The sequence below is a fragment of the Hippichthys cyanospilos genome, chromosome 9 (assembly GCF_059441005.1).
Source record: "Hippichthys cyanospilos isolate Australia breed blue-spotted pipefish chromosome 9, RoL_Hcya_1.0, whole genome shotgun sequence".
NCBI classification, from domain to species: Eukaryota; Metazoa; Chordata; class Actinopteri; order Syngnathiformes; family Syngnathidae; genus Hippichthys; species Hippichthys cyanospilos.
Genome location: NC_142377.1, coordinates 17767335 through 17995199, shown reverse-complemented (window position 1 = coordinate 17995199; position 227865 = coordinate 17767335). Strand labels below are relative to the sequence as shown.

Here is a 227865-nt window from a genome sequence, read left to right as displayed (position 1 = left end):
CTGCTGGGTCCAAATTCTGCTCCTCATGTGGATGAGTACAGCATAATAAATACATAAGAAGCTACAGTAGCTCAAAGAAATGAGGGGACAGAAGGATTATGATTATGGGTACTCAATGAAAGATAAAACCAGTCATCTTTGGACGATTGGACGAGCAAGAAGAGACAAAAAAGCAAAAATGAAGGGTATAAAGGGTACAGTTACAGTGTACAATTGGGGGTGCAAATCTATGCTTTGGACTTCCTGTCACGACTTCTCCTACTGCTGTTGTTTGTTTTGTTCTCTGTGTTCTCTTACTTCAAATTGCCAGTAGTGTCAATGAGTGCAAACGGTTAGTCTGTAAGGACAAGCACCATAGAAAATGTATGGAGTTGATGTTTTCATGTGACAAGTTCCACTTTTTATCCATCTATTTTTTATAGTGCTTGTCCTCATGAGAGGTGCATGTGAACTTCAGTCTATACCAGGCTTGACTCAACACCATTCTGCCAACGGTCACAAGACAAACAAGAATGCACACTTACAGTAACCTTTATAAAAAACTAATGACAGTTTAGACAATTGGCTGGAAAATATGGGACAAAAACTTTGTCTGAATTATCAGTAATCAACATTAATATATGCACATTTTCATTGATTTAAGAAACTTACAATGTATTCAACCCCCCAAATTCAATTTTAAACCCTAAAACGAAATAATAACCGAAAACAGATTAGCAACGGAGAAAAATAAGACGTTAAAATTGCCTCTTAGGGACAGTGTGCCGCTGTGCATAGAATACAGTGTACTCAATACACGCTTCCATGAAAATAATGAGTAGGAGAAGGCAGTTGCAATTGTACAGTATTATTAATATAACAGACTTTTCACATATTCGGAAGAATAGATGCCTTTGAGAGTTATTACTATATATCGCTTGTGTGTATGTGTTCCTTAAGGTTTTGTGTGTGAATATTATCAGTTGAAGGAATATGACTCAGGGAAGTCAGTGTCAATTTTCTATTAGCTTGTCAATGCAATTTTACATTACACACAAGCTGCTTCCTTACCAAGTGAATTTCTTGTGTTTAAACATACGGAACACTATTTGAGCAAAGTGCAGATCTGACAGAGAGCCCAGTCTAAATGGCTGCATGAGCAGAATTGTTTCCCTTGGTATTTTTGTAGGCTTTGCATGCACATGGTGGAATTGGACCGTTGTGGGACAGATCCAGCCGGGTCCCGCCCAATCCCGGCATTATCCCTCTCCTTTGCATTAAAAATCTGTGCGTGTGAATCGCAAAACCAGTTTGACGCGGAAGTAGAAATGGAATTGCCGGGCCATGCATGACATTGCCACACATTCACACAGCCTCATCCCCTTGAAGATGATGGCTGTGCATGCGACGTGTGCAACCACGGTCATGCGCCCTAGAACCATCCCCAAACCCTCCAAATTATGCAGTGGGATTCTCACCTAGTGTAATGAATGTAATACGATGGCATCCACGTATCCACATTGTGGAACGCATAATCTGTCTGCCTGCAACTCTGTCTAATACAGCCCAACGATATTTACGCCGACTGTGCCACAAAATAGACCACCTTTAAGATCTAGTCTACTTTTTGTAACCAAACTAGCAGTTGTGCTGCGGGGTTAGTCACAGCGCCTCCTCCGGAAACACCCAGTGGGACGTTGCCGGGCTAGCAAATTCACTTTGCAAAACTAGACCGTCACTGACACAAAATTTATGATGTGTATGTTTCGACACCAAGCGCACTCTACTTTGTGTGACCGTATTGTAAATGTCTCAGGTTGTGCGGCAACCATTTGTACGTCGGTATCTCCAGAATGACGTGACAACGACCCAACCATGGTAGACTACACCTGTGCTGACACCAAAATGAAAATGCACCTGGCGCTTGGGTGTCAGTCTTCCAAAATGTTTGCATTTGTGTAATTTTTTTGGTTCTGTATTGTAGTGATATTGAACTTATTTAGCCATTTCTCGCAGTAAATAGTTGTTTTCTATAATTAAGTTGATTACTACATTATTTTTAATGTAGATTATCTTTGAAAACACATTATTCCACTTGCTGTTTGACTGTAACTGATATTACCTGATAGCGACGACTATACATCATTTTTTTAGTGGGTTAGATCATGTGCCGTTTATAAGCTGAATTGTGATTGGTTGTTACCTCCGCCTTGTGCACGTGACTTCATTTTTAGTTGCCAGCAAGTAGGAACATGTATTACAGCCGACAAAAAAATAACTTTTTACAGTTGCTAATGAACACATTTATATCCCAAAGTTTTACATTCCAACTGGGGTGTCATTTAACAGCTTAAAGAATGCTCTGCAAAATAACAATCCACATGTTTGTAAACACACACTATGCCATTCGGCACATTGATAATAATTTTTTTCAGTGATGTTTTCAATGATAACAACAAGCCAAAGTCTAAATCAGTGTTAAATTTTGAATAATTGCCCCAAGTATTCAATGAACCCAACATGCATGTTTTGGGAATTTGGAGGGTAAGCTGCATTATCCTCGCACCACGCCACCGCGCTGCCCATAATAAATTCATGTTATTAATAATTACCGACATAGTTTTGCTTTTCATAAGAAGATAATAGTCATAACCCTCCCATGAAGGCGGGAGGGGAGCATTTTCACAGCCTGGCCCTCGGGGGGTATGGATAAAACATTTGGTGTCATCAAAGTTGCCCATCCCAACTCGCTTTTGAAAGCGAAGCAACGGAATATAATCAAGTGGCATAGTCGGAGGCCTGATTCCAATTCAGTAGAGCAAGCTTCCACTTACGAAAGACATTAGCCAAGGCGCCGAGAGCCACAAACAAGCGTCGCGGTCGACGCGGTGCTGAAGCGTCTCACAATGAAGAGGAGGAACAGCAAAGGACAAAGCAACAGAAGATAAAAACTATTTGGGGAGAGTAATAATGGCAAAAAATAGCTTCTGAATGAATAATGTATGAGATTGAGAATCAAATAAATTATATATAGTCATAGCCTGAATTGCATTACATAATTGATGCACGCGGTCATACATTATGCACCAACTGTCAACATGTGAAATGTGTTTGAAAAAATAATACAAGTGTGATTCTCAAACCACTTAAGGGCAAAGAGGAAGGAGATGCCTGTGGGACAATGTCAGTGTCATGGCTGGACTCAGATGAATCATACATATTTCGCCTTTTTCTTCCCCCAACTAACTCTTTTTCTTTTTTCAACTCGGCAACACAATTTAACTGTCAGAGAAAGTGTTAGGATGCCTTAAGGGCTTCAACTCCCAAAGGGTGAAAAAGATTAGAATGTCAAATGGCACAGCACACGTTACAATGGCTTCATGAACCTGCCGGCAGTCAGCGAGTGTAAACCAGTTGCCTCCTGATCTCCATCATCTTGTTGAGTGGCAAGGCAGACCAAGTTATTAGTTTTCTTTTTTTTTTTTTTTTTTTTTATTGGAGTAATGTTTAATTCATGGTCTCGTTCTTGACCCCACGCGAGCTACACACCTCCACTGGCCTTTTGCGTCTACTGGCATCATCCTGCAAACAGACTTACACCGATGCCAAGGAAAAAAAAAAACTTTGGCAGTAGAGGGAATGGAAGTAAAATATTAGATTTGCAATGCTTTTTACTTGTTTCATTTTGGCGTGTCTAAAACGGCCTGTGTATTTTTTCCCTTCTACAATAATTACAATAAGTGTACATGTGTTAAATGAGGAGCATCATTTGGACCCAGAAGACGGGACGTGTAAGTGGAAAAGTAGTGTCTTTATACACAAAAAAACCTAAATACAGCAAATGTTGGAAACTAGAACTAAAATACTACTTTTGGAATACTCCATTCAAAACTACATCACAACATACATACTGTATTGCCATATTCTGAATAGTCATTGCCACTTTAAAGTCCATACAGACAATAAATTGTGACATATAGGCTTTTTTTATATACCATCTCATTACTTAGTGCACTGCAAAGAAAGTATTTAATAATTGTTTATGTACTATAAAACTGCAGACAACAAGCCACACTGGTGGTGCTGCAGAACTTGAGCAAAAAAAAGATGCTTTTGTTATAGATTAGCCATGTGACATCTGCACTGGACTATAAGCTTGATTCCCAAGATGTCTGGCTGTAAAACAAGCCATGTCCTCCACAGAGCTGTCCTGTCATAAACAACATCTATTTTTTTCAAAGTATTTTTCAAAAAAAAAAAGGAAAACGGTAGTTGTCAATTCAGGGTAATGTAACTGATGCGCACAAGTAATTGGGCCAAGCACCACTTTATTTTACTGCAGGGAATGTGGCATTTTGGTGTCTTTTTAAAATCATTTACATCCATAAAGTTGTTTTATTTTATTCTCTTTTTTTCCCCTTCAGTTGCTTTTCGCTCTTTTTAGTTACTCAGCCATCTAGGCAATTCAAACAAATCATCGCAACTGTCAGACAGAGGTTGTAAAAATGAAACTATCACCTTTGGAAGTCATTTATAAAACCTGCCAATTTTCAGTGTTAGCTCGTGAAGGTTTACAATCAATGGTGACATTGAAGAACAGGAAATTCAGATGAAACTTTTCCAGAAAGCGTCATTCGAATTAGATTCTTTGGGCTGATGAAACCAATGTCACCTTGTATTAGAAAGACGGCAAGAGAAAAGTACAGAAAAAGGAAGGCACAGCTTATGATCCAAAGCATACCACATCTATTGTCTGCCCTGCTTATTCTTTCCAGGGTCATGGGAGACATCGTCGCAAGAAAAAAAAAAAAAAAGGTCACGAAGCAAAAATTTAACACTAGGATTTTCATGGCATATACAGGTCAGCGGTTTTACATTACAGTATTTTGTGATGCGGGAAGACTTAATATGCCTGAGGTCAGTGCTTCGCAGCTACTTCCATCCACTTAACGCGGTGCTGAATTTGGCTCGGTGAAGAAAAAAGACCGTTTAGAAGTTAGGAATCGGTCATCCGTCCCGTCGGGCTCAAAGCGCTGAGAAAGAGCGGTTGGGGTTAATTGCACTTGATCAGTCAGATACAGGTTTGTAGTATTGTCAAGCACGCCGTAGTGCTTGGTGCTCAGAGGCGCCGCGAGGCTGGAGGATCCTGAGAGGATGCCCAGGAGGCGACGGGCACTTTGGAAAAGGTAGCCCATTCTGGAGAGGAAGCAGATGGCCTGCATTAAAAAGCAAAGGGCCCTTGTGACAGTCCTCAATAGCCCTGCAGAGAACTGGATAATTAAATGAGAAATTTAATCAAATTCCTCAAATTAAATGTCCAGCTGGATAGCTTTGCAAAGAACACCGCCGCCGACTACACACTTACCTGAGGGACGGACTCTGGTGCGCGCACAATCCTCCAATCAGTCCGCCCTCACACGTGATGAGTGTAGGTGATGATTACTGCTAACGTATTCCATTCACAGTTCTGCCAGCAGGAGGCAAAGGGGCATTAGTGTGCGGCCACAGGAGACTCATTTGCATAATAGGACCTGAGAGGAAGTGACTAAATAGTGGAGGCTTGATTTCTGGACTTTGCATTGGGGCCAATGGGGTGCGTGCCCCGCTGGAGCCAACGGGGGACTACGTCTCTGTCTGGACTGGTTGGCACTGCCGAGGCACGTTGCATGCCTATAGAAAGAAACCAAATATTGAACGATACATTTTTTGGATGAAGTCGACAGACGTTTTAACTTGAGCAAATCAACTAAATATTTTAACTTTTGATAGCGTGAAAATCAGCCGAAAGATAGAACTCGGCCACTAACTTGCTTTGTTGTGCAAACAAACATGTCGCCGTAAAAATACTTAGTTTGTATGTTAACGCTTTAATGCCCCGACTAAGAAATTATCATTGAAAAAAAAACAAACAAATCCTTGGACCTTCCGGCTATTGGGGAAAAGTAAATGTAAACAAATAAAATACCAACATTTTTAGTTTTTAATAAACCAAACAATAACGTATTTGTGTCCCTTTTATTTTTTTTTCTTCAAGTTGCTTGATTATTTTGAGTAGTTCACAATAAACCACATTTTGCTGCACCCCCCCCCCCCCCCACACACACACACACACACACAAATGCACACCAAGGTTGATGAAATGAGGATTGATGAGGTGAACTTCACTTCCGAGCACATGACTCAAATCTAAAAAATTCAAACGTTAGTGTGCCAAATGGATACGATGAACATTAAAGTGTTTACATTTTTCTATCCTATCATTTTTGTTTTCCACCAAATAGGACACTTTTTTTTTAACAGCATAGGCAATTTTAGTGTTCAATAAACCCTCACAAACCCTCACACGATGGCGATGATTTCAAAACCTGAACTGCATAAAAGCGGGTATAATTTTGATCTATAAAAAAAAAAAAAAACCCAAAACATGCAGATTTGGTCAACCAAAGAGGTTGTAGTTCCCGAATAAAACAATACATTCATTCAATGCGTAATCATGCATACTGCTTTTTTTTCCTAGTGGGGAAAAGGGGAGCATCTATTTGAGGGAGACCTTTATGGCGCACCTGGCAACAAATTGGGGCATGCTGACAATTAGATGGACGACCACCATTTGTGATATATCATTGAGACTTATTTAGTGTGTTCTTATTTGAAATTCAAACAGCTGTGTGGGTGTGACTTGCATATGTTATTAAAAAAAAAAAAAAAAGGCCTTATAGGGTTTGGATTGAACCCCATGAAATCTGTCTAGCAAGAAAATGTCAAAAAAGGCCTACTAGAACATCTTTGGTTTTTGGAGATATAGTGTCACTAGAGAATACTAGTCAAGACAGATGTTTTCATCTATGTGTGCTAGGGCAACCTAACATGTCTCAGTGCTGCTGTTTTGGTTAGCAAAAGTTAAGTTATTGTCTATTAACTGGTATATTTACAGGTGGTACATATTTTGGCAAAGGAGGCATCATTTGTCGTTAGTGGATTTGCACACAGGAGCAATTTAGCAGTCTAATTGATGGTTATTTGAGAAAATGTAATACTGGTTCGTGCCACTCCTTGTTCTACAATTTGTTAGTAATTTGAATAGCCTGGTGGGCACAATTTGCATATGTCAATAAAAATGGCCTCAAGTCAAGCCTCAACTTGGGCTGCAACCAACCGTGACTTTAATTAGCAAATGAGATATTTGATTTTTTTTAGTTCATTAATCAATGAATTTGATGAAAAACATGTTTTATTTAAATGTAGACACTCGGGGGGAACCATTTTGCCACCTGCTGTGGACCTATGCTACATTCAAGGAAGGTGGGAAATCAGTTTCAAGATTGTGCTCGTTCCAAACCCAAAGTGTTTGAGGCAAACATAAACAAAGATGGCTGACTCCAATAAATTGTCTGTTCTGATTCAACACATTTTGATGTCAAGCTGACATTCATTCATTTTTTTTAACACATAGCCATATGACATATCTTCACGCACCTACCCTGTACTGTCCGTGAAATAGTTAAAACATGCCAACCTTATCCATGTTTCCGGAGTTGAGGAGAATATTTGCACAATCAGCCAAGGAAACAGTAACATTCTATTATTATTACATTTGAGTGTAGAAAATGCCAAAGAGGTGAAAATGTGTACTTGGGAGCACACAGTCGGACATTCAGTGTCAGCCATGAGTGGGTGGAACTTTTATGAAAACTGGGTTCCCACTGGGACCGATTTGGTAGAAAGTACGCTTGTCAGTGAGTGCAATCTATAAAGATTGTTTTTCATTTTTATTTCAGTAAAATGACTGATTTTGGCTCCATTCACTCAGCGACCCCCCGTGAGAATAAGCGGCCAAGATGATGGCTGGACGGATGTTTCGTGGCCGCTGGTATTCAGTGACACCATAAAGGAGGCGTGGCAGCCACTCGGTAAGAAGCACAGCTGCCTTCAAGATGTTTCACTGGTTACAAATGTCATCTCCATGAAACTAATATTTAATAAGAAATTAAATCACCAATGTGCCAAATGTCATGTACATGCACACATTTAACTGGAAATTGGGTTAGGGTTGAAAAAAAAACGTGGTATAGGTCCTTTAAAGGGGGTGGCGTCAACTACTGTACACAATTTCTGACAGTTTTTCAAACCTTTTCACTTTTTTTTTTTTTTTTTGCATTGCATTGGTGGGCATTTCAAAATATAATTTCAGGACATATCGCGGGCCGCTAAAAGGCTCTCAGGCCCTAGTTTATGGACACCGCTGCAGTAAATGATTAACATTTCTCGAATGAGCCAAAAGTCATCACATGTTTAGCTAATGCAGATTTCGTTGCCGTTTCTTCACATTTATTCCAATTCAATGTCTGATGAAAATGAAGGTCAACTCCTGTTTTTTTTTTTTTTTTTTCCCATCAGTTTTGTTTATGGGATGGAGAGCGCAAAAGGAATGACCCCACGGGCTGCCTTTCAAGCTCGGACCGCCACTGCTTGCAGAAACAAACCAGCGTCTTAGCTCTCCCCCGCCTCTTTCCTCTCTCCTCTCTCCGGTTGCATTCAACAAATCCGAGCACCGCCTCCCCGCGGTTCCTCCGCCCCGCGCACAGGCAGCCTGTCGGCCAGGATGGGACCAGCAGCCGCCTGATACCCAATGCATGCATGCATGCGTGACCGTTAGTCCACTTCCTGGATGGAAGAATGGGACAAATCCAGCTGCAGTTTTTCTTCGCATTGTGCGTCGTTTCCCAGTCACGGATAAACGACGAGTGATCGCCACTTCGAATCGATATTATCGGACCACTTTGCTCCCCCTCTCCTCTCCTTCTTGTGTGTAGTTAAAGACAGCCATTGATCGCCGCCTGACCCCCTTCTACTCTCCGGGAATGTGGCTCCGCGGAAGCCCGCGGTGGAGTCACAAGAAACCCTGCTTGGAAGTGTTTGCACACAGCCGTGGCGTGTCATTCCTCGAAGCTCAAGGAGCCCCGGCTTGGACCAACCCGGACTATTTTCTAAAGGGGGAATACAAGACATTTTCTTTTTGATGCTTGCGTGGCCAACTTCATTTTGAGGGGAAAGGCTTCGCTCGCACGCGTGGGATTTTCTCCCCCTCTTTTCCTATAACAAGCTAAAAGACTTAAAAAAAACACACACATACACAGAAACTTTTGTTACCCATCGCCTCTTCATTGCTCTCCATGAGTAGTCTAACATGCAGAGGAGACGGGAACCGAATCGCTGGTGGATTTTATCCGTTCTGCTTCTTCTAACCTTGCCCGAACACGGCGACTGTCATCCTGGTAAGTAGCGGCGCTTACTTTGCGGCACACAGGCTAGCTCTCATTTTTTGCAAACCCCGACTAGAGATCGATGTGTCTCGAATTGATGTTTGCTTCTCTAATCATATCGCTGCACGCGAGTATTGTCATGTCGACATTAAACGTCTTCAAAAAGGCGATGATGATGATGATGATGAACAAAACGTCCTGAAGCTCGTTTGCTATTTAGTCTGCACGTTCATCATTCAGCTGCACCATGGCGCAAAATATACGTCACACTAACGTTTTAAATGCAACACTTTTTTTTATTGTATTTTTTTTTTTAACTTTTTGCAACGTCCTTCGAGCACCCTTTGACGTTTCACAAATTGCCAAAGTGCTGGTATGGATGCAAGACGTACCTTTGTGTTGTAGGCGCCACTTTTGCGACAGCTACCCCATCGTCGTTTCGTTTCTTTGAACTGAACTTTGATTAAAACTGTTTTTTGTGCGTTCGTATGTATGTCATGCTACTTGTCATGATGAGGGCGAGGACCCCCCCCCCCCCCCCCCCCCCCCCCATGCTCCTCAACGAGGAGGCAGTATAAGACTCATATGAACACCCACAGGGCAGTTTATTAGGTACACTTTGGAGCTGTGTTAGGATGCCAATTTTGTGTAGCAATCAGTATGACATGAATTGAGCATTGCAGGAAAAATAGTTCTATGACAGCATCAATCAGAAATATATGGAAATATAGTTTTTTCCTTGATCAGTAGCTTGAGGCAAGTGTGCAAATGCACATTGCTTTGTGATATTCTCTTGTATTCATTGATCATCAATTGAATTGTGTAAAAAAACTAATTCAATACACTAGCTGCGGTTCCAGTATGCAATAATATAAGAAACATTTTTCTGACAGTGTCCCTCAAAACAGCGGTATTGTCTTTTGCTGTTTTTTCATTTTGACAGATCTGATTTGGATGTTAGATTATGTCTAACATCAGGGTCACTGACGATGCAGCGGTTCACTCAGATGAAGGCTGCAAAGGTTTAGGTCCCACTCTTTGATGTTCCAGTTCTGCACTATCGTTATTAAATATTTCTCAAGACAGTGTCCATTAATCTTGGCTTTTTTTTTTTTTTTTTGACAGATTTTGTCAGGATCTCTTTTTGACGGTTTAGCTGTTGACTCAGTTGATGTCTGTGCAGGCAGCACGGGTTCAATTTCCACTCAGGGATGGTGTGGAAAGATCTGTGCCCTGTGATTCAGTCGAGATCGAATCGGGGTAGAGTTGTGTGATATAATGAAATAAACCATAGTATTATACTAAAATGTTAACTGTATGGTTTTACCCTCCATCGTTTCTTTATTTATTTTGTATTTCTTCCTCTGCTATTGAAAATATTCTGTAGTTTTTCCTCTGCTTAATTAAAATGCATACTTCTTGTGGGAGGGGGCAGCCACCACCAGCTGTAGAAGTGCGTTGGAGGTATCGATTATCAAGGCCACGAGCCGGTCGGTGCGGTATTCTCAACAATCAGCCTTGTATTTATTTCGAATTCATTCGATTTCTGGTGTTCCACACAGAACTAACACGTGGTATCTGGATGCAAGTATCTACTAAGGCCTGCAACTATGGATTTCTTTCATCAGTTAATCTGTCGATTTTTTTTTTTTTTTTTGAGTAATGGATTGACTTGATTATTAAAAGTAGTTTTCCATCCTTTTGTCGCAGTTTTTTTTGTTTTTGACTTGACATTTAAAAAAAAAACACTAACTTTTTTATGCCTTCCTTGGGCCATCATTAAAAACAAATAAAATATTAGTAATTGTTTTCCAAAGGAAAAGTAAATGTTTGTTCTAATTCAACACAATGCTAATCAGTCGGTTTTCATAGAAGACTAAATAAATCTGGGAATTTTTCCCGAGAAGAACCTGAAATTCTTAGTATTTGGTCATTTTTTTAGGTCTCTAAATGATCACTTGATTGTAATTTTTTTTTTTTGATTAACATTGTGATTGATTAGTATTCAGTTAATTGTTGCACAACTATGTGTCCTTTATTCTTTATTTCATTATTGCACATCATTTACACAGTGCCTCTAGTGTCCAGACTAAGACACTACAGTCGATTAAAACAGGCTCTACAAAAAAAAAAAAAAAGACAAACTTGTTTTTAAAACTCACACCCTAAAACTGGTACCTTATTGGCAGGCATACTTGAATGTCACTTGAAGGACTTTTATTTATACTACATACTGATACTGATGTTATAAAATGTTGTATTTGGCTATTGAATTCATATATATTTCAAAAAATCTCTGATGCAACAATTGAACAAATGATTGTCATTGATTGTTTTGTTTTGTTTTGTTTTTTGTGCACCATTGTTTCTGCAATTGAATGGTGGGAGGGATTAAATCCTCAACCCATCGGCTGCAGTTTCCCCACCCATGTGCAGCAATGTGACATTGTGATTTGTTTAAATTTTACCCCATATGGGTGTCTAATTTGTATGCCTGAAGATTCTCAATAACAGAGAAAATTTGTAATGTTGGCACAGTTTGTAAAAAAAAAAAAAAAAAAAACAGCATTTGATCAACGCTGCAACAACATTTGTACACGTATTATCATAATGGGCAGCCGAGTCCAGTTTTGATCAGAGGTCATAAATCTGGCAGATTTAGAAAGTGTTCGTTTTTGCTCTGATGTTCCTTAGCAGTTAAACAACATTTTGTGTATTTGGATAACAACAACCATCAAATCAGGAAAAATAATAGAAAAGAAAACCAACTGGCAGTGGTTGTCGGTCATTACCAGCAAATTTGTTCTCCCATAGTCTAATCCCCAATATTTATTTGCAAGTTAAAAGCAGCAGTGATGCATTCCAACAGCCAAACATTTTCCAGTTGGAACATAATTCAGAGAGTGTAATTATTTGTTGGTGTTGTCACTGTGTGGCCTAAACTGCGCTCATTTATTTTTCCCAACTTTACAAGCCTCTGATCACTGTTGCTGGTCCATTTTCCCCCAAAACACTTGCATACTCTTTTTTGATTTCTATCTGCTACTGTTCACATTCAAACCATTCTTGTACTACATTTTAAACAGGCTTTATTTATAAATACAAAGGGTAGTTCTCTAATTAATTTAGTTTGCTTACAGTCAGGGCACGTTTACCATGAGGGAAATATCGTTAATTTAACTAATGTACTTATGAGCTACTATTTCAGAAAAAAAAAAAAAAAAACTGTTTGGACAATTTGAAAAAATTATAATGGTCGCTTACAAAGTGACCTTAGGTCTAATACTAGTATTGGACAGGGTCAAACTGTCACCATCACATATATATATATATATATATATATATATATATATATATATATATATATATATATATATATATATATATATATATATATATGTACTTTTTTTTTTTTAATCACCTTTTCCTTTAGCTGTAGTAGTCATAAGAGAAGTTAAAAGTTCATGAGTGATAGACTTCTAAATGCTGCGACCGAGTACTGCGTATGATTTCTGAGTGCAGCTCACAACGTGACATACATTTTTTTCTTTGTTGGTGAAGTTTATTTGTTGTCGCTTAAGCTATTTTGCTGTTGCTGAGAAATAAGGAAAGAGTCAATCTTGCCACTCGGCTATTCACTGATGTCTCAGGATGTCAGCGCCATTGTAACGGGCTACCGTAGAGTCTCGGTGTTACTTCCCATCGTGTTTACAATTTTACACAAAATGTTGTTATGGAAAATGTTATGCTTATCCTTTTATAACAATATTTCTGTGGAGAAGTCGGATTTAGCGGTTAGCAGACCTTGGAGATGTACACGTTTAAAGGTTTATTTTAGAGAATCAAATGGATTACAGATTTGACCGTACCCGGATTTGATGACAACTTTATGTATGTTCTGAGGTAAAATGGGTTTACGTATCATCATTGATAATGAGCCCTGCATTCACATCTACAATTTTTACTAGCTGTGTGGGCATATTTTCTCAGCATGTTGACAACAACATTGTTGACTTATCATGTATTTACATATAATTGAACGACTGTTTAAATCAACATTGTCTGAGTGTTTTCAAAATGCAAGTAGGGCTTGCAAGTGCAGTCACTATTTTGAGTTTGTATCAGCTACAAACTAAACGATTCAGGTTGTAGCAATATGCATCCAGTTGGACCAATATATGACCAATATGAGGGAATTTATTTGTTACAGTATATTTACAATGTACAATTGTCATTGCAACATTATTAGTTAAATATATAAGTAGGACTGAATCCCCCTGCAACTCAAAAAAGTTTTTCAACTTGTTGAGATGTTCACTGAACAGAGTTCCCACATGACGACACACATTCGTCATTTTTTCATAGTTTATATCAGTGGAATTCTGATGCGCACACCAGCTTAGCAAATTAAAATTAAGCGTCAATTTCTTAAAAGACTCCATTAAGGCTACCTTTTGTCCACTCTCATTCCAAACAAATAACACGATTGCTTAAAAATAGGCCACTAAGCTCTGTGAGTGTGACAATTGGGTGAGAATTGTTTTTTATGTAACTTTTTCGGAGCGCCCCCCCAAACACAATCCATCAGCTTGCCCGCATTGCCACTTAATCAAAAGCCGAGAGCCAAACATGCGTATTCTGTTTCATCTCGCAACACAGTGAGGACATAAGTGAATGATTGTACTTCTAGTGAGCTGGAATAGCCTGAAATTAGTGCTACCCCCTCAATTTATTATTCAGCCATATAATTAAAATCCCCAAATGTCATCCTTCACTGTTGATAGCATTGCTAGAACGTTAAATGCAGTTCTATCCCAGATTGATGTTGTTGCTACTGGTGTGTGGCACCAATTATCCTCCATATCAGTAGCGGTGATGCAACAGAAGAATGCCTCTGTCTTAATCGCAACCCTCTCAGCCCCCAATGCTCCCGAGTTCCCTGCTTCCCTGCCCTCAGCCTGCCGTTTTATTGACTTGTCCCCTTACAAGCTGTGAACACAGCAGACTTATTTCATATTGCATACCTCAGTGGACCTCTGACACGCGGCAGAAAGGCCGACTGCCGGACGAAGGAAAGGTCGCCGGTCGAAAAATCCAGTTCTCTGTTCACGAAATGGTACTCGGCTAGCGTCGTGCACGAGGCTTTTGTATTCATCGCCAGCGTTTTTTAAGGGTTTGAAGTGAGAATATCCTAAATGGAGAATATATTTAGCTAGCCGTCTCTCAGTCTTTTCACTGTTTTATCGCTCTGGAATACTCTGAAAGCTTGTCACCGAGGTAATGGTATGCACTCAGTTTTATCTGTCAATCAAAGGCTATTCTTCACTTTAGTTGCTAGCCACTTAAGTTGCGCTATTTAACATCGAGATTTAATCAATGTTAATGGCTCCATTAATCCCATATCTTCTTACCTTGCCTGCAGGTAGCAGCTGTTACGTCAGATTCCATTGCTCGTTTCTTTGCCGTGTTCCATGCTCCGATCCTTTTTAATTTTTGTGTGAATACATCTTTCAACTTTACATCAGAAAAATAAACTGGCGGATAAGAACCCACAGTCGGATTTGTCTCATTTGAACATTTTTGACCATTTGTGCCTCTTTTGGGGGATTTTTCATGCCCTGCATCTTGGCTGAGGAAGGATGTGGTAAACATTTTTATGAAGTGTGACAATATATTTCCAGATATCACATTTAAAACATTAACTGTCACTTTTTAACAAATTTGAAGATATCAATTGGGGTTGAAGAGAGATTTAAAAAAAAAAAGATAAACAAATTAAGGTCATAATAAATTGCTTTAGAGAATTTTTTTGTCATTTCTTTTCATGTGGACACCTTTGGATCGCGAGCAATAAAAAAATAAAAACTTTTAATTCCTCACACTTCAATTTTGTGAGTCTGCAGTATTTTTGTTCATAGTTATACCTCAAAAATCTGATACTGGCCTATGCCTATTTTTGATGTGAAGAAGATTAAAATGATTATTAGACAAGAGAGGACATCTCAACTTGGTCGTGTTGGCCCACTAAATGTGACACAGGTGCATTACGAATTCATAATATTCAAGATTAATTAAAATGTATTATTACTCTATAGTCGATCAAAAAGTCTCAATTATGACGGTGTTTTTTCTTATTCATAGTCTCTTGCAGTCAGCGTATTGTGACAGGCTGTCTCCTTTCAGATTTTCTTTAGTAGCAAGAAAAAAAAAAGTGTTTAATACATGAGTGTACATTTAGCTAGACATTTATGAAATGATAAGTCTGAAATAGTTTACTATAGACTACTCACCTTCAGTAAGCCACAATGACTTAAAGAGCATAACATCGATTATCTACTAATAACGTGTTTTGGCTTGAGGAGTGCTTGCAGCAACAGATGACTGTGAGGAATAAAATTGATAAAAAAAAGAAGAAACTCCAACCTCAAACAAAATGTATTTTTATTTTTCACAATATCAAAGTGGAAGCAGAGGAGTGAATCATTCAAGCACACATGAAGAGATCCATGATTTTTTGCAAGCACTCCACAGTTCTGCTGCGGTGGGCCCAGAGTGATTACAGTACATTCCCTCCTTTTGGCCAAGTTGGCAAATCTTACATGGATGACCATTGGTAATTTGTTCTTGTCATTACTATCTCAAGTAAGGCATACTTCTCTTCACAACAAAGCGAGTGGGCGAGGTGTGGTGTGGAGAACGAGTACGCTTTGAAAGACAGTTCTGGCAACAAATGAAGACACATTCTGACACATTTTCACAGATTAAACACAGAACGTGAGAGAACAAAGAAAATCGCAGTAAAATCATCACGATTGTGCTGGTTAGCGTTAATGACACAATTTATCTGCACTTATTTTGGCACATTGTCTCAGTTCATTTAAAGGGCCCCTATCGTAGAAATGCAACTTTTTTTTGAGGATTTCACTGTGTTATGTTGTTAATTACTCACCCTGAACAGCTCCAAAGTGTTATTTTATTTATTTGATCCATTACTGAAGATTCTTGCTAATTCCGGCCCCGACATGGGTTTTGATTCTGGAGATTTTGCACTGAGTTGGCCAAGTAAACATCAACGTTTTATTAATTAGTTGCAATGTTTTACTGTAGAAATGTCTGTGTGTGTTTGGGAGCACATGGACGAACAACCACCAGACCTTTCTGATCGTCACAATTTCATAGAGATCCTAATGGCGAACCTTTGCCAATACAAGATTTGGATTTGAACAAAAGTTGGCACCTTTCGCACAATTGCACTCGGCTGTGCTTCTAGGTAACCATTGGTTTTGTCGTATAGAAAAGAACCAAGTATGAACCATGTATGTTGGAAGACTGCTCCAAAATGGAGTATTTTTTTTTCTTCTACTAACTTCTTGTTTCTCTATGTGAAGTACTGTTTAAATCTACTTTTGAGTTTTTGGATGGTGTAAAATCACAGTCACACACATATGTTTACATACCCCAAGGTTATGTTAGCTTTTTTCTTCATTTTTTTTCTTGGCCGGTACGCTTTACAACAACTTCATGAAGGGGGCGCCACAGCCACACGTTGAGAGGCGTGGTTTCAGTCTACAAGGGGACACTTCCTGGTTAGAAATGTCATTACCAAAAAAAATCATATTTTATAAGAAACTAAATCTCCAATGTCTCAAAGGTAAGATTTCATCACTTATATACACACATTTATAGCGGCCATACTATGGGCGTTCAGCTTTTCGATTATTTTGACCACGTTACAATGTTGATTTCTCACCATAAACTCCCTGAAAGTGTTAATTCCCTGAACTGATGCATTTCCAAGCATTCCTTGATTATTCTGTGATCTCAGCACCGGGCCCGCCTGAGCAAATAAACATGTCTCGCGAGAGGCCGGGCTGATGATGATAGCAGGCTCTTGTACCACCTGTGCAAGAGTAAACGCGTGCCGACCTCTTCCGCCTTTTAGTTTCGTTTTAGTTCCGAAGTTGAGGAAGAGAGATTTAGCATAAGTCGGCCAAGTGATCAGCAACACTTTATTTATTAGTTACAATGTTTTACTGAAGAAAATATAATGTAGGTTCGGGAGCAGACGGTCGGAAAATCAACGTCGGTACTAAATAATCCATCTGAGTGCGGGACTGTTGTTATGAATACTGGTCTTAGCACTTATGCATTTTAATGTCCATAAAACACCTGTTTTGGCACCTTCTGTGACCCTTGTAAAGATAAGCGGTAGAGATGATGTATTGATTGACATTTCATTGCTGGCCAGCATTGAATGACGTCATGAAGGTGGTGAGAGTTGCGGCTTCGGTAAACAGGACATTTCACATCCTATTTTGAAATATTGGGACTATAAAACCAAAACGGCCAATGTGTCAAATGTCATTTATACGACTATATTTCACTGTAGAAATTTAAAATATCATGATATCAGGTCTTTATCGTTTTTAAGTTTAAAATACCAAAAAAACAGGTCCTTTAATTATACTCGTGGCAATTTTATCCTGGTCACTGAGGGTTGTAGCGATCATCTTAGTACTCAGTACCAATCTGAGGGTGTAAAAAAATATAATGTCATTCATGAGGGTTTAATTTTGATGCATTTGTGATGTTTGCAGCTGCGTGGTTAAAAACTCCTTCTGGAATTTCTCTGGATAATTGGTCCAATATGTATAATGTAGGACAGCACATCTTGCTGCCTCATGATGATAAAAGTGGCATTAGGACCATATGCTATAAGTCTCCATCTAGACTCAGCACTTTGTGTGGTGTCTCTTGACCAGCTGCTTGTACAACTCGCTAAATGGTCAATTGGGAGAAACATTGCAACTTTGAGCACTTTTTACTGGCGCATATAATTTAGTTTGCTTATTTCCTTGCAGTGACCGTATAGCTGGTCCATTAGATGGAAGGAAAAAAAAAAACTTATGGTGGGTGTCTCTCATGGTAGAAACTATAATAATGCTGGCTTGCAACGTTCATGTTTATTGGCTGCGCTATTATTTCAGGTTTTGAGCACAGTCTTGTGCAACAGCTAGATGCCTGCTTTGTGTTTGCTCTAAAAAAGAAAAACTGCATACCAGATTTCCTGGAGCAATGACCTCTGTCTGCAGCTTAATTAATGTGATGTTTTAGCCACTTGAAACAAATTAGCGCCACCCTCCAATCAAACGCTTTCAAATGTTCTTGCTAATCAAATAAGCAGCACCTACCGACGCACGTAAACGTTCCCTTCCCACGGGATGTTGGTGTCTTTTTCATTTAACATTCGAGTCTCCTCCATGCTTTGGCTAGTGTTGTGGACATGCATTGTTTATGTTGTTCGAAGCTACATGCCTGGTGATTAGTTCTGCCTCGTCTGCCTCTGCCCAGCCTGCCTTGGTTAGCCTAGATGTTATGTATTAGTGGGTGTGGGCAAAAAAAACGTTACCACTCAAAATGTGTACACACTTTTGCTTTCTGTCACAAACGCTATGCCAGGTCCTTTGACTGGTATTTTACAGTACAGTGCTTAAAGCATGTTTAACACCATTCAAATAAGAGAAGAGACCATTCAATTTTTTTTATAACTCTTCTATTTTCAATGAGCATTTATTTATTTATTATTTTATCAAGAGTGGGGAGATCTAAACTTAATCCATATTTTTTTAACCCAAATTATACAAACATGCCATGTCATGATTGCGTTAATCTAATTTTTAATCTCTAACTTTTCTGCATGCCGATATTTTATTTATCAGGCTTCTTGGGCCACGCTGTTGGGTTTGGAACACAAAGGTCAATCACACCCTGAAGTGGACACAGTGTGTTTGGCATAACCTGATAAGCTCCCGTTGTGGGTGGGAGGGCAGGTTCAGGGGCAAAAGCAAGATGTGAAAATGCAGGAGAATGTGAGAATTGTCTGTCTGTTGAGTGGTAAATTTAACAACAAAAAACAGCCCGATGGCACCTTCAGTGAAGGTAGAGTAACATGCATTCTTTATGGAGAAGGCGCTTGCTTACCATCGAAGCGTTTCAAGATTAGCCCGCCACATAACCACACCGCCAACAATAGCCCCAGATGCTAATGTAGCGAGCAAGGTCAACGCTTTTTGCCAAACTAAACCCGAGAACACAACTTGTTTTAGCTAGTCCGTGATGGACAAGATGGACGTTGTTTTATTTTAATGTCAATATTTTCTCATTATTTGCCAATTTGACAAAATGACACAATTCCATTTGATGGTCAAAACTAAAGGTTGCAACCGACAACAGGGACTGGCCTCAAATACAGCAGAAATCAAATGGTTACTACTGTATCAGTTGAAGAAAATGAATGACTGAAGCCAGTTTTTATATTGTTGTATATCAATCTTGTGATCTTTCAAAATAACACAAAGTCATTAATTAAAACACTTTTTTTAAGTGTGTAGTTTTCTCAGAATAATTTAGGTAAGATTTAAATGAGGCTAATTGGTTAAATTAATTACTGATCTTAAATAATTTCTCAGTTCTTTAATCTCCTGACAGCACTACAATAACTATAACCTTACAACATTTTAACTCATTCTTTGCCAGCCCTGTTAAAATGGATTTTTGATATCAATAACCATCAATGGCAATGAGCAATTTAAAAAATAATCTTGCGCTTTCCCCTTTGTTCAGCTTAATTGTAAAACAACATTTATTCTTTACAATAAAAATATATTTTTCAGCATAGAAATATCACATTGTTTCTGGATCCTTCTACTTGTCTATATACAGTCACACAAAGGATGTGATTTTGGTAATTACCAAGGCTGTTAACTTTGGGCAGCTGTGACATAAACCTTTCACTGAGTGGCGGTCTAATAAATGTGTGAAGTACCATGTATATCATATTAAATATTATAGGAATGTCCTTGTCGTCTCTGCCATTGGGCAAATGCAAAAAACATTATGCTGGGAAACATGCTATTGTATATTGAGTTGCTTCTGTGTTTCATCTTCGTACCGTGCAAACACAAATTTAGCAGTTTGTGAATTTCACTGCGCGACTGTCAGAAAAATCTGGCTGCTGTTGATAATAGGAATCGATAAGCTCGGAGGCACACAAGTCCGGTTAGATCGGACAAATTGGAAGCGTTGCTCGATTCCCATCCGTACAGCACATCGGCTTAATGGATAAAAAAAAAAAAAAAAAAAAAGAAAAGAAAAAGGCATTAGAGAAATGTGCCAGAGGCCACTCGATTTGATCAAAATCAAATTGTCTTGCATGGCAGTGCACCATTTCTGGCTTAATGTGACAAATGGCCGAAATGGCCAGTGGACACAAGTGGGGAGTTTGCCATCTGCGGTAAAGTAGCACATCAGACCTTAGCGTTTAATTAAAAAAATAAATGCAATCTTTGCGCGAATTGACTAGCTGTTCGTGATTCCTGACATTGTTTAGCTCGCTGAAAACCCCAGGCAATCCGTGTGGTGGATCTCACTCGGTGTTTTAGCCAAGAGACTGCTGGTCACTGTAGCTTTTTAATCAATTAGAAATGAGTCACTGCCACTTCACTCCAAATCATTTCATCTGTCCTAGCCACAAAAGACACTGCGCCACGCGCGTGCGCACGCTTGATCTGGATTGGACGAGGCTTGCTCTAAAACAAAGGGAAAACACTGCTGGGATATCCAATGCACTTATTTCCTGCGCTTCTTGACAAATGTGATGAATGTCCAGGCTGTGAGGCAGTGTCACTAAAGGACATATAGTGCTGCACTCAAGGACTTGGCCATATCAATAAATGTCCTGTGTCCTTCAGTCCCCACATCCTCTTTCCCCTTAAACAATCTTGCCGTGATGCGATACCGTGTCAGCTTTGCTTACAGCTGAGCTGTCAGTCAGCGTTGCCCCATGGAGAGTGGAAACAATGGAACCTTCAGGCTCCTTCTTCCTGCATTGTCTTGTTGTGCATCAACAGAGCATGTGTTTGCTTTGTGCTCATTGTTGTTTTCGTTCTTTCGGGCTACATTCACCGCGGCCTGACAGTAGACGTTCCCCGTTCATGAGTCTAATTTCCCCTGTCGTGGACGATGAAATTAGAACTCGATCCCTCGATGTATATATGACCGGGTCGAAGTCGTTTTTTGGCGCCGTCCGCTTTGTGGTTTTGCTTTCTCGCAGTGGGCTGTTATTGCTTTGAAATTGTACGATTGTGTAAATACTCCAGCATATTAGACACCATTGGGAAAAAAAATATTTATATTTCTATAGAAAAAGTCATAAAAGTGTTGTCAACCAAATGCCGCACTGTAATTCCATTTGTGTTGAGCGGAATTGTTTTTTTAGGGTCTGCTAATTTTTCTTTAATCTAAATTTATGCCGTTCACAAGTAGGGATCTTCAATACCTATTTTTTCAGACCTGTCCAAGTATTTAATTTTGCTGGTGCAACAGTTAATCGACAACTTATCAATACTCAAAATGATTAATAACAATTTTGATAATCCATCCAAGACTTAAATGTTCATTTTGTACTTTCTATAACAGACTGACTCACTCTGCTGAATCAAGATGAAACATTTGCAAAAATCTGCTTTTAGTTTAGTCAACAACGATCAACATTCTTGCCTATTCTCTGACGTTACAGGCCAAACCAGTAACCAAATTAAAAAAAAAATAAATAAATAAACGAATAAACCTTTGCTACCGATTTGGATCCATTAAATCTGAAGCTAAAAGTCAATAAGAATAATCTAAAAAAAATATTATAACTATTTTTCCAGTTTGTATTGAGCAGATTTGTTAATAGAAAGAAAAAAAAAACCTGATACAGATTTCCCGGCAAAATAAAGGAACGGATCAATGTAGCAAGAGCCTTGCAGTAGACATAATGTTGTCGATGAGATTTAGCTCCTTGAGTTTCACACCTTTGCACCACACGTATGATTTGCATAAGTGGTGTGCCTCAAACTCAGTCATGAAATGATGCGCTGGGGCTTACGGTTGCATTTGATGAGCTGGATATTAACCTTTGCATAGATTAGATCATTTTGGGCAGCTGTAGAAAAACGATGAAAGTGCACCTTTACTCTCATTAGGTTGAGTCATTATGAATTGAACTTCCCGCAAGTTTCACTTTTTCTTACAGTTGTTTTGTTTAAGCAAAACAAAACAAAACCGGCACTTCGGCGTCACGGCAGACAGCTGCTGTATTTACAGAATACAAAATGAACTTGGAAATGATGCTTCGCAGTTGTTAATCCTCAGATCTTTTGGCTTTCACTGTCATCCTGCCAAGAAGCAACAAAACAAATACATAAAACATCCTAAAGCGGTTTCTGGGTTTGAGGCGAAAGGCATTTTTAACTTGCTTATGCATTTTCCTCAAAATGTATACTGTACCTGCAAAAACACCCAAGCGAAGTCCTACGAACACCTGGCTGTTGTCTTTGGGGAAATGTCACCCTGCAGCAGACACAGCTGGCTGTTTTATCATCTTCAGCTCTGATTGACGGATGGAATCGCAAAGCGCTCCTGCACCGCGGTCGCAATTAAAGCAGATCCGATATGTTCTTTTTGTATTTTATTTGATTTTTGAGGAACACCCCATGGATACAGTTCATGTAGAAGCAGAAGCCTGTGCATATGGTTAAAAAAAGGTATTGTAGCCGGCTGGTGGGTGTGGCGCAGTTCCCCCTGAGATTTACGACCACCGGGAGCTTAGTTTAAAAATAAAATAGCGAACTGTATGTATAGGGAATGTTATGACTACGTTGCGTGATTTTAGGAAAGTTTTTTTTTTTTTTTTTTTTTTAAATCAAGTTTAGTGAGATCTCACATCAGTATTCTGTATACAGAGCGGTGTAACCCCAGCATAGGGTACATTTAAAGAAAATCATGTTGACAAAAGAGGAGCCTACTTTTGTTTTGGAAAAATTCACCTTAATCTTCTAAACAGTTCACAAGCATAGACCTAAAAAAGCCTCTGGCACATTACGATTTATAGCACTAACAGATTAGATTTCATTCAGATATGATCAACTGGATGGATCAGATCAACAGATACAATAGTTTGTATTTTATGCAATATTGGTTTGCCAAGTTTTTTATTCTTTTTTTTTATAAGCAGATTTTTCTGATCATTTTTGGGAGAACTTTTAGGCTTTAATAATTATATAATCAGCTTGAGCTATATATATATATATATATATATATATATATATATATATATATATATATATATATATATATATATATATATATATATATATATATATAATATATATATAATATATAATATATATATAATATATATATAGCTCAAGTTGATTATATAATTTCTGAAACTGACTTTCATCGGACTGACTTTTTTAATGACTTTAAAATGTAAGTTTATTCACTGTCTTTAATAAAAACCTATTTCTACTATGGAGTTGATAAATGATGTTTGAGCTTCAAAAGATGGTTCTTTTTTTTGACATCACATAGTTTGCTAATACCAGTTTTAGCCTAAAAAGCTATTTGAGTGGAAACTATACAAACATATGTGATCAGTAAGAGAGTCAAGTTAATTATTTGGCTCAAAGCAGCTGGACAATTTATTGCGTTTTTCAGTCGTCGGTCAGCACAAAATGTTATAATTTACTGCCAAAGTACATTATAGTGTTTTTTCCTGTTTCCACAAGCAAACATGCAGATGTTCTTTCTACGCTTTCACAAAGAGACTGACATTTCGTTTGTTTCTCCCACATGCTTTTCCCTCTGACAGCCATGAGAAAGCGGTAAAGCCTCAATAGGAAGGGGTCATTGTGTGTGTGTGTGTGGTTTTTTTTTTTTTTATCCGTGCTTTGACAAAGCAATCAAAGAACTTTAAGTGACGTTGTGCGCTTTACAGCGGGAGGGCAGCGTGATTGCTTGATGTAAAATGGTGCGGCTGCAGAGGAAATCTGGTGCGAGTTAATTTCAGAGGATTTCAAGAGTGGAGGGAAATGTGCTGAGTTGGATGGTTTTAGGAGGGAGTTTAAAGACTGCCCTATCGATCCTGTTGGCATGTTCCCCCTGGGGGAATGCAAATGTTTCACTTCCTTTACACACATCCAAACCCTCCTGGTTGGAGAACCTTAATTATCGAGGGATTTGAATATCACGGCCTTTTCCTCTGGCAATTTAATTTTCCAGAAACAAATAGTTTCACACTTGCTGAGCAATGACCACCCTTCTATTTGTAAGCCGCTGTGACAAGAGATAGTGTGACACCAGCCCCAACTGTTGAATTTGCTAATTGTGAGGAAAAAAATCATAATCCCTGTTTTTTTTTTTCCCTCTCTCTTTTTTTTTTTCAAAATGTCATCGCAATACCTGCGAGTTTGCTCATCTGTCAAACACTATTGCACATCGAAGCCGTGACAGCTGCTGCATGTTATTGTCACAGCCAATTTAAACCCCAACCCAAGTGTTTACCAGAGCGAAGAGACCTATCCCCAGGTAACGGCTAATCACTCAGGGATTCAACACATCATCTGTCCCACGCTTAATAGTCGGCATGGAACAGGCGGTGGAAGGCAGCGGCTCTGCCCGAACAGCCGCAAAGCTCTCAGGACAACTCAATGTTATGGATGATTGGTCCAATTAAAAGGTTTTGGTTGAGTTGATGACACGGGTGACACCGTAATGCCATCCTGACAAAATGAGACAATCATTTAGCATAGCCGCTACTTTGCGATAAGGTATATTTTTGGTTGATTGTGCTTTGAATTGCAAACCTATGTGAGCTTGGAGCTGCCAATGTGGAAGAATCATTTTAAGACTGGCAAATACGTTTGATCTTACTTGGTCTGAATACAGCTTTCATCCGACCAGTTAATTGCTTTGAAAATGGAAGTTTAGAGGTTGACAATCAAACCATCCATTGTTTTGTTTGGCAGTTTGTGAAGGTTCTCAGCTACGGGCATGCAATCAAAACTCCTGTAGATATTTTGCTTACTTGCTAACCCTGCCTCACCTCAAACGTTGAGAGATGGAGTCATTCCATCAGTACCTGTCCACTTTTCATCGCTGGCAGTTTGTCTGCTCGCCTGCCACTTTTTCGTCCAACCTTCATTGAAATTCCCTTTGTCTTTCTCCCTATAACATCTCATTTTTGGGTACGTAAGCGTTTTCTTTGTATGCTTTATGAATGCTGTCTACAGTGTATGTTGACCAAAGTCGAATTGTAGATCAACAGATTACAGCAAATGGAAATGACAGTAAATTCCTTGCTGATGCTACTAATACTAAAATAAATACTGTACATGCATTCCTAGAAAATGGAAAAAGACAGAAAGCAATAAACAGGATAAAACGAGTTTGGGGATAAATCTCTTTGACTCGTATTTGATAGGATAGATGAGGGATTATCTCTGGTTATATGAAATGTTTTTTTGTTTTTTTTCATTCCATATCCAAGGTGAACATTTCCTAATACAAAAAAAAAACAAAAACTAAAGCCTGCATGTGGAGGCTTAAGAAGAAAAGACACGAAAATAAAAAGTGAATAATTACCAAGCATTTGTGCAGAAAATGACTCTACTCTCAGGATCTTTTTGAATGTTGGAGGGCGGGTTGCTGTGAGCTTCCACATTTGCACACACAAAAAAGAGCTTGAGTAGAGTTGAGTGGGAGGGCTGGTGCACAAACAAATAACCGTGGCTAACTTTTGTTTAGGCTGCGAAACCTTTTTGAAAAACATTCCACGGCATCTCTGAAAGGTCACAAACTGCCTTTGCCTTTCAAGCTTTTGTAATAGAAGCAGGATCAGATATTAAGATTGCTTGCATTGATCATATGACTGTTAGACATTTTGCCTTTTTAAGTTAAGTCCAAATACAGTTTAAGGGGCTTTTGTTAACACCCCCTAATATCGACTTGCACTCTGACGCTCTGCTATGTTGTGGACTTGTGTTGCATGACTTGAATAATTTGCAGCAATATTCAATTGAATTCTGCTCATCAGCGTACGCAGGCACAAGTTTCAGGGTGTCAAACTCATTCACAGCATGAGCCAGAATACTTTTTAACAGACTACTTAAACTTTAATAAAAAAAAACTCAAATTTAAACAGTTCGAATTATGATTTTTACGTATGAAAGCTGACTATATCAATAAGAGGTGCTCTTCAATAAAGCTTATAAATAAAAATTGTTAGAATTTAAATTTTCCCTCATCTTTTATAATTTTGTCAGCTCTGGGGGTACTTGGCATCTTAGATTCTCAAGATGTAATGCTTTGTGAATTTTTAGAGAACATCAGAGAATGTCCATGCGCATACAGAGAGATAAATATTATTCAAGGCTGCATGTATATGTAGATGTAGCTACAGCTTGCCTGTGAGTAGCTTATTAAATAAGGCAGTTGTGGTGTAAATGAAATAGCGGCGGTTTAGGAAATCGGTGGAGGAGGCATTCCCAGCATGCTTTGCTGTATTTACTATTATTATTATGTTTAGGTGTTATCATGCCTCTAAGATGTGTTATTATGTACATGCATGGTGTAATTCCAGGAATGCCTTGAGACAGGCAGAATAATCACATATTTCATCGGACGGAACAAGGTACAATCTTTTTTTGTATCCAACTATAACCATTCGTCCGACAGAATAAGTCATGAGTCATCCTTGCAGATATATTAGCTTTATGTAAATTTAAGATCAGATTTCATACTCAAACAAAATCAGCGCAATCATTTTAGTTTTCATCATTTTTTTTAATAACATTTTTGTTTCAGGTGGTTGGTTCCCCAAACTATTTTTTTTTTCACATAGGCTCAATAAAATTTGGAAAACACAAATTTAATATTTACTCTCCTGAATAAAAACTAATTAAATAACACTCTAGACCGACGTAGTGTATTTGTATGACAGTATAGCAATTTCAACCTAGCTGTACAGTCTCCATTGTAAAATCTCTATACACTGGACATATTGCGTGAGTGCTATTTGCCAGTCTCTTTAAATTACTTTTGGGCATAGCGGATATTCACAGAATCGATGCAAAAAAAAAATAAGCAATTAAATACCGGCAGTACCTGTACAAAAAGAGCTACACAGAATATAGATTTTAGCCAAAGTGAACATTAGTGTTACTTGGCTACCATTTGCACTGCTTTACATACACAGTCACATGCGTTTATGAACAGACGGAACACATACTGTGCTGACCGAAGTGACAAAATAAAATGTAATACTTTAAACCGTTTTCAAAATCAGTTCTACGCTTCGTGTGGAATGTGTGCGTTTCAGTGCCAACTCACACAGTGGCAAGCAAGATTACTGACAGGGCAGGGAACAAATCGGCGCAATGGACTGCTGATGACGCGTTTAAACAAACATAATGACTATTTATCTAGTCTGGTGGGGATATATTACTATCATGGTCTTATGATTTATCAACCAATATTTCAATATTGCAATTTTTATGATAGGTTTAGTTGGCATGGATTGATAGATGAAAAATATATATTTGTAATTAGTGAATTATAATCTTCAAAGCAATGAAATGAAACTGGATATTTCCTCTAGCACCTCTGATTATCTGTAACGACAACTAGTGTGCCAAGACACACTGATTGTATTGCTATGTTTGGTGGTGGTAGTGTTGATTCTGACATCCTACAACGTGAATGCAATTAACAACATTCTGGTCTCTAACAGCTTAAGCGAAACACATATATGGCTCAGTGACAGATAAAAAAATAGGTGTCACTGAGAACGGGAGAGTTGGTCTTTATTCACTCAAGCTTGCTGCACGGGTCGTTTCCACACTATTTAACAAATGGTTCCGCGGGCCTGATCTAATTGCTTAACGGGCCGTCTGTGGCCCGTGGGCTGGGAGTTTGAATGTTGAATCCATAAAAAAAAATTAATCAACTGTCAAGAGGTCAGCAGCCATCTGAGTGCGTTTTCTACTTTGTTTTCTTTGTCCAGCAATCATGAAAACCAAATTCAATTCATGGTATACGGTAAGTGAAGATGAAAACATTTCCTATTCTATTAAAAAACTCACTTTGAAAACAGAAAATGACAGTGGCCTCCACAGAAGAGCTATTGCCACAACACTAAGATGTTTTTTTTTTCTTCCCCTTAGATGAAAATGTCATTACAGTAAACCTGCAAACTAAATTCCGATTAAATTAGAATGATGAGTGAATCACAAATAAAAACAGAAGAAAACATTTGGCACATTGTTTTTCAACCTATATTCAATTGAATAGACCACAAAGACAAAATATGTAACGTTCAAACCGGTAAACTTTGTTTTTTCTTTACAAACATTAGGGCACAGGCAACAACAAACAGTTTTAGAACAGTCTTTCTTCATGCACAAATGCAAGAAAATTAGGCATTTTATTATCTTTGGTCATTAATATTATCAAAAGGTTCAACGCATCTGTAGAAACCACTGCACGTGAGTAGCAAGGCCAAAACACAACACTGAATGATCCATGACCTTCGATCACTCAGACGGCATTGCATCAATATCTAACAACAATGTGGATAAAATAGCACCGCATTGGCTTCGGAAAACCGCTGCCAGTAAATACACTTTAACGCTACATCTGTAAATGCGACTTAAAACTATGTAAGCGAAAGCCATTTATTAAAAACACGATCGGCGTACCTGAGCCTGTGCTCATTTAGGAGCTATATGTCGTATTGTTTTGATTTAATACATGATATGTTTCATTATGTAGAATGGTAATACCCTTTTTATTGCAATACATAAAACACGTTAGGATTAGAAAAAAAAATACTTTTACATTCTGTCTTCTGTAAGAAAACATTGGAACAAAATGATAAATAAATGTCTATTAAGAGGAAACCATGATGGTACTGTTGCACGTTTCCAAAGAAAATAGAACATGTTTTATGGTGTATGAATCAGTTATTTAGGAAGTATTGCCAGTTGGAGAAAAGAATGTATTCCATTCTTAACATTTACAGGCTATGGCAGTATAAGAGGGAGAATGAATGCATGCAAGCTCTGGGTGACCTTCAAAAAAATAAAAAATCACAAACACGCAGAAGGAATCATAATGTGCGGTATGACATCTCAGCTTTGCATTGTACTATCGATGGTCAGCGCTTTAAGCTCAGATAACAATACTAATAGCTCCATTGCATTGACATTTTTAGAAATGTATCTTTAGAATGTTGCTTTCAAGTTGGTTAATTTGAAACAAATACAGCATGCCCGATCCAGTCCTGATTCTGAACAGCATACAATCATGACAATTATGTGGCTAGAGTATCATGTTGCTTGCCTTGGTTTTATTTATCATTTCTAAATGCAGCATTCAAGTATTGATCTGAGAGCAAGCATCAAAGAGCACTTAAAGAGGAAGCAAAGAGTTCTGACTGCTTGTATGGCCCTAGGCATGCGTGAAGATCCTGTTTGGAAGTGATGCATGCAAAGAAGTCCTCCAGCACCCATTATTATTTATGGCTAAAACTGAGTCATTTGGCTTGTGAGCTTCAGGTTAGATATATTTATACTTGTTTATTGTATTTTTTTGCCTCGTCTTTTGGGGTATTAAAACCTAAAGTGTTCACAGTTGACTCTCACCTGATGTTACAAAGCTTTTTAGATGCTTCCTTATGAATAAATGCAACATTTGTATGCGTGTCTGTCATGCACCAGCTGCTATGGCTCATTTATGCTCACCTTGCGTACCAAAATAAACATCTTCGTTTTAATCGGTATAAGCGTCACTGCACTGTTACGTTGGAACACTACGTATAGAAAGGACAAAGACATTGTTGAGAGGTTTTTTTTTTTCCAATGACATAAATTGTCCATGAACCTAAAGTTTAATGTTTTTCATTTTCCAAACATTGCTTCATGGGTTCTTGTGGTGCAATGCTGTGTAGCCCAGCTCTGCTGGCACAGAAATACAAATGTACAGAAGGAAGGCTCCTTGCTGAAAAACCCTGTTAAGTGCGTAATAGGGAAGAGACGAGACCTCATGCAACGAGATCTTGTGAGATTAGGATGCCACCTGAATTCTTGTCCCTGCATAGCAAGAGTTCCTTTTTTCATTTGGCTGTTTTTTGGCCATGAAGCACACAGGAGAATGCACTCCTTGCTACTGCACTGACAAGAAAATATCACCAATTGTGATTTTATTGCACGGGACCTGTTACCAGCGTTCAATGCAGTCTCTGGCGTAAATTAGCTGCTCGTTAGCTGCGCTCAAATGCTCTATATCGTCTGGCGAGAGCAGTCGGGGTATCTTTCAGAGGTAGTTTGAGAAACGAAAAATGAGAGCATGCTTTTTGAGGCAGACTGCCTGACAATTGTCATTCGAATTCTTGAGCAAAGATTTGCACAAACCAGGCTGCCTCAAATGTGTGTTCTGTGGTTCTGACGTCACTTCGTCTCAGACGAAATACATGGGAAATGAATCACTAAGCAGAATAAAATGTTATTGATCATTTGATTAATACCCAGTCTCAATACTTGAAGCTCGACAAGAGAAAGACAGGGTGCTCTGATTACTTTCAAATGACTTGTGGCGATATATTGATATTCCAGTTGAAGAAAAACTGGTAAAATATTGGCAGATATGACAAAGATGTCTTTGAATCTGTATGATTTTGTTAAACTATTCAGTTTTGGGAAAGGTCTCAACTGGAGCTGAGAAATGAGCCAGGCTCATCTTTTATATTTTCATTTGCACACTAAAACTGGAAAATGTATGTTGGGCATTATTTCATATAACTAATGTTGTAATATATAAGTCTTTTATTGTTCTTTTATGTATTTATTTTTTTGTATATCATCTCATTCTGGTAGGCTCAATCTTGTGAGGTATCCGTTCCTGTGGGATTTGTGTCTGGAGAAAGCCCTGCGGCAACTCCGCAGGATTTATTGCAGTCTGTACGTTTTCACGGCCCAAAAATTTAAATAAATGTATTCAGAAGAACGACGTGTGATATTCGGTTGACAGACGAGCGGGTGCGGTTTTATTGCAGTTTGAGAGCGAAGAGCATGGCTTGATTTTGCGCCCTCGTTTGATATACTTAAAAAAAAACAAGGCTGTCAATAACGCTCTTCTCCATAATGTATCAAATGCAGTAGACATTTATTTTAATTTAACAGGGACTTTAACTTTATGCATATCTAATGTAGAGCACAAATGAGCGTTAAGTCAGATGGAGTGAGATTTATCTATCAAGTAAAATCTGGAGGTGTAATTGACTACCAGATGGGTGCTTTTGTTTTTTTCCTCCAATAACCATTGTGTTCAGAGGAATGACCTTGAGAGTGTGTGCTACTTCACTCCTAATCCAATGACTATATCTGAAATTGCCAGTATGCCGCAGTGAAGTTCTAACCCCTTGTAAAGTACACTCGTAATATATTAACGCGTCTCTGCCTCCGTCAATCAAAATTGAGAAGAATTATCTTTGTTAAGGCAGAATTGTTGATACAGTCCTCGCTATGGATCATCATTTGGTGGTGAAAAGGGTAATAAAATTGCGGCCGGTTAGTTTGATATGCCACTGTGTTGAGATATGTTCAAGATTCTTGATTGTATTCCCTGAAAGGAACAGGTCTACCGACGAGGTCAATACCCTTGAATTTGTTTAATCTTGTTAATGGTTTTCATCAGAGTCCCTGATGCACTTAATCAGCGGGCACTGCGGCTATTTAATGCACTTAATTCACTGTAGGAGTGTTGCCCTTGAAGTGCAGTCGACAGCAGATTGACACAATTCAGATTTACTGAATCATTTCGGCCGTTCTTGAGGCGTGTTCCTGTACTGGAAATGCAGCCACTTTTGCAAATGTTCACCATTTCCTTACAGGAAGTCGGTACATTTTCATTCATAAGACTTGGTTCGAGTCAGACAATGGAACAATGGTTCTTTATCAACATCTTATCAATATAGACTAAATACCAGGATGTGCCCCACCTCCTCCACCTCATTTTTTCCAAATTCAAGCCTGACTTGAATGCACTGAAGACTTTGATGTGTGCTGCTCACATAAATGCAATGTTCAGGTCCCATCACACAGAATTGAATTGCAATGTAAGCTATAGTCACAGTCCGGCAACATTTTAATAAAAAAAAATACACATACTGCTATATACCCTAGCCACATTTGCATTGTGTTTTGTTTAGCCAAGCATAAGCCCCAAGAGGGATTTTTTTTTCCCCCCTTTTGGCAAAAGCCAAAGAAAGGCTAATCAAGGAAAAGGGAACTCATACTGTATGCATGGATTGATGGTGAAATGTAGTCACATTTCTCTTTGGTCAGCTCTATTTTTAACACAACAACAAACCATGAGACAATCTTCATCGATAGACTCAAGTGTACTAAAAACTACAATTTGAGATTCTTAACCTTGGTTAAGAACGTTCAATTATTATAGTTTTAAGCATGATTTAACGCAGTAAACAAACACATTGAAATAGCAGTACCCTATTCTAAAAATACCTTTGCCAATGTGGACGTGACCTTAACGGTTGACCTTTTTTATCAGATCAAAATCAACAAAAAAGGTTTGTACATGTTTTAAGTGTTGAAGTGGCCAAATAAGAGAATGCAACGAATAGATGTAAATGCCTGATGATCCATAAGGGCCTTCAGCTTCCACAATGCTAACCAGCCCGCAAGATGAACATGCACACACATCTAACCCAACATCGTGCGGTGTTTACGGGTCGCTGTAATCTGGAGATCCCGTGGGTCGATGAGCAAGTCGCGCAGGACTGTCTGGGAACGATTGACACTCCGATTAATTGATTTTCAGCTAGAAGCCAGCAGGCAGGTAGAAGAGGTGTGAGTGATCTTGATGAGCGGCAACAATCCATCCGAGCTCTTGTTCTTTCACTGCTCTCACACACTTGAGTTTTCTCTCTATAGAGCTGAAAATTACTTTTTGTTCATTTTTGTGTTGCACGGACTAACATAGATTACTTATGTGAAATGATGTACCTTCCACATATACAAATAATGGCTAAGGACTATTAGAAAACAGTTATTTTCTAGGGGTGGAACTATAAATCAAGAATTAATCAAATATCATATCAGTGATAAAGGTGGGCATTTAAAAAATTTCTGGTGGTCTGTCCATCATTCCTTGACACTGGTCACCTGTCAGTCATTGCCAAGCCACCTTTTTTCAAGCGGAACCAAACTGTAATCGTAAATGTGTTGTTGTTGTTTTTTTTTTTTTCCCACACTTCCATCAGCACTTCATCTCCATACACATTTTTGCCGTTCCCTTCGTTCGTTTGCGTCAACTTTTCGTCAATGCTTAGTTTGTCTTTTTTCTCACCGTTTCTTTTATTTTTGTTCTCATAATTCGTCAGCAAAATCCTTGCCCGTCAAAGATGTTGCTCCACCAATGACCGCATTGATTTATTTGTTTAGAGACATTGCTTATCTTAAGGGGGTTAAAAGTCAAGTCAAAGATTTTCTTAACAATTGTGTCCTATGCGGCCCACTTGTCTAATCGAGCGATTCTTATTATTGTGTTTGTGGATTGTGACATATATATGTGTAAATACAAGCGGGAAGGTTTCCCTATTTGTATCCATCTCAGCTCGTTTTGCCACTAGCTGTCAACTGAAAACGGCATTATAAATGCCAGGTTTCAGGTGACGACTTTTCCACGGCTCTGCTTGCGAATGTCATACGATAAAACTCAGATCTGCAGTGATTGGTTGTTGAGTAACTGTGATTTGTTTTCCTGTCAAAACCAAGTGGCAAAATGGCCTCCCCTGCGGTGGATATAGTTTGACTTTTCCTTTAATATTGTTCAAGCTGTAAATATTCTCCAATTTCCATGAAAGCAAATTATCTTTGAGTAGAATTATGGAAAAAAAAAGAAAATATTCATAAACATCAACTTTTTGCTTCCATCAACTTAACTTATGAAAGCATTTTGTCGAATACACGCTGTGATTGGAGCAACCCTAAAATCTGGCCTTTTGTGTATTCTGCCATCGATTAAGTGCTTTTATAAGGTCAACCCCCCCAGGAAAGATGAGACTTCATTGCATTTAAGTATAGATTCAGTTATAAATCACGCCACATGTACCGGAAATAATAATAGTCTAAAAAGAGACTTCTAGCAAGCTACTACATGTATTCATTGCGCTAGTTTTAAATGCAAAATGTACAGTGAACATTTTTGAAAGAGATTGTCGGTTCATCTTTTTATTAATGTTACACATTGTATACTCGGATTTGAAAAGTAATTGTTACCATAGCTACTGACCTTCATTTGGATCTACTCCACTACTCCCCTTTGCTCTCTAAGCACGTCCAACGTAGAAAGCATGCATGCATGCCACTCCTTCCTTCATTGCAGTTAAATTAAGCCGAGGCGCTCATGGGCCACCTCCAAGTCCTGAGCATTTTGTTTTTCATGTTGCTCCGAAGGTCTCTCCATTCGTGTTTCAGCTTTGTGGCATTACGTGTACACCCCCCCATGGCAGCGACATCTCGGGCAGTTTTGGCCAGTGATCTTTTGGCGAGAGTCAGTCTTCAGCGCTCGTTTCCCGACAAAACAAAACTGCATGGTGCCTTTTGACACACAGCACCAACACTTCTACCTCTCCATTCTGATCATTTGGCTTGCTTTTAGACTTAACGATTTCCATGTCGCTTTGACTAATTTAAGCGCTATTATACTTGGGCCAATAATAAAGCCTTACCAAGTTCTTAATCATTTTAATTAAGTAGCTCACAACCAGTGTGCGTTGGCACAATGAGCTGTGGGAGATCACTACTGCTGCTGTGGGAAGCATTCAATTTCACACAATATATATATATATATATATATATATATATATATATATATATATATATATATATATATATATATAGGTAGGTTAGTGTAAACAATCGTGGTGTATCGACCATTTAGCAGATTATTTTTGGTTGTGTCCCAAAAAAACTGGTAGAATTTGTTGTTTGGGTCATATTTGGCCAGCATAGTATTCATAAAAACCCAATGCTTAGTAGCATTAAGCAGCCCAGAACATCTTTTATGTGAAGAACCTTTTAGACGCGACTTCCCTGTGACTGTAAGTCCAGGTGCTTAAAAATGTAATTCACTAACAAGAGAATCAGTGGGGATGGAGTAATGAGAGTACAAAAACTGATTCTGACTACAGATAAGTATTTTTTGAATGTTATTTGTAATGTGATGCGAGAGCCTCTCTTAATATTTAATATTGCTTGTTTTATTTAGCAGAATAACATTGCCAGGAGGGATTGTGCCAGAGGTAGTTCAGTTTGGTCACGTCAACTGAATCAACAGTACCTCTTAAGTAGTGTACTCCATTTTGTCTTAATTGACACGACAAATCAGCAATCGAGCTCCACGCAGCCGACATCATTCCTAACGTTACGGTAGTCTGTTTTTTCCACAATCTTGTCCATCCCTGCCAACAATTCAGCACGGTCAGGCGGCGTGGCCCAAAAATATTTCGCTTTTGGAACACCTTGCAGGAAATTGTGATTTTGTCAGGTTGTCGGTTGATGACATGCTTAGATGAGATTTTAATTAGAAGACCTTATCTACTTCATACCCGAACAGACTGCAAAGTGCAGCCTAATGAGCAAGATGAGTGTTCCTTCTTTGCCCTTCCTCCCATTTTGCTTGCTTTGTTGTTCAAGTTCCCTGATGAATCTCAAGCTAAATTGTTTTGTGTTTGGACGGCAGTCCAAGGCCGGAATACACACAATGCCCAAGAGGGTGTGTATGTGCGCGCGCGTTCTGGACGTATTTCAAAGTTGGTGCCGCTCAATCTGGCACTATTTCTACTTATTTTCTCAGTGTCTGTCCAGGAAGTTGTGTTTGAGGTTCCCAGCGCCCAGCAAGGAGTTGAAACAAACATCTCGCCAGTGTTTGCAGTAGCACCACCTGTCAATTAACATGATGAATAAAAAGCCAGACTGGCCCCAATAGGGCGTCAGGCTTGGAAAAGACATGACAAGGTGTTAAGGTAAATTTCGAAACGAACTATCGGACGGTTTCACCCCCCAAGGAGCTGTTTTAATGCCAGGCCGCTGGGCTTAATTGTACTGTAATATGGCTTCATTTCTCCGGCCGAGGGCTTCTTGTGTACTCTTTGCTGAACGGGCTTGTTTGCTTTTAGCTGTGTAGGCCAAATTTTCTTCGTTTGGGATTTGAATAGTTGTTTTAGTATTTGTGAGCTTGACGTTCCGGCCCCAAAGGCAGGTCTCTCTGCGCCTGATCTTTGGCTGATCTTGGCATTTCTCATGTTTGGCGGGTTCCCTAGTGTGACTTCAACACTTTCGGGGATATCGAGCCACATCGCCCACTTCCCCAGGAATGAGAAACACATGCGCTTCTCACTCCAAAATCCGCATTTTTTTTTCTACACGCTTCCTTCAGCTAGGCACGTACTGTTACATTTTGAAAATCTTACATTCCAAGTCAAGACCGTATAATTAAAGTGTTCCCTCTGTTATTCGATTTGTTTCTGTTACAGTATGCTTCAGCCTTATAGACATCAAATGCATGAATTTGATTCTTGACAATTCCCTAAACTGATCGAGAATGTCTTATCAATGTTTGCTGACACGCATTGTTGAAGGGATGTGAAACATATCCCACCATATTCGGCAGTAAAAAGATTTTCTGTTTAATTAATTTGGTAACTCCATTATATTTAATGTAAAATTAATTCATAATAATGATAATAATTACATTAATGATTTGGGATTTCACTGTCAAACATCTTATTCCATCAAGTTATCCCCCTGAAATATTAATATGAATTTATTACGTGTTTTTTGTTGTTATTCATAAGCTATTGAGGTTGAATGTGAGTCGGAGTGGATTCAATTGCTCAATTTTTAAAATCATCTACTGTATACATGAATTTTTGGACACCAAAAATATTTGCCTATGATAACCAGTTAGCAATCACAATTAGAATGAGTGTGCTGATTAGTGATTACCATTCAAGGTAAGGAAACACTAACTATGATTTAGTTCGCACATACATATTTTTTGTTATATGTATATTAAACATGCAATGGTGTCCTTAAGGTCATGCAGACAATGCTTCAACAATACTCCGTGAGTAACCCTGAGGGAGCAGCTGCCTATTAGATGCTCTGAGGTCAAATATATCCTCTTGCTGAAGTTCCTGAATACATTTATTTTCCTTTTGATGCTTAAAGTGCCCGATTCTAACTAGTGCTATCACTATTGAACATTTTTAGACTTAATTATTCCATCGAGTAATCTGTTTTTTGTTTTTAAATGGAATTTTTCTCAGTCTCATGTATTTATTTATCTTAAAAATTATTGTTGATCGTCTGATATTGTTTAGTGATTTTAAAACTACACGTAAACAATTAGAGATCGATGCTAAACTGATCTAGCATTTTCTGATTATTTCACAAACAATAATTATTCATTACTGTGGAAATAAATCAGAAGATTTAGACGTTTTTAAGTTATTGTTTCTAAACCACAACGTGATTATTTAAGTACTGGTAGCTGCTGATGAATTTGATCATTGATTAGTTGTTGATTAATCCATAAATTTTGACAACTCCAATCCTACCTACCACAAGGTAATACGCCACTGCAAGTGGTTCCATGAGCACTGGAAAACCCATAGAGCGAAACATGCCAGGCACACAAAGTAAATACATAAAATAACGCGCTTACTAACTTGATTTTTGCTGGCTCCTCATCCAGTTTGCAAGACTTGAAAATTGGGATATCTAACGCCTAACTCTGATTCATCTGTGCGTGATCACAGTCGCAGCCGAGCAAATTTCAGACACGCTAGAAATCCATCCAAATTCCATACGACTGCTCGGCGGCAGCCAATCATTTCTCATTTCCCCGCTACACTCTATGACTTGCGACGGCCGAGCAGACTTGAAATTGGCCCTCATTCAAAAGTAAGTCGGTTGACTTGGAATCTGGCTCCATTCACAGTGTAGGCCCAGTTTCACATGTAAAAATGGAGAACCACAAATGCCTAATTGAAAGTGAATAAAATCGCCGGAAAGCCTGCGTTAGGCATTTGTCAAAAACTTGCGTGTGTTTTAGTGCTTCACTAAAAAAACTGTTCAAGAGAAGCAGATGTCATTTGACAGTTGCCTCAATGCTTTGCTGATGAGATTGTACAGACAGCAGCTGTCTCTCTCAGTGTGCATTTTTTTTTTTTTTTTATGCTTCATATGCAAAGCAATTTAAATCGGGAGCCGTTACACACTTGTGATGGCTGTGAAACCACCCTCAAGCTCACTTCTGTTTGGTGAAAATTCAGACAAAATAATGGGTCTTTTTTCTGTCTTAATTAGTCAATTTAATGGTAAGCCTTTTCTCTGCCTCCAACTGAAAATGTGGAAATAGTTTAAAGCGGAATGAAGTTCGCTTCCCATTTCGTCAACATGTCCGAAGTGTGTGTTAGCCGATGAATGTAAAGCAGGTCGCGGGGCAGAAATACTGATTGACATGTGAGAAAAGATTGCATTTTTTCCAGATGCTCCATCTGACATCACCCTTTTTAGGCAAATGCGGGACAAGTGCAGTATAAAATGCTCGCACATGGTTGCTGCAAGCTGGTGTTTAATTTTCACCCTTTTGGAGTGAAGGTGTTCACCTAACGAGATGAAATGATGTCAGGGCACATGCTATATTGCCACACGTTGACTTTAGTTCTGTAAATGAATCTGAAATGCTCTGAGCACTTTCAAAATAATGGGTGGTGACATCACCCAGTAACGGCAATAAGACATTGTCGCTTTTTTTTGCAGCCATTTCATTCATGCTGCTATCAAGGTGAAAGACGCTATACATCACACTATTACCCTTCCAGAACCTGGTGCAAGCCATTTACTTCCAAAGCCACACCATTTTGACTTGGCGGTAATTGCTTGCAATTTATACACTGTGTTGTATGTATCTGTTGACAAAGATAAAACGTGTCAGCTTTCTCAGTTATTTAGGGGGAAAGTGACCAGTAACAAAATCATGGCGACATGTGTAATACTTAGTGAAATTATCCTGAAGAAGAGATAAGAAATCCAACAATACAAATTTACCATATCTTAAAATTAGTAAGTTGTGTGCCGAGCATTATCCCTATCTGATGTGCAGTGGAAGGATGACTCTTCACATTAAGACGAAAGCTCATCTTGTTGTGTGCGTTCTGTTTTGTTGTATTATTAATTGTGACTTATTGTGCTGAGCAGCCTGAACACAAAGATATTATGTTATGTATGTTCTGTATTTATGGATTACACCAAGCTACTGCTGGATTTAGGGCTGACGCTTATCGAATCTTTATAAAATCGATTGTCCTTTTGATTACGCCGTGGAATAGTTGAGTAATCGTGCCCTCCCCATCTTTTGCATAATCTACAAAGGTTGAACACGACTCTGATTGTGCAGACATAACGTATCAATTTGTGATATACCAGAATTTTCTTCAACGAGATTAGCCTTCGCTATCCAGTTAGCAGTGATGATTAGCATTAGCGCACTAGTAATCGCCTCTTAGTCAACATTACCATTAACATAAAAAAATAACTTCCTCCTTTTTTGTTGTTGTTTGTTATCTTCTTCTTCTTGATAACCAAACTGGGCATGTTTCATGCTTGACTGCCCCCAACTGGTTAAAATTTGAATGACAGATTCTATTCTCGGATCGCACCGACCTACTCCTTTATGGGAAGTGATTTTTGGAAGCTCCATGTGTGAATATTAGCTTTAATGGCTGTTTCTAAGCACCCAAATAGCACCAGGCATTCAGCCACGATGTAGTGGAACAAGACAAGAAATATGTGTCTTTTTTCCCACCCAAAGTACTAATATGAAATACCTTTTCAATTTTGCAATATTGAATATTGCCTTATTTGTGTGACTCATAAAAAAATAGAAATACAATAATCGGAAATTTTTGACAGACACTGTTTTGTGTGTGTGTGTGTGTGTGTGTGTGGGGGGGGGGGGGTTCAAAAACATAGATTAGAAGGGAAACATTGTGTTTATGCATCTTTATGTTTTAGTATTTTAATTATTTATTCTTTTAAGGTTTCTAAATCGCACGACCTTTGTGCCATTTGGATTTTGAAGTTCTCCCTTATATTTACCGCGTATTATTTTTGACATCCTTTTGGTGAAACCAGAAACTACTTGATGCAATTAATATCTATATGGCACAGAAGTTAACACTTGGAATCGGTGGCCATTTCAGATTCTGCATCATTAGGCGACAAGGCTGGCATGATCTGAATATCGCATCTTCATCCTGTTATAATTACTCGCGCAATTTGTGCCTGGAAATGGTCTCAAGTTAACAAATGTGAAAATGATTTTGGGCGAGCGTCGCTCGTTTCCGACAGTCACGTTGGCACAGATTCACCTTGTCTGTGCTACTAATTATTATTGTAATTAGCCGCAATGGCATTCAGGTAGAAGCTTTCAAGGCAGGAGGTCATAACTGCTTCTGCTAATTAACGTGAAACCCAAGTGTGACATGATGACTAGCCAAAAAAAATGAATGTTGGACCGTAATAGTGGAGGTGATCTGTCTTTTCTAGTCAAGGTTGTGTCGCCACTTGGTTCGTGGTTGTCGTTCGCCAGTCCAGATTACATCATTGTCTCAAGGACTAAAAGATTCAATCTTTGGAACACGTGGATTCTGAAAATCAGGCGTTCAGGTTGGAAGAGAGACATCTAGGAAATGACATACTATTTAGTAGAAATGTGATTTAAAGTATCATTCAATAATCATCAATTCAAGGAACATTTTTAATTTGCTACCTTCATCCCACATTGGTTCAAAGAGTCATATTTGCAAATGTGTTTGTTGCCCAATGTGCCATCTTACTTGCTCTACTGAATCAGTCAATACGCAGTGTTTGGAGCTGCTATGACTTATCTGCTCTTGGGACCTGTGGGGAGCCTCGGGGGGTGCGGTGAACTTTCACGCTGTAGCAGCTGCAGCAGAAGAAGCAAAGTGAAAGTTGTGTGCATTTGGCTGCCTGAGAATGTAGCTTTGGTTATTATTCAAAGGTGAAACCACAAGAAAACAAGACAAGTGTTCTTCTTTTTGATAGAAAAGCCATAATCACTGTTAGGCAATTGCTGCCATAAAACCAAAACATTTAAAGTGACATATAGGTGAATTGAATATTTTTCAAAAATGTACGGCATACCTTTGATCAGTCGAGATGGGTGGTTGTCATTTTTACAAAGTATTCACTGATATAAAGTGCAGTATTTAGTGCAGCAGTATTTAGAATAAACTTATGGCATACTGAAACTCATCCGAAATGACCAGTAACACAGTTTGGCACTAACATTCGTAAGTACAGTACATTGCTGAACTAGTGATACCAAGTATTAGTATCCCTGGCCTTATTTCAAGGTATCGAATTTCACAATGGCAGCCGATGCTAGTATGGAACGTTCTCTTGTAGCAGTTTTACGGTCACCAACTAGAAATTACAAAATTGAAAAAACAGAAAAGTATAATGAATTAAACTTTAAGGAAAATGGTATATTGGAGTTCGTCTTTTTTGTTTCCCCCCCATTTAAATGATCTCTGTTTTGTGGGGGAAATTTTGTGTCTCAAAAGTATATGTGGTATCTGTACCTAGACCTGCTCACTACTCAATAGGATCTACTCGTATAGGATAAAAAAATAGTGGTTCTGAATATTCCCTAATATTTAAACAAAATTAATCTATACATTTTACAGTTAATCAAAACTAAATATCCAGATGTCCATTCATTTTGTTTTATTATTATTATTATTTTTTTTATTATTGTGAGGTCAGATTACACTGGAAGCAGGCAAAGGAAGGAAGAGCCTGGACACCCTGTCGAGGAAACACATTTCGGCCGCGTGTATCTGTGATCTTGTTCCGTCAGTCACGACCCAAAGCGTGCGACCACGGTTGAAGGTGGGAACGTAGATTGAAGACATCACCTTTTGACTCGGCTCCCTCTCCACCATTACCAATCTGCCTGTCAATCACCTGCTCCATTCTTTTTTCACATGTGAAAAAGACCCCCCAAATACTTGAACTCCTCCGCTTGATGCAGGATCTCATTCCTGACCCATAGAGGGCACTCGACCCTTTTCCTGGCAGCGCATCATGGCTTCGCATTTGGAGGTGATGCTTTTCATCCCAACTGCTTTACACTCAGCAGTGAAGCGCTCCAGTGAGAGTTAAAAGGTCTCGTCTTGATGAAGCCAATAGGACATCATTGTCTGCTAAAAGCAGAGACGCGGTGCTCAGGCCACTAAAGCAGAACCCGCCTCCGCTGCGCCTAAAAATTCTGTCCATAAAAGTTATCAACAGAATCGATGACAAAGGGCAACCTCGGTGGAGTCTACTCTTCACTGAAAACAAGTGGGACTTTCTCGGACACAAAAGCCCATATCAGGGAGTCTTGTCTTTGTGGCCAACTCCGAAGTGGCGCAGAGTCCAACCACTTTCACGACGGCTTGTTTCAGAGCCCAAGCCGTGTATGAAGGCAATTCCCAATGAGAACTAGTTGGAACCTGAGCCGAGGCGAAATAAAACATCGAATAATATTTAGAGGGGGTCGTGAACCGTGCTTTGTCTGATCCCTCATCTCGGACTTGTTTGCCCCCGGGTTACCCAACGTATGTTTTTCCTCTCAGGTAAAGTGTCTGGTAATCTTTCATAGGCATTACTCTTCACACACGGACATTATTGACAGATAAACGGACTCTCAAACGAGGACGACTTTACTGGCTAGCACTCAACGCGTGGCAAACATATATTATGTAGTGAGTGGCGTTTCCAGTGATTAGCACTCCAGTCACAGCATCAGGGATGCAAGTGTTTTGTTGTTTTGAACCCCAGATTGATTGTCATGCAGTATTTGTACCATACATGATATTTTGTTTGTCACACTGTGTTTTTTTATTTAATCGTGTTCTAAAAAATGTTCATTCAAAGAGAAATCTAAAGATGTTTAAAATTTTAAAATATTTAAGAACAACTAAAAAGACTATTGAGTTTCTGTATTTAATGCAAATCAGACATGCGTGTCTACAAGACATTTTAATAAAAAATATGATGATATGATTACATGGACTGCCAAGATACAGACTGGCGGGATACACTTCCTTGTTTGCTCTTTGAGCTGGTTTGTGTTGATCATGTATTTTTTTTACCCTAACTGCTGTCCTGTATTATTAATATTGTTGTTTTTTTTTTTTGAGGATCTCAAAACCAAAGCTGATAAAATCAATATACTCATTAAAAATTGCTTTATGAGGGAGAAGGTCACAACCATTTAAAAGCTCATGGAGTTAAAGAACAATGAGATTTCGTTCAAAAAATCGCTGGTGAGCTCCCCTTTAAAAATATTTACTTCACATGTGTTATTATTATCATCATCATTATTATTATTATTATTATTATTATTATTATTATTATTATTATCATATTGAGAATTGTTAGTGATCTCAATCAAATCAAAATACAGGAATAAAAATGAATTTTTGTTTTGCCCAACCCTAATAATGACTATTGGTATAGAATTTCAAAGAAATAATTAATGGTGACACATGGGGCATTGGCCCAATTCTCGTGATAGCAAAGCAGGGCTAGTGTTGGTTCTGGCAGGGCCATCACAATTTGGCCAAGGGGCCACCCCCTTAAACTTAACGCAGAACCCTGTCACATTTTATTAAATTACAACTGGTGTACATGCTCAAATCTAGTAGTCTTGTGTCATAGACTCAATAACTTAAATAGTTGTTATTAACATTAAAACATCAAATTAGAGACTGTCAAAGACAGGTAGCCTGGATGTGATAGATCTTAAGGTGTAACATCAACTGACACAGTGTAACATTTCCACAGAGGAATCTCTGTGTTGGTTTCATAAGCATTTAACGAAAGAGTGGAGGTGAAAATTGCATCAGTTAATTGCGTTTTAATCATGTGCAACCAATACACATGTTAAATTTAAATACATTCAAAGGACTTTTTTTTTCTTCTTTTTTTCCCCGGTGGCCCTTCGCTAATCGCCTCGGTCCTCTGTGACTGAGTAATTTAACGCACTTGTCCACTCTATGCACTTGATACAATGATATTTTAACTTGACTCCCGGACGTCTAATACAGGTGAAACGCTCCTATGGTGGTTGTTAGGCTGTTGTTGTTTTTTTCCCCAAGGCTCTCGGGGGTTCTTGGCTTGTTGTTGAGTGTGATATTATGGAACAAATAGCTCAGTAGAGCAGCAGAGGAGATTGCCCTCAGGGCGATGAAAAGGGGGGAAAGGAGTTTGTACGCCGAGACATTACATGCTGTTTTGATCCGTATGGCCATTGAACACTTGCTTTTTCCTAAAATAATAGGAGGTAAAAACTTCCAAAATAATGGCGGGACTATGATTTTAATTTCCCCGAGTTCCTCTCATTTTGCATATAGAAAGGTTTAAGTGCAGCATGGCCCTTCAACGTCTCAGGGCCCGGCACAAAATGCATTTTCTGCTCGGCTCAATCAGCGATGCTGTGGCTTTAATCCTTTGCCCTCGGGGGACAGCTGACATGGATGAGAGTAAACTGTTGACATGGAGCTGTCTCCTATGCTCTCTGATCAAAGCCCGCGCGGCCCTCCTGCTTCACAACCTGCCTTCAAATATGCTCGGAGTCTCTGCCGCAGATGCAGCCTCGCTCTCTGTTTCACACGCATCATTTTAATCCACCGCGAGTTGATAGATGTGATCACAAAGCGGCTATTTATGACGTTTCCACTGTAGCCTGTTTGACCTTCTTCCGAGTACGCCGCGTTCCATTTAGAATACGCTCACGTCGGAGCGAATGTCATTTTTGGAGGCATCAATGTGCTGACTTAAAGTGCAAGGGAGAACTTGGCTTGCTGTGGCGCTGTTTAATTAATCCCCAGTAATGATGCAACTATTAGTAACAGCCAAGATTATTTTAAGTGGCTAGAGGGGTGAGAGATGGTATGGGGTGCTGAAATACGCAAATACAAGTCAGTGACTTTTAACTCATTGGCTTCTTGGTTAAATTGCCGATATGTATTATTGCATCATTCATTTGTTTGTACAATCAAACAAGTTGTTTTATAAATTGTAGCGTGTAATGGTAATTAAAAATGGTCTGGTTCCTGTTTTCAAGGTATGCGGCGGTTTTAAAAAGTCGTTTTTTTTTATGACCGCTAATATTCATTCCCGATATTGACTTTTATTTTATTGTTCTTTGTTTTTTTTTCGTAGTCAACATTATTCAGAGTCGGTGTCCATGTTGTATTCTCTTTCATTTTGCTAACCGCTCCCCTCTCTGCTTGCAAGAGACTTCATTGTAGGTTTAACTTCAAAGAGGCGGCTTGTGTTCGTAACTTTGCAAAAAAAAAAAAAACATTCATATTGTGCCATGCTTTAAAAGTCCACCAAAAGCTCATTACCAGTGATTTAATTTATGACCAGTAGCCTATTATCTGTTACTAAAACTAGACCCATGATTTAATACCTACAAAATAATTAGTAGTCTAAGAGGCTGTTAACCAATATTTGGAGGGGATATTAATTTTCAGTAAAAAGGAAAATATTGCTTCTCCAAATTTCCAAAGTAGCCGATATTAAAATGTCACTTAACTTTGTTTTGAACAAATGTGGTTTCCCCAGGTTCAGCAGAGTCTTTTTGCGAGTTTAGTGAAAGTTTAAACAAATTGTTTCTTGAATTTGATACTTTTTTAAATGTATTTATTATTTGCAGTCAGATTTAAAATGGTGAAACAATAAAAGTTGTCAAAATGTCAAATATCGGACGACATAATCGGCCTGCTGAGTAGTCTGTCCCTAATTGAAATATTGACTTTTTAAAATTGGTCAACACAGGGAAATTTAGTTACGATTGAATAGCTCCTTATAGTTTCCTCCAGTAAATAAGCTTCCTCAAAATTTGAAAATAACAGAAATTGTTGTTGTTTATATATTCAAATGAAAACAATTGGTGCACTTCTCTGACAAAGTTAACTCAACATTTATATAAATAAGTCTCTAAAGTCAGTCGTCAGATTTTTAAAAGCAGCCCATGCTGATATTCATCAAAATGGCAATATCGGCGCCGATGATCGTCCCGGCCCATGCTCGTCTAACCCTAATTGATATTTTGACTTTTCAAAACCACCCTTAAACCGCCAAAGTGGTCATCGGCCCACGGCAAACGGAATGTTCTTCAAATGCTGGCACATAAATAACGTTGGCCATGTTTTACCAAAATATTTGTTTCAAATTTAAAATTCCAAGGTGCGATTCAGTGTCGTAACTTACTAGCCGTGTCACCGTATTTCACATGGGGTGGCGTGTTTATTTTTTGAAGTCTGAGGCACTGCAAAATCCGTTTGACGGTTGTCAAAGTACAACAAGGAAATGTGTGATTTAATCCCGTGCGGTTGACAGTGTCACTGCTTGTGGCAGTCACACTTGTGCGCATCAGTGGTGCAGTTGAGTTCCAGGCCAGCTGCTGCAGAAATGGATGTAATTGTTGGTAACTGTTGGAGTGCACAACACATCACAGGCTCTGCAGGCTGGCAAATCTTGTTGTCTGCAGGTCTTGATGGTGATGATCATTGCCAGTCGTTCAGGCTTTGTGTCAAACGATGCTTACTGGACTGGAAGCGAGAGGTTTTTCTTGGCACACGTTTCTTGTTATTGCTTGGAAGGATAAGACATCGGGGTGGAAGATACCGCCGAAGTGTATTTTGATCATCATCTCCCTCTGGGGTTACCACCACGCTGGGAGTTGCCACAACTTCCATCTGATAAGATACTTAAGCGGTAATAGAAAATTCCAAGCATGGAAATTCGATGAATGTGTCATATTTACAACCCACAGGCCTAGCGCAACATTAACATTTGGCAATCCTATTTTGGCAGCATCCCTAAATGTTCTCTTCTCCTCACAGTTGCATCAGATGGCCAGCCTCACCGTGCTGGAGCAAAGCATCATGGGAGCGCAGGTTTAATAAGGGAAAGGAGGGCAGCTGGGGACTTCTACTGGTCCTACTCAGGTAAATCTCATTCCGGAATCACAGTTGTTTGTCTTTCTCACTTTATTGGTCCCTGTGAGGGAAATTGTGTGATTTGTATAAGTGTGTGTGGGGGGGATTTTTTTTTTTTTAAACACGTTCCATCTCCTCCAAACCCCCCTCTAGTTTAACAGAAAGTCAAAGCCACTGCACTAAGATATAACACTTTAAGATTTATCTCCGTTCCTGGCGAATGTTTTCATCAGATGCAAAAGCAACAGTTGGCCCAGATGAGTAAACAGCTGTATTTCTTGGCCTCCCTCCTGCTTCTCATTATTGTTAACATACATGCTTTTAATGCCAAACAAAGTGCTTTGGGGAAATCAAGACTTGCCTCCTCTATATCTCCCGCACGCTACAAAAAACACTGCGGCCCAAAGTGACCACTCATATTGTCCTTGTACTTTGTTTTTATCGTGTGCATTGAGGATGCAGCTGCTATCAGTTTTACAAGTGGAATTTGGATATTTTTTTTCAACGTTTGAAAACATTTCCCATGCATCTATAGGTTTATCTATTTGGATTGATTTGATAGTAATTGTAATTATTCTAATAAAAAATTTGTTTACTGTGCTGGCAATGTTAACATTGAGAAATGGATAAAACCAAGCAGTAGAAATGTACTAGTAATCAAAGCAGTAACTAAAATGTTGTTTAAAAGGATACTCTTTTGGTCCTTTTCAGCAGTAAAAAGTTCCTATCTTGTTTATAATACATTTAATAACCTCATTGCTTTCAATTTTCAGTTAATACCGTCAAAGGGATAAAAAACCTACTTAGCCATTTTCAGGATTAAACGTTTATTTTACTGTACTGTATATATATATTTTTCAAATTAATTTATTTTTCACTCATAATCAAGACAAACATTTTCCTATTTTCTGTTGATTAAAAATGACTTCACATGTGCTCAAGGCTCAGTTAAAAGACCATTTACAGTTCACCTGTTTTCTGGCTTTGGTCATGTGACGTTCCAAACTGAGACCTGATTGGATGTTTCCAAAGCCCTGAGTACATGTTATTTTATTTTCATTCCACAGCAAGGGGGAAAATATGTTTTACAGTTATTATTTGCATGTAGTAAAATATTTAGGTATCAAATTAATTTTGGACCAAATAACCTCACATGACCACAACCAGAAATCCGGTGAGCTATGATGGGTTGTTACCTGAGCCTCGAACACATGTGGTGTCATTTTCAATTGTACATGGAAAAAAAAAAGGTTTTAAACTTCATTAAAAAAAAAAAAACATGTTTTCTATCAAAAATGTCTAAATAAGTCAAATATAGTCCTTTAAGAAAAGCAACACAGCTTGCCTATTCATCCTCATGGCTTCCGGCATTCCTCTCCAGCTATCATGCTACAGAAGAACTATAATGGACATACTGTAAGTACTCCAATTCTTCAGGAATCTTCCTACATTGTCAGGTGTCTGCGTACGTCACTATTGCATAGAGGAAAAACCAAAAAGAGAAACACACACACACACATAGATGTAACACTTTGACGCTGGCTGAAATGAACGCTCACATTTAGAACAGTTGAATGTGTGTATGACATTTAAGGCATATTTTGACTCAAGCTTCAAGGTGTGGACAGTGGACGCTGAAACGTTCTTCTTCACAGCCTTTAAAGGGCAATAACTGATGTTGAGTTCAAAGAATGATTGGCGGACAAAGATATCAAAATATATTAACACCATGCGTCACAGTGTAAACTGTTGGGGACGTAAACAACAGCAACACCTGTTTTTTGTATGTTGTGTTTTTGTTTTCTTATTTCACACAAAAAAACACACACACACAACCATGACATTTACTATATATAGGTTATCCACCGACCAGTCCGACATTTTGAGGTTCCTGGTGAAACTGAACATCAGCTTGTGAGGCACCCCCCCCCCCCCCCCCCCCATGCTTGCTGGAATACTTGGAATCATTTAATAGCACAGTTCTGCTAAGAACACATTTATCTTTTTTCCCTCATTTTTTTCTGCTTCATGTTCAGCCATACACATTTGCAGCAGACACCTGAGGCCCCCGCGCAAACAAAGCTGTCCAGCGGGAAATAGAGGTTATGTGCTTTGGTAAAGGGCACCTCACTAGATGGGCCCAGGAGGCGAGAAGCACTCTGTTAAATTGTATTTACACCTTCCAAGGTCCAAAAACAGCTTCCGGAAAAATAACTAACTTGCCCTCAAAATGTAATGCATTTTTGTGAATGATTGGCTTGAGGGGGCAGTTTGATTTGTTAAAACAATTGCACAAGAGGTCTGCACTCATATGTAGGAAGTAAGTGAGAGTGCAAGTGTGCTTTTGGTATGTATTAGAGGTGTGCCAAAAATGACAAAAAAAATCAAGATTAGCATTTAGTTTTATTCAGAATTCAGAAAATCAATCCCGTCTGCTTTTGTGCAGGTACCCCACCAATGCCATCTTGCCACATGCCAACGGCGTTCTGCGAAGGCTGACTTCAAAATAAACACACCAAATAATATAGGAGTGCCCATGCAATGGCCATCGCATGCTTTTATTTTGAAGTAGGTTTCCGAAGCGGTGGTCGCTAGCAGTTGCCGTCACTCTTCTCGAGACTGTATTGCCATCGCATCACGTCTCTACCAACATCAACCCGTAACCATTAAAAGACATTCAACAGGCTAAGAAACCATCAATCGATGACCCTGACAAGCAACTAGCGTTAGCTGCTAACTACATGGAGCATTCACATGCAGTTGAATATTTCAAACTCAAACAGATGAAAGGTCCCACTGTGGATTAAATGTTAATTACTACAAACATATAAACAATGAGTGATTTCTATCAGTCCATAAAATTTGATATAAGAAGAACAATTCAAAACTTTTTAAATGTAAAACATTAAATAAACTCATAAATAAAAAATCAAGAACCTTTTTGGATTGAAAATCGATTCTGCATTTAATCATAGATTTTCGACCGAATTTGGAATCAAATAGAACGGTGGCAGTCCAAGATTCACACCTCTAGAATGCATACCTCCAATACAGGTTATATGTCTCCCAGTTAACCAACACAGGAAGTTAATACCTCTCCAACATGACTGCTGCTTCAATTTTGACAATATGTAACACGTTTGATGGGGCTGTAATCACTTGAAACATGACCTTGTTTTTCCTGAGCCATCTCTCTTAAGCATAGGCAAACGATTAAAAGTGCTAGGAGATTTTAAATCAGCTTTTTTGTAATTTTATAAACTAGAGGTGAGTGGCTGCGACAGTGAAAGGCATGATGATATAAAGATTTTTAAATATTCGTCCAATTATGGAAACTAGATTAGAAGCCTTTGTTTTAATATAAATGACGCGGTAACATTAAATTAATTAGTAGATGACCGCCTCTGTAGGAATTACTATGTGAAATCACGCATCTCCTCTATAAAAGTTAATGTTATATGTAATAAAAAGCCATTAATTTTTAATGATGAGAATAATTCCAACCCGCCTCCACTGTGCAGGAAATCCTATATTTGTAGCAGCAGCAACACCATTTGACATATTTCAATTGCGTGTGGATCGTTGATCCTGTGATTTATATTTCAATCCATCTTAACGAAGACCAAACCCATTAATCGGAATTATCTTCTTGACACCTTGCTGATAGCGGAATTATTTTCGACGCAAATGATCCTGTAATAGGAACAAAGATGATGTTTGTGAGGAATTGTACGGCCTTGCTAATCCTTCACCAGTCAGCTGGCTTGACCGCTCAGTGAAAGAAAAGGAAGGCATTGAGGCAACATAGAAATGTCCATTGCCTTGAAAAGGTAATTAGCAGCTAAGGCTGTGAATGGCGGACGGACAAGCGTGCCTCAGCAGCTAAATGGTTATTAAGGGCATTTGCTCTGTGCAAGTGAGTGGAAAAGGAAATGCAGACAGCTGGCTGAGCCCGAAGCTGGAAGGTACCGAGGACAAGACAAGACTTCAGTGCTGAGCTATGGACGCAAACATGCAGCGCGCTACTAGCTAGATAGCTGATGCTTAATTGGGACACCGTGTATTATAAGATCTGAATTTCAAACGTGTTAATATAAAGTGTCTTTTCCGTCCAGTCGCCTTGTGTCGGATTTGTTGCGGTAGAGCACCGTCAGCTCTTGTTTGCAGGTGCTACCAAGACACGGCAATGCAATCATGGATTCAAGCTGAGCATTATATAAATAAATACAAACATTGTTCATGAAGGCAAAAAAAAATACCCAGTTATTAAAAACGATATCGCCCTCCCTCAGAGGATGAGGCAATGATTGCAATGAGAGCTCTTATCTAACATGTCACTTTCCTGTGTGCATTGCTTATGAACCTTCATGTAAGTAGCCTCAAAACCCACACTATGAAATTTGATTAAAAGTTATTTAAGGCATGTGTGTGTGTGTGAGTGTGGGATAGAAGCATTTTTCATAAGAGGGATGATATCATACTCACCAAAAGACTCCCACAGGAACAAAGCTATGCATCATTTTTTCCTTTTATCTCTGCAGCTTTTACGTCTTCCCTGTTAGTTATTTCTCCTGTCTTACTTTATGATTTGTTTAATGTTTCAGCAATGGTTTCATTTTTAACTCTGCACATTTGTTTTATTTTATTTACACAAGGGCAATGGATTGTGTGCTGTGCCCTTATACCTTATCTTATTTTCCATGCTGTGGCATTGAGAGCAAAATGTATAGTACTTTATGCATATATGTAGTTCTTGTTCTTTTGTAAAGCATTGACCTCCTCTAATAGACACCATGCGACAATTGAACAAAAAAAAATGCTAAACCTGAATTAGAAGGCCGTTTTTTTCACCATCTGGTGTTTGCTATTATTGTATCTGCTATGGCTGATGCCACCTTCATAATAGACACTTAGTCGTAAGGCTGATGTTTAGCGATATAGTTTTAAGTCAAAGTCAAACATGTTTGTCGAAATGTTATGTTCTATACGCCCTCATCAGCATCCAGATCAGTTATGCGGTGATTATTTGAATAACTCAACAATTAGATTACTCTAGTTAATCAATAAATAAAGTGATTAGTAATTTGGGGAACCTAAACTTAGAAAAATGTTTAGAAGTCTAAATGTTCACCATTTTTGTCCTTTATGAAGATTTGCATTGCTGAATCAGAATAAGACATTTGAAAACATCGACTTTTACTTTGAGGAATAATTATCCACATTTTTGACAATATTCTGGCATATTATGGCCCAAACTAGCAACATTAAGAAGAAATAGAATATATTATAACACATTTTCTTCATAAATAGAGGGATAGGAGTTAAAATGTGTCTTATCATGGCTTGCCTGTTTTCTTAGCACAGACCTGAGCAACTGTGGAGTCTGTCTTTTTCAGTCGACAGCAAGCGGCAAAATGGCCGCCCCTGTGGTTGATAAAAATGAGTGGACTTTGTTGCCTAACGATTAATATTCCACAATCGCAATAATAATCCAACTGACATTTGTAGACTAGTGGGAGCCCATAGAACGCATCGTAAAGAAAATATTCAATTTGACTTCCCTGTTAACACCTTTGCCTCACAGCTGTGGTTTGGGGTTTGAATGTTGGCTCAATATAATCTGACTGAGCTTCCTGTTTTTCAAAAACAATCATTTGAGGGGTTTTTTTAGGACTTGAAATTTGTCCACAGGCATAAATGTGAGAATTAAAGCTTACTGGCGAGTGCTCCTGAATGTATCTAAACTCATCCAAAGTTAGCTTGTGTTGGATTCAACACACCAACAGCATACAATATAACAGTAGTTCTCAAATGGGGGTACGGGTACCCTTGGGGGTCCTTGAAGGAACGCCAAGGGGTACTCAAGATTTTAAATAAACAAACCTGCAAAAATCATTTAAAAATAATTCTTTAATTCATTAAATATTTCAGGAAAATATATATTCATACAGCACATATTTATTAATACTTATTTCTTTTTGAGACATGTCTGATACTTTATGTTGATTATATTTTGTGGTTGAATATTTATTAATAATTAATTTAAATATGTATTTTTGTGAACAGAATTTTAATCCCAAAAGAAGATGATTTAAGTTTAATATTTTTCTGTGGGCAAGTATTAATTTATAATTAATTCTTTTTGAGTACAGGTCTGACAATTTTTGCTGTTTTTTTATTTTGTGGGCAAATATTTAACACAATTGAAGTTAATGATTTACTTTTTTGAACAGATCCCAAAAGAGGGCACGTTATGTTAATATCTTTCTGTGGACCAAAACATTATGTATAATTTCCTTTTGAGAGCAGGTCTGACATTTTATGTTGATTATTTTTTGTTGACAAATATTATTAGAAATTAAGTTATTTCTTTGAGATAACAGATCTCTTCCATGATCCAAAAGAGGACATTTTAGGTTGATTTATTTACTTATTTATTTTGTGGACCAATACAAAAGAAGTTTAATAGGTTCTAAATGTTATTAAATCAGACACTGATGTCATGTTTTAAGTCTTTTAATTTTAAACCTAAAACATCATTTGCACTGGTAAAGGGGCACTTAGGTGAAAACGTATTCCACAGAGGTAAATCAATAGTAAATATTGATAGTTGAATTATTTTTTTCCAATTACCAGAATGCTGCCTAATAATTGCCTCACCCCATTAGACGCCTAATACTCTCTTCAGTAGAGTAGCACCCTCAGGGACTACATTCTACATTTTTGACTGTCCCCTAAATGAAATTCATGGCAATCGGTGGTAGATAGAAGTCACGCATAGGCATGCTGAGTAAAATTATTTGTGTTCCTTCCGTGTTCACAATGAGATGAATAAAATAACTATTGATTAAAGCACTCGTCTCACTTGTAAATGACTGTGAGCTCCGAGCCGCTTATCCGCCGCTCTCCAAGTGTCAGTATGTTTGCAAAGCATCAGTTATAGATGTTTGGATTGAAGCCACTTTGACAAGCTGTTTGGGCTGCCGAGAGTCTGTAATTGTGGGAGACGTGTGGATTCTATTTCCCTTGGTCTGGCTGTTTTATTCCACTTCAGTCAGGTAGCTCGTGATCATTCGCAATCTTTACACTCATGGCTCACATAATGAAGTGAATGTCATTTTCAATCAATCGCAGCGTTGATCCAACTTAATTAGTACTTTAGAGGATACAAAGCAAGATTAGCTAACCTGCTGCTCTCGACTGCCAGGATTGTTTGTTTTGGCTTTGAATAAACCTGTCGTTTCATGGCTGCATCTCATTTCCTTCGTTGCTTTTTCTGTGCAGTTCTGGTGAATCTGTCTCCTGATTTGGATATTTCAACAGATTCGAGGGCTGAGTGAAATGGCCTTGGGCAAAAAAATCATCATCCCAAAATTATCATCCCTTAATAAAAAGAAGACACAAATACAAAGATACATAAAGCATTGTGGAGTCACATCAACAGGACTAAAATGAAATATTTCGTGACTTGACAAATTAAGAGTTCTATACTTGTCAGGAGACCCCAGGTGAAGTGCACAATTAATTAGGAAAAGCTATAGACCGGATTGCATGTAGTTTATTAAACCTGCTGCAGCTACCATTGAAGTGGATCAATATCAATCAGTATGTGGATAAAAAAGAACTGCTTTTGTAAGGTATAAACTGGCGGCGTCTGACAATGATTAGCGCGATCGACTCAGTGATTGCCTTCTACTGAGCTCTTTTATTGTCATACATAAAACAATGTAAAATGATTCTGCTCACTCTTTTTCAGCGGGTAGTACCAACATTTGCACCTCTGTTTAAAATGCTGAAATAATGTGGTTGTGCTAATTCTACTTCTACTTTTTGCTGCTCATTTTGTGATATACCGTATTTCTCTGAGTACAAGTCAAGTTTTTTCCTCTCATTTTTGACCCCCATATTAGGGGGGTCGACTTATAACCGCATAACTCAAAACAGACCCTTTTTTTTCCCACATATCTGTGTTTGAATAGCATTAATTTGATTGCAAAGTCAGTCATTAACAAGGCCAAAGATTATATACCGTATTACTCCAAGTACAAGTTGAGTTTTTTTTCCACATTTTCAACCGCCATATTAGTTAGTGGTGGCGACTTATAACTGTAAAACTTAAAACATTTTTTTCCAATTGTCTGCGTTTGAATAACATTAATTTAAATGCAAAATAAGCAATGTCATGTCATTTACAAGGCTTAAAATTATTTTATATACCGTATTACTCCAAGTGCAAGTTGAGTTTTTTCTCATTTTCAACCCCCATATTAGAGGGGTCGACTTTTAACAGCATAACTCAAAACAGACCTTTTTTTCCCACATATCTGTGTTTGAATAGCATTCATTTGAATGTGAAATAAGTAATGTCATGAGGTGTAAAATGGTTTTCATATATATGTATGTAATTCTATATAATATTCATCCGTTTTAGAGTACTCGTACAGGACATCCCAGAATGCATTTATGTCAAGTGTCGCCTAACTGCTTCTTTGTTTTTGACAACGAGGCTTTGTGAGGAATTATCTCGACAGACTTTGATGCATTATGAAGAGGAAAACACGGCTTGACTTGTCTCCTTCAGCCCATGAACATGTGTTTGAACAAACCTGTCATCAAGTGGGGGGGCAAAACAGCTAAGGGTTCCACGCTATGATCTCACAACAGTCATCACTTGGGTAAAGAAAGCTTAGGATAATATCTCAAATAAGATGATCAGCAAATTATTTCTGAAGACCTTCATTTCAAACAAATTGCAAAGATGACTACCCATGGAAAAGTAATGAGGGTTTTTGAACAAACGTCCGGAATTTTAAATGGGAGGAGCTATTTGGCTTGTCAGATAGTGATGATGATAATGAAGCTGTGACAAAAAATAAACATTGAACCTGAAATCATTTTATTGTTGCAGCATTAGTTTCAGCATTTGCGTCTACACGCAGGCACACACTGCAGTCTTGTCTCGTTTCCGCCCCACGCCCTGACCACATCGATATATAATGTCGAAATGTCAATTTAATAACACACACCATGTGTTTTCATTGGACAGCCATGATATTTGACAATGTAAAGTCAGGGGTAGACTTTTACTCATGTTTCTGTAAAATTAACCCAAATTGAAGTAAAAAAAAAAAAAGGGGGGGGGGGGGTTGATTTATAAACTAGGTCGACTTGTACTCTGAGAAATACGGTAGTCAACAAAAAATTAAAAAGCTATCAATGAAATCTATTAATCTACAGCCAATATATCTCTACAATCCCAACTGTTTAGGTATTTTTTTTGTGTGTGTCTGCCTCTCACCTGAGTCTAAATCTGAAAATGGCTGGCTGTATGGGAATTCAACGCACTTTGTCTCCTGTTCTTTGACACCCTCAACAAAGGCAAAAGAGCAATATCATGTCGTCATGGTGCCCGACAGAGGTATTGCTGCCTTTTAGAAGTTAATGCTTTGAGAGAAAAATTGCTCCCGGTAGACCCCTGTGTATTTAGTAGCACTTGACTTTAAAGCAAGTCCGACCTACTGTGTGGCATTCTTTATAAGGAACCCAGGAGATGCTCCTCAGGGATAAAGATATCCAGCGTCTAAATATCCTCTGAGTCCATTTTTCTTTTTTTTTTCTTTTTTTTTTTCACAGCATGTCTGACAAGGAAGATAAAGTCAAACGTATATATTACTGTCATCTTTACAAAAGAGGCTTTTTATGTAATCCTCAAGGCAGAAACAAAACAAGAAAAAAAAAACAATCAATGTCAGCTCTTGCTGCCATCCAAGGTACCATGCAGCTCATCAAGGGCAATTACGGCTCACCCATCTTGTCATTTACGCAAATGACAGAGCATCAAGAGAAATTATGAGTTCACTACCTCCCTCAAGGACATTTCAACACTGGCCATCGCCATGCTACACCATCATTTTGGACTTGAAGGATTCTTAAAAAAAAAAGAACCATGCATTTGTGTTCATCATCGCTTGACACGCATCATTACTTGTACCCTATAGAAAAAGCAAAGTGCTTCCTTTCGATCGGAAATGTCAAACTTATTTTTGTCGTGTGCCATTTTGTAGTTAATGGCATCCCACAGAAGGCCGCTATGATGTTGAAACTAAATTAGAGATAGGCCATGTTTACGCCATTGCTTTCTACACATGTTTCTTGATGACACATGCAGTGATATTATACACAGAAAAAAAAATGGGAAAAAAGTGGAACTGTTCTTTGACGATGTTGCAGCGCCTATGAAGTCAAAGACTGTCTCCATTTCCCTGCTCCATTTCTTGTCTTGCTGCACCACCTGGTGGCCAAATGACTAATATCATTTACGTGCTGAGAAAGACTTATTAATTTAGTACTTAGTGGGCTTTCTTCAAAATCGATCTTAGCAGCACACGGCGCTTCCAAAAATGTGAATTTCCTAAAATGCATGAAGGCTTTATCATCCAAGAAAATGACTTAATGCTTCATTTTTAGCTTTCAAATGTTAACCAGTAGGGGGCAGTCAAATACAAAACATGCCCAGTCAAGTTATTAATCTGATAGCAGCTAAAATGCAGCTCTTTGCAGTTTCCTCATGTCTTTCATTTCATGTGTGAAGTACATGTAAACTAGCTACTAGGTAGTGTTTGTTGACTGCAAATGTAATTGCTAGCAGGCTAATGCTAGTGATTGCTAACCCGCTAACATAAGCACAGTTATTAGAAGATAATAAATCCACTTGCAATCGCAATCAAAGTATGATTAGTTGTATCTACTTACTTCAACACAACTCACACGAAATGTTAGTAGATTATTAAAAAAAATAAATTAAATAAAACAAATCACGCTTCTTGGTAATTTGCTGTAGGGTAGTGTCGTTTGGCAACAGCTCAATTATTTTATGGAATAATCGATAGCATAATCAGCTTTAAAAAATATTTGAAAGTGACAGCCCTAAACTAAATACGGTAAATGTGTAATCATCTGATCAGTATTATAACAATATAAGCGTATAATATATGTTTCGTAGTATTATTCACATAATGTTAATAGAATAAAATGATGGCTAATTTTGAAATCAGGAGTGAAGAAATTGTTTAATTATTCGTCAAGTTAATGCAAATTGAGGAACAAAAACATATTATAAATTGTCAACACTATTTATTGCATGTGACAATTTGAAATTTTTGTCCAGCGAGGATCATGGAAGTTGACACGGGATTTGCTTTTAAGGGCCACATAAAATGAAATGAGGGGCCAGCTGTGGCTCCCGTTCCTTATTTTTGACACCAGTGTTTTAGATTATAGGTCTCGCACTCCAGTCCTCGAGGGCCGCAATCCTGCATGTTTTCGACGCTTCTGTCATAAACGCACGGGAATCATTATTACATTACATTATTACCTCATCAGCAAGCTCAGCAGGAACTCGAAAATGATCCTACTCATTTGAATCGGGTGTGTTTTAAAGGGACAGTGTGTAAGATTTAGACGTTTTTTCTTTAAAAATGAATACATTAAATGATTGCACAATCAAAAACTTGCAAAGTAATGTGTTCGAACAACAGTGTGTTTTAAATATAATTGTAGGTCTAGTAATCATTACATTATGTTACATGGGGTGGGTGGCACTTCTCCGGGGGCGGCCATGTTTTTCATAGCTACGGACAACGGTAAATGCAGCACCTGCAGCACCTCCTGCGGTCTGTAATGAAAAACGGTCCGGATCTTACACACTGTCCCTTTAAGAGAGCAGCGTCAAAAACACGCAGGTTTGGAGGACTGGAGCTTGAAACCTATGCTTTAGATGGTCACTAATCTCAGGTTTCTTACATCAGGCACGACTTCTTTGACCACCATCCTGGCGGTACATCTTTTCAATCATATTTTCCAAGAGCATGTTGATTGAACTGAAATTAGCACATTAGATGATGGCGCTTCACTTAAATATTAATAAACATAAAAATATGCCATAAAGAAACAATAAACCACCACAATTATCAAGAATGGAAGAAACAAATGTGAGGCATATTTTTTTATGAGCAAGTAGAGGTTTTAATTGCCAGCAGCAGTTTGTGGAGGCAAAGCCAAAGCCCCTTAATCGAGCACTCGGCGGTTTATTTGAACTTGACCCAGAAACTGCAATATACTGCTTATCTCTGTCCACCAGCTCCCGATATTTCCTTCAAAGTAGCAAATGTAAAACGTATATTATTTTGTAGTTTGCCTAGACCTGTTGATGAAATGCTCCCACACAATAGCTGCTGTATTTCCTCTACATTTGCTGACGTGCATTTTTCTCCAACATCTAATTGTATCTGCCCGTATTCCCAAAGAAAAATGAGAGATGCTGCAGCACTAATTGTTAAAAATGAATTTAGCGGGGGTCCGTGTTGACTCATTATTCATCGAGGTTATTGCTACCCGTTTGGCTCAGCCTACGTGTGCCAGAATGGATCCATTTGTCTCTGTCGGAGATGGGGCCTTGACAGATGTGCCAATATGGCTACCCAAGTTCGGCGTTGGGTGTTAGTGCGGGAGGGGGGGCATCTTAATTCTCCATGATGTATCATGCTGGCAGCAAGCAATGAAGAGAATTGAGTTCCAAATCATCTTACTTCCCACTGCCTCTGGCAATCTGTTTCCTTTCTCTCGATGAGGTAAATATATTAAGGATGGAAATAAATTAGGGGTTACTGAGCCTTGAGCCGAGAGTGTATCAGTGAGTTTTTATTGAAGTTGATTGCTTGTATTGTCACATTGGCATGCCCTCGTGCCTCAAGGATACAGGAAGCCAGCGCCCAAAGCGCACTCTGACGACTTTTGCTTTTCCCATTTAGACGGGATTGATGCGTTGGGCGCGCAGGTTTGCTATGTAAACGTAATTTAATTTCAGGTATCACATGGCGCCGTCGCGCCTTGAGGACGGATATTAGGCCTCGTTGGTGGCTCGGGTTCATCTTAATAGATGTGGACAAGCTTTGCCTGCTGGGATTGCAATATAAAGGAAGTGTTAGATTGCCGCTGCACTAGTTTGCTCTGTAATGCGGTTATGGTGATGAGCTGGAAAGAGCTGGCGAGCGGCTCAGCAAATTTTCAAACTCCTGATCATAATAATTTAGTCCGCAACGAGCACACGTCCGCCGAGAGGTATGGACTCCACTGCGGGAGGCAGGGCTTAGATAGCGGCAAGGTGGACGCCGGGTGGGGCTTTGCTTGACTTCTCAAGCGGCGGTTGATGGATGACGCCAAGTTGACATAAAAAAGAGGAGAACTGGAAAGCCTCAAGAGTTGCAAGTCCAAGCAAATGAATGTATACGGCACTACATCACTTCCAGTTCATACACATTCCCTGCTTGTTAGGCCGTTTATCCTGTGCTACTATCTGGAGTTTAGTGAATTACACGGCTAACTATTGATTCCTGTCTGGAGTCTAAATTATTTGGACACTTGCTACGTAAACATTGGTGTTGGCCATTGTTGTCGCTGCTTAGCTTGCAGAAAAACTACAACACGGAGAAGTAATGGCTTCTGAGGGGGGAGACCGAGCTTAAGGCACTGTAGTTTGGCGTGGGCGATATTGTTGCTGATTAGGAGGATAATACTGATTAACTTTCATGGTTTTAGACTTAAGGTGTTGATTTTCTGTAATCGGTGAGAGACAGAAAAAGTGTCATTGTAATATACATTCTGATAAATGTTGCGATGATCAAAATATCGTCGGTGCCTGCTTTACAAAACAACTTACCCCGCCTTATGCCTGATACCTCCGAAAATGTCATTAATAAAATCCATAGCCATTGTCAGAAAGGTTTCAAGAAGATCATATTGCTGTACCAAACAGCAACTTGAGCATCTCACTCAGTGTTCCTCTGGCAGTTCCTTCGACCAATATATAATATAATCTCCACATCAACTTCTGGGGGACGTCTAGTTCTTGGTAATGTGACTGTTGAGTCATATTTTTTTGTACTTGATAATGATAGTGTGTAATAATAGTGTATTCAATGCCTTGGAAATTATTTTGTTCCTACCTATTGAACAATGCTGTCACTAATGCTGTAGTTCTCTATGTTTTACAGCTTATGGAGCACACTAATGGGGCAAAAAGTATTACAATTTCTCTTGGTCTTAATTTTTGTATACCACAAAAAAATACAATTTTAACAGGGCTGCGTGCTAATAGGGCCTAAATTGTTGGGAATATCAATAGAGACATTCTTTTGGATGTCTTCATAAAGTCTATATGATTCTTTTCTTTCTACACCTCCACCATTTCACTAAGTTTGCTGCCTTGTTAACATCACCAAGCGCATATAATCATTTAATTTGGTTCACTTACGTAGAGGATATGCATGCGTCTGTATGTAGGCGGTGCAGACGTGTGACCGAGGGAGTCAGTGGAGGAGTTTACAATTCTGTTTTTCATGGAAGTTTTATTTGGAATTTTATGCCTGCATCGTTGAGACTGGCCTACAGCAACTTTAATTATAATATGAATTTAACAGACCGACATTAACTTCTCTTTTGAATACATTTTCTCTGTGTGAGCTCCCTCCTCCCTCCCTCGTTACGTTTCCTCCTCATTTATCTTTCTTAATGCTGGCTGCATCTCAATTCTGAGCATTGGATGTGGACGCTATGGGGGTAGTGAAGACAGCACGGCACCAATTGCATTAAGTCTTGATTTAAAATGGCTGCTTGCAGCGCTCTGCTCAATGCACATCTAGAGGTTATAGTGGTGTGTGTTATCCTGTGGCTCTAGCTGAATTGGGGTTATGGGCACCCACTGATAAACATATGTCATATATGCGACTATTAGTGAGAAATAACACTAAAATGTCAGACTATGACATTGACTGGTAGATAGTCAATATAGTGAGACTCGATACACGTACGCCAGATAAACTCAAAGCATGGTGCATTAGAGCACGTAGAAAAGAATTCAGCCTCAATACACACTTCATATGGAGTTTTACGCTCTCATTGAATTCACTACCACGAGGTTTCCATTTAATTCAGGAATAAAAAACCTTCGCCAGTGTACGAGCACCATTCAGACAGTCCTCTTCGCTAGCCAGTGACTTCTGTTTATGAACGAATTTCCTAGGACTAGGAGAACAATACGCTTGACACCTACATACCTTGCTTCTTCACAGTACACGGTAACTCATGTGAGGTTATGTATTCAGCTTTTTTTTTTCTTGCAGTGGCTGCTGCAAATCTATCTTGTCTTCAAACTTTGTTTCTTCCAAAGATGTTTAGGTTAAGTGAAAGCTTTTTTTTTTAAGTAACGACCTACCTATTCTAATTGCGTTTTCCTTAACACTTCATGAAATGTATGCAGTTTTCGATTCTTCTAATTTGTAATGTGTATGTGGTTGTAAAATTGATACTCATGTCGGCTGCCATCGCCAGTGCTGATTTCTTAAAATAAGGCCAGGTATATTTGGTTTTAGTACTCGCCCATCCCTTGCCCAAAAACTGATTTGCCTTGCATAAAAATCAAGACGACAAACGTTTTTTTTTTTTTTCCTGCCATTTTCAACAAATGCTTCAGGAGTGCCCACTATTTTTTTTTATTTTTTTTTTTAAACAAAGTATTGTTGGTTGTATTGTGTGGCACATGTAACTTGCCAAAACCAACAAAAACATTTTTGGAGCAATATGCTAATCGTAACAGCAAGTCCGCTATTTAGATTTTAAATTGGAATTTGCCACCATTTTATCGTTTTTACAGAATTCAGTTGAGCAAATTCCTCCTAGTGAATATTAGTAATTGTTTTCAAACTTTGGTGCTTCATCAGAAGATGTTGTGAATGAAAACTTATTGAATGCTTTTCATTTCATCATATCTATTGCTGCGGCAATACGCTGTTTGCAACAAAAATTATTCTGTTTTTGGGGGTCTAAACCGGAGAAAATATGCATAAAACTTCACGCGTATATCAGACCTGGCAAAGAAATCAAAATGTTGCAAAAGACATAATGAACCAAAAAAAAATAATAACAATACTTTGTCTGGAGCTATATTATAGCTATATTAGAAATATTGGGCTACAATCAAAATGACTTAGTAGGCTACAATAATGAGCCTTCATGATTACTTCATGATGTTTATTTTCAGCATCACACACACCTCATAATTACACTCCTCTACAATGGTGGTTTAAGTTTAACTTACCTTACAATATTAATGTCATGCGACGTTGCATTGATGAAATATTAGAAATGCATTATAGAAAACAGATTCTGTTGTCAATTTTATTTTTTAGGATTCGAAAAAATAGCAGCAAAATTGAATGGCATTCTCAGACCTGAGCAACAAAACGTAATAATACCACCGTGTCATTCTGAATACATACTGACAAACATCTGAAATTATTTTGGATTAACAGCCAATTTCTTACAAAATATGTGCTTATGACAGGACTGTGTTCTTACCCGAGAAATGTCACTTCCGTTTTTGGCCATCACTTGACAACATCTCATTACAAAGCAAAAATTCAGGCAAGCATTCCTCCGCGTTGGCAATGAAAACAAATGATTTGGTCCAAGCACTGTTGAATCTCTGGTTCACACAAATCTCTGTTGACAGATTTTTTTTTTTTTAAACTTAATACTGTATTCACTCTACACATTTTTACAGCATTGGAAAATGCTAAGAATGTTTGTGGCATGATTGTTAAGTGTATTATAAGAGAAAATATACCTCCTTCTTCTCATCTTTTTCCATTTTCATACAAATTAGAAAAAACTCCAAGAATCCACTTGAGTGACGCTAAAGCTGCAGGTTGCCGACCTCTGTTTAAGAGGGTTGTTTTCCTATGTACCCCTTTATCCTAATGTGCCTATAGGCCAATGTCGCCAGAGTTGAAAGCTTATCTGGAATAAATCAACCATTTGTTCGAAACTCCAAGGTATATTCGGTTTTAGGTAGGAGCGTTTTTGCTCTGCTTTTTTTTTAGTTTGCTCGAAAATATCAGTTTTTGCAAACTATCACGTTCAAGCCGATAAAATAAAATTCCACATAATGATAATGGAAGGAGAGTACATTTTTCAGTCGTGCTGACTGTCGCTAATGGTCTGCTTAGTGGTGACCTTCTTCTGTGAGAGCACCATAAGAGATAACCTTGTGACAACCTCTGTCCCCCAGATGACAGCAGAAAGTCTGTTTCTATACCTCTCCTGCTGGTCTCTAGGATACAGTGAATTCCCTCCGTTTTGGAAATGAGGGCCCCCCTGCAGGTATCCATCCACCACTGCTCTCCAGTTCTAGTGATCAGCCGTATGAGAAAAATGATGATGCCATGAAAAGACTAATGCACAGAGAGCCACTTTTTACTGTACATTTCCCGCTATTAAATCCGCAGTACTTCCAGGGATAAACATTACCTCTCCACCCAGTTATGTGTGGATGACGCATCTGCACTTTTATGGATGAGAATATGTTTGAGACTGAGCAAATTGTGAGGGTAAGTCTAAGATGACTCTAATTTTGATCAGATAAGATCATACAAATCAATTACTTGAAATGACTTCCTTGTCGGACGTTTGTGAACAGTCATCGCCAAGAAATATTCTATTAAACTTGGACTTCTAATGCATTGTAGGCATATAGTTTCTGGTATTTGAATCTCTCATCCAATCTCAGACACACAGTGGTTATGAAGCTTTTATTTTTTGAAAATGGTTAGCTAAAAACATAGATGTTACATTCACTCATTGGACAATGGGTCCTCTTTTAGTGAATGCATTTTATTGTTTGATTACACTGTTCTTTGTGCGAGTTAAAGTAATAATGAAATTAGGCTGATATGTGCTTTAAGCCACTGTGAAAATAAAGTCATGAGTTTGAAATTATATTTCCATGAAAGCAGGAAAATAGGTTATAAAAAAAAAAGTAACCTTGCCTGAGGGTCTGAATTACTTATCAGGCAAGTTTCTTCTTTTGAAATGTCTCGGAGTTCTTACATTTTATGAAGGATTTTTCAAACTTAAAAAAAAAAAAAAAAAAAAGAAAAATCTTCAAGACAAATTTTCACATCCAGGCCCAAGGCTGATTTTTCGATAATATTGGAAAATAGGATGGTAAATGGTCTTTGCGCTACATACATCAGGTACTCAAACTATTTACACCGACAACTCATTAACCAAATGCACTCAGACACCAATGGTGGTAAACTACATTATTTAGCCACAGCTGTGTTAGAAACTCTGACATTTGCAGTGAAATAACCATTGACACCTATAGAGTCTTGAATGAATCTAACATGCAGACATAACAGGTCCTCATTCTGATCTTCAAGAAGCAGAAGAAGAAGACATAAAAGCATAGGAAGTTATTAATTTCATAGTAGCTAACAGACGCCACACTTGCAAGTTTAATGATGGAATATTGTTCAAGCGTTGTCTGTAAGTCACTTTAAAGATGCTGTCACATGTTTAATGTGTATAGAATTATATGCACTGTATGTGTGTAGTTAGTGTTTGTCTATCTAATCTAGCGCTAATGTTATTCACGATCGCTAGCTGATAGAAAATAACACATAATGTGTGGTTATGTACGCTCATAACAACAACCTAATAATGAGTTGTTATACCCGGTCATTTGAACTCCCATCCAACTTTTTTTTTTTTTTTTGTAATTGTAATCATTTTTGGGGCGGATAACAGGTGGGGTGCCCGTTAGTCGATTTGAAAATTCGATTTTGAAAAAGATTCGATAAACCGTCTGCTAATGTATGCAAACTCCACATATACTCATCATTGTCATTTTGATAATTCATGTGAATTACATAACCGAAAAGATAAATGCCGTGTTGACTTTTCGGTGTTGTTCTCCCACGAAGCATACAATATTCATGCATCTTAGTTTTGGCCCAGTGCAATTACAGGTCAGTTTTACTCTGCTACACTTGATAATGTGATTATATAATTGAATCTTGATTTAACTGTGTGCTTTTGGAGATGTTTAGCTGGATTTGTGGGGCCCATCTTTAGGCACAGTGGATGCACAAAAATAATGAGCGCATTTGTCTGCGTAACACCGCAATTACCATCACAAACTTGAAATTGCCTGGCATTCTCAACAATGATCGGAATCCATTGTGGACTTATAACGGAAGAAGCTACTTCCAAATCACCTGTGTCAACAAAGGCCATGTTTGTGTTTTATTAATTCTGCTTCAAGTACTGAAAAGAACAATGGGATATTGGAATATTTATGAAAAAAAAATGCTACATATGTGGGCTGAGGAATCTGAAATGCAATAAATTAGTTGTTTTTTTCTGTAAGAATTCAAAGGCGAAAACTTCATTCAATTCCAGCATACAGAGGAATTCTAGTTATTGATCATTCAAGATGATGCCAAGTTTTGTATAACTTCTTGTGAGCCGGAGTACAGTTTATCGCCGTTGCTTCTGACAGAGCGAGCTGTCCGCTTCCTCTCTGATCACCTGCACTACGCGTCAGCGGCATAACAGCAGCTGTGCTGTGGAGCAGAACAAACCAGGACATGTCGCTGGTGATGGCTCACAAAGCATGCGCATCCGAGTTGCTTGTGTAACACCCAAATGGTTAAAGAAAGACAAAGTTCAGAAAAAGTCTAAGGGCTCCCGAGGGTATTGCATTATTCCGCCTGAGTGTTACGATATTTAAATAACAACGAACTGTCCCGTTTCATCTCACTGACGCTCAACTTTGGAGTAGAAACTTTCCTCTTGAAGTTCACTTGACAAGGTTATGCACTCGTGCTAAGCAGTGGAGTTAAGATTTGGTTTTGACACGTTGGCCCGCTGCCATGTTCCAAGGGGAAACTGTTAACATTTTTCAGTTGTGGGGAAGCACTTCCTTGTGGGACGGCGTGTATTTCTGTCCCTCTCCTTTCTTCACCCAAGGTCCTGGAGATTATTTTTACAGACCAAGGGATGTTGTACTTACGCAGCGGGCAACACCCATGAACAGGAAGCCACAGTTTCTATGGAAGTCCACGAGATGGAAGCAGATAGCGCAGAGGGAAAACAATATTTTGGCTAGGGCTCATTCTGCAGGCCAATTAGACTCTGAGGCCTGTATGATTTAGCGCTTCCTCTGCTTGCTTTTATGTGTCGGGCCTGCTGTTTGGAACACAATGACCCCTGATTAAAGATTGAGCTCGCACTCGGAGACAGCCTTGGCGCCATTCTTATCAGATGCCTACTTTTCAGGACGCGGCAATGCAACTTGAAATCAATGGTTGCATCCGGTTTAACCTTCGCTCAGATGGCAAGAATATTTAGATTTTTGTGAGATGAATAGCAGGCTTATTCAAGGCGATTTTGAACATCATTCACATATGAATTCCAAAACGTTTGTAGAAACTCTACATAATTAAATGTCTTGATTTAAAAGCGACTCAATCGAATTATTGAACAATGATTAAACACTTCCCTTGCCAGTCTATTGTGCATTAAAGCATTCAGAAGCTTCAAAAAACAATTGGCCTTTTTTTTTTTTTTTACTTGGAGTGAGGAAGTGAGACCAAAACCAGTGTTTCTCAAATAGAGGAATATCTGCAGTGTTTCTGCAGATAATCTAAATAAAGGTTTTTTTAATGTCATGACAGAAACGGTTCCTTTTTTTTTCAAATTAAAGGCAAATTTAGTGGAGCATAAAGCAACGCATTACTAAATTGCATTCCTTTGTTAAACCTTTGTGGCTGTTTTTTGTTAAATTTTAAATTGTTGTGCATTGACATTTGTGACCGAATTTTCTAGTAGACGGTTCATAAATCAAACAAATGTAGCACATCAAATCTGTTTTCCATTCCATCAGGTTGACTTTGAAGTACATTTTCATGTTAGTTTTTGCTAAGTGATTTGGTGATTTAAAAATGTACTTTAGAGAAAAGAAAAATACATTTCAGTGACCTTATGAAACAAGAAAAATAATTTTAACATTCAAGTTGGTTTGACTAAGTTAATCAATTGACTGTAGACATTAACAGTTTCTTCACCAGTGATACCAAACCCCAATCTATAGTTTACAATTCAAGATGAAAATTAATAAAGATGACAACAAACCAAAAAGAAAATATGCAGGCCCTGTTTGGAACACATGACGTACAGTAGGTGGCGTTCTCATCAATCGAATAACTCTTCCTTTCAATCACTCAATCATCTTAATAATGTCTGTAAATTTATGACAAAACTCACTAAAACCACACCACAATGTTAAGCCTGCATGCACTACTGTACAATGACTTAATGAGTTGTCCTGGCACTAGACTGTGATAAGCAGTCATTTCCACAAGGGAGGGATCCATTTTAACCTCTTGAAAAAACAATTTAATTGACAGTTACTTGAAACAAAATTCAAATTTGACCGCATGCCATCTGCGCATATATTACAAGTAAAAGTCAAAACAGCTACAGTATCTTGCATTTTCTGGCTTAGAGCCAATCAGAGTGAGATTGCAATGTGTGCATTGCTTAGTTGAATGGAAAGGCATCCCAGAATGCTTTGCTCAACTGTGCAAGTGATTTATTCATTCAAATTGTGTTTAAAGAGCAAAATAAACATATGTTTACTCTATAACTAAACGTTATTTTTGACTTAAGGTCTGTAAAAGGAATGTGCTGAGCACGATTGTGTGCATATGCATTTATGTTCGTGAAACACAGCACAGACATTGACACAAAATAGACATAAATTGATCATGATAATAATAATTGTTAATTACAAAAAATAATGACGATGTTGCACAATCTATCTTCTAGAGTTGCTGAAGAAAATGCGCCTGCAGATCGCACTTGAAATGTTGTTTCAAAGTTTAATGAATTCGACACAGACGGACAGCACTGTTAGAAGTATTTTGTTTTGTTTTTACTCCCCAAATATTTTGCACTGCTTCGGTTGTACTTGGCTTGAAACATATTTCACACGGGACACTTCATGAAAAATATGCTGAGAACCCACTGCATTAGACGAATGGATTGTTTATCTTTTGCTCCACCCTCTCCTGGAGACATTAGCTGGAAGTGGCGGCCGGATCTTGAAAGGCCGAGCAAATGCTATTAGGTCATAGTGTTAAATTGTGTAATGGAATAAGTCAGGGTTAAGTAACGCCTCAAAGAGATGCTTATGTAACTGTTATAGTTGAACTGAATTTGATTATAACATTTCAGTTTCTTTCTGGTTCGGTCCTCTGTGTTGGTCATAGTTTTCGTTCTTTTCCTCAGGAAATTAAAGCATGCTTCGCTTTGGATGCCGTCTTCTTGCTGCTTTAATGTTGTCTGGGAATATTTGAAGATCAAATGCATGTGTTGCCAGGCTCAACTCGTATGCAGGAGACCAAAGATAAAGATGTTTTTTAAAACAGGTCTCTTATCTCTTTTGTTTTTTTGAAAGATGTTTTATTTTAGTGTTTTCATGTTCACCTTCAAAGCCCTCTATTTCATCATTTTACTCTCTTTGTAGGACTGTCATTTGGACCACAAGTACAGCGAGTAGCAAAACTTTAATGTAGTTTCATCTTTAGGAAATTGTGCACTGACAAAATCATGTCATATCCAAATAAGAGTTGGACAAAGTGAACATCACTGACTTAATTATTTTCTGTAGTATAAAATGTAGTATAAGGCTAAATTGTGATTGTTCTTATCCATACATTTTCAAGTATACTGCCCCCATCCCTTAAATGTTGATTGAAAATTATACCATGTTATACAGGATATGAGCTGCAGCAGATTATAAAACCAACACCAACAAAAAATAACTGAAAATCTTTTTTTGTCACATATAGGCCACACCGGACTATAAGCCACAGGTTGTAACAGCATATATTCACTGAGAAATATGGCAGATGGAAGTTTTTTCTATTTTTGTTTTTCTAACTTCAAACATCACACCTTCAACACATATTTAACACACCTGCACGTTTCCAAATCAGACCACCACCAACCTTTTTTCAACAACCGACACTTGAATTGTTAGAATACTGCACCAACACAACAATAAGGACCACTTGTATTTACTACTGGAGAGTGCCCCCTGGTGGCAACTAATATAGCAGTTTTAAGCATATTTAATAGTGTCTTCTTTTGTCTGCCTTGGTTTACCAGTAGATTGCCTCCTGGTGGCTTGTTTAAAAAAAAAAACTGCACACAATCCACATTTGACCATAAACAGCAGGACTCAAAGCGGGAGAAAAAAAGTAGTGGCTTATAGTCCAAAATTTTCAGAAGGCATTAACAAGACCAAAACATTTTTTTTTTGCTGATTGTTGTGCTTGATTCATTTTGACTTCTCAAAGAAACTTCTCGGCCGCATCAAATTTGTCTCTAATACAAAATAAACTCCCCATTTTTAAAATAGAATCCACATTGAAGTGCCTTTATTCTAGGATGCTTTTATGTAAACATGTTAAGCAGGGAATAGAGTTAAAACCATTTTCTGATTTGGCTAGTTGACAATTAAGTGGGCTATTTAAAACGTGAGAGTGTTCTTGCTTTGACTTTCTAATTCCATTGGGTCTCCAGTGGTTAGTCAGTACCAACGTTATTGCTGACATGCTATACACTGACGTAGCCGCTTACTTTTTTTAGGCCACACTTGATGTGTTGTACATCCATGTCCATGAATATTCTTTTCGAAATGCATGTGCTACGCTGTTTAAAAATATAAGCGAAAGCACGGAAGTAACCGTTTTGTTGCTCTAAAAGCTTCATAGATTACTGTACCTCAGAATGATATCACTTGCCTTTGAAGCCCACTGACACCCACTGGGAGTGTTATGTCATTCTCGGCAGCCTGGTAAAAATAATTTGCTAAGGAGCTCTTTTGGAAGTTCTATAGGAATATTAAAACACACTCGACTTACATATTGTTGAAATTGATACTTTCACATCTATGTAATGGTTGAGGGCTCACAGGCATGTTAGCCGTTGTAGGTCACTTATGCAGCCCTGCCAGTTATGTCTCAAAAGACGGCGGGCGCAGTGACGTTGTCACGATTTTAACTCTGCTTTGATTTCTATGACGGTGTGTCGTTTTGGCAGCATGACCCTATTTAGACTTGGTTACAGTCACTCATCAAAATTGGCTGCCCCCATTTTGCCAGAGTGATTTTCCTCACTATGATTCTTGTTCAATGCAGTCTAAGACCGCAATAGTGATCTTCAACCACGTTTGCCAGCTGGAATTCAAAGCCAAGGCACATCTTAAGCCTTTTTTTTTCGGGGGGGTCAATGGTCTCATGTCAACTCTGTGGGCAGGTATTTGTTTGTTTTGACTGTTGAAGTGGGTATCATTACCTTCATTGAGAACCAGTTTTATGTGCACCGGTCAAACCTTTGAGTAAAGATCACCCAAACAAATATCACCTTCACAATTTAACAAATAACATCATACATACAGGTGTTGCCCCATGCGAGTTTAACATGCGTCTCGCTGTGCTCGAATTCGAAGCACGTTCTTTTCATTCTTCCCCAACTGTTCACCACACTTCCTGTTTACACGACTTGCAGCAAAATAAAAGCATGGCTTCAAAAGAAGAGTCAGCTAGAACAAATGAACTGAAACTGAGTTTAATCACGTCCGAGAGTTTAAAATTTAAATCCTGCATGTTTTCCAAAACACCGGATTCAAATGATTAGATTATTATCAAGCGCCGCAGAAGCTTGAAAATCATCCTGGTCATTTGAATCGGGTGTGTTGGAGAGAGAAGGTTGAAAAACATGCAGGATAGCGGCCCTCGAGGACTGGAGTTCGACACCTGTGGTTTCAATATTTCTGACATTTAAATTCTCAGCCGTGTGATAAGCACCTAAACTGCTTTTAAGCAGCGCAAGCTTGATCTCAAACGGGCATTTTGTATCGATTTAAATCGTAGTAAATGATGTCGTGATTCTGATGAAAATTGATTTTTTTGGCACACCCCTAATGTGAAGACATTATTTTCCTATTTATTAAGACACATGACAAAATGGCATTGCATGGAAAATAGTCTATTTATAATAGTGATGTGGGACCGCACTCTGCACTTGGTCTTACAGTAAAATAAATTGGATGCTGTGCCGATGTACATTCGTGTCATTTATATTTCAGAGTCTTTGTTATTCATTATTTCTGCTGCTGGTTTGTGTCTCCCATCTTTAGAGCTCAAATGTCTTTATATGGTAGACGCGCCAAGCAAACCAAAATGCATGACAACAAACCATATGACTTAGTGGTTGTTTTTTCTAATTTGTCCGCGGCAGCCAGAAAATGTACACAAGAAATTCAGTTCAACATATTTTATGTAGACCTTGATAAATAAGTATTCTGTAAATAGTTGGAGCTGGTGCTATGCGAAGCAGGTGGTCATGTATTGACCCATGTTTGTTTCTCGCATAACTAGAGATGTTTACCGAGAAAATAGTTCCAAGCATTCTCTCTGGATCACGAAATGATACCAAAGCTTTCAAACTGTATTCAGGTTGTCGTACTTTAAAATATCGTGGTAACAATACAATATTTGTTTTCTTCTAAATATAACAAACATCAATTTCCGTCGCAGTCCGTTGTATTCTAAAATTACAACATCCCATAAGTCATTGAGTGAGTGAAGACAAATGCGGTTGTCATCATTGTTTGTCCAACATGGACATTTGACACCCCTCATTGTTGCAAACTGTGCGTCCACCATCTGTTGTCAGGTCAGCGTTTTGTACCTGACAGCAGGCGTCTTGTTCAACAATGTTGTGTCATGTCAAGGAGAAAAATGTGGCCCTATCTACAGAACTCCATCAACTCAAGCCAATGTTGACAGCAAAAGATTTACTACACTGAACAAGATAATGTAAACACAGATAGAGAGGACAAGTTGAAGTGTTGATTTGTTAGGCATGCATAACAAGCTGCAGGGCATCCAATTTGACGACCAAAAAAACTTGAAAACACAACTTTCGATACGTGCGTTTACTGTAAAAGATAAATGTGCTTATTAGCACTTTTTCTCCCTTTGAGATACTTTAAAGTGCTTAAACACTGCCTTCTCATTCACCTACTGATGACGCAGCATCAGGAGCAACTGGCGGTTCAGCATCTTCCTTAAGTACACTTCAACATGGTCACAGGCTCAGGATCGAAACCTCCAAAGTCCTCCGGGCTGGAGAACAGCTACTCTACCAACTGAGCCATGCCACATTTTTTTTTTCTAATAACTAGAAGATTTTTGTTTTCTCTCTCGTATACACTAGTTGAGCAGATAATTTAATACAGTGATACACTCTTTCTCCCCAAAAAATCGATCATGTTAATGATTTCTCGCAATAATTATGGTACAGCTGCAGTAAATAGGTAAACCAAGCGAAAAATGTTATGTACATGTAATAAATGTATTATTGTTTGTAATATTCAGAGAAAATTACGCTGTTCTATCACTTGTGGACTATTTGCAGGTTACTCATTTGATCCTCGCGGGCTATCTGATGCTACTACGTTTGGGACACCTGATAGACAAAAATAGAGGACTAGTAAACACTAGTCAAGCCTTTCAAGTGACATGCAGAGTATCAACAAATATTCTTGCCATTGGTTTATCATTTGCACATTAATAAGTAGGTATGCAGGATAAGAAAAACTGCCTCTAGCATTTTTTTTTAATCAGAATACTCAAAACAGTCGAGGACTCATTTCAGCTGCATAGTGGAGTTTGAAGAGTCTCCTGGATGTATATATGCAATTATCATATTATATGCAATTATATGCATCCCTAGTAACAGTGCACTTTATTTCACCATTGAAACAAATTACAATTAAAAGTGAGCACATATCATTTCAATTTATATGAGTGCATCCGGTAAGTAAGTATCCCAAAGACCTCCCTGGTAAAGTGTTCCGTACAAGTCCTGGAAAACACCTGGGATCCCCACCTAGAGGAGATTGACGAAGTGGCTGGGTAGAGGGATCTCTGGGCTTCCCTGCTAAAGCTGCTGCCCCGCTACCCGACCCTATATGAGCGATAGTAAATGGATGGATAATACATTATTCATAATACATATAAAATGGATGGATTTTTAAATAGATGGAGTAGTGCATAAAGGCATTATTTGTTTCAAGGTATTATTTTGTGTTTTTCATTCACTGTAGTTATCTGGACGTATTACATGTTCAATGGCTTTGAGTTGGCGCGACGCAGACAATGCAGATTAGTTTGCTCTCTGAAGGCTCACAGATAAACACATCCTACTTTTGGATTTGAACCGTTAATCTGCTTTTTAAATCCGCTTTGAAAAAAATATAATGCCGTAAAGGGTTACCTGTGAGCATCTGGGTAAATAGCATGATGATAGTGGGCGTTAACATATTTAATCAACATTATGTGTTCATACAAGTGTTGAATCAGACCACATGTCATCTGATCTCCATGTTGATGCATTAGGATGCTGGCCAAGATAAGGTGTTAGGGAAAAATCAGTATGTTAAATTAGATTATGTAAAAATTTCTCACCGTAGCTTCAGAGTGTTGTGGCCACAAGGTTTATTGTAGCTGTGCTGATGGATTGCAGAGAGATAAATGAATTGAGTGCAGTGCAGCCCTCTATTATCTGATTGTTTTGCTGCTCCTCCCTTTCGCATTGTGAAAGCAGAATTATCTTACTAGCAGTCATTGGTATCTAATGTGTGTTTGGATAGCAAATTAGCTAAATGACTACCGTTCTCTTTTGTTACAATTTGTGGGACAGAGATGGCTGGAATATATATATATATATATATATATATATATATATATATATATATATATATATATATATATATATATATATATATATACACACACACACACACACACCGTACTTTGCGCACTATAAGGCGCACCGGATTATAAGGCGCATCTTCAATTAATGACACATTTTAAAACTTTTTCAATCACTATAGAGCAATACTCAATACAAGTAATAACAATAATAACTCAAATAATAACTCTAAACTCTCAATATGACCAACCTTCAAATGTTAACACAGAAAAGAAACAGGTAAAGCTTACTGCTTACTTTATCAGTTAATTCCCCATCTACAAATCCCTACGAATCCCAATCTCAATATTGATCCATATATAAGGCGCACCTGATTATAAGGCGCACCTGATTATAAGGCGCACCATCAGCTTTTTTTTTTTTTTTAAAAAAAAGGCTTTTAGGTGCGCCTAATATATATATATATATATATATATATATATATATATATATATATATATATATATATATATATATATATATATCTTTGTATAAGACCATTTGTTTGTCATTTTTTACCTCATGTATATTTCTTTAGCTTCACCTATCTGTTCACAAAAGTCTGAGTCAGTCCTTTATCGCTTGTGCATCTTAATTCTTTTTTTTCTTAGCACTGTTGAATGGAGAAAAACAGACAAGCAATAGAATAGTCCTTTTGTTCTTGCAGCCCACATAGAACACTTTGTTGGTTGAGAAAATGGTGCATGTTCAAAGCGACTGGAGGCATTAGACTTCACACAGCCAAAGAGAATTGTGACTTTTGATTTGCCTTTGTCGTGTGTTCATGAAACACCTATCAGATGGAAGAGTGACACAACTCAAAAGTTCCTAAACGTTAAAGGGGTCGTCCACTTATTTGTACATTTTTAACACTAACATGTTGTTATTTTGTATTTAATGACTAAATAATTGTTAATACACAATTTAAAAAATTAAAAACACATTTCTCCAGTTGGTTCTGAATAAAAATGACATAACTTGTGCTTAATGCTAAGGTAATGACCAATCATAGCTCATCTTGTAAACATCACATGACCAAAACGTGATCCAGGATTGACTGTTATTAGGGATGGGATTGGACACAAATCCTACAGGAGTAGATGTCTCTCGAGATTACGTCCACAAGAACAAGATGAATGTGTTCCATAAAATAATAATATCCAATATTCAAAATGTTCTATTTTTAATTGAGCAGACTATAAAAAAAAAGCTCTAAAGTACAAATACAAATTGAATGTTGTATTTGAATTGTATTTTTTAACTACCGTATTTTCCGCACTATAAGGCGCACCGGATTATAAGGCGCACCCTCAATTAATGACGTATTTTAAAACTTCACTTCATTCCCCGTCTACGAATCTCAATCTCAATATTGATCCAAATATAAGGCGCACCTGATTATAAGGCGCACAATCCGCTTTTTAAAAAAATTAAGGCTTTTAGGTTCACGTTATAATGCGGAAGATACGGTATTTTTTTTTTTTAATTACCTTAACTCTTTCAACACACTATGTTCCTCTCTAGCGCACTAATGTCTTCTCTAGAAACAAGAATGAGATTTTACACAAACATCACCCCATAAATTGTAGTAAATGTGCTTGAAGTGAGGTCAGAACCGGCTGAAACAGTACATTTCAATGAGCCTGTTTTGTGAAATAATGATCAGTAGGAATGGCAATCGTGTCACGCTCTCAGCATCAAAGTGTAAGGTCATTTACATCTATTTAACTGCCTTTGAAAAGTAATCTGGCGCCAGGCTACGTTGTCATCTTAAGTCATTTTTTCACACCCTTAACAAGTAATTGAATGTGACTTCAGAACAACATTCCTCTTTTTTTGATGGCACGACAGTAGAAAGATGAGTTAAATCAGCTAATGTGCCGCAGCGTGATGGCGCGAATAACTTAAAAAAAATGCATCCCATTTAATCAATGCATTTTCTGTCCCTATATTGTTCAGTACGCCATTTTATGTTTTATTGTAAAGTTGACCTCTCATCATATTGGCAGTGTACTTTACTGGCATGCAGAGCATCAGTTAGCAGAGCATTATCACTTTTTACTCTATTGCACTTCTGGCCCAACTAATTAAAAAAAAAAAAAAATCTCATACAGTGCATTGACAAGATATCGTTTGGTGTTTTAATCTCATTTTAATCTCGCTCAATGTCATAGTATAAAATCTCGTCCCTGCTACCTGGACACAGGTGACGTCATTCATTTTCAGTCAACAAGTGAAAAAATGTCTTTTTAAAGATAGATATTGTCCATGAAAAGTCATCAAATTAATTATAGATGAAAAAAAAAAACATCTTTACTGCTTAAAATTGGTGGACTATCCCTTTAGCCGTGTCTGTAAACAATAAATTCTGGGGCCACATAACTGTGATGTCTAGGTTCAATATTCTACATCTAGAGCCAATATGCACCAGTCCTTGGCCTATAAACAAGTCCAAAATATGAAAACTATATTTTTACTTATACCAAACAATCGATATGTTATGTTTATGTCTGCTTGATATTGACATTTTTATTTTTTTAAATAAAAAAAAAAAGCTGTTTTATCTCAACTTGTTAAAAATACACTTTTCTGCTACCACATCTTAGTAGCCAGTAAAGTTTTTTTTTTTTTTTGTTCCCTTAGAAAACCTATATTTAAATAATCACTCTGTTTTCTGAAAATCCTCTGTATAAATATGTTTGATAAGCAGTTTTTTTTTTTTCTTGCTTGGTATGAAATTGAAATGAGCTGTGCAGTTTTATGGGATGTGGGAGCTATGTCTTGTGTATTGGTGCAGTCATATCATTTACCATAAATCTATGAATAACAAATGTAGTCCTTGTCACTAAAGCAGGCATGATTTATTTCTGTGGAGTCCTGACTAGAATCTTCCATGTTTACATGACAGTTTCTTCTCATTTCAATGACAATGTCCAAACCTTTTTGAGTAAAAGGACCAGTTAAGCAAATGTCTAACCTCGGATAAGTGTTCACATGACCTCATGCTAATGTTATACTCTCATATAAATGTATTATATTCAACTCACTCACCAGAAACACTAGCTCTCAGTCGGTGTTTCATGAAGAACATGTTCATAGTTAAGTTCATTGTCCATCGCACGCATGTGATAGCTCCGGATTAGTGTCCAGTTTGCCAAATAGTTTATGTATTCATAAACTAGGCCTTGAATATTTCTTTCCTGGTTGTTTTTGTTGCCAAAGTCAGGCCCAACCAAGAGATTCCCTTGTCCCCTCGGGTGTTGAGTAAAATATGATTGTTGGTGAGGGCTGCAACTAATGATTATTTTAATTATCATTTAATCTGATTAGGGTTTTGTCGGTTGATGAGTCAGATAAAATAAAATGTAAAATTAAACAATCGTAAATTTTCATACCTCTATTCAAAAAAGAGAAGTTGTAATTCCAGAATACAACTTTTTTCTGTTACAAATTCTTTTTTTTCTTTTTTTGTATCATAAATAGAATCGATGAGGAAAACACCAGGGAGCTGAAATTTCCAGCGGATGATTAAAACATGAACAATTTTAAAATGCAACAATTGTGATTTTTCTATGTGATTGCAACTGGACGCGCGAGATTTTGTGTACAAAAATAATCATCGTCCACATTTTGGACCATATAAAACCATTATAAATAATGTTTTTGAGATGCATTTTCATGCCATTTATGACATTCATTTTCCTGCTAATTTTGCAACAATCCGCTGAGAGGTGGTCAAACTATGTCAGCAAACAGGAAATTCTTTGACTTGTGTTTCACCTCAAGACAGTAGGTGGCGGTAGAGACCAGTTAATGGCTTTGACTGCAAAGACAGACCAGACCATGTTTCTTTTTTTTTGTTGGTGTTAATAAATTTAACCTGCATATGTATGGATAGAACTGATGCCACTGAACAATTTGAGCGGTTTAGGAAACACATGATTCATAAATATCTTTAATCATTACGCTTTTAAGAGCATTTACAAAGTTCATAAAAAAATGCGCTGTGTATAGTTTGCAAAGTGTGTACACAAGGGTTAAATTGAAATATGCCTCAAAACATTACTTGATTACCAAAAAAGGTGATCAATTAATTTGATAATTGGTTAGTTTTTGAGAGAATGATTACCGATATTTTTTTCACTTCTACAGTAGATTTCTAATATGCATACATATATGTAAAACAATAGAATAAAGAAAAAAAAACAGTATAACTTTGGTTTGTATAAATGTTTGCCTTGCTCTGCAAAAGGTCTTATAGCCTGGTTCTGGCACGCACACAACCAGTGTCCGAAACCTCTGCTTTAATCCTAGTAATACATATTTGTTGTGCACGTTGTGTGTGTGTGTGTTTTTTTTTGTCATTCTTTTCTTTCCAGAGTAATTGGAAAAGAATGAGATTGTTCATGTTATGCCTGCCAGCAACTGACATCGGGATCGGCGGGATTGTTCCGGTTGGTTAAACAATTGATAATTCCCAAATAATCCTGGATCATGCTGTTGTTTCGGGAGACTCAAGGACAAGGTCTCTGGCTGTAAGGTGTTTAAACTTAGCAAGAAGTAAATCCATTCTGGATCGAGAGGGATTCTCATGTCTTTTTCAGGAGAAAGCTGCAAAGTTGCCCTATATCTGTAGGGAATGGGATCATGAATATTGTGTTAACCCAGAAAAAGTTACACTGCGTGCATGCTTCCTTGTTCCCCTGATCCTTCAGCTTTTTATTGTTGCATCGGCCTATTGTATCCGAGAAGAGATCAAGGGGACCCCTGTCGGTTTTGGATTATTTCTTTGTAAAAGTGCCACTGCAGGGGATAGAGGATTAAAAGAGCAGACAGTGGATAGGGATTCCACAGGAAGTTAGTTTGCTGTACTCACTGAATTGTTTAAGTGGAGTCTTTTCTCTTAGTTTGCTCGGGCTGTAAACGGGCTCAATTGTGTATTCTGGGTTTGCTTCAACTAGGTGTGGTCCTGTAGGAAAATAACAGAAGGGCCGCTTGTACATGTAATATTTTTTTATTGAAGGACGATATAGCTGCATGAATAAAATTGCGTTGCTCTACTTCTGGCAGGTTGTTTTCGGGGCATATTGAAAACCTAGCTGTCTGTTAGCAGGGATATTGCCGCGTCGTTTGAAATGCCGCGTCATCCAACATCCTCAGACAGAGACGGATTGTGGTGACTATATCAGCAGTTTTCAAAAGCTCTTGTAATTTGTGTTTCCATAGGAAGCCATGGACCACGGGGCTGGTCGACGCTCTACCCAGAATGTGCTGCAAAGAACCAATCGCCCGTGGACATTGCTGATGAACAAGCTCTGGTTTCAAATGAATACCAGGAGCTGGAGCTTGACAAATTCAACATTGAGTCGTCCAACCAGACCACCATGAAAAACACCGGGAAAACAGGTGAGCACCTTCGAATAGCTTCCTTGATAGATCCCTGATAAACACATGTATAATTTGGCGCTGCCAATTCATGGATTTCTATTAATGAGCTTGAGTCACCGCTGCTATCAACAGTAGTTGATTGTTTGCATTCAACCTTTAGAAGCAGGAGACAATGTAAGTGATGAGAAGAAAAAAAAATCTTCCTGTATGGCAATGTGAAGGTTACGTATGGCTCTTCTTCTCTCCCTCCTCTGGGAAATCCACAAGTTCGTTCACCTTGAGACCGCCACCCGGATGCTGGCTGAACAGCAGGTGGCCAACATGTGATGTTTTGTTCTGAAGACAGATGAGGCTCTGCAGGAGTGTTGGCACGTCATTTTATGGTTTTAACGATTTTTTTTTTTTGAATTTGTTTGGTTGTTTTTTTTTGATCCGTTTTATTATTGTTATTTTCCCCTTTTTTGTTTGTTCGTTTGATCGTCAATCTTTGTACATATTTTTTCCAGCTGGGGTTGCTTTTGAAAGCAGTCTATGAATTAAGTAGGGTTGACTTGAGGCTAGTTTTAGCTGCGACTGCACTCAATTACTTTACGATTCCTCTCAATAAGCAATTGCACATGATCGACCAATGTCTTCCCTCATTCATTCTTTCACAATAGATGTACCGCAAATGAAAATACAAAAGCGTGATGACATACAATTATATTTCAACATGCGACAAAAAAGCAGGCTAGAGTGTTACATCTAAATGTCCTTCCTATAAACAGACTGCTTTTGTGTGCCAACAACGGCAAAATCTGAATCATTTACTTGTTTCAGTCAAGCGAGAAACAATCACCTCCAATTGTAATCCCTTGTTATTCTTGTAAATCCCTTTATAAACACAAGTCCAGCCTTTCACGTCGTCCTTTTACAGCCTCCATGAATCATGTACAGACACATTTGGAAGCTTACCCCGATACAACTTGAAGCCGCCGCCGCCCCCCACCCCCACCCTCCTTCTTCACTAAATCCGGGGACCAGTGATGTGCAAACCCTGACCTGAATTGATATCTTGTGCTTTTGGCAGTGTCTCTCTGAGAGTGGTGTCATCTTTTGCATTTGATCATAATGAGAGTTGTTAGCCTCCATGACAACCAAGGCCACTGGGACAGCTGAGCTATGCTTTGGGCTGCTTATTTACACAGATGGAAATAACAGCTTTTTAACACTTGCCTTGCTGAGGGATTTTTTTTTTTTTTTAGGTTGCTTTGTACAGTGCAAACTCTGGAAACGGTTGAGTTAGAAAATGCTTTTGTAGAAATTGCTTGGCTTTTGGGGAATTTAATCCAAATCATGTTTTTCCTGATAAATGGTGTGCCATCCAAATTATGCTTTTACCTTTTTGCTGCATGGCTCAGATGATAGAGTAATAGGGCCTGACTGATTAAATTTGCTGATTTATGGCCTTTCAAACATCGGTCAATTGTTGATTTTCGTCTTTACATATGCTAATAATCTACAGTGGTCTTGTTATTGAAAATTGTATACCATAACCTTGTATCCTAACATATGTAAATACTGTTAAAAATGAAATATTGTTTTTTTATAATTTACCAACCGCCCTCTGTGAAATTATGATTGTTATTCAATAATATTTATTTATTGTTCATACTTATTTAGTCGGCATCAGAAGTACTCCCAATGTCATTGTATACCTGCTATACAATGGCAAAAAGGCATTCTATCTTGTTCTATTTTACGCACACACTATATATATATATATATATATATATATATATATATATATATATATATATAAAACTATTCTTATAACATATTTAATTGATGTTCCTACTGTCACTGCTTATTTGTGTTTTTGATTTTATCATGTCTATTCAATTTTTTCTTAACAGATAGACATAAGCTTTCATGCTTTTTTTTTAAGATAGCTGCTATAGTGGGATTAATCGTGGAGCAAAAAGGATTTTCATTTTTTTAACGATACATTTAGTTTGGCACGGTGAATAATGGTTTTCAGAATTTTTCATGGCAAAATTCTGCATCGGCCACAAAAAAATCCATATTTTTCAGGCTCCAATAGAATCTTTTTCCACCGGAGGGGTACAATCCTGAACCAGTGACTGCCGAAGTGCCCTTGAGCTAAATACTGAACCCCTGCAATTGCGCCAGATGCTATGTCATCAGTAAACGAGTAGACAGTGTGAAAGCACTTTTGAATGCCCTGAAGGTTGAAAACCGTTGTACAAGTGAAAGCCCATTTACCATGGCGACCAGCTGGGGAGTTAGAGGGTCTCTCCTACTTCAGCTTAAGCCTCAGATGTTTTAAGCCCCGAATCGGAATTTTACTTAATTAAAAAAAAAAAAAAAGGAAGAGAGAGAGAGAGTAAATCGCACCCAAGGCCTCGCAAAGAGCGAGCGAAAGTAAGGACATCAATTGTGTGTTCAATGGAGGAGGCTGCACTTAATACAAAAAAATACTCCTAATATTACAGTAACATCATTTTACATTTCGCTTCTTTTGCAAGAATTCTGTTCATTAAAAAGTATTCGAAACACAGAGTCCTTAAAACTACGCCATTTCAGAAGTCAATACTGTAATCAAGAAGTCAGTCTCAAAAGTTCCCCGCCATTGATTTCCCGATACTCCCATGTGCCGGCTTTGAGATCAAACCGATTGGCCGCCAGTCAAAGCGCTCGGCAACAAAAACATTTCTGAGTCAAATTTCAAACAACTTTGCACCAAATTCACGGCGGATCGGATGGCCCCAGAGACATTTGCATTGATCAAGGATTTACTTTCACACACGCTCCCCTCCTTTCGCAGGCTGTGATTCAAGGTCTTTTTGGCTTAGCTTCTAATTCCAGCTCTGCTGTTGGAGGGTTCAAATACACCCGGTAGCGCATTTCTAATGAAACTCCCAGGGCCGGCTAGCTCTGCCGCTCCTTGACTTTCCCTGCGTTGAGCGCAGGATTACGGTGCTTCGACAGCAGCAGTTGAAGGGATTTATCATCTCTGTCAATATTTATGCATCTTTGCAAATGAGTTGCACAATTACGCGGGTGTGATTGGCGGCCCATCCGCTCGCAGCCTGACCCCTCATGCTTTGATTCTTGGAAAATCTCCCGCATCTAAAACCCTTTTTTCTGTGAGCCGTGCCATAATCTTAAGCAGCACTGGCATGTTAATGCTGCCGGCAGATTTCTTTGGAGCCTCGCGACAGGGGCTCAGCTCATCCTTCATCACCTGATGCTCTTCTCTGCTCTTCACTCCTATTTTCCCTGAATGTCACCGTTTTTCAAATGCCTTCCTGCTTTCCATCACGGGGTGATCCGTTTCATTTATCATGATTTCACCTAGTCTCTGTGCACAGCGTGTTCTTCCTGTCCTCTGTATTGACTTGGGGTCCGTGTGCGCCTTTGTGATATGATTACAAGTGGGCCGAGAAGCTGTCTAAATCCCCCTGTAACAGGGGATCAGCCGACACAACACAAGGCCTAATCTGGCTAATGATATCAAGTGCAGACAAACTAAAGGGCTTTAGATACAGAAATGCTTTTATTGCCATCATAATAAAACCGCAAAGGATTTTTGCGTTAGTGTATTTTATCCCCGCCGAATCCGACGCCGTTATTATATTGTCATGGTGACTCCGTTCGCCTCAAATATTGAGAATTCAAAACAAATTGAATGCCCCTCTCATTCCTTTTGAATGACCTCACCAAAATAAAATAGTACTTTTTTCAACTCGGTGCTGAAAATTGATATGCAAATTGATGCTAGCGAACACAAAAGCTTAAAATTTTGCAAGCTGTTTGTGCCTAATTACAGTATTATGTTTGCTAAATCAGTGGTTCCGACCTCACGGCCTGCCGTTCCTGCCGGCCGCGGCACGTCCGCAAACCTTGTAAAAGAGGTGAAAAAGGCCCTTCGAAGCAGGAGTTCTCTACAAAATAAAATCTCGTGCAAGAACAAAGTTTATCCGCCGAAACGGGGGCAAAAAGGGGCAGAACAATAGTACAATATTTTACAGTACAGTACGTGTTGAGCTATTTCATTGCTTATTTATTAATCAATTTTTTTGTTATTATTTGTACGGTGTTCCGACTTACTCTGAAATTCGGGTTACACCGCGTTTTAAGAGTCGCATTTTTATTTACCTCTCTAATTCTTTAAGGTAGTACCTTCATATCGATGGATCGTACACGCCCATAAAATGATAAGGAATTGTCCAAATGAATTCTATTGCCATGATTTTGCCAAATAACCTTACCAGGCGAAATGCGTTCTTTGAGTGCTTCATTTTTCATTAATAGTGTTTCAATTTGTTGGTGTCTTTGCTGTCCTTAGTTGCTGTTCTCCTGAAGAATGACTACTTTGTGCGAGGTGGTGGGCTACCAGGCCGCTTTAAGGCCGAGAAGATGGAGTTTCACTGGGGCCAGAGTAATGCATCAGCGGGTTCGGAGCATAGCATCAACGGCAGACGGTTTCCTGTTGAGGTAAAGCATCCTGTCAGTGTACTACCATGACAAATGTACAGCACCATGAGGTAGAGTGTACAAGGAAACTCAGCAAATTACTGTATGACTAGACAGAAAATGAACTAATCCCTAACAACCCCCCAAAAAAAAATACATTTTGTGCTTTTGTTTGTGTTTGTTTTTCATGTGCTCTCTGGTAGTCCCCAAGGGTCTAAAAGATGCTGTTTGTCTAAATAGGAACAAAGTACAATAATTGGTGTTAAATAAGTGTGTTGCAATGACACATCTTAACTGAGAGACAAGCTTTGTGTGTCAAGTTTAGCCCGGTTAGTTAGTGGAAGTTACAATCACTCGTCAATTTGTAAGGGTAGGGCTAGGATGACTTTGAAATAATAAAGTGTTTCGGGACCATAGTTTTTAGTACATTATTTATGATTTAAACAATTATAAAACTAGCAAACAACTATGTTAGGGGGTATTGTTTAGCTAACTGCTTTGTTAATTGAAAATTCTGTCAATTGTTTGCATTTGAATGTGGATTAATCCTGCCTTATTGCATTTAGGCAAATTGCGGTCCACTAATTCACATCTCGCACTGGTGCTGTTGATTCAATCTCGAGAGACTATGCGCAAGAAGACCAACGTGTGTTTGCGGCTTTTTATTTATGTGTTTATTGCATTTAAAATACCTTTCCGATGTTTTAAATATTGAGTATTTTACAGTGCTTACAAAAAATATTGCTTGAGTAATTACTTGTAAATAACAGGGCGTGAAAGCAGTGGTTAGTGCGTGTCCCTTTCGTGTGCAGCTGCATTGCTGGAGTCCTTGTGTGTGTCTTTCTTTGGCGTCTGTGCACACACAGCTTTTGATCCTGAATGCCTCTATAATTAGATGAATTTTTGCATTGCCATTTTGCATTCAGCATGCCGAGATAGTATAGAGCGCAGCTCTTTTGATCATGTGTCTCCAAATAAGTGGATGGGCTGCTGTTAGAAAAAGCTAAAAATGATCATAAATTAGATACTTAATTTCAAATAGAGAGTTTTTGGCACATGGTGTTTTTGCTTAGATGAGCATTTCTGCTTGATGGGGACAGGCTTAAAAGAACGGCACGCGTTTAATGTGAAACTCATATTTTACGTTTTATCAAGTTCATAATGTGCGAGTATATTAAAAACCTCATTAATTTTGTGAACATGTGCTACTTGTCCATAAAACACAGTAGTTTCTTCGACATGCTGTTATGGTGTTTAACATGACCAAATGTCATCCAATTACTAGCATTAACAGCAAAAAAAAAGAATAATAATATACATTTCATTTAATATAATTGAGACATTTCTGAATAAGAACTATCAAACCAAATCAAGTGTATCTGTAATTTATCATGTGTAGGTGTGTATTAGTTTACTGCATTGAATCGGATAACTGCAATATAAACACGTTACTTGGCCTACTCATCAGTGGCTCTCATGCATACAAATGTGTACAGCTGTGCCCAGTAAAAGGGTTAACATTTGTATCTCATACACACTGAGCATCGCGTTCGTTTTGTACTTTTTGGCTCACAACACCTTGAATGTTGAGTTGCAGGGCGCCAACCTCCAGATCTGAGTTGCATATCTCATCCTGTAAAAAGCTTTCAGACGTTTCTCTTACCTGCCACCCCAAGCATATAACCACATGTACATGCATCCACTAGGCTCTGCGGGCAAAGCAAATTACATCGCTGTACTATATGGACCCCACTGGCTTTTGTAACATGGTCATGTAGTAAAATAAACAAAGGGGTTGCATGGCTGGTGGCTCCTGAGCTTGACATTAATATAAGTGCACAGGCTCTTACATGAGAGTCGAGTGGACAAATCGATAGACGGCCCACCTGTTTGCTCCAACAGCACAATGAAAAATGAATCGCTTGATTTGTTTTTCCCCGAGGGTTCCATTGGGAGATCTTTTCATATAATATACTGTATTAACGTGTCACGCTGCTTGGAATAATTTTACATAGATTTCAAATGGTATCTCAGAAATGTACTTGCGTGTACATATATACTGCGCGTATATCATACATGTAATGGAGTACAATAAGAATGGCTGTGAATATATTTCAAGTCATGCATTATATAGTCAAGATGGACTTATAATCAGTCCATGTCTGACAGTGTATCAGCATTCATCAGTGGAGCACAAGACTGATTGCGTCTTGTGTTTTTATGAGTTGGATACTCTGTATTTGTATTATGTTTGTGGTTATATTACGACAACAGCCATTCAGCTACATCAATGCAAGAGCTAATATGTGAAGTTAAATTGTAGTGTTATGGTATACTATAATCATGATATAAAGTCACTGTATTCTTATCTTATTTTGTATGCCGCACAGTATGGACATTTGACAAAATGTCATTGATTGACTGTAGTAGTTTTCTCGGAATATTCCAAACTCCTCTTTCTATGTGAGTGTCAAGACAATTGAGCAGCAAGCAACTGCGTAACATTTTTTTTTTCAATTTAAAAGTTAACTCTGCGAATCTTTAATGTCACTTTTTTTAATAATGTACTGTCTTAGGAAAATTATTTTCCCTTAATAGACAAGAAACAGGACAAACGGTCTGAGAATGAGACATACGCTTTAATAAAAATACAACCTGATAGCTGCTGTAAGAAGCGTTTAGTCTATTTCTCCTTGGGCAAGGTTTGCACACACATGAACAAGCAGCTATCGTGTGGTTCGCCTTCACGCAACTGGCACCCCCCGCCCCCAAACACAGACATCTTGTTTTGTCTCACGGCGACGATAATACACTGTCAAAGTGAAAGTAACAGTGTCTGCTTTCTTTTCATTGAACTAAAGCAAAAGCTTATATGATATTATGAGGAATATGGAATGCATTTTATAATTGCAGAGAGGGATGTTGACTACAATTTCTTTTCAGATGGATGCCAGTATGAGTACGCAACTCTTGCATAGTTTCCGAAATGCATACCAAATACGTATACCGCGCACGAGGACCCGGAGTTCTCAAACCCTAGTCTAAACAATTAAACATATTTTCAATGACCGTACTTTCAACTACTTCTCAAATATGTAAACGTACTCACAAATATAGTGTCACAAATATATTTGGTCCCATAATGCCATGGAGTATTGGTGAGCATACCCTGTAGCATTACGGGAAAATAAAAGGTTTTTGCTTTTAGCATCCGAATACATTAACATGTATTTAAAAATACATTTTGATAGATTTGAACATTTGGAATGTATTCAAAAATACGTTTCAACATTTAAACTGGTACAAACATACTTGTATATGCACCCAAATGAATTTGCCAGTCAAATATGTTTACTTACCTTAGCAGCTCCTCGCTTCCATATATTCGCTTATTCTACATGTACCGTACCTATTGTTTGCTTGTAGTATACTGTCACTACAGCATGTTTTTTTTTTCTTAATGCCGGAGTGCTTTTTAGGTTAATCAAATAAATTAATTTCATGTTGGTGTAGCTGTATGTACAGAAGGTATTATGTGACACGAAATTCTTGGTGAGAATTGAAGCCACTGACTGCGCTGGCCAGTTGGATGCGAAGTAAGATACTTGCGTGGGATTGAAGTGAGAGATTCATACTGTGTTTAAGACAAAAACATTTACCAACAAACAGCTCTGGTAGCAAGAGTTACAAAGAATTGGAGACCTTGCCTCCCACACACTTATTTCTTATTGTCTTCTTCTCGTGCCTCAATACCTCCCTATCATGGGAAATGATGCCAAGCATGAGAAGCTTTTCATCCATTTCCACTTAAATTGGAATGTAGAATGCGGTTGTGCACACACTTTGAGCTGAGGAAAGGAAATGTGTGTGTGTGTGTGTGTGTGTGTGGGGGGGGGGGGGGGGGGTGTAATGGCCAAATATAGACCAAAGAATAACTCATAAAATGTGGACATCATGAACTGTTCCATGGAGTGAAGGTGAGCTGGAGGTAAATAATTGAGCTCAAATATTTTCTGAGGCTTTCAGTTTCCGCCTGTTCTGCCTGGCACATATCACAAGTTACAATATTATGTTAAAAAAAAAAAAAAATCTGTATTCTTCCCACTGCTGCAGTGTGGTGAATGCACAGATGAAACACAGAAGCGCTATGCCGATAACGTTTGAGTTTGGATAGACCACCTGTCTGCGCGGCTTCAAATCAACGCCTTAAGTTGAACGGGAAATTAGCATCAGATCTTGAAGACGTAGGGTGAAACGAAGCATGCCGTCATGCAAGTCAAGCGATGCGCTTTCAGCAACATTTACTTTTAGGGCCTGCTTTGAAAGAGTTTTGTCATTGAATACCCTGTTTTCCAAAGTACTCCGGGAACAAGTGCGGGTCACAAAAGCCCATCTCTCAGACGAAATGAAAACCCAAGGGGGCCCATTTAATTGTGTGATGTAGTTAATACCATGTGACAGCTCAAGAATGGCTAGCACTCCTTCTTGCTGCGTTCCCAGAGAACAAATTAGTTGCACTTAAGGCTGCCGTTAAAGCAACGGATGTAAATCATCAAAATTCGGTTACTCTCTCATTATTCTGTCCCGTTTACTCAACCGTGGATCCAAAGGTGTTTTTATATTTATGTCTCCTCCCCTTTTTTTTGGCGTATTGTCAGTACGGCCACTTTCAGCATTCTCAAAGTTTTCCTTCGAAAGCCATGCTCTTAAATTAAATCAACATCTAGGACCTTTTTCTTATTGGCAATTAACTTGGTTCACTGACATGAAAGGCTTTTTCAAATTAAAGAGTCTCTCGACTGTGATGATGGATAGGTCCAATTACTACCTTTAGAATCATTTGCTGATTTTGATCATCACCACGTGTCATTATGTGTCTGCTCGGAAATGAAAGCAATCAAATTCTTTTTGATAGCAAATGGAGGCTTGACAGGTGTTCCGTACTTTTTCTATGATGGTTTTCACGTTACAGCCACACTTTTTAAGCTTTGTTGTGGAACCAGAAACAGTGTTGCGGGTGATTTAAGGTAATTGGGAGCACTGATGAGAAGCGTTTTTATTCTCTTAGATCTCCCTGCAGGAAAGAGCACATTCCTACAGTCTTGCCTGTCTGTGTAAGCACTGTAGCCCTGAGGAAGGGGACGCGGTATTTCTTAAGCATCCTCCAGCAGTGGCAGAACACAAAAAGGAATGGCACACATTATAGGAGATTTATGGAAGAGATAAATACACCCTCTTTTATACACCTAAAAAAAAAAAAAACGCCTTTCATCAGCTTCCCAGCAGTGTGTAGTATGTGCGAAGAGGGATTTATGAGAGGACAGTTAGATCGTGTCCACTCCTCAAGCGATGTATGCTCTGTCTCCCACCCCAGATGCAGATCTACCTTTACAATTCCGACGACTTTGACAGCCTCAACGCGGCCATCAAGGAGAGACGCATCATCGCCGCCATGTCGGTCTTCTTTGAGGTAAAGTACCCAACAAGACCACAATGCGCACAACACAAAAAGCTTGAAATAAACAGCCCGGGCGCCGAGAGGGAAGCGAGCAAATAGCCGCGTTCCAATTTTGGGGCTGCATCATTCGCAGGCTGCGTTTGCGCGCCGGTGAATGTCACTCTCCAAATTCAAAAGCTGCTTTGAATGCGCCCTGGTTTTCCATAACATAGTGACAATCAGGGTAACTGTGCCAATATATGATACATAGACTACGCGCTCTCATTTAACAAGCATTGGCAAAGCTTTAAGAGGTTCCCCCGTAAATTGCATTGGTTGGATCTGAAGGCTGCAGCCCATCAATTGGGGCCCTGCAAAATGCCGGATGTCCCTACGTATCTGTTTATGCTATCACATTTCCCTGGCCTAAAGTAATTGGCGGTAAAACTTTTCCGATGACGCAGTTCTCGCCATCGCATCTACATGGCCTGTAGCGCAGTTTCACATCCTTTATTGAGGCAATTTAAGAACACCACCAAACAAAAATATCATAAAGAATGAATGTCGACGTAATGATGATCCTGTCTTAAATATATAACAAAAATATATTTGCAAAAAAAAATCCAGGTGTTAACTAGAATTTTAAGGTGTGAATCACCAATACACACTAGATAGAAGACATCTGAATTGTGCTTACACCATGTAAATGTACAATATTCATATTGGTTGCTTCAGCATCGTTGTGCTTTCCTTGATATTTAATGTAAGACAGCCCTTTGCACTGGAAAAAAATACAGTATGTTAGTTTTTTGTTTTTTTTCTAGCACATCTTTCATGAAATGTAAAAATGTAGTGCCTTAAAATCATGTATTATGATACAGCTCATGTTTTGTCATCTTATGCCAGTGAATGAAAGGGCATATTTTTTTTAATTATTTTTTTACATTTTTAAATAACGGATAAATATTTTTTTGTAGAAATAAGGCAGTCCTAATTTTTGTGATTGTAAACAAATACATGAAATCAATTAGCGGCCGAAAGGAAATACACAAACTCAATAAAAATATTGCATTATGTTCCAAAAGAAAAGTGGCCCACCGGTGTGTTGCTTACTTCCAGAGACGCTATAAATTGTTCCCTCCAGGTCTGAGCACACCGGCTCTTGATATATAACAGCGGTCCTAATTTCTACTTACTGTAAGAACACCCCAGAGATTTATGTACCTTGGAAAAGCATTCACAAGGACTGACAGCTTCAGGGTCTACAGCGGTGTTACACACTAATTTCTATTAGCGGTATTTGTGCAATTGATGGTAGGTGATCAATGTGCTATAACGTTCCGCCTAATGGCACACAGACAAGGGTCACTGAACTAGGCGGAGGAGGTTGGGGGGAGAGGGGAGGGTCGGCTGGAATGGGGACACAGGTGTTTTGAATGTGGGTCTGCCATCACACAGTGATGGACCGTGTATGGAGCAGGACCTAAATGCCGCTGTTGGGTCCTGACAGCCCTATTGCTTACTGCAATTAGCACCCGCATACACGATCCGCTGAGTAGCATTTTACACAGCGAGGGGTATTAGTGCAGGTACACACACATACATACGCGAGGGCTCAGATTTACCATTTCTAATCAATGAGAGGAGTCTTCTTGAAGTCCCTAAAGGCCTATTAATGGCCTCTAAGGTGTGTGTATTATCCACATTCAGCATTCACTTCCACGTAATTATTCTCTGTAGACTGACCTGAATTAATGTTAAGCACGGGAAGATCAGTACCTGCTTCCCAACACTTTTTTTGAGTCTATTCTCATCGCCCTATGTAGGACATAGATAATGTTGCACAAAGTGCATTTGAGCACTCGTGGCCAGAAATTGTGACCATAAAGAAAGGGTAAATGCTGTTTGTGCTGGTGAGATTTTGTATTCCTACTTGGTTGTTGAATTACAAAAGTCACATTGAACAAGCAACCAAAGAAGCCTCATAAATCCCATGAAATAATCAGATGTCTCCAAGGGAGCGTAGATAAAATAAAAAAACATTCATACCCTTGAGTTGAAGTGAATTTTTATTGATGACACGAGAAAGTGGAACAAGACTCCGGAAGATGCTATGTACTCATTAGAACAGTTATTCTCAACCGGTGGGTCAGAACTCAAAACTGGGTCATCGACAGGTTGTAATATTTATTTGTTTTCATTTTTGTCAGTACTAAAATGCAGCATACTGTTTTTCATTTGATTGAATTGACTTGTGTCATGATTTGCTGCTGTCTGAGTGTAAGTCATATTATACAATTAATGTCTTCAGATTATACGATTTATACCTGTAGACTAGGGTTGGGACGATATCACTCCAAAGCATATCGTTTTAAAATCTTTTTTTGATAAATTGCCATTTTTCTTTATTGCTAAAAATTGCTTTTCTTATAAAAAGTTCTTTTTTCAAACAAAATATATAATACAGAATTTGTTACAACAACAAACATTCAACATGCTAAATGAAAATAAATGTCACAAAAATCAAAACTAACTAATGAATTACTTCTGATTGTACACATGCAATTCTAACTGAAATATGGGCACTTAGTATGAAATGACAAAATTGGAATAATTGATCAAATCAATGATTCAACCACTATGTGTATCAATTAATAGTACGTGTCTAAGACCACTACTGAAACAGCACTTTGGATGGCAAGTGGTGACCGACAATCACGCTGAAAAACACCAGACGACGTTTGCAACGGCCCTTTTTTCACTTAACGCCGACTGGCGTTTCCTTGCTGATGGTTAATGTTAATGTTCCAAATGCCATCTGGCATTTTTCAAAATAAACATTGGTCGCTCCTCGACATCGAGAGCGGCGTTTATGACGCCGTCTCTGATGCCGGTACGCGTAAAAAGCGATGTAATAAATGGCATTCTAAATGCGGATTAGTGATGGATGGATGAATGGATAGGATGGAAAGATCAAAGGATTGGACACAATTCCGCACAATAATTAAAAGCTAGGAAAGCATTCAAAGAAGACGGTAGGGAGACGAAATTTCACCAAGATAGTGACATAATGTCAAAGTTGAACATGGGATGACCGCTTATCACATTACCGGGAGTATGACATCTCTTGACTAAAATATTGTGAAAATGATACGGAAGAAAATGACGCACAAATTGTCAAAATACAGCTCAAGGGTTAAATGCACTTTCTTTTGTGGATTTTGCTAATTTTATCAGTTGTCTTTGACATGACAAAGTTTTTGAGTACTTGCGCACCGGATTATAAGGCGCACCCTGAATTAATGACATATTTTAAAACTTTTTCAATCAAAATATAGTAATACTCAAAGCAATAACAAAACCTCAAATAATAACTCTAAACTCTCAATAGCACAATATGACCAGCCTTGTTCAACAGTAAACACACAAAAGAAACAGATAAAGCTTACTTTATCCATATTTATCCACTTTATTCATTCCCCATCTACGAACCCCAATCTCAATATTGATCCGTATATAAGGCGCACCTGATTATAAGGCGCACCATCAGCTTTTTCAAAAAATTAAGGCTTTTAGGTGCGCCTTATCGTGCGGAAAATTATAATGACAGTGTGTTCCGAAGCAATATAGCTTATGAATAATCTTTAAAGTTTTTTATTTGTTTAGTTTGTTTTTGTTTTGTTTTTTTAAATTATGAACCCACTTCCATCATTTACTGTCCTAGTGTTGTTATCATTTATTATCTCCTGTGTCTGACCGTTTCTTGCAGCTCGGGCAAAAAGATAACCCAGCTGTGGAGCCCATCATCCAGGGCCTGAAAGGAGTAGTACATCATGGTAAGTAATTAAGACTTAAAAAAATATGCCTTGTATGCAACACTGACTTACCTCCAGAGAAACAAAGGACGCTGCTCTTATTTTCATCTTCTCAGACATTTGCGCACATATTCCGTGTCCCAAATTAGACTGTGAAGATTTGAGTCACGATTAACATCAAAAGGAGGCAAAAAAAAAATACCGCCTCTGCCTTGGCTATTTTGCCTTCCACTAGTTGGGACATAGTCGGCTCCCCATGCAGAGGTGGAACTATTTATTACTTATGGCCTTCAATTAACGGGCACTCATCTCTCATGTACTGTGCACGCTACGTCCTGTAGAGGCTCATATTCACCGTTAAGGATTCATTACTTGTGTGGCCTTGAATGCTACTTAAACATACTCTTAAATTATTGCTCCCCTGTCATCTTGACTTTATGCATGAATTATGAGAACCACCGGCAGATGTGTTAGCGTGACATGTTTGCATCGACGCATACGGCTTGTTTGACACCCGGTGATTGTCTTTGTGTCGGTACAATTATACGCCATCATGGATGCATGTACACCAATGAACACGTGTGAAGTAATTATTGCTAGAGTCATCGAGTCTGTTGGAAATGTAATCTTGCAGGGGGGGACTTCGGGCGCAGTTGTTTACTACTTAATACACCTCAAGTCGAGAATGAACACACTCATACCAAATGCACACACACGGGATAAATAACTTTTATAAAAGCTTCAGCGAGTTGTCTTCAGAATCAGAAATGGGTCCGTTTTGTTCCGATGAAATTTCGGCACTTAAAACTCCATCTAAGTAATCACGGGAGATAGAAGTTGCTCCCAGTTCACTTTGGCTATGACTATGATTTTCCTTTCACAGTTGCATTTTTTTTTCTTTTTCTTTTTTTCTTAGCTATTGTTCTTTTTAAACCTGATTGCAAAGATACATCAATTGTGAAGTTGCTCCATCGTTTATGGCTAAGATGACTGGCGCACTACAAATGCAGAAAAAAAAAAACAATTGATGGTGGGAATGTAACATATCTATGTAAAATATATTTCTTTTTCATGTTTAATCAAAGTACTGTACTAGTAATAGTCAAGGCAGAACGTACTGGTAGTCACATGGTGGGTGTGGTCGGTTCCTATGGCTTAAGCACATGGGATGTCATTTGCAATTGATAGCAAGTTGAAAAAATGTCTTCAAAGGTTTTACATGTACATGAAAAATATATATGATCAAATTAATGACAAAAAAATTTCCAAATAAGTAGAGTATCTTTTCATGCCAAACTCCTGAAAGCCAAGGTAGCAGCACAAATTAGGTACACAAGATAAAGCCATGAAAGGGTGATTTATTGAGATTTTTCTTTTTCTTTTAGCAGATAATGTTACTAATGAGTTACTCCCTGATTCATTTTGATGAATACGACAAGGGGATTTTTTTTCATTGCAACCTTCCCTTTTAAGGTTAATTGCTTGTGAATAAAAGATTTTCCTATCAGTATGTACAGTAGCTCGAGCTTCACAGAGACACTTAGTGTACATAACTGTAGTTATGATCGTACGATATAATTTTTGCCAGATTATGCAGCTCAACAACAGATGTTCCTGTTTCACTCCATACTGTTTGTCCTCTAGCTGTCAAAGTGTGGGTGTGGCGTTTTTAGCCTCACTTCCTGCTGGCTACTAAGCACTCCGTGCCTCCTCCCCTGCTAAGGCAACGTTCCACTCGCTCATTATCCCACAGTCATCCATCTATCAGCATCGGAGAGGCCCATGAACGATAGGGCACGTACGCTGCCTGAACACAGTGGTGGTGGTGGTGGGGGGTGCAGTGAAAATTTGACCACGCTTCCTATCAAATGCAGTCCACCAGACCCCAAACCGCTTTTATGATAAGGTCACGAGCAAATAGATGTGACATAAACACGCTCCTTGTATGATTTCAGAGGGTAGGACAAACCCACTGGCATATCTGCACACATGGTATTTGCACGAGATAAAGGGATCTCCCCGTGTGTCACAAAGCGATTCTTGTTTGTTTGGTTTGCCTAGCCTGGTCCTGATCAGATAGAGTCCATCTAGAAATCGCCGGTATCTCTCCTAATCCCCGTGTCCACAGTTGTTCCGTGGTGCAGAACAGGCTAGCACCCAGCCTCAGATCAGTGCCAGAGCGTACAATTTTACCTGACTGAGCTCCCTCTGCTCATCTCCCTCTGCCATCTGAACGCACGGCTCTCTGGTGATGGAGCTGCTTTCAAATGAGGGCGAGCGAGATGAAATCAGATGAAAATAGGCATACATTTAACTCCAGACGTGCATGCTATTAAAGATAAGCTGTTTGGGCTGGTAAACAACTCTGTGCTCTCCTTGTGTCGCACCCAGAAAAGGAGACCAACCTCAGGTCGTTCATCCTGAGGGACCTGCTGCCATCGTCGGTGGATAGCTATTACCGATACACCGGCTCTCTGACCATGCCGCCCTGCAGCAAGGTGGTGGAGTGGATCATCTTCTCCAGGCCCGTATATCTGTCCCACTCGCAGGTTCGTTTAGCGCACACGCTCACATGCCCAGACAGATTATTCTCCACGCGCGGTCGGATCCCATTTGCACACTGCCAGTGGATGCCGTCGAAGGCGCATGCGGCACTTCCTCTCATCTTTCCGCCTCTTTGTCTGTCTCTCCCGCAAGTCTTTTGCATAGGAAACCAATGCTTTTACTGTCGCAATCCTTGGGGGACGATTTTAGTCACAATTCGGAATTGTGCTCCTGCTGAGAAATAACCGTTAAGTCGAACAGTGCTGCGCCTTATCATTCTGGGGAGTGTCATTATATGGTGAACGTTCAGTTCATGACCTTCTTTTAAGAGACTACCATTTGCCACACTGGGCTTCTGTAACGTGTACACGTTATTAGGGCTGTCGAAATAACTAACTGTGATCAATTACGTATAGCGGTAGTTATTTTTTTATTTTCAAATTGCATTTTCATGTCTAACTATGTTTTCTTTATGGCGTTTGTATGCATCGGACTTCCTGCGCTTGCGTTGTTAAGGGTTGGAAAACAAAGGTCATTAACGTTGATTAATGGCTTTCAATTACTACGATCAGATTTTTAGTAGCAGCTCAAGACCCCCCCCCCCAAAAAAAATAACTGTAAAAATAATCGTCTGAGCAACGGCTTGTATTTCGTGTCAGGTGTAAGTCAAGGTATCAATGTATTATTAAAAGTATATTTAACACGGTATTATTGGATGTCATGCTGTGAATGTCCATAAAGTATTTTTCTTTCTTAACCCACCTCAGGCTGCTTTTGCCTTGTTTTTATTTTGCAAGGTAATGCATTCCAAATCATGTCTTGCACGTTTTACTGATCCCCTGCACGGGCATTTTGCCATAATTCCTGTGTTAGCCAGCCTAATATCCTCTAGAGTCCTCTGTGCTGTAGAAATGTGTGGGGCTCAGTGGAATTTTGCTTTCCAGCAGCAGTATTGACCACAGCTACAATGTTGGTGGCAGTCTTTTATGAACCTTTAATTCACCTCTGCAAGCAGGCATCGGGCACATTGATTCCACGCTATCTATGCCCTGTAGACATTATTGCTTATGCTAACATATCAGTCATGCCAATCAATGGCTGCAAATTTACCCTATTGAGAAATTAGAGCTTCATAGGTGGTCATGGTAATTATGAAGGTGCGTGCCCGCTGATCCTGAGGGTTAGGAAGGTTTCTGGCTAGTAATGTGTCTGCGCCACCCTGAATAGTCAACAGTCAATGATGAGCAACCTCAGTCACATTTGCTCCTCAGGCAAACAGGAGAAAAATACTGGTATTCTTTTCCCCCGTGCAGCTGGATGCCTTCTATTCCATATTTACGACCGAGCAACAGGACCACGTCAAGTCTGTGGAGTATTTGAGGAACAACTTCCGTCCCCTGCAGGACCTTGATAACAGGAAAGTGTTCAAGTCGGCAGTGAGGGATGCTTGGCAAAAAGACTTGACTGACATTCACGGAGGCAGCCACGGCACTGAGGCGTCGAGAGGTGAGCTACGATACACTGTACATCACCATCAGCTGTAAATATAAATGCCATTAGATGTTATTTATTTCACTTTGAACTCAAGCTGCCCGTGTTGTCTGTTTGATCCGTTGTGGGGAAATTCAGTCTCTGTTCATTTACTTTCTCTCTCATTTCTTTTGCTGATCGATCTGCAATAGGTGAAAAGTTGAGTTCATTTTAGTTGACAAAAACGCAATGAAATGAAGATGACGAGATTTATCCCAAGTATTATCTTTCTCACAAGCTTTAAACATCATTAAAACGAAACGTTTTTTTTTTTCTCTTTGACAGACAGGTACAGTGCAAACTGTAGTCTGCATTACAGCAGACGCTGCACCGATGCGCTTGTCGATCTTCCGTTAAATCCTACACAAAACCCCAATATACTTGAGTGCCACCAATTGGGGAAGGACCTTATTCTCGATGGCAATGTGAATCTATATAAAACTTAACATCATTTTGCAAAGCATTCACTGCAACATAATTTAGCAACGTTGATTCACATTCCAAATGATTTGTTCTTAATTTGAAAAGAAAAATCTACTGTTCCTGTCACAACTTTCAAAATCATTAAATTAGATTGTCTGATACATGCAGAAACCCTGTTAAAAATGTCACACTGTCAAGAATAACCGCTGGATACGAGCAGAATAAGGACCCCAACCAGACACTCGACTAGAGTTCAGTAGCAAAAGGTTTATTAAACAAAAGGCGCACGCCAAGCATGGAACAAAAAATCCAAAAATGGAAAGCACGATCAAAACCACAAAGTGAGAACAAACATGTCTAGAGTCTACAGTCCAATAAGCGCAAGGCAACAAGTCAGCAGAAAAACGACTAGAAAACAAAGTACCAACAAAAATGGTCAAACGTGGAGAAAAGATAAAAAGACAAAGTACAAACCAAAATTCACTCGAAAGCAATCAAAGAGTGGGGAAGTACTCACCCGGCATTGTGCTCTTGCTGCGACCGCTCTGAAAAAGCCCTTGATGACAAATTGCCGTCAGGTGTACGACCGGTGACTCCGCCCCCTCGTGGCGGAAGGAGAACCCTGCCTGAAAGGCAAAGCACAGTGAGCAGGGAACGTGACACATACTTTCTGAAGTCTCTTCACATACGCCAGGGATTCTTGCACCCCAGTTTGAGAACCAATTTGATAAACTGCCCATCAATATAACTTAAACATCTTATTTTTTCCATCTATAATTGGTTGATTGTTAGTTTACACTGCACTATAAATACACTATAACTGTATTTGAATGCAACAACGAATACAGAAAATACTGTTTACACATCTGTGCATTGGATTCATGCATATTTTTTTGGGGGGGCGGGGTCTAGTGGTCAGCGGCAGCAGTCGTGCAAACACTTTGCTGTAATATAGCAGGTGTAGTTTAAGCTAGTTGACACAGTGCCTCTACTGCTTGCATCTAAAATAGTTACAGTATTACGTAACTAGCATTCACTTCTACGCAATCAGCCAAATTTTTCCTTGAATCGATTACGATAAAAAAAAAGACTTTTCCGTACACATAAATGCACGCGGGATTGTCGTTTGTCATGTTGCCCAGAAAAAGATAAGCCAATCACCAAGATTCTTAAAGCTCAACGAAACGACAAATCGGATGCTCCGATCACAACACTAATCATCTAAAATTATTGCAAATGTACGCTCAAAGGTTATCCTAATAGGCCATTTTTCAACACACGTTTTTGACATGCAGTATAATAGCAAGGTAAACACAGGCGTAATTGATCAAATTCAGCAGGGCTCTCATCTATTCAATGTGTCACTGCCATTTCAGTCTACCTCCCATGCACAATTACAGCCCTGGCCCACCTAAATGGAACAACAAGGCCATATTTAATGTCATTAATTACACGTGTGTGTACCCTGAATTAATGTGTCACTATGACTGCTGTGTGCTTTCGTGCATGCAAAAGGAACGTGTCAAAATAATATAGCTTGACATTTGGAAGTGTTGCAAAGGGGATTTGATTCTAGTTGTCCTTTATACTGTATATCCTTCGGATTACCCAAGGCAGCCGAGATAGGCGCCAGCAAGCCTGCGACTCCTGCGGGGATAAGCAGCTCTTTTTATTTTAATCCTTAGTTTTGTGAGAGATATGTCCATATATCTAACTTTTTACTTTAGTACTTCATGCGCCGTTAGTGAATTTCTGTTTAACCTTATCATTCATATGAAAAATCTTCAGGAGGTAAAATCGGGAGAGAAATCGATCAATAGCGTATATCACTTCTTTGTTAAAGTAAAAACTATCGACAGTGCAAAATATGATTACATCAAATCAATAACGGCTGTGTGTGATATTGTCTCATAGTGAGAACTCATGCATCCGTACTATATATATCACGGGCGGTAATAATATCAAGGACGGCGCTGTAGGGCTTGATGGCTTTGTTGTCTATCCTCCTCAGAAGTGTGCCTTGTTTTTGCCCATATTTCTTTTGTAAGAATTCACTGCGCAGTACCTTCCTAAAACGATTGTACTCATTTCCAGCCCTGGATTTACATTCAGGGAGTCCAATGTCACTTTAAAATCATTTCAGTTCTACCAGTTGCCCCTCTGTTCACCCTTTTGGCTTGCGTCTCTCTGTAAGGCTTTCATCCCCAAAGCCCACTTTCTTCTGATTGGCCCTCGCCTCGGAGCCTTCGGGGGGGGGGGGGGCTTTCTGTTATTTTGTGAGCATGCACTCCCTGAGGCAGTGTTGTTTATCACACATTATATATTTTCTGTACCGTCGCCTCCCTTTCGTGGACTCCGTATGTACATCCAGCGTTTGGAAACTATTTTTTTTTTACGTAGAACTGAAAATAATAAGCCGCCTTGCGCGCAGGGCCGATGAAGATTAATGAGAAAGACTGTAAAGCGGTGTTGTCGGAGAAAATTGATTGGGAACGGTCGTGATGAAGTTGGAGTTCTCTAACGAGGCCAATCAGCCGCCATCGTTAATACGTGGCACGGCTAAAATCGAGGCATACAAATGAAGTTGTGAAATTGCTTTTGTGGCATTAGGTCAGTGTGCAGAATGATTGTGGCCCAATGTCCTTTCATTCTCTACAAAATGCACTGGCCGCACCTTCCGCCCTCCACATGCTCCGGCTGACTCACTTTCTGGTTAGCACGCTCCCATTTGCTTTTTGTTTTGGCAGCAATAAAAGAAAGCATATTGAGAGCCAACAATGCAGATGGTTTGTCATCAAGCGGTTGTCAAGGCTCTGTCTTCCGTGTGTTCATAGGAACACAATAGCGATTGGTTGACAATGCCGAGTGGCAGCGAACACGGCGGCTAGATACTAGAAGCGCTACTGTATGTTTAATCGATTCCTGCTCGGTTATCAAATGAATCAAAAATCATTAGATTATCCACAAATAATTCAGATGCCTTTTTGATTGAAAACTGTCCAAATGCTCAAATGTCAATTGCTCTACAATCCTCTTTATGAAAGCGGACTTTTTTGTATTGAATTAAAAAATATTTGCTTTTACTTGTCTTTGCCTCGTTTCTGGCATAATACTGTAACTGGATCAATAATTATTTTGATTGTTTTTTTATGTTATGTGTTTATAAAATAATGGGAATTTAAATGTGTTTTATCTGATTTATCAATGAATCAAAAAGAGATCAACAAATGTAAGCGTTCACTCAAATAATTCTTAAATCTTTAAAGCTAAGAAAGCTTTTAAATTTGCCTATTTGAGGTGAAACTTCATTGGGAACTTTGCAAAATGTTAATAACTATATTAAATCAATGACAATTCTAAACTAATGTAAAATTGTTTTTCCGTATTCTCAAACAAATCACAATCAAAATAGAGGTGTCTTACAGCATAAGTAATGAATGTCGCCCCAGAAAGCAAAACATTTTGAGGTATTCGTCTTTCATCATACATTAAGATTCTGACACCCAACATCCGACAGGTTCAAATACAATTCACACACTTGTCACACTTCATCAACACTGCCAGAATTTATCTGTTTTTCCCCAGTCACTCTTTGACTATTAATCATAGACAAAGAAAGAGCTAGCTAGCTATCTAGATTGCTTGAAAGACAGCTATCTAACTAATTAGCAAGATTAGATTAGGTTACATTAGATTAGATTAAATAGATAGATAGATAGATAGATAGATAGATAGATAGATAGATAGATAGATAGATAGATAGATAGATAGATAGATAGATAGATAGATAGATAGATAGATAGATAGATAGATAGATAGATAGATAGATAGATAGATAGTATATGTATACATGTTTATGTCCATGTTTATGTACTCTATGTTTATGTTTGAGTGTGTGTAGGTGTGCATGCATACATACCGGTATATAATTATGCCCCCCTCCCGCGTTACTTTTTTTTTTTTTTTTTTTACACTGTTCCCCGACTGTGTAAATGAATGTAACAATCTCAATTTGTCACAGATCCTGTGTGCACATGATTAGCTAATGTTGTTCTCTGATTGCTGTGGCACCATTGTGCTTGGGGAGAATGTCCAGATTGTCAAAGTGGCAGTCAGCACTCTCCCTCTCTCTCGCCCCCTCTCTCCCTCTCTCTCTTAGCATCTACGGTGCAGCCTATACTGCCACCTTGAGGTGGCTTTGCATCACCCCCCTCCCCCCCACCACCCCTGAATCATGTAGAGATTTTTTTTCATGGTAACAATAGAACTCTTGTATTGTTGGAGCTTTTAGAACTCAGGCACTGTTGTTTCGATACCAAGGGTTAATAATTACGGTCTAGCCTTTTATCTTCTCTCTGCATCGAGATACTGAAAGCCTTCTTTCTCATGCAGTGTGCAGCAGTGCCCCAGTGAGTATGAAAATCCAACCACTGAACCAGACGGCTCTGATGGTGAGCTGGGAACGCCCGCTCACCGTGTACCACCCGCCCATCACCAGCTACATGGTGTCCTACAGCTGGGTGAAGCGCGATGTGGCTGATGAAGAGACCTTCACCAAGACAGGAGATCAAAGCATGGTGAGGGAACCTTAGATAACATACAACTGACATCTCCACAAGAGAATAAACCACCTCAATGGATTTTTGCAACATGGATGTTACTAACAGGATGAGTCAGTGTAAATGTAAGAGGTGACAGGTTATGAAAAAGTCTGCATGGAGCCAGTGGTTGATATCAAAGCCCAGACCACCACCTACCCGCCTCCCTCGCCTCCCACCCTGTCACTCAAATTTGGGAGAGCAGATGCACAGGCCTGTCACATTCACTGACAGATTTATCCATAATGCATGTCTGTGTCCACCCGGGGTCTCTCTCTTTTAGTATGATCTATTACATTTCCATCAGTCGTGCTTAACATTTAGACTAGTTCGGGGACAAGTACCTGGCCAATGAAGCTAAACAAAATGGAAGATAACATAGAATTTTCCCTAAGTCAACCTCTACATTACTCTTCTGGAATGACTTTCTACAAGATGGTAGAAATTGTCTCTGGGATTGCCTTGGTGAGCAGGCCGGCATCACAATGTTCTAGTTCATCTCAAATTTAATGGTCATAAGGTGAAGGGGTGCAGTAATCTATAGAAACTTATTAATTATACACCGGGACACATACAGGGGCTTTTCCGATTTCAAAGACATGTAAAAGCACAAATGTTCTATATATATATATATATATATATTTTATATATATATATATATATATATATATATATATATATATTTTTTTTTTTTTTTTTTGCTCACCCTCAAACTTATATTCTGGTGTACCTTTGTTCTTGGCACATATTGGTGCGATGATATTTCCCAGCTCTTCTCTGCAAAATGCTCCAAATCTGTCAGTTTGTGAGAGCATTTCTTGTGCACAGATCACCCTACCGATGTTCAATGAAATGGGATGGATCATGTTCATAACTTACTCTACCATGTTTCACTGTAGTTACCGTATTTCTCAAATTACAAGTCGACCCCCCCCCATTTTTACTTCATTGTGTTAGAATTTTACAAAAACGCGATTGTAAGTCTTCCCCTTACTTTAGTTATTACATAGATGATGGCTGTCCAATTATAACACATTGTGTGTTAAGAAAATGCAGAAATAAATTCCGATACTTTTAGACGCATTTATTTATCCTATATCGAATAGCATGCTGTTGCGGTTATGGAGGGGCTGTGTGGGGCGGAATGGAGACAAGTGGGAGATAAGGAGTAAGGAGACGCAAATGCTGAAACTAATGTTGCAACGAATAAATGATTTGAAGTTTCAAATGCTTTATTTTTTTGTTTGTCGAAAAACCCTTAAAGTCATCATCATTATCTGGCATGCCAAATAGCTCCTCCCTTTTACAGTCACCCGAACATCCTCTCCTATTTCCTCGTTGTTCAAACATCCTCATTACTCTTCCATGAGTAGTCATCTTTGGACTCATCCATTTGTTTGAAATGAAGGTCTTCTGAGATGATTTGCTGATCGTTTTACTTGGGACATTCTTTACCCAAGTGACAACAGCTGTGAGATAAAAGCATGCTGTTTCTCCCCTCACCTGCCACCATCCATGCCGGCTTGTTCAAGCACTCGTCTAAGGGCTGAAGAAGACAAGTCAAGCCATATTTTCCGCTTCATAATGCGTCAAAAATATTCATACAGCCTTCTTGCTGACACCAAAGAAGCAATTGGGCAACGCTTGATGAAAGCGCTCTTAGCAATGTTCTGTGCAAACTCTCTAAAACCGATGCAAACTATATCAAATTAGAGGTATATATAATCATTTTACGCCTTGTAAATGACATAATATTACTTATTTCACATTCAAATTAATGTTATTCAAACACAGATGTGGAGAAAATTGGTTTCTTTTGAGTTATGCGGTTATATGTCGACCCCCCTCATCTGGGGTTTCCTAAAGAGGAAAAAAATATAGAAAGAAATACAGAGAAATACAGTACTTTTTGTCATCAAAAACATATGACAAAAGGAAAAAAAAAAGGACATTCCTGCCAGAAGAGCTAAACTTTATTTTGTGTTAATTAGAGGCGCTCAATCTCAGGTTGTGTGGTGCCTCCCATTTAAGATGAATTTGAATGTAACTAAGTTACTTTTAAACACAGCCCCACTTATAAACAATTCAGCTGGCTTATACAACCACGTTGTTCAGGTTTTAGGTCACCGTATTGTTGGAAAAAGGTGAAAGAATTCATCACAGCCTCCTTTTTTATATAAAGAGAAAATTGCCATTTCGGAAAAAAGGAACAAGATGACCTAAATAAAAAGAACGAAGATTGATGTAAGTTATCTGTGCCAACTGATGAAAGAAACATTATAGATGGGAGAAAAAATACTTGAATATCATGAAAGAAAAAATACACAGGATGAAAATGTGAAAAGTAAAAAAAAAAAACTTCAAATTTGTCAAATCCAGCCACTCGTTTTCCAGCCGTCTTGTTCAAGCACAATGTCTCTGGTTGAAGTCTAATTTCCAAGCCCCCAGTACAGCTTTTGGCCCCAGTCATGTTCACTCTTAACTTCAGATCATTCTTTGGTCTTTCCAACATTCGACGTCTCCACTGCAATCTATCCTGCAGGGCTTATACCTACAGGCATGTTCTTCCCCACACTAAATATTCCGCTCTGGGCTCGTGCCGTCTTCTGTTTTGCGGGAATCCGACAGCCAGCTGCGTCTCGCTTTAAAGCCGGCTGACCCCCCCAGCTTGTTCGCACTGTGCACTACTGCTTTTTTTTTGTTTTTTTTATTTGCCCGCTTGTCTGCTGTGATTTGCCCCACCCCTGTTCCCCGCTGCAAAGTGCAGATGGAGTGTAAACAAGAAGTGCAAAAACACACAGCTTGTACTTTCACAGGGTGCGGGAAAGATTTCATTTCTATTAGTTTTTAGTCTGTGTTGTGTTTAAAACAATTCATCTTTCTTATCAGAACTTTCCTGAAATGTATATAATTAAACTTATTTTTTCATGTTGAGAAAACACATGGGACAGAAGTTTCCCAGAACTTGGAAGAGAGAGAATACAGAACAGATTGTGATGAATACTTAGATAAACTGTAGCTGTCCTCATTTTGAGGAGCACACTTTCTTGATATGAAGACTTTATTATTTTTTAAAACTTGTATTGAACTTTCTCTGGAGCTTTGCCTTCGAAACAACCTCAATGTTGTCTGTTTTTTTTTTTTAAACGGGATTTCTGTGGATTGTCTCTTAGCCTTTATTCGCTTTAATTAATTTCATGTGATTGTACATTTATAGCGCTGACACTTAATTCGGCTGTCAGCGGCGTCACACGCCACTGATACATTAATGCTGTCACTTTACTGAGAGCGGTCTCTCAAGTTCCCTCTCGGCTGTCAGTCCTTCTTATTACACGCTCTTAATATCCATTTCGAGTCTCAGTTTCTATATCTGTACACCTTTCATCTGAATTGTCTTGGAGAAATACAGGCAGCTGCCTTTTGAAAGTTTCTCCAGCTCCCGAGTTGTATACGCAAGTCAAACTAATTGAGCAAATTCACTATATGAGACAAGAAACGTATTGATGCACAATTGGATTGCCAATATGATCGTTAGCCCTAAATGTGCGTTTCTTGTGTGTCTCCTTGCAGAAAGCGGTTATCACTAATGTGTCCCCAGATGTCCTGTACCTGTTCCGAGTGCAGGCGGTCTGTCAGCGTGACCTGCGCAGCGACTTTAGCCTAACGCTACTCTTCAGAGGTACGGTACTGCCCCTGCGTAGTCATAGTTCACAAATTCACCTGTTTGCATTCTGTTTTTTAAAGCAAATACGTCGATAGCTAAATAATAAGGATGTACTCAACACTTTAGATACAGATACCGTGGACATATACATATACAAGAATTTCTAGCAATAAAAAATCTGAATTTTAGAGAAAACAAACTGCATATTCCAGTATATCATATCTCTCAGGATTTCATTTAATTCAATGGTATTTTTCGATCATTTTATAATTTCTGCTCTTGATGGAAAAACTCCTCCAAGAGTGTGGCCGATCCTAGCATGGGCTGTCATTGCGAAACCGTAACCTTGAAATAAGGCCTGATAATAAATACCTGACATCGGAACTAGCCCATTGCTACTAAATGTTTTTTTAAGAATTATTTAAAATGTTACTGAATACATTTGGAATCCTAGTTTATTGTGCAGTATCCTTTATCGTACAGTATATTTACATTTTAAACTAGGGTTGTTTAATTTTGCAGATTCCAATATCAAACGTCCCTGATTCCACCAGCGATCGCGTGCATTAGCTGCATATCTTCAATGCTAGAGCTACTCACTCACAATTATTTGAATAATTGATTAATCTTTTTTTCATTATGATTAATTGATGGACAGATTTAAGTTTAAACATCCTGCTCTATTACATTTTTCTCAAATATATTTATACAGCCCTTAATCACAAGAGACTCAAAGGGCTTCAAAAGTGAAAGAGTCAGAGTGCTTCACAAATTAGACAACAGCAGCAACTTCTCTATTTGCAGTATTAACTGTGAACTGTGCATTATTTATTGTTATGATAAGATGTATCTTATTAATACCATTTTTATCTCATATTTTTCTGACTAAAAGGCACAGCTGGGGAAAATTCCATCTATATTCCACTGGATGGTTAGATGCATTAGTTTCCTCTAAACCAGTGCAGCAAATGATTGAAACTGTATCCTATATCAATTTATTCATCTTAAATTTGACATCCATACATAAGAAGCACCTGATAATGATTTAAGTGCGCCTTATTGTCGGAAATGTGGTACTGTCGTTGCAATATACGTAAACATGACATTTTTTTCTCATTTTTTGTATTCCAGCCAATACCACAAGGATATTTGAAGGTTCTCGTATCGTGAAGACCGGTATGGTAAGTTGACTAGCTGGTCCTACATGTGACATTTATGTTTAAATCCTTTCAATCAGTGGTTCTCAAATGGGGAGACAAGTACCCTTACATCAGGGTGTATGGGAGATTTTACATGTTTCTGCGGGTATCTGAAAATTTTATCGGGAAGAGTATGTTGTTTTTCAAATTAATAGCAAATTAAATGGACCATGAAGCAACTTAATTGCCTATTTGATGCTGTGACTACTTTGCAAAAATTTCTCTCGCCTTTATTTTGTTAGGATTTATTCAGATGCATATTGTCTTTGGTGACGTAATTATCTGAAAAGTGAGGAATAAAACAGATATATGAAAAAACAGATACTCTATCTATTTTCTGGAGTTGCTGAATAAAATACGCCTAAAGATAGCACTACAAATATAATTCCAAAGTTTAATGGATATGAGTGGCACAGCACTTTTTTTAAGTCTTATTTTTTCATTCATAAATGGGTTGCACTGGTCGACTGATAAATGGCTGAAAAATATATTTCACCGGGAAATGAAAAAAGGTCGAGAAGCACTGCCTTAGGTAACCTTGTATATTTTGTCTCTTTCAGCCTACAGTATCTCCGGTGTCATCAGCTGACATGGCTCCTATAAGCTCTGGTTCCTCCACGTGGACATCCTCTGGCATCCACTTCTCCATTGTCTCCATGGCAACAGGCCTGGGCCCCTCCTCTAGTGGCAGCCAGGCCACAGTAGCGTCGGTGGTTACGAGCACCTTCCTGGCAGGCTTGGGCGTCAGTGGGGGGGTCATCTCTTCTTTGCCCAGTTCCGTTTGGCCAACGCGGGTACCTCAAGCCACGCAGAGTCCCCCTCACTCATCCACTCCCCCCGCAAAGCCGAATACGGAACAGGTGGTGCCGCAGACCGCCGATCCCGATACTCCTGCCGAGGAGAACCCGGCCACCCCCGAGGGAGAGGAAGAGGAAGACGACGAGGGGGACGGAGAGGGGGATCAGGAAGATAAGGGTGCGGAGAAGAAGAAAAAGAACAAGATGCCTCCCACCTATGAGGAAACGCGAGCCAACAGCACAGCAGCCAAAGAATCCGTCCCCCCCACACCCGCGTCCACAGCCAAAGAGAAAGCCACAGTCCAAGGCAGCGCAGCGCCCGCTAGCACAGCGGACAGCCACCCGACCCCCTCACAGGGAAACCTCACCGACGTCGGTGCAGTCACCACTCAGGAGCCACGCAACAACAGCGCCGAGATGCAGATTCCACAGAGCTCCACGCTCTCACCAAAGATCAGCGGTGACGGCAAGAGTCTATGGCCTTTCTCCATCCATACCGGTGAGATTTTCCCTTCAAAAGTGTGAACATGCTCGGTGGCCCCACAAACTTTTTGGGCCTAACAAATCTTGATTCAAGTCAAAAGCACTACTGTAGGCTTTTGTTTCCCAACAACGCGGAAGCCAGAGGGGAGATGCCTGCTCTTGTTGTTCTGCCTCAAGGTTTTCTTTTTAGGGCTGTTTTTAAAGGGTTTGCTTCACGGGAAAGCTCATTAAGATCTTTTCCTTTCATTTTTATCCTACGGCGTTGTAGGTAGCATGCCTAACTTTACCAATATACGCATTGGTGCGATGCTAAAGGAATTTTACCACTGCAAAAATTTGCCATACTCCATAGGGAAATATGTCAAAAATTGGTTCAATCTCAAAGACGGATTTTTTATATATTTAAATTATTTATATAGTTTAATTGTTTTCAAAGATTAGGCAAAAGATTTTTAAGAAGCCGGTACTGAATGCCTTGAAAGCAAAATATTATATAGTAATGGAATTCAACCCTCACAGTATGAGAATAAATTCCTAATATGAAAAGGGAAAAAAACATTTGTAGGTTATTGTGTATTGAAAACGATTTAATGAAAGATACTTTTATCTCATCAGCCTTCAAAATAATTGCTTTCAAATATAATTGAACACATGAAAATATGAATCACATTCTTAATGTTATTTATTCATCTTCTTTTTTTCAGGCAATGATCTGTTGATGATAGATCTGTAAGAGACGGATAGCATCCTTAGATGTTTTAAGTAGGAATGGAAGGTTAACAGATTATTTGTGATGAATTCATTATATTCATAGTTAAAGCATTATTTTTAATCACATTAATAGAATAGAATAGAATACTGTCATTGTGCACAGGCATGTTTGCACCGATTGGCGAATGTTATTAATATGACCAAGAAATGAATTAAAGAATATATAAAGAAAGAATAGAATAGAATGCAAATCATAGGAGTGTAATCATTATTTGTCATTTTCAGTGCCTTCTGTTTTTATCTCTAAATTTATGCTTTCTGTATACTGACTAGATCCTTTTTTTTTTTTATTCATTGGTCTTCTTGTTCTCGAGTTGTTGGGGTTTGGAAAGCAAAGGTCAATCACATCGTGAAGAGCAGACTGATTTTGTGTAATTGTGTAGGCTCTTGTGGGTGGAAGGGCAGAAAGAAGATGTGAAAATGGTAAATAATAAATTCTGGAAAAACTCAAGAACCCCTCCCCTGTGTTTGGCCAAGTCTGCTACAGACGTAGTTGTATGTTAACTTCTAATTATTTGGCCATTGACAAAAGAAAACAGCATCATTCCTCTTGATGGTGGAAACTGAAGGTTGCAGCCTGCACTTAGGACAAGTTTTAAAAGCGTTAGATGGTAAATGGTTACAACTGCATCTGTTGAAAAAAATAAGTGACTAAAGGCACTGTTTTGTTGTTTGGTATCAGTCTATTGTTTTGCCACGATACCATAATGTATCTAAATTAAAAAAATATATATCTTGCGTTGTTATCAGAAAATTTTGATGAGATTAAATACAGATTGTAAGTAATTAATCTCATTTCATAATCTCTTGGCAACACTGGTTTCAAAAAATATAGTCAAAATACAACTTACTCACGCCATTATTTTTCAAAGCTGACAATATTCATTTTGAGATGTTTTTATTGGAAAAAACACACCCTATCTTTGCTCTCTGCACTACTTTGGATATTTTTTTTCCCCAAACGTCTGCCCCAAACTGTAACACTTCAACAAACTTCAGCTCATTAATCCCAATATGTTTTACTCTGCTGTCTGCTACCAGGTTGGCACTGCAAATGAGATTGTGTTCCCGATCGCCTTACTTAAATCTATAAAAGTTCAAGTAAAAAGATATGCTTACAATATGCCTGTGAAAAAAGTCCAAATATAAGCAAATAGTGTGTTGCGAAATCAGCAATTTTAAGATTTAATTTGTAACATTACAGCCATAAAATGGTTATTTCAATGCACGTCAAAGCGAACCCACAAATATAAACATAAGATTCTCGACCTGTTATTTTGCCATTTGAGTTTTGTCATTATTGTCATAATAATATGGTACTGCTATTGCTTTATATAGCATACTTAAGTTGTAGGTACTGAAAGTGTATTTGTGCCTCGTTGTAGAAAGGACCACCTTGTCCAACGTGACCCGAACGCCTCACCCCGGCATGGGCAGGATGGTGTGGATTGTCCCGTTGGTGGTCGTGTCAGCTCTGACCCTGCTCTGCCTCATCATGCTGCTCATCGTAATGGTCTACTGGAGGTGAGACTTGTATACACGCCAATGACAGGTTGGAACAAAGATGGTGCTTGCATCAGGTGCGGGCGTGAACAGCATCACCTGCTGCAGGAATAACAGCCTTTCCTCCCTTTTGGGCTTTTGGGTGTCAGATATTTATTTGCGCTCAGCATTTGGGGGTTATGATCACTCCCTGTCACCCTGAGCACCACACACCTTGTATTTGTCGTTGTAGGGGTTTTTTTCTCTTTTTTTTTTTTTTCCCGGACCAACACATGAACATTCTTTTTTTTTTTTTTTTTCAAACAGGCTTTCTATCACTTCTTTAATTTATTCAATGATTTCTTTGTGCGCCCCCTCGCTGCACAATTGAAGGCCGTCACCGTGCCGGGCTCCAGGCAGGAGCCCCTTAGGCCCCGCCGTACCAACAGCGGCCCCAGCTGTGTTTTCATCTGCTCGGCTAATTTCCAGCCACGCAAGTGAAGATCCAGTAATTACACAGGCCAAGCCACTGGCACATGTGGGATAGTTAATGAGTTACAAATAGCACTACTGGCTATTTCCTCAGCTGCTCTCATGCATATTTATTTATTCCCCTAAAGATTCTGCATTATTATTTTATCTGTAGTTTTTTTAATTAGGTATTCTCATAATTATTCTATTGATTAATCTGGTCATCAAAATGACTTTTGCCCAATTAAAGACTTGTAATGAATATGTAGAGGAGAAAGTTCTCTGCAGATTCGAATACACTTGTCAACTGAGGACTTTTTTTTTTTTAATGCGGTGTCCAGGTCACTGGTTTATTTATTTATATGTGCACTATTTGGGTATGTATAATAGAACTTGGGATCTCAAGTGGATCCGCCTTCTTTAATTAAAAAATACAAAACTTGGAAACACACTATATTTAGATGCAAATATCCTCATGTGGTGGACCAGTGGTTCTTAAATGGAGGTGCATGAAGGCAGTCCGGGGGGTAGGTTTCAAACTCATTTAAAAAGTAACAATGCATGCAAAAGTCTTTAAAAAATAATTACTACATTTTGGGAATATTTCAGGGAAATATTAGTTCATAAGATGAATTTTATATTGGGAAGATTATTAAATTTCATTACCCTAAAAACCCAGGAGCCCCCACAACCGCCAACCAAAGTAGTAGCTGTAATATGCAGCTTAGCATCTCCTGTCAGTCACTTGAAAATTTAAAAGGTTAATGAGCTCTTTTTCAGCACAAATCTGTACTATGATCCCATAGGACACTTCATGCTGTTGATCTTTTTTGACAGCAGTAATATTTATTATTAATGAAGTGGATTATTTATTTTTGTTATATCTCTTTAGTTGAGTAGAGACTATTGTATGGATGGAGTTTCAAAGTATATTAATTACAGCGCTGCTTTCAAGCAACTCTCATGAACTTTTCAACCTTCATAAAATATTTGAATAGCTCTTCACCTTACAATGGGACTTTTGTTATGGTGTGAGGGGGACTGTATTGCTTTCAATGGCACTAAACCATTTCAAGAAGGGTGCCATTAATTAATTCCCCCCCAAAAATGTTACATACATGGTGGCTGCTATACGGCATACATCACGTCCTCCTTTCCCCGTTTTTTACAAAGATGGAAATCGATACAAACGTCTGTGCAATTACTGCTGTCATGGAAGAAGCTGGAACCGCAACCAGAAAAACGAAAAGTTCAATCAGAGGAGGCTCACAAAGAAAAGGGAGGCAGTCCATAGAGTCAAGGATTAACACTGACCAGACTTTCCTTTGCAGAGTGACCTCAAAGACGAAGGCTTTCCAAATGACGCTGGCCCGATTCTCTTCCTGACCGACTAGTAAATAGCCATCGATGCTGAAATAACAACGATAACGCTGTTACCCATCGGAAATTTACAGTAAATACCAATGGGCGTGATATTTTGCAATTCCACGGCCCACAATGACCCGATTGTCCCTGTAGAAGTTTGATATTTTTTTTACATTGATTGCCTGATCGCTATCCCGCATAGCCACTGGAAGCAGAAAAGTAATTCAGTCCGATTGCAGGCGATCTGGACTCTAGTATGTAAGTAAAAAAAGTAATCAACAAAACGACGTCGTTCACGTGACTGACCCGGTGCAAAAACCTCTACCCACCGACCCTGGAATGAAACCGAAAGTAAAAAAAAAGTGAATGTCTCCTTGGTTGAGCCTGATTTAATCTTGCAGGGGCGGTGTAGAGGCTGTGCAAGGACCGGTTATCGTCATATTAACTCTGGCAAGCCATTTTTATCTCCTCGGGCGGGGCGGATGCTGAGAGCGCAAATAAGCAAGGAATTCTTATTTTCAATTAAAGAAAATAATACCTTGAGCTGTTTAGGTTGAGAAATTAACATTGTAACACAGTTAATAGCTCTAACATGTTTATTTTCCATGATACAAACCCTTGGAGTGTTGCTTTAATTCCCCCTCCCAACAAAAAATGTGTTTCCCTCATTAGGAGCTGCTTGGCTGATAAGGAGTGAGTCACTGAAAAAAAGGTTAAGAACCACGGCGGTAGATAGCTGGAAAAAAAAGATAACGCGCAGTACAACTGAAATGCCAAAAATTGTCAAGAGAAAGCCATGTGTGCTTTCCGCTGGAGCTTAGAGTTTCACAATTTAATGGAAGTATCGAACCAGCATTGCAAAATAAGTTATGCGAAGAAGACGGCGGACATAGAAACTTTGCGGGAATCGAATCTTGTGTTTGTGTAAGACATTCTTAATTTAGCAGATTCAAATGGGGATTCATTGTGTTTGTCTTTACCTAATGTCAATTGAAATGAGAGGATAAAGCTAAATTGACTTTCCTATAAATGTCTTGTTAACGATGCGAAAAGCCGTCGGAGAGTTTAGCGGCTGAAGACTTTGATGCGAGAGCAGGGCAGGCTTGCAGACCGCGGTCGGGCTGACCATCCCAGCGGTTGTTATGACAACTCTCACAGTTCAGACAATGTCAGCTCCCTGAAGGGAAGTGGCCATGATGAAAGATGAAATCAAACCATTCGCGCTCTTTCCGTTTGAGCCGCTCGTTAGCATTCCGCGCTCGTTAACGACGTAATAGCGCAATTCCTCTTATATATACATGATGGGTGTTAGTACAAAAAGATGTAATCAGCCCGACGTCTGTGGAAGTTATTTGTCTAATGTGTTTGCTCCTCCTCGCTTGTCAAAGTTAAGGTCACGAGCAGAACTCCGACGGGCTTAATTGCAACACACATCTGGACGCCTCTGAGGCTCGAGCTGTTTGTTGAAAGCTCACAGATGTTGGAGGCCGGAACAAATCCCGTACGGCGCCGGCATCTCGGCGCGTCCGCGTCGACGCCTGGCTCCCGTTTTATTTTTTTCCAACTGTCAGAAAAGCCACATTCATCTCAGTTTCTATTCCCTGTTAGCAAGCCGTTGGGAGGCAAGGTGCGGAGGATGTGCGGACCTCGCTGCTTAGTTAGCCGCAACGCATCTGCGCCCGTTTGGAGATTGATTGGAAATTGGAGGCTGTGACGCAAGCTAGGAAGGCCCCCTCGTCACCCCCGCTGTTTTTTTCCCCCTCCCTCCCCTCATCATTCCTCAGCTCCATCCCTCTCTTTCCATACCTTTGTCCTTCAATCCAGCTTTGTTGTTTTGGTTGTCTGTCCATCTGAAAAAATGACCAGCATCTGCACCCTTCTCTGCAAGTACAGGTAGGATCACACCTGGGGCACCTTTTTAGTTGGCAATGGCTCTTTTGTTTGTGAAGTCATTGGTAAACTTTGTGTCACTATGAGTGACTCGGTGCTGGCTGAAGAGGACTTCTAAGACTCACTCCACTGTGTCTTTTAAGGGCTTCCATAAATTCTAATTGTTATTCTCTCTCGCCATCCATTCATTTCTATCCATTGTGCAGGACATTTTGAATGCACGCACAATTCATTGTCGGAGATTAATTTGGTGGCACTCCAAATATAATTAACACATTTATCATTTTTTACGAGACGCTTTGGAAAATTGGATGTATGTTACCGAAATGGATGAGCTTGCAGACTCTTAATATGAAATAAGTTTTTACGCGGCATGGCTGTTTTCACATGCACTTTTGTTCGCCAATATGCTCCTATTATGTTGCTTTCAAAGCAGGGCGGATCCTTTGAATGGAGCACATTTTGTCCCCGAGGAGTGGCTGTTTGAGATGACACTTCTTAGCTGTTTACATGTTACCTGTAGTCTTTGGCAAAATTGTCCGACGCAGTGTATTTGTGTGTCATTCAAGATAATATTTAGACGTCGGTGTTTTTGGATGCCGTCTCACTCGACATGTCTTCTTTTTGTCACCGCAGGAGGTTTTTCCAGACAGCTCACTTCTATGTTGAGGAGAGCAGCTCTCCTCGGGTGGTGGCCAATGAGAGCATCCCCTTCATCCCGATACCAGGTAAACAGCGTGGCTCCCTGCTAGCAAAATAGACTTAACACTATGGCGTTCTCTTGTTCGAAAGGCCATTCCAAAAAAAAAAAAAAAAAAAAAAAAAAAAAAAATATATATATATATATATATATATATATATATATATATATATATATATATATATATGTATATGTGTGTGTGTGTGTATATATATATATATATATATATATATATATATATATATATATATATTTTTTTTTTTTTTTTTTTTTTTTTTTTTTTCACCAGTGGGGTGTTTTGGGGGGGCAGGCAGTTAGTGGCTTCAATCAATCACAGACTCACAGAGTTTGATTGCAAAGTTAACAGTCGTCGGCAGCCACATGAATTAGATCTGAGTGAACCTTGTCATATATTTTTAGCACTTTAATCTCCAGTTAATACATTACCTTTGACAGCGCTGGTATGTATTTATCCTCGCTTTCTTCAAACTGGGCTTCCATATATTTGTTCGCTTAATGTCTGTTTTTGAATGTGTTGTTATGAGTTGGCATGTTTAAATTGCATTATTTAGGTGGGGAACTAATTCAAAATAACACCGCTAATTCAAGAGGTATTCTCAAATCACCATAAACATTTCTCAAATGGCTTTCTGTTACCTTGATATGCATATTTGCACAATTTAAGTTCATTTACATGTGAAATGACTTTGGGAGTCCCTTTGCAGCCGAGCACTGGGGCTGACTGGCTTTTTTTTCTTCCCTTCGCTTTTAATGTTCCCGGCAGCCGAGCGCTGGCTGGCTGCTAGTTGATATCAGGCTTAAGTTTCTCTGTCACAAAGCTCTGTGACATTTGAAGACGCGATATCGTAGTCACAAAGCGCAGCTGATGTCGCCATCGACTCCGCATTAAAATTCCGCTTTCATTGCTTGTCGCCTCCTTTCTTCCTTTTATTTGCATTGTAATGTTCCCATAGCATATATTGTCAGAATAAATGAACAGGCAATGGAATTGAGTCAAATAAGTTCAATCAAAGGCAAGCTCGAAGAGCTGTGACCTTAGTGGGCCACTAAAATGTAGTAGTAATTGATATATGTTGAAATGTTTACACTAGGCAAGGAGACCATCCTATAAGCTGAAGGACATTTTGATAAATGGATAGCTTAGCAAAGAAGAATCGCCTTTTACTACGTGACCAGGTTACCCCCCCTTGGTCCCAGGTGCACTGCCGCGTTCGTTTATACATTAGCCAACATCAGTAGCCGTGACAGCTGGGGCCCCGGCTCTATTGTCCCTGTGTGGCCGCTCCACCAGCCTTATCAAAGATCCCTCGTGTGTGACCTCAAGATGATAGGACCCCTCTGAGGCAGATGCTCTCACCGTAAATGCTCAAAATAACAGATTTATGATAGCAGTTAGAGCAGTTCTTCCTTTTTTGTTGTTTTCTCTCAACTGTTTTTAATTATCTATGTAGCTAAAGGAAAGCATCGTAAAGCGAATTAAAGATATGATTTCCAAACATATTGTGTCTTTCAAAATCACTCCTGAAAACATATGCAATGGTAAATTCGTGTTCGCCGTTTCAGTTGTCTGTATTTTGGGGGCTGTGGCCAAAACAGAGTTGGCCCTCCCCCACTGCACGGTAATTTCACTGAGTACAATTTACTTGAAATTTGACTAGAAAATTTACTAGAAATACCATGGTTGAGCCCAGTCCAAACAGTAAAATTTACAACAGTGTTTACTGTACTCTATTCAAAGTGCAAAATATACTTTTAGATTTTGGACTGAAATTAAAGTCATATCTTTTTTTTTTTAGGTTTAGTCTCAGGAAGTAAAATGTACTCTGTAAAATTTACTGAGGACTTGAGCATATTTTCACAGCAGTTTTCCTCTACAATTTTGAGTATTTTTTTCTTCTTGTTTTTTTTTTACAAGACCCATTTTTGTCACTGCAACATGTCATTAGCTAGCATTGTAAGCCTCCAATCCCGCCCACAGCATCTGAAATGTGAGGAAATGTCTTAGTTTTTCATTTCTAAAGGCTGATTTTTATACTAGGCTTTTTTCTACTCAGTCAAAGATGATTGATTATTGATTTGGTTGCTTGTTGGGTCTGTCATATATCATAAAATTTGAAAAAAAATTGTAACTATTGTAGTTTGATTCAAGACAATGATAATCAGTGTGTGTACAGGACTAAAGAAATGTGAGAATAATTCCATTCAAGTGTCTGAAATTCTGAGCATTGAGACAATGTTAGGTGTTATGTAATAATAATGCTTATTATTGTTATTGTTGTCATTATTATCATCATTCTTATTAAAATAATTTATTCCACCATAATTTGCCATCCAATTTCAAACCACGTCAAATTGAACATGCTCCAAAACTTCACACTTCCTGGGCTGTTATTTTTCCTCATTCCTGACTTTAACAGCGCAGAGGAATTAAAAAGTTTGTTCCCATTTGCAAATTCTAAATTTTCAGCTTAGTCAATGCCCTGTAATCATTTTTCCGTATTTTTTTCCCAAATCATCCCCCACTGTATTTTACATTGTTCAATATGAATCCATACAATTCAGAATATTTCTAATATATTCCATAACTCCAAAGCAAACCACATCATTGCACTAGTTTCTGTAAGTATTCATTCATCTTTCACTCACAATTGCTCCAGAAATCGCTTCATCTGTTATCAAATAATTTGACAATCGATTAGCTGTCATTTAATCATTGCACCTCTGACAGGGGACTTTAATTAACCACCTATTTTTTTGTTTAATTCTTCATTTTGGGCGAGTTGTTCCAACAGATTTCTTTCTGTCTTTTGCACCTGTATAGATGACATGGAGGCCATTCCTGTCAAGCAATTTGTCAAACACATTATGGAGCTCTACAAGAACAACCTGCAAGGCTTTTCTGAGGAGTTTGAGGTAAACTCATTCTGTATACTTTACTAGCTGCCCTAGCTTTGATGGCACCTCCTGTCAGTCAGTGTCTGTCTGCTGTGTTGACATCTGGGGGATTTGTTATTGAAACATTCATTAAGCCTCAGAACTAAACTGCGCGTCGGCCTCCAACAGAGCACGGTGGGATGTCACGAGAAAACAAATCAAATCTAATCATCAAAATGTGTTAACACGTCTTTACAGAAATCCCACACGATATTTTTGTGTTTTTCACAAATGTACGAAAAACATCTGGCTGCGTCCGCTTTGGCTGCAGCTCCCAACGAACCGACATGAGCTTTAATGCATCAGAGCATTCAGCCTGAGCCGAGTGAAGCAGACTATTCAGCATGGTGCCATGTTCCCCTTCAACTTTGCTCTTTTTGGATAGATGTTTGGTGGAAGACACACAGACCGACTGTGAGTTAATTAGGGTGAAAGCAGGTTAAGGAACAAGACGAAAGCTTGACTCCTGAAGGGTGCTCTTTAATTGGGTCGTTTGGCGTCGGGCTCTTATGCTCATTTGTCATGTAAATACAACACAGGGAAGGAGAAGGAAGGTTGTTTGAGTTCAAGCGCTAATAGCATTGGCTGTTCTGAAACATGAACCAAATCGCTGCTTGATTTTTACTTTGCCCTTTTCCCTGAGCTGTAAACGCAGGATTCAAGAATCTGGGATGATTTTTTTTTTTTTTTTTTTTTTCCCCATACAGTGATGTTGTTATGTGTGCCTTGCACCAGTGGAGGCGTCTTTTTTTTTTTTTTTTTTTTTTGCCTACTTTGCCGCAGCCAGGAGAGAGCACAATTAATGAAGCTGTGACTGGTTTGAAATTGTAACGGAAAGTGTACTGGAAATGAGTGAAGTTCACTGCAGGACCGTTTAGAACCGCAATTTGTTGTAAATAGTGCTCCTTACAGTGCAGGCTAGTGGAAAGTGAAACCGAATGAGGTTCTTAGGATTGCAAAATTAGTGCATCAATACATACCCGCAGATTTGGAGCCTTTTTTTTTTTTTTTTCTCTCTGATGCTTCTACACAATGACATGCCCATATTTGTTTTCTCCAAAATAATTAGCATGGTGTTTCAATCAATAGGAAAAGCAAATGTCCCTTTTAATAACACATTTTAATACCGAGATTCATTATGCATTAAATTAAATTTTACAGTTTAGTAAATTGCAATAGGGAAGGATTCAATCCTATATTTTTCTTTTGTTTTTCTCGCCGTCTCACCCCAGGAGGTCCAACGCTCCACAGCCGACCTGAAAATCACTGCGGAACACTCCAATCATCCTGACAACAAGCACAAAAACAGATACATCAACATTGTAGCATGTGAGTCTGCTATGAAATGAGATTAGAGAAGATGTCTACTGCGGAGGAATCCTCTTATGTTTTCTTAACCTACTTTCCTCCCTTTCACAATCATTTGCTCAAATATATCGATGATTCACCCACAGATGACCATAGCCGGGTGAAATTGCGAGCGCTGGCTGGGAAAGACGCCAAACATTCCGATTACATCAATGCCAACTACGTGGATGTGAGTTGAAATGCTTCATGTTTTGCCCGCCTCTTCTCAGCATCGTCTTAATTTGGAATTATTTGACTTGTGTCAGGGATATAACCAGCCCAGGGCGTACATAGCTGCCCAGGGTCCACTCAAGTCCACATTTGAAGACTTCTGGAGGATGGTGTGGGAGCAGAATACCGGAATCATTGTCATGATTACAAACCTCGTTGAGAAAGGACGGGTGGGTCACCGCACATGAGTCGTTAAAATGCTGCGAAAACTCGACTGACCCAACATAAAAGAAAAAGGAAAAACTCAAGCTTGTTCTTTTTCTTACCAAGATATTTATTTTTGTCTGTGTGTTGATGCACATTAATGCGGGGAAAGTTTCAAGTCTTGTTTGGTATTGGTAGAAAGTAATCAAATCCATGAAGGAGATAAAGGAACAAAAACAAAAATGTCAGCGGTAAACTCATGCAATATAAGTCAAAAGTTTGGAAATAAATAATTTAAATGTTATTGTGGTAATGTAATGTTAAGTAATGTAGGTTAGAAATCTTAACGAATCAATACTTATTGATATTGATATTTTATTACTGGCTATAAGTAGGTTCCTCTGAAAATAAATACCGTAATTCGTTATGTGTATGTTATATAAATACTGTGGTTTTCAAGGGATAGTGTGTAAGATTTAGACCGTTTTTCACTAGGGACAGCAGGAGGTGCTGCTGGTGGTGCATTTACCATTGTTCTTAGCTATAACAAACATGGCCACCTCCGGAGAAGTGCCACCCCCTGTGTAATATCATTTGATGATAACTAGACCCATGATTGCATTTAAAACATACTATAGAACCTTAAGAACACATCCATTTGCGAGTTTTTGAAATTTACCAGCATTTAATGTATTCCTTTTCAATGAAAATCACTCTAAATCTTACACACTGTCCCTTTAAGACATCAGTGGTGTATTGTGAGACTATCTATTCGTATTGACCTTTTTAAAGTAAATGAAATCAATTGTTTTAAGTATTTTTTTTCTGAAAGTAGTAATACATATATTCCTAATTTTTCAAGACAATTTGTCAAAAACAAAAAATTACTTACAAAATAATCTCCGTACCCCCACTAGTTTAACTGGAGCATTCTGATTTTTATTGCACTTGTGGAACGTGATTTAAGCAGTTAAATCCACCCCATTTTATCCAACTCGTGGGGTGGCTATTTTGCCACCTGCTGTCGACTGAAAATAACATCATAGTTGGTAAGAGCTAGCCAATCATGGCTATTCTGCAAACATGCAAAATGACATGACCCCACCCCCCTACCCAAGAAAAAAAAAAAACTAAGCAGATGAACCGTAACTGTGAATAACTGTGATATCATTGTAAGTCGACAGCAAGTAGCAAAATGGCCACCTGCTGAGGTGGGTAAACACGCTTTGATTTTGCAGCTTAAATTATATTCCATAAACTGAATCTTATTCAATATGCCATGTTAGTTTCAAACACTCACTCCCAGTAAGATTTGAAAAAAGGGTTAGGTTTAGGTACTGTAAATAAGTACACAAGACGTATAGTTAAGTCATTTGTATTGAATGTGCCAGCCAGCTATTGTCAGACAGTCTTTTACACAAATATTTGAAAAAAAAAGTACTTGGGTTAGGTTTAGCATGGTGCTCTTGATAGTCAATTTATGATGTCGTAGCTAAGGCCACACCAAGTATCAATCGCTGTTTCTTTTGTTTTTTTACAGAGAAAATGCGACCAATACTGGCCTACAGAGAACAGCGAGCAGTACGGAAACATCATTGTGACGCTGAAAAGCACCAAAGTGCACGCCTGCTACACCCTGCGCCATTTCCTCATCCGGAACACGAAAGTCAAAAAGGTCAATAAATGAAAGCCGTTTAGTTGATTATGACCGATCGGCGCTACGATACTCGACGCTGTGTTCTAAAAGGCGTTGGATTTTCCAGGGTCAGAAGGGGAACCCTAAGGGGAAGCTGAACGAGCGTACCGTAATCCAGTACCACTACACGCAGTGGCCTGACATGGGCGTGCCCGAGTACACCCTCCCCGTCCTCACCTTCATCAGCCGCTCATCAGCGGCCCGCACTGCAGACATGGGCCCGGTCCTGGTGCACTGCAGGTACAATCCATTACTTAAATGAACATTAATTATGAGCGTTAGACGTCGGAAATGTGCTGACGGGCCTAGCGGCGTGCTCATATTGCTTTGTGCTGGCCTCAGTGCAGGGGTTGGGCGCACCGGAACGTACATTGTCATTGACAGCATGCTGCAACAAATCAAGGACAAAAGCACAGTCAGCATCCTGGACTTTCTTAAACATATCCGCACACAGCGCAACTACCTGGTCCAGACAGAGGTAAGCCCCACCTCCCCTACCCGTAAAAAAATAAAACTCCGGATGACAAAGCTAATCCATGCTTTAAAATGCTTATAGAGGAAAAAGCTTAAATACTTAATGTTTACTTAGATCACACTTTGAGCTGAGTCAAGTCTTATTTTGGGCCAGTGGAAGGACGGCTTTCTTATTTCACCTTTGTGGCGCAGTATATCGGATTTTTGAAAGATGTTCACGTTATTTAAAAGTATGCAACTCCGTCGAGTCTGAAAAGTCAGTGCAAAATCATTATTGTAGCGTTTTTGACACGGCGGCCTCTTTCGCTACAAAGTGGCCTGAAGGGTTTTAATAAATTATCCCCCACACGTTTTCAACAACACTAGCATACTTAAATGTTGATGCAAGTCAGGATGAAGACTAAATTGTGACACCACCGTCGAAATGTCAGCCAAAAGCAGACTCATCAGCGTAGGCGTTTATTTCTAATCTTCTAGTGTGCAATTTGGTAAACGCGGGCATACTGTAACCTCAATTTCACCTGGTGTAGCGTCAAGTAGTTATTTGAGGTGAAACTGATGTTTTTCCGCCAGATCCAAACAGTCTGACCTCCGCCACCATCAAACTACATCAAAAATTCAGTTTGATAGATATTTTCTCTTTTGTGGAATATTTTCTCTAAACTCTTGCGCTATCACTAGTTTCATACACTTGTCATTTCTTTACATTCGTCAACATTTTAACTAAGCATCAATTAATTACTGATGCTTTTACAATCAATTATCCAGTCGACTATTCCATCAAGTAATCAAGCCCCAGCTAAAGTCGAACGTGAATTGGAGTAGATGCAACAACTCATATTTATTATCTTCTGCGCTTATGAATTTTTAGACACCCAACATAATTTGCCTTTGCGACAGGTTAACAAAGGTGATTAGTATTAGCGCGCTATTTGTATTTGTTTAAATAAATAAATATAAATTTGTATAAATTTTTATTTACAGTTGGCCAAGAATTTCCTGTAGTCGTCCTTCTTCTTTCACTTGATTTGTTCTTCTTTTTCTACTTCTTCGTCACCATTTTTCCGGCTATTTACAATCAACCTAGTACGATTGTGGACACACCCGACTTGGTCGACTTTTTCCCAGCCTTAGTTTCAACAGCTTGTTTGGGTGTCCCACTCAATTCTTTTATGTGTTCACACTTCTACTTCTTCAGGAGCAGTATGTGTTCATCCACGATGCCCTGATGGAGGCCATTTTCAGCCGAGAGACGGAGGTGCCCGCCTGGCAGCTGCACGGCTACGTCAACGGCATCCTCACGCCCAACTCGGCAGGCCGCACTCGTCTGGAGAAGCAGTTCAGGGTGAGTTTACAACCTTATGCTATTGTCACTCTATCCCTAATGGCATCATGCTTCGGAAAGGAGGAGGTCTCTTGATCGGAAGCTTGTTAAAACCGTGTACGGGAACAGCCGTAATCCCATTTGGTTCGCGAGGGATAGAGAGCATGCCCTGCCGCGTAAGAGCAAATAACTGTGAGTGCAGCGCAGTAGTTGATGGTCCTCTAAAAATGTTTTGTAATTGAATAAAGTAATAGTTTCAACTGTACATATACAAAAGGCATTCATCCCGTAATAGTTGATAACAAGGGTAGTTTAAAATATGTCATGTATTTTAATGGTTTTGGATAATTTTAGGTCTTTGAATTGGATCTAGTTTTTGATATGTTGATATTTCTGATACTTGATTGATAGTTAATGTGCTTTGACAGGTTTCGTAATTTTATTTGTTATGAAATATAGTGTGTTTTTTGCCTTTGACTGCTAAATTTGCTTAATTTCTGGAATTGGTTGATTGTCTTGGACGATGTGGATGTTTTTTTTTTTGTTTTTTTTGTTTTAAATGACCAATTTCAATGTCATATGTCAGAAACTAGAAGCAATTTACCAAAAATACAATATGATTTTTTGCATTCAGTGACACCGCATTAAAACATGACATTCCTGGTACCAAAATCTCTCTAGACCAGTGTAATTTTAAACCCATTTTATAAGTTATACTGAAAAACAGATGGATTACAGATGATTTGATTTGGAAGAAATGCACTCTTGACTTACTTATTTACTAACTTAATGAGTTAAAAAGCTTGTCTTAAAAGAGTTACCAAACTTATTTAGCCATGTTCAGTTGTACAAAGTTAATATTTTGTCTATTCTTAGTTTGATAACAAAGTAGGTTTTCACGTGCAATTAATACCTATAAAAACACATTTTTCCCACTTGCTGTCACCTGAACATGACATCTTATGTACTGGTACTAAGGCAGGCAAGAACCAATCACAGCTCAGCTTGGGAATGGCACATATCCAAACGCAGAAAAGTGGTGAGCCGTGATTGGTCGTTACCTGAGCCTTGAGCAGATGCAGTTTAGTCTTCTGCCGACACCAAGTGAACATTGTGTTTTATAGGTATTAATTCGAACTGAAAAATAATTGTGAAATAAATTCTGGACAAAATATTATTTCATTCCTAAAAATAGCTATTAAAGCTTGGTATTTTATTCATGTATTTGTATCTGCACATTAATCGACATTCTACAATGTAAATGTATAAACACGTCAGCTCTTTTTATTGTGTTATTTCCCTTATAGTTGAACACTCATGTATTAGTTTCCTATTAGAAAGGACTATGGCGCCATCTTTTGGCATTTTAGGCATTAAAAAAAAAACACAAAAATATTTTGTTTCTTTTCATCCAAAACTTGTAAATATATTCCAAAATCTGTCAAATAGCACCAGAAAACAGTCCTAAACTTACACCTTTTTTTTTTTTTTTGCCAATGTTTCAACCATGAGAGTGAATCTTTTTATTTAAAGTTTTGTGATTGGCAACACTTTACAAACAAAAGTAATTACTTCTTTCCAAATAAGATGAAATCCCTATAATGAATTGTTCTTTCCAAGGCTGTACATAGAGCGGTTCTCTATTGTTGTCCATTGGTGCACTTGGTCCCAAAGCAGCGCGTCTATTTTCCTAATTAAAAAAGGGCCAGTGTGAATTTCCCGATGTGCGTGTTTGATTGATTTTTAACACCGTGTGATTGACTTTTCCCTTCCCCGTCACCAGCTGCTGACTCAATGCAACACTCGCTTTGTGGAGTGTTTCAGCGCTCACAAAGACTGCAACAAGGAGAAGAACCGCAACTCTTCCGTGGTTCCATGTGAGTGCCCGGTCAATTCTCGCTCGTTTGTTCATCAAGCCAAAATAACGACCGTCTCGCGCGAACAAACAGCGCCGCAGCGTTTTCCTCATCTCGTCGATCTAGTACCCGGGCTGTACATTATTAAAGACAATTCGTCGTCCAAAATTAGAATCTATTTCCATAATCCCGTAAGTTAATCGCTCGATGCATTGGTGGCGCTCGGCCAGGGGAAATGGAGGTTGTTGTTGCTATAGCAACAGTGAGGAATGGTAATGAACGCGCGCTATCAGCCAGTGTGATTACAGCGGTCCGGGTTCTGACTCAAGTGTGTGTTTCTGCCTCCGCAGCTGAGCGAGCGAGAGTGGGTCTCACCACTCTGCCTGGCATGAAAGGAACCGATTACATTAATGCGTCCTACATAATGGTACGACCTCGCCGCCTCTTCAGCCCCGCCTATGCCATTTGTACGCGGGCTGTCCGAACGCTGGCCGCACTCCGATGAGCTTTCGAAAGCTTGCTCTTTTGTCTCCTCAGGGTTACTACAGGAGTAATGAGTTCATCATTACCCAGCATCCTTTGCCTCACACCACCACTGACTTTTGGCGGATGATTTGGGACCATAACGCGCAAATTATCGTCATGTTGCCTGACAACCAGGGCCTGGTAAGCGGCCTGTAAACATTGAGCCCTTGCTTGCCCGCCGGGACGCCGTAATCAAGTCAAAACTGGAAGCCAGCGTGTGGACAACAATGTTAAACGGACGCCGTGTTGTACAGGGAGTCGCCGATTCTCAAAAAAGAACGACGCCCCGTTCCGAATCGTTGTGCAATATTGTTCTCTGATTTCATAATGTTTTAGAACATACCTCCCTGTGATAACTAATAATAAATAAATGAAAAAAAATGCACTGTTCCAAATATGTATCCACAACAAACGGCCACCACTGGGAGGCCGTTTTGACACCCTGCAGTAAAATTCAAGTTTAATGAGTGCAAGAATTGTAAAACTTCTGTAACATTAGGGGCTTTCTTACCTCTACCTTTTTTTTTTTTAAATGAGCTTTATTCCAATTCTTCTATCAAATTAAAAGTCTGATGCTCGAGCTTCAATTTCAATAAATAAGGAAAGTCAACAAATTCTCAGTAACCTTAATATTTAATGGATTTTCTACTGTTAGAAAATCAAAAGAAACCAAAAAAGGAAAGCTACTTTGTTAAGAAAAAGATGACATCAATTCTAATGAGAATAGAATCATCCGTGATGAGGGTCATAACATGCTTAACAACTACTCAAATTTGATGGCCAATTTAACAAAATATTCTAAAATTTGCTGTTGTGAAAATTGACCTACATTTTACACAAAAAATGACTTTACAGAACTTGTATCGTGCCCAAATTAAGGATAAGTTAAACCAACTCGCAAATTGTAAACAACTTGCTCGCGAAGTTGTGCTAACTGACACTGCTGCCATAAATGTTAATAATATATATTTTAATGCTATTCCAACTTTAAGGAATACTTGAGTCATTTAACTGTTTCCAGTCATAGAATTTTGATATTTTGTCTGTAATTATTGTGACAACAAAATCACAAGGGGCAAAGGGGGTGTGAGCACTTACGGTTTGGCCATCCATCCATTCATTTTGTTTTAGCCACTTATCACTAGGGTCACTGGCTTGATCACAGGAATTTGGTCTTATTTTTTTTTTTAAGCATTTCATTAGTGGTATCGGATCAGAAGTGAAATGCCGTCGAGTCGCCCCTAATGTTTTTTAAAAGGGTATGACCCATTTAAACCCGGAGACAATTTCTTTTTAAGGCTAAGTTTGGCTGTATTGTATTTTTGTGTGTGCGTGTCCAGGCTGAGGATGAGTTTGTGTACTGGCCCAGTCGCGAGGAGGCCATGAACTGCATCGCCTTCACCGTCACGCTCATAAGTAAGGACAGGCTGTGCCTCTCCAATGAGGAGCAGATCATCATCCATGACTTCATCCTGGAAGCCACCCAGGTAGCCGTTCATGTTGTTCTTCAGGGTTCTCTCGTGATATCCCCCCGCCCGCCCGCCTTGTGCGCGTAACACTTTTTTTTTTTTTTTCTTTCTGCTGTGCGTCAGGACGACTACGTTCTGGAAGTGAGACACTTTCAGTGCCCCAAGTGGCCTAACCCCGACGCTCCTCTCAGCAGCGCCTTCGAGCTCATCAGGGTCATCAAGGAGGAGGCCATGGCGCGAGACGGCCCCACCATTGTGCACGACGAGTATGTTTCCCCCCAAACGTTTTCAATGCAGCACAGTGCAAATTCTACATTATAGTACTAAAACAGAATGTTAACATTTTTACTATGTATATAATACTGTTTGTCACCAGTTAGAAGTTGTTTTCCTTTTTTTTGAAAAAACACTTCTAAACAGGGCACAATATGATTGGTTGCTTACAGAGTTATGTCAATAAGCTGGCACTTTAAAGTTAATTAGGCCGCATTCCCTTTTTTTTTCCTTTCTCATTTTTGGCACAAGCAAAGGGGGGACAGGTCTGCTCTAAAAGTAGCTCAGCAATGATAGAACACTGTGACTTGCAAAGGAGAATTAAAACATTAAGAATGTATCTACCTATGTGTATTTATGTTTTTGTTTAAACTCAACATGGTGCACATTTCTTTAGGTTGCAAGTATCCAATATTCTTTTAAAAAACAAAATATGAAAAAAATGTTCATTGGAAAAAAATGCTCTTTTTACTTACTTAATATTTCCACAAAGAACTGTAATCCACACCACACTATTTTTGATCATGGTTGTCGTACTCTCGGAATCTTAATTCATACTTTTATTACGAAGTCTTACTAAAATATATAATTTACTGGACTGCATTTTGTCTTTCCATCATTGCTAAATAAAAATCAATTCTAAATGCTACATTTTTTTTGGAATGTGCTTACTTTCAAGGATTAATTTAATTGTATGTCTGAAAAAATCGTTATAATTAAGGACAAAAAATGTCTGTAAGCATGGAGCTATTTGCATGTGTGTTTGTATACAGTCAAATATGTTTGAACATACTTGCAAAAAGGTGCTAATGTATGCGTTCGATTTCATTAGCAAATTCATATGAATGCATTTGCACTTAAGTTAAGATTTGCAAATGGGTCCAAATGTATTGTGTTTCTGAAGGTATTAGCAAGATTGTATTAATAAGTGAATTTAAAGATATTTCCCAGTATGTTCAATTACATTTAAATATGTTTGGAAACAACATTTTCCCATCAATGTCACGATGGGCATTTGTCACGTCTGTTCTAAAATGATCTCACCATTGATAGAAAGCTGACTTCCTTAGAAGAATTAAAACATTTAGCCTAAAAGTACATTAGCACATATAGTTTGCCAATCGAAAATGTTTATTCTGCAATGGCAGCGCCACTCTTCTCCAAATGTCAGATACTTGAGATAAAATAGTTCAGGGTGACTAACTTGGACCAAGGGTATTTTCTGTTAAGTTACTTGTACTTATACTTGAATTTCACTTCTATGTCGTTTATACAAGACTGATTCTTCCCGCACCGTTTGAAACATCACCTTCCTCCCTGGTGAATACGTCTCCTGCAGCTGCGTGTGATTGATTGTTCCGCCTCCCCGCAGGTACGGCGCGGTGTCAGCGGGGATGCTGTGCGCTCTCACCACGCTGTCGCAGCAGCTGGAGAACGAAGGCGTCGTCGACATCTATCAGGTGGCCAAGATGATCAACCTCATGAGGCCTGGAGTCTTCACCGATATTGTAAGCGGAGCGGGAAACCGCAATAATACTCCCAATGATCTTAATGAGTTCAACCGACTGTTTAGTGAAGCTAATCAGGGTTTAATGTCATTAGCTAAAGTAATCACACTCATATGTGCAGTTGGCTTTTTGTAAATGAACTTAAAAAAAACCCCTCCATTTTCTGCGTTCATGCTATCTTTATAACGCCGAGATGCCACTAGATGGTGCTAAAAATCAGTATAAAATGGTAAATGTACGTTATTTTCATAGTGTATGGGACATTTATTTAGACTGTCGCCGCACTGAAACTGCAAACACACTCGTATGCAAAGACCGGCTCCATATGTTGTCTTGGTCTACCACCTAGTGGCCAAATGGCTGAACAAAGACAATACCGGCGCATACAGGACAAAAACGTAAGGGACAGAAAGCTGCGAACTTCCCGAAAGGCAAGAATGCTGTATTAGAATATCAATACAAACAACCTGCTGTATCGTAGCTCAGTTTTAGGTGTTCAAATTTTCACCCAAAAAAATAAAAAGAAAAAAGAAATCGACAACAAATAGGATATTAAGAGGCAGCTCCACTCTCAAGTTTTCTCATGGAATATTGTTGAAGCAGTGTTTGGAAGTCACTTTAAGAGCACTATTCATAGTTCATATAAAAATATGTATGTGGGAGCTAGCGTAACTATCTGTTAGTGTTTAATACACTACAAACCACAAAGGCTAACCACTTAGCATAAGCCAGTGCTTAATAACAAGAAGCAGTAGCTATCGTCACTCCAACTCGTGCTTAACCTTAGTAGATTATAAAAAAATCATCCATTTTAATGATTATTTGATGGAATAATCAATAGGATAATCGATTTTCAAAAGATTTGATCCTGCACCACATGCGAATGCACATGTGAATGTTGAACGTGAGTTTGAAAGAGCAAAACATTTTATACGTCGGTGCACTTGCGGGTCAGTCAATGATTATAGGCAGTTGTACTACTGCTACTTTCTCGTTTGCTTCCATTTCCTCTGCTGCTTTCTATTGGCAGTCGGCAAATACTTTTGATGCGTTACCCCCACCCTTTGATCACCAACGGTAATGCGGCAAGTATTTGCAAACTTCCAAAAGTAAGTCCACACAATTAGGGAATGGGGATTTTGGCTGCAAGTCTGAGCTCTAATTTTAATGTTTACAAGTCACATCACATATTGCGGAATCTGGGGGAGAAAAAAGGTCCCACGTAGGCTGAGAAAATATGCTTCATGATGCTACTTGCACCCAGAAGTCATGTACTGTATTAACATCATTGATATAGTTTACTTTTAATAGGTGGTCATTAATGGCAAGTACGCGTTTTGTCCACCAGAGGGCAATCACATATTTACTGTGCAGAATTATGTCCTGTTTTTATCCAAACATTACAACTATTACAAACCACTTCACTATTTCCAATGCAGTAAAATTTAAGACCGTTACTGTGCCCGTGCTTCAGGTTCCGTTTAACATGTCGGTTGCGTGTTTATGTGCGCGACGCAGGATCAGTACCAGTACCTTTACAAAGCCATGCTGAGCCTGGCGGCTAGCGGAGAGTGCGGCCCCATGCACACGGACATTAACGGGGTGGCTGTGATGGCGGACCAGTGCGACCCCGCCGAGAGCATGGAGTCACTCGTTTGAGGAGCGGCGTCCAGGCACTTCGTTTCTACAAGAACTTCTTCTTCTTCTCCCCCTGAGAGGCCTTTTTTGCCAGACTATTGATTAAATAATTAAACAAAAAAATACATACTATTACTTTTTTATACTGACAAACATTTTTGTGATATTTATGTTTTCGCCCGCCCCCCCTCTTTTTTTTTTCAAATCATTTTTCGTCTTCAAATCCTGCTGAGCGTTTGCGTGCCGTTAACATGAAGAAACGAGGAAAAAAAAGAAGGAGCAAGCAGCCCTCGGCCACTTTGCACTCAACTATCAGTGTTACTGCCTAACCACAAAAGGACGTCGCGCATTCAGCTCGGACCCGAGCGCGCCGCAGGAATGCGGAACCGACGCATAAAGACAGGGAACGTGGGCTTCAGCTCGACATCAAACTTGTCTGCAAATTCTGAGGCTGCCGGTCACGTGAAAGGTCACGTGAGCATCCACTTCAAGATCTCATGCGAACAAAACAAAATGGCTTCTTTTGCTCCTCACGGCATCCGATGTGAACATTTATTGCTTTTTACAGGGATTTATATTGTTATACTGTTTTGTAATATATATCTCTATATATTATATCCTTAATAGCCAATCACTCTTTGCCTATTTGTGGACTGGCTGTTTTAGTGCTGTGGGTTTGGAACATGTTCGCACAGCTTTGCCAAATGTTATTATTGTGAAACATTTCAACAAAGGGACGCTGATCAGCCAAAAACTAACAAAAAAAGTAAAAAAAAAAAAAAGTTTCAATTGTCAAAGTGCAGATACATTTCCTCGACTATATGCAGATGAATATACAAAATAAAAAAAAGGTTGTTAAGAAATGCATGAGGATTGTGAAGATGTTGTACTTTTTACTGGTTTGAGGTCAGCGCTCAAATTGGCCGTTTAAGAGATTTTTTTTTTTCCTTTCTTTTTTTTTAAACTACTTCCCTGTGAATTGTGTTTTGTCTCCAGTGGAAATAAAATTTGCCACCGGTCAACAGGTAACCTCAACAGTGGCTATATTCTTCTTTCTTAAAGGACTTCCTTTTCTGTCTCACGACTTTTAACCGTTTTAGAACGATGAAGACATTGAGCTCTCCTTTGAACCATCGCTTCTTTAGGTTTTCATTTTTCTTCCTCTCTCATATCGATTGAATGTCTTAACGGATGGTTTGTTCTTAATTTCTGTTGACGGATAATTACTATTCACTTTGGCACTTTTTTGTTTTGTTAATCACTATTGTTGGTTCACCTTGTCTACTGTGACTCAGCCTTCTTAAATATACGAAACATTAAATGGTCCACGCTTTAGCTGCTTTCTGCCTTTTTATTTGTCATAAGGGCACTTTTGAATTTTTATTTTGCCAGGAATGGGCAAATATCGAAACCTGGTATTGACCTTGAGAAGATAAAGGGGTATTTCAAAGTATTGGGTAGTCGCGAAGGATGCCGATAACAGACATTGATACTTACGGCCCCCCAAAAAATCTGACTTGGTAAGTCCTCCTTGCCAGTAGTTGGCGCTACACTAAGGCTGTTTGACAGATCAGAGTATCGTGTCAGAACGTTCAAACTTGGCTTAAATATTACCCATATTTATATCATTTGGAGAAAGGCTTTTTTTTCAAATGATACATTTATGGAGTGATTTTATTGCATGTATAATAAACATATTTCAAAAATGAGAACAAATAAAAACAGCAAAGAAAAGAAATTGTCAGTTTATATCCAGGGTTAGGGGTTCAATAAGATTTTCTGTATATGTTCACAAGGAAGTAGGAAGAGGTATAAAACATATCTAATCCTACTCCTTGTATTGTATTTACTCCAATATTAATATTGTTTCACATTACTTAGAAAAGGAATGCCTTAGTATGCAATAGTATGGTTTATTTTATTTTTTTAATTTAAAAAAGGCATACTAACCACATACAGCTTACCTGAATGTTTTTTTTTTTTTTAATGAAGTCATTTTTTTTAAGTTCCTTACTATAGCCATTGTTTCTTCAAGGCTCACATGACGTCACCCTTTTAACCTTTTGTTTTGTGTTGAGGTCCCCTTATTGCATTGTACTTGATCATTAAAAGAAAAGCAAAAAGAAAAATGCCTTACTGTACAAGCGTCCATGGTCGTGGGCTGTGTGGACCCTGGATGACCTCAAATATAGCGAACAAAAACAAGCAAACCAGCAAAGATGAAGCACCATCGCCACAGGCTATTTCCCCCTTTTTTTTTGCGTGGGGAGCAGGGTCAGCTTCACGCGGGTCCATAATTTGTTTCTCTTGACCTAGTTTTTGGCACCTTCTCTATGCCCGGTGCTGCTGCAGCAGCATAGAAGAAGAATGGAAGACGGTAACAAATTTTGCTCAATAAATTACCCATCACTCATCAATCTATCTTCCTTTCACCCACTGCAGTCATTTGATCCATGTATCGAATAAACAGGCGTATGTGACACATTTACAATAAATTTTATTCGGAGGCCACAGCTCTTGCATATTACAACTGTTAGCGTTCAGAAGGCAAAAAGAAAAGAAAAAGAAAAGCAATTATGAATCCACCAGCTAAATGACACAGAAAACTGGAGAGAGAGAAAATAAAAAGTGTTTGGGAAGGGTTGGAACCCACAGGCATGCAGCGATGGCTCAGAATGCAATGTACAGCATTTTATATTTATATATATTTATATCATATATACAGAACAACAGTGAGACCCAAACAAATGCCAGACATTTCATTCCACACAGTTACACAACAAAGACGGACCAACTTTTTTTTTTTGTCATTCTTTAAAAAAAAAAAAACATTTTTTTCTTTTTTCTCTGTAAAAATGCAACTCAATTAAAATAGAACCTGTTTTCAAGACATCGTTTTTTTTTTTTCCTCTTTGAATGTGGAAATAAAAATAGAATCTCCCGAGTTATCAAAATGGAGCGAGAATGGAGACTATTGCATCCCCTCGTGCTGAGGCCGAAGGTCGAAGGTCAAAGCGCGTCTCGGACGAGCCGTCAACAAAACACGGAGGGTTCTTGGCACTCCCGAAGCAGTTGGTGTTCACTTGAAAACAGACAAAGAAAAAGGCTCCACGCACACACGCACACTCGTTGTCACGACAATGTACCATGAATGAATGGAGTACGACAAAGAAGCGCCATATACGTACGTAGTTTGCATTGGACAGGGGCGGGGGAGGTGGGGGTTGGGGGGGGGCACACTATTTAATCTCACTCAAACAAATGATTCTCCATATTGCTTAGTAACACATAGAAATGAATTTAGAAATGAATGAATCGGTGCTATCTTTATTATGACACAGCTAAACTGCCAATCAGTGGTTATTTTTTTCACACCTTTATTGTGTTTCTTCTGTTATAAGCACTATTTTTCCATTATGAATATTATTAGTTTATAGTTCCTTCATAGGCATTTCGAGCTGACAAAGAGGTCCTAGAGTGGCTATCTGAGTTGGTACATGCATCGGTTAACCAGGCTAAAGTCAAAAGTGTGTTTAAGAGGGCGGGGACGGGGGTGCGCCGCGTGGGCTCTAGTCGTCCTCCTCGTCTTCCTCATCGCTGTCCTTCATGGAGATGCCCTGCATGCCTCCTTCCCTCACCGAGGCCGTGGCCTCCTCCACGGTCAGCCGGTTGCGGACCGTGTCGTACATCTTGCTGTTCAGCGTCGAGTCCAGGACGCCCTGCAGGCGAAAGTCGCGGTATTTTTTCTGCAAGGGGCAAGAGCGGGGGAGGGCAGAGGTCAGCATTCGGCAAAGACACACTCTATTTTTCCGAAGTGGGGAGACGCAAATGTGAAGTGAATATTTTGAACTGGCACAAATACCTTCAAATGCATATTTGTAGGGAGGTATGTATTCGTGTATGAATTCATAAATATGTTTGAACAAACTTTCAAATCGTACTTGTAGTCCAAGGAAAATTTGGAATAAAGTTCATTCTGTCTCATATGACTAAATTCCCTGGTTCTTCTATCTCAGATGATTGTTTTTTTTATTTATGTCATGTAAACTGTTGCGCACATTGCACTTCTCTCATAATGTTGTTGGGTATAGACTTGCAAGTAAAAACAATACACTGTATATATTTCTTATCATTTGGCCTACCTTAATACCTGTATGTTTGAAAATGGAGTAAATGATGTTTTGAAATTATGTTTTGACAAAGATGGCAAATGGAAATTATGTAGCGCTGACAATAATGCAGGCAAAGGCCATAAAACAATTAAAAAAGAAAAAAAAAGGTTAATTGATTGAACCCTTGTGCATACACTTTGCAAACTAGACACATTGCATTTTTTCCTAATTTTGTAAATCTTTTAAAGGCGTAATAATTAGTCATTTATGAATATATTTTATATTTTATTTATGAATATATTTTTTTCCTTCAACCACTCAAATGTGTGTGGCATCAGTTCTAACTTTGCATTTATTAACACCCACTTTAAGACATAGCCATTAACTGGTCTCTACCGCCACCTACTGTCATGAGGTGAAACACAAGTCAACAAATAATTTTCTGTTTGCTAACATAGTTTGACCGCCGCGTAGCAGAATGTTGCAAAGAATGGCAGGAAAACCAATGTCATAAACGTTAACAAGTTCTGTCGAAAGTTGTGATGATAATGGTTTTATATGGTCCAAAATTTGGACAATGATTATTTTGGTACACATAATCTCGCACATCCAGCTGCAGTCACATAGAAGTGTCACAATCATTGCATTTTTTAATTCCGCATTTTGATCATCTGCTGGAAATTTTAGCTCAGTAGTGTTTTTGTTTTCCGATTGATTTTTTTAAGGATCTCATCCAAAAATCAAATGAATTTCCATAATTTGTAACATTCAAACACGTTTGAACATATTTCCAACGACGTCCGAGCGAGTTTGCCAGTCCAAACCTAAGCCTTGTCACCTTGGTGATCCTGATGAGGATCTTGAGCTGGTAGACGTGCAGCTGCTGGTCCATGCGCTCGGTGAGCCAGGTGCCCAGCAGGTTCATGGTGGCAGTGTACCATTGCTGAAAGACAAACAAAACTCTCTCCAGCAAGGACGGACGCACGTGTGGCACCAGATGTCTTGAAAAACAACAATCGCCAACCGCTGAGTGCCCCGCACTGGAAAAAGACATTTAACTCGTATTTCTACGTGAGGTCCTTCTACCACAAGATAAAACTACACCAAAAAAGTAATAACGATAAAACAAAAGAGGACATTCAATGAGAGATACCAGAAAAAAATACTATATATCAAATAAATTATATGTTGCATATTTTGTGACAAAAACATACAAAATATAGTTTGGAAAAAAGTCAAAGAATAACCCTAATGTAATATGTACATGAAGATAGTTGAATTATGAAGATAAACGTAATCATTGTTCAGTACTAAACTCAATTTTACGAAAACGTTTTAAAGCTGCAATTCACAAAAACGTTCAGTTTGGAGGAAAAAAAAATGTAATATTAATGACATATTATCAGGAAAAGCTGAAAAAGGTTCTGTGTTACAACAAACATATAAAATTATGAAACAAATGCAAGGATTTCAAATAGTTTTTCCACAATTAAGATAACAGAATTGTGAATAAATTTATATTACTATTACACCACAACACAAGGGGAAAAAAAAGTTTTTAAAGCGATAGAATGGCTATAACAAGCTAAGGAACCATTACTGGACATCAAAATATTAAAAGTTGTAATTCTACAAGACAAGCAGTGGTGCAAAAAAGTTACAAAAGTGTTTTTGGATTTTCACAAAGCAGCAAATGCGGAGAAGCGCTCCACTCTCAGCAATCATTTTTGGGTAAGATCTTGTTGACAAAATTGTTCAATAAATGGTGATATCAAAACAGAGAAAAAAAAAGAAATCACTTATATTGGACAGTTAAAACGGACTAGACATGAAGCAATTTAGCTTGCACCCCTTTTTATTTTTGTGTTTCCCAGAAGTGGGTTATTACCCTATTCTAATGTACTGAATGATTATTTTAGTGAGGACTACAACAGCTGCAACAAGAAGCACTTTACGTGCCTTTTATTATGCAGCAACGACTTCATCGAGTGTTTTTATGGCCCATAAACAGGGAAATTCACATCATGTTTTAATGTATGAGCGCTTTTCTGTGTGGAGCACATCTCAACGAGTCGTTCCAGAGATGCTGTCAGGCAACTTACCGGTCGACGACTGACGGTCTTAATGCTGTTGATATTGATCTCAGCTCTGACAAACCCACATAAAAGAAATACCCCATTTGAATTTCGGCTGCATGCTCGGCAATGCAACTCAATCGCTCGATTTGGAACTCTTTGAAATTTAAATCTCGAGTGCACCGCCGCCATTGGAAAGGCCGGCCAATCAGAAATGCCATCAAACTTTCACAGCAAAAACGAATGCCAGGCCAACAAATTTGGACCACTGGAAATAGGAAATTTAGGTTTGGCAGTTAATTGCATTTTTTTGTATTTATATTTTTGGAATATGGAAAATTAGCATCTATCTATCTATCTATCTATCTATATATATATATATATATATATATATATATATATATATATATATATATATATATATATATATATATATATATATATATATGTGTGTGTGTGTGTGTGTGTGAAAGCTAAGCTAACACTCCCACGTTAGCTTTCAGCCATACTATCACTCAGTGAGTTTTCCATCCTATCAAACATGATTGATCCACTGAGCGGTGATGCCCGCCGCTGCTTATTTGTTATTGAAATAGAAAGATATGATGTCATAAGATGGCGTTTGCTTACTTTTCCTACATGAATCTCTGACGTAAACGTACATTTGCAGTCTTTGTCAAAAGTCGCAAATGTACGCAGCTCAGTAGACGTGAAAGAACTCTTTTTTTCATTGATACATCTGCATCGTAAATGAGCATCTTAGTTATTTTTAATGTCGACGGAAAATTGGCTTTCAAGTCATGGGATCTAGAAATGCCCTCTGCAAAATCAGCACCTTTTCTCTGCAGAATCAACAATTTTTCTCTACAGATTCCTGCGAGGGATCGAAAATGATCTATAGGAAGAGAAAGGCTTGAATCAGGGAGATTACCAAAAACCCGATGGCCACTTTGTCAGAGCTGCAGCAGTTTCAGAAAACAACCATATTTACTGAACTCCATCAAATAGGTCTGTATGCTAGACTGGCCAGATGGAATTTATACTTTTGAAAAATTAAAAAAAAAAAAGACCATCTATAGAGTGCCAAATGGCATTTTGAGTAATCTCAGACCACAAGAATTCTTGCGTCTGATGAGACAAAGATTTACATACTGTACATGTAATGTAAAAAAAAAAATGTGCAAAAAGTGAACCACTATGAATGCTTTTTGGATGCACCGTAATATTGTTGCGCCAAGCTGGTTTTGCATGAGTCGCAGACTGTACTGTCTTTGTTATTGCCCACATCAGTCACGTTTATCCGCATCGCTCGGTATGCGGCAGGCCTTAGTAGCACGCAGTCATAGTCATAATAAGCCAATTGGGCCTTTAGATGAATTAAAAAAGGGTGCCTACTTGGCATTCCTCACTTTGGAAGATATTTAAGAATTAATCGTGCAAAGTGGTCAATTCATTTGCCAGACGCTGAAAACGGGCACGTGCATACAAAACTGCAAATTAAGCGGAAGGAAGGAGAATATGCTGATTGCACCACATAAATGGGCCATCAATCGTAGTAGAACGGTGGCCACGGAGTTTAGAGGTTTAAAAAAAAAATGAAAAGGTGAGCTTTTATCGGCAAAAAGAAAGTAGGAATGAGCGTGAGTAAATGGTGCGCAGGCGGGGCGGAAGCAGTGCTATTGTCGTGTACCTTCTCCCCGTTTTTTCCCCACACTCGGTTAGCGTTTGAGGCTACAAGAGAACAGCACTTACAGCAAGTTGAAATCAGACCTCCCACAAGTTCGATAGCTTTCCCTGGGTCCAAATCAAATAAGGCTGGTCGCGTCCGCCGGTCGGCTTTCACCTGAATTTGCTAAGGTGAATGGATGGAGGGTTTTTGGATCTCAAAGAGGGGGTGCGTAGGGGAGCGGGTTCCGGGTTTATGCAGACGCCTGTCCACTTGACAGTCGAGTCGAGCGTGCAGTGCATGCAGACCTGGTTGCGGGTGTGTGCGTGCTGAGGAAGAGACTGCTCTAGGGTATGTGTGCAAAATGAGCCACAAGTCTGAGGAAGAGGGTCATGCTAGAAGATGTACACAGGAAGATTATTTGACTCCAAAAAAATACATGCCAACCAACATAATGTGAGAAAACAACGCAACACTAGAGATAAGTGCCACTTTTTTCACTTCTTGGCTCGCCAGTGGCTCTATTGACGTGACCTTGGTACATTTTCTGAGCTCCATTTTTACAGCAATTCCACCCTCCTGTGTCAAGTGTGAACATTTCCTGACAGAAAATTCACACCTGACACCTAACCTGCCAAAACTACACTGTCAAAAAACACTGTGGAATATAGTCAATTTCATTTTGTCAGGTGGTTGATTGCACGCGATCAAATCCTTTGGATCCATATACATTATATGGCTAGATGTAAATGTTGTATCATTATTGTATCAGTATTAAACGATAGTTATATTGTTTTGGTAATTGATGCCCAGCTAACAGCTTTAACAGGAATGTCTTTCAATTTTACAGCTGTGTAAAAGTATTGTTATGTTGTTATTATATTATATTATATTATATTATATTATATTATATTATATTATATTATATTATATTATATTCAATTGATTAGCTTGTTAGCAAGCTCTGCAGGAGCTTGAAAATGATCCTAATCATTTGAATCAGGTGTGTTGGAGAGAAAAGGTTTGAAAACATGCAGGATTAGCCCTCGAAGACTTGAGTTCTTTCGACACTTGTGATTTATCGAGTCCAGTATAGCTGCCAGGCAAGTTTTTTAGCTCATGGGAGGGAGCACCCGAAGCCAGCTGGAACAGAACCCTGGTCCCTTAACTGTGAGGTGGACGTGCTAACCACTGTGCCACTGAGCCACCTATATTATGTTATCTTATATTATATTGTATTTTACTACGATTAAAACCATGTGTGAAAAAAATACAACAAAATACACGATGTAAAATGTAAACTGCACTGAAACACACATGGTATGTTGAATTTACTTATTTTTTTATTGGTCAAGCCAATGTACAAAATAAAGTCTTCTTTATCATGATACATTGAGGTAGATGTATATTCCAAATGAAAGGAAAATGCTTTTTTTCATGCAACCATAGTGTAGTTTATGTATGACTTTGTTATTTACGTGATATTACGGCATAGCCTTTTTCCTAGACTCCTCATTGTTGTAATTCTGACTTTTTCAAGGCCTCTGATTGGCTGAAATAGCCCTCTTGACTTTTGAGTCGCCTCCTTGTTTCGCATACAGCGCCCCCTTTTGCTCTGGCATGCATTCATCAGCCTGTGATGAATGTGTTTTGATTCGTATTTCCAGGTCTTTTGATGCCGCAGCGGATACAAATGACTTGCATAAGCATGGCCATAAAACACTCACATGAAAAAAGAGGAACTGCTGTAAAAATAGCCTGAAGAAAGAATATTTACATAACCCGTAAATAAAGCCACTGCAGTTTTTTTTCCACTAGAGGAGGCAGCAGGAACGGTGTTAATAAGAAGAGACCAAAAGGGTTGAAATAAGAGAGATCGAGTAGAGTCAGCGCAACATCGAAGGATGGCTTTGACGTGCATGCAAAATTTGATGGATGGAAATGCATTCAGATGAGAAGCAAAAAGGAAAGTCATGGAAAAACAAAATGACACCTAAAGTCGCTCTAAAAACGCGGCTTTGACTTGAGAAAAAGTCACCAGAGAAAGTTGAACATGACTTTTTTTTTTTTTTTTGACAGAGGAAGGGGAGGCACACAGAGGACACCAGGAGGAAGTGAGGACACAGACACGGGAGGAGCCCGGCTTGGGCCTCCTCGCACACAAAAGCCGAGCCACTCCAAAAATAAGAAAACCAAACATACATCAAATCAAACACGAACAAAAACAGATTCGTCCGGCACGCGACTCCCGCACAAAACGTCGACGTGTCAACCCAACTCACTTCCTCACAAAGGCCGCGGCGGCGCAGCGGAAACGTGCGCCTCGACAGATAGGTTCGGAATGACGTGAAAGCACACACAACACGGCAATATGTGTCGTCGAAACCACACATGGAGGACACATTGCTGTCAATGTATCCCGTCAGGATTATGTTTGACTAAGCCAGTGCTCTCTTCGCCCTCCAACACATGAAAACCTGCCTTGCGAGCCCACCGCCGTTACAGTTTTGCATCTCCGCCATAAGGCTCCTCATGTGTCTTCCTCGTTCACTAAGCATGCACTATGTTCTTTCCAGAGAGCACTGCTTCATATAATCCTTTGTTTGTTTGTTTTTTCTTTTTGCTTTGATGGACTCTTTGTAAATAAAAGCTTGCTGTCGTTCTTTTGGAGAGACAAAGGCCCAAAAGCACTGTGGCAATGCAGACCGGAATGCAGAGGGCAGCGGCTGAGTTTGACAGAGAAAGAGAGAAGAGGACAGAGAGGACAGGAAGAAACACATTTCCTGCTCGCGAGGAAAACCAAAATGGGACTTATCCCCCTCTGCCCTGTTGTTTTGCCACATTCTGTAGGCCCCCCTCCCTGCTTGAGCGGAGGAGACGGCATCTTACTTACATCAAATAACCTTTCTATATACACCTCCTCATTGACCTTATCACGCAGCATGTCCTGAGAGTGGCGGACGAAGGTCACGTAGCCGTCGGCCACGTCCATGCCGGGTTTCTGCAACACAAGCACGCGGCCGGCTGACTTACTGTGGTAAAGCCCCGGAAGCAGGGAGGCGGCTCAAAAGTCAAGAGTGCGGGCGGTGTGCAAAGGGAGATTGTGACTTACAGGTACGTCCACGTACTTTGAGGCAGCTTTCACCTGCAAACGTAACCAAAGAAGTCAAAGATGCCAACTATTTCAAAGGAACTCGTCAACTTATTCAATCCCGAAGATGTATTTTACGTTTTTTTTTTTTTTAAGAGTTCAGACATTCCACCATAATTAGATCTTTTACATTTCTTTTTCAGGTGTTTGGCAAGAGGAGACTCTAAAAATGGCTGGCATTTAGTAAATTAAGTACATAAAGTAATCAAGTACGAGCAATTGATTACTTTGGGTAATTGAGAAAAAATGGTCTTGTAATCAAGTACTATAGTGCTTATCTTAGGATATAAAGTTTAAATTTGAAGTTTAAATTTGAGTCCAAACAGTCAATCCAAGGTACTTATTTTTTTTTTCAAAGTGTTTGACAAAAGGGGGGCCTTAAAAATGTCTGGTAAACAGTGAAATGAATGAATTAAGTAGCAAGTAATTATCTTCATTAATTAAATACTAAATAAATCAATTACTTTAGGTATTACTTACTTTAAATGTTAAAGTACCTAAAGCACTTCATTTAAAACCGAATTGCCCATTAATGACCATAAAGTAAATTATCATTTTAATGTATATAATAAGTTATTAGAGCACAACATTCAAAAGTCAAATTTATACTTAAAAGAGAATAAAATATTCAGTGACTCGGTTTAGGCGATCTTTTTAGGAAAAAATAATGTAATCCATAAAATGACTTGTTATCAATACAAAGTATTATTTTCAAACAGCTTACCGTGAATGAGAGGAATGAGGAGAACAGCGTGCCTTCATCGTATCTGGAAATCTTTGCCAACACGCCCTCCAGAATGGCGACAAACTAATCGAAAGAAGAAAAAATAAATCATTTAATCAGTGGAAAGTATGTCATGACTGCGGCACGTCACCTCACACCTTTGCAACCAGGAGCTGAATCATGTCTCGCACACTGTCCTCAATCAATTCATCTATTTGTGAGCTGAACTGTTTCTGCAAAGTGAAAAATCATCAACAAAGTTATCAAAGATAGTTTAGTTGTATTGGAGAAAATTCGAAAAAAGTGGGGTACACACATACCAATTAAATTTGGTCATTTGCAAATGTATCCCTCGTGAAATATCAATTGCTTTGCAGTTTTTAATGGGCTTTTAATTTGCTTTATCATGTCATATAGGATTGATCATTTTCCCAGGTGTAGTTTTGCAGGTCCATCTTTTCCAGGTTTCCGAGTCTAGTTTTCGAGTCTTGGTTTTGATGAGGTTCCAATGGAATTTTGTTGAAGACTTGTTACTTTTGCACTTCCATGTCCTGTCTGCTTCTGGGTCCAAAATCAGCTACTCGTGTGACGGGAGGGGGCTCGGGGTGCGGGATTTACAATTTTAATTAAAGGATCTTGTAAATATGTCTTTAGTTTTGCATTTTCCAACAATGTGAATGCCTCATATGACCCATGCTGTCTCTCGCGGGTCAATCTTAGTACTCCGACAGACACCCGGTTTTATTGTTTGGGTGCGATCATCTTGAGTATGTTTCGTAAGGAGCAGCAAAAACACACTTGCTGAATTGTTACTCACAGCATGAGGGTCTTTGACGTTTTAAAAAAAGGTTTAAAATCAGTACATGTGTACTCCGCTGAAGTAAAAATATTGATTTACTTTGTTTTTTTCCTTGCTAACCTCCTGGCCCATCTCCATCGCACACAGTTTGGCGGACTGGTCTTTAGCGTCCACCATCACATTGAACATGGTGCACAATGTCGGAGAAATGCGGAAATCTGTCGACTTACTGCTTTTTGCCAGTTTGGACTCAAACGCCATCCTTGTTCTGTTTGGAAGGCAAGCGGGATATTGAAGACACTACATAATACACATGGCTTTCTTCTTATTCATTTCTTACTTTTTTTTACTATTACTTTCTTCTTAATAGTTTTACCTCTCACTTTACAATTAATCACGTCAAATGTGAACTAGAAGTATTATGCGTGCATATTCAGCTTATCATTTCAAGAGGACTCGTCATTAATCTTTCTCTTTATCTCCATCACATACCGCTTGACGCAATTCTCAATCATGTTGCTGGACATGAGCTTGATGCGACTCTCCAGGTGTTTGGCAAATTCCTCCTCGGGCCAGTGGAGGTCCCGGATGAAGGTCTGGAGGGCGTCCAGCTTCCAGAACAGGTCCTCGGATGTCCCGGAGCCGTTGCTGTCATTGAATCACACGTACGTGTCAAAGGTCGGACCAGACAGAGGGCGGAGGGGTGAAAGGTCAGGGTAAGAGGGAAGGAGGTGTTGAACGATGCTGCTCCTCGCCACCTGAGAAGTCGTTTGACTTTTTGGACATACACTGACTGGTCCGTCCAAATTTGTGCATGTGTGGACGGTCAGTGTACGGGTGGGGAGGAGCGGGAACTTCACAGTAACAAATCAATCAATAATCATGCTCTCCGGTATGATTATTGATCGGGGTGTGAGGTGGCCACATGCGGGTTCAAATTACTGCAGCTACAGCATTGAGTCACAAAGGGAATGGCGGCATGAGAGAGGACATCTCAGATGGTGCTTTGTGGTGGGATTCTCCCAAATGGTCATGTCCTCTCTCAGCGTCCATGTCCCCAAGCTGCTGGGGCCCCGGGAAGAACTACCAGACACACCATGCAGACCCTCTCGGGCCAGCCCCAGTGGAATATGTTGGGCAAGTGCTGCCGGGATGGACGGTGATAAAACAGACAGACGCCGCCCTTTTTACCGTCATCTCAACCTCTGCCCTGCCCGCTCCGTCCGGCCCGCCATCTCAGCACCCAATTATATTCCCAGTCAGGCAGTCACAAAGGTCATAAAACCACTAAAACACAAGTCTGAACTCCACATGGAGGTGTCTGGTTTTGCAAATGATCTCAGAAGCGTGATTTTTTGTTTTTGTTTTGTTTTTTTTTCTGCATCATAAATCACTAGACAGCCTGGGGGAAACATACAACGTGTATATACTGCATGCAGAAATGTACAGTATATACATGACTTATTTCAGGGGGCTTGGGAGTGTTGGGGCCTGCAACTGCATCATCACATCTCAAGCTCAACGGCATGCATGTTGAGACAAATGACCTTCTCTATTCTCAGAGTCCTTGGCATGAACATGAACTGCTTGACGGTAAAATCAGATGGCACGATCAAAGCAGAATTGTCTGATAATTGAAGGGCAGCATCTTAAGAATCTGTAATAAAGCAGATTAACTAACGTTGGGCCAGATAGGACAGCTGTAGCACTCGTAGCTAACGTTAGTCAGGCATGTAAATTGACAGATCACATTATTTTCCTAGTGTTTAGAATGTACAGTACCAATTAAAGTTTGGAAGCACCTACGCATTGTAATTGCACAAACACCGAACTGAAAGTTATTCTGGGTCATAAAGCTGCTATGCATTTGTTGCTATGCAGTGGTAGTGGCCATGTAATCTCAACAGTGGACACAAACGAATAGGCTGGTAAAGTCCTGTGTGTACTGTTGTGATGGCAACTTATTCCTTGGTGTATAAGTTGACATGCAGTTGTTATGGTCCTTTAGCTTGCTTAACTATGTCACATAAGATTGATTTCATGGTATTCAAGCTTGAGGTTCTCAGTGACACATGGTCAGGACAGCAAGCAGTTAAGTCAAGGTGTCTACCTGGATTCCTTCCAACTTAGAGCCTGAGAAGGTTTTCAATTCTAGTTCCTGAGTCTAGTTTTCATGTCAAGAAGTCTTCCTTCCAGTTCTTTTTTTCCATGTTTCCGACTCTAGTTTCCAAGTCTAGTTTTCAAAGTGTAGTTTCCTTAGGTCACTGTGGTTATGTTAGATGTTAGATTTTGTGTATGAAGACTTTCTACTTTTCCATTTCCGTGTCCTGTCCGCTTCTAGGTCCAGCATTGACTGAGAAAATACAAAGATGTACAAATCTGCAGATTGGGAAAATGTGCCTATTTAAACTTTAGTCAGAATTATAAAATATATTCTTTTTTGTTAAGATGTAATATTTCATAATATCTAAGGCTTAATTCAAGGATATTTTTAAATCACAAAGGGGACAAGAGATTCAATTAGATGGTGTTTCCAAACTTTTGACTGGTACTGTTTTATATTATGAATTCCACTTCTGCCAATGATGTCTTTGTAATTAACAAGTGCAGTCAATTTCTATTAAAAAGACCAATTTCAGATCATATTTATTTTATGCCATCAGGTCAACTCGTGGAGTATAAAAATTGAACACCAGTAGGTCATTAATGCCGCTTAAAAGGGGAATCCAAATTTTTTCAATATATTCCCAAATGTGGGCATCTTCATACCAAGGCATTCTCCGTTTGCTCAGTAAAGCTAGAGTGAACTAGTTGAATACACACTCAGAGTCATATATAGCAGCCATCCACGACGGGGTTGAAAAGCTAGGCATTTGTGGAAGGTTAACTGACAGTCCCGCTACTGGAACTGGCAGATTTGGTACTTTGGGAATTTGGAGGTTGACATTTGGTAGATTCACATTGGGCAGATTACTTGTTAAACTCCTGCAGAAAAGACAGACAAAAAGAAACAACAAGAACAAAAAGAACATAACAGTGGTGTGGGAGCGGCAGAAAGCCATGTGACACTCATTACTCAACGTAAAGATTTGAAAACAACACATGTAAACAAATGCACACTGTATGAAAAGACCTACAGCTGGACTCACATACAGTATAAAAAGAAGCAAATGTCATAGTACTAAAAACGGATTTTTTTTATGCTCATTCTCTAACGCTTATTCTATAAAATAAATACAAATAAATATAAAACACAGAAGTGAAATTGTGAAAGCCACGACAAATGATAAACAAGAGCAATGGACTAGAGGCCTTTTTTGTTCCTGGCAACATGTCAAAAGTAAAAATTATGAAGGTTAGTGTGCACAAAACAAAACAAAACAAAAACATATTAGGCATCAGCCTCACTCCAATGTACCGTAGAGAAATGGCTAAGACACATCCATTAGTCAGAGGTGACAAATGAGTTTCACAGTAAATAAAGAATTTCTCTGTAATGTTAAAAAAAAATGCATGTATTGTTCATGAAGTTCGAGAAGCTTGGATGAGCCTAACAAATACTCTCACAAATGGCTGTCTGTCCCAGATTAGCATAAAAAAAGGGGTTAGAGAGACAGGAGAGAAGAAATCCTACAGATGATCTACAAAGACATAGGCTTCTTACTTTACAGGCTCCCAGGACTCCCGCTCAAAGCCCTTGTGAATTGACTGTGCGATGGAGGACTCCATCAGATCCACATATCTAACCACCAGAGGAGCATACAGATCCTGGAGGTGCTTGTGGAATTTTCCATTGCACAGATGATCTACATAGAGAAGGACAGGGAAAAGAAAGAAAAATCCTTTAGAAGGCTCATCTTTGTAACTCAATATGGATGGATGGATGGTAGATAGATAGATAGATAGATAGATAGAGATAGATAGATAGATAGATAGATAGATAGATAGATAGATAGATAGATAGATAGATAGATAGATAGATAGATAGATAGATAGATAGATAGATAGATAGATAGATAGATAGATAGATAGATAGATAGATAGATAGATAGATAGATAGATAGATAGATAGATAGATAGATAGATATGATGCAAAAATCTTACAGTCTGTCCGGAGGAAATCGTTCAGAAGCTGGAAAAGCGGGAAACTGTCCCAGCTCTCGGGTGACTGGATCTCCAGGGCGGCATCCATGTCGATGGCGTAGAGGGCCAGGAAGTTTTCGGCATGCTCCACCATGAGGTCAGTCCACCATGCAAACGCCTGCAGAGACAGTCAAAGGAAATAGGAAGCAGGTGAAACGGGACAAAGGAGGGAGGTGCAATCGGGCACTCTGATTGTGAGGAAGAAAACCTCCTGGATCCTGTTCAACATGTTTACAGATTATTCTTTCATATCTGTGTCAAATATACACAACTTGGATATAGATTTGTTTGCCTGCTTCTGACATATTTGCAAGGTACTCAAATAAGCTTTAAAGACTACCACAGTATGAATACACCTGTATGTTTGGATACACAAAGAATGTTTGCTATTCACAAATTCACCTATTAATATTTTTTTTTTCCCGTGGTACCTATGTTCAGGAATAGTTTGGAACTGTGGTGCTACCAATGTGAAGATTTTTGACTAAACATGCAATTGCACACAGGAGAGCCAGAGCCGGATGCAAATTCGGGTCCTTTACACCGTGAGGCGGATGTGCTAACTCGTCTGCCACTGTGCCGCCCCATCAAAGCTTTGAAAGAAGTCATTTGTGTCAGAGAGGTATGCTGAAGTGATGCAAGTCTACGGGTGAGTTTTTTTAAACAAATCATCCATAAAGTTTAAACAATGTCCCATTTGCATTCAAAAGATTCTGAAATTAAATACATCCAAACTGAAACACTTAGCCTATCTGAGTAGTTCTTTGGCAAAAATGATGCCAGCAATGCAATAATTCAATATTAGACAGTGCCTTGGCCTAAGCGGCAAAACAGGTTGTAGGTGAGCTTTTTAGCAAATAACCAAGGATTTTTTTTCTTTTTATTGTTAGAAATAGAACATCCAAAACCAATATTTCAATGATATGCCAAAGCAATAATAAATGATTAAAAATCTGTGTATTCAAAATCAATATAATAATAGGTGAATTTGTCAATAGCGGTGTATTAATGAGCATAGAATTTGCACTGCAGCATTGAAACATACTAAGAGGAATAGTGATGGGACAAAACAATAGGAACACCTGTCAGTAGGATAGTGTTAATGCGATGCACCATGCGTGTAAGAGAACATGCCTAGTCACAGTGTATGAGCATGGGTGCATTTTGGTAGCTTCCTCCACTTTTTACTGTGTGGCATTGGCTGCGTTTACTCATGCAGTTGTGCAATTTCCCTACATGCGTTGCTGCCAAGCTGAGAAAAAAAATAGGCTGCGCCACAATCCACCAACCCCGATTGCGCTCATTACATGCACGCCGTCTTCCTCGGATCTTTTGTTTCGATGCGCATCGTCTCTGATTAGCAAAGTCAGACCTTCCATTCAGCCTTCTAGAATCCCTGGAAATCGTTCCGAAATAGGCCCTAATGCTTTGTGGCATCCCAGCGTGGCTCACCCACTTCTTACTTACCTGTCCACTTACTCACCGCCGAGAGCTGAAAAAAGCACTAGCGGTAGAAACAAGCGGCAAACAAGCTCTTCTCCAGCATGTTTAAAGAGAAATAAGCGGGGGGCGCTTAGTGGCAAATACTCAAAGGTGGTCGGACAGTCGACCTTTAGAAACATGGTGCGGGAGTTAGCAGCGGCCCTGGAGGTCTAATACCCGTTGCTCTACAGCGCTTGGTCAATGCAATCAGTCCAGAGGTGGACATGCACATGACTCGTTCAGTGTAATTACATACCTCTTTTCCCTGCACGGACAGGCATCAATCAGAGTGAAAACACAGGAAGATGACAAAGATTGTACTTTTGAGGGACTTCGCTTTGAGTGTATGCGTGTGTGTGGTGAACTTAGACAGCAGAAGGGGTGATGGAGAAGGAGGAGCTTAGTGGGGAGTAATGCTTGGACAAAGAGCGGACATTAATCGTCAGATGGAGAAGGAAGACATTTATGGTGGATCAAAGTCGGAGGTTCACATGGAGCATACCGGTTCAGCATGCTGTTGGGAGAGCAAGGAAAGCTCCTTATGACCCGATGAACATGCGTGATGATCACAGTCATGTTGCGCAAGCTCCTCTTATTCGCTTGGGTTACCGAGCCCACCTGTCGCGACAGCCTCAGCTACAGAGAAGGCGCCTCTTGCCATAGTGGCACGCATGCCATACAAAAAAGGGGAAGGGTTGGTGGGTTGGGTTTGTGCGTGACAGGGACTGAAGGGGGGGAAAGAAAATCCAAATACTGTACCGATTGATCTGCAGAGCTTGTGACTGCCGCCTGTCAAGCATATTCAAAGAGATACAATAAATCTGCTAGATCTGCATATTGTGGGAGGATCACACTGGATCATCATGCTTTGTCCTTTTGCAGCTATTGGCTGTGATGGAATCTTCTTTTTGGGAATGCTAAGAGCTTGCGGAAGTGTCACAAATTGAGTAAATAATTTACTTTTGTAATGATAGAATAATAATTTACTTTTGAGCCCTTATCTCTTAAGTTATGGGTTTCTTGAGTTTGTGATTTGTTGTTAGGTGAACATCCTTGGTGTAAATTTTGAAATGTGGGAGCAAGGTTACCGTAGTTAATGAATACTAATAAAATAAAATAAAAATACACTTGTGTTAAAAAAAAAAACAAGCAAGCACAATTTTCAACTAAAATTATGATGACTAACTAAACAAAACAAAAAAAATTCAATATTCAGGGCAAAAATGTACATTTTCATTTTTGTCTAATAACTTAATACATGAGGTTATCGGGTTCATTTATTTATGTATTACTCCACGGTCATTTGGGAATCAAACATGAACTTTATTTGGGGGGAGGGGACTAACAAACCTCTAGAGCTAATATTAAAATGAATTAAAAAAAAAAGTCAAAATGAAATAGAAACGGTACTGAAAAAAAATCTAAGCTAAACTTTAAAACCTTATCAGGAGCCGAACAAAAAAATGCCATCGGTTGCAAAGAGTCCCTGTGCCGAACTTTGGACACCCTTATCTAAAATTCTACTCCAGTCCTTCTATTCTTGATTCATCTCAGGGAATGACTTTTCTATTTTTTTGGCACCACATAGATGGAAGCAGTTTTGTCCTCTAGCCGTCAAGTGCTACAGCAAATCTAAGACCCCCACTCAGGGAGATAAGCGTTTGGAGATTAGAGCGTGTGTGCTTGCAAGACGAGCGGCTGATCACTCACCTCGGCGTGGTGCTCCTGGTTCTGTTGAAGGACCTCAATGACTAACTCGGCCAGGCGAATGGTTTCCTCCAGCTTTTTTGCAGGTGTGACTAAACGGCCTACATTCTCTGAGACAAGGACGAAGGCGAAGAAAAAGCGGTTAGTTCAGCGCAACACAGCATACGAAGGCAAAAAAAAAAGGGGAAATGGTTTCTGTGACCATGATTATTATAAAGACCTACTTAGGCAAACAAACTAAGCACTTGCGTTGTTATAGTCATGCCAATTAACGTGGTGTTAATGGTCATTTCAAGGCATGTAGGGCAGCAGGACATTTAGCAACACGTGACAACGACGTAGTGTCAGGAACATGTAAAGTAGACGCACAGATGGAAGATTATGAAAGTTACATAAAAGATAATGCACAAATAACAGTCACAATGAAGAAACTTCTTCATTTGGAGTTGCGGCAAATGACAAATTAGGCAAATTGGTTCATCCTCTCCATGGAAATATATTCTTGTTTCCCACAAGTTTTCTTTTTGTTTTATGATTCCAACAGTTCCAACAGTTCCAAATGATGTGCTTTTTCATTGCTGAACAGACAGATGGCATGACACAGAAACCATGGAATGATCTACACCATTTTTGAATGTGCACATGTAACTCGAATGTAACACCCACACACAAACACACACTAATATTACAGTATTCATCAATTGACCTGTTTGAAAATCTGATAGAGGGCCAAGATGTGGATTTAATGTCATTTGCAGTACATTGATCTACCATGTATGTCTTACTGTACCCATTATCTGAAACAAATTTCAAACACTTGAGCCTCCAATTTGCATTGTCATCATTGCATTGAAATATATTGTTCGTTTATACAACGATGACGCATAAATGATGACAAATAAAGTACAAGTGCACCTATTATATTGGTTGCAGTCAAAATAATGTTGTCACAAAAACAATTTAATGACTTGGAAACCTCTTTACTGATTTTATTTCTGCATTTTTTGCAAAGCTATTATATGAAGTGCCCTACAAGTTTTAAAGCGAAATTTTAATGATTTTAGACGGAAATTTGTTTGGCTGAGACCAGTCTGTGTAATCATTCCATTAAAAGATCCCCTCTAAACACCATGCATATAGTATATTATCAGTTTGAATAATATACTTTATGGAAAATGTGCGACAAAAATATTAACTCTGGGCATGCATGCATATATTTTGTGTATCTTGTATGAAATATGTATCGTAACATACAATTGTGTTTGCATGTCTGTATACACTAGTGATGTGCATGTACTTACATATGTACACAGTATGGTAGGTGCAGAAATGTGTACTTAATACTTTTTTGTGTGTTATTCCGTGATAAACAGTGAATGTATGTGCATGTTTAGAGATGCAAGTAAATAAAGGTGTATGTTTGTGTTGCCATGTATGAGATACATTGACATGAGATCACCTGGATCCTTCTGATCCTTTTGACCTTTCTCAACTTGAGCGCGAAAAGTGGGAGAGAGAACATAAACAGATGTTTAGAATAAGAGCACTTATTAAGCTGGATTTCACTCTAACGGGGAGGGTGTTTAAAGATGCTCTTCATCCCCAACTGATCATATGAAGGGTTCGCCTCCAGCAATGGGAGAGTCTCGGCAACAGACATGTCACAAACACTTAATCAAAACAGAGACACTGTAACGTAACCTGTGAATGAAAAAAGTGATAAGATGCTTGTTAACAAACGGACAAAAGCTCAGTAAGACACAAAGACACACTGAGCGACTGGCCCAAGTTCAAGTTAGGACGAACAAACATTTAAAGCGCTTCAGTTGAAAACAGCCTCTCAAATTCCATTAAGACTACCCCAGTTATCCCAAGCCTACCTGTTGGGCACGGCACATCACTGACACATGATCAGACCACATGACTGGAGGAGATATCAATGTAAGCAATGTAAAAATGCATTCAAGTCAAAAGAATGTGCATTGAAACCAAAAGAAAGAAGCTCACAGACCAGACTGTTCATTCATGTTCACCCCAAGCAGATGGTTCTAATTAAAACAAAACGGACCCCGGCTGATTCTGTGGTGCTGCTCGGATCTCCTGACTGCTTCTTTGGACACTCAGTCTCACACATAAAGGCACAAATAATAATAAGAAAACAATTTTAAAAAATAAGCATGGAAAAGAGGGGAGAGGGGGTAAGCTGTGTATGAGGCGAGAAGAGTGTTTTGGATGAGGGTACTCACGGATGGTTAAATCCATCACTTGAGACGCCAAGCAGAAGACAGGGTGCTCAAACATTTCCCTCTTTTTCCCTACAAAAAAGGATCGGTGCATGCAAGAGCCGGGATCAGACGAGGGAATGCTGAAGGCGAGAAGCTGATGGGAGGATGGCTGTCCGGGTGAGACCGGGAGTCAAATGTTCTCCGGGTAATTGTAAAAAAAAAAAAAGAGGCGCCTCACGAGGACAGCGGGAGGTCAGCTGACATAGCAGAGCAAGATAGTAAGGCTGTCTCCTTAATATCTTTTTAGCACGCTGAGCAGTTCTTTTCAAGGCATAAAACAGCATCAGTGTGCAGTGGTGTAGCGAGAGATGTCAGCCGGCGGGGGCAAAGCCAAGTAGGCTTCTGGGGCCTCTATTCTGTGGCAAAAGTACACTTGAGTAGAAGTACTATGGAAGCCCATTCTTCCACACGGTAGCAAAAGACATGCCTTGTCTTTTCGTAACCGTCAGGAGCCTTTTTCTGCCAGTAGGGTTTTTTTTTCTTTCTTTTTTTGTAGAATTACTGGTTAAACTCCTGCTCCGAATCCAGTAACAAATAATTCCATCAATACTTCATATATAATTCAGGAACTCTTTACATAATGAGAAAACAAAGAAACAGAGGGTGTTTCAAACTTTTGACTAGTACTGTTAATTTCAAAAAATGGTAGTTTAAAGAACAGGTACGTGATTGAAACCTCTAAATATACTAAGTGCTTTAATTGGGGAAAAATAAGTGACGGTCATTAAGTTATTTAAATAATGAATAAATATATGATAGATAATAAGTAGATGATCGGTAATAAATAAGGAAATAAATAAATAAACCAATTCCATCTTTTGTACGAGTCACATGCTCCTCATGTATCATGCACATTGCGAGATATCTACTCTCTTGTGTGTTTTTTGTTTGTTTGTTTTTGGGAAGAGGGGGTACCCAATTTACTATTGGTGCTGTATGAGTATCACAAAGTCCAAGAGAGAAATGTAACACAAATGTGACACAAGAGGATACCGTGGGATCATGTTAAAACCCGGTGGGTCATTTTAAGTCTTCGCACTGTTCCACCTAAAGCACTGAGTACAGTCGCAAAATGATTTCCTACTACTGGCACGCACAATTATGTGAATCTCTTACAGCAGTCCCCTGCGCTGACTCGTAGAGCATGAATGGACGAACAATGCCGCTTACTCAGCATAGCAAGAAGTGAAGCCAATGGCGACTATCTTACCACTCACTAACTTGAATACATTGATTTATTTTCAGCATTCTTACATTATTTTTGGTCTCGATAGAGATAGAGCCTCTGAGAAAATGTTGCATTGTGTGTGGTATATGCTTTTACCAATAATTCTGGGAGAATTCCTATCTGTACATTTCATAGCTAAGAAAATGATCATTGTCTCTTAAAAGGAATATGTGTGAGCGTTGCTCAATTTGTGTGCATCATGTTGTCGGAACCATCAACTGTTAATTAAAAGCAAAGCCGATTTAGAAAAAAAGAATGTCTTGAAATGTATCTCACTTCTGTGACTCATGATTCACACTACTGAGATAATTATACTCTGGCTGATCCAAACAGTGAAGTTCAGTTTTTATTTTGAGAAGGTCTCATTAGTCCATACGAGGATCCTGGCATAAAACATGCAACAAAAGAACAAAAGCAAAGATGGCAACATAAAAAGGCTGCTAATTGTTAGTCCAATCATAAATGCACTGTTAAAATTCCGGATATTTTGCAACTTGATATTTCTTCAAGCACACGCACCCAGCTACCCCCGCTGGTACACACTACACCAATGTCAGTGTGGTTTTATGCCACGCAAGAGCCTGCGTGTGAATCGAGATGACGTCTGAAAGCACATGCAAGGTGGCGGATGCTAGCTTATAGCCGATCAATCTCAGCATCCCTTTGCCCGGGAAGCCACTTTACCAAACGTCACCCGATAGAGCGTAAAGCAACCGTGTGGGAGAGGAGAAGTAAGCAGAGTCGACAAGGAGGATAGCGGGAGACAGAGGTGACAGGGGAGCTGCCGGTATCTTGAGGCAGGGGGTGTTAAGGGAAGGTTGAGTGAAATTTGCGGGGGTGGTTAGTAGAGGCTACGACAGTGTGATTCCTTTGGGAGCTGTGACTCAGAGAGGACCGCCATGTCCGCATTGTCGAGGAGTCATCACAACGACAGACCAGCTCGGGCAGATTTCGGGGCTTTTTTGGGGGTTTGAATGCATTTTTACTCACACACACCTCTACACAAGGGGCAACTTGAGCTATAGAACAGCACAGAGCTAAAGCGGGCCTGAAACAAAGGAGAGAGTTATTGCACTGACAGACGGCGTGTGAAAGACACATTATCTGGGACAAAAGAGGGCAGAAAAACGAGTGGAGTCTCTTGCTGTCTTTTCTTGCGCATAGTGACAAGCAGGCTGATTTTTTTTTTTATAGCTGAATGTTTTGTATAGAAAAGCTTACGGCCCAACCGATGTGGATTATTTTGATGCAGATGCCTATTCTGATTTTTAGCAGAATAAAACTGGCACAAATCTGCAATTTTTTTCATGTCATTGTCTAGAATTGTAATGTCATTTGTTAATAAAAAGACAAAAATGATAGATTTTTGTTTATTTCAACTCCTTTATGCCAGCTTTAAAAAAAAGAACCTAATAACCAATTTCAAGCATTTTGACAGACTATAGTTGATGTTTTTCAAATTGTCCCAAACATTGAAAAAAAAAAAAAAGACGATTGAAATGTCAATGCTTCCACTGACACCCTTTCATTGTCAGTGTCATTGGCGTTCAATGTGTTATAACAATATCAGCCAATTAACTCAGAGTTGATGGGGTCAGGCCGAGAGAAGTATATTTTAGCAAACTGTATGCACAAAACAAAATACCTTTTACATGTTGATGGATAAAATGCATATTCTGCTTTGCCGCATATTTTGTCGCCTTCGTTAAGATGAGGAAATGACAGCGATATCATCATAAATATATTCAGTTGATCCAACAATAACACCACAATGTAAAACTTTTGGGTTTGATAAACAAAACAAACTTAATTATTGAGTAAATTTGGATTTACTGATAAAAAAAAACTGAAAAAAAATTCATGTTCACCATACTTAACATCTATTTACTTAAAATGAACAATTTAATTAAGATGAATGAGACAACAAATTAGAAAATGTTGGATCGACCTAGTGTGGAATCTCTGACGAAAAACAGAAAAGGCAGCACTCCCTTCTGCATACATTCATGGCATAGTCTCCCAAAGAGAAGTAATTTTGGTTACCTTCAATTTTAGCGTAGTCTTTAATCCGTTGATAGTTGAGATTAGCAGCCTGCTCCAAACATCTACGGATGACTCCCTTAACTTCTTCTGGAGGGACTGGTGTCACAATGTCTTTCATTAGGACCTGAGGATGGCAGTTGACGAGAAGCATGTGACCTACTGGTGTTCAGAAACTATCCATGTGAACGCTCACAGACCATTTTATAACATACACCATGTGATTGGAGTCTGTATGCCATCACTGGTTCAATAATCATATATTATTGTTCTATAGAGTTGATTAAGATTGTAAAACATTATCTAATGTTGTAGCCGGTATGAAGTACAAAGAATTATGAACAAATATCTGAAATATGTACAAACCCTCTCCAGCAAAGATAAAGTGGCCTTCAGCGCACCTTCTGGACGGCCAAAGGGGAAACAATATCTACATGGATGGGATGAGGAGAGACATTCATTTTGATTTGAAAGTGGAGTAAAGTGCAAGGTGCGTGCATTAGTTGTGCGTCTCACCTGAAATTTACAATCTGGTTTTCCAATATCACACGCAACCGCTCTTTGATGTCTTCAAACCGCTCCTTCTCGTCCACTTTGACGGTGCTCAGCCCGTCTGGCCTGTGAAGATCACACCATCACACATGACGCCTTGTAAATGAAAAATTTGAGGTCCTCTCAAGCAAAACTAGGAGTTCACTTCAGGTTACATCTTAATCATCAGCGGTGAAATTTAATGCACTACATTGATTCACAATTAAAAAACATCTTGAATTTTTTTTTTTGTTTATTACATTTAGCTGCATTGTGCTTGCTCCTGTTTGGTATCTATTTGCCCTACCTGGTATTTTCTCTCATAAATAAATAGTTACATGATTACATAAATCCAAAACTTTATACAGGTCTTTCACTATTTTGGAGGACTTCTTTTCACTTTAACTCGAGTCACATGACTCGAAAAGTACTCTTACTTGAGTACCACCTTCGCACCCCTTGATGACAATGTCTCACCTGTTGGACTCTTGCGAGACTTTGGAATCCTTTCTTTTTCTAAACTTGAACATGAGTTGCGCTCGTTTAGAGCCAGTGTCAGGATTTGGCCTTTGGGAGCTCTTTGGGCTCATGAGGGCCTCGTAGCCCAGCGGGCCCCAGTAACTGCGGCCCTCTCTGACTTTAATGGACGCATGGGAGGATGAATAATATGGACAGTAAGAAACTATTGCAAAAGAGGGACAGAAAGAAAATAACACAAAGAAAAACAAGAAAACACGTAGAGATATGCAAATGGTTAACAACACAAATTTAAAGCAAATACAGGGACTGTTTTTATGGAGCTGTAATGTGTTTTCTGCAGGTTATGGTTAGGAGTGGGAAAAACAGAGGCTTTATTTCCTTTTGGCCAATACACTGTATCAGGAGGATGGTGGGGAATTAACTTATAAATGTACATTTCAACCCTAAACATTTACGATATTATTGAAAGCTCTTCATTTTAATTATTCTTATTATCCTTATGCAGCGTTTATATAATAATATAGCAATATAAGCATTTAACTTCCCTTTATTCAGCACTAAAGATTTTTGTAATCTTTCTTCATCCGTTATTTTTATGTGTGTGCGTGTGTGTGTGTGTGTGTGTACAATAGGCAGCTCAACAATTATAGGGTTCATTGTTCATATAGGTGGATGGGGAGAAAAATTGCAGAATCACTTTTTACAGTTGCATATAGTTAATGCATACCTAGACACAACAGAATTCACATTTATATTACTGAGGAAAATGTGATGTGATTTATACTTATCAGTAAGATTTACATTAAGAGGTGGGTGGTGGGGCAGAGGTCAGTCTTTTTCTCACAGCACTCGATTAGTGTGAGAGGTTGCGTGGTAGCACAGAAAAATAAAGGCGACCCGGTTGCTAGCCTGCCAGGAAGTAAACAGTTTTGTCTGCATATCAAGTCAAACACTGAGTCAAGGTCCATTCAGCGATTTAAACTCTCCAATCATACAAAGAAAAACTCATAACCCCTTTTTGATCCCATTCAACAAGATGCATCCGTATTTGCAATCGAAAGCTGTGGCTCCTTTGGGAAGGATGAGCAGCAGTGGAAAACAAAACAAAAAGCATGACACATCCTATACCAAGACTGCTCAATGCACTGGTAATGTGGGTAGGTGTCATGACATCCTGTGACATGTTAAAAAACATGGGTCTCTGATGAATGTTGGACCAGCAAAAAAAATGTAAATTGCCAACCTCTGCTAACAATCGAGGTGCTGAACTGTATTTACAGCCAATAATTTTAGCTCACCCGTTGTGCTCTGTGCTTCCAAACTGGACACATGTTCAAAAAAAAAAAAAGAAGATTGTGGGATGTTGGCTGCTGGAAAAATACATTTTAGTTTAAAAAAAAATGGTTACAGAAAAACACCACTGCTTTGGTATCTGCCACAGCCTCAGTGGGTATAATCATGTGAAAGGAGTTCGTATTTTTCCTAAAGTCCCGGAGAAATCTTGAGAAATGCTATGCTGGGTTCAATAATTTATACGACAGGGATTTACAGTGAAAAACGTCACCACCTAAATGTGCTCTATTCATTTTGTTAAGTGAAATGGATCAGAGGCTGAAAATCCATATCAGCAATTGCAACTTCTATGCAGGTAATGCATGTCTATCGACTGCTTTTTCAGCAGAAAACATGCTAACCACAATGCAGCATGGGTGTCAGGTTCAATAATTCTAAGTTCAAGTATAGGAAGTGTAGGGATGGCAATGCAAAAAAAGAAAATACATTCTTGACTTCAAGTAACAGGCCCAAAGTAGGCTTTAAATCTTAACATGGAATTAGCAACACGAGATTCGGAACCTGGATACGCAACGGAGAGAAAGTGAAAGCTGCTGTACACCTTTTTATAAAAACTGCTCTCTTTTCAACACACTTTGACGCCACTACATGTCAGCCAACATTTAAGCTGTTCCACAGAGTGTTTCGCAATTAAACCATGTTGAAATTTAGAGCCCAGGACATCATCCTCTTCTAAAATGATGCCGCCTTCTAAAATGTTGTCCAAAAGTGTGAACAATCCTGCATATTAACGAGGAAGCGAAATTTGATTTGTGCTCAACTCAATTGGAAGTGACTGTCTGATTTGATGGCAAAAGCACCATGTAAGTGCAATGTGAAAATGGCTTAGGCGCATAGGTGTCAAACTCCAGTCATTGGGGGCTGGAATCCTGCATGTTTTTATGTTTCTCTCTTAGACACACCTGATTCAAAAGATTAGGATGATTTTCAAGCTCCTGCTTAGCTTTCCAATGAGTTAATCATTCGAATCAGTTGTGATAGGGTTGAGCGCAAAATAATCCACAAAAAACACATTACAGTCCTGGCAATACAGCCGACGCGTAAACCAAAACTGAAGAACAACATTAAAATCAAATGACATACAACAAATAATAGATATGTAAAGACATAAAAATAATTGATGTGATGATTGCTTCATGTGTTCTTTTGAAGCTCGCGAACAACTATTTTGATGTCATTTTTTAACTGTGTTCCAGTAAAGCAGTGGAACATCGAAAAACAGAGATTTGTGCACACCTGTTCCCGTGCACGTGCGAGGCACAAAACGCAAAGCTGTAGTGCAGAAGAGTGGGGTCAATAATGGCGCCACTCTCCGCCCTCTCTAGCAGGTCACGCAGGTAACCCAGATGCCTGTGGCAACCTCGGACACCGTTCCTGGCACAGTATTCGTCCAAGACAAACACCTGGCCCGGACTGAACCATCCCTGCGTGGCACAAAGAGCAGTCAGAAACGCAAAACACGACCCCCACCCCCCCGGACGTGAATCTGCTAAGGATCTCACCAAGCAGCAGAAGGTGTCGTTGAGCCTGTGGTCCAAAGTGAGCCGCTGCACCATCTCAAAAAGCGAGGCGTGGTCAAAGCTACACGGGTTAGCCGAGATAAACTCATCCATGCCATGTTTCTGAGCTCTGTCAGCATCTATCCAGCCAACAGCACAGGAGGAAGCACACGGTTCAGAAGAGAGGATGTCAGTGAGCCGCACGCAAAGTCTTGCCCATAACACAGAAACATCAGGGAATATCTTAAGTTTTGTTGCTGGTGAAGGGGAGGGGGGGTCTTCTAAGGGCAAATAATAAACATTAACAGCTTACATTGTCAACTTGCATTTTGTCAGACAGCGTAAAGAGATCTGATGTATGGGTGGGAGAGTTCAAGCTACGCTACGAGCGACAGGCGCTTCGGTGTAGGCGCATGCACGTGTTTTTGCAGGGTCTCCTTTGAAAAAACAATCCTAACATTGTCATCAATAGATTCTGCCATTCCTAATAGTTTGTCACACAGTTGGGTTCGATAAAATTGCTACAGATTCGACTATATCAAAGGTTTCTGGATGCCAAATCACCACAGTGTTAAAGTGAATGAGGAGATTATTTGTGCAGAATTGAAATGATCATGGCCGACGACGAAGTATTAAATGTTTCATTGAATTCCTTGTGTTCATCACAGCACAACATTTGGTGTACCTGCACAATCCACTGGGTTCAAATGCAAGGGTCTTACAAAAAAAAAAAATCTACTTAGAGGTAACATATTAGACATACCTGAAAATATTGCAGTATGAAGATTATCACATTACTACTTGCAGGAGGGGGTATTAAAAAAAAAAAATCATCCACAATGTATTGGAAAGGTCATTTGCCTCATGAGTCAGGAATTAGCTTTCAAATTAAAATATTAAAACAAAGAAAACAATGTATGAGCAATTTTCACACAACTTTGTGTGCATGGGCCAAGAGAGAAACCCTTACATTTTTTATACGTACCGCTGCTGTTATTCTTTTGTTAGCATTGTAAAAGAGCTTTGTTTTTGTCAGCCCAAATTTGTCAATTTAGATTCATCTCCATCCAATGTTAGCGTCACAGGTCAGCTGGAGCCATCTGATTTGGGCGAGAGGCGGAGAACACCTTGTACGGATCGCCATCCAATCGCAGGGTGCATGCAGCTTAGACATCCACGTAAAATTTAAAGTCTTCAATGAGCCTACTGGAGTACTTAGTGAGACAAATGCATGCGAACCACACAGGAAGGAGGGCCTGAGAGCCACACCCTAAAACGCAAAACATTGAGACAGCCCAGCTCACTGACAAATGGCTCGAAGAACCAACCAAAATATGCATGAGCAAGTCCCACAAAATCTTTGTTGTGGGCATGAGATGAATTTTTATGAAGAAAAACGGTTTCAATTTTGTTCAAATTACAAGATGGTATGTTATTTTTACATTATCCTTTCTTACATGCAGTTATTACATGACTTTGCTCATCTTGGAGCAATTCTGGCATGTTGTAAATATACAGTAAATACAGTTCTTTTACGACCTCATTAGATTGTGCAGGTGTACTAAAAATGATACTTTACATATTCATCAATATTCTCTAATTATTTTGATCATTATTTTTCCTGTACAAGTAATACCTTGAAAAACATATTTATCCACTTGTTGTCAACTGAGAGTGGCATCAACTCCTCAACATTGATTTTTTGGAGGGGAGCCAGTCCACTTTGCATCAAATTATCAAGTACCGGTAGTTAGTTATTCTAACTACTTAATACTAATGTTTGTTCTAACTACTTAATAGCTAATGAAATTGCAATACATTTTATTAGTATATGGGGTTTATATTTTTTTTTCTCAGTGAAGGCTAAGGTAACAACTAATCATAGCCGTGCCTGTTTTCTAGGTTTGGTCAGAGTACTCAGCCCAGAGTACATGTGATGTCATTTTCAGTGGACCTGAAACCTGTATTTGTAAAGGTATTATTATGTCGTAAAAGATGTTTTTAATTATAAAGCTAATATTGAAGAAATACTTACTTTTTACCGCTATTCATTTCAAGGTATAAGTTAGTATCCCCTTAATGGATTTATTGCCACTTTAATTTTAAGTTAAAGTTTGTTTTTCAATTTTTTTTGTCTCTAATTCATAACAATTGTATTTTCATGTATAAATAATAGCTTTAAGAAGAAATGTTGCCACTTGCGTTTGACTGAAAATGACATCAAAAGTGATGGACAAACAACAAATCGACGCTCAGCTTGTTAACATCTCATTACCAAAACCCAGAAACCAAAAGAGTCCTGAGCCTTGAGCACATGCGATGTCATTTTCAGCCAACAGCACGTGGGAAAATGTGTTTTTCTTGGTATTACTTGTCCGTGAGAAATATTGTTTTTAAATCAGTTATAGAAAAAAACTAGGAACTTTTTCCTGTTGAAAATGAGTAAAGTATCTTTTTATTAAAGTGGCTGTGAGCTCATTCGGGTGATTCGGCAATGTCCTCTGTGTGAGTGGCGGGAGTCAGGTCCGTGACACACAGACAAGGTGATGATGGCTTGGGAGGGGCGCAGGGTGGAATGCGCAGGTCTGATTTTGGGGCCGGGCCGAGAGAGCACATGTGACATCTGTCAACCTTGGGTGGGAAAGGCTGATTGGGGAACGAGTGCAACTGCTTTTCTCTAACGGGGGAAACTACAGAAGGTTAGTTAGCCCCCGATCTGAGGGGGAAAACCTTGCGAGTCGACAATTCAGAATGTGCACAAACAGGTGTTACGACAAGTGAGCTAATGTGAAAGGAAGAGGACACATGGAGTGTGACAACACAAAGTGAGAATGGAGGACACACACACAGGTAGGGTTAAAAAGACAACCAGAAGTTGACAGGAAGACAAAATATAGAGGAAATTGGAAGACCACAAGGAAAGAGTTTCTTATGGCCCAGTTACCAAGAGGCAATATTGCAGGGTGTTGGGCGAGTGAGACAACATTCAAAAGTGTGAGCAGAAGGTGCCTGGCCCATTTGTCCTTTGTTTTGAATAAGTGAAGCCATTCAGTAATGACTAAGTGCACTGGGCTCGCTCAACACCACGGCACAATCCCACTTTCCAAATAGTAATAGCAAGAATATAAGCGAGGATGTTTGCAATAAAATGAGGACATGCTCGTGGAACGTACGATGCAAATTTTAAATGTCATGCAGTCCCCAAGTTCATTTGACATTTTGAATTGCATTCCCTTTTCTTTTGCCTTCTTCGAATTCACGTTCTCTCTCTACGCGTTTGCAAGTTGACAATACTTGAATGTGTTGCAGTGTGTTCATGGTCATCTACCGAGCAGACTAACAGGCATATCACTACTAAAGAACTCTAACAGGGTAGCAGTTCAGTGCAAGTATGGGTAAATAGCATGAAGCCAACATAGGCAGAACCGTATCATTCTCCGGGGGATGGGGGGAGGAGGGGGAATGAATGGAACCTCTTGGATTGACAAACTAACGGACACACGACAGAAGTGTCCCGCTATTCAGGCAAAGCAAATGCTATGTGGGATCTCGGATTTCTGGAGGTGGACCGCTGGACTTGCCTTGACGTCTAAAGGCCCGTCTACTGCAGGAGGATTGGGGGAATGGAGGTAGAAGGGGGTAGTTCCGGAGTATTTCATCGTGAGAAGGGGCGGCTTTGGCTACTCCTTGTTTTTGGCATTCAGAATACTCCGCATACATATTTGCCAACTCTCGTCAAGGCAAGAAGAAGCAAAACATGAGCATCATTGAGAAAATTGAGCCCTCCATAGTAAAGCACGTCTGCAATGTCACACATTGACTCCACTCACTACCTTAGAGAAAATGAATTATGCATGTCCCATTGATCGAATATGAAAGATCTGTTTCCAGCTCTTTAACATCTCATTAATATTGCATGGAATTATTTTTATACTTCAAGCCAATCCGTCTTCATTCTAAGTCGTCAAGTTGCTTTACTCATGAGGGATGGGGTTACCAATGTGAGCAGAGAGAAGGCAATTATGCAGGAACAACTATCAGATCCACTTTAACCAAATACTAAGCCAAAAAAACAAAAACAAATAAAAACGTTCTTAGAATAAAGACATGCATCCTGTACTGGCACGAATGGATGCTTCTAAAATTTGATCCTCGAGTGGAGGTTGTCAAAAAGGAGAAAAAATGGAAAAAAACGTTCTCAACTAAGATCTAAAGACATGAAGCGAGACATGAGAAGGAGAAGGAGCAGAGTGAGGAGAAAGAGCAGTAGGAGAAAGAGAGAGAGAGAGAGAGAGAGAGAGAGAGGCAGAAAGAAAGAGCGTTGCATTTGTCAGATAATCGGCGGGGATTATCTGAGCTGTGCCGGCTACAGGGAAGCACTTACCCTTGAGTCCAGCTAGAAGACAGCAGGGTAAGAAGGGACAAACCAGAATAACATAAAGACTAGCAACAAGGCTGGAGGAGAGCAATCACGAGAGACCCTGACTGACCGAGCAGCTAGCGGCATTACTGAAGAAGGGTAGACAGGCAAAGCATGAAGAAGAAAACACAACTGAGAAGAAAAAACAACAACAACAATAACAACAACAACAAAACCACAACCGATACCGACACGAGACCTCGTGGCTTGTGAGTACATGTGAGGACGACGTGTGACAAAGGACGCTGAGGCGGACTTCTAGAGAGAGTGAGGCGGACAGAGATAGAGAGGAAGAGAGCCTTTAGCAGCCCCGTCACTCCACTGTAGTGTTTGCTTATCCATTTTGGGCCAGTACTTAAAGAGTGGAGAGCTACTGATTATGCAGCACCCATTTCTTTTAAAGTGTGTCGAGAGGAAGGTCCTTGAAAGGTCAAAGGGGTTTCAGCGACGCCGCAATTTTCAAGCAGCCTGGGCTACGGAGAGCAGTTTGAGGCACCAAATGTTTGACAGCACCTACTCAACATTTGACCCTGCCCAGCAAAAGTGGTCGAAATGACCATTTTGATGTCCGTTCTGGGTGAATAGAGGACAACAGAAGCTCGTTCCGAATAAAAATGGAGACTCTTATTGGTTTTGAGTGCGTAGGCCGTCGGGTTCCAAAGTTGTCTTCCACGTAGAAATGACTAGGTTGGGTGTGGTACCACGTGTTCCCAGCAGAGAGCGTACTCCCCGGAAGGTTGAAGTTAGTTTTCGTAAACGGAAACAGTTTAACAAAAACAAAATAAAGAGAAAAAGAAGGCACTTATTCTCCGTGTGGGCACTCAAACGTTAAGTGGGCAGAGTCAAATATTTAACATCCACCCCATGCTGTGCCACGCCTCGAACTGCAAGCTGCAGCCAGGAAACTATATAGCCCTGTTTCAACTGACGGTGTCTACTCTACTCCACTCCACAAAAAAAAACAGTTTCCACTGAGAAATCCTATGTAAATATTTCGGAGGGGTAGGGTCCAAGACTGATCCAACATCACTGTCATCAAAAGTAATCAAAAACAGCCACCATTACTGACAAATGAAGAGCCAAAAAAGAATGAAAAGGTTTTCGCTTCCACAACCTTCCTTAACTTGAAGTGACTATCATATTATTGTTGATGCCATATTCTAAAACAGGCACAAACGCAGGTGTGATAATCCATCAGCATTGTTCATTGTTTTTGTTAAGGTACAGCCACTGTTCACATGACGTCGATGGTAAGGTGAGGCACCCAGGTTGTGGCAGTGGCAGAGGAGACGCAATGGTCTTTGGTGTAGAACTGCGTAGAGTAGAGCCGAGTAGATACCGTCAGTGGAAAGATGGCCTATTTTTATATCAGGGATTCTCTGCTGGCATAAACATTATCAAAAGCACAAAAATGTAGAAATGCCAATACTGTAAGTAAACATGTTTGGCTGGCCGTTGCTCAAATTTAGTTCAAAGACATTCAAACGTACTACAAAGTCATTCGTGTTCAAGCATATTTACAAATTCATTCCAATGTTTTGGTAAAGTCGTTTGGCACGTCCACACTTTTGTACATAATCAACAGTTTATCCTACACATTTCTCTTGCTGGTACTCCTAATAAATGTATGTAGTTATTTGTTTTGTTCTCTTATTCTTTTTTTTGTTTGTTTTGTTTGGGGGGGGGGGGGGGGGGCGTTGCCATGTCTAATCTGCTGTACTGGCTCATGTCATTTCAACAATATTAGCCATTCGACTATTTAGTTAAGCATTTAAAAATGGCCACATGGCTGGCCCACAATAAAGTCAGCATTTTCCTATCGTTTGGTTGGTCAGAATAAGACAAGTTGGACCAGTAGAACCATAGCCATACATATTATACTATGCATCTGTGGTGAGTATGATGTATTTTGTTGAAATGTTTCATGATATGTTATGTTACTAGCTTAATATGATTCTGAACTGTTCCAGGTCATATGTGTGGCATAATTGTGTGTTTATCATTTGTTTTGAACAGTATTGATGGAATAGTATATGTACTGCATATACATATATATGTTGCCAGTTAAAGCCGTTCATTATATCTTAATGTGCTTTGTTTAAATGTTCATTTTTTAGCAATATTACTTGGATTGAATTTGTATATGATCCTTGAAAAAGGGTGTCCTGAAATGTGTGAAGTCAGTCTCTGCAAAGAATTTCAAAGAGAATCAAGAATCCGCTTTGTCCTCTCCTGTTTCAGTCCCTCTTATATTCTTGTTTGAAAAAAAATCTGGTTCTAGATGACATGGGAACATTTGTGAGGAGTTAAATAGGGCATCGTTTACTTTGAAATGCCATTTTTTAGGAGGTTTCCTCACCATAAGCCTACTAAAACAGCTGGAATGTATTTGAGGTTATTCATTGGCACTTTAAATGATGGTATGATGGGCTGGCTAACAGTGCAAATGTGTTTGAATGTGTTTGAACAAAACCAAATACAATCATATCCTCAGATACAAGAGGGTGTGCACAAGTCTACAACCGCATTGTCACACTGGTTCGTCACGTTAGTATAGTTTGCAAATGAATTGAATAAAGGTCAACTTTCTAAAACTGTCATGTTCACGATTCACAATGGTATTTGAACAGGGGTGTGTAAACTTTTTATGTACCTATTACAATAGATATTCTTTGGAACACATTAAAATAACTATGTGTTTTATCTCTCATGTGCAAAGCTCATAGAGTACTAGGGTCTTGAAATAAGTATATTTGTCATTTTTAGCCAGTACATTTTGGCATTTACATTTGTATTAAATTAAAGCATTATGGTACATGTAAAAACATTTGATAAAAATATTGCAGTAACAATAATTTAGTCTACTTTTTCTGGGCTTACTCTTGTACTCTATTTGTTGACGCCCTGTATTTTTTTTTTTTCAATTGTCAGACAATAGTCTATGGGGTTATAAGTGTTGTTTGTGACTATTCCTTACATTGCTAAGATATCTCAAGGAAATGGGTTACTCCTACTCATAAAGAATTTGATTTGGAAAGTGCAACCAGAACCTTCCCTGCTCTCTGCTTTAGCACTGCAGCGGAGTAAGGTGGGCGAAATGTACGATATGATCCCAGTGCCATTCAAGACCACCAGGGGGTGAAACATGTTTGCGCAGTGTGCCACAATGTTTCAGGGGAGGGGTCGAGGCAATGGTGAGGTGGTGTCACCGTGGCTAGGCTTTGAATGGTGACAGCTGGCGTCAAAGGACTCAACTAACCACAAGAACGATCACATACTGGACAAAGAAACCAATGGAGAAACAAACATATAATTTATGTGATAGGGTTGGGAGGAGCTGAGCCAATTTATGCAAATTTGATTGCAATTTGAATGCAATGATGTGCTAGAAAAAGGAGAATACACTTGAGAGGCTTTATTTTTGTGAATTGCTTTTGTTTTCTGGGAGTCGGGTTCAAAGAGTGTTCTTTTTAAAGTTTTTCTTTGCACAGTTTGCTGTAAAAGTGCACACTGAAGATTTGTATAATATTCTGAATAGCAGGATCTATTACTAAACGGGAATATGCATAGTGATAAGTGTTCAACCAATTGAGTATGAGCAGATTATATTTATGAATATATTTTGCAGTAACTGTAGATTTCTTTCAAAAGAGCGATTTGGGAAACGAGAGACAATAAGAACAAAATTGGGGACGGATGCCACACGACTGCAGACAGTCTTACCTTGACTTTTCTACCTGACGTTGGGTGCTTAGAGCATAGCGGTATACTGTATAAAAATACAAAAAAAATCACATCTGGCCACCAGGCGGTGAACAAAGCATGGCTACAGTTCGGAACCTGAGCAGGACACGCTGACATCAGCTTGAATTCCACCCCAGCAGGCTTGAATGTTCAGATCTCAAGTGAGGTGCTTGTTGTGGTTTCACGCAACTACGATCACGTCTTTGCTAAGTCGGGCGTTACTTGTGAGCTGAGGGCACAGCCTGTTGGCTTGGCACTTTTAAGGGAGTGGGCGGAGTGAATGAGTGCCGGTCCAAAGGTCAAGGCATGTGTTTGTACATGTGTGTGTACGTGCTTGTGTGTTAGTTCTACCAGCACGTTTGTGAGCGCATGAGCGTGACACATTCATGACTCGTCACTGCGTCGTGGATGGAAACTACCTACGGTTTACGTCAGTGTGACGCGCCTCGGCCTACTTACAGAACTGAGAGATGGGAGCGTCCATTTGGGCCGAGGCACCCCCTTTGGAGTTAAGTTTCTGGACCTGAGTGGGTGGGACGGGCTTGTGGGACTGGCCGGTGGCGCGATACATGGCCTGGACCCACAGGATGCGGTCCTGCTCGTCATCGCTGGCGAAGATCACAGTGTCGCCCTCCTTCACCGCGTTGAAGAAAGCCCTTCCGCCATCCAAGCCTGACACAAGCGAAACAATTCAGACTTGCCAATCAACACGTTAAGCGCCGATGACGTGAAAGCGCGTCAATGGGAAACCTGCAAAAGAAGCACCGTCGAGCACCGTCGGGTCATTCTTATATATATATATTTTTTTAGAGGAATGGGGAGAATGCCGGCCATTTTTTGAGGGGGGAAAATGGCATGAAAAGAGTTAGAACCAAAAAATAATTTGGGGGAACGATGTCAGCTCACCTGGCTGTGGATCACTGTAGTCCACTGTGTAGCCGTCCAGTTGGAGAAGCTCTTGTGGTTCCGACTTCTTCTCTCGGTAGCTGCACATGGCGAATGTGTACTGACTCACCTATGAAACACAGCGTGAGATTTTGCTTCAAATATACGCATATGTGCGGTTGAATTCACATGTGGGCAAATTATTTTTATACTGTATTGTCAAATGGATGGATTAGTAATGGTGGTTTCAATGCAAAAGTCAATCAAATATTTTTTTTTTAAAAGTTGTAATAAAAAGTCATGATTTTACAGGGAAAATTGTAAGGTTTATCAGACAAATGTAATGATGCCTTTTTTTTTAAAAGATATGCGGTATTGTTAGCTTGGGGGAAAAATAATTGTATTTATTTTTATTATTTTGACCATGTTGTGACCCAATATGACAGCAAAAAAACTCACTTGTACAAGAACAAAGAAACGCTTCTTCCAGCGCTTCCAGACATTCTTCCCAAAAGCCCACAGATACCTGCCACAACGTTCAGCACACACAAAGACATAAAAGAAACAAAAAAAGGGTCTTATATCTTTTTTCAATCCAAAGTGCTGGCATTTGTTGCTCTCACTCAATGTTGAATCGATAGCTGCTCAACATAAAAAAAAAAAAAAAAATAGTTCATTCTAGTGTCCACCAGAGGGTGGTGTGTACTTCCCAGTATTTTTCCGCAGTACGTGACGAGTAACGAAGCCACAGAGCCCAGAAGTCTACCACAAAGGCTTGGCGAACACGGACCAGACAGGCCTTGCTCCCTTACCCGCAGTGTTTCATGTTTTGGGGTTTGTCCATGCGAATGGCCAGTTTGATCCGCAGGTCTTGGTCGGGGCAAGCCTTGGTCAAGGTCATCTTATGAAGCTCAGACTGCTTGGGGCTGTTGGGAGTCGGGTGGAGGACAACCTGCATTTAAGCAAATCAAAAACCAAGAGGTGAATGGGCGTTTCTTTTTCGCTATGCATTTGACTTATTCCTTGATCTTATGAATACATTGAATGGCGGCAGAGAAACACGCCAACACTCTCTGCCGCCTGTGTCTAATCTCTCTTTGGTGCATTAAGGAGCTTTGAGAAAGTGTGACTTCCTGCCAGTGCTGCTGCAGAGGGAGATCACAAGGCCTTGTTACTGCCAAGGTCACCTCTACTTGAGGGACCGGAGCGTAATCGCCAATACATCACCACATTGCTACCTTTCCCAAAGGACCACTACATACTAATTTACCCTTCAAAGATAGGTATAGTGGCTTGGAAAAAGCACTAGAGCATCTGTGTCATTACGCTGGTGACCTTGGGCAACCCACTTTACTGTTCTATAAGTACTTGTGAAACCTTTTGGAGGCTTGGACTAACTGTATTACATATTTAAAGGATCTGATTTTGAGCCACACATTTTTTGAAAAGTGCAAACATCTAGTGGCTTCTTGAACTTCTATGAAGTGGGAAATACATGATTGACATTGTTAGTTTGCATTTTGGCTTATATTTCAATGTATGTAAGTTAAGTGTTGCACACTGATATTCATGCTTGATATCGTGAAATTGCTATCGATAATTATCCTAAGAATTCATTTACAGAGGTGGGCAGTTTGTTACTACTGATGGATTAACTGTCGGTCTGTCACAGACAAAAAAATTGATTCTGCATGTCATTTTAATCCAGGGGTCCCCAAACCCAAAGAGCCACATTATACTACTCTTCTCAGATGGGGGACCAAGTAAGAAAATGTAAGAAATTGTGCAACGATCGCACAAATGTCTGATTCAAAAACAGTGAGTGACTCATGATTAAGTTTTATTTGCCAATGCAGTGATATGAACATTTGAAAACATTAGGCATACGTAAACCCATACGTAAACCAAATAAACACTAAACAAATTTAATATGCGCCTCTCTTCCTTGTGTGTGGGCCAGGTGAAAGCATAAAATATGTTGTTGACATTCTCTGACACGATGGCAGTTAAAACAAAAAAAGATGTATTTTTTGTTTATTTATTTACCTATTTATCAGAAAGTAATGAAGTTTTTAACAACATGTCTTTTGAGTAGTTATTTTCTAAAGAATTCAATTCTTAAATGTAAAATGTAATTTATTTTAAATTTAAATACATTTAGAGATTTAATTATTTAATTTCAGTTTTTTTTAAATAAAATTCATGAGAATAAACATATTTTTATAGTCATTAAAATATAAGAAGAAACTCTTTTTTTAAATTTAAATTCAAACTACTATCTTCATCTTGGAAGTATAAAAATAATTATTCACGAGATCATATTTCACTCTGAGAACATTTGTAATAGTAATGAATTCCTGTTTTTTTTTCTGTTGTTTTTGTTCTCAGAATATACATTTTTTTCGAATAAAGCCTTTTCTCCTTAATAAAAATTAATGAAAGGCATAGCTTTAATAGTCTCTATTGAAATGTGATAAGAGTCTCTTGTTTAACTTCATCTAATCCAAAATGGAAATACTATATATTCAGTTTCAGAAGACTATAAAATCATCCTTTGTTCTTGAATTGTTTACACTGTTTTTCTCTGTGGAATTAATGAATTTAATGTTCACCTTTCTACATGATTTGGTTGAATGTTTTGTTTTAAAAGGAACGTTACCCTGCCCAGCTCTTTGTCCTCCAGTGCCAGAACTCCAGTGCTCTCAGTGAACAGTTTCACCTTGACAGCAGGCAGAGGGTGTGTGGTGGTGAAGTCCCCTTGGGTCCCCCATCTGAAAGACACAACAAAGATGACTCCAGAGGTCAGTTTCCATGACATCCCTGCACATCAGAGACTTCATCACCTTGGAAGTTTATATACTGCTTTATGGGAGAAGGTTTCACATTCTTCCCCTTAACAATTGTCTTGTAAATCAAACTGATCAGTTGGTTGGCAATCAAATTAATAAAAAGGCGCACTCTAGTTTTAGTCATCATAGCAATCAATCTGCATCATAATCCCCCCCCCCCCAAAAAAAAAAAAGATCAGACAGCTCATAGTTTATAGACACACACACAGCCCCTATACCCCATCTTCTTGCTGCCTAAATGTATTGTGATGTTTATATGCCAGACATCTTAAAAGCTGAACTTGGCAGGATTTGAAGATCACAAACAACACCCACCCTGTCACACAAAGTGATTTAGTGGCTGTACAGTAACAGCAAGATGCTCTTGTCAGTTTATCTTCATTTTGGTTTAAAGGGACAACAGATTGACCCCCAAATTGCGCAGTATGGAATCAGCGCTCATCGGATGAATTGTGCTTTTTATTGAGTGCATTTTATTGGCAGCACTAACTTTTGCAACAACTTTTTGCTTTTTGCATGTCTATTTCTGTCCATCGTTTACACCAGTGGATATCAACCTATATTCAATGATGCACCCCCCCAGTGAAATATTTTTTCATCCAAGAAGAGCTGCCTATGTCGAATAGTTTTGGTATTCGGATATCCTACAAACAATTCCAATTGAAAATTGAGTATTCAGATCAAATTAAAAAATATACTTTTTGCTTGGTGAAAAACTAATTAAACACAGAAGACCAAATAACATAATGTCACTTACTGTATTTTTTTAACTGTATGGTGCAACAGCAAAAATGTTATGTAAAATCTATTTGTTATATATAAAGGCCGCAGATTGTAAAATCAGATATTAACCCTTACCCTAACGCAGAAAGATGTGCCATGGAAGTCTTTTTAAATGTTTGTTTTTATTCAAAACTTTTTTTTTTCAAATTGTCTGCCACAGTAACATTATGCCTCCAAAATAGACTGACTATGCCTGCATGTTTAGAAATATGAGCAACACTCACATATTTCAACATTACACCAACACGCTCGAATTGTTAGAGTACTGCAAACACAAAAGTAACATGCAAAAGTAACATGATTGTGTTTACAATTGGAGAGCACCCCCTGGTGGGGAGCAAAATAGTTGCTCAAACTTAAACTATATTTCGATAAATATTGCTTTCTGGTGTCTAGTAAAGAAAAAAAAAATGCAGATCGCCGCATTTGACTATAAGCCACAGGATTTAAGGCGTGAGAAAAAACAACGGCTTATAGTCTAAATTTACGGTAATTATGACTGACCAACTTTAACACATCAGCATTTTTTTAATTACTGTGCATAGCAGCACACTACTTTCCTGCTGGCTCAAACAATACATTTGATTCAGCACGTTGTGTTAAAATGTGATCGTAGGAACAACAACAACTGTGTCACGCTAGTCATTTGTGTCTAGCTATTTACATCTGTCACACCAGCCTATACATAGGCACTTCAGCTCATCTATCTAGTGGCTAATTTATGCTATAAAGGAACCCAAGCCAGCGGTAAAGACTGGCAACAGGTGTCTTATGTCACTGTAAACGTCAACGTAATTAAGTCATTTGTTAGCACTTAGCGCCCTGAAGTAGTGACTGAACGTGATTTCATAACAACATTGTGTTGTTTCTATTGTTAGTGTCAGAAACATCTTCAAAATGAACGTATGCCAAAGCAATTATATCACTGTATTGTCATGTGATTCCCTTGCCATATTTTACTAATGTGTGCAATAGTAATATATATATATATATATATATATATATATATATATATATATATATATATATATATATATATATATATATATATATATATATTACATCATATATGAAAATGCACATCCATATAAAATTGAACAAAGGCATACTGTACAATGTTTTTCAAAGGAGTCACTAAAATGCAATTTAGCAATAAGTTTCTTATTTTGAAAATGTACCGTTCCTGCATGGGATTAAAAAGCTTTAAATTAGAATCAGACCCTGTTGAAATCTGCCTTCACAACATGCCTTCATTTATCCCCAGATGACAACCGCTGTGTCTCACTATTCCCAGCAGGTGTGAGCGACTCGAGACAGACTTGAGAAAATGTGAACTTTAACACCTGTCTGCAGCCTATTATCTCAACGAGAATGAACTTATATTACAATATCCACTTGACGCAAGTGCATGACATCCAATATAGAATCTGCATGAACACCTGTGTTGTCAAAGATAATGTTGCAGTAATGATTAGCGATGTCAGAGAGGTAGCGGCGTGAATTCAACAAAATTGGTTGTGGTTTGCGGCGGCAGAGATTGATCCTGAATAGCGCCATTGTGTAGCGTGAAGGTGACCTTGTGGCACAATCTGAGGCTCATTAATGGATGTGACAAGTCTCCGCTCCCACAGTGTCTGTCTTTCCTCCAACAGGTGAAAATCATGGGATGCTCAAGATCAAGTCGACTGATAAAAAGGCTTTTATCAGACCATTGGTGAACACAGTTCCTGTTACTTTCTCATTGGAACACCTGAGTGTCAATTTGGGCAAGATTCATCTGACAGTTTGAAGAAGATGTTGCTGAATTTGAAGAAACCACTCCCCGCTCGAATGTTGACTGTCAATCAAATATCAACACTATACCCTGAAAAAAAAAATCTCCTTGACCTAGCATCTTTTTTATGCCTCATCATGACAATAGGTTTGATATACAGTATTTTTGATAGTATATTTATGTAATGCATTTGACTATTGCAATATCAATGGTCATTATTAGTCTTTTCCATGTTGTGACGATGAACAGAGAGATAGAGGTCAGAATTTAGACTACTCTCAGTTGTCTCGCATAGCGCCAGTGAAAGAGGATGACAAAATTCTCACTTTTATCAGAATTCTTACATTATTCTCAGCATTCTGACTTGTTTGACTGAATTCAGACTTTATTTTCAGAATCTTCACTTTGTAGTCAGATTTCTGAGTTTATTATCAAAAATGTCACTTAAGAATTGGCATTAGTCAATTCACAGAATTCAGACTTTATCCTCACAATGTTCACTCCACAATGGGCCAGTGGCGGGGAAAAAAAGTTGACAGGATTCTCACTTTCATCAGGAATGCTTCACAGAGTTCTATTTACGTGTATATCTCCACCGTTCCATTCTACATACTGTAGTTCTCCGTCTATGTTTTCAGAAACTTCTTTTAACATGCGTCATGCTTTTAAAAACGGGTGTCTGAATTCACTTTACAGGGTCGTTCAGATTATTGCGTCAGATTAGATTGTGGCGACTCCACAATTTTGCTGTTGTTGAGTATAGTTGCTGTTTGTGTGTGTGCTATGTCCTACGTTGGCTTGGATGCTTCTGCTTGGTCAGTCTGGAGCTTCTCTCCTCCCTCCACTTCCATGGTGCAGTAAACAATCCTATTGGGAGCCAGAGACTTCAGCCCTTGCACCTCCATGATCACCACCTGTAAGAACACGTACCATGTGATCTTTACCCCAATAATGCCATTTAAAACAAATGGGGAAGGGAAAATCTACCACCCAGAATTCAAACAGCACATTTCTATAAAAGTGAACACACGTATCTTTGCATGTGTCCTAACAGATTTGAGGAGTCATTTAATGCGTTAAAAACATTGTTGCTTTTTGAGGACTCAGAGATTATGATGTTAAAAATAGCAAAGTCGTATGTTAAAGGGACAATGAGAGCTAAAAAACCCTTTTCAGATTTTGATGACACCACCTCCTGCCATCAATGGTTTCTCTTTCTTCAACACTGTTTGTATGCAGCGCACATTCTGACCAGGCGACGGGGAATATGATTACTACCAAAATTTGGGATTTATTACCTACCTCGGAAGAGGTTTTCATTGTTTATGAGCGGTATTATGCACAAGCACAAAGCTAAAGCAAACATACAGTCTAACAATGGAGAATTATTGCAGCGAGAAACAGAAAGTGAGTGTGAAAGGTCATCTGGGACAAAGACACATCAAGCAAAGAGTAAATAAAGACACTTTCCTCTCCAACTGGAATCGTACAATCATCTCAGTGTTTTTTTTTTCCTTCTTTGTCTTTTTCTACAACCAGTGTACTAATTAGGTTTGCCGTTAATTTAGCAGAACATAAATAACTAAAGTTGTATCTTGCTTAAAAAACGCAAAAGCAAATAACTAATATTTATCCTTGTTTGAGAGTTGCCCGGCTAAAACGATTTATTGATCGGTTAATTTTTAGACTCGAATAATCCTTTGGAGACCTATTCCAAATCAAAATGGTCCGAATCCTCAAAATTTCAGCCTTTCAAACTGTGAACACGATCGAGTTTCAGTTGATCACCACGTATGCAAAATTATTATATTTGCCTTTTAATATATTTACCGACAGATTAATCAATTATTAAAATAATTATCAATTCCGGCACAAGGGATTTTTTTTTTTTAAATACTTACTGAATAAAGCATTAACCCAGAGATACAGTCACTGTGAAAATTTTGAAAACACCCTCATTCCACATTTTTTAATTATATAAATATTTAGTTTAGCCTAATACATTAAGTCATCAATATTATGAAAATATATCTATTTGGAAAAGAAAAATATGTGAATCAAAACAGAACATTTTATCATTTGGAATCAGGCACAAGATTGGACAATTTTGCACTTTTTGGAATTGTCCTTGTCAGCTTTCTGATGTGGATGATACGTGATGCCCTGAAATGGCTTTCACATCACAGTTGCCCATTATCAAGTGTGAACATCTTGAAATTCTTGACCTCTTAAGAAATTGAGAATGTTTGAATTCAAAGGTGTTTTGAAATCTATGCATTGAAGTTGTTCTTCACAGATCTCAGATGGAATTTAGGAAGTTGCAGAGCCAGAGTGTAAACATGCAACATAATTGGCCCCTATGGAGCTGTCGCCCTCCCACACCCACAAACATGCATGTGCGCATTTGCGCTCAGTCAACACACACGTAATCGTTGGAATTGCTCCGCATTCATTTCTTGCAGCGTTCACCACAATGATGTGACTACTTCGTCACTGAGCTGCAGAAAAAAAAAAAAAAAAAGTGTTGCATCTCGCACATGGCGCACTCAGAGCGGAAATAGCTCCACATCATGAAAACCGAGCAGTGATGGCTTCCCGTTCTGATTCGGTAGCTCGGTCTCAGACAAGCCGATAACAAGATGACTCATACCTGTCGCTAAAGTGCAGGTAAAGGGGGATTTATGTAGAGTGTCAGCCTGTTATTCATGCGGCATCTGTTCATCTGTCTGAAGGAGTCTGCTGTCTGTTTCTAAACTTAAGTAGTCTTCATGGCTTCTGGTTGAGACAACTGCATTTCTGTTCCATGCAAAAATGATTTTACACTTGGGTTTTACATAACTTATTGGTGGTCTGTTTTGGGTGAACCTTGCTTTCCGCCTGAAGTCAGCAGAGACAGGCGGATACATTTACATTTAAGCTGTATATCAACTCACACGCTCCTTCCGTTTGAGGCTAAATTTGAAGGCCAAGAACATTGAACATTGAAGGCTACCCCGGTTGGAAGGCTGCTTCCATTGCCCGCCAATACGGGATTATTTATTTGGAGGCCATCCATTTCCCAAGATTCTTTAGACACCGGTAAAAAATATTTCCAACTACGGCGGGAGTGGAGTTTGAAAAGCAAATCTGTCACTCTTGGGATTTCAGTTGCTGAAGTGCTGTTTTAAATTGCGACCAAGATTGTAGCCTCACTTCACTCATCCCTCCCATTCTCGAGTCTTCAAGATCACAGCTTTTCTATATGGAGTCCTACTATAACACGGAACTCGGTTCGAAAGACTCTTTTTTGGAATGTCGAGTCTGTTAAAATCAAATTAAATTACTGCAAATGTACCAATAGAGCAGAAATAGTCAACTTTGAACTTCTTAATAATAATACATAAATTGATTATTGAATAATCGATTATTGATCAGGAATGACAATTCCTGTCATACTCCATCAAAATGAATTTGTTATATTTGTGCTGAAACAAGTAAAACATTTGTTCTATTTCATTTCAGTGAACCTGTGACATGACTACACCCTCAGGTCGCAATCACGTATATACACACAGTAGGTACACTTTCATTCATAGAAGCGTGTTTAAAAAAGTAAATAATAGTTTTTGACCATCAAAAAAATGTCCACATTTTTGCCCATTTTCTGACATGGCCCATACCAGTTCCAATCATAGCTAATTTAAGTTTATGCTTTTTTTGTGAGGTCAGTTAGAAAGACTCAAATTGTATGGAATCCAAAATGTATTTTAATCTGATTCATCAATTAAATCACAACTAATCAATTCTTAAAATAATCTATAATATTTGTTGAGAATCGAAGAATCGTTTAGATGCAGTAACGTATCTAAATGCTCAGAATTTCAGCTACTCACTCTTAAATATTAACTAATTCTTGTCATTGTCCCTCAAAAGGGACAGGTTATCTTTGTGCTGAATCAAAATATTTTTTTTTGCTTTTACTAAGTTTACTGACCAAACCAGTACTGTGTTCACGATCCATTTAAGTTTGTGCTTGCAGTCATTTAGAAATAATGTGATACTTTTCAATAAATGCATGGAATGTATGAAAATACTTTTTTATATCCAATTCATCAATTAATTGATGACAAATCCATAATCGAATTGATCAATAATTATTGATGATCTTCAATTCATTATTTAGATACTTTTTTTTTCATTTCATTTTGTCCAAATGCTTAGAATGTCAGCTGTTACCCTTTATTTGTCATCCTTCATCAAACACTTTGTTTGTATGCTTGTGAATAAATGTATGGAAATCATAAATTCTTTTTACTTCTATTTTAATCCGATTCATCGATGTATCAACAGATTATTCAATTATTAAAATAAACCTTAATTGCAAACTCACTAAGTGAGTTTTCTGTGGTCGTAAAATTAAAGGTAGAAGACGCGGCCAGAGAGTATTTTTTCATGGATAATTTTACCAGTGTATTTTTGGCAACCAACAAAACTACCAAGAAAAATCACTCACCTTTTACAGTATGTGTGACTTTAAATAATACTAGTATTTAAACACAATGTATTTTATTGTCAAGCCAACGGTTATTAACAAGTGATCCAATCAGGAAATCGCAAACCTTAAACAATCCCATCGAGCTGAGGTTGACCTATTTTTTCGAAGGCGCACTTAAAGGCTTCACCTCCATAGAACATGTTAATTGAGCAACTCAAAGTACTTTACCTCCAAAGTGAAGGACAAGACCACATCAGACTTAGACAGAGTGTTTTCATCCTCCTGGCCCATGTCGATAATGGAGGTGTTGTGCCCTCGCTTCAGCTTCTGGAGCTTGAACTCGCCCCCCTTGGACACGGGCATGCTCTCCAAATTGGCCATCAGCTGGTTCACTGAAGACTTCAGCTCTTCGATGTACATGGCCTCCATGTCTTTTGACACAAATTTGGGGAACCTCCCTCCCTATAAAGAAAATGAGTTGTAGAACAACTAGGCAAATTCATATATATATATATATATTATATATATATATATATATATATATATATATATATCCATGAGTGTTTCTATAGACACATTTGTTTTCTTTAAAGAGTACAGTGCTGCTTTCTGTGGGTGTTAGGCTCACACCTTTTCAACAACATAATAGCTATGTAACAAAGTCAAAGCCCCCCACAGCTTCAAACTCACCCGTGCAATCTGGTCGGCCATCTGAAGACGACCATCCAGTTCTCTTCTAATCTGTGCGGCCTGCTCATCCAAGTTGTCCAGCTAGCAAGACAAGCATATGCGGAAATGCCATGAGATCCCATTCAAGAAATATGCCATTTGGTCAGTAGGTCAGTAAAGAAAAACTACGTTATTTTTGTCATACCTTTTTACTTCCAAATAGTTAAAGACAAACCACTATACACAAAGTTCCAAAGTGTAAAAAAATAGACAATGCATGCACAGTACTCTGTTTTTTTTTTTTTTTTTGTCATTCTAGAAATCTTTGTGTTGGTAAGCATGCACTTGCCTGAAAATATATTATTCAATCTAACTGGAATTTTTGACATGAGTACAATCAAATTGCATTAATATTTTCTCGTCAAAATGCCTCGTACTGTATAACAAGGTAATGTGGCCCATTACAACCCAGTTGAGGGCTACAATCCCCAAATTGACCACACTAGTGAGTGATTGAAACAAATGCGGCCATGGAAACGGTGATGACTGATTGTATATCTGGCCAGATTGTTGCAAGAGGCGGTAGTCATAGCAGCATGTTGTGATAGCCACTTTAAATTGAATAGATGAGAATGAAAGGAAAATCCATCACTGTCTCACAGGCACCATGCAGCCGTCACCATAGAGACCAATGAAAGGCACCACTATGTGAATGGTTATATTTCTTGTTGATTTGAGAGGCGGCTGGCATAAAATACAATCATGAGAGTAAAGCTCAGACAACAAAAAGATGTTTTGATTCAAATGAAAAACAGAGCTGTGGCACTCAATGACTAAACAAGGTTAAAAGAAGCTGCAAGTTTTGGCCCCGGAGGAATGAAAAGCAGATAAATTCATGCCTCCCGCTCATCAATAATGAATGAGAATCTTAAATTAGCTGACGCTAGGAAATAGAAGAGAGGTCTGATGTCTTTCTTGCTGCCTGAATCTGTAGATTTTTATGCTTCACTTCTTCCCGCTTGTGCCAAATGTGATTGTGTGCAGACGCCGTCGCTTCTACTGGGGCATAAGGCTCAGCGAAACAAATCTTGCGGCATCAACACAGCTCCCCCAAAAATTCTACAGAGCAGTGTTGTGGGTTTAAGGAAAAAACAACAACCTCACTTTTAGTTTCCTTGGCGCTACATTGCAAAAATCATGGATTTGAACTGGACTTGCTGCTCAGGTTTCACCATTTTGACAAGATTCCTTTGCAAGAGAGGCACTTACACATTTGTTGCTGTTTTTTTCCAACTTGTTGTCATAACTGCGGTTTAAATTTGATTGTAGACAAGACGCAAATCCATGGAGGACAACAAATATGGTCCTTCTTTTGTTTACAGTTGTTCACTATTTTGTAAAATGTACTCATTACTGAACCCATTTGGACAGGTGTTGTTTCTGTCAAATGCGCTGTTGCAATTTTCTATCTACTATGATCAGGTTCATTGTATCTGAAATGTTTCATTCCAAAAAGACACATTGAGTGATTTAATGCACCAACGAGCTGTGACATAAATCGAGACACGCTATAGGATTTTGAGGATTCACATATGGTATGTTGTAAAGTATCACCTAAAATTCATCTGTATTGCTGTATTACTCAGGCATTTGGCGACAGGCATCCGTTTTTCAAACACAGGTACATAAAAAATAGTGAAGCATTCTTGTAAAACATAATTTAAGATTACTATATAGAATGTATTTGTATGGCTTGGCAGATCACTTCCAAACATATACAAAAAGAGATTGACACAAAATTTGTTATTCATTCACCCCAAGTTGGGTCAAGTAAATACAGTAATCCACAAAACAATCAAAAATTGGGTTTGTTTGTGCGTTACTCATTCCCGATGAGTCAAAAGGAATAACCCACAAACCAACCAAATGATGTTTGTTGTACTGCTTTTTAATTTCATTTTTTTGTTTTGTAAAATTATTTATATACCTACATTCTAAAAAGTAACCCTAATTCATTCCAAAACAGACTGTTAACTTTTGGGTCACCCAACACTCAATATTTGGGTTGTTATATAAAAACAACCAAGAAAATGTGGTCGCATCGACCTGAATATTGTGTCGGTTCTTTTTATGACAGAATTGGGTTGTTTAATGGTGGTAATTTATACCAAACAGTTGGATGAAAATGAGTGACCCAAAAAACAACCCAAAATTGAGAAAAATGAGGAACCGTTGCCAAAATTGGTTTAAAACAAAAACCAGCTATCAAATTCAAAGCTACCTGTGTTTGGATTGTTTAGCCACAGAATCATCTTCTGCTCTACTAAGAAAGACTATCCACACGCGTTCATAGTGACATCATGTCTGTCAGGTGGCATGTTCGACGGAAGAGAGTGAGTGTCAAACGGTGAGTGTTTTGACAGTGCAGGCCAGCAAAGAAGCACACTGCTACATAACTCATAATAGCTGTTTAGTAGAGCACGTAATCACACACTGCCACCAGCTGCAGGAAAATGTCTGCACTTGCAGAGTACAGTACAGTGCTGCTGGACAAGAGGCCAAGCATCCAGTCGTAGAGGGTCTTCTTCGTCATGTCCATTATCAGAAAACCACACTCGACCTGACCTGCCGCTTTTCTGCCTGAGGGAGTGTCTCCCTTCCTTTCTGGAGGCCATCCTTGCGTCGCCTGTCTAATTACACTCACGGGTGGGGCGCGGTACAAATCTGACCCACGCATTTCCAAATGAACTGCTTGTGCCACACATGGAGAAGAGACACAGCAAATGCTTCCTACACTGTTCTGATGCTGCAGTTTGACACTTGCATCTATTCCGAATATTTTACTCTCTTCCAAGTGTACATTTTACTTTTAAATGTTACTTTTTTGAGAATAAGACCAAACAGGCTTTTTTGAGTAAAATATAAATGAAATTTAACGTGTAGCTGAACTGTTGAAGGAAATGGAAAAAAAGCTAATATTTGTCCAATTCTAGGTTCAACATGACATGATATATAAAAAATGCCAAATGAGATTTTCAGGTGAATGTGTCTATTGTCACTGAAAGAGGAATAAAACAATGAGGCAGAAAATGTCTCCAATTTGCCCAAACTTGTTTACTTTCAGGTGCTATCTGCTTGCGGGTTTAAATAGCCCCGGTTACATGTATTCAGCATGACTGAATAGAAAAAACATAAACAATAAGTTCTTCTGACAAAAGTGTGGGGACAAATCCGTACATACATCCAAAATTATAATTATAATGGACTATTAATGCAAAATACATAAAATGCATACTGAAAATTCGGTCAGTGGGTTGTGCCTGCATTGCCTCCTGATTAGTGAAAGTTATAAATGAGACTTTGTTTTTTTTTTGCAAAACTGCAAAATCCTGACAAACAGTCCAGGTAGATGATGGAAGTAAAGCAGCAGGTCAAGACGGAGGTCAGTGCCTGCGTGAAGCAACGAGCACCCACCGCTGATCCCTCAGCACCCCAATCTTCGCATGCTGCCAACTCCAAAAGGTCACTGATGTCAGCACGCACACTGTTGCAACGTAGCCCGACAGGCAATCTCATGACAAATTACAGCGACTAAGGTACGTCCTTCTGCCCGCAGCTAAGTTGACAGTGGCGTGGCCGCAAAACACAGGGTTGCGATGGGCGTAGTTGCACTAGCAGGCCAGGCGAACGGCAGGTTAAAGGTGAGGCATGAGATCAGGACTGATGTTCCCGCCCTCACGCCTATAGCCCTGCCCCCCCACCCCAGATGAATACATGGACATTAGCGGCAGACAGCCAGGACAGCCACAGGCGTTTTCATGTGCACAACAAAGGACGGAGCGGGCAGATTGAGAGCTGAATGGCACCAGGAGGAGTTGAAGCATCTGCTCTATATTTAGACCTGCACAAAGCAGATTGTGTGCATGCGTGTGCGTGTGTCTGTGGTGGAAAAACAAGCTTCTCTTGTGAATTGACAAGCATGACACAGAAATTGGTGCCATTAAAAATGTCAGTTCATCAAAAGCTATTTTTCCCTCTTTATTATCGTCATTTGAGTTGGTATGACTTCGTTTTATTCTTCCAAAAAAGCTACCTGTGTTCTGTTATTGTCTTCTAAAAGTGTGATTCAAACCTTCTAATTCCCTTTTTTGACAGTTCTTTGCGAGTCTAAAGAGGAAAGTGAGATACAGCTGTGCGGGGAGGAAATGGTGCATTTTAATGAACCTCACGGCGACTCTAAAATCTGACTAATTTAATTACCACCTTAAGAATGGGGAAAGATTATTCTATGGTGGACGGCGTAGAAATATATAATCTAGTTTGACATGACTGGTAGTAGAAGTTGTAAAAGTGGTACATTGTATTTTTTTATGTCATTATGGTTTAATAATGATCAATACATGATTTTGTTTTTCTATCCCCTGTTTTATGTAATTGGCAGTTCTCAAATGAGGGTACACGTACATTTTAACAGGGTTTCTGTAGGTGCTGTATTAGTAAATCCCATTTAATTATCTTTAATTCTGTGGCAGTACATGTTTCTTTTTCATTTAAGAGCAAATTGAGTGGAACGAAGCAAATAATTTCTGAGTTTTTCTATAGTGACTCCTTTGCAAAACATTTTTGTGCCCTTGTGTGTGTGTATTGCCATGCTTGACTCAATTTTCCCTCAGATGAGCCAGAAATAAATGATGTCACATGATCCATCTTCTGGGGCTGCTGACTAAAATGCACGTAAAGATAGCGATAAAAATGTAGTTCCAAAGTTTAATAAGTCATCATGGAGGGCACTATTCAGTTTTAAAACGTTTTACTGGGCCCACATAAGAAAACAAAATGAGAAAGAGTCATTTAAAGTATTGCAATTCAACCCTCTAGATCATTTTGCTATGTTTGAACACATTGATGTGATCCGTGATGAAAGTTGATAATTGTAGAAAATGTGATCAAATGAACAAATCTGCATTCCAATATGAAGCTGTCTGCTATTTCCACTGATTATAAAGATTATAATGAGCCTGGTTTTGATTGACACAGTCAGAGTCTTTCTTTTTTGGAGTATTATTTTAGTTTAGTCTTGAAAGGGAGTGACATTAGAATCTGCTCCAAGTGCAGATGAATCCAGTGAGATTCTAAACTACTTCAAACAATAGTACAGCAATAAACATACTGTGTAATCAATACTTTGTGCGGGTGTCCAGTGAGCACAATGTCTATTTCAGTCTATGTTCAGCTGTCCTTGGTGGAATCTCAGCACAGGAAAAGATACAAGGGGCCACATAGAGTGACACAGCGGTGTCACAGCAGTCTGGCTATCTTCAGCATCCTGCAGAAATCCAGACAGCTCCTTCCTCACTGCTATTTGGGTGCAAAGAAAAAAAACATAATCCCCAATGATAATAAACCTCTGATGGCCTCTGAATCCCATACAATCTCCCAAAATGTTCCATTAAAACCCAGCAGCCATGAGTTGCGCTGACAGAATTGCCTCCTAGTGAGGATTTTATCATTTAGCAGGCGAGGACAATTGATAGCGACCGGTTGCTTACTGAGGAGATGTGGAAAGTCATTATTAGACGGCTCTAATATATTCATTACGGCTGCAAACAAAATAAGAATGGGCACCCAAAACAGCTGGGGTAAGCATCTGGAAGGAGATATTTTTAATGTTTTCTATGCAAATTCTCTTCTATTTATTGATATTCTTGATTTGAAATCTGCAGTACATCCAGGGGTGGATTAGCTGTGCTTACTACTTCAACTTTCTGCTTTCGACTGGCCTGTGGTGTTACTCTGGTGGCTCCTCTGCGGATGTTCTGGATGCAGATTTGTGACCTCATAGCATCAACTTTGCTGGTAGCTCATCTAAACTAGGTTAAGCATCATCAAAGGCATTAGAAAGGAGGCTATGGAAATGTATCACAGCGCAGCATAACAAATATGAAGTTAATGAAGCCCACTGAGGAACGCAGCCCGTATTGATCTAATCCAAACAAGGCGTTGGGACAATACTGAGCAATTTGTTTGGTTTCTTTCAGCATTACCAACATGCACAGTTGGACACACAGTGTGATTTATTAACTCTTAAAACTCATTGGCCTCCGGGTGTTATCAAGAGGAAGGTTTTGATGCCTTAAATAAGCACATGCAAGCATGCCAGAGGTTTCCTCCAAATACAGCCGTGATAAGACTTTCAATCGCGCTGCTGAAGAAGGAATGCATTAGTGGTGCTTTTAACATTCCCAGAGAGAGCAGTAAAGCAGGAACGACAGCAGGATAAGAGAGTTATATGTGACACAAGCCCCCAGTCTGTAATCTCAACCTATCTACCCCCCGAGTGAAGCATTGGACATTACCAGATACAGATAGCTGACAAGTTAAAGCAACGGTAAGGGATTTTTTTTTTTTTTAATTTGCTTCAGGGCCTCCTTGGAAGTGATGTGTAATCTATTTTGAATGTACCCCGGAAACCGTATATCAACAGTCATACATAAATGAGCATGTATGTGTCTTTGACAAGACATGGCCAAAAGCTAAAGAAGCCAACCTAATAAATGTAGGTGCTCAAAAGAGTACCTTTTACATGGCGTGTTGAAAGAAACAATGTGATTCTTTTTAAAGGGTGTCAGTGGGTTTGTACAATAAACAATAATACAAAACAATGATTAAAAAAAAAAAAAAAAGCTAACATAAACTTGGGGTATTTTAACTTATGTGATTTTAAACACCAAGAAAGTCAAAAGTGGATGTAAATGTACTTCACATTGAGAAACGGAAGAAATTAGCACCAGAAGAAAAATACTACTAATAATTAGTTATTATATAGCATTAATGCGCTGTCTAAATTCATCCAATGCACATGGTTCATTTGTTATAAAACAAAGCTAACATGTTCCTATGGCTACGGCCTCTCCCTCGGGTGCATTTGGGGGAATTGCGTCAGCTCTTGCATTGGCAAAGTTTCACCATGCAGCCCTCCATGAAATGATGATCACAAACACCTCTTGGTGTTCGGCCATGTGCAAACTCACATTTTTGCCACTCGCCATGCTCTACAGTAACATTTTTAACTAATAAATAAACGTTGTTGTTTACTTGGGCGACTCGGTGCAAAATCTCTTCTCCCCAACTCTGGTGTGAAACCGTAAGTATAAAATAGGCACGGCTGCTTAGATAATGTGGCCATGTAATCATTGGACACAGGCTGGTATAGAAGCGGGGCCTATCTTCCTTCTCACTGTAACGTTAACTAGAGAGACGCAAGAACGGATGTCCCTTTTTATCTGCTTGGGTGGAATAGTTGCTGAGAGTGTATAAGAAGCAAGGACTTCTCAAAAATGAATCAGGGAAGGAAAATAGCATTTTCCAGATGTTTAAAGCAAGAACTGAGACATACCTGGCAAGCTTGGTAAAGCAGTTGGTGCTCAAACTTTTTGATGCCCAGGATATTCTGGAACATCTCATACAGTTGATCTTTGCTGAGGATGAGCTCGGAGGCGGCACTGGCCGTCATACGCTGCTGCGCCTTGCGCGGATCCTCGTCGCCGCGATAGATTGTGTCAAACTTGGCCATCCAGGAGCTGAGCACCGTCTCCTTGCTCAGGCCGTCGATCTCCGGGAGGCTGCGCACGCGCTTCTCAATGTGCCTTTTGAAAACCTCCCTGAAGTCGCTCGCTGAGAAGCCACCGCTCTGGACCATTTTAGCCACACGGTCGCTCTTTAAGAACACCTTTGTTGTAGGAGAAAGGAGATATGGATATAGGATTAATGGTTACTGCAGTGAGCTAAATACTGGAGTGTACAGTCATTACATTGCGCCAGTCAGACTTTTTCATCACATTTAGCTGCGTTCAAGAATGGCCGTAGTGTTTAAAGGAAAATTGCTAAGGTTAGCCGAATATTTCCTCATTCGTTGTAATGGTCACCATCTGTTATGGAGATGGTTTATCTCCTCATCCTGTTATGTCATCTTAATTTCTGAGAAATGTTTGAACAGCCATATACTTGAAAGCATGAAAGTGTATACAGTACACAATCTAAATAGGTGGTATGTAAGTATACATACAGGTACATGCACCTCGGAATGACTGGCTGATTGCTCGAACGTTAGTATGTAGCAGTTACAATTAAGAGAGAAAGTGTCTTTACGTTAAGCAACACTTTCTCCTGATTAAACATGGCCAGCATGTCTGGGGAGGATTTTCTACATATATGTTAGATTCTATGTTCTAAGAATATGTTATGTACTATAAATATTCAGTAAAAATGTTCAGTCTGTTAAAGAGAGGTTTCATTCTTGTCTGCTTAAATAATCTGTGGAACTATATTTTTAGTGGTATCTCTAGGAATATTTTATTCAGATAAGAAGTTTTTGTACAACATAATCTTTTTCAATTTTGGTTTGTCCGCCTGAAAATTGTGGCACTAATGATACACGCACACAACACTCTGCAAGAGAGTCATGATAACACATATTAGCAATACATTGCTTCATGTTTCAAGTAATCTGCTCTTAATTTGAAAAGAAAAAGGGGCAATTTCTGGCACCTAAGCAAAAAGCATTTAGTTAATTTTGCTCTCACATAGCCCCTCATATGACTTCCGATACTCCCAGGAGTACAAGTATCTACAGCACAGGTATTATAATCAGGAACATCATTTTATGTGGCTCACTAAAGAAATGAAAGTGTTTACTTCATGTTTCTCTATTGCTTTGTTTATTTCATTTTGGCAAAAACTCTGTTGCGAAATTGCAATCATTCTTTTCTTTTCACAGATATTACAACTTCAAGCTTTTTTTTATTTTATTATTCAATATAAATTAAACGATGAACGCTTAAATGTTTGCATGGCACAGGTTCCTATTGCTTCTGATTTAAAATTCACTTATTAACCATTTTAGAGCAACATAGATCTGTATATCACAATCAATTGAAAGGGTAATTGCATTTATGTAATAATATACTCTCCCTCTCAGGGAAATGATATTTACAATGTGGCTCAGAACAATAACGGCTTTGCCATCCCTAGACTCTCTATTACACGTCTAGTTATTCTTGCTGTTAACAAGGCCCACAGTTTTATGGACTGCATGCGGGGACATTCAGCAACATGGCCTTCTACTAATGACAGTCTGACAGTGACAGACACAATGACAGCTCTAAGGAAACAATGAAGTCCACTGCTTTGTCATCCAGACAGTGACATTTTGTTCAAAGCGTCAAATGCTGCTAAAAGCAACCGTGAATACCATTTGGTAAACGGCGAACATATACGAAAAGCAAAGCTTTGGTTGCATTGATTTCTGCCTCTGAGAGGCTTTTAAAGGCACAGAAGTCTTTAAGAAAATCAATGATTTAATTAATTATTGTGTCTCCCACACATTCTGGTGGTAAAATAGAACACAAACAACTATTTAAATAATTTTGTCAATTAACAGAGCAATTTAATTTGTGATTAAAAAAGATCATGAGGACCATAACATAAGACTTTACTCCACATTCTTATTGTAAACAGTAGCACAGGAGTAAGCGCCGCTGCACAGTCCATTACGATATGTTGAAAAAACTCTAACATCTGTTATATTTTGCAAAGGTGCCAAATTTAGCTGATTCATACTGAGAAACATGTTTCTAATCTTTTGCCCTTGTTGTGTAGCTGAATATGTTTAGCATACTTTTCACTAGCTCACAACTGCAGAGTTGCTTTACACTAAACCAAACTAATAAAGGTTGTTATTTGTCTGTGTAAACCCAATAGGACAAAATGTGAGTGTCCCAATAATATGCACAACTGAATGTTACGGCCAAATAGCACTTTACTATTTTTTTTTACTTATTTTTAATCCAAAATAAAAATATTCCTTTTTATGTTAATATCGGTCCCATGTTAGGATGGATGACATTGGAGACTTTCAAAAGACAATCATTTTTCTTATCTTTTTTCACCTTTTAATGTATGGTGTCAGCCTCATTTACGTGAACATACAATGTAACATATTACATCCATTCTTCGCACGCAGATGAAGCTCCAATTAACCTCACTGGCCATCTACAGACTGTAGAAGGATTTATCTGCAGTTTTTCCATTATGGCTTTGCTTGTTTTTTTTTCCATTAAAGAATTGACCTTTAATATGCACAATCTGTCATGTCTCGAGCACGCACGGTAATAATGACTTGCTTCATTATGTGGATTGAAGAGCGTGAGCTCGGAAAGACGGCTGTGTCAGCCACATGGTCTGACTCATAATCTGCACAGTGAGAAACCTCAGCCACCATTTTATCACTCAGCCGCATGGATTTCAGCATTTTGACATGGAAACTCGAGCGGTTCTGCGTGGGGGCTTGGATTTATGGCCCGAAAACCGAGTGGCTCGACTTGGCTTAAAGAGAGTTGAAATTGCTGCAGCCAACAACATTTTTTTTTTTTTTTGCACTTCTACAATCAGCAGAAATGTTCGTGGACACGCATTCAGTCAGTGATGAATTCAGAAAGTCATCCAGTCTCCGCTCCTCGGAAAAATGGTTATGATTGAGCGTGCGCTGCTGTGATTATGGTGGGCTGGTACCTCATAGTAACTCTGCACAGCGTTGATGAAGGCTTCATCTGCCACAATTTGTGTGTCTCCGTTCAGGAAGGCCTGGAAGCGATCCTTGGTCTGCTGAAGCTGCTGCTTTGTTATCTGTTGGGGCAAGGGCAAACAGAGGACAAGACAGCATTAGGCTAGATTAGACAACACTCTCCAAACAACTGAAACAATGCTGTCAGGACACTTTTTAAATGTTCTTGTCAGCCCAGAACTTAGTTTTGGGGAGGCTAAGCACTCCGAGGCCAGCTGGGAGATGTGGTCCGCCACTGCGTTCTCATTTGGCCTGACAGGATCTCCCAGTACGCAGCTTTAAAGACAGAACTTATTCTGGGCCCGCAAAATCCACCAAGAGGCAGCTCCCGGCGTAAAGTAGAAAAGGCTCAATGACACGCTCCCGAATCTCTCTGCATCCAGATGCATCACCCGAAGAGATAGTAAAACAGGGCGTCTTTGGCTGATTGGATCAGCAATCTCCTTTTTTCAGGCACCACACCGGGGTCATGACCTCAGGTGCAAACTAAAGATTGACTTTTCAATGGAGAGCTTAGCTTTATGGCTCCGCTCCATCTTTTCCTCCGCTGTTGTGATGTAAAGCCTGCAGCAGCGCAGCCACGCTCACCAGCAGTAGTCAATCTTAAAATCTTTTAGTTTTTATCACTCCTCATGAATAAAACTCCAATGTTGCGCACTTTTGCCACTCTGAATCCTACCCGTGCCCCCAAGCTTAACATGAACTATCTCCTTGAGCTGACAGTAGCTTCAGTGGATATTGTAGGTCACCGTCAAAAACAGGAAAATGGTACATTGATATTGCTGAAATGTAACCTGATGGCCTTTTTTAACCTTTTCTAAAATGTGTTGCACAAAAAAAAGGGATTTTATTTTTGTTTATAATTAAAGGTTGACGTAACCTCAGTTAGAGCTCTGTAGAACATCGTGTGTAGGAGCAGACAAAGTCATGTTGGCAAGTTGTATTGGGAAATAGTAGAGGAAAACTTCTTGGATGATTTCACCGGCAATTTTGTCAAATAATGAGTCTTTAGTCATTGGTCTATGGTGGCAATTTATAGTGTCACGCAGAATACATAAATTGCTTTTCTAGATGACAGAAGGTACAATTAACCCAGTGACCACCAACATGGTCCCAGGAAGACCCTAAAGACACATGAATAGCCAGAGGGCCTCTAAAAAAAATAGCTCACCATCGAATTTTCTAAAAATGTCCTAGAAGAGTTGCATATTGATTTTTGTGTGTTTCATAAGCATTAGGAGAAGTGAGTGGTGCCTGCACATAATGAACATGATTGATTATCCAGTGGCATATAAATAATACCATCATTAATGGTAATTTGACCATATTTGTTATTTCATAATTGTGCATCAAAGTTGTAGCCCTTTGCATTAAACAGTCCCCAAGAAGTAGCTCCCACTTTCAAAAAAGTTGTTCACCTTTGAATTGGCATGTTCATTCATCTGTTAGCAACAGAATGCTAATGTTAAAATATCATCATTTCAGATACAGTATAAACGTTTGTTGTTGTTTTAGTTTGGTGTTCTGTTGGAGCTTTTTATGATGTAAAACATGTGCTTTATTTTAATAAATGTACATTGGGAACATGATACATAATGCAATTGGTAAAACGGCAGCATATAATTTAAAGAGGGGTCAAATGAATACAGACACTTAACTTGGAAGTCATTTTCTTCAATGCTGAGATATTTTATATGCACATAAAGAACCTAATTAAAATAATATGCACCTCTGATCTCTTCTCCCCTTTGTTTCACCTCACTCAGGTTGAAATGTCCTTGAATTGATTTAACACATGCTAACAGAGTCAGTGACCTGAAAGTCAATAAAGCGGTCAGCTCCTTGTGACAAATGTTGTCTACACTTCAAGCTGTTGTGTATATCATACAAGCACAAGGACCAGCCACTAATATGTGTGTGTACATGTGAATGCGTTAGCAAGGGACAGACTTTGGTGTGGGAGGAAGACGGAAAAGCATTCCATATCATGTGCCTGTGAGGCAATCTCGATAACATCTGCGTGCCTGTCTCCCCCCAACCTCCTTCAGTCTGGTGAAAATGAATGAGAATTAACTATAATCTGTCAGCACCAAAGCTAATCATAGGACTGATTTTAGAGACGCTGCCATTATACAGACAATATCCATTCATTTTCTATAAGCGCTTTTCCTCATAAAAGTCATGAGATGGAGCCTATCCCTGCTAACTTTGGAAAGGCGGGATACAAGAACATTGACTGATCGCTGGAGACAGGTAGACAAACTTTCAAAATGATAAGAATCAACATTGGGCCCGACCGATAGGAATGTTTTATTGACGATGCTGATTCTAATATTTGGCGGAATGAAATTATGATAACCAATTAATCAGCTGATGATTAAAAAAAAAAAAAAAAAAAAAGTTTCTTTTCAAATTCAGAGCAAATTAGATGGAACATGAAGCAGCTTATTGCTAAATTGTGCTTTAGTAATTCCTTTATACACAATTTCGTCACTTTATTTGTTTTTGTATGGAGTTTTGTCAGACATGCCAAAAATAAAACTGAAAGTTATAAAATCTACTGCCTGAAGTTGCTGAATAAAATACATCAGTAAATACCACTGCAAATACAGTTTCAAAGATTAATGAATCAGACTAGGGTAGCACAACACTCTTTTAATATTTTTTTTTCATCTATAAATGCTTTGCAATGGTTTTTATTTCACAAGGGGTGCATAGTTGAGAAGCACTGCTCTAAAGTGTATGTACTGTAAATTGACAGTGTTTCTCACCTACACTATTAAAGTTTCATGCATTTAATGGTATCCCAAATACACAAACCACAGTGGCAAAACAAACCAGATTTGATTAGTCAGGCTTCTAAATTGTACTTGGCTGAGCTGAACCGTAAATACGGCTTTAGTGTTGGTTGTATCTCAAGATTTTAGCGGTGCAACTGGCAGAATAAATGCCATCGCCTCTGTTTTAATGGCCTCAGAGTGTAAGACACATTGCTCTTTTTCTTAGCAACAGGATGCATTTTTTTAGAGGCAGCAGGATGCTGGTTAATGGTCGTTCCCTTCCAAATTAAGTTCAACATTTTTGTGCAAAGCAATTACGAATGTGAGCTAATGTGAGTCAATGGAGTCGTTCAGAAGTCAGTTGAACTGGGGAGTCGCTTTCACGTTCTCCCCGGGGTGTGTAAACGACATTCAAATAAATCCTTAAAATATGGAATTTTGTCATGTAATCATTAGGTTTGGGCCTTCTGCGGCTTGCTCGGTGACAGACTATTAATCTCTTCATCAACATTATCAACCTCTCAGGCACAAAAGCGAGAGAATGCTGATTGGAGAGCTGTACTGATTAGTGACCATATTGATGGGCCAGTGAAAGTGCCTACATTTTCATCTGATTCCACATTCCCAAGACATATTTTTCCAACTTGGAGCATATTGATTCTCTCTCTCTATTGCTGTTATCAAGATTGCAGCAGGGCCCAGTGATTCATTTGCAGCAGTGAAGTAAACATTAATCACCCCCGCGTATCAATAGAGGAGCCAGGAAAGGGCATTATGCATGGAAAACTTTATTACTCTTCAAAACTACTTGACTCTTTGCCTTAACCCGGATGCTTCTGTGATTAGCTGAGTCACCCTGACCTACTTTGAACATTTAGTCACATTATAATTAAATTACCCACAGCTGCATTAGATTGTGTACGCAATTTTAGCCCATACCTTAAGGAGAGCGTAAGCACCCGAAGGCTGCAAAAGCAAATGAAATTGAATGGTGCACTCTCCCGTGCACCACCCCTGTACGCTTATCAATTTATCTCTTAGAAATGTGTTCCCCGCGGCTCATGGAGTGCATGACATAGTTGTCCTTGCAGCTTTTTGTCAGGTGGATTAATTACGTAAATGAGTAAAGTGTATAACGAGCCTGAGTGTATGGGGCTAAACCGTATGTACAATAAGCTTCTTTTTGAAGTTACATCACATTGAATGTTGAGGGTGTTTTCCTAAATTAAATTGGAAAGAACATGAATTGAAAGCCTACAATTTAGCAGGATGCTAGGTGAGAAACACAACCGTAAATCCTTCTAGAAAACTCAACAAAATATACACAAGCAACTTCAACTAATATGATTGCTACATAAAATATAATGAAGTTAAAACTCATAGCGAGATTAATCATTCACTACCATATTCAATATGCCTGAATAAAATGTAAAGCAAGTGTTGTATTAAAACATTTGCCTGAACATAGTTGCCGTACAGCGTTTGCTGTGTTTAAAAATAATGATCACCTTACTTATGTTTTCATTAATTGTACATAACCCCCCCAAATACAGCATAAAACCAGTAATGTTTAATGCAGTACACTATCATAAATAAGTAGTGCTATGCTAGTGATGTAACATGACATGCAATTGTTTATGCACTTTAGTGACCTGAAGCTTTTCTTTTAACTGATCATTGAATGCACCTCAAGTCACTCATTTTCTTTGCTTATCCACATGGCTAGAGGTTGTTGAATGCAAAACACTTTTTTTCTTAAATTATTTTTCATAAAACTGAAAAACAATTTGCAAAACATACCTTGCAGTCCTACTAGAAACACTCAGCTCACATTCGGTCTGACTATATTTTCCATTATTCATAGGCATAGAAGCAGGAAGTAGTTCTCTTTCTGGTATGTGGCAATTGTGATGTGAAAGAAAAAAGGAATGAATTTAGCTCACATTCTTTTTACGGTAATTTGTTTGCTGTAGGAATCAGGGAAAAGTCGACCAAGTCGAGTAAGTATTTAAAAAGTGGTCGACTCAAAAGATTCAACTCGAAGTTCCACCGGAACCATGTTTGCTCCACCGTTTCCGAAGGAGACCTCACTTAGACATACGCAAGACTTCCTGAAAAAACAGCGTACATCACAAGTTCGGCATCGTTTCCTGTTAAAAAAAAAAACAAGTGACAAACATCCTGTTCAATATCTGCAAAATGGAAAAAGCATATCACAGCAGTGATATGGAAAAAAAAAGTTCACAAAAACCGTCTTGACATATGACTCCATTGCTTGTTTTGGTGCACCACCAAGTGGCCAAATGTCTGATTCTATTTGTGTTCTTAAACATGCTTTCTGATTTAGCAGTTAGCAGGCTTTCTGTCAAGACAACATGAGCACATGGCGCTTCCCAAAACGAAGGAACGAACTTCCCAAAAAGTAATAGTGCTGTATCATCCACGTATATTAACTGTCACTAATACGTATGCACTGCACAATTAACATCATATAAAAGTGAACTAAATGGTAGTTTGTGTTTGTTGTCCTTAAATTATAATCGCAATATAACCTAGAACTAATGCATGAGTGATGTACGTACTAGTACATTATAGCTGCCCGAACTGAATAGTAGTACGTGTTTGTTGACCTTAAACGGCGTTTGCTAGACTTATGATATGCTAATCGCGATAACGATTTTTGAACATTTTGTTGTCTAAAAATTCTTATGTATAGATGAGTAATTATATCCCCTCGCAACTCAAGTTTTACCTTAATAAATTATATTTTTTTAAAAATCATTCAACCTTCGTAGGTTTTTTTTTAAAAAAATCCTGTGGAAATAGATGACCCGATTTTTTGATAAAATAATTGGTAATGCATTATTTAAAGATTTGATAGTGAACGACAGCAATAGTTATCATGATGACACCTGTGTGCTTTTCATGCACATGGCCCAAACAATAGGCATCTGGACTTGGGACACAAGGCTCAAAACCTGGACTTTCCTAGCTAAATGGGGTTGTGTGGTCACTCGTCGCCTTCGTCTAAAGGGGAATAAAGTTGGTAGGAAGGCAATTTGGATAATATTTCTAAATGCACCCTGCCGTTACTGCTCGCAAACGTGCTGCCTTCGATTCCTTTCTTGGTTTTCAACACAAAGCACATTTCAGTCACAATGCACGTCACATGTGCGCAAATAGCGCGGGTACATGACAGCTGCACAAAGTCAAACACAGTAGGGCGAGCCAGCTCCATGAAGCCACTGTGGTCACAGAAGTACAGAAACACAAAGACAGGTGCTCACGCTTTTCTCCCCCTGGGCAGACACGTTCACATTCATTTGCAGAAAAAGACACACAAACGCAGCATTGTGTGAGTAAACGGCACTCGTCGGGGTCAGTAAACAGCCAGGTGTGTGCTCCGCAGACACACAAGCAAATACGCCGTGCGTCGGCAACCTCCACTGTGCTGTCATACTACAAGTTGTGGCACTAGCGAAGCACGCAGGAGAACACGGTGTTCACCACCAGCTAAGCCGATTCTCCTAACAGACATCCATTATCACACCACCCACTCCCTCACAGCACCCATCCTGCTCGGCCTGGTCTTCAGTCATGCAGTTACCGAGCAGAAAATGAGCCCTTACACAACTGTGACATAAATGGCATGGACATGTGAACTTCACATGGTTTACAGGCTGAAATCAGCGGGGCTCTTTGAAAAGGTCGCAACAAAAAGAAGCTATTGAATCTGTCTGGGGTGAGGGGGGGGCTCAAGAGGTTCATAATTATATGTTGCAGATTAGTACACATTAGTACACATTAGTACACAAAAACCACACAGTTGATTACATATACAGCCAAACACAGAAAAAAGTAAGATACAGCATGCACAGAAAAACACAAACCAAAAACAGTTAAAAAATGTGCATGGGTGTGTCAGAAGCCAAGCTTAACACTTGAAGACAGGATAAAAGTAATAAAAATGAAAGATGGGTGAAGCAAAGTGAAAGACATTATGCAAGAAACTGATGTATGAAAATGATTGTATGATTGTGAAAATCTATTGTAGATTTGGCAATTCCTTTCTTTCTTTTTGTTTTTCAATGTTGGATCCTTTTGTTTTTAACGTCAGTCAGATTGTAGATTGCACAACATGTATGTTTATGTCCGAGACATAGATTTGCTAAAGTCCCCAGTTGTGAAAAATTTCTAGTTGCAAACATGATTTCGTTGTAGAGTTCTACTGTATAGTAGATTCATCCAAATGTCATGTTTGTAGCAAATCATTTTAGAACGTTTTCCACCTTTCATGTGACCTTTACAATTTAATTGAAATAGTGTTGAGAGGGCAAGCATGACTAAAATGATAATATGGATGCGCAATGTGCACACTCTCATAACCGGAATGATGCTATGTGCTGAGCTAAAGTACAGTGCATTCAAATTGATGTTAAATGAGAGGCTTAGCACACATCTGCCACAGTTTCAAGTGCTTCTGAAAATTCCAAATGCAACTTTGGATGTTCAAGTAGGCTTTTTCTGACCTTTATGTGCCTTTTAGCATAAAGTTTTGTTAACACAAAATGGTATTTGAAACGATTTACGGTAAAATTCCATACACCATGTTTCAGTTGTTTGTTTTTTTGTTGTTGTTTTTGTTTTTTGTGGTTAACAGTGTTGTGTTTTGGAACTGTGGCTAAAAGATTTCATGTTGTTTGCTTAAACTATAAAATCTCTCAAACATATACTTTAACCTCCTCGATAAATATTTGTATCCAAGCATAATGAACGGCGCTTTCAGCATACAGGACAAACTCAACAGTTACTGTTAGGTGATGGTGACAGTTGAAGTAGTCCGCACAGAAGTGTGTCATAACTTTTTGAGAATGCAAGAGGGGAAAAGTGAAGCAGAGTTTGTACCTGACATGCAGGCTGATGCTGCCCCCCCAGGTGGTTTCTTTGCCTCCAATGGGCTTGAGCCAGGGAGTAGAGGACTGCAGTAATGATTCCTGCACAGCTCTGACATCTCTATCCTCTGCCTTTCAATGTGAGTGTGCGTGTGGGGTGGGGTGTGTGTGTGTGTGTGGGGGGGGGGGGGGGGGGCACAATCTCCACAGCTTCCGTCATGGCCTGCTTATTTCCCACTAAAGTAATGCAATGTTTCATGTAACACAACAGCATAGAAATGGCTCGGGGGGAGAATGTCTTGCCGCTCATGATAATGACCATTTGGATCGTCAAGAAGTACAAAAACATATTCTTTTGAGAGCTATTACAATGGGGAAAATTAAAAAAAAAAAAGGTTGAAAAGATGAGCCCAGCTTGTGAGTGCAAAATGCACAAAAGAATGACGCTGAAACTCTGCGTTAGGGTTAAACACATTCATGAGAACAGTTCATTTGATCAAAGCAATTACTGCACTAAGACAAAAGATCATCTCAAGCGGGAAAGAGGGCCACTTCTCTGGCACTGTTCATAATCACACTAATTTTCGCATAGTTGTGTCAAGGATTAATTAGCAGTACAAGCATCTTGTTCACAAATGTAATTTCTTCTTCAGGTGTACACCATCTGTAGTCTTGTCACGTTTTATGGAGAATCATGAAAGAAATTCATAAAGAATTTACTCTGACAGGTTGCAGATTAATGATGACTTTCATATTTTATAATTTGCACCTTGCGGAGATACGAGATTGCCTTCGAGTCAAAGGCAGACCTCAACCGAGTCCAATTAGCATTAGCACTCAATTGCTTGGTGGAGATCTAACTTTTGTAAATGACTTCTTCAAACATTCAGACATTATAAAGACAAGTTTCCAAAAAGTTCATCTAAATGAGTTGGAAAACCAGAAAATAATCAGTTTTATGCAGATCCGAATTAAACATTTACAACACTTTTCCTTCGGCAGTGAAGCAGCCTTCCAGAGTTTCAGAGAAATAAATTACTGTCTTGCATAATGCTGGTAATGGAAAAACACCAATGAAAATAAATCTCTGCAGAAGCAATTCAAGGAATCCACTATAATCAAATGAAATAGTCTAATAAACTACTTGATTACAAGATTTGTGGGTATTATATCACCTTGGTGCTTCTTCTAAAGTCTCAAGACAACGTCGGAGAAAAACGCTGTGAAATGACGACATTGCCTATGCCAGCAGCATGTTGACAAACGCTGTTTTCTTTTTTTTTATTTTCTCTGTATGGCATGTATTAAGAACATGGGATTATGTTTTGTTAACGGTAACAATTTGTAGAGATAGACTGGCAGGAGAGTGCCGGATAAATCAGTCAGGACAGACTCACCAACTAACCTTAAGCTCCTTTTAAGCTTCATGCATTTGCTCAATCATGAAAATGTTTCATTCTCATCAGCATGTCAAGGTTGAACAGGGGGAAAAAAAAAAAATATTGCAGTCGACGACTAACATTCATGGTCACGTGGACTCTGCTGGGACATAAAGGTTTAATTAACACGTGCACAACGGAAATAGAAATCAACTGGTGCGGGGCGAGCGTCAGAATGTGAGATGCGGCTTTCAAGCCGGCGCGCAGATTCACTCGCACATTGTGTGAGGGATGAAAAAAGAAACACCAAATCCTAAATTGTCCTGCAAAAGCTCCTCGGGGCGACATTTTCATTTCGATTGCTGTTTTTCTACTAACAACAGTGTCCCGGTGTGTTCAATTCATCAGCTACTGCTGCTTTATCATCTGAATAATGAAGGCAAAAGCGTGTCTAACCCTGGCGGGGTTGCGAGCTAAATGTTTAGCCCAATCTTTTTTACACAATAAATACAACAACCCTTATATTATATTCTGACATATGGCGAGCTGTGCCTGCACGGACTGGTGGTAAAAGATTAACTCTTGCCGCTTTTAGGCTTTCACTCAACCAAATCCATAACCCAAGCACAGATGAACAATCTGTGTCAGTCGTAATGCTAAATCGTTCGAAATCTAACATTGACCTTGACTGAAAAGCCTCTTGTATTGTCAAAGGATGCTTCTTTGCAGGCAGAACTCAATTCAAAGCTCTTACCTAATAATGCAAATCATTCTTCACGAGCTCCCTTTTACTGACTCTCTCTCTCTCTCTCTCTCCATGTGACTCTTTTGGGCACATAATGACTCTCTTTATGAGCCTCGGCTACATGTCCAAATGTAATCTCGCTAACTTTCTTCTTTTAAGGATAATAAATGTGCCGGGACTAGAAAGAATGTTGTTTAATAAAACAACTTGTGAGACTGTTGTTAGTTTTTATAGCAAGGGCTGTATACACATATACAATGCAATTGCTGTTAAACTTACTGGCGAGCTGAACGAGTCTATAAAAACAATTAAACTGTTAGTATAATGACACACATTTTATAAATATTAGTATAACTGAGTAATCATATTAGGGTTGCAGGAGAATACAGGTTTGATTCCAGCCTTCATGCCTGTGTTTGCATGTTCTCCCCATGCCCATGTGGGTTATCTCCAGGCACTCCAGTTACTTTCAGCATTCCCAAAAACATGGATACTCCCTTAAGTGTGTTTGTGAATGGTCTTCCGCCCTGCTGACCAAAAACAGCTGGGATAGGCACCAGCAAGGCAGTGACCCTTGTGAGGACAAACATCTAAAAAAATGAATGGATGGATTAATTATATTACCATAAACGAAGATATTGATCATGTTCCTGATTTCTCACAATAACTATCAACAACGGTTTAGCAAGGTAGGATAAATATCACCACGCAACATCTTTAAATCTGTGCAGCAGAGTACATTTTCACAGTTACAACATTCCTTTGAAATCACAATGTTCCATTACAAATAAGCTATTTTCCGACCAGGTGTGCAAGACAATCATATTGTTGCTTCTTGGGGGCCACGTTCTATGCTAACAGTGGAATAGCCGGTGAATCTGTGGCTAGTGTGAGCCATTAGCATTTGCATTGCTACAGAACTACTGATATTATCAAAACTGATTGGCAGGTGCTATGGATAAGTCAGCTGTCTTTTCTTTGCAATACATTTTGTTGAAAAAGAAATTGAGAAGGGGTGCACAAAAAATGCAGTGTTGATCCTTGAGGCCTGCGAAAGTGAAGTCTTGTGACGTACGTTGCAGGCTGGCAAGAGTTGCAGAGGTATTGCGCCATATGCTAACATCTGACCTGACAGAACCTAACCTGACATCATTTCAATTGAATATCAAATGTTTGGCCTACTTACTGTATGACCAATGGGATGGCAAATATTTAAGATTTCTAGGAGGGGGTTTTGTTCCAAATAACAAAATGCATTCTTGGGGTCGTGTTGCACAGGAACTTACTTTTTTTTTTTCCAGTTGAATAAAATGAGCCTGGAGTGTGACTATAAAGGAATTCAATGTGCGAAGCACTTTTAGTTACATTCTCAATACTGTGATGTTTTGATTGAAAATGGAATGTTGCACAATGCGCTCAGACCTCGGTGGTGACGTCACTTGACAAAAAATCCAGTTATGAACATAAAGAAGTTCTGTGGCCTTTCCCTATAATATTATTGACATCAAAAAGCATAGAATGTCTTCTCATATTAAGTTGTACAAGGCTGGAATGGGATTTTCACTTGAGCTATTCATACCATGGTTGTGAGTGTGAAATGTAGGAGAAAGCTGGAGTAAGTACAGAAAAGCAAGGAGGCCTGAGCCAAGATTCAAACCCAGAACCTTTCAGCTGTGAGTCAGAACAGGAACATTATTGCACTTTCATGCAATTATTTTTGTTTCTGCTGCAGTTTCGCTCACACAATCATTGATAATTGAATTGAATTATGCATTGCCGCTTTCTGTTTGGCCGTTTTATCTCCCCTGTCTCACTTAGTTCCAATCTTTGACTATATTAACCGTCTTTCATCCATTAGCCGAAATGCCACGCTTAGCTTGATGAATATATCACATCACATAAACCGGATAAATGTTTCAGCAAAAATGAATCTATTATGTCTGTGGGTGAATTTTTCCTTTGATGCATTTATTGAGGAAACATTTCAGTAAGATTATGGAGATGTCTCGTCTAACTGATGCATCAAAAGATACACCATGAGGCTCAATTCATTTTTTGAAGCAGATTTCGAACCTGTGCTTGAAAAGATACCCATTAACTAGAATATTAGAATGACTTTCACAATGTAATGGGTAAAAAGTGGTTTAACATCAAATTATTTTCAGGAAGGTTAGGCACAGAGAATGGTGCATGGCATTACTAATGTCTTGGCTGATGAGTTTTGAGTGGCTAACAAGACCAAATCAAAAGCCACAAGGTTTGTGAAATATTTTCTGCCACAAATTTGAAAATTTACAGACAAGCAAATAGTCTCTCTCTCTCTCTCTCTCTCTCTCTCTCTCTCTCTCTCTCTCTCTCTCTCTCTCTCTCTCTCTCTCTCTCTCTCTCTCTCTCTCTCTCTCTCTCTCTCTCTCTCTCTCTCTCTCAAATGGTAGCTGATCACTCATACTTAATGACAGCATGCCAATGACAAATGTTGGCTAGAAAGCAATTCCAAAGTCTATTTTTTCCACGCTCAGCACCACAGCGGCAACATTCATCCGAGTAGCACTGATTTGAATTCACTCTACTTCACATTCACATCACAGAGGCTCCCTCGCTCAGAGAGGCTGGATGCTTTTAGAAAGTGCTGAGCCAAGAGGCGCTCTATTAGGAGATGATTGGGTCAGGCTAACTTTCGGGAATAACAAATCATACTCGCGAGAGGAAAGAAAATCCTGAATTTATCTGTGATCTATTCATACTGAACGGTGTGATCTATGACATTCAGTGGCATATGAGTCTGAGGCCATCACATCCATTTGGACCAAAACAAAACCAAAAACAAACAAAAAAAAAGGGTATTACCCTTGACTCTTTGTTACTTTTGGTAAAGGAACAGATTAATGGGAATAACACTGATTTCAATAAGGAAAGCTGATTTTAGATCTACTGTATCTCAAGATGGCACTGTTTGAGTGCTAGAAATATAATGGAAGGCAAGGTAGCTGCAATGGTGTTACACCTGCAGAGAAGACTAGGGAACAAGTAAGGGCTCTGCAAGGGCTTTGCAATATATTGGGACATTACGGATCATTTTAATAACTGTAATTGTATTATGTCATTTTTATAATGTGATACTGCTTTCCATATTTGATGTCAAACCTGTCCAATTAGGACTTTCCAACAAGACAAAGCACAGAGAAATCGGCTGATGTGAAAGTGATTGAGCCGCACTAGTGAAGGGCTGCAAACGATCATTCAACAGGAGAGGTGGTCTCTGGCACCACCTGAGAGCCTGTCAATTCCTCCAGGATACACTACTTTAACATCCATTCACACGTGCACTGTCACATCAAGAGCCCCTACCAAACATGTGACCTGGGAAATGTAGGGACCCTTACAAGCGTTAAATGGCTGAGGCTTGGCCCATGTCAGACCACACTGGAGACCTGAGTGAACAGCAAGTCAAATCAAACTTTCCAGTGTAGTATAAAGCTGAAGTAGACCTTGCATTTGTTACTAAAAAAATATATAAACAAACACATAAAAAACACCGTATTTACTGTGTGTAATCTCAGTAATAAGGTGTTAAATAAAAGGCAGAATAATAGGATCAGCTCTCAGTATGATGCAGTTTAATGCTGTGCCCACTGAGTGCATATACTTGCTATTTCGATATTAAAAATATTGGTTGATAGAAAACTGCTGACAGCACAAAATCACGATTGCCATAAATTCACGAGACTTAATATTTAGAACTAATGTCTGCTAAACACAATGCAGTAATATTACAGCAGTGAGTACAAATAATATTGAGATATTTCAGTTCAAGATTAGAGCCTGACTCATCGCCCTCAATGTCATCCATCATCATAACGCTCATGAATATTGTTCAATTATAATCAGTATTTTATGCTTTGCTCAACAGTAAAATAAAAAATAAAAAAATCTTGTCCTGTACTTGACTGATTTGTTTGTTACCTGCTCGTTCATTGCGACATTTACGACTGATATTTATAGTGGTGTCACAGCAATGTGCTTTTCTCCTGGCAAAGATAGTTCTGTATTCATCATGCTGCGATGAACTTTGCTAGGCATCCTAATGTAATGCTGTAGTTGCTAAGAAGCACCATGTGTCCAGTAATGTACAATAATATTTTATTATTATTTTTAGACCTTGTCCTATTCCACTGGGCTTCCTAATGTTAATGAAAAATGGAGGACTTGATCCGCTGGGATAAAATAATGAGGACACAATCACATTAATCACCAACACAATATATGTCTATCAATAACCTCTCGTATAAATTGCACAATTAGTCGAAGGATGTCCCAAGACAATTATGCAAGCATGTAAGCAAGCGATACTTGGTAAAATACGAACATTTCAACAGCATGTCCCACGCCGCAGCTTCCGCAGCTTCCCACTCAGTTACCAAGAGGAAAGACAGTTCGCCCTTCAAAAGCCCATTTCCCCCCTTTTGTGTCGCCCTTTCACAAGGTTACGGCGGCATGTTGAAGACGCAGCAGTGGGGCTGACGTACTTTGATGCCCGGCCTGTTTCTCTGTGATAGTCCATCACGGGCTGCTGCCTGTGCGCCAGAACCTCTAATAACAGATTATCATGGAGCCGCTCCATATGTTTTGCTTTGGCTTTGAGTCGTTTTATTACAAACGAAATGCTTCATCATATTTCTGTGACTAATCCATAATAGCCTTAATGTAATAGGCTGCACGGCCGTGAAGAATGTGTGCTTAAGAATATGGCAGTTACTTTTAGACAAATACTCAATTTCATTGAAATGACTGCTTGGCAATTATATGACAAACAATCGAGTTCAATTTTAATATCATGCATTGTAAAGGGCCTCTATTATTTTCATTTGTATACATTTGACATTTTTAGAAACTGAATTCCAGTAGTTTTCATTATTTCTTTAAATGATGCCATGAACATGAACTATTTTTTCAGTCAAGCACTGCCCAACCAGCAAAAAAAAAAAAACAACCTGTGCTTCAACAGGAAGTCAGCCTTTTTTAACCATATGTTCTAACGCTACCCCATTTGTCTAAGCACAGTATTATGATTAATATTCTACTTGTGCAATATTAATCAAGTAGCGAAATCCAAGCATTGTTATTCATTTCGGGTGCGGCCGCTTTTTGCCACTTACTTGACATGCTCTACGTTTGAAAATGACATCAAAGTTGCTGAAGGCTCGAGTTAGCAAAAAGTTGATTCTTGTCCCAATTTAATTGCTCTTACCCACTTTAAAGAACCTCTGCCTGATTCCATTTGTTTCTTCAAAATGACAATTGTTGAAGTGTGGCCTAAATGAAATTGTGCCACCTGACTTTGAGATTTGGTTGAAATGCACATTGTTCAAGTATTCATTCACCCACAGCCCAAAGGGTTGTGGCCGCCTGAGCTGCCAGATATAAAAGTGCATTACTAAGCATGCATTAGACTGTTGGTAACCTCTTCCAAATGGGTCTGCAAACAAACAAAATAAATGGAAATGCTGTGATTTAGCCTCCCACGTGCACTTGTGGATGAGTCAGCAGAAAATGTCGACCATACTGTGTCTAAAGAAAGACGGTTGGTTAAATACAAACAGGAAACACAAGTGCAATTTCTGTATTAATTCTAGAAAAGAGGTAAATGCATGAATGCTAATTCACCCTCATTCTCATTCACCCAAAGGATTTGCTTTTATTATATTGATATTGTATTATATTAGTGTGAATGTCAGCACAAGATATCAAGATAAACTCAGTATATTTCCTTGTCTATGTTTGGTCCCACTGTAAACAAATTTCCATTTGTAATTACTTTGAAATTTGACATTGTTTAGACTGGGACTTAATTTAGTTTTTTTTTTAGAGTATAATGGACACTAGGTACATCTGTGGTGACCTTTAATAGAATACATTAAAGATATCCTGACCTACGTCAATGGGTTTCAGTCAAGCATCACGGACGTAACAGCAACCTGAAACCACAAGACTGATACAAATAAATATATTTTGAAAAGGCGCTTCAACTGTGTCAAAATATTTTGTAATGAAATGACTGTTGAGTAACTTGCCATCTGAGGGCAAGGAAGCTCATTAGAGCTAGCTCAAGTGATCTGAACCTAAAAGTCACCTTGGGAGGCAAAATTGATGAGGAGGAGGGTTTCATTCATTTGCAGAAGGCAACAAGTCTCAATCCAAATGCTTTCTTCTGCTTCTAGCAGCACCTTGCACACTCAATGTGCTGTCGGGCTGCACAATTGATCGCACTTGAGAGCCCTGTGCATGTACAACCCTCCTGTACGTAGCTCTGCACCACCATGTGTCCTCCCTTTCCGCTATTTGGAGCAATACTTCATCATGCTCCCACTCTTTTTTTTTTTTTGCACCAAAAACAAACTGGAGGTGTGCTGTATTCCCTTCCTGCTGCTACCGGGTAGGCCCACCCCTCCCCCCCCACATCCATACTGTATCTTATGTAGGTCATCATTGACAACATCTGCGATGTGAAAAAGGAGGCGTCTCGGCAGCATGTGCTTATTAACGACGCCCTTGCACAGAGCAGGAAAAGGAATAAGAGGAGGAAGAGGAGAGTGAGAAGGGGCGGGTGGGGGGTTGCTTACCTTCTGTTGTCGCCTCGCCATGTCCGTGGGCTGCTTGGCGTTGAACGGATAGGCAATGCATCGCATGACAAAAACATAGAGCTGCAGCTTCTTCTTGCGCTCCTCTTCCTCCCGCTGCAGCTTCTCCAGGTCATCCTTCTCCTCGCTGGCGGCCGACGGGCTCGGGCTGGTGGGCCGGGCACTGCTGCGGCCGCTGCTGGGCGCCAGTCCGCCAGAGCTCTCGCTGGTCCTGCTCGGGGAGATGCGGGATCCGGCCTGGGGGGCCATCACTTCCTTGCTCTCCTCCTCCACTATCCCGTCAGACTCCTCCTCGCTGGACGACGGATCCAACATCTTGCTCTTGAGGCGATGACCTTCCTGCTAAGGAGTCTGACCTTCCAAATTAGGTCCCCCCTCCCTCCTCACCTCGCACCCTGCAGTGTGAATGAAAGCCGGGGTCGGTGGAGAGGCCCGGGTTGCGCTCGGTGGCTTTGGAAAGTGAGCAGTGCGAGCGGTGCTGAGAGATGATTGCCGCTTCACACTGAGCATCCTCCGCCTGCGCCGAGCCCGCGTAGATGCTTACGTGTTTTCTCTCTTTTATTGGCCAGTCCCTGCTGCGGATGCGAGGGGGGGTAGGGGAGGGGAGGGGCCCGCACGAGGGGGAAGGAAGGCGGTGGGGAGAAAAGAAAGCAGGCGATGTGGCTCCACGCGTTGCACTCCGCGCATGCGCGGTGCGGAGCTGTCCCTGGTCCTGAACGGAGAGTGGAGAAGGATGCTCGTCTCGGCTTCCTGGAGGCAGCCGCGGTACACCTAAAATGGCTGCCATGCAGGAAATGCTTTGATGGAGGAGTCAGAGCAGTGCACTGCGTGTATGGTAGTAGGAAATTCTGGGGCTTATTCGGTGGGAAGCGGGATGACCAAAAAACAAAAGCTTGGATGGGGCAAGCCGTTTCAGCTCTTTGGCTGAATTCCCCCGGCGTAAAATAAGATCCTAATGTACACACAAGCTGCACATACCATCTGCAGGTTTCATTATGACGTGATGTGACACGATCAATGTAAAAAAGTTTTCGTGATGGTTTTAGTAGTCACTAAAATTGTGTTTTTCAACTTTTATTTTACCCCAACCTAAGACAAATCTCACAGGAGAGTACCAAAGAAAATATTCTGAAAAGTGTGAATATTTTAGAATATATTTAGAATATTTTAAGTCCAGCTAGTTTTCTTTGTTTTGTATTGAAATTGCTTTGTTTTGTTGTCAAATGCCTGTAAGTCTAATTCCAATTAATAATGTATTTGTGGAATTAATCTAAGCATACCGTCTCAGGGTTTGGTCATTATTCCGCTTGCTGTTGAGTGAAGTTTCAGTCACATTAGCTCGGGGCCCAGGTAACCAATCGCAGTTCTATTTTCTGAGTTTGGTTGTGTGACATTCACAAGCTGAGCCATGGTTAGCGAGGGTTTGGGAGAGCCCTAACTTGTTGTAACAAAGTTCCTAAATATTTTGTAGTAAAATGGATTAAACTACAATTCAAAGATTCGCTTTGTAACTCTTCTTTTGTTCAGTTTTACAAACAAAAAAATACTTTAAATACATTGAAAATAATCCCAGAATGTTTATAAAGGAAAACAATAAACAAAAACAAAATCCAAGGACTTTTTCGCTAGGGTTAGTTAAGTTTGTTATAAGAATGCAAAATTTTGTCTGTTACTCATTTTTAAGTGTACAGTATTTCAGTTTTAATGTTGCTTGTTTTTGTTATCATTTGTCAAAAGTATAGGTTCCATTTCCACCTCTATATGAAAATTCATGAATGGATATAAAGTTCATCAAAGTGTTCCAGTCAAATATTTTAAAACGTCAATATATTCTCTTGTAATGTACACAGATTCAAACCTAAGGGCTCGTGTGCTGATATCACATTGCAAATCCTGAAACTACTGTGAATCAGCTGAAGATGAGCCAACATGGGGTGATTTTATTTCAATCTAGCTAAAAGACTTGGCGAGACAGGAGTGCAGCAAATCCATCACACCTTCACTGTCTTGCTTCATGATGCGACCTGCAGCCTAGATGATATGAAAAAAGTGACAATGTGTCAGCCTGTGTGGGTTAAAATGACAGAAGTGCACAACCGGTTTCCCTATGGTGCAGAGCACATGAATGGGAATCATTACAGTAGAACCTTCAAAGTCAATGCCACAAAAGTGGTAGGATTTTTACTTCAAACAAAACTGTGTGAAGTATTTTTCTTTCGTTAAACAATGCTTGTAGTTCAACTATCATCTTGCTTGACAGGAACATTAGTAATTGGTGAAAAATGGACTTTCCCTCATCTTTTAGACACTGAGCATGTCTGCTGAATAGCTTGTAAACACACCACACTCTGCCTTTTCCTCACATTTAAATATTACATTGATTCATACAGAAGGTCTCTAGTGCGAGGCCAAATCGGACTGTTTGCCGCAGTTTCATTCACAGTTATTTTTCCCTGAAGTGTCTGTGTTGTGGACCAAACACAACAGAGACGCATAACACAGATCAAGGAGACAGTTTCTAGAGACATGCTAGCCCGTGAGCTAGCCACCAGCTAAGTTATGTTGTATGGACACATGCACGGCAAGCTAGTGGCTAACTAGCGGCTGGTCCATTAGCCAGCCGCTAGCTCCCACCAGAGCTAAGCACGCAAATGTAACCTGTTGTAGTCACGTCCGACAAAACTGAAATATAAAGAGTTTGATGCTATATCTTAGCAACATAGCACTGACACTACAAACATATTAAAACATATATTGAAATAAATTGTGAAAATGACTTAAAAAGGCTTTACAGGTTTTATTTTGGTGACAGCTTGAGCCTTGGGCAAATTAATTCTTTTTACATGTGTTTTTGGACACACAAATCCACAAGTTATTTGCAGTATCTACACTTCAAACCAGGAAATGGTAATGTACCTAAATTAGTTTGCCTCACAGAATTAAATGGAAAAGACAAAAAAAAAAAAACAAGGATGGTGTCATCAACCGTTGGACTTGTTGCTTTCTTCTGATATACCAAACTCATTACGGACACAAAACTAAGGGACGAACCAAACTGACTCTGAACAACTCTACACCATATACATCCAAAACAATCCATTCAACTATTCTTACCTGCGGTTAGGATTTAGTAAATAATCTGCTGATATAAAGTTCAGTAACTGACAATACGAAAATTGACTTCCTTTTCTCAAATGGCGATAACATTCACATTGATGATAATGATCTTCGGCTCTTGTGTGCGTCCCCTCCCCCCAGGTCCAGGGGGGCAACCACACACACACACACACACACACACACACACACACACACACACACACACACACACACACACACACACAGACACGAGTGAAGCGCAAACTCAGCATACAATGAAGACCAACATACATTGAAGACCAGCACACTTCTCCTGTGAGACTCAAGTGAAGGTGACAGCTGGACTGGCTGACTGCTGCTCCAACATGTTCTTTGCCCACCTGACCAGTGGATTCCCTGGAGGTAACTGCACTTTCAAGAGACACTTCCGCCGCTCTTAATTTACTTGCCCGTCTGTGCTTTCTACTAGCTCTCCTGCTTGATTTTCTGTCTCTCTTCATGGTCGTCAGCTTCATAAGTTGTCTTTTTCCAGCAGGGTGAGACTAATCCCCTTTGGTCTTTTGCGACTGCACACTATTCAAGCCCCAAAGGGAGATCCGGCATTCTCCAAGCCTTTTAAACATGAATAATTAACTGATGTTCTCCGTCCAGCGCCTATACTTCAACTGAAGTGTATGTACGCATTAAATGTTGATGTTCTATATGGTAGGGCAACACACAATTTTGCCTTAGATAAACATTTAGACCACAATCACACTCAAATTCCCTTTCAACTTGGATCCATTCACGAGCTATTTTGATTGTATCCAAATCATGAGTGACGCTTGCTTCGAGCACTGCGTTCGTTTTTAAAGCGAGAAAGCACTATTTTTTTTTTTTTTTTTATAAATATGAGATTTTTTTTAAATTAATCCAGAGATGTGGTTCAATCTAGATACAGCACATCTGCTGAGTCAATATTAATGTATAAAGAAAAAAAAAACACTGTGGCAGCAAAGATTAAGATGGATCGTAAATTGGCTGCTTCCTCGGTTTTGCACTAATATTAATGGGCCGAGACCATATCAAAGATTTGAACTTTCCTTCACCCCTACACTATAAATCAATTATTAATAACCGTCGCAGAGACTTGCCTGGCTTTAGCATTCCCTTGAATTCCTCCATGACTGTCTCTCTGAGTGATTTTATCCGAAAAAAGATAAATGAAAAACTATAGGGAGTTAATTAAAGCAACAAGCGATTGGATTGGCGGATTATGTCAAGCATGCGGTGGGATTTTGTGTGTTGATGTGCTGGCGTCCTTGGAGCATTGACACAGGCGGTACAGGCGGTTGACACTGCGACGGGGCTGAAATATTACACAATAACTGCATATTTAATATATTCATGGATTGCCTCAGCCATTGTGATTTTTTAGGGGAATGTCTGTTACTGAGCACTTTTTGAAATGATTGAGAATGTAGGGAAGCCATGTAATGTTTTGTCTTTTGACTTAAGAGAGTATTTGCGTATGCATTATTGTTGATTCACAGCGTCTGTTTAAAGTTTTGTTGGAGAGGGGGAATAAGGTCCTGCATGGTCTAAACAAGTGGCCCTCAACCATTTTTCACTGATTTACCCCTTAACCAGCGCAAATAATTTGTGTGTATGTGGTGCTCTGAAGGGAAAAGTTTATACGGTTTTGCAATAAAATAAAACCAAAAAAAAATCCATCCCAACGTGTTTTTTTGTTTCACTGGTTATTTATCCCCCTTTCAATGCGAGCATTTCCTGCTCACATTGAAAAAAAATATGAGTAAATCTCACAATTTTACAGTGCCAGTACTGACAAAGGTCTTTGATATGAATGGAAGGAAAGATGGCTTTCAGATTTTATTGGTAAACATGTTTTTCTTCTGAGCACTACTGGTATACTGTTAAAATCTCACATACCCCCTGATTTGCCTTCATGTGTCCCCAGGGGCACTCACACCCCCACTCATAGATGCTTAAAGGGACACTGTATAAGATTGACCTTTGTTCACACAAAAGGAATACATTAAATGATTATAAATGTCAAAAACTTGCAAATAAATGTGTTCTTAACGACCAACAGTGTGTTTTAAATGTAACTATAGGTCTAGTTATCATCAAATTATATTATATGGGGTGTGGCACTTCTCCGGAGGCTGCCATGTTTGTTATAGCTAAAGATAATGGTAAATGCAGCACCTCCTGCTGTCTGTAATGAAAAACTATCAAATCTTACACAGTGTCCCTTTAATAACCGATATATTCTGGCTGTTGTGTGGGTGCAAGGCTAACTGCCCTTAATGTCGATTTTGATAACTGTCCTGCACTATGTTCACAAAGATATATCCAGCAGAATGACAATTTGGTGGCAGAAAATTGGTCTAAAGTTACATTTGGACTTGGACAATTAGAAGATAAATAAAGTCCGATTACAAGCTGAGTTGCTCTCTGCTGACACACTCGCAGTGACAATTGCCTGGTCAAGCACAGGTTGCCGTGTCCTTTTCAGCGCAGAGATGCTTTCATGTGAGGTATGAGTGCATCACGTTTTTAAGGGAATAACTTTGACAAATGGTTCACAGCCACAATGACGCAAACCACCCATTTTTGAATACACTGACTGGTCAACGTTGCTTGCAAATGTATTACTCGGTTTAACATGCTTGAGTGCAGATTTACATCATGTGTTACGAGGGATTTGCGAAAAATATCTCACAAATCTAAACTAATAACTGCGCGTACTTACATTTGCACACTCAAATACTAATGTAAGGCACTAAACACACTAACCATAAAATCAACATCTAGAAAACACACAAATTACCACACTTGCATCCACAGTTTCATTAAAAAAATTCATTAAAAAAGCTTTCCCTCAATTAAAGACACACACACACACATACACTAGCGTAAAACCAATACACACATCCATCCTAATAAGAACATGAAGGTACTTCCATACACCTACCCAAACATACTTTAATAGTCACTCATGGCTGCAAACAAATTAATCCATTAATTTGAACATTAGATAACACATACAGTAAATGATCATACTGGCTATTTGCACAGAATGAAATGATGTGTTCCCAAACGCATAACAAAGAAAAAGACTGTAAACATAGCACAAAACACAAATCATAAACTAGAGGAGAAATACACAAATACAGGGTACAAACACAAAAACATACATGCACCGACACACACCCACACACACACTTAGAGAGCCTCTTAGCTTCTCAGAAGGTGCTCTTTGAAATATTTAAATGCTGAGTTCTTTTTTAATGTGAGATTGATGGAATAAGGTCAGTGTCGGTGTTGCAGCTCCTTGCACTTCTCAGACAGCAACATGACGCCACACACTTGCAAAACTAACACACGTGTGCGTGCGTGTGTGTAAGTATGCAGCGGCTCAGCAAGGCTGAAGCTGCAGTGCCTTCAACAGCAGTAATTGGCTTGTTGGTGCAAGGAGGAGCCCATTTTCCAGACAAATCCTTTTACATAACACGGTCCTACACATTTTACTCCCAAAATAGAATAGGTGTTTCTAAATTTTGCACCAATCTCAGTTTAAAAGGAGACATTTTACTACCCGTTTTTCACTTTCCACTATATTTTTCTAACTTTGACCTCACACCTTGCATTTTACAGTAATAAACAAGAGCTGAACTCTATCAGTTCCCCCACATGATTTAATAGCACACAGCTTTTTGGATTAAGTTTAAGATGAAGTTTTAAAATGTAGAGGAGGCATATGCCTGCAGGAGAAAGGGTGGGGTGTGTCAAAAAAATACAATAAAATAACTCGATTTATGTGCGTCTCCTTGCTATCATTTTTCAGGCTGGAGCAGAAAGATGATGCCAGAAAAAAAATCATTAATAATGCAACGAGATGAAGCCTTGCCAGTCTACCATGGTGGAAAAATAAAAAATCTTGAGACGCCAACATCGGGACACTCATATTGATAATATGCATAATATGCATGTTTCTTTTTGAGGGCACCATTGTCACGTGCATTCTAGAGTAGAAAAGAGGTTCATTGCTTTGGATCTGTGTTCATCTATATGATATGGTGCTGCCCTCTTTTGGGTCTACCTTATCATGGAGGCTGATGAAGATTTTTTTTTTTTGGCATGACTTTTTATCAGACACTACAGGCAGGCAAAGTTATCAAAACTGTGGCCCAAATATATTAAAACAATAGTACGTGCTTAAAAGGGGAAGTCAGCTAAAATATGTTCTTTAATCTTATTGTCTTTTTTCCTATCGTCATTTTTCTTGTTTTTACTACTGTCCAGTATGTGTACGTTATCTATATATTTGTTTATTTATGTGTCTGTTTATTCATGTATTTATACGTTTGTTTGTTTTTACGCGGCAGTTTGATTTTAGTCTCAATTTGCTGCAATGCCAATTTAATAAAGCCAGATCTTTCGGAATGTGTAATACTTGTAATTGTAACTCGGACTGGTTTCTTTAACCCCAAATAGCTTTCAAATTACCTTCACAGGGCAGAGGAGCAGGCGGACATGATGGAATTTTTTTTTTTTCTTCGTTTTAATTCAGGGGTGTCCAAAGTCGGTCCTCGAGGGCCGCCGTCCTGCATGTTTTCCAGGTTTCTTTTCCTGACACACCTGATTCAAATGATCAGCTCATCAGCAAGCTCAGCAGAAGCCCGATAACGATCCCGATCATTTGAATCAGGTGTGTCAGGAAAGGAAACCTGGAAAACATGCAGGACAGCGGCCCTCGGGGACCGACTTTGGACACCCCTGCTTTAAGTGGTTGTCAAAGTCTAGCAGAACTAGTGTTTTGAGATCCGCACACATCAATACATTTAATAAACTATAGCTGTGAGTAATGGTGTTTTATTTACATTTTATATGTTTTTGTTGTGTCAGAATACATCTAGCTTCTGACTGAATGGAAATTGCAGATTATATGCTGTTTTTGTACGGTATTGATGGTGGTGGTTGTAAATCGGGTGAGTTTAATATCCACAGGTACCACATGCATACTTGTCAGTCACTGTTCTGGAACCTCTTTTTTTTGTTTACCTGTATCTTTTTCTGTACTACATTTTTCATGGCATCAATGAAAGTATCAACACACTTTTCAGCGTATTTAACTATATATTGCATTTTAGGAAAAGCATTTATAAGAAGGCCATCTTCAATTATTTTCAATAATCCCCCAAAATGGAATACATTTTGCTCAAATAAGACTCTATTTAGTCCCAAACCGAGTGAAATTCAAAAGTAAAATTGACAATCGAAAGATAAATATACAGAGATTGAATTCTGTCCAATGTTCCTAAATTGTAGTATATAATGTACTCTAGATTTTTTTTTTTGTACGAATGAAAAAAAGCATGTTCTGCTAACATGTAATGCATATTTAGAGCCAGAAGAGGTCAGCAAATTATTTCTTTTTTATTCTACCACTGTTCTGTGCAATGAATCCTTTCATCTTTTCAACCACAAAACAGCACTCAACTCAATTTCCATCATGAGGGAGGCTATCTAAATTATCAATCCACTCAACAAAACTGGCGCTTGCTGGTTTGAGCCCCCTCAGCACACATTTTTGCCCCAAATAATTTCCACATCTTTGCCCTAAAACCCGCAATTGAGATATGATAAAAATGATCATTTGTAAAGAAACTTCATTAGGTTGCACTAAATGTAATGCATATGGCAAACTGGAATATTTACTTGTTGTATCCTTAAATTTAAAAGTTTTCTTTAAAAAAATATAAAGAAAAAATAGATATTGAGAAAAAAAAACATTGAGGCCTCTAAAATGGGGGGGTATTCTTCATAAATCTTATAGCACTGCTTGTTGAAAGGTCCTGCCCAGTTCAATATGCATGCAAAATATGCATTGCTTTATATTGAAATGTGAAATACAGTACTGTATATCTGACTCCTCCTTTGGGAAGTTAGTGTACCTCATGTGAGCCCTCCCCTCTGCCGGATTCTCTCCTCTTATTGTCCACATCTCTGCCTGATGACAAACCCTGCAGACTCAAGTGGACTTTGACCATCTCTTGGATTTTTAAATGTGTATGGTTATATTTGCCCCGGTAAGTATCTTCCTCTTTGATTTTAAATTTTGAAATGATTTGATTTCATTTCACTTTCACAGTGTATTACTAATATTTCACGCACCTAAAATAGAAGTATCAGTACGAATCTTTCTCTAAATATTAGTTTGTAGAGAGCAGTTAAGTAAATGTGGAGTTCAGAGTACGTATTGTAGTCAGCGCTTTCAATCTTGTAGAGGCGAACATTATTCTGAAGGTGCAGCTGTAGAACGTTTGATGCGAAAATGAATCAACCCGTACTGCTGCGGCCACCCTCTAGTGCACAGTGAGCAGCACTTCCCATCTTTAAATTATTCAGCTTTTGTTTTCAAACCAATTAGAAATTGTAATAATCAGTCCTGTGATTTATTGATGCGAATGCATTATGCAATAAGCCACACACACTCAGACATGTCCCTTGATAGTCCTTGCACTCATGCCAGTGAATGCTTTTGTCCTCATATGACTGCTATCATATTCTCTTCCTCAGATTTTTGCCATTTGCGCGTTTGCAACATGCGGCGGCTACTATGGGCACCTCCGGGTTAAAGTGGACTGCGCAGACAGTAGACAGAGTAACAAGAGCATCAACATTGAATTTGGCTATCCCTTCAGGTACACCATGAGTGCTGACAAAACCAGTGAACAATATTCACATGAACCAAGTTGTGTACATCTGTCGCCTGTACCTTTTATTAGTAAAACAGTCCTATGTTGAGTCAAGCACCGGTTCTCAAATGGTTACACCTACGGGTATACTTGAGCCTTGAACCGTGTTTCTATAGGTTCAGTTTTAGGCTTTTTAAATGCCGTGACAAGAACAGTACATTTTTCTTTTCAAATTGAGAGTAAATTAATTGGGGGATGAGGCAGCACGGTGGCTGACGGAAGTCATGGGATCATATCCAGCGCTGGGATGCCTGCGTGGAGCTTGCATGTTCTTCCCGTACCTTTGTGGGCTTTCTCCAGAATTCCACTCACAATCCAGAAACATGCATAGTAGTGGACATAGTGGACACTCTAAATTGCCCTTGGGTGTGTTTGTGAGTGCTTCTTGTATGGAGTTTGCATGTTCTCCCTGAGCCTCTCTCCGGGCACTCCTGCTTCCACCCACACTCCAAAAACAGGTATCTTGAGCATACTAAATTGTCCTTTGGTGTGAGTGGGTGTGTAAATGGTCCTTTGTGTCTGTGTGCCTTGCAATTGGCTGGCAACCAGTTCAGGGTGTCCCCTGCCTAGTGCCCGAAGGCAGCTGGGATAGGCACCAGCAAGCCTGTGACCTTTGTGAGGATAAGTGGCTCTAAATGATGGATGGATGGATAGATGGATAAATGAAAGGTGTAGAAACTTATTACTATATTGTGTTATACTGACTCCTTTGCTTAATGTTGTATGGCTTTGTTATGTTAGACTTTATGGGCATTGCCAGTGACACAATTTTCCCTTCAGACGAGCCAGAAATAAAATAGATTATGTTACACTGATGTTTTCCTCATCCAAAAATGTTTTAGGCTTGTTAGGGGATACATGGCTGCAAAAATATTCCACAGTACATCATCAAAAAAAGAAGAAAAAGCACCTCTTTCCCTCACCAATATGTCATCGTTATCAAATTGGAATAGGTTCTACTTCCTTGCCAACATTTTTAAATAGTATTACCGACACAGATAGCATTTGTTTTTTTTTTCAACGGTCAATAAATTTGAAATATGTACGTCAATATTCTTAACTAAGTGCATCATTGTCTTTCTCATGATCACCCCTTTAAATAGGTTGCTCAGCTATTTCTGTTTCGGAACAACTTGTTGCCCAGTAAAGAACTGTGGATGGGAAACTGTTACATTATTAATAAGTTGAAGAAGTACCGGATATCTGCTACAAATAGGTATACTGTACCGTAAATGACACAATTTGTTCATTTGGTGTTTCAAACTTTGAGTTTTTTCAGTTAGTACTTTTCCCTGAGACACTCCTCACGTGCGTGGCAGAGAAAGCCATGATCTCTGTATCCTGTCACTAAATGAAGCGGTCTGTGAGCAAACAGCCCCAAGGCATTGTGGGTGCACGCCGCTAGACAAGATCAATAGTGGAAACATTCTGGCGCGTCAAAAGGGACCACTTAAGGTTAGAATCTTGACTGATCTGGCTCCGAGTGCATTTTGGTCTAATGATGCAATGAAATATCTCAGACAAAGGGCCTTTTAAATTGGACTGGCTTCCTGCCGTCAAATCACAAATGAGACCATCTCATTGAGACAAAAAGTGGATTACCTTGTCAAGCGGGCCCACACAAATATTTTTAGACTTTGATTACTGACCATTCTGAAGGAAACTTTGAAGACTATTTGAATAGTTTCTAACGTATTGTGGAATCCGCCCATGCACAATGTGTTAGACAGATTCAACTAAAATCACACCACGCTCAGTTTCAAAGCGAGATTTCGAGCATTCATTTGTGCAAGGAAATGTGCATTATAAGTGAAAGCTGGCCTTTTTTGTCCGTCAGCGACAGCGAATGTTCCTCTGTCAATCACTGTCACTTTGAGCGGAGCGTCTCATTAACAGTTCAGCTTGCGGCAGCACCAAACCAACAGCCTTACAATTGATTTAGTGACTTCCTAGCATTCCAGAGCTTAGAGTTTAATTAAAGGTAAACCATCCCTCCGCGTTCTATCAGGCGAGTCCTTATAGTGTAGGTCACGGGTGAGCTTGAGCATGCATACATATTCACATCATAGACGGCCTTAAATAACGTACAACAATAACGTCCTCAATGATAAAGCTGGAGTGTAAAATCCAGTGAAGGAGAACATGTTATTGTCGCCAGTACTTCTTGATTGTGACGAGACAAAGATCAAATTCACTCATCTAGGATACACAAACAGTAATGGCGTATTTTTTGTATTACTAACTAACATATTTTCCCAGAGCAAAATCTGAGTGCAGATTATCTTTTCTTCTGCAGATTGCTACAAGTACATTTCAAGGCTCCACTATGTGAAAATAAGAGGGAGGAAATTCTCTTCCTGGATGGCGACTTTTCCTCCGCTGCTCAGTTTTTTGTCAGTGTGGGCGTAATCACGTTCATCTACTCCCTGCTGGCAACTGTGGTCTACGTATTTTACCAGAACAAATACTTAAAGAACAACAGAGGACCACTCGTGGTCAGTGACTGCTCAGCCTCCCATGTGGCAAGACTAGGAGTTGTTGTATTGATCTATGCGTTTTGTTCCTGTGCAGGACTTTGTGGTGACAGTAATGTTCTCCCTCATATGGCTCGTCAGTAGTTGTTGCTGGGCCAAAGCTCTCTCCGAAATCAAGATGGCTACGAAGCCTACCAAGGTGCTGCTGCTCATCCCTGCTTGCTTGGCTCAGGAGAACAAATGCACAGCTGCCCAGGAACCTCATTGGTCTCGTCTCAACACGTCTGTGGTGGGTATAAATAAATCTTTTCCAGCATTTTTTTTCCATTTGTCTGTGAAATGCATCTTTTTGTATAGAACACATATGAGGAACTAAAAATAAAGTAATAAATTCTGCAAATACATTGTGAATCGCTTCGGGGCGACTGAAGGATTTAACCTTGAAGCAGTAGCATGACAAAGCTAGATGCTAATGCTAACGTGAGTGTTCCACATTCTGATACTGAACCAATCGGCAAGCGATTAGGCACAAGCGTGGCAAATGGTCACTTCGGCTTGTAAATTGTTGTTCCAATTTGAGCATTAGTTATAAAAGATTCGTGTATTTTAATGTTTGTTGTTGTCAGGTGTGAGTAAGCCTGAGAAGAAGTTAGTTGTTATCAGGCATGAGCGTAAGTTGCACAGGACAGCAGCTTGACACGATGCGTTTGATGACTGTTTTTTTTTCTAATTCTTTTCTTAATAAAACAAGCAATTGGACAGAACCATGACTTAGTAAATACTTCAACACATGCAGGGGAATTGGAGTGTTATAGACAGCATTACAGTATTCTAGACAGCAGACAAATTGCTTCGGTCCCTTTTATTTTTTTTAATGCTCGGTGAAATCATCTCACGGGCTGGATCCAGCCCACGAGCCATATGTTTGACGCCCCTGCTGCGGTCATACATGTTTATTTATTCTTAGCTACAATATCATACGTTATTTTTTTCTTTCTACAGGTTTTTGGTTTTGTCAATGTCATCCTTTGGGCTGGAAACATTTGGTTTGTTTTTAAAGAGACGGGCTGGTACAAGATGGGGCAGAGGTATCCCACCAGGAGCTCTTCCGGAAAACGAGAAATGCGTCAGCGGCTCTACAGTGAGAGCAGCTTTGACCTTCAGGAGGAAAGTTTGAATTCCCAGCCGTCCAAACACAACAACTTCACGCAGCCAAAAGGGGATTTCGGGATGCAGGTGTACCGGCAAGGCAGCTTCAACCAATCACAATTGAGCCACGGCCTCCCCCAAACCTCTCTTGGCCAGCCAGTCATTAATGACAGTAAAGGAGGGGCCCCATGATTGTTTTCTCTAAAAAAATATGTTGCTTTATTTTTATTTGATTGGATACATGTGGCAAATGTATTACAGTAAAACTGTGTTTCATACATCTAAATCTTTTGATGTCATCTTTACTGACCGCATAGTTTATTACTAACAACATACTAAAAATCAAAAAGAGGTTTAAAAAAGTGGAACATGTTTGTGGTGGTAATTTGGATCAGCTACTGTACATATTTCTGTTGTTGTCGACTAATTTTATGAATGGTCCGTTATATAAGTTTGGTATCAAAAGGTGTTATTTATTCATTGCTATAGATGTACTATCGATGTATGACAAACCATATTGAAGAATAAATAACTGAGCAAACAGGGTAATGTTCCCGCACATTATTTCTCTTACCCACACAAAATGATCAACTAAAGATTATACAATATACTGTTTTGCACTGCATTTAAATTTTGTCTCCATATAAGATATATAGTATTGGGATGTGATTCTTCACCTTGTCACAGGTAGTTTATTGCCGCTTTAGTATTTTGCATAGAGGGAAAAAAAAGTCTTAAACATAAGTCATAAAAATATTTCTATTGTTTATCCTGGATAAAAATATGATAGCAAGACTTTTGCAGTTGCTCTCATTTTTTTATGCACTGAAACTAAAGATCCTAAAACATAAATAAACAAAATGCCTGTTTCTCTCAAATACAGTATTCTTCACACCTATGAAGTTGATATTTCGGCAAAGATGAAGTGTTTAAAAAAACAAATCAGACATATTTGTGAAAAAAGTCAGATTGTTTTTGCAATAATATTAGTGAGTTGCACACACCTTCCTTTACTGTTAACAGCCACAGCTATGACTGCCGAGAATTTACAAAGTCTTTGTGTCCATGAAAAATGAAAAGAAATAATAATATCAGCAGTGATTCAAAGACACCAGGCGGAAAGCAAAAGAGAGAATGCTAAATGAATAAAGCTTCTTGTGGAGAACATTAAAGTGTGCGCCATGCTGCGTCCTTGGATTATCTCCATTGCAAAGGCCAGCGGGATAATCCCTCCTGGTGGCTGTTTCATCCCATTTTAGACAATTAACATAATACCTAGTTATACCTAAAACTCCCACTAATTACTTGTCAGTTATCTTTGCTTGGCCAAAGCCATGGCAAACAAGCGATTATATTTCAATTAAAATGATGTGCCCACGGTACTTCCAGAACATCCGAAAAGTAAACTAGCATCATCCTACCAAACCTAATGAGTGTTGCATGAAGCCAATATTTCTAAATTGTCTTTTGGTGTGATTGGGTGCGTGAATGGTTGTTTGTCCCTGTGTGTCCCGTGATTGGCTGGCAACCAATTCAGGGTGTCCCCTGCCTACTGTCTGTAGACAGCTGGGATAGGCACCAGCAAGCCAGAGACCTTAGTGAGGATAAGTGAATTTATAGAAAATGGTTGGAGCAATGGATGGACAATGAAATGAAGAAGCAATTGTGTATATGTCTGCATCTCAGAAGGGACCCATAATAAATAAGGAAAATAAGTCAGATCCACCTGCTCTAAATTGTCCATAGGTCTAACTAGTGTGAGTATAAATAGTTAGTTGTCTACAAGTGTTCTGTGATTGGCTTGAGACCAGTCCAGGATCCATCCAGCCTCTTGTCAAAAGTCAACTGAGACTGGTTCCATTTTCTGACACCCTGTTGGACGATGTTTGATTTTGCTTTTTATGATTCTTTGTGAGAGATTGAACATTTGTTTTAACCTATGAAAAGCATTTGTCCCTTTCAATAATTTCTCGGTCACACAGATTCAAAAACCCCAGTGGTGAGATTGCACTCGTTCCAAGGAAAAGAATACATCATATTGATGATGAAATGTACTCATCGCAGTAAGTTGAGGATGGTGATGGATTCTCAATAAACTGCAGTTTAAATTGAATAGATCCTAAAATGCATCCCATTGGTACAGCTAATTAGTGAAGTCCATCCAAGGCTGCTTCTCATGGCGTATATGAGCATGGAATTACATGTACTTTTATTACCAAGGCCTCAGTTTGCAGCGATCTTCTATCTGCTCCAAGTAATTAAATGGCGGGTAGAAGTGAGGCTCCTCTCTGCGGGTGCTGCCCCTCACACAGATGCTAATGGCACGCAGGTGTCTGGGGCCGCCTCTCTGCACTAGTAAATTACAGTGCATGTGCTCTCAGCTTGACAATTAGGATCCGTATGTGTGAAGGAAATAAAGGGTTGCATCATGGGATAGATGTCACGCTGCGTTTTGTGTAGTACAATGAATCCCAGTTGAGCTAATGTGTTACAGCCTTTTGTGTCACATTTGCTATGGCTGCGACACTGTGATACTGTACTTTATTCAAGATGTACAGAAATTCATCTATAAACAACCCGGTGTTAACCTCTAAAGTGCGAATGATGTCACACTCGATGCTCATGTATTAAGTACATCTACAATGAAGCAAGAGCTCGAGCTCAGCATCAATGCGTGCTTACGGAGCCAATGCAAATACATACATTTTAAAAATCTTATTGGATGAATTTACAATTTACACGTTCCAAATATCTGTTCAAAGCCTCATAAAAAAATTGGAAAATGTTTTATATATATATAAAATATATATATATATATATATATATAAACATTTTCCAATTTTTTTTTATGGGGCTTTGAACAGATATTTGGAACGCACAAAATATATTGCTGGGAATGACTGTTGTGTGCATTTGATTGGTTTGGTGTTTGAAGCCATACAGGGTTAATTGTTCAACATACCCATACATTGGTGGGTACATTGAGGTGAGTATATTTAGTCAAAAATGTGTTTTTATTTTTAAAAGGTTTTGTCATGTTTATTGATGATTAAATTATTGTTAAAAATAAATGTCAAAAATGCTAAAAATAATCGATTTAATCCAGTAGTGGGCATTCTTTTGGGCCCGGGTGCCACATTCCCTTTTAAAATTTGACAGCCAGGCCTGGTCGGCAAAGAGATACAATAGGCATTAAAAAATAAATAGCTTAATCAACCATTTGTTAACTGTACATGTAATACAAACAGAGCAAAGGCAATAAAATGTTAACATACTTTTTAATGAGAACAGTGTTGTTGATCACTTTTTTTAGCCAGCGCATTGAAGTCCGGTGGTAATTCTTTGTGGCAATTTTCAGAATAGAGCTCCCACACACGTTCTCACACTTTAACTTAACTTAACCATACATAACATAACATAAGAATGGTACAATAACTCTGTTTGATCAGCTTCAGTTTCGACGACGCAAGCCTCGTTTCATCAAAAGGCATCACCTATATATTTACGTGTGCGTGTACGTGTGTGTATGTGTATGTGTATGTGTATGTGTATGTGTATGTGTATGTGTGTATGTGTGTGTTTGCGTGGGTGTTTGCGTGTGTGAATAAATGGTCCAAGTGGGCCTCTAGATGGCAGTATAGCATTAAACCTAACAGATCAGAATGCAAAACTTCAACAGCACAGCACAACCACACAATCATCATTTAAAGCTTCATCATCATAGTAAATAGTAAATACATTAAAAAAAATACAAAATAATTAAGAAATACATTCTTGAATGCACACTTCTGATCTGTCATCCCTTATCTGTTCTGTCATTTATGTGCTTTATATTCATAAAATGCAATATTTTAGCTTTACTAAACTCTCAATCATTTACCCCCAAACAGCAATGAAAAGAAAACAACGCGGTCATTTCTGTTGTGCGCTTCATTTGAAGACATTGATACAGTCCAAGAAAAGAAATTGTTTTCGCATCCATTCCTGAAAGGATTTATGGCTGCTTTGGAGGATTCCCAACAGACTGCTTGAAGGGACTTTCAGCCGTTGACACACTCACTGGATTATCACACTACTCGTCAACCATTGGGTGTTAAGGAGTGTGTCTGTGATTAAAGTGTTTTATCACCTCAGCATCTGTCGGGGCGGAGCTGTCACGAGAACTGTTTGATGATGCGGAACAGATAGTTGATTTCAGATGTTAGGGGTGTACGTTTATCAATAGGGCCAAAACATGGTCGTGCCTGTTTGCAAAAGTGGCTCAATATTAGGGAGTTGCAGTGATGTCACAGCCATAATGCTGTTCTTTAGTCACTTCCTGCTGACCATTGTCTTTGTTATATTATGTTAATTAAATTAAGTAAGTGGTCTAAGTGTGTGCTTTGCACTTGCCCTCGAGCTGTGTGAAGTTACATTCAAATTTACAACTAAGTTATTTTTGTGCTATTATTAAGAACAAAAAGGGAAAAAAAACGTGTACAAATCAGGAGTCAAAGGAGTACACAAATCTTTTCATGCATGCATTTATTTACTTCAGCCTATGTTTTTTTTCTTCTTTTTTGTGAAATACATAAAAACAATCACACTGGTTTCCCCAGTGAAACATCACATAATTACATGAAAATAACCTCATGTGATTGCACATGGGCCAAGTGTTGTCACGCTGCAACAGGTTCGAACTTGATTGTCGGTCTCTGTATAGTGAGTCACAGTTCATTCACACTCGCACGCGGATGCACACAAAGACAGACAACACCATGCACAACTTTTGCAGCGTTATGGTATCTCTCTTATATACATATCGACAGGTGAGTTGGTTTTTGTTCGTGTGTTTTGTCCATTCATTTTCCGTAATTCCATTTGGCAAAAGTCCAAGATGTTTTTGTCATGGGATCGTTTAAAAATCTGGATGCAATCAATAATGAAAACGTCCATGGATTTTGAGGTGTCATCATATTTAAGACACTGACGACACTTCTGTCTTGCTGGTGGACACTGATGTCTCATCCTCCACCATACCGCCCATTCCAATAGTGCTCAGCATGCAGTTACGGAACTAGAAAAAAAAAAAAAAAGAATGAAGGGAACCATTTCAGGAATGAAGTTGCAGTATTTACAACAACCAATGGAGATTTAACGACAATATGCTGCACCAACCTGTTTGTTCATTAGCACATAGATGACTGGGTTATAGAGGGCGGAGCTCTTTGCAAAGAAGGCAGGGATAGCAGCAGTCAGAGCGGAGAAGTAAGCCCCCTTGTTCATGAAGATCCAGCCGGCGAATGTGGCATATGGGGTCCAAGCGACCAGGAAGCCAATGACCATCAAGACGCACATACGTGTCACTTCCTTCTCAGCTTTCTGGGTGGAGGCAGAGTCCTGCTGCTGGGCTGCAGCCTTGAAGCCAAGCATAAGATGTCGTTAAAGACCCACATTTTCCAGTGACAGACGGATGATTAAAAGTGTCGCGCAACTTACAGCTTTGACTGTTAGCACGAGGCTGCCGTAAGTGAAGAAAATAAGGAAGACGGGAATGAAGAAGTGGACAACAAACATGTAGATGACGTAGGATTCATTGTTAAAGCCTGGAGCCAGGGTGTAGTAGTCGGGTCCGCAGGAGCACTGCATCCCCTCGGGGAGGTATCTGCGTGAGGGTGAACATATTGTATTAGGCATCTCGTTTTGTACTGCCAGAAGGTTAGAATTTTGAGCCAATCAGTGCGGAAATGAATGCTCTCATTTTGTGTCCACTTTACAAAAAAAAAATGCACACAGACTATTTCAAGGACTGTCTCATTTGAAGCTCTCTTCGGTCATGGACATTGAGGTCCATCCACAGTTAGTGTTTTTTATTCACCGCTAATGCAAGTCAAAAATGCATTTTAACTTGGACAGATAGGCTAGTTAAAACGTTTGGACGCAATGGAAAAGCTCTACCTGGACCAGCCGAACAGTGGGGGCGCCGCACACGCCATAGCCATGATCCAGGTGAAAATAACTCCAGCTGCAGCGTGGGTACCAGTGAACTTGAAGCTTCCCATAGGTTTGCACACGACAATGTATCTCTCCACGGCCAAGACCACCAGAGACCAGAGAGCAACTTCACCTGCAGGAATTTTTGTTTAGCGATTGATCTTTTTCCGCCACTTCAAGACTCCCAAGCTGATCTTACCTCCAAGCGTGGCCATGAATCCCTCAATTGCACAGAAAGTCGGTCCCATAATGAAGTAGCCGTTGAGAGCAGATGTGATTGTGATGGTGAACCCGAAGGCACACATGATGAGACCAGCCACAGCCAAGTTGACCAGGATGTAATTGAGAGGTTGCCGAAGCTTCTTGTTCTGAGCCGTGACCAACAATGTCAGCCCGTTGATTGGAGTTCCAGTGCAGATCAGGAAGAACATGTAGAAAGCCAGAAGCTTGTAGATCATGGGGTCCACCATGTAATATTGCGGGTATTCGAAGGGACTTCTAACAATCCCTGTCCTGTTGGACATGGGGATGTAGAAGTTTTTGCCCTCTGTGCCATTAGGCTCAAATTGTCCTTCCCAACCCATCGTCAAGTTGGTTTGCGGGAGCTTCGATCCGTACAAACTCGGATAGGGTGTCGTCTAAGGTGGTGCTGAAAGCCGAGCCCACTCCAGCGGCTTATGCCTTCCTGGGTGTTGTTTTATACCTCCTTGTGGTGATCCTCAAATTGGCCAAATTAGATTACAGGAGGATTGACAGTCAGTGTACAGCTCAAGTCTGACCAATTAGTGACTTTGCCAAAGCGTCAAGGCAGTGTGGGTCACATCTTTAACTCTCTACTATCTGTCACACACATTTAATTCATTAATTAGTTAATAAGGACAATGTTTCAATTGCGTTGAGGCATGCGTCGACAATACATTAAGGGTTTTCACGTGAACTTTATTTTCAACTTCCAACATTTTTCATGTAACTTTTATATAAATAATTGAGCATTTCCTCTCAGAGCTCTCACTGAGCCATCACTTTCATCTC

The 227865-nt window shown here is 39.2% G+C and overlaps 4 protein-coding genes and 1 long non-coding RNA gene across 23 annotated transcripts; 2 read left to right on the top strand and 3 right to left on the bottom strand.

Moving 5' to 3' along the window:
- Positions 1–4168: 4168 nt before the first annotated feature.
- Positions 4169–9682, bottom strand: LOC148419266 (uncharacterized). Of its 4 annotated transcripts, none has more exons than XR_015866555.1 (3): positions 9635–9682; positions 5345–5649; positions 4169–5249 (listed from the first exon to the last, which is right to left on the bottom strand). It is a non-coding gene; the product is annotated as an uncharacterized LOC148419266 (long non-coding RNA). The 4 variants fall into 4 exon arrangements; XR_015866554.1 differs by lacking the exon at positions 9635–9682 and adding an exon at positions 9113–9444; XR_015866556.1 differs by lacking the exon at positions 9635–9682 and adding an exon at positions 9113–9444 and having other exon boundaries at positions 4169–5195.
- LOC148419265 (receptor-type tyrosine-protein phosphatase gamma-like) lies at positions 7758–132781 on the top strand. Of its 2 annotated transcripts, XM_088422852.1 has the most exons (31): positions 7758–7889; positions 8377–9254; positions 47146–47250; positions 80197–80376; positions 84710–84858; positions 90212–90307; positions 94044–94110; positions 96481–96638; positions 97947–98139; positions 102979–103163; positions 106755–106863; positions 107980–108029; positions 108608–109343; positions 111484–111622; positions 115241–115309; positions 115943–116034; positions 118849–118940; positions 120194–120290; positions 120416–120498; positions 120575–120709; positions 122224–122358; positions 122447–122619; positions 122722–122857; positions 124052–124198; positions 125961–126054; positions 126384–126460; positions 126571–126699; positions 127899–128045; positions 128151–128293; positions 129673–129808; positions 131327–132781. In XM_088422852.1, exons 2-31 carry the CDS (start codon positions 9167–9169, stop codon positions 131465–131467), a joined length of 4281 nt encoding a protein of 1426 aa, XP_088278978.1. In that variant the 5' UTR covers positions 7758–7889; positions 8377–9166; the 3' UTR covers positions 131468–132781. The 2 variants fall into 2 exon arrangements, with proteins under 2 accessions (XP_088278978.1, XP_088278979.1); XM_088422853.1 differs by lacking the exon at positions 115241–115309.
- A 1142-nt stretch (positions 132782–133923) lies between these two features.
- Positions 133924–207896, bottom strand: cadpsb (Ca2+-dependent activator protein for secretion b). Of its 15 annotated transcripts, none has more exons than XM_088424422.1 (31): positions 207357–207894; positions 190889–191002; positions 187716–188048; positions 180341–180421; positions 179879–180112; positions 175969–176090; positions 172430–172541; positions 170583–170722; positions 170230–170296; positions 169792–169900; positions 169345–169557; positions 160725–160861; positions 160459–160646; positions 157867–158022; positions 157375–157476; positions 157225–157288; positions 156862–156985; positions 153552–153620; positions 151309–151415; positions 150358–150387; positions 148078–148234; positions 147638–147779; positions 146797–146958; positions 144466–144621; positions 144073–144241; positions 143333–143407; positions 143175–143258; positions 142412–142444; positions 142193–142300; positions 136397–136501; positions 133924–135192 (listed from the first exon to the last, which is right to left on the bottom strand). In XM_088424422.1, exons 1-31 carry the CDS (start codon positions 207687–207689, stop codon positions 135016–135018), a joined length of 4203 nt encoding a protein of 1400 aa, XP_088280548.1. In that variant the 5' UTR covers positions 207690–207894; the 3' UTR covers positions 133924–135015. The 15 variants fall into 15 exon arrangements, with proteins under 15 accessions (XP_088280548.1, XP_088280550.1, XP_088280555.1 ...); XM_088424424.1 differs by lacking the exon at positions 153552–153620 and adding an exon at positions 152765–152797 and having other exon boundaries at positions 207357–207893; XM_088424429.1 differs by lacking the exon at positions 146797–146958 and having other exon boundaries at positions 207357–207895.
- Positions 207897–216468: 8572 nt separating this feature from the next.
- Positions 216469–221409, top strand: synprb (synaptoporin b). Its single transcript, XM_088423479.1, has 5 exons — positions 216469–216568; positions 217059–217183; positions 219534–219732; positions 219809–220000; positions 220714–221409. Exons 1-5 carry the CDS (start codon positions 216545–216547, stop codon positions 221050–221052), a joined length of 879 nt encoding a protein of 292 aa, XP_088279605.1. The 5' UTR covers positions 216469–216544; the 3' UTR covers positions 221053–221409.
- A 3958-nt stretch (positions 221410–225367) lies between these two features.
- LOC148419262 (green-sensitive opsin-like) lies at positions 225368–227520 on the bottom strand. The gene is made up of 5 exons (XM_088423282.1): positions 227033–227520; positions 226798–226966; positions 226339–226504; positions 226018–226257; positions 225368–225916 (listed from the first exon to the last, which is right to left on the bottom strand). The coding sequence occupies exons 1-5, from the start codon at positions 227415–227417 to the stop codon at positions 225818–225820; spliced, it is 1059 nt and encodes a 352-aa protein (XP_088279408.1). The 5' UTR covers positions 227418–227520; the 3' UTR covers positions 225368–225817.
- Positions 227521–227865: the final 345 nt, after the last annotated feature.

Bases quoted from the DNA above. Each gene is read 5' to 3' on its own strand.
- synprb (XM_088423479.1), top strand. From the start codon at position 216,545: ATGTGTATGGTTATATTTGCCCCG. The intron at 216,569-217,058 runs GTAAGTATCTTC...TCTCTTCCTCAG, and splicing joins GTATGGTTATATTTGCCCCG to ATTTTTGCCATTTGCGCGTT. The intron at 217,184-219,533 runs GTACACCATGAG...TTTCTTCTGCAG, and splicing joins GAATTTGGCTATCCCTTCAG to ATTGCTACAAGTACATTTCA.
- LOC148419262 (XM_088423282.1), bottom strand. From the start codon at position 227,417: ATGGGTTGGGAAGGACAATTTGAGCCTAATGGCACAGAGGGCAAAAAC. The intron at 226,258-226,338 runs GTAAGTTGCGCG...CTTGGCTTCAAG, and splicing joins TCGTGCTAACAGTCAAAGCT to GCTGCAGCCCAGCAGCAGGA. The intron at 225,917-226,017 runs GTTGGTGCAGCA...TTTTTTTTCTAG, and splicing joins ATGTGCTAATGAACAAACAG to TTCCGTAACTGCATGCTGAG.
- LOC148419265 (XM_088422852.1), top strand. From the start codon at position 9,167: ATGCAGAGGAGACGGGAACCGAATCGCTGGTGGATTTTATCCGTTCTG. The intron at 84,859-90,211 runs GTAAAGCATCCT...CTCCCACCCCAG, and splicing joins GCAGACGGTTTCCTGTTGAG to ATGCAGATCTACCTTTACAA. The intron at 90,308-94,043 runs GTAAAGTACCCA...CGTTTCTTGCAG, and splicing joins CCATGTCGGTCTTCTTTGAG to CTCGGGCAAAAAGATAACCC.
- cadpsb (XM_088424422.1), bottom strand. From the start codon at position 207,689: ATGTTGGATCCGTCGTCCAGCGAGGAGGAGTCTGACGGGATAGTGGAG. The intron at 148,235-150,357 runs GTACAGTATTTG...CTGTCTCTGCAG, and splicing joins CAAGCTCTGCAGATCAATCG to GCGTTTGCATGGTGGACTGA. The intron at 147,780-148,077 runs GTAAGATTTTTG...TTCTCTATGTAG, and splicing joins CGATTTCCTCCGGACAGACT to ATCATCTGTGCAATGGAAAA.